At 47.4% G+C, this 213,102-nt stretch overlaps 10 protein-coding genes and 1 long non-coding RNA gene across 25 annotated transcripts; 8 read left to right on the plus strand and 3 right to left on the minus strand.

Moving 5' to 3' along the window:
- The first annotated feature begins 4,675 nt into the window (after nt 1-4,675).
- On the plus strand, nt 4,676-6,633 carry LOC135564300 (uncharacterized). Its single transcript, XR_010460878.1, has 5 exons — nt 4,676-5,427; nt 5,515-5,691; nt 5,782-5,843; nt 5,926-6,381; nt 6,461-6,633. It is a non-coding gene; the product is annotated as an uncharacterized LOC135564300 (long non-coding RNA).
- Nucleotides 6,634-6,650: 17 nt separating this feature from the next.
- LOC135564302 (putative nuclease HARBI1) lies at nt 6,651-8,412 on the plus strand. Of its 2 annotated transcripts, none has more exons than XM_065008833.1 (3): nt 6,651-7,153; nt 7,435-7,546; nt 7,641-8,412. In XM_065008833.1, the coding sequence occupies exons 1-3, from the start codon at nt 7,085-7,087 to the stop codon at nt 8,009-8,011; spliced, it is 552 nt and encodes a 183-aa protein (XP_064864905.1). In that variant the 5' UTR covers nt 6,651-7,084; the 3' UTR covers nt 8,012-8,412. The 2 variants fall into 2 exon arrangements, 1 of the variants encoding a protein (XP_064864905.1); XR_010460881.1 differs by lacking the exon at nt 6,651-7,153 and adding an exon at nt 7,168-7,338.
- A 1,690-nt stretch (nt 8,413-10,102) lies between these two features.
- Nucleotides 10,103-12,518, plus strand: LOC135564301 (putative nuclease HARBI1). Of its 3 annotated transcripts, XM_065008829.1 has the most exons (9): nt 10,122-10,156; nt 10,247-10,308; nt 10,391-10,477; nt 10,565-10,848; nt 10,927-10,962; nt 11,061-11,615; nt 11,685-11,800; nt 11,897-11,998; nt 12,093-12,518. In XM_065008829.1, the coding sequence occupies exons 6-9, from the start codon at nt 11,144-11,146 to the stop codon at nt 12,150-12,152; spliced, it is 750 nt and encodes a 249-aa protein (XP_064864901.1). In that variant the 5' UTR covers nt 10,122-10,156; nt 10,247-10,308; nt 10,391-10,477; nt 10,565-10,848; nt 10,927-10,962; nt 11,061-11,143; the 3' UTR covers nt 12,153-12,518. The 3 variants fall into 3 exon arrangements, 2 of the variants coding, with proteins under 2 accessions (XP_064864901.1, XP_064864904.1); XR_010460879.1 differs by lacking the exon at nt 11,685-11,800 and having other exon boundaries at nt 10,103-10,156; XM_065008832.1 differs by lacking the exons at nt 10,122-10,156; nt 10,247-10,308; nt 10,391-10,477 and having other exon boundaries at nt 10,553-10,848.
- A 5,334-nt stretch (nt 12,519-17,852) lies between these two features.
- LOC115106878 (mediator of DNA damage checkpoint protein 1-like) lies at nt 17,853-46,382 on the plus strand. The gene is given in 17 exon segments (XM_065008835.1): nt 17,853-17,907; nt 25,147-25,257; nt 25,426-25,515; nt 25,518-25,535; nt 25,749-25,993; nt 26,639-26,711; nt 26,824-26,848; nt 30,500-31,160; nt 32,751-32,880; nt 33,293-33,940; nt 34,261-34,339; nt 34,515-36,034; nt 36,252-39,757; nt 40,093-40,254; nt 40,467-40,649; nt 42,332-42,457; nt 43,475-46,382. Coding segments are annotated over 17 exon segments (7,956 nt in total). The 3' UTR covers nt 43,799-46,382.
- Nucleotides 46,383-46,804: 422 nt separating this feature from the next.
- On the plus strand, nt 46,805-122,041 carry LOC115122530 (uncharacterized). 2 transcript variants are annotated; one of them, XM_065008842.1, is made up of 11 exons: nt 46,805-47,002; nt 61,246-61,314; nt 109,735-109,755; nt 109,866-110,144; nt 113,705-113,825; nt 114,091-114,266; nt 114,854-114,993; nt 115,233-115,380; nt 115,747-115,928; nt 116,026-116,115; nt 116,284-122,041. In XM_065008842.1, exons 2-11 carry the CDS (start codon nt 61,260-61,262, stop codon nt 117,175-117,177), a joined length of 2,106 nt encoding a protein of 701 aa, XP_064864914.1. In that variant the 5' UTR covers nt 46,805-47,002; nt 61,246-61,259; the 3' UTR covers nt 117,178-122,041. The 2 variants fall into 2 exon arrangements, with proteins under 2 accessions (XP_064864914.1, XP_064864908.1); XM_065008836.1 differs by lacking the exon at nt 46,805-47,002 and adding an exon at nt 47,064-47,260.
- On the minus strand, nt 121,672-129,084 carry LOC115122529 (zinc-binding protein A33-like). 3 transcript variants are annotated; one of them, XM_029651738.2, is made up of 7 exons: nt 128,849-129,084; nt 128,260-128,336; nt 127,806-127,901; nt 126,590-126,823; nt 124,364-124,386; nt 123,828-123,943; nt 121,672-123,598 (listed from the first exon to the last, which is right to left on the minus strand). In XM_029651738.2, exons 2-7 carry the CDS (start codon nt 128,323-128,325, stop codon nt 123,030-123,032), a joined length of 1,104 nt encoding a protein of 367 aa, XP_029507598.1. In that variant the 5' UTR covers nt 128,326-128,336; nt 128,849-129,084; the 3' UTR covers nt 121,672-123,029. The 3 variants fall into 3 exon arrangements, with proteins under 3 accessions (XP_029507598.1, XP_029507597.1, XP_064864917.1); XM_029651737.2 differs by having other exon boundaries at nt 128,260-128,387; nt 128,849-129,083; XM_065008845.1 differs by having other exon boundaries at nt 128,260-129,083.
- A 1,509-nt stretch (nt 129,085-130,593) lies between these two features.
- On the plus strand, nt 130,594-138,887 carry LOC115122528 (INO80 complex subunit E-like). Of its 2 annotated transcripts, none has more exons than XR_003862470.2 (7): nt 130,594-130,663; nt 130,894-130,998; nt 131,120-131,190; nt 131,386-131,437; nt 131,609-131,678; nt 137,399-137,510; nt 138,295-138,887. XR_003862470.2 is itself a non-coding variant. In XM_029651734.2 (7 exons), coding segments are annotated over exons 2-7 (516 nt in total). In that variant the 5' UTR covers nt 130,594-130,663; nt 130,894-130,996; the 3' UTR covers nt 138,496-138,887. The 2 variants fall into 2 exon arrangements, 1 of the variants encoding a protein (XP_029507594.1); XM_029651734.2 differs by having other exon boundaries at nt 131,120-131,198.
- A 1,517-nt stretch (nt 138,888-140,404) lies between these two features.
- On the plus strand, nt 140,405-143,553 carry LOC115122533 (uncharacterized). The gene is made up of 3 exons (XM_029651745.2): nt 140,405-140,993; nt 141,531-142,292; nt 142,557-143,553. The coding sequence occupies exons 1-3, from the start codon at nt 140,685-140,687 to the stop codon at nt 143,106-143,108; spliced, it is 1,623 nt and encodes a 540-aa protein (XP_029507605.1). The 5' UTR covers nt 140,405-140,684; the 3' UTR covers nt 143,109-143,553.
- Nucleotides 143,554-143,710: 157 nt separating this feature from the next.
- Nucleotides 143,711-160,342, plus strand: LOC115122531 (valine--tRNA ligase-like). Its single transcript, XM_029651740.2, is given in 31 exon segments — nt 143,711-143,846; nt 144,673-145,022; nt 145,256-145,399; nt 145,942-146,140; nt 146,938-147,065; nt 147,261-147,336; nt 147,480-147,580; nt 147,690-147,817; nt 148,171-148,335; nt 148,445-148,526; nt 148,701-148,820; nt 148,915-149,023; nt 149,173-149,261; nt 149,410-149,500; nt 149,638-149,762; nt 151,173-151,276; nt 151,454-151,612; nt 152,107-152,197; nt 152,297-152,402; nt 152,487-152,557; nt 155,461-155,586; nt 155,717-155,821; nt 157,647-157,794; nt 157,896-158,023; nt 158,202-158,357; nt 158,463-158,687; nt 158,829-158,940; nt 159,105-159,191; nt 159,194-159,279; nt 159,459-159,608; nt 159,764-160,342. Coding segments are annotated over 31 exon segments (3,951 nt in total). The 5' UTR covers nt 143,711-143,725; the 3' UTR covers nt 159,833-160,342.
- Nucleotides 160,343-160,482: 140 nt separating this feature from the next.
- LOC115122532 (phosphatidylserine lipase ABHD16A-like) lies at nt 160,483-181,884 on the minus strand. Of its 2 annotated transcripts, none has more exons than XM_029651742.2 (19): nt 181,747-181,884; nt 181,282-181,338; nt 180,950-181,016; nt 180,583-180,669; nt 180,140-180,225; nt 179,875-179,948; nt 179,574-179,684; nt 172,116-172,230; nt 170,436-170,537; nt 170,285-170,348; nt 170,062-170,111; nt 169,581-169,704; nt 169,193-169,297; nt 168,901-168,964; nt 165,815-165,871; nt 165,641-165,703; nt 163,269-163,444; nt 162,530-162,576; nt 160,483-162,162 (listed from the first exon to the last, which is right to left on the minus strand). In XM_029651742.2, the coding sequence occupies exons 1-19, from the start codon at nt 181,846-181,848 to the stop codon at nt 162,079-162,081; spliced, it is 1,635 nt and encodes a 544-aa protein (XP_029507602.1). In that variant the 5' UTR covers nt 181,849-181,884; the 3' UTR covers nt 160,483-162,078. The 2 variants fall into 2 exon arrangements, with proteins under 2 accessions (XP_029507602.1, XP_029507604.1); XM_029651744.2 differs by lacking the exon at nt 181,747-181,884 and adding an exon at nt 181,507-181,651.
- Nucleotides 181,885-188,600: 6,716 nt separating this feature from the next.
- Nucleotides 188,601-212,818, minus strand: LOC115114502 (uncharacterized). 7 transcript variants are annotated; one of them, XM_065008883.1, is made up of 14 exons: nt 212,643-212,818; nt 211,510-211,848; nt 211,028-211,291; nt 210,683-210,718; nt 210,095-210,267; nt 209,705-209,867; nt 208,818-208,879; nt 208,377-208,569; nt 199,729-199,887; nt 199,336-199,409; nt 189,682-189,708; nt 189,131-189,177; nt 188,985-189,047; nt 188,601-188,837 (listed from the first exon to the last, which is right to left on the minus strand). In XM_065008883.1, exons 1-13 carry the CDS (start codon nt 212,719-212,721, stop codon nt 189,023-189,025), a joined length of 1,641 nt encoding a protein of 546 aa, XP_064864955.1. In that variant the 5' UTR covers nt 212,722-212,818; the 3' UTR covers nt 188,601-188,837; nt 188,985-189,022. The 7 variants fall into 7 exon arrangements, with proteins under 7 accessions (XP_064864955.1, XP_064864960.1, XP_064864944.1 ...); XM_065008888.1 differs by lacking the exon at nt 189,682-189,708; XM_065008872.1 differs by lacking the exon at nt 188,985-189,047.
- Between the last annotated feature and the right edge of the window lie 284 nt (nt 212,819-213,102).

Here is a 213,102-nt window from a genome sequence, read left to right on the forward strand (position 1 = left end):
ACAATATGTTGGGTGAATTTTGGCCCATTCCTCCTGACAGAGAAGGTGTAACTGAGTCAGGATTGTAGGCCTCCTTGCTCGCACACGCTTTTTCAGTTCTGCCCACAAATTTTCTATAGGATTGAGGTCAGGGCTTTGTGATGGCCACTCCAATACCTTGACGTCTTGAGATGTTGCTTCAATATATCCACATTATTTTCCTACCTCATGATGCCATCTATTTTGTGAAGTGCACCAGTCCCTCCTGCAGCAAAGCACCCCCACAGCATGATGCTGCCACCCCCGTGCTTCACAGTTGGGATGGTGTTCCTCGGCTTGCAAGCCTCCCCCTTTTTCAACCAAACATAATGATGGTCATCATGGCCAAACAGTTCTATTTTTGTTTCATCAGACCAGAGGACATTTCTCCAAAAAATACAATCTTTGTCCCCATGTGCAGTTGCAAACCGTAGTCTGGCTTTTTATTGGCGGTTTTGGAGCAGTGGCTTCTTCCTTGCTGAGCGGCCTTCCAGGTTATGTCGATATAGGACATGTTATGCTGTGGATATAGATACTGTTGTACCTGTTTCCTCCAGCATCTTCACAAGGTCCTTTGCTGTTGTTCTGTGATTGATTTGCACATTTCGCACCAACCGTCCTTCTTTCCACTCCTCTCCTCTTTTGACCTCACCCTCTCACCTTCCCCCCCTACTCACAAGGCAGGCAATACGCTCGACCTCATCTTTACTAGATGCTGTTCTTCCACTAACCTCATTGCAACTCCCCTCCAAGTCTCCGACCACTACCTTGTATCCTTTTCCCTCTCGCTCTCATCCAACACTTCCCACACTGCCCCTACTCGGATGGTATCGCGCCGTCCCAACATTCGCTCTCTCTCCCCCGCTACTCTCTCCTCTTCCATCCTATCATCTCTTCCCTCTGCTCAAACCTTCTCCAACCTATCTCCTGATTCTGCCTCCTCAACCCTCCTCTCCTCCCTTTCTGCATCCTTTGACTCTCTATGTCCCCTATCCTCCAGGCCGGCTCGGTCCTCCCCTCCCGCTCTGTGGCTCGGGACGACTCATTGCGAGCTCACAGAACAGGGCTCCGGGCAGCCGAGCGGAAATGGAGGAAAACTCGCCTCCCTGCGGACCTGGCATCCTTTCACTCCCTCCTCTCTACATTTTCCTCTTCTGTCTCTGCTGCTAAAGCCACTTTCTACCACTCTAAATTCCAAGCATCTGCCTCTAACCCTAGGAAGCTCTTTGCCACCTTCTCCTCCCTCCTGAATCCTCCTCCCCTCCCCCCCCCTCCTCCCTCTCTGCAGATGACTTCGTCAACCATTTTGAAAAGAAGGTCGACGACATCCGATCCTCGTTTGCTAAGTCAAACGACACCGCTGGTTCTGCTCACACTGCCCTACCCTGTGCTCTGACCTCTTTCTCCCCTCTCTCTCCAGATGAAATCTCGCGTCTTGTGACGGCCGGCCGCCCAACAACCTGCCCGCTTGACCCTATCCCCTCCTCTCTTCTCCAGACCATTTCCGGAGACCTTCTCCCTTACCTCACCTCGCTCATCAACTCATCCCTGACCGCTGGCTACGTCCCTTCCGTCTTCAAGAGAGCGAGAGTTGCACCCCTTCTGAAAAAACCTACACTCGATCCCTCCGATGTCAACAACTACAGACCAGTATCCCTTCTTTCTTTTCTCTCCAAAACTCTTGAACGCGCCGTCCTTGGCCAGCTCTCCCGCTATCTCTCTCAGAATGACCTTCTTGATCCAAATCAGTCAGGTTTCAAGACTAGTCATTCAACTGAGACTGCTCTTCTCTGTATCACGGAGGCGCTCCGCACTGCTAAAGCTAACTCTCTCTCCTCTGCTCTCATCCTTCTAGACCTATCGGCTGCCTTCGATACTGTGAACCATCAGATCCTCCTCTCCACCCTCTCCGAGTTGGGCATCTCCGGCGCGGCCCACGCTTGGATTGCGTCCTACCTGACAGGTCGCTCCTACCAGGTGGCGTGGCGAGAATCCGTCTCCTCACCACGTGCTCTCACCACTGGTGTCCCCAGGGCTCTGTTCTAGGCCCTCTCTTATTCTCGCTATACACCAAGTCACTTGGCTCTGTCATAACCTCACATGGTCTCTCCTATCATTGCTATGCAGACGACACACAATTAATCTTCTCCTTTCCCCCTTCTGATGACCAGGTGGCGAATCGCATCTCTGCATGTCTGGCAGACATATCAGTGTGGATGACGGATCACCACCTCAAGCTGAACCTCGGCAAGACGGAGCTGCTCTTCCTCCCGGGAAGGACTGCCCGTTCCATGATCTCGCCATCACGGTTGACAACTCCATTGTGTCCTCCTCCCAGAGCGCTAAGAACCTTGGCGTGATCCTGGACAACACCCTGTCGTTCTCAAATAACATCAAGGCGGTGGCCCGTTCCTGTAGGTTCATGCTCTACAACATCCGCAGAGTACGACCCTGCCTCACACAGGAAGCGGCGCAGGTCCTAATCCAGGCACTTGTCATCTCCCGTCTGGATTACTGCAACTCGCTGTTGGCTGGGCTCCCTGCCTGTGCCATTAAACCCCTACAACTCATCCAGAACGCCGCAGCCCGTCTGGTGTTCAACCGTCCCAAGTTCTCTCACGTCACCCCGCTCCTCCGCTCTCTCCACTGGCTTCCAGTTGAAGCTCGCATCCGCTACAAGACCATGGTGCTTGCCTATGGAGCTGTGAGGGGAACGGCACCTCAGTACCTCCAGGCTCTGATCAGGCCCTACACCCAAACAAGGGCACTGCGTTCATCCACCTCTGGCCTGCTCGCCTCCCTACCACTGAGGAAGTACAGTTCCCGCTCAGCCCAGTCAAAACTGTTCGCTGCTCTGGCCCCCCAATGGTGGAACAAACTCCCTCACGACGCCAGGACAGCGGAGTCAATCACCACCTTCCGGAGACACCTGAAACCCCACCTCTTTAAGGAATACCTAGGATAGGATAAAGTAATCCTTCTCACCCCCCTTAAAAGATTTAGATGCACTATTGTAAAGTGGCTGTTCCACTGGATGTCATAAGGTGAATGCACCAATTTGTAAGTCGCTCTGGATAAGAGCGTCTGCTAAATGACTTAAATGTAAATGTAAATGTAAAAGTACGTTCATCTCTAGAAGACAGAACGCGTCTCCTTCCTGAGCAGTATGACAGCTGAGTGGTCCCATGGTGTTTATACTTATATTTTTCTGAGGTCTTGGCTGATTTCTTTTGATTTTCCCATGATGTCAAACAAAGAAGCACTGAGTTTGAAGGTAGGCCTTGAAATACATCCACGGGTACACCTCCAATTGACTCAAATTATGTCAAATAGCCAATCAGTAGCTTATAAAGCCATGACATGATTTTCTGGAATTTTCCAAGCTGTTTAAAGGCACAGTCAACTTAGTGTATGTACATTTCTGACCCACTGGAATTGTGATACAGTTAATTATAAGTAAAATAATCTGTCCGTAAACAATTGTTGGAAAAATTACTTGTGTCATGAACAAAGTAGATATCCTAACCGACTTGCCAAAACTATAATTTGTTAACAAGAAATTTGTGGAGTGGTTGAAAAACTAGTTTTAATGACTCCAACCTAAGTGTATGTAAACTTCCGACTTCAACTGTACATATTACCTGAATTACCTCAACTTACCCGTACCCTTGCACATTGACTCGGTACTGGTACCCTTGTATATAGCCTCGTTATTGTTATTTTATTGTGTTACTATTTGTCCTTTAGTCTATTTAGCAAACTTTTTTTGTACTCTGCATTGTTGGTTAAGGGCTAGTAAGTAAGCATTTCACGGTAAGGTCTACACATGTTGTATTCGGCGCATGTGACAAATACAATTCAATTTGATTTGAACAGTGAAGACATGAGACATGCAGCTCAAAAAGCTCCCCTATTAATCTTGTTTAGGGACAATTCAGTTATCCTACCTAGACTAACCGACAGCACCACAATTCAATGAATCATTGCATTATTGTTTTCAAGTAAGTACAAAATTCTACTCTAGGCTGCAGTGAAAATGTAAGGTTTCCATCCAATCTTTTTCTGGGAGTAAAGTACATGTCAGATAAGAAATGTAATGACGTCATGGGAAAGCATGCAGTTTATTAGGCTACAGATGAAATAGGTTGGTGATGAAATTCACAGGGTGGTGAAAGTTCACAATGATGAGCTTAATGCTCCTTTCAATAAATATCCAGGGTCTTATTCTGGTGACATGATGATGCTTGGCTGCTGTTTGACAAATAAAAATAATCTCACACTTTTGTCCATAATAATCTCCCCACAGTGGAGATGTCACAATACCCAGAAATCTAGCTGTCAAACAAGGAAATGGTTCCAATAATTTTAACACCCTTAATATTTCGCATAGGGGATTTAAGAAACACTTAAAATAAGGGCTTGCCCTGGCATGACGTTGTGATCACCATGCACATCTCTCTCGAAACAAGGTGACTGTGCCACAAAAGCATGCTTAAGTGACGAAGTCCAAATCCACGTTTATAAACACCTGGTCACCACAGTTGCGGTCATAAACATTATTGTGAGTTAATTCTATGAGGGGGAAGGGTGTGCCATTTTTTTACAGTACCAGGGGAGGGTCATGTGAAAATATGTTTTATTTTCACTGTCACGCCCTGGGGCCTGTTGCACAAAAGTAGAATTAAGACATCCGGGATAAATGACTCAGCTGAGCTCAATGAAGCCAAAACATGTGCGTCCAGGCTTAATTGGTTGCACAAAGACCAAGCCAGGATGAGCAGACACGGATTCATTAAACCAGGTGAAACCAATCCTGGATAGGTGCGCGCTCACGGCTCACTCAAATAGACCCCGCCACAGATCACAGATTAACTGATTTACCATGGCAACTAGAGCCGCGTACTTTTCCCCGTCGGAAGCACAAATCCTCATGGAGGCATACGAGGAGGTAAAAGATATAATTAAGAAGAAAGGCAACACCGCCACAGTGATAAAGCAAAGAGAAAAAGCGTGGCAAAGTATTGCAGACCGCCTGAATGCGTAAGTAGTGCACAATTACACACTCACCGCTCCGCTGAAACATCACAATTACAATTCAAATATTTAATTCACATCTCCAAAAATGCAGTTGTACTGTAATTATGAAACGTTAAATTTTTAATTGAAATGCACTGCAGATATGAGTGAAATTGTGTAAAGTAACTCCATCACACTGTATAAAGCTATGATACATTTTTTGATATTTTTACTGAAAACAAGACAAAAATACCAAGTAATTTTTTGCAGTGTGACTCCATTAAATGTGTGTGTGTGTGTGTGTGTGTGTGTGTGTGTGTAGATTAAACATGAACGGGCCAAAACGGACATGGCAGCAGGTCAAAATCAAATACAAGAACATTCTGCAGAATGGTATGGTCCCTGACTAATATTTAACAAAGCACAAGCATATATTGTACCCAGAAGGTGCCTGCTCACACATTGTCTGTACTGTTTTAGCAGTGAAAAAGAATACCCACAGTCAAGGCACGGGTGGTGGGTCACCAAAGGCTGACCTTACCCCAGCAGAGGACATGGCCTTGGAGCTAAATAAAGGCAGGCCCGTCTTAGAGGGGATCCCTGGGGGGAAAGAGACGAGCATAGGTTCCTCCCAAGATGCCACCCGCTTCATTCAAGGTATGTCCTTCCATCTCTACATGGGATACAACCACATTCATATTGAATCAATTTGGACTGTCTGACTTTGGTTTACCTATTGCCTTGCAGTGCCTGGCAGCACTGTGTTCCTGTTAGAGCCACCAGCACAAGCACCAGACGATGCTGATCCAGTGAGTACTCCATCAAAGGCATACTGTAGGCCTGGCATGTCTTGTCTACTAGCTTCAATATGAATCCGATTAAATGTGATAGGGTGAAGGCCCCAGTGCAGCAGCAACAGCACATGATGGAGACGATGATGAGGAGGAGACCATCTCTCTGGATTCCAGAAGGCATGAGGTATCATGTTAAGACTGTGAAAGTACTATTTACTCTACAATGGTGAGGAGTCCTCATCAAAATCAAAAAATCTCATTTCTTTTACAGGACCCAGATGCTATACAGTGGGAAAACCAGCCTGGCAACATAGTGCGTATTAATAAAAGGACACCACATCCTGCCAAATTCCAGCTGCGCTAATTGTATTGTGTTCACAGAGCTCACAAGCTATCAGAAAGTTGTATGGCAACCACCTCCGGCGCCAAATAGAACTGGCAGACATAGACATTCAGTACAAGAAGAAAAAGATGGAAAATCTTGCACTGGAGTCCGAAAAAAGAGAGGACAATTAGGAAACTGGACCTTGAAATAAAAAAACTTGAGAGGGAGGTGAGATATGCCTTCAATGTACACTGTATGCTAACTGTAACACAAATGTATTAATCATTATTTTTCTTTCCTCCCCCAGCTCCAAGAAGATGACACAGCTCAAAATAAAAATTAGGTATATTCTCGTAAAGTCAAGTGAGCCATGACATATGAGCTCTTATTGTGAGCACACAGGACGGTGGCATCTTTCTAAGGTTTTTTTTTATTTTCCCAGCAATCAGTACAACCAAGTCATCGTTATAAGGCATCGCCCTCTTTGCCCACCCCCAGCACCAGGTGTGGCCACTAGCCTATATGAAGGCCCAAAATTGTGTGTTCCTTTCTGCTCTGACAATGGCATGCCCATTCGTGCGAGATGTGGTGGATGAAGAAGCACTTGTGCTGAGGAGAGCCTTCAGGCGAGAAAGGGTCTTCAGGGACCGGTTGGACCCACTGGCCTTCCCTGATGACCATCTATATGAAAGATACAGGTTTTCTGCAGATGGCATCAGGTATCTATGCAGACTACTGGGTCCCAGGATTAAGCACCGCACTGCACGGAGCCATGCACTGAGTGTGGAGCAAATGGTTTGTGTGGCCTTGCGCTTTTTTGCTAGTGGAGCCTTCCTGTACTCAGTGGGGGATGCAGAACAGCTGAACAAGGCCACAATTTGCCGCACAATAAGGAGTGTGTGTCTGGCTATCAAAGCATTAGCATTAGCAGATGTCTTCATCTCCTTCCCTGGCCACAGAAGACTCTGTGACATCAAAGAGGAGTTCTATAGGATTGCAGGTAAGAGGATCTACAAATTACAGGACAACTGTTAACACATAGTAGGATACTCATTACTTTGTGTGACAGGTTTCCCCAATGTCATTGGTGCAGTGGACTGCACACACATAAGGATAAAAGCCCCCTCAGGTGCCCATGAGGCCGATTTTGTGAATAGGAAATCCTTTCACAGCATTAATGTTCAGGTGAACATAACTTTTTGATATTGTCCATTGACGAACACTCTGCATTGCCAGTGATGTGCATTGATTGGTGTAATATTCCTCATCTTATGATTTCAGATGGTCTGCAATGCTGACTGTGTGATCAGCAATGTTGTGGCAAAATGGCCTGGCTCAGTCCATGACTCCAGAATCTTTCGGGCCTCTGAAATCTATCAGTGCCTATCACAAGGTAAGCCACACAACCCCTATTTATAACCATCATGGCTGTGTCAAGAATATCACTGTGTTTATGAGGTAGTAATGATGAGATTTTGTGTTTACAGGTGAATTCTCTGGTGTGTTGCTGGGAGACAGGGGGTATGGCTGCCATCCTTTTCTCCTGACACCTTTCACAGACCCCCAGGAAGCACAGCAGGCCTACAACCATGCCCATGCCAGGACCAGGGCCAGAGTTGAAATGACCTTTGGCCTCCTGAAGGCACGCTTTCACTGCCTTCACAAATTAAGGGTCAGCCCTGTTAGGGCATGTGATATTACTGTGGCTTGTGCTGTCCTCCACAATGTGGCCTGCCTGAGGAAGGAGAGGGCCCCCAAAGTGCCACCAGCCATGGACTGGGACAATCCGGCAATCTTCCCTGATGACGACAGTGGTCGGCTGCTGAGGGACCAATATGTGTTGAATTATTTTAGTTAGTATGTGTGCTTTCAATTTTGGTTAAATATGTCCTGCGGTGGCAGAGGAATTTGGGTTTTTTTGGGTTCGTTTTTGACGAATTTGGCCTCTTATGATGTTTGTGCGGTATACTGTGTGTAATACAAGGCTGCAGGGAGGCTACTGCATCCATTCATTTGTCTGTTCAGTTGATGTGTATGGATTTGTCCTGCATTTATTTTAGTGCGCAGACATGCAGGGTGTGTTATATACAGACCTTTGAATGTGTATGTATCATTTTGTATAATATGCTTGGATTCTGTGCTTTCCATCTTGTAGAGTCACTGTGACTTCAGTTTCGAAAGGAGCTGATGGTTTACCTGCTTTGTTTTGTCCTTACTCAATAAAGGAACATAATGTTACACATTGTGTTTTTATATTCATATGGAATGTGTATTTGTTTATATGACAGAGTACTAGGGCCACACTGAAGAAAAAGGATAAAGTCATAAATTTATGAGGCTGGTTCTTTCTGCAGAAAAGCTACATTGTTTTTACAGTTTTGATACTTATGACAATGTGATACTTAATATTCTGGCACATCAGCATGTCTTTGTTTATGAAACCATACTGAAGTACAATTTCACGAAATGCCCCACATCTGTCATTTTAACAACTGTCCTCCTTTAAAACAACTGGTTACAATATTATGACTTGTGTTTTTTTCCCCTCTGTGGCCCTAATATTCTATCATTTTATATATAGCCTTATAGTCTATGGGAAACTGTAAATTATCTAATGATAGCAACATCTAAAAATCATTTTTTTATCCAAAATCATTGAAATTAATGATCACAAACGTTTAAATAATAACAGTGGGTCTAGTTATATGTGATAACAATGTATAGTGAGCAGTGAAATAACTATTGGTTTCCATTTGTGGTGACTGCTGACTGACATTAGGGATGAGATTAAATAGGTCCTGGAATTTAGCCTGGTCTGGAGCAGGCTAGCTCCACAAAATAAATCTCCATGGTAATTTATACCATAACATATCCTCCTGCCCCCTATCCATCTTTAGTGCAACCGGATTACGGATCAATTGAGCCAGGATCACCAAGATATCCTGGCTTAATCCCTTATCCTAGTTTTGTGCAACAGGCCCCTGGGGCCTGTTGCACAAAAGTAGAATTAAGACATCCGGGATAAATGACTCAGCTGAGCTCAATGAAGCCAAAACATGTGCGTCCAGGCTTAATTGGTTGCACAAAGACCAAGCCAGGATGAGCAGACACGGATTCATTAAGCCAGGTGAAACCAATCCTGGATAGGTGCGCGCTCACGGCTCACTCAAATAGACCCCGCCACAGATCACAGATTAACTGATTTACCATGGCAACTAGAGCCGCGTACTTTTCCCCGTCGGAAGCACAAATCCTCATGGAGGCATACGAGGAGGTAAAAGATATAATTAAGAAGAAAGGCAACACCGCCACAGTGATAAAGCAAAGAGAAAAAGCGTGGCAAAGTATTGCAGACCGCCTGAATGCGTAAGTAGTGCACAATTACACACTCACCGCTCCGCTGAAACATCACAATTACAATTCAAATATTTAATTCACATCTCCAAAAATGCAGTTGTACTGTAATTATGAAACGGTTAAATTTTTAATTGAAATGCACTGCAGATATGAGTGAAATTGTGTAAAGTAACTCCATCACACTGTATAAAGCTATGATAAATTTTTTGATATTTTTACTGAAAACAAGACAAAAATACCAAGTAATTTTTTGCAGTGTGACTCCATTAAATGTGTGTGTGTGTGTGTGTGTGTGTGTGTGTGTGTGTGTAGATTAAACATGAACGGGCCAAAACGGACATGGCAGCAGGTCAAAATCAAATACAAGAACATTCTGCAGAATGGTATGGTCCCTGACTAATATTTAACAAAGCACAAGCATATATTGTACCCAGAAGGTGCCTGCTCACACATTGTCTGTACTGTTTTAGCAGTGAAAAAGAATACCCACAGACAAGGCACGGGTGGTGGGTCACCAAAGGCTGACCTTACCCCAGCAGAGGACATGGCCTTGGAGCTAAATAAAGGCAGGCCCGTCTTAGAGGGGATCCCTGGGGGAAAGAGACGAGCATAGGTTCCTCCCAAGATGCCACCCGCTTCATTCAAGGTATGTCCTTCCATCTCTACATGGGATACAACCACATTCATATTGAATCAATTTGGACTGTCTGACTTTGGTTTACCTATTGCCTTGCAGTGCCTGGCAGCACTGTGTTCCTGTTAGAGCCACCAGCACAAGCACCAGACGATGCTGATCCAGTGAGTACTCCATCAAAGGCATACTGTAGGCCTGGCATGTCTTGTCTACTAGCTTCAATATGAATCCGATTAAATGTGATAGGGTGAAGGCCCCAGTGCAGCAGCAACAGCACATGATGGAGACGATGATGAGGAGGAGACCATCTCTCTGGATTCCAGAAGGCATGAGGTATCATGTTAAGACTGTGAAAGTACTATTTACTCTACAATGGTGAGGAGTCCTCATCAAAATCAAAAAATCTAATTTCTTTTACAGGACCCAGATGCTATACAGTGGGAAAACCAGCCTGGCAACATAGTGCGTATTAATAAAAGGACACCACATCCTGCCAAATTCCAGCTGCGCTAATTGTATTGTGTTCACAGAGCTCACAAGCTATCAGAAAGTTGTATGGCAACCACCTCCGGCGCCAAATAGAACTGGCAGACATAGACATTCAGTACAAGAAGAAAAAGATGGAAAATCTTGCACTGGAGTCCGAAATAAAAAAGAGGACAATTAGGAAACTGGACCTTGAAATAAAAAAACTTGAGAGGGAGGTGAGATATGCCTTCAATGTACACTGTATGCTAACTGTAACACAAATGTATTAATCATTATTTTTCTTTCCTCCCCAGCTCCAAGAAGATGACACAGCTCAAAATAAAAATTAGGTATATTCTCGTAAAGTCAAGTGAGCCATGACATATGAGCTCTTATTGTGAGCACACAGGACGGTGGCATCTTTCTAAGGTTTTTTTTATTTTCCCAGCAATCAGTACAACCAAGTCATCGTTATAAGGCATCGCCCTCTTTTGCCCACCCCCCCCCCACCAGGTGTGGCCACTAGCCTATATGAAGGCCCAAAATTGTGTGTTCCTTTCTGCTCTGACAATGGCATGCCCATTCGTGCGAGATGTGGTGGATGAAGAAGCACTTGTGCTGAGGAGAGCCTTCAGGCGAGAAAGGGTCTTCAGGGACCGGTTGGACCCACTGGCCTTCCCTGATGACCATCTATATGAAAGATACAGGTTTTCTGCAGATGGCATCAGGTATCTATGCAGACTACTGGGTCCCAGGATTAAGCACCGCACTGCACGGAGCCATGCACTGAGTGTGGAGCAAATGGTTTGTGTGGCCTTGCGCTTTTTTGCTAGTGGAGCCTTCCTGTACTCAGTGGGGGATGCAGAACAGCTGAACAAGGCCACAATTTGCCGCACAATAAGGAGTGTGTGTCTGGCTATCAAAGCATTAGCAGATGTCTTCATCTCCTTCCCTGGCCACAGAAGACTCTGTGACATCAAAGAGGAGTTCTATAGGATTGCAGGTAAGAGGATCTACAAATTACAGGACAACTGTTAACACATAGTAGGATACTCATTACTTTGTGTGACAGGTTTCCCCAATGTCATTGGTGCAGTGGACTGCACACACATAAGGATACAAGCCCCCTCAGGTGCCCATGAGGCCGATTTTGTGAATAGGAAATCCTTTCACAGCATTAATGTTCAGGTGAACATAACTTTTTGATATTGTCCATTGACGAACACTCTGCATTGCCAGTGATGTGCATTGATTGGTGTAATATTCCTCATCTTATGATTTCAGATGGTCTGCAATGCTGACTGTGTGATCAGCAATGTTGTGGCAAAATGGCCTGGCTCAGTCCATGACTCCAGAATCTTTCGGGCCTCTGAAATCTATCACAAGGTAAGCCACACAACCCCTATTTATAACCATCATGGCTGTGTCAAGAATATCACTGTGTTTATGAGGTAGTAATGATGAGATTTTGTGTTGACAGGTGAATTCTCTGGTGTGTTGCTGGGAGACAGGGGGTATGGCTGCCAGCCTTTTCTCCTGACACCTTTCACAGACCCCCAGGAAGCACAGCAGGCCTACAACCATGCCCATGCCAGGACCAGGGCCAGAGTTGAAATGACCTTTGGCCTCCTGAAGGCACGCTTTCACTGCCTTCACAAATTAAGGGTCAGCCCTGTTAGGGCATGTGATATTACTGTGGCTTGTGCTGTCCTCCACAATGTGGCCTGCCTGAGGAAGGAGAGGGCCCCCAGAGTGCCACCAGCCATGGACTGGGACAATCCGGCAATCTTCCCTGATGACGACAGTGGTCGGCTGCTGAGGGACCAATATGTGTTGAATTATTTTAGTTAGTATGTGTGCTTTCAATTTTGGTTAAATATGTCCTGCGGTGGCAGAGGAATTTGGGTTTTTTGGGTTCGTTTTTGACGAATTTGGCCTCTTATGATGTTTGTGCGGTATACTGTGTGTAATACAAGGCTGCAGGGAGGCTACTGCATCCATTCATTTGTCTGTTCAGTTGATGTGTATGGATTTGTCCTGCATTTATTTTAGTGTGCAGACATGCAGGGTGTGTTATATATACAGACCTTTGAATGTGTATGTATAATTTTGTATAATATGCTTGGATTCTGTGCTTTCCATCTTGTAGAGTCACTGTGACTTCAGTTTCGAAAGGAGCTGATGGTTTACCTGCTTTGTTTTGTCCTTATTCAATAAAGGAACATAATGTTACATATTGTGTTTTTATATTCATATGGAATGTGTCTTTGTTTATATGACAGAGTACTAGGGCCACACTGAAGAAAAAGGATAAAGTCATAAATTTATGAGGCTGGTTCTTTCTGCAGAAAAGCTACATATTGTTTTGATACTTATGACAATGTGATACTTAATATTCTGGCACATCAGCATGTCTTTGTTTATGAAACCATACTGAAGTACAATTTCACGAAATGCCCCACATCTGTCCTCCTTTAAAACAACTGGTTACAATATTATGACTTGTGTTTTTTTCCCCCTCTGTAGCCCTAATATTCTATCATTTTATATATAGCCTTATAGTCTATGGGAAACTGTAAATTATCTAATGATAGCAACATCATCTAAAAATCATTTTTTATCCAAAATCATTGAAATTAATGATCACAAACGTTTAAATAATAACAGTGGGTCTAGTTATATGTGATAACAATGTATAGTGAGCAGTGAAATAACTATTGGTTTCCATTTGTGGTGACTGCTGACTGACATTAGGGATGAGATTAAATAGATCCTGGAATTTAGCCTGGTCTGGAGCAGGCTAGCTCCACAGAATAAATCTCCATGGTAATTTATACCATAACATATCCTCCTGCCCCCTATCCATCTTTAGTGCAACCGGATTACGGATCAATTGAGCCAGGATCACCAAGATATCCTGGCTTAATCCCTTATCCTAGTTTTGTGCAACAGGCCCCAGGTCTAAGTATTTTGTGTTTTTCTTCATGTATTGGGTCAGGCCAGGGTGTGGCATGGAGTTTTTGTATTGTGGTGTGTTTTGTCTGGGGGTTTTGGTGTGTATGTTAGTGGGATTGTAGCTTAGTAGGGTGTTCTAGGAAAGTCTATGGCTGTCTGGAGTGGTTCTCAATCAGAGGCAGGTGTTTATCGTTGTCTCTGATTGGGAACCATATTTAGGCAGCCATATTCTTTGGTTGTATTGTGGGTGATTGTCCTGAGTGTATTGATGTCCTTGTTAGAGGTTAGTAGACACATGTATAGGCTGTTTTCGGTTATCGTTTCGTTTGTTGTTTTTGTAGTGTTAGTGTTTTGTCGTGTTTTACGTTGGTTTAATAAAGATGAATCTCAATCGACACGCTGCAGTTTGGTCCGACTCTCCTTCACCACATGAAAACCGTGACATTCACAGTAAATTTCCAACTGTCAGTTAAAGGTTCAACTTCAGGACTGAAAATATAATCGAAACATTTTATTTAAACAGAGTTGGGGGTAAATGTAATGGTTATAAGTAGTAATTTAGTTGTTTGTTCATAAATATAATTTCAATACACTTCGTAAATGGGGTATGAATAGAAATGAAATCGATCTCCACCCTATTATATGAAAATCACTCCCAGTCTCCAGCCCAGCCCCCGCAGTCTCTCTCTGGACCCAGTCCAGAGGTTTACCATCCTCCTATCAGTAGGATATTATACTGGCAGCAAGTTCATAGATTATAAAAAAAATTAAAACAAGAGGCCCCCTGCAAAGACATGCTAATCTTGGGAATATCCTTTTTTTGCACTCTAGTGAGGTACAACTGTTTTTCACTGCATTACAACCACCTCTGAAAAAATTAATGGATAATTTGACATATTCTACTGTTTATACCAGCATTTCTTTTAAAAGTTTACAGAAATACTGTCATGTCGAAAGCTATTGTGTAGGCTATATTTAAAGAAATACACTTCTAATAAAATATGTGTTATTGGAATTACTCAATAGAGTCTGCAAAACTTAAATGGGTCTCTTGTGCTGGGCAACGGGTTTAATACAGAGTACCGGTGACTCCTTACTGAGCCATGCCCCAGGACTACCTGACATGATGACTCCTTGCTGTCCCCAGTCCACCTGGCCATGCTGCTGCTCCAGTTTCAACTGTTCTGCCTTACTATTATTCGACCATGCTGGTCATTTATGAACATTTGAACATCTTGGCCATGTTCTGTTATAATCTCCACCCGGCACAGCCAGAAGAGGACTGGCCACCCCCACATATGCATTCTCTAATTCTCTCTTTCTTTCTCTCTCTCGGAGGACCTGAGCCCTAGGACCGTGCCCCGGGACTACCTGACATGATGACTCCTTGCTGTCCCCAGTCCACCTGACTGTGCTGCTGCTCCAGTTTCAACTGTTCTGCCTTACTATTATTCGACCATGCTGGTCATTTATGAACATTTGAACATCTTGGCCATGTTCTGTTATAATCTCCACCCGGCACAGCCAGAAGAGGACTGGCCACCCCACATATGCATTCTCTAATTCTCTCTTTCTTTCTCTCTCTCGGAGGACCTGAGCCCTAGGACCGTGCCCCGGGACTACCTGACATGATGACTCCTTGCTGTCCCCAGTCCACCTGACTGTGCTGCTGCTCCAGTTTCAACTGTTCTGCCTTACTATTATTCGACCATGCTGGTCATTTATGAACATTTGAACATCTTGGCCATGTTCTGTTATAATCTCCACCCGGCACAGCCAGAAGAGGACTGGCCACCCCACATATGCATTCTCTAATTCTCTCTTTTTTTCTCTCTCTCGGAGGACCTGAGCCCTAGGACCGTGCCCCGGGACTACCTGACATGATGACTCCTTGCTGTCCCCAGTCCACCTGACTGTGCTGCTGCTCCAGTTTCAACTGTTCTGCCTTATTATTATTCGACCATGCTGGTCATTTATGAACATTTGTACATCTTGGCCATGTTCTGTTATAATCTCCACCCGGCACAGCCAGAAGAGGACTGGCCACCCCACATAGCCTGGTTCTTCTCTAGGTTTCTTCCTAGGTTTTGGCCTTTCTAGGGAGTTTTTCCTAGCCACCGTGCTTCTACACCTGCATTGCTTGCTGTCTGGGGTTTTAGGCTGGGTTTCTGTACAGCACTTTGAGATATCAGCTGATGTACGAAGGGCTATATCAATAAATTTGATTTGATTTGATTTACTCCACCCACTTCTTTCTCTTCAATGCAATGCATGGTATTACCTTAGAGAAGGTCCAAGAACTCCTGAAGCAAGCTGTGTTCTATCTGGTATCATAAGAGAAGAAACACAGTGGGAAAGTATCACATTTTCTTCAAAAAGACAAAAGTCATCTGTGCTCTGACAAATGCACAAAGAATGACTCATCGAGTTCTTAACAAAGGCAACCAAAACTCTTCCATCTCCACTTACTAAAGAGGATTATTAAGCCATGACAACAAGTGGTTCAAGGATAGAATAATTGACAGGTACAATGATCTTTTGAAGTCACATCTGAAGGAACAATTTGTGTTAATGTCCCTTGCATCTTTTGCAAGTCAGAAATTACAGAGTCTGTTTTGTGACAGCAAAGAGATTAAACCAAATGTGCCTGGAATGGTGCACAAGTGGTGGCTTTTGAGCATGTGATAGTGCCTGTGAACTTAAAGTCACATTGGACAGTTATAGCCATAGATTTGCAACATATACTGTAGTTGGCAGCAGTAATTGCATTACATTCCATTACAATGATGGATTCCTTAAGCCAATATGAAAGAGAATGAAAGGATAAACTACTTCCACTTCAGAAATACCTGGAATTACAGTATCTGGCAATGTATGGATTTGCGGTGGAAGTGACACTAAACTATGAATTTCCTCATCGGTGTCCCTATTTTAGAAAACAGTCAGACGGTAATGGTGTTTATGTGTACTTATTCTCTAAAGCAGTCTTATTAGAGGGCAGTGTGGGTACACTTTGTCACAATGGCATGCGATGGTATGTTTTAATTGAGTTATCTGCGTAATGCATTTTAAACTCTACAGAAAATGACTACTGACCTCGATAGATAATAAACACCTCTCTGTATTATGTATTATCATTAAATCTTGTCTCTGTTATTGGTTTAGACAACGTGGTTAATATACCTTTAATGTATACTGCTAACCTTGATAGATAATAAACACCTCTCTGTATTATGTATTATCTTTCAATCTTGTCTCTGTTATTGGTTTAGACAACTTAGTTAATGGACCTTTAATGTGTTCTGCTAACCTTGATTGAAAAAGCAACCCATAGAGGCCTATAACTTGTAAAGAATGTTCTCCATTGTTGTTCTGAAAGCTTGATTATATTGTGTTCTATTAGCCATGTAGCCTTGTTGTTTCTTGTAGTACATTTTAAACTCTACAAAAGACCCTTTGCTGACCTTGATCCATAATCATGACCAAATAACTTGTAAATAATCTTGCCATTGTTATAATTTTTTTAAACTAGGTAATCGTCCTATGCCTTTGCTGTATACTGCTAACCTGAATAGATAAGAATCACACATCGGCCTACAACTTGTAAATACATTTCTCCATTGCTGTTCAGAATGTGTGATTAATTATACTGTCTTAACAGCCTGGTTAATATTCATTACATTTAACTTGTAAATAAATTAGATTTATTTTTGTTCAAAAAAAAGTTGACCTTTGTGTTTCTTTTTTTGTTCATTTTTTTATGAATTGTTTTCAGAACCATGGATAGTACCAGACTATTTAAAGCTGTGTTGCTGGGTATGTACGACACAATCCCATCCAAAACGACACATCTGGTTAGTAGAGACACTACTGAGTATTTTCCACTCCACTTTAGCTGAGACAGGTAGAAAAGTTATCTCTCTACAACCCATTATTCTCAACATACCAATGTCAACATAGTATTCTTTCATTATTGGAATTAAACAACAACAAATAATATTCATATTTTTTTATATTTTTTTATCGAATTACTCATTGCATTTTCTTGTTGTCACTATAGAAGTGTCCAGTGATTAAAATGTAATATCTTTTGAATGAGTTATCCACATTACAATGTTTTGCCTTTTATTTTGAAGTTTCCTCATTACCATATGAAAGTGACATCCTTGTTTGTGCTGCTGGCAGCTTTCTGGTGTCCAGATTATCAAAACCGTTGACCACACTAGTTCGGTTGGGTCTTCATGGTTCGCTGTCTCTTTGTGTCTCGACATTTTTACCTGTCAACATGAGGGAAATCGTGCATATCCAATCCGGCCAGTGCGGTAACCAGATTGGTGCCAGGATAAGAACCTATCCATTCATCATCCTAATTATGAACTGCTGTTGTAGTCTAACTGTTGCAGTTTCATATAAAAAAAAAATTAAATGGTCAGGTTGGATTTCATACATTAGATTATGATATAGCGCGAGATGAGACCACTATGCTTTGAGCTTTTGTTTTATCACAGAAAGTGGTAGTGGCTTCCTTTTTAACCCTTATAATAAAACTTTACATGCTCAGAATTACAACTACAATGGTTTGGATAAATGATCAAAGCAGTTTATTGAATGACTGTCTATAATATAGTAAAGGCTTGTTTCAAATGATTCAACACAACTGAAAACTACTACAAAGAATGGATACTTATCCTGTCACATTCACCCTATTAATCTACCTTTTTATTTTGAGACTATTTAGGCCTATTTTGCAATGTTATTTCATACAATATGCAGAGTGAATTGGGTGTGTGATAGCTACCATTTGTTAAAGTATTGTAACTCTACAATTAAGAACTCGGTGGTAAATGTGTGCGTGTGTACGTCTGTGTAAGCCAATGTGTGGAATTGTCTAGGATTATCGGTTTAACCGGGTTCTCTGGCGTGTCTACGTCTCCAGATCGCATTAAAGCTGCTCTCGCATTATTGTCTGAAATCAACATATTCTTCACTTCACTGTCAAGGTCTGTCAAACTGTGAAATGGTGACTTTCCCTTTTGCCTCGCATATTTGAGAAACTTGCGTTCAAGACAATCACATCTATTCATGTAGCCTGCTATGCGCAAGAGCCAAATGACATGTTTTCCTTCAGATACTGGATCGATATATCGATTCGATTTATTCCAGTGGGCTGTGTAGACGCTGACAGAGTTTTCCATTGGTGTGTGAGAGGGGATGCAGAAGAGCATTGAGAAGAGTCGGGCGTGCATAATTTACAATGATGGAAAGAGAATAAAATACCATTTGAAAGGTCTGTCAGTTCTTTGGGCTTTTCCAAATTGGAGAGACAAAATGTTGACATTGCTTTGTTCTCTTTGAGATAATGTTTTTATTTTGTAGGGCGTGACTGCTTTGTGTTAGTGGTCCATTTCCCATGTACAATAAGTCTTGACATCATCAGATAGAAGTACCCCAACCCCACCCGGTCTCTCATAGGTCTATGGGTGAAACTGTTTGACAGTCTTTCTGGTTGATAGCTCATGTAGGCTTACAATGGAGGACATAATGGTCCAGTCAGACCAATCAAATCCATATTCTCTGTATCAGGGTGTCTAAGGTTGTCATGACGACCCTAGGTCCATGGTCATTATAGAGCCACAGAACCATACCAAGGTCATTCCTTCTTCAGACACACAGTACAGCTCATCATAATCATGATGGCAGAGGCGTTTCCCGCTGCTAGCGTTGATTTGAATAATGTCCATGTAAAAAGCAGGACCGTACAGTAGCACTGCCCGCCTCATCCTAATCAATGTCTGTCCTCCCCTAACCAAATTAGGGGCGGATGGGGTGGGGGAGGGACATACAGACAGAGGAAACAGCTGACGGAACAGACGGTGAAGTCACTGGATTCAACACCGATGTAATCTGATACTACTGGAGGAAGAGACAGACAGAGATGAGAAAAAGAGAGAGAGAGAGAGAGAGAGAGAGAGAGAGAGAGAGAGAGAGAGAAAGAGAGAGAAGTAGAGAGAGAGAGAAGTAGAGAGAGAGAGAGAGAGAGAGAGAGAGAGAGAGAGAGAAGTAGAGAGAGAGAGAAGTAGAGAGAGAGAGAGAGAGAGAGAGAGGGAGAGAGAAAGAGAGAGAGAGAAGTAGAGAGAGAGAGAGAGAAGTAGAGAGAGAGAGAGAGAGAGAGAGAGAGAGAGAGAGAGAGAGAGAGAGAGAGAGAGAGAGAGAAAGAGAGAGAAGTAGAGAGAGAGAGAAGTAGAGAGAGAGAGAGAGAGAGACAGAGAGGGACAGAGAGAGAGAGAGAGAGAGAGAGAGAGAGACAGAGACAGAGACAGAGAGAGAAAAGAGAGAGAGAGAGAAGAGCGAGAGAGAGAAAGAGAGAGAGAAAGAGAGAGAGAGAGAGAAAGATAGAGAGAGAGAGAGAGAGAGAGAGAGAAAGAGAGAGAGAGAAAGAAGAGAGAGAGAAGTAGAGAGAGAGAGAGAGAGAGAGAGAGAGAGAGAGAGAGACAGAGGGACAGAGAGAGAGAGAGAGAGAGAGAAGAGAGAGAGAGAGAGAAAGAGAGAGAGAGAGAAAGAGAGAGAGAAAGAGAGAGAGAGAGAGAAAGATAGAGAGAGAGAGAGAGAGAGAGAAAGAGAGAGAGAGAGAGAGAGAGAAGTAGAGAGAGAGAGAGAGAGAGAGAGAGAGAGAGGGACAAGGAATCTGTTTTGTGGGGAGACTTGGTCAAGAAGGCAGCTCCAGTGTACAGATTGATGATACTATCAGGTCATACATATACATCGTATGTCTCTGAGATCAATACAATTTCATATTAAATTGAAATCCACATTGAATGTACATTACCGTTCAAAAGTTTGGGGTCATGTTCTTGTTTTTGAAAGACTGGCCTTCTTTAGACTAGTTGAGTATCTGGAGCATCAGCATTTGTGGGTTCGATTACATGCTCAAAATGGCCAGAAACAAAGGACTTTCTTCTGAAACTCATCAGTCTAGCCTTGTTCTGAGAAATTAAGGCTATTTCATGCAAGAAATTGCCAAGAAACTGACCAGAATAGAAAGAGGAGTGGGAGGCCCCGGTGCACAACTGAGCAAGAGGACAAGTACATTAGAGTGTCTCATTTGAGAAACAGACGCCTCACAAGTCCTCAACTGGCAGCTTCATTAAATAGAACCCGCAAAACATTACTTCCTTAAACAACAGTTTTCAGCTGTGCTAACATAATTGAAAAATGGTTTTCTAATGATCAATTAGCCTTTTAAAATGATAAACTTGATAAAATGATAAACTTAGCTAACACAACGTGCCATTGGAACACAGGAGTGATGGTTGCTGATAACAGGCTTCTGTACGCCTATGTAGATATTCCATTTAAAAAATCAGTAGTCATTTACAACATTAACAATGTCTACACTGTATTTCTGATCAATTTGATGTTATTTAAATGGACAAAAATTATTTTAAAAATAAGGACGTTTCTAGGTGACCCCAAACTTTTGAAAGGTAATGTAAGCTACTTCAATGGGACAGTGAACCTCGCTGGTGTCCATGTAACTGTTAGTTTAGTAAAGTGTTAGTTAGAATAACATTACTGGTGGCCTGACAGAGAGGATGCTACCCCCTCTAGGGTGTCATGGGTTGGATGGCCACCAGACGGATCTGATTGACAGCCCAGTTGAAGGCATAGGAGAGTGGGTGTGGCACTGTGCACTTTTCTGGCCATTGTCCCCATTCTTTCAAAGCAATTATTCTCAGTCCTCCCTGATAACCATCTATCCTATCTATGGCTGTCCCTCACTCATCCTCTTTCTCTGACTCCCTCTCTCTCTCTCTCTCTCTCTCAGATTAAGGTCACTTGGTCATATTGCCTGAGCATACATGGTTTATCAAAACACTGGTTGCTACTGTATATTGAGTCCATACAGTTGAGTACCCTCAAATCTCTCTTAACTACTGATCTGATTTCCTTACTGTTTATCTAGATTATCCCAAATCCTCCCTTGATGCTGCTGTTTACAGAAAATTAGCAGAGACAACAAATGTCTGAAACAAAAGGTCACACACATACACACACACAAACACGCAAACACGCAAGCATGCACCTCAAGGGGTGAACTAGACACGATTACAGATCTAGAGATGATCAGCTTTCTCAATTAACTCTGACTGCCTGCAAATGGATTTCATTTTCATGCTTGTCTATGAAAAGATATGTGTGTCCTTTGTGTTCTATCCCTCTCCTCACAGGACCTTTTAAAAGCCTCCTCTGTTCCAATAACACTATTATAGCCATCTATCTCAGTCTATGAGTATTTAAAGTGACCCAGGGCTTTTTATGGATTTATAGTAAAGACATGTAATTTAACTGTAAAAATGTATTACCTTTTAATGTGCCATGAACACAACCAGTCATTATGTTTTCATCTGATTGTCAAACAAATCACTTAAAAAAGTACCTTCGCACATTCATTCAAAATAATTCCAGCATCTGAACAGTGCACTCTGCACTTGCCAAATTTTCTTCAATTCGCAAGTGAATGAAACTATTTCACCGGAGAAAGCATCCAAGCGAGCAAAACAGCGCCCCTCTGTCTTACTATATGTAGCCCAGGTATTTGATGCTGTCTGGCCAAAAAGAGTATGATATGCAATAATCTTTATTGCTTCATAGCATCAGATACATTAGCTACGCATACATGTCCTCTGCCTCGTTGACGATGGCAGTATTATCAGCAGCACCTGTCTTTTTACTAAATAGTCTATGGGCCCAGGGTTGGGTTTATATTAAGCTGACATGGAATTGTTTTAAGATAGTCATACCAAGGATCATTTAGCTATTTAATTTAGTATTTTAGGACGCCTGTAGGTATATATTTTTTTAAAGAATATAAACGCAACATGTAAAGTGTTGGTCCCATGTTTCATGTGCTGAAATAAAAGATCCCAGAAATGTTCCATATGAACAAAAAAAATATTTATCTAAAATTTTGTGCACAGATTTATTACATCCCTCTTCATGAGTATTTCTCCTTTACCAAGATAATCCATCCACCTGACAGGTGTGGCATATCAAGAAGCTGATTAAACAGCATGATCATTACACAGGTGAACCTTGTGCTGGCGACAATAAAAAGCCACTCTAAAATGTGTAGTTTTGTTACACAATGCCATGAATGTCTCTAGTTTTGAGGGAGCATGCTATTGGCATGCTGGTTGCAGAAATGTCCACCAGAGCTGTTGTCAGATCATTTTAATTTCTCTACCATAAGCCGCCTCCAACATCCAACCGGCCTCACAACCGCAGACCATGTGTATGGCGTTGTGTGGGTGAGCGGTTTGCAAGTGTCAATGATGGCAGTGGGATTATGGTATGTGCAGGCATAAACTACGGACAACGAACACAATTGCATTTTATCAATGGCAATTTGAATGCACAAAAATCGTGTCACGAGATCCTGAAGCCCATTGCAAGGCCCATTTTTTTTTAAAGGTATCTGTGACCAACAAATGCATATCTGTATTCCCAGTCATGTGAAATCCATAGATTAGGGCCTAATGAATTCATTTTAATTGACTAATTTACTCCTATGAACTGTAACTCAGCAAAATCAATGAAATTGTTGCATGTTGAGTTTATATTTTTACATGAAACATTGAATTTGGCGTTACTGCTATTAGCCCATATACATGCATTGAATAACAGATGTATACATGTAAAAACAGATGTTCCAAACATTTATAAAGATAGTCAAACATTTAATAAAAGGGAAGCATGTTTTGAAGTGTCTGTTCTATATCTGAGCGATATAAGAAAGCTCCGATTTTTTTATATTTTTATCATGGAATGTTTTTTTCATGCCCAGATCATGAGGGCCCTTGCTGATGTGAGGTCTGAGTCAATTTCATATTCTGTCCGCCAGTGTATTGACCACTCTATGGTGTTACATTCCGTGCTTGATTTGAGCCGAATTTGTCCAGAACGCCGTACCCGCACTTCTAATTTTTGGGAAATTGCGTTCCAGCTCCTCTACAAAACAAAGTAGCCTAATCGCTGATCCAGATTCACACACCAAGGCCAAAAACGTTGATCAACGCGGAATATAGGCGGTATCTGCATTGAATAGCAATGGAGAGTGGCCATTCATTTCCTGATTCCGCTTTGTTCAAGTTTATTTGCCGCCAGTCTATTTGCCGCCAGTAGGCTGTTTGAGACAGTGCGGATTGAAAATGCACCAACCTGAATGCACATGATGCGCTGTTCCAAGTTGTTAAATGAGGGTTTGTAAGGTCATGGCAATTAGTTAAATCATTTTTTGTTAATGTAATTCATGAAGGCACACTTTTAAATATTATCAATCACTTAAAAATCGACATATTAGCCATTATCAGAATGACTCTTCTGTGCGTGTATGTGTGTGCTGCTTGTGTGCCTGTGCGAGTGGACCGTTCCTCGAGGAGAGAGCGCGCGACATGCCAGCAGCAGGTATAAAGAAATGACAGACAACAGATTAACTAGATGGCCAATTCAAAGCATCACTTGAAGCAGTTATCTTGCTAGTTAACTATAGCTAACTAAGCATTCACGTCGTTGTCCCCTTTCCACCGGCACTAAATAAATCTGCACTGTTGGAAAACTGGGATTCCCCTCTATTAAATAGTAACCATGTAATTGCAACAACGTCTAAATATATTCTAAGAATTGCCTGATTGAAAAATAACTTTCTGTACATAGATCTCCCCTGAAACATGAATATTTGAGCATTATATATTAACATGTCTAGTTAGATACCTTGCTTTCAAGTAGCCTACCTTATCCATTTGATCCCTGATTCATTGAATGGGGGAATAATTGAATAAAGACAAAAGTATGTGGTTGTAATGTTGAAATATTTCATATCAAGGCTGGCAACCATCCTCCAGGATAACTACTGCAGGCTTTTGTTCAAGCCCTGGTCTAACCACCTTGTAGCCTAAACATCAGCTGCTCAACAGGACCTTGATAGGCAGATTTGGGTGTTTCAGGGTTGGATCAATAGCCAAGCTTTCACACCCAGGAGCTCTCCAGATGGAGGGTTGACCACATGACATGTAACTAACAGTGCAGTTCTACTTTGTTGGGGTTAAGAGCCTTGATCAAGGGCACAACAGCAGGAGATGGTAGGCCTACACGGGATCAGACACAGCAGCCTTCCAGTGTCAATAATGCTTACTTTTTCATGTAGGCTATAATAATAGTCATGAACGTTTGGTTAATGGAGAAGTCTTCAAAAATAAGAATGAATAACAGTGAACAATCAGAGGTCTCTACAGCATTATGTCATTTGTGAATTTAGGTGAACATAATCTAATGGACCGTCTTGGTAAAAGACAGCTCCTGCCCTTCTTTTATTCCAAGTAAAGCACTGGTTACATTTGGTTTAGTGAGCCAATAATTTCCTGTTGTTTTCATCATACTCCACAACAAGAGAGACAGTGATTTCAGACATTTCGGCTCATGCCTCAGTCTTTGTTTGCTATGCATTCCTCTCTCTATAAAACGTGTGGCATATTTACAAAATGCCCAGGAAACTGATGTGCTGTCATTCATTTTGTGTCTGTAGGTCTGGGAGGTGATCAGTGATGAGCACGGGATCGACCCCACAGGCACCTACCATGGAGACGGCGAGCTGCAGTTGGACAGAATCAGTGTCTACTACAACGAGGCAACAGGTACCACAGCCCTAAATCTATTGCCATGATCCTGCAGTATTTGAATATGTAGCATATTTAACCCAGTCTATATGGCCCTGCTGGTGGTGAGTTGTTTTAGTAATGGTTTCCTACAGTATTCACCTGATGTCTTTTCCCTCCTCCCCTCTGTCTCTGTCTCTCATTGAGGTGGTAAATATTTGCCTAGGGCTGTCCTCGTGGACCTTGAGCCTGGCACCATGGACTCTGTGAGGTCCGGACCCTTTGGACAGATCTTCAGGCAGACAACTTTGTGTTTGGTAAGTGGACATATATTCTGTTTGTATGTAATGGTTGGGGATGGATAAAACAGAAAATGTTCCAGCTAGTGAGTGTGAAAAAGATATGTTAGAGCTGGGCACCCAAGAGAACCCCGTAGATTGGGGGGGGCTATTGATTACTATATTTGTTTCATATACAATACAAGTTAAATGTCTTCTCCTTCCTATTCTTCCCTTCTCCCCTTCCTTCAGGCCAAAGTGGTGCTGGTAACAACTGGGCAAAGGGCCACTACACAGAGGGAGCAGAGCTGGTGGACTCTGTCCTGGACGTAGTGAGGAAGGAGTCAGAAAACTGTGACTGCCTGCAGGGCTTCCAGCTCACCCACTCCCTGGGTGGAGGCACGGGGTCGGGCATGGGCACCCTGCTCATCAGCAAGATCAGAGAGGAGTACCCTGACCGCATCATGAACACCTTCAGCGTGGTGCCCTCACCGAAGGTACTGTCATGTCAGCCATACTTGCAATTCAGATCGCTGTGGCCAGTTGTGCACTGATTTAGCAGATAAACGTGTATTGTTCAAATGCTTTTAATATCTTACAGTAAAAAATATATATAGAGCCTCCCAGGTGGCGCAGTGGTTAAGGGCGCTGTACTGCAGCGCCAGCTGTGCCACCGGAGACTCTGGGTTCGCGACCAGGCTCTGTCGTAACCGGCCGTGACCGGGAGGTCCGTGGGGCAACACACAATTGGCATAGCGTCGTCCGGGTTAGGGAGGGGTTGGCCGGTAAGGATATCCTTGTCTCATCGCGCACCAGTGACTCCTGTGGCGGGACGGGCGCAGTGCACGCTAACCAAGGTTGCCAGGTGCACGGTGTTTCCTCCGACACATTGGTGCGGCTGGCTTCCAGGTTGGATGCATGCTGTGTTAAGAAGCAGTGCGGCTTGGTTGGGTTGTGTATCGGAGAAGGGGGTAAAAAAAAATATATATATATATATATATATATATATATATATATATATATAGTGTGTATATTGAGTGTTTCTTCTTTGTACATAATTTGTCTAGTGCTTCAATGCAAATGTACTTAATGAGGCAGAAAATATAAAGTACTCTAATCTCTCTCTCTCTGTTTCTTTCCAGGTATCAGACACAGTGGTGGAGCCCTACAACGCCATCCTCTCCATTCACCAGCTAGTGGAGAACACAGACAGAGCTTTGAAGATGAAGATTGTATTCGTAGGGCCAAATGAAGCTGTGAAACCACATGGGAAAAAACCTCAAAGTAACTTAGAAGCAAGACAAAGTTAAAGGGGTCCCAAAACCAATGTTCTGCATCGACAACGAGGCCCTCTATTTTATTTTTAATTTAAATTTAAATTTATTTTTTATTTCACCTTTATTTAACCAGGTAGGCTAGTTGAGAACAAGTTCTCATTTGCAACTGCGACCTGGCCAAGATAAAGCATAGCAGTGTGAGCAGACAACACAGAGTTACACATGGAGTAAACAATTGACAAGTCAATAACACAAAAGGAAGAAAAAAAGGGGAGTCTATATACATTGTGTGCAAAAGGCATGAGGTAGGCGAATAATTACAATTTTGCAGATTAACACTGGAGTGATAAATGATCAGATGGTCATGTACAGGTAGAGATATTTGTGTGCAAAAGAGCAGAAAAGTAAATAAATAAAAACAGTATGGGGATGAGGTAGGTAAAAATGGGTGGGCTATTTGCCGATAGACTATGTACAGCTGCAGCGATCGGTTAGCTGCTCAGATAGCAAATGTTTGAAGTTGGTGAGGGAGATAAAAGTCTCCAACTTCAGCGATTTTTGCAATTCGTTCCAGTCACAGGCAGCAGAGAACTGGAACGAAAGGCGGCCAAATGAGGTGTTGGCTTTAGGGATGATCAGTGAGATACACCTGCTGGAGCGCGTGCTACGGATGGGTGTTGCCATCGTGACCAGTGAACTGAGATAAGGCGGATCCCTGCCTACAGGCAGAAACTTAAACAAGAGGCTCCCACGCTGAGGTCTGTCCAACGCTGGTCAGACCAAGCTGACTCCACACTCCAAGACTGCTTCCATCACGTGGACTGGGACATGTTTCGTATTGCGTCAGATGAAAATATTGACGAATACGCTGATTCGGTGTGCGAGTTCATTAGAACGTGCGTCGAAGATGTCGTTCCCATAGCAACGATAAAAACATTCCCAAACCAGAAACCGTGGATTGATGGCAGCATTCGCGTGAAACTGAAAGCGCGAACCACTGCTTTTAATCAGGGCAAGGTGTCTGGTAACATGTCCGAATATAAACAATGCAGCTATTCCCTCCGCAAGGCTATTAAACAAGCTAAGCGTCAGTACAGGGACAAAGTGGAATCTCAATTCAATGGCTCAGACACAAGAGGCATGTGGCAGGGTCTACAGTCAATCACGGACTACAAGAAGAAACCCAGCCCAGTCACGGACCAGGATGTCTTGCTCCCAGGCAGACTAAATAACTTTTTGCCCGCTTTGAGGACAATACAGTGCCACTGACACGGCCTGCAACGAAAACATGCGGTCTCTCCTTCACTGCAGCCGAGGTGAGTAAGACATTTAAACGTGTTAACCCTCGCAAGGCTGCAGGCCCAGACGGCATCCCCAGCCGCGCCCTCAGAGCATGCGCAGACCAGCTGGCCGGTGTGTTTACGGACATATTCAATCAATCCCTATACCAGTCTGCTGTTCCCACATGCTTCAAGAGGGCCACCATTGTTCCTGTTCCCAAGAAAGCTAAGGTAACTGAGCTAAACGACTACCGCCCCGTAGCACTCACTTCCGTCATCATGAAGTGCTTTGAGAGACTAGTCAAGGACCATATCACCTCCACCCTACCTGACACCCTAGACCCACTCCAATTTGCTTACCGCCCAAATAGGTCCACAGACGATGCAATCTCAACCACACTGCACACTGCCCTAACCCACCTGGACAAGAGGAATACCTATGTGAGAATGCTGTTCATCGACTACAGCTCGGCATTCAACACCATAGTACCCTCCAAGCTCGTCATCAAGCTCGAGACCCTGGGTCTCGACCCCGCCCTGTGCAACTGGGTACTGGACCAGGTGGTGAGGGTAGGCAACAACATCTCCTCCCCGCTGATCCTCAACACGGGGGCCCCACAAGGGTGCGTTCTGAGCCCTCTCCTGTACTCCCTGTTCACCCACGACTGCGTGGCCACGCACGCCTCCAACTCAATCATCAAGTTTGCGGACGACACAACAGTGGTAGGCTTGATTACCAACAACGACGAGACGGCCTACAGGGAGGAGGTGAGGGCCCTCGGAGTGTGGTGTCAGGAAAATAACCTCACACTCAACGTCAACAAAACTAAGGAGATGATTGTGGACTTCAGGAAACAGCAGAGGGAACACACCCCTATCCACATCGATGGAACAGTAGTGGAGAGGGTAGCAAGTTTTAAGTTCCTCGGCATACACATCACAGACAAACTGAATTGGTCCACTCACACTGACAGCGTCGTGAAGAAGCGCAGCAGCGCCTCTTCAACCTCAGGAGGCTGAAGAAATTCGGCTTGTCACCAAAAGCACTCACGAACTTCTACAGATGCACAATCGAGAGCATCCTGGCGGGCTGTATCACCGCCTGGTACGGCAACTGCTCCGCCCTCAACCGTAAGGCTCTCCAGAGGGTAGTGAGGTCTGCACAACGCATCACCGGGGGCAAACTACCTGCCCTCCAGGACACCTACACCACCCGATGTTACAGGAAGGCCATAAAGATCATCAAGGACATCAACCACCCGAACCACTGCCTGTTCACCCCGCTATCATCCAGAAGGCGAGGTCAGTACAGGTGCATCAAAGCTGGGACTGAGAGACTGAAAAACAGCTTCTATCTCAAGGCTATCAGACTGTTAAACAGCCACCATTGAGTGGCTGCTGCCAACACACTGTCATTGACACTGACCCAACTCCAGCCACTTTAATAATGGGAATTGATGGTAAATGATGTAAATATATCACTAGCCACTTTAAACAATGCTACCTTATATAATGTTACTTACCCTACATTATTCATCTCATATGCATACGTATATACTGTACTCTACATCATCGACTGCATCCTTATGTAATACATGTATCACTAGCCACTTTAACTATGCCACTTTGTTTACTTTGTCTACATACTCATCTCATATGTATATACTGTACTCGATACCATCTACTGTATGCTGCTCTGTACCATCACTCACTCATATATCCTTATGTACATATTCTTTATCCCCTTACACTGTGTATAAGACAGTAGTTTTAGAATTGTTAGTTAGATTACTTGTTGGTTATCACTGCATTGTCGGAACTAGAAGCACAAGCATTTCGCTACACTCGCATTAACATCTGCTAACCATGTGTATGTGACAAATAAAATTTGATTTGATTTTGATTTGATTTACCTAGCATGGACTTGTAGATGACCTGGAGCCAGTGGGTCTGGCGACGAATATGTAGCGAGGGCCAGCCGACTAGAGCGTACAAGTCGCAGTGGTGGGTGGTATAAGGTGCTTTAGTGACAAAACGGATGGCACTGTGATAAACTGCATCCAGTTTGCTGAGTAGAGTGTTGGAAGCAATTTTGTAGATGACATCGCCGAAGTCGAGGATTGGTAGGATAGTCAGTTTTACTAGGGTAAGTTTGGCGGCGTGAGTGAAGGAGGCTTTGTTGCGGAATAGAAAGCCGACTCTTGATTTGATTTTCGATTGGAGATGTTTGATATGAGTCTGGAAGGAGAGTTTACAGTCTAGCCAGACACCTAGGTACTTATAGATGTCCACATATTCAAGGTTGGAACCATCCAGGGTGGTGATGCTGGTCAGGCGTGCAGGTGCAGGCAGCGAACGGTTGAAAAGCATGCATTTGGTTTTACTAGCGTTTAAGAGCAGTTGGAGGCCACGGAAGCAGTGTTGTATGGCATTGACATTCGCCCCCCTATGACATCTGCTTCCGCACGTTCAAACTGACCACGCCCACCTATGGTGACCTCAACCACCTGGTGTCAGCCACCATGAGCGGCGTCACCACCTGCCTGCGCTTCCCTGGCCAGCTCAACGCTGACCTCCGCAAACTGGCCGTCAACATGGTGCCCTTCCCCCGTCTGCACTTCTTCATGCCCGGCTTCGCCCCCTTCACCAGCAGGGGCAGCCAGCAGTACCGTGCCCTCACCGTGCCCGAGCTTACCCAGCATGTGTTCGACGCAAAAAACATGATGGCCACCTGCGACCCTCGTCATGGCCGCTACCTTACTGTGGCTGCAGTGTTCCGGGGCCAAATGTCCATGAAGGAGGTGGACGAGCAGATGCTTAATATCCAGAACAAGAACAGCAGCTACTTCGTGGAATGGATCCCCAACAATGTGAAGACCGCTTTCTGCGATATCCCACCCCGTGGTCTAAAAATGTCTGTCACCTTCATCGGCAACAGCACAGCCATCCAGGAGCTGTTCAAGCGTATCTCTGAGCAGTTCACTGCCATGTTCCGCCACAAGGCCTTCTTGCACTGGTATACTGGAGAGGGCATGGACGAGATGGAGTTCACTGAGGCAGAGAGCAACATGAACGACCTGGTGTCTGAGTACCAGCAGTACCAGGACGCCACCGCTGAGGAAGAGGGAGAGTTCGAGGAGGAGGCTGAAGACGATGACCCTTAAAGACAGCGCTTTGAAGATGAAGATTGTATTCGAAGGGCCAAATGAAGCTGTGAAACCACATGGGAAAAAACCTCAAAGTAACTTAGAAGTAAGACAAAGTTAAAGGGGTCCCAAAACCAATGTTGAACATTTGTTTTATCTCATGGAAAATATTATTGAAAATTAGACACACCCCTTGTGACTGCGAATAAATGAACTAATATTCATCTCTTGTTTGTCCTCATTTGACCTGTATCAATAGACATAATGTTTGACTGACAGATGTTGCAAGTTATCATTCCATCCACATTGTGAAATCTGAGATAGAAAGATATGTTTTTTTTTGTTGAGTACTGTGAGTGCTTTGAGTCACAAAGTTTGATACACTAGGGAGGCTGTTGATGCATACCATCATCATGGGCCAGAGAGAAGGAAAGTTAGTTATATCATTGGAATAACATTAAACTCACAGCATGTGAATGAACACATTCTTCCATTATGAAAACATATTACAGGCCCAAAGCAGCGCTATTCCCCGCTATGACAACCAGAGTAGCATCTGGATAAGATTAAGTGCAGCAATAAGGCTTGAACTGCCTCAAAATCGAACAAAACTATGAATATTCATGAACATAATAGAATAGGCCTATATTAGAAATGATGCAATAGCCAGAAAAGTATATTTAAGAATGGTTTGCTCTTACTCTTCCCATTCAATTGTTATAATATAAAATGAAACACCATAAGGGAACATTAATGAGTTGGGAAGTGTGTACCCAGAGTAATGCATTCAAATAATACACGTTCATAAATGAAACAGAGAACAGACACTAGAGAGGTGAAATGGCTGTGTAAACACTGATGCAAATGATACCGGATCCCAAACTATCCGAATAATAATGGAAAGATTCACTCCTATTCCTATAATAAAAGTAACATCTCATTGGATCGCTCCGAAAGGAGAAAGGGCGCTTCAGTGGAGATACACGCCCCTCTGTCTATCCAGCGCGGTAAAATATAGTCGAATTTGTTTTGCATGGCCGGGTATCCAGGGTGGGCGGAGTTTGAACATTTTAGACCATTCCATTGGTCCTTATGTCAAATCTCCGGTCACCCGGAGCGCCAAGAAATGCCCAAGTCATAACATTCATGTCCAATCAAATCCTTAATTATGATGATCGAGGTTCTTTTTACCCAATCATCACAAATAATAGCATAACTGACAGCCGTTTCGACCAATAATCTTATGGATATTCTACCGGAAATGCACTTTGTTTTTCCCCGTTCGAAATGCATGCACAGTAAGTCTGGTGTTTTAAAGAAAAAGTGAATACCCATTAAAAATGTGTTCTTTATGGTAATTGGTGGCCTTGTTTTACTGAATAAGTCATAGTCAAATTTAGAAACGTTCTGCTAACTTAGCTTGCTAGACTATCTTCTAACGTTAGCCAGCCAGTGCATCCCGATAAAACAATTTAGCTGACAAACTAATGACTGTTTTGCTGCCATGTTTTCTGTCCCTTTGGCTGATTTTAGATTGAAGGGTGAATGGAGGCAACACAGCTGATCGATGACTCAATATTGGAAGAGTCAGAGGAGGAGGATGGAGCGATGCGAAAAGAGAAGCGAGGAGAGCCACTGGCAAAACTCAGGGTGTTAAAAAATGAACACATCTCAGAGACTGGTGAGTAGAGCCCTGTTATGTCCCCAGCCTTTCTATAATCGTTGAACCTTTACAAATACTCCTAGACTTGTACAATATCTGGCATTCTGTTGCATGCATTGCTTTCCCTCTTACTTTGTTTCATCAACACAAGATTTGAGATATTCAGCAGGTAGCCTAGTGGTTAGAGCGTTGGGCCAGTAACCGAAAGGTTGCTGGATCGAAGGTAAAAATCTGTTGTTCTGCCCCTGAACAAGGCAGTTAACCCACTTTCATAGTAAATGAGAATTTGTTCTTAACTGACTTGCCTGGTTAAATAAAAAACTTGTTTGTCAAAGTTTTTCATGAAATAGTGATGTTAGTTTATGACATGTTTATATTTGCTGCTAAAAGCAGTATTTTATTGATACTCCCCCCTCCCCCTCTTTCTCAGAGTTGCCTCTCTACCAGGGAGAGAATGTGTTGGGGCGAAACCCAAACTCCTGCTCCCTTCCCCTCGTGGCACCTTCTGTATCCAAGCAGCACACCGTCATCTCCATCTCAATGTTTCGCGGCAACCGTTGTCGTGGCAACGTTGCCGGCATGGAGACAGAGGCTTTAGTGTGGGACCTGGGGAGCATGAATGGGACAAGGAAGGGCCGGACCAAACTGACCCCTCACGTCCGCTACGCTCTGACCGAGGGAGAGTGTGTGGTAATAGCTGACATCCCCTGCCAGTATGTCTCTGTGGACCAGAGGGGGGGACAGGGGCACATGCAGAACCCAACCAACGCACACTCTGGAAGGGGAAGGAGGACAGGGCCAGACAGGAAGGCCCAGCTCAGAGGAAGCCCTAGCGGCCAAGGTCTGGGACGAGAGACTGGCACACCGAAGACTGAGAGACTGACTGAGGGTAGAGGAGTCAATGGAGAGATGGGGGCACCATTGTCGACTGAGCTGGGTGGAAAAGGTAAAACTCGGGCCATACCCCTGTCGTTGGAACAAACCCCCACACAGCCTGAGAGGACACTGGTGCCTGAATCTGAGTCTGACTCCGACGGAGATCGAGAGGGATGGAGAGACAAACGGGGAAAGTACTTTGGTAAAATTATGTTTTTTGTTTCACTTGCTGTAATCTGATCTAGCTTTGTTGCAGTGTTTTGTAAATATCTATTTCTCCCCTTTCTCTACCTCTCACTTGCGTTCTCTCTACCTCTCCCTCTCTCTACCTCTCCCTCTACCTCTCACTTGCGTTCTCTCTACCTCTCCCTCTCTACCTCTCCCTCTCTACCTCTCTCTCTTTCGTTCTCTCTACCCCTCTCTTTTGTTCTCTCTCTACCCCTCTCTTTCTCTACACCTCTCTCTCTCTTGTTCTCTCTCTACACCTCTCTCTCTTTTGTTCTCTCTCTTGTTCTCTGTTAGTCTCTGATTCTGACTCCCATGTGTCCAGTCCCACCTGTTCTACATTCCTCAGTCCTACAAACAAAGTCATTCCAGAGAGGTAAAGTTCCCATCCATCCAATCATTTACACTTCAGTAACCTGATATCATCACTGAACACTTAAGTATTGAATTATATTTTAAACTATATATATATATATATATATATATATATATTAGAATACAGTGGGTGTTTGTATTCAAAGTGAAGTCACCTTTCCTTGTATGTCTAACAGTGAGGACGACAAACCCATCACTCCCTCTGCTAAAAACAGACCCAAGAAAGTAGTGAGCTTCAGTGAGGAGGAGAGCGACATGGATGGGCCGAGACAGCAGCCCAGGAGAAGAAGAGCACAAGTGATAGTGGACGACAGCGAAGAAGAAGAAGAGAGGGAGGGGAAGGAAGGCACAGAGGCACTAGGAGAGAAGGAACCTGGGAAAAGGACAAGAGGAATAGAGGATGTGTCAGTGGTGAACCAGGTCAGTCAAGCTGAGAGAGATGGACCAATGGTGTCTACAGAGGACACATTTAACATGGACAGTGACACAGACGCAGAGGGAGAGGAGGAGATGGGGCTGTCTGCACCTGTAAAAAGTGTTAAGCCACCAGCTGCAACAGAACCTCCTACTACAGACTCTGACCCAGGCCAGATCCACCTGGACAGTGACACAGACGTAGAGGGAGAGGAGGATATGGGGCTGTCTGCACCTGTAAAAAGTGTTAAGCCACCAGCTGCAACAGAACCTCCTACTACAGACTCTGACCCAGGCCAGATCCACATGGACAGTGATACTGATGTGAAGGAAGGAGATACTATGGACGGTGATGCTAAGTTAATGATAACTGCAGCCGATGTGGAGAGGAAACCAGTAGATTCTGTCCCAGTGGTGCAGCCAACAGAGATCCACCTGGACAGTGATACAGATGTGGATGATTATGTTGTTGTGTCAGACAGTCCTACCAATGTTACCTCCTTCATATCCGATCCGGTCGAGAAACCAGACGATCCTGCCCCTGCAGTGCCGCCCGTAGAATTCCACCCAGACACTGACACAGATGTGGAAGAGGAGGACACAGACACACATTCCAAAACAGTTCCAGAATCAGATTCTAGTGGGGTCAGAACAGGGATTGCTGGTCCCCAGGAGATCCTTTTGGACAGTGATACTGATGAAGAAGACAACCCGTTTACCCCTCCGGCCAGCAGCAGAACAGCGGAGCTCCTTAATCCACCCACCAGTGTAGGACCTGCAGCTGCTGCTCCTCTGGAGATCAGGTCTGACAGCGACACTGACTTAGAGGAAGACGCCACACAGACCATGAACCTTCCTCCTCCTAATGTTGCCACGGTAAGGGAAGACGCGGGGTTAGCATCTCGACAGGCCGTGCTTCCATCACCCACAACAACGACAATCGATCTCAGGTCTCAGGACTCTGATGCTGACACAGATGCTGAGGAGGAGAGGTTGGAACCCAAACCCCCCCGGTGTTGGCCCCCAGCAGGGATGGTCCCGGAGTCGGACCTCAGTGAGCCCAGTGACTTCAGGGTGGACAGTGATACGGAGGAGGATGGACCAGGAGAGGCAGGCCAGGGACAGACTGCATGTCGGCTCAGAGAGGGGGCAGCTGGCCCCGGGCTGCTCCCCCTGGGATGTTCCCCTGGCCCTCATCAGAAGTGCTCCACCCCTTTGGCATCGTCGGTACAGGAGGAGATGGAGACTCAGGCCTTCTTCAGTCCCTCTGACTCCTTCAGACGTAAGTCATTGATTGTATGGTTTGCATAAATCACGCCCTGAATCCTATGTAATGTACGGCCTTTGACCAGGGTCCATAGGGCTCTGGTCAAAAGTGCTGCACTATAACGGGAATAGGGTGCCATTTGGGACACAGGCATAGACTTTGACAAGAGATTATACATTTCCAGTGGAAACTGTGTTCATTTGTAACCTGTCTCTCTATCTTTCCTCCTCAGACCCAGCTCTCCCTCCTGTGCTGAGGCCTACAGCAGCATTGTCCTGCTCTGCATCAGACAGCCAGGAGGACGATGACTTTGTGGTGGCCGAGACCCAGTCATTTGTGTTGGAGGCCCAGAACCAGGGCCATCAGAGCAGCCTTCCAGTGGAACCAACCCTGGATTCTACGCAGCCCTACGGTCTGGAGCCTTGCTTGGGGGAGGACCGGGAGGAGCAGCCCAGCCGAGGCTCCTTCCAGCTGGGTCTATCAGACAGCAGCCACCTCCACCTCCAGGCCAGGGACCAGGCCTCAGAGAGCCCCCAGGCTTTCAGTTCCCCAGATAGGGATTCTGACCTGGAGGCCACCCAGACCTATGCATCTGGAGGGGGGAGCGAGGAGCCTGCCCTGGCCCAGAGGTCTGCGGTGTTCAGGAGGAACAGGCAGGTGGACTTTGTCCTGGTGGCAACACAGGCTTATGCTGCCCAGCCTCGCAGTGACACAGAGGAGGAAGATGAAGAGGAGACCCCTACCACGTCTAATGTTGCTACGACTGAAACCCTGCCCATGTCTGCCTATGAGGAAGAGGAGGAAGGTTTGGTTGGGGCCATACCCTCAACCCCAGTAAGGAGAGGGAGATCTGGAGGAGCGAGGGAGAGAGAGGAAGAGGAGCAGGAGACCCAGACTGGTGACGTGCTGATCAACCAATACCTCTCCACAGCTCAAACTCTGGACATGGTCCAGGAGAGTGATTATGAGGAAGAAGCCAAACCAGACTCACCCAGAGGAAGAGGACAGTCCCAAGAACAGACAGTAGACGAGGAAGAGACACAGACTGTCTGCTCCTACCTCTCCACTGCTGAAACCCAGCCCATGTTTGCTGCTGCTGCTGCTGAGGATGATGACAATGAGGAGGAAGAACTCAAACCTCCATCACCCAGAGGAAGAGGACAGTCCCAAGAACAGACAGTAGACGAGGAAGAGACACAGACTGTTGGATCCTACCTCTCCACTGCTGAAACCCAGCCCATGTTTGCTGCTGCTGCTGCTGAGGATGATGACAATGAGGAGGAAGAACTCAAACCTCCATCACCCAGGAGGGGAAAGTCCCAGAGAGGGAGAGTAGAAGAGGAGGAGACACAACCTAGTGAGTTCCTCACCAGCTCCCACATCTCCACCGCTGAAACTCAGCCTATGGGTACTTGTGACACTGAGGAAGAGGAGGAGGAGGACACCAAAGATAAAGGACGGGCTCAGAGAGGGCGAGGGAAAGAGTCGGAGGCTGGGACAAGCGGTGTCAGCAGTAGAGGTAGAAGAGGAGAGGAAGAAGAGGAGAGCGCTGAGCCTCCAACGACACAGACAAGAGGGAAGGGGAAGGCTGTGAACACCGCAGGAGGCAGAGGGAGGAGAGGGAAGGGGAAGGCTGTGAACACCGCAGGAGGCAGAGGGAGGAGAGGGAAGGTGCTGTCTGAGGAGGGAGAGAGTGAGAAAGAAGAAGAGGCCGAGGTGATTGAGCAAGGGAGAAGAGGAAGAAAGAGTGTGAAACAACAGAAAGAGGGAGAAAAAGAAAGACTTGAGGAGGAAGAGGGAATAGAAAAGGAAAGACAAGAACAGGCTGAGAAGGAACGGTTGCAGAAGGAAAAAGTAGAATCAGAAAGGGTTATGCAGGAACAACAGGACAGAGAGAGGATGGAACAGGAACTTAAAGAACAAGGTGAGAGATTAGAGAGGGAGAGAGTGGAAAGAGATGAAACAGAAAGGATGGAGAGAGAGAAAAGAGAAGAAACGGAAAGGATGGAGAGAGAGAAAAGAGAACAGGAGGAAAGAGAGCAGCTTGAGAGGGAAAGGAAGGAACGAGAAGAGCAAGAAAGACTGGAGCGAGAAAAGGAGAGATTAGAGAGAGAAGAAAAAGAGAGAATAGAGAGGAAAGAAAGAGAAGAGAGGAAAAGACTGGAGAGGGAGAAAAAAGAGAAGCAAGAAAAATTGGAGCGAAAAAGCATGGAAAGGGAAGCGCTTGTGCGATTGGAGCGAGAGAGGGTGGAAAGAGAGGAGAAAGAGAGAATAGAGGGAGAACAAGCAGAAAATGAAAGATTGGAGAAAGAGCGTAAAGAGATATTGGAGAAGGAAAAAATGGAAAGAGAAGAGATGAAAAAACAGGAGCGAGAACGACTGAAGAAGAACAAGGAAGAGAAGGAGCGATTAGACAGGGAAATAAAGGAGAGAAACCTGAAAGAAAAACTGGAGAAGGAAAGAGAAAAGAGGGAAGCCGAGGAGAAAGAAAAGGAGATTAAAGAACAGCAAGCGAAGGAACAAGGAGAAAAACAAACAAAGAAAGACAACGAAAATGAGCCAAAAACATCCACTAGAGGTCGCAGAGCAATCACCAGGAGAACCGTCATGGTTCCACCCACAACTGAACCACAACCTGAACCTGATATTCTGTCCAGCCAACCAGAACCAGTCCCAGCAAGTATAACTAGGTCTCGCTCTAACTCTGTCAGCTCTGCGAGATCCACCTCCAACATAGGTACCCAGGGGAGCAGAGGGAGAGGGGGGAGGAAGACCACCAGCACCACAGAGTCTGCCCCTGGTCCAGACAACCCCACCCGCAACAGCACCAGGAGACGGACGTTGGTCGGGACGGTTGTGGCTCCCCCTACTGCTGTGGGGGTCACAGTGCAGGACATTCTCTCCAGCGAACAGTTTGTTGCCAGGAGAACCCGCTCTCGCTCCAGCTCCACCAACTCCCACAGCTCCCTCAACTCAGAGGTCTCCACCAGTATCGCGGCTAGCGTGAGCTCTCAGAGCAAAGGGAGGGGAGGAGGGAGGAGGAAGACTGGAACAGAGTCTGTCTCTCCCAGTAACAGGCAGAGTGAGCAGCCTCCAGCCCTCAAGCCCACGGCCAGAGGCAGGAGAAGCCAGAAAGTTGAGGATTATGGTCCACACCCTGAGATTAATGAGAAGGCTGATTCTCAGGAGGCTGGTGGTACCACTAGAGGGCAGAAGAAAACAGACAAAACCAATGAGCCAGACCCTGTAGTAGCAGATGAAGAAACCACTCCAGCCCAGGTAACCGAGGACTCCCCCACTCCTAGAGGGAATGGAAGAGGCCGGGGCCGATGCGGCCAGAAAGACAACACACCTGAATCCAGCACTACAACAGCAGGAGGGGAAACTCAGAGTGAAGAGGGAGTGGGGTCTAAAACAGGTGGGAGAGGGAAAGGGAGGAAGAGGGGGCTGGAAGAGGAGGAGGAGAACAGTGGGTTCAAGGTTCCCCGGGGGAAAGCTAAGGTTCAGAGGGGAGGGAGACGCAGGGCAGCAGAGGAAGGAGAGAAAGAGGAGAAACCTGCATCCACTCCACCAAAGAGAGGCAGAACCTCCACTGCAGAGCATGAGAAGAGTATGGAGGGACAGAGTGAGAAGATGGAAGAGGAAGAGGCTGGTACTGTGCAGAGGAAAGTCCGAGGCAGGCAGTCGACGGTTCAGATAAAGAAAGAAGAGGAATCTGTTTTGGACTCTAATTCTGTGGTAATGTTCTCTCTCCCTCAGCCATGGGAGTACACTGACATCTCTCTCTCCCTCAGCCATGGGAGTACACTGACATCTCTCTCTCCCTCAGCCATGGGAGTACACTGACATCTCTCTCTCCCTCAGCCATGGGAGTACACGGGCCATCTTTGCATAACAACCCTAGTAATGAATTAAGTGGTTCAATGTGCATAACTGTCAGTTTGTATACATCCTGTATTACTGAATAATGATACTCTGTCTCTCTCTCTCTTCCTCTCTTCCCCCTCTCTTTGCTTCTCTCCTCCCGCTCACACTCTTCCCCCTCTCTCTCTTCCTACCCCTCTCTGGTTCAGGTGCCCCAGACCCCTACAGGTAAGGGCAGAGGTAAGCGTAGGGCCCCTGTGGAATCATCACCGTTTGCCAAGACCCCTCGCTCCTCCTCTGCCTCTCCCCTGTCCTCTCTTTCCTCGCCTGGGACACTGGGCCGAGCGAGGGCCTCCACGCAGTCCTATAAGGTAAGCTAATGGACGTGTGTGTGTGTGTGTTTAGTGTCTGTGTGTGTGTTTAGTGTCTGTGTGTGTGTTTATTGTCTGTGTGTTAGAGCATTTAATCTCTCTGCACAGTCATATATGTGGGTTTTGAAAGCCCTCCCTTCCTCTTACTCTCTCACCCTCATTCTGTCCCTCCTTCTGTCCTTTGACCCCCTCACCCCTCCCCCTCCTCTCAGGTGTTGTTTACAGGAGTGGTGGATGAGGAGGGGGGAAAGGTGGTGTCTCGTCTGGGGGGCAGCCTGGCGAAGGGCGTGGCCGACATGACCAACCTGGTGACTGACAGGATCCGACGCACAGTCAAGTTCCTGTGTGCTGTGGCCCGTGGCGTGCCCGTCGTCACCACCGATTGGCTGGATAAGGTTAGTCCCTGCCCCCCCACCAGGAAGTGAAGATGGATGTCCTGAAGATTGTAAAAATAGAATGCACATCCCTGTTATGTGTAATGGGGTGGTTGGAATCAGAGCCAATTTTTTTGTTCACTGTACTTTCTATTTCGCTCTCTCTCCGACACACACTACCTCTTTTCCCCTCACACCTCCCCTCTCTCTCTCCGACACACACTGCCTCTTTCCCCCTCCCAACACCTCACACCTCCTCTCTCTCTCCGACACACACTGCCTCTTTCCCCCTCCCAACACCTCACACTTCCTCTCTCTCTCCGACACACACTACCTCTTTTCCCCTCACACCTCCCCTCTCTCTCTCCGACACACACTACCTCTTTTCCCCTCACACCTCCCCTTTCTCCCCTCACTACCTCTTTTCCCCTCACACCTCCCTCTCTCTCCGACACACACTACCTCTTTTCCCCTCACACCTCCCCTCTCTCTCTCCGACACACACTGCCTCTTTCCCCCTCCCAACACCTCACACCTCCTCTCTCTCTCCGACACACACTGCCTCTTTTCCCCTCCCAACACCTCCCCTCTCTCTCTCCGACGCACATTGCCTCTTTCCCCCGAACATCTCCCCTCTCTCTCTCCGACATACACTGCCTCTTTCCCCCGAACACCTCCCCTCTCTCTCCGACGCACACTGCCTCTTTCCCCCTCACACACACCTCTCTCTCTCCGCCACACTGCCTCTTTCCCCCGAACACCTCCCCTCTCTCTCTCCGACATACACTGCCTCTTTCCCCGAACACCTCCCCTCTCTCTCTCCGACATACACTGCCTCTTTCCCCGAACACCTCCCCTCTCTCTCTCCGACATACACCTCTTTCCCCCCAGAACACCTCCCTCTCTCTCTCCGACATACACTGCCTCTTTCCCCGAACACCTCCCCTCTCTCTCTCCGACATACACTGCCTCTTTCCCCGAACACCTCCCCTCTCTCTCTCCGACGCACACTGCCTCTTTCCCCCTCACACACACCTCTCTCTCTCCGACGCACACTGCCTCTTTCCCCCGAACACCTCCCCTCTCTCTCTCCGACGCACACTGCCTCTTTCCCCCTCACACACACCTCTCTCTCGCCGACGCACACTGCCTCTTTCCCCGAACACCTCCCCTCTCTCTCTCTCTCTCTCTCTCTCTCCAACGCACACTGCCTCTTTCCCCCTCACACACTCTCTCTCTCTCCGACGCACACTGCCTCTTTCCCCCGAACACCTCCCCTCTCTCTCTCTCCGACGCACACTGCCTCTTTCCCCGAACACCTCCCCTCTCTCTCTCCGACGCACACTGCCTCTTTCCCCGAACACCTCCCCTCTCTCTCTCCGACGCACACTGCCTCTTTCCCCCGAACACCTCCCCTCTCTCTCTCCGACGCACACTGCCTCTTTCCCCGAACACCTCCCTCTCTCTCTCTCTCTCTCTCCAACGCACACTGCCTCTTTCCCCCGAACACCTCCCCTCTCTCTCTCCGACGCACACTGCCTCTTTCCCCCGAACACCTCCCCCTCTCTCTCTCTCTCTCTCTCCAACGCACACTGCCTCTTTCCCCCTCACACACCTCTCTCTCTCTCTCTCTCTCTCTGACGCACACTGCCTCTTTCCCCCTCACACACCTCACATCTCCTCTCTCTCTCTCTCTCTCTCAGTGTGGTAAGGTGGGTAGTTTCCTACCTACTGACAGGTACCTGGTGAAGGACAGGGAGCAGGAGAACAAGTTCAGCTTCTGTCTGGAGGAATCACTGAGGACCGCCAGCACCCAACCTCTACTACAGGTACACACACACCCTCTCCTCCACCTCTCCTCCATCCATCTGTCCAATTCATCCCTTTATGTTTGTGTGTTAATGTCCCAACTCGTGTGTGTGTGTGTGTGTGTGTGTGTGTGTGTGTGTGTGTGTGTGCTCCCCGCTTTGCTTTTATCTTTGTGTCTCCCATCCATGTTTATTCAACACACACACACACCCCTAGGAGAGTGCAGGCGCTAGGCAAATAATGACTCACAGGCCCCCAGAACTTATTCTGCATACTGTGTGAACAATCCACACTCCCCAATGGCCTCCTTTTATCTACGACTACACACCATACACTGTTGAAAACACAAGACACACTAAAGCCGTGTCCTGAGATGATGGGTTTCTGTATAATCAAATGTTACTTGTCACATGCATCCTAAACAACAGGTGTGGACTACTGAAATGCTTACTTACGGGCCCTTCCCAACAAAGCAGAGAGAAAGAACATAGAGAAATAATAGAAAAGTTAACCATGTAATAATAGATACATAATGAATATGATAACTTGTCTTTATACAAGGACTACCAGTACCTAGTGGATGTGCAGGGGTACGAGGTATTTGAGGTAGATATGTACATACAGTGTATTCGGACCTCTTGACTTTTTCCACATTTTGTTACGTTACAGCCTTGTTCTAAAAGATTTTTAAAAATTATTATAATAATTACATCAACACACGATACGCCATAATGACAAAACAAAACAGGTTTCTAGAAATGTTTTCAAATGTATTAAATATAAAGACTAGACCTCTCAGATGGTCTTTTGGAGAAGGCAGGGCAGGCAAGCTGCATTAACTGTTAATGTTGTGGTTGTGTTTAATGGGCAGCTCTCCCATAAGCTCAGTTCTGACTGAGCAGCAAGCAGGCTATCTATTATATTATTATTTCCTTTTTACTTCCTGTTTAGCAAACTGGCCCTAGTGATGACACTGATTTGTAAATTTAAAAGGGAAAATGAAACTCCAAATAAGAGCATGCCCTCTCCTCTCTCAGGGTTATGAGGTCCATGTGACCAGGTCAGTGTTGCCAGAGCCAGCCCAGATGAAGGACATCATCGTCTGTAGCGGAGCTCGCTTCCTCTCCAAGATGCCCTCCACTCAGAAGGTCCAGGCCCGGACCCTAGTGATATCGTGTGGGGAGGACTGGTCTCTCTGTGCTCCTGCACTCTCTGCTTCTCTCCCCGTCCTCAGTGCTGAGTTCCTGCTAACTGGTATATTACAGCAGAGAGTGGACCTGGTAACCCATGTCCTCTCAGCCCCCAAACCCAGGGCCCAGCCAGGAGCCAAAGGCCAGGCCAGTGGCAGGAAGAGAACGTAAAACAAAAACAAAATTCACCTGGGTGGTATTCATTAGTGCATACTGTAGCAAAACATTATGCAACAGAAAACAAAAACTAGTGTTGGACAAGTTCAGGTAAACCCTCCCTGTTTTAGTCTGTTTTCTTCCGATAGGTGAATTTGACCCTGTCTACAGGGCCAGGGAGAAGAATGCATTACAGTTCCAGAGAAGACCGCAGACAGACGACACCCGTGTGTGTGATGGTGTGTGTGATGGTGTGTGTGATAGCATGCAGCACCCACCTCCACCTGTATAGAGAACATTAGCAGGACCAGGCCTCAGAGGAGTGGTAACTACAGTACTACTACCCTGGAGGGGCTGGAGACCATTAGACACCTGAGAGAGGGGAGAATGAGGATTCGGATGTACAAGAGACAGTGGCAGCATCCCAAATGGGACCCTATTGCCTACTTTTGACAAGAGCCCTGCACTATGTAGGGAATAGAGTGCTATTTGGGACGCCAATGTAAAAGGCTGGTGAGAGGAGACATCCACCTGTATGACCAACTAGACAAGATAGTTGAGAATGTATTCACTCAGATACGAAGACAAACAAACCCAAGATATGGAAATCTATTCCTATGTTCGAGGGTAGAGAATACATGCAGGGAAATGCTCTGAATAGATTTGTTTATAAAAAAAAATGTAAATATGAGGTAACAGAGAGAAGAGACAGAATACATGAGATAATTTACTGCCTATCCCAGTCATATTTATTTTATCTGTCTCTTCCCTCCCTCTCCTGATCCTTCATCTACAGTTGAAGTCGGAAGTTTATATACACCTTAGCCAAATACATTTGAACTCAGTTTTTCACAATTCCTGACATTTAATCCTAGTAAAAATTCCCTGCCTTAGGTCAGTTACGATCACCACTTTATTTTAAGAATGTGAAATGTCAGAATAAAAGTAGAGTGATTTATTTCAGCTTTTAGTTATTTCATCACATTCCCAGTGGGTCAGAAGTTTACATACACTCAATTAATATTTGGTAGCATTGCCTTTAAATTGTTTAACTTGGGTCAAACGTTCCCAGGTAGCCTTCCACAAGCCTCCCCTGGCCCATTCCTCCTGACAGAGCTGGTGTATAACTGAGTCAGATTTGTAGGCCTCCTTGCTCGCACATGCTTTTTCAGTTCTGCCCACAAATTTTCTATGGGATTGAGGTCAGGGCTTTGTGATGGTCACTTCAATACCTTGACTTTGTTGTCCTTAAGCCATTTTGACACAACTTTGGAAGTATGCTTGGGGTCATTGTCCATTTGGAAGACCCATTTGCGACCAAGCTTTAACTTCCTGATGTCTTGCTTCAATATATCCACATAATTTTCTTCCCTCATGATGCCATCTATTTTGTGAAGTGCACCAGTCCCTCCTGCAGAAAGCACCCCTACAACATGATGCTGTCACCCCCGTGCTTCACGGTTGGGATGGTGTTCTTCGGCTTGCAAGCCTCCCCATTATTCCTCCAAACATAACAATGGTCATTATGGCCAAACAGTTCTATTTTTGTTTCATCAGACCAGAGGACATTTCTCCAAAAAGTACGATCTTTGTCCCCATGTGCAGTTGCAAACTGTAACCTGGCTTTTTTTATGGCGGTTTTGGAGCAATGGCTTCTTCCTTGCTGAGCTGCCTTTCAGGTTATGTCGATATAGGACTCGTTTTACTGTGGATATAGATACTTTTGTACCTGTTTCCTCCTGTTATTCTGGGATTGATTTGCACTTTTCGCACCAAAGTACATTAATCTCTAGGAGACAGAACGCGTCTCCTTCCTGAGCGTTATGACGGCTGCGTGGTCCCATGGTGTTTATACTTTCATACCATTGTTTGTACAGATGAACGTGGTACCTTCAGGCATTTGGAAATTTCTCCCAAGGATGAACCAGACTTGTGGAAGTCTACAATTTTTTTTCTGAGGTCTTGGCTGATCTCTCTTGGTTTTCCCATGATGTCATGCAAAGAGGCACTGAGTTTGAAGGTCGGCCTTGAAATACATCCACAGGTACACCTCCAATTGACTCAAATGATGAAGCTTCTAAAGCCATGACATCATTTTCTGGAATTTTCCAAGCTGTTTAAAGGCACAGTCAACTTAGTGTATGTAAACTTCTGACCCACTAGAATTGTGATACAGTCAAATATAAGTTAAATAATCTGTCTGTAAACAATTGTTGGGAAAATTACTTGTCATGAACAAAGTAGATATCCTAACCGACTTGCCAAAACGATAGTTTGTTAACGAGATTTGTGGAGTGGTTGAAAAACAAGTTTTAATGACTCCAACCTAAGTGTATGTAAACTTCCGACTTCAACTGTATACTGATTAATAGCCATCCTCTCGCCTTTGTATAAAGATAACATATATATGTGTGTCTATTGCGCGAGGGTAATGTGGAATATACCAGGTCTTCACTAGCTGTGATTGCTGAAGGGACATTTCTTCAGTCTTAGAGAAAGGACTGAACTGATTGTTTTAATGCTGCTCGTCCATCTACATCTTTGTATGTAGGAGTTAAATGTGTCTTTATTTACCGACCAATAAACCTTTCATACTGAACTTCTGAGTGATTAGTTCAATTGTATTTTTGTGCGGTGGAAATTAATTATGGCATATGTTTCGATGTTTTATAATGTTTTGGCTACCATTTCATTAAGTGTGTTTTTAGGTCAATTAATGGCGGTCAATGGACGAATGTTATCTGTGTTCTGTCCCTTCGTTCTGGCATAGTCTGGGCTTTGAGATGTTTTAATACATCATAGATATACTCGATTGAGGTTGAACTAAATCCTTAGACTCAGCCTTCACTTCTACGTCTCGGCTGAATAGCCTATACACAATAAAGCCATTATGTTTCATTATAAGGGAAATAAACCACTTCAGATAAAAAGACAAACAACAAGCAATCGTTGCCTTGCTTGGGGCAATCGAATCCGGTGTTTACCGAGAATAGTCGAGCGGCTCCGACCGAGAGCAAAAGCCGACATATTCTGAGCATCTTCCAAATGTTCAGCCCCAGTCGTCAAGTGCTGCTCTTGGGGGGCGCGATTGAGAGGGAGGGTGACACCAAGAACGGAGAGAAATACATGCATCAATAGGCTAGGCTACATATTTCTCCTCCTACAAACACATAACGTTGCCTACTCTGTCAATACGGAGGAGGTAGTGTGAATTTAAAGGTGAGTGAGCTAAGGGGATAATTGTCTTTTTTAAATTTTTTTTTTTTTTTTTTACATGTGGTGGATGTGATGAGATTCTTCAAATAAATTCGCCGCCTGGTGCGTGACGGGTTAAATTCTGCAGTTTTTGGTGAGATGCTGGTGAGGGTGTCTGTTGGCTTTCCTGCATATTGAGATGTTAGGTTAATAGCCGATTATTATCCGATAAGGGCTTTACTGGATGAAAACAGGGCGTGCTTGTTCCGGAGAAGATGAAAGGTGAGAAAATTGTGATTAGGTTGTTACGTTTATTGGGGGGAACGATTAAACAGACTATGCGCATCATTGGGATGGTGGTATGATGGGACACGTCTTCAATAATGCATTACCATGCTGATTTCCCAGTCTGCTCTACAGAATGCCACACACGGGTGAAATCATTAAGCTACACAGGTTGGATAGGCTCGTGCCGGTCCCTATTTATGCCCATTTAGATTAGGCCTATAGCCTAATGTAAAACATTGCTTCAGAATTTGAGCCATAGCCTATGACAAGAAAAACTCACTGAAACAATGTAGCCTAACAGGGATATGCAATAGGCTATGTTATTTGAAATATCCGAGAATATTCCCATCATGGAATGCAACATGTCGCCTTAATTCGCAGTACCTCTTAATTCATGTACAGATGATTTGTTTGACTCAGTTTGGCACTGTAAGATTATTGATGCATAATACACATCTAATCAATGCAAATGAGTAGTCTACGGATCCTGTCTACCAATCAGTATATCTTAATATGTAGGACTATTATTTTTTTATCGAATGGTTTAGCCAATACTGAATCATTTATTTTTAAAGCATCCATCCATTATAAATTGAACGATAGTGCTCCTGCCTCCGGTGCTGTGCAGTGTCGCCCCCGCCGCTTATATGTTGATGACATATGGTGGCCTGAGTCTGCGCTGCCTGCATGTTACAATTGCCAACAGTTCAGGTACATGGCAGTACAGTACAGTACAGTGTGCGCTGCTGGTCATCAGTCACCCCTGATCGCTGTTAAGGGATGGCACTGCTATTCAAGCCTTTTTATCCTCTGAGGTTTATCTGTTGGGATTTTATGAACACGTGTTTGTCTTGTACACAAGAGACTAATCAAAAGATGTGGGAATATTCCCATGTCTTGTTACTGTTGGGATTATTTTAATATGTTCTGGTTATGATAGAAACACATTACACACCTATTTGTTTTTGCTGTCTGTCTCTAATTTGGCACATATATATTTTGATTGGAAGACTGTAACCTGGAAGTGATGCTGAATGATGTATTGCTACCTCTTGTAATGGCCTATTTTCAACTGTCACAATTAGTAAATGATGAAGCTACATCTCATCTGTGAGTTGTCTTTCTATGTCCTCACTTGAAAGACAATGATGAGTTGAGGATAAGGACATTTACTGTAGCACTCTTCCCCCTCATGACCTCTGATCTGACACAATCTGACAGGTGAATGCAATATGGTGGAAACCTGTCCACTCCTTTCATATATATAAGAGAGAGTGAGAGACTGAGAGGGAGAAATACAGAGAGAGAAAGACAGAGAGGGATAGAGAGAAATACACATAGAGAGAGGGGGAGAAAGAGAAATACAGTTGAAGTCAGAAGTTTACATACACTAGGTTGGAGTCATTAAAACTCGTTTGTCAACCACTCCACACATTTCTTGTTAACAAACTATAGTTTTGGCAAGTCGGTTGGGACAACTACTTTGTTCATGACACAAGTAATTTTTCCAACAATTGTTTACAAGTTGACTGTGCCTTTAAACAGCTTGGAAATTTCCAGGAAATTATGTCATGGCTTTAGAAGCTTTTGATAGGCTAATTGACATCATTTGAGTCAATTGGAGGTGTACCTGTGGATGAATTTCAAGGTTTCTTCAAACTCAGTGCCTCTTTGTTTGACATCATGGGAAAATCAGCCAAGACCTCAGAAAAAAATTGTGGACTTCCACAAGTCTGGTTCATCCTTGGGAGCAATTTCCAAACACCTGAAGGTACCACATTCATCTGTACAAACAATAGTACGCAAGTATAAACACCATGGGACCACGCAGCTGTCATACCGCTCAGGAAGGAGACGCGTTCTGTCTCCTAGAGATGAACGAACTTCGGTGTGAAAAGTGCAAATCAATCCCAGAACAACAGCAAAGGACCTTGCTGAAGATGCTGGAGGAACAGGTACAAAAGTATCTATATCCACAGTAAAACGTATCCTATATCGACATAACCTGAAAGGCTCCTTAGCAAGGAAGAGGCCACTGCTCCAAAACCACCATAAAAAAGCCAGACTATGGTTTGCAACTGCACATGGGGACAAAGATTGTACTTTCTGGAGAAATGTCCTCTGGTCTGATGAAACAAAAATAGAACTGTTTGGCCATAATGGCCATCGTTATGTTTGGAGGAGAAAGGGGGAGGCTTGCAAGCCGAAGAACACCATCCCAACCGTGAAGCACGGGGGTGACAGCATCATGTTGTGGGGGTGCATTGCTGCAGGACGGACTGGTGCACTTCACAATATAGATGGCATCATGAGGATGGAAAATTATGTGGATATACTGAAGCAACATCTCAAGACATAAATCAGGAAGTTAAAGCTTGGTCACAAATGGGTTTTCCAAATGGACAATGACCCCAAGCATACTTCCAATGTTGTGGCAAAATGGCTTAAGGACAACAAAGTCAAGGTATTGGAGTGGCCATCACAAAGCCCTGACCTCAATCCTATAGAACATTTGTGGATGGAACTGAAAACGCGTGTGCGAGCAAAGAGGCCTACAAACCTGACTCAGTTACACCAGCTCTGTCCGGATGAATGGGCCAAAATTCCCCCAACTTATTGTGGGAAAGTTGTGGAAGGCTACCTGAAACGTTTGACCTAAGTTAAACAATTTAAAGGCAATGCTACCAAATACTAATTGAGTGTATGTAAACTTCTGACCCACTGGGAACATGATGAAAGAAATAAAAGCTGAAATATTCATTATATAAATATGAATTCTCTCTACTACCATTCTGACATTTCACATTCTTAAAATAAAGTGGTGATCGTAACTGACCTAAGACAGGGAATTTTTACTGGGATTAAATGTCAGGAATTGTGAAAAACTGAATTCAAATGTATTTGGCTCAGGTGTATGTAAACTTCCGACTTCAACTGTACAGTGAGATAGAGACATGGACCTAGACAGAGAGAGAGATAGAGAGAATATTTTTTTAGAGTACTCAAAGACGGAAAGGCGGTGGATAAATGAAGAGTCAGTCTATGTCTGTGTGGTATGAGACCTCATCCATCATCCATTTTGATTTACACAACACTTCCAGGCAGGCAGCCCAGGGCTGCATCTCAACAGTCTAAAGTGGAGTCTTCCCCTTGTCTCCTTTCCTTTATCCGTCTCCTTGCCACAAAATTGATGAAAGCAATATGGTTGATGTGTATTGTTGTGAATCTGCTTTCACCTATCAAGTAGTTTTACACTCATCAGAGCAGATGAAGGAAAGGAGACTGAGAGACTATTGAGATGCACCCATTGTCATTTTAACTAACCAGAAACCCATGACCTCCAGTAAACCACCTAAAGTAAACATTCAGCCTGTGTACTGTTCTGTTGGCGCAGTGATACCTTTTGCTTTTCGGACACTTCATGATTTAAGAATGTATTTTCTGATGAGGGAGGAGAGGAGGGAAAGAGGAAGAGAGGAAGTGAATATTGGTCATGTGTGTTTGTGTCTACGTGATTTATGGACAAGTGTGTGTGCATGTGTGTGTGTATTGTATCTAGTGTGTGTGTGTGTTTGGGGTGTGCATTTCCTTGCAGCCTGACTGGATACTTTGCCTTCATTACAGTGACAGAAGTATTAGGGGATAGATGCACCAACCACTGGGGTTATGTAAGCCAAGGAGAATGAAGGAAATGATTTGAAGGTGAAGGAATGAAGGACAGACAGACAGAGACATCTTTGTGGGGTTCATGCATCTGCAGTCATTGAAGGCTTTTCCGCCTCTTTAAAGGAGCTCAACAAAGGCCTGTCTGTACCTCCTCCTCTCTCCCTTCTCAGTGACCAGAGACTCAGAGGCTGCATCTCAAATGGCACCCTATTCCCTATATAGTGCCCTACTTTTGATCAGAGCCGTATGGACCCTGGTCAAAAGTAGTGGAATACATAGGGTGCCATTTGGAACAAATCCCACATCTCAGATGAAGACAGACACAGTCTTTGAGTTCAGAGTGGGATGCTGCTGGAGCTGAGATTTTATAAGATAAGGAGGAGGAGAGGGTGAAAGGAGGCATGAGAGGAGAAAGAGAGAGGGAGGGAGAGAAAGAGAGGGTGGGGAGAAAATAAGAATGAGAGGGAAGGACAGAGGAGGCATAGCAGAAATGGAATGGGAAATAAAGAGAGAGAAGAGAGGGATAGAGAGAGTGGCATGAGGCAGAACAGGAAATAGAATGAGGAATAAAAAGAGAGAAGAGAGGGATAGAGAGAGTGGCATGAGGCAGAACAGGAAATAGAATGAGAAAAGATAGAAGGACAGAAAGCAGGAGAGGAGAGAAAGTCAGACAGAAAAAAAGAGAGAACTGGACAAATTGGAAGATCGATGAGAAGATGATGCAGGGAAGGAAAGAGGATAAGAGATGTGGGAAGAAATAGAGAAAGAGGGAAGCAGGAAAATAAAATAAAGAGGGTGGCTGTAAAAAGAGAGTGAAATACATGACAGATAGAGAGGGACTGATAGAGAGGGACTGAGAGAGGGACTGAGAGAGAGGGACTGAGAGAGAGGGACTGAGAGAGAGGGACTGATAGAGAGGGACTGATAGAGAGGGACTGCGAGAGAGGGACTGATAGAGAGGGACTGAGAGAGAGGGACTGATAGAGAGGGACTGAGAGAGGGACTGATAGAGAGGGATTGATAGAGAGGGACTGAGAGAGAGGGACTGATAGAGAGGGACAGAGAGGGACTGATAGAGAGGGACTGAGAGAGGGACTGATAGAGAGGGACTGATAGAGAGGGACTGATAGAGAGGGACTGAGAGAGGGACTGATAGAGAGGGACTGAGAGAGGGACTGATAGAGAGGGACTGAGCTAGGGACTGATAGAGAGGGACTGATAGAGGGACTGATCAAATCAAATCAAATCAAATTTTATTTGTCACATACACATGGTTAGCAGATGTTAATGTGAGTGTAGTGAAATGCTTGTGCTTCTAGTTCCGACAATGCAGTGATAACCAACAAGTAATCTAACTAACAATTCTAAAACTACTGTCTTATACACAGTGTAAGGGGATAAAGAATATGTACATAAGGATATATGAGTGAGTGATGGTACAGAGCAGCATACAGTAGATGGTATCGAGTACAGTATATACATATGAGATGAGTATGTAGACAAAGTGGCATAGTTAAAGTGGCTAGTGATACATGTATTACATAAGGATGCAGTCGATGATGTAGAGTACAGTATATACGTATGCATATGAGATGAATAATGTAGGGTAAGTAACATTATATAAGGTAGCATTGTTTAAAGTGGCTAGTGATATATTTACATCATTTCCCATCAATTCCCATTATTAAAGTGGCTGGAGTTGGGTCAGTGTCAATGACAGTGTGTTGGCAGCAGCCACTCAATGGTGGCTGTTTAACAGTCTGATAGCCTTGAGATAGAAGCTGTTTTTCAGTCTCTCAGTCCCAGCTTTGATGCACCTGTACTGACCTCGCCTTCTGGATGATAGCGGGGTGAACAGGCAGTGGTTCGGGTGGTTGATGTCCTTGATGATCTTTATGGCCTTCCTGTAACATCGGGTGGTGTAGGTGTCCTGGAGGGCAGGTAGTTTGCCCCGGTGATGCGTTGTGCAGACCTCACTACCCTCTGGAGAGCCTTACGGTTGAGGGCGGAGCAGTTGCCGTACCAGGCGGTGATACAGCCCGCCAGGATGCTCTCGATTGTGCATCTGTAGAAGTTCGTGAGTGCTTTTGGTGACAAGCCGAATTTCTTCAGCCTCCTGAGGTTGAAGAGGCGCTGCTGCGCCTTCTTCACGACGCTGTCAGTGTGAGTGGACCAATTCAGTTTGTCTGTGATGTGTATGCCGAGGAACTTAAAACTTGCTACCCTCTCCACTACTGTTCCATCGATGTGGATAGGGGTGTTCCCTCTGCTGTTTCCTGAAGTCCACAATCATCTCCTTAGTTTTGTTGACGTTGAGTGTGAGGTTATTTTCCTGACACCACACTCCGAGGGCCCTCACCTCTCCCTGTAGGCCGTCTCGTCGTTGTTGGTAATCAAGCCTACCACTGTTGTGTCGTCCGCAAACTTGATGATTGAGTTGGAGGCGTGCGTGGCCACGCAGTCGTGGGTGAACAGGAGTACAGGAGAGGGCTCAGAACGCACCCTTGTGGGGCCCCGTGTTGAGGATCAGCGGGAGGAGATGTTGTTGCCTACCCTCACCACCTGGGGGCGGCCCGTCAGGAAGTCCAGTACCCAGTTGCACAGGGCGGGGTCGAGACCCAGGGTCTCGAGCTTGATGACGAGCTTGGAGGGTACTATGGTGTTGAATGCCGAGCTGTAGTCGATGAACAGCATTCTCACATAGGTATTCCTCTTGTCCAGGTGGGTTAGGGCAGTGTGCAGTGTGGTTGAGATTGCATCGTCTGTGGACCTATTTGGGCGGTAAGCAAATTGGAGTGGGTCTAGGGTGTCAGGTAGGGTGGAGGTGATATGGTCCTTGACTAGTCTCTCAAAGCACTTCATGATGACGGAAGTGAGTGCTACGGGCGGTAGTCGTTTAGCTCAGTTACCTTAGCTTTCTTGGGAACAGGAACAATGGTGGCCCTCTTGAAGCATGTGGGAACAGCAGACTGGTATAGGGATTGATTGAATATGTCCGTAAACACACCGGCCAGCTGGTCTGCGCATGCTCTGAGGGCGCGGCTGGGGATGCCGTCTGGGCCTGCAGCCTTGCGAGGGTTAACACGTTTAAATGTCTTACTCACCTCGGCTGCAGTGAAGGAGAGACCGCATGTTTTCGTTGCAGGCCGTGTCAGTGGCACTGTATTGTCCTCAAAGCGGGCAAAAAAGTTATTTAGTCTGCCTGGGAGCAAGACATCCTGGTCCGTGACTGGGCTGGGTTTCTTCTTGTAGTCCGTGATTGACTGTAGACCCTGCCACATGCCTCTTGTGTCTGAGCCATTGAATTGAGATTCCACTTTGTCCCTGTACTGACGCTTAGCTTGTTTAATAGCCTTGCGGAGGGAATAGCTGCATTGTTTATATTCGGACATGTTACCAGACACCTTGCCCTGATTAAAAGCAGGGGTTCGCGCTTTCAGTTTCACGCGAATGCTGCCATCAATCCACGGTTTCTGGTTTGGGAATGTTTTTATCGTTGCTATGGGAACGACATCTTCAACGCACATTCTAATGAACTCGCACACCGAATCAGCGTATTCGTCAATATTTTCATCTGACGCAATACGAAACATGTCCCAGTCCACGTGATGGAAGCAGTCTTGGAGTGTGGAGTCAGCTTGGTCTGACCAGCGTTGGACAGACCTCAGCGTGGGAGCCTCTTGTTTAAGTTTCTGCCTGTAGGCAGTGATCAACAAAATGGAGTCGTGGTCAGCTTTTCCGAAAGGGGGCGGGCAGGGCCTTATATGCGTCGCGGAAGTTAGAGTAACAATGATCCAAGGTTTTACCACCCCTGGTTGCGCAATCGATATGCTGATAAAATTTAGGGAGTCTTGTTTTCAGATTAGCTTTGTTAAAATCCCCAGCTACAATGAATGCAGCCTCCGGATAAATGGTTTCCAGTTTGCAAAGAGTTAAATAAAGTTCGTTCAGAGCCATCGATGTGTCTGCTTGGGGGATATATACGGCTGTGATTATAATCGAAGAGAATTCTCTTGGAAGATAATGCGGTCTACATTTGATTGTGAGGAATTCTAAATCAGGTGAACAGAAGGATTTGAGTTCCTGTATGTTTCCTTCATCACACCATGTCTCGTTAGTCATGAGGCATACGCCCCCGCCGCTCTTCTTACCAGAAAGATGTTTGTTTCTGTCTGCGCGATGCGTGGAGAAACCCGTTGGCTGCACCGCATCGGATAGCGTCTTCCCAGTAAGCCATGTTTCCGTGAAGCAGAGAACATTGCAGTCTCTGATGTCCCTCTGGAATGCTACCCTTGCTCGGATTTCATCAACCTTGTTGTCAAGAGACTGGACATTGGCAAGAAGAATGCTGGGGAGTGGTGCGCGATGTGCCCTTGTCCAGAGTCTGACCAGAAGACCGCTACGTTTCCCTCTTTTTCGGAGTCGTTTTCTTGGGTCGCTGCATGCGATCCATTCCGTTGTCCTGTTTGTAAGGCAGAACACAGGATCACGCACGCGAAAACATATTCTTGGTCGTACTGATGGTGAGTTGACGCTGATCTTATATTCAGTAGTTCTTCGACTGTATGTAATGAAACCTAAGATGACCTGGGGTACTAATGTAAGAAATAACACGTAAAAAAACAAAAAACTGCATAGTTTCCTAGGAACGCGAAGCGAGGCGGCCATCTCTGTCGGCGCCGGAAGAGGGACTGAGAGAGGGACTGAGGAAGGAAGAGAGAGTGACAGATAGAGCTGGACTGATAGAGAGGGACTGATAGAGAGGGACTGAGGAAGGAAGAGAGAGTGACAGATAGAGCTGGACTGGATAGAGAGGGATAGAGAGGGACTGAGGGAGGAAGAGAGAGAGGGACTGAGGAAGGAAGAGAGAGTGACAGATAGAGCTGGACTGGATAGAGAGGGACCGAGGGAGGACGAGAGAGTGACAGATAGAGAGGGACTGAGGAAGGAAGAGAGAGTGACAGATAGAGCTGGACTGATAGAGAGGGACTGAGGGAGGAAGAGAGAGTGACAGATAGAGAGGGACTGAGGAAGGAAGAGAGAGTGACAGATAGAGCTGGACTGATAGAGAGGCACTGAGGAAGGAAGAGCGAGTGACAGATAGAGAAGTCTAGGTGAATAGGGGACAGAAAGAGAGAGATACAGAAAGAGGAGGGGAAGAAAAGAGGGAGGGAGTGAAGGATAGCAGATGGCCCAGTCCGGCAGTCCATGGTTAAAAAGCCCAAAGGAGAGGAGTGTGTGTGTGTGTGTGTGTGTGTGTGTGTGTGTGTGTGTGTGTGTGTGTGTGTGTGTGTGTGTGTGTGTGTGTGTGTGTCACTGTAAACCCAGTGAGGCACCAGGGTGTTGTTTCCCTTACAAAAAAAAACATGTCAAATTTGTCCTTTTTATTTTTATTTAAAAAAAATATTTTAAAAACACGTCTGACTCACATGTCTGCTTTTCCCACATGACATTTTTCACTTGATTTGTTCACATATGAAAAATGTATGTGAAATGTCACAAGAGTCCGAAAACTATGTGTCTGACTCATGTGAATGTTTTTTATTTTACATGAGACATATTTCACATGATTTGTTTACACCTGTGTTCACACGTGTCCATAAACCACGTGTTTTTTCACGTGTTCCTTTCACATGATTTGTTTACACCTGTGTTCACACGTGTCCATAAACCACGTGTTTGTTCACGTGTTCCTTTCACATGATTTGTTTACACCTGTGTTCACACGTGTCCATAAACCACGTGTTTGTTCACGTGTTCCTTTCACATGATTTGTTTACACCTGTGTTCACACGTGTCCATAAACCACGTGTTTTTTCACGTGTTCCTTTCACATGATTTGTTTACACCTGTGTTCACACGTGTCCATAAACCACGTGTTTTTTTACGTGTTCCTTTCACATGATTTGTTTACACCTGTGATTACACACGTGTCCATAAACCACGTGTTTTTTCACGTGTTCCTTTCACATGATTTGTTTACACCTGTGTTCACACGTGTCCATAAACCACGTGTTTTTCACGTGTTCCTTTCACATGATTTGTTTACACCTGTGTTCACACGTGTCCATAAACCACGTGTTTTTTCAGGTGTTCCTTTCACATGATTTGTTTACACCTGTGTTCACACGTGTCCATAAACCACGTGTTTTTTCACGTGTTCCTTTCACATGATTTGTTTACACCTGTGTTCACACGTGTCCATAAACCACGTGTTTTTTTCACGTGTTCCTTTTTGTTCACATGATTTGTTTACACCTGTGTTCACACGTGTCCATAAACCACGTGTTTTTTCACGTGTTCCTTTCACATGATTTGTTTACACCTGTGTTCACACGTGTCCATAAACCACGTGTTTTTCACGTGTTCCTTTCACATGATTTGTTTACACCTGTGTTCACACGTGTCCATAAACCACGTGTTTTTTCACGTGTTCCTTTCACATGATTTGTTTACACCTGTGTTCACACGTGTCCATAAACCACGTGTTTTTCACGTGTTCCTTTCACATGATTTGTTTACACCTGTGTTCACACGTGTCCATAAACCACCGTGTTTTTCACGTGTTCCTTTCACATGATTTGTTTACACCTGTGTTCACACGTGTCCATAAACCACGTGTTTTTTCACGTGTTCCTTTCACATGATTTGTTTACACCTGTGTTCACACGTGTCCATAAACCACGTGTTTTTCACGTGTTCCTTTCACATGATTTGTTTACACCTGTGTTCACACGTGTCCATAAACCACGTGTTTTTTCACGTGTTCCTTTCACATGATTTGTTTACACCTGTGTTCACACGTGTCCATAAACCACGTGTTTTTCACGTGTTCCTTTCACATGATTTGTTTACACCTGTGTTCACATCGTGTCCATAAACCACGTGTTTTTTCACGTGTTCCTTTCACATGATTTGTTTACACCTGTGTTCACATCCATAAACCACGTTTTTTCACGTGTTCCTTTCACATGATTTGTTTAACCTGTGTTCACGTGTTTTTTTTTCACGTGTTCCTTTCACATGATTTGTTTACACCTGTGTTCACACGTGTCCATAAACCACGTGTTTTTTCACGTGTTCCTTTCACATGATTTGTTTACACCTGTGTTCACACGTGTCCATAAACCACGTGTTTTTTCACGTGTTCCTTTCACATGATTTGTTTACACCTGTGTTCACACGTGTCCATAAACCACGTGTTTTTTCACGTGTTCCTTTCACGTGATTTGTTTACACCTGTGTTCACACGTGTCCATAAACCACGTGTTTTTTCACGTGTTCCTTTCACATGATTTGTTTACACCTGTGTTCACACGTGTCCATAAACCACGTGTTTTTTCACGTGTTCCTTACACATGATTTGTTTACACCTGTGTTCACACGTGTCCATAAACCATGTGTTTTTTCACGTGTTCCTTTCACATGATTTGTTTACACCTGTGTTCACACGTGTCCATAAACCACGTGTTTTTTCACGTGTTCCTTTCACATGATTTGTTTACACCTGTGTTCACACGTGTCCATAAACCACATGTTTTTTCACGTGTTCCTTTCACATGATTTGTTTACACCTGTGTTCACACGTGTCCATAAACCACGTGTTTTTTCACGTGTTCCTTTCACATGTGATTTTATGTAAAATGTTTCTGGCCCCAAATGATTCCAGAAACTATTTTTTCCTCCTTAAATGGAGTAGAAGATCTTGGATTATATGCTTCACAGGTCCTCTATAAACAACAGTGCAGATAATTCCCCTTATGTGCTGTAGTAACACAAAGATATGAACATGTTTCACACGCCTGTGTTCACACATTATGATATAACATCAAATCCAATTTGATTTGTCACATGCACCAAATACAACAGTGAAATGCTGAATACAGTGAAATGTTTAATTACAAGCCCTTAACCAACAATACAGTTTTAAGAAAAACATGTTCTTATTACCATGTAATTCTTCGGTAATAAGAACACAGCAAAGTGTTCCCAACGCCATGTCCCAACGCAGAATCAACCTATACAGACAGAACATGGCTGTACCAAGGTGTCACAACTGATGTGTGGTTGTTGCTGGTGTTTTCTGAGGGACCCTCTCCTCTGGGGCTCCGCTGTGTCCTGTCTTTTGGTTCAGATGTAATCAAATGACTGTGCTTTCAGGCTATGATAGTGGCTCGGCTCTCTGCCCAGTGTAGTGTGTAAGAGTCTGGGAGAGAGAGAGAAACAGAGAGAGGAGAAGATTATATAAGAGTGTCTTGTAGCAGAGAGAGATGGTGGTTGGGGAATTATGACATTATCACATGCTAATTGTCCTCATTAACAAATGAGAGCAGCAGGTTTTCTGCTCCTGCCAACAGATCGGGTCTCTGCAGGTGGCTTAATGCTTCCTGCTTTGTACACACATTCCCTCTCTATTTCACACACACAGACACACACACACACACACACAGCCAATAGTTCAGGCCTGTTTCATCTCTAGTGTTCAGGATCGCAGTGTCCTACAGTGTTTACACTCCTGATTAAGCATCCTGTTGCAGAATAACTTTCCTTCTATGCAGGACATTTAAAATGTGAAATGTATTTGAGGTTTCAAAGGGATTCTTCAAAGTTTGTAATATTCACTTTGAAATTTCAGACTTGATTTGCCCTAATGAAAAATGTATCAACCCCTACAAAAATGTCCATTAATTATAATCCACATAATAATTCACATTTCCTGTTGCTGCAGGATTATTTTCCTGCTGTAGCAAACTGGCTGTAATTAAGGAAAAGGTGGATCTCTGTTTGAAACCCAGCCAAGTAATTGTCCAGCTCCCCCCAGTCCCAATTACCATTAATTATTACCAGGCTGTTTTAATTCAGGCATGTTCACTGACACCTAATCAATATACCAATCCCTGTCTGGATCCATTGGGAGCCTCTCGTTTGTACATGTCAAAATATAACATCAAACATTTTGCATTGGTGGTAAATTGAATTCCCCTGGACATCAGGTGTAGGGATTCAATGCTGCAAAATATCTACTGAGCAGATTTTTCTTTAAGTAATCATGTGTTGACAGTCGTCAGTAGATGAAAAACCTTGGCCATGTTGGAATACTTTGAACTTGATTGATATAACGTGACTGATATAACGTGACTGATATAACGTGACTGATTTAACGTGACTGATATGACGTGACTGATATAACGTGACTGATATAACGTGACTGATGAACACACACACACACACACACACACACACACACACACACACACACACACACACACACACACACACACACACACACACACACACACATACATACACACACACCCCCCCCACACACACACATACATGCACACACACCCCACACACACACACACACACACACACACACACACACACACACACACACACACACACACACACACACACACACACACACACACACACACACACACACACACACACACACACACACACACACACACATACATACACACACACCCCACACACACACACACACACATACATACACACACACCCCACACACACATACATACACACACACACACACACACACACACACACACACACACACACACACACACACACACACACACACACACACACACACACACACACACACACACACACACACACACACACACACACACACACACACACACACACACACACACATACATACACACACACACACACACACACACACACACACATACACACACACACCCCACACACACACACACACACACACATACATACACACACACCCCACACACACATACATACACACACACACATACATACACACACACCCCACACACACATACATACACACACACACACACACACACACACACACACACACACACACACACACACACACACACACACACACACACACACACACACACACACACACCACACACACACACACACACACACACACACACTGCATTCACTCCTCTGGTGATGTCAGACAAGTTAAGTGATCCAAAGGACATCCTCTCGGCTCCACTTCATGCACTGATCACACCATGAGAAGGCTTTCACCACCACAACATTCTATCGTTGTCTATGAATTAGCTAATGGAGCACCTCCCTCACCCTCACCCTCACCCCCACCCATCCAAACACAATCAGATGGAGACACAGAAAGAACAACTGAGGGAGGAGAAGAGGATGTGGAGGGGACAGTTAGAGATGGAGTGGCATTATATTCTAATGTGCCACTTATCAAACACCATTTTTGTTTATACTCAATCTTTCCTTTATCTTATCTTCCCTTCATCTCTCCTTCTTTCCAGAGCCAGGAGATCTGATGAAGATGAAGACAGTCAGTGTGGCGGTGGTGCTGACCTTGCTGCTCTGCTCAGGTATGTCGTTAAGCCCAGAGATGTATGACCAGTTATGATAAGGTCACATGAGATAATACTTTATTGAGGCTAAAAGGGGGAATGTGACGGTAGCAGTCATCCATCTCTGATTCAGTTGAGTTATGTGGAGCTGTCCAGAGTAGTGTTGTCCAGAGTAGTGTGGAGCTGTCCAGAGCAGTGTGGAGCTGTCCAGAGCAGTGTGGACCTGTCCAGAGTAGTGTGGAGCTGTCCAGAGTAGTGTGGAGCTGTCCAGAGCAGTGTGGGGCTGTCCAGAGTAGTGTCCAGAGTAGTGTTGAGCTGTCCAGAGTAGTGTGGAGCTGTCCAGAGTGGTGTGGAGCTGTCCAGAGTAGTGTGGATCTGTCCAGAGTAGTGTGGAGCTGTCCAGAGCAGTGTGGAGCTGTCCAGAGTAGTGTGGGGTTGTCCAGAGTAGTGTGGAGCTTTCCAGAGTAGTGTGGAGCTGTCCAGAGTAGTGTGGAGCTGTCCAGAGTAGTGTGGAGCTGTCCAGAGTAGTGAGTAGTGTGGAGCTGTCCAGAGCAGTGTGGAGCTGTCCAGAGTAGTGTGGAGCTGTCCAGAGCAGTGTGGAGCTGCTGTCCAGAGCAGTGTGGAGCTGTCCAGAGCAGTGTGGAGCTGTCCAGAGTAGTGTCCAGAGTAGTGTGGAGCTGTCCAGAGCAGTGTGGAGCTGTCCAGAGCAGTGAGTAGTGTGGGGCTGTCCAGAGTAGTGTGGAGCTGTCCAGAGCAGTGTGGAGCAGTGTGGAGCTGTCCAGAGCAGTGTGGAGCTGTCCAGAGTAGTGTGGAGCTGTCCAGAGCAGTGTGGAGCTGTCCAGAGTAGTGTGGGGCTGTCCAGAGTAGTGTGGAGCTTTCCAGAGTAGTGTGGAGCTGTCCAGAGTAGTGTGGAGCTGTCCAGAGTAGTGTGGAGCTGTCCAGAGCAATGTGGAACTGTCCAGAGCAATGTGGAGCTGTCCAGAGTAGTGTCCAGAGTAGTGTCCAGAGTAGTGTGGGGCTGTCCAGAGTAGTGTGGCACTGTCCAGAGTAGTGTGGAGCTGTCCAGAGTAGTGTGGAGCTGTCCAGAGTAGTGAGTAGTGTGGAGCTGTCCAGAGTAGTGTGGAGCTGTCCAGAGCAGTGTGGAGCTGTCCAGAGTAGTGTGGAGCTGTCCAGAGTAGTGTGGAGCTGTCCAGAGCAGTGTGGAGCTGTCCAGAGCAGTGTGGAGCTGTCCAGAGTAGTGTCCAGAGTAGTGTGGAGCTGTCCAGAGTAGTGTGGAGCTGTCCAGAGCAGTGTGGAGCTGTCCAGAGCAGTGTGGAGCTGTCCAGAGCAGTGTGGAGCCGTCCAGAGTAGTGTCCAGAGTAGTGTGGAGCTGTCCAGAGTAGTGTGGATCTGTCCAGAGCAGTGTGGAGCTGTCCAGAGCAGTGTGGAGCTGTCCAGAGCAGTGTGGAGCTGTCCAGAGTAGTGTCCAGAGTAGTGTGGAGCTGTCCAGAGCAGTGTGGAGCTGTCCAGAGCAGTGAGTAGTGTGGGGCTGTCCAGAGTAGTGTGGAGCTGTCCAGAGCAGTGTGGAGCTGTCCAGGGCAGTGTGGAGCTGTCCAGAGTAGTGTGGAGCTGTCCAGAGCAGTGTGGAGCTGTCCAGAGTAGTGTGGGGCTGTCCAGAGTAGTGTGGAGCTTTCCAGAGTAGTGTGGAGCTGTCCAGAGTAGTGTGGAGCTGTCCAGAGTAGCTGTCCAGAGTAGTGTGGAGCTGTCCAGAGTAGTGAGTAGTGTGGAGCTGTCCAGAGGTAGTGTGGAGCTGTCCAGAGCAGTGTGGAGCTGTCCAGAACAGTGTGGAGCTGTCCAGAGCAGTGTGGAGCTGTCCAGAGTAGTGTGGAGCTGTCCAGAGCAATGTGGAACCTTCCAGAGCAATGTGGAGCTGTCCAGAGTAGTGTCCAGAGTAGTGTCCAGAGTAGTGTGGGGCTGTCCAGAGTAGTGTGGCGCTGTCCAGAGTAGTGTGGAGCTGTCCAGAGTAGTGTGGAGCTGTCCAGAGTAGTGTGGAGCTGTCCAGAGTAGTGTGGAGCTGTCCAGAGTAGTGTGGAGCTGTCCAGAGCAGTGTGTGGAGCTGTCCAGAGTAGTGTGGAGCTGTCCAGAGTAGTGTGGAGCTGTCCAGAGCAATGTCCAGGCAGCTGCTGTCCAGAGTAGTGTCCAGAGTAGTGTGGAGCTGTCCAGAGCAGTGTGGAGCTGTCCAGAGCAGTGAGTAGTGTGGGGCTGTCCAGAGTAGTGTGGAGCTGTCCAGAGCAGTGTGGAGCTGTCCAGAGCAGTGTGGAGCTGTCCAGAGCAGTGTGGAGCTGTCCAGAGTAGTGTGGGGCTGTCCAGAGTAGTGTGGAGCTTTCCAGAGTAGTGTGGAGCTGTCCAGAGTAGTGTGGAGCTGTCCAGAGTAGCTGTCCAGAGTAGTGTGGAGCTGTCCAGAGTAGTGAGTAGTGTGGAGCTGTCCAGAGTAGTGTGGAGCTGTCCAGAGCAGTGTGGAGCTGTCCAGAACAGTGTGGAGCTGTCCAGAGCAGTGTGGAGCTGTCCAGAGTAGTGTGGAGCTGTCCAGAGCAGTGGAACCTGAGCAATGTGGAGCTGTCCAGTGTCCAGAGTAGTGTGGAGCTGTCCAGAGTAGTGTGGAGCTGTCCAGAGCAGTGTGGAGCTGTCCAGAGCAGTGTGGAGCTGTCCAGAGCAGTGTGGAGCCGTCCAGAGTAGTGTCCAGAGTAGTGTGGAGCTGTCCAGAGTAGTGTGGATCTGTCCAGAGCAGTGTGGAGCTGTCCAGAGCAGTGTGGAGCTGTCCAGAGCAGTGTGGAGCTGTCCAGAGTAGTGTCCAGATGTCCAGAGCAGTGTGGAGCTGTCCAGAGCAGTGAGTAGTGTGGGGCTGTCCAGAGTAGTGTGGAGCTGTCCAGAGCAGTGTGGAGCTGTCCAGGGCAGTGTGGAGCTGTCCAGAGTAGTGTGGAGCTGTCCAGAGCAGTGTGGAGCTGTCCAGAGTAGTGTGGGGCTGTCCAGAGTAGTGTGGAGCTTTCCAGAGTAGTGTGGAGCTGTCCAGAGTAGTGTGGAGCTGTCCAGAGTAGCTGTCCAGAGTAGTGTGGAGCTGTCCAGAGTAGTGAGTAGTGTGGAGCTGTCCAGAGGTAGTGTGGAGCTGTCCAGAGCAGTGTGGAGCTGTCCAGAACAGTGTGGAGCTGTCCAGAGCAGTGTGGAGCTGTCCAGAGTAGTGTGGAGCTGTCCAGAGCAATGTGGAACCTTCCAGAGCAATGTGGAGCTGTCCAGAGTAGTGTCCAGAGTAGTGTCCAGAGTAGTGTGGGGCTGTCCAGAGTAGTGTGGCGCTGTCCAGAGTAGTGTGGAGCTGTCCAGAGTAGTGTGGAGCTGTCCAGAGTAGTGTGGAGCTGTCCAGAGTAGTGTGGCGCTGTCCAGAGTAGTGTGGAGCTGTCCAGAGTAGTGGTGTGGAGCTGTCCAGAGTAGTGTGGAGCTGTCCAGAGTAGTGTGGAGCTGTCCAGAGTAGTGTCCAGAGCAGTGTGGAGCTGTCCAGAGTAGTGTCCAGAGTAGTGTGGAGCTGTCCAGAGCAGTGTGGAGCTGTCCAGAGCAGTGAGTAGTGTGGGGCTGTCCAGAGTAGTGTGGAGCTGTCCAGAGCAGTGTGGAGCTGTCCAGGGCAGTGTGGAGCTGTCCAGAGCAGTGTGGAGCTGTCCAGAGTAGTGTGGGGCTGTCCAGAGTAGTGTGGAGCTTTCCAGAGTAGTGTGGAGCTGTCCAGAGTAGTGTGGAGCTGTCCAGAGTAGCTGTCCAGAGTAGTGTGGAGCTGTCCAGAGTAGTGAGTAGTGTGGAGCTGTCCAGAGTAGTGTGGAGCTGTCCAGAGCAGTGTGGAGCTGTCCAGAACAGTGTGGAGCTGTCCAGAGCAGTGTGGAGCTGTCCAGAGTAGTGTGGAGCTGTCCAGAGCAATGTGGAACCTTCCAGAGCAATGTGGAGCTGTCCAGAGTAGTGTCCAGAGTAGTGTCCAGAGTAGTGTCCAGAGTAGTGTGGGGCTGTCCAGAGTAGTGTGGCGCTGTCCAGAGTAGTGTGGAGCTGTCCAGAGTAGTGTGGAGCTGTCCAGAGTAGTGTGGAGCTGTCCAGAGTAGTGTGGAGCTGTCCAGAGTAGTGGTGTGGAGCTGTCCAGAGTAGTGTGGAGCTGTCCAGAGTAGTGTGGAGCTGTCCAGAGTAGTGTCCAGAGTAGTGTGGAGCTGTCCAGAGTAGTGTAGCGCTGTCCAGAGTAGTGTCCAGAGTAGTGTGGAGCTGTCCAGAGCAGTGTGGGGCTGTCCAGAGTAGTGTGGCGCTGTCCAGAGTAGTGTCCAGAGTAGTGTGGAGCTGTCTAGAGTAGTGTGGCGCTGTCCAGAGCAATGTGGAGCTGTCCAGAGTAGTGTGGAGCTGTCCAGAGTAGTGTGGAGCTGTCCAGAGCAGTGTGGGGCTGTCCAGAGTAGTGTCCAGAGTAGTGTAGCGCTGTCCAGAGTAGTGTCCAGAGTAGTGTGGAGCTGTCCAGAGCAGTGTGGAGCTGTCCAGAGTAGTGTGGCGCTGTCCAGAGTAGTGTCCAGAGTAGTGTGGAGCTGTCCAGAGCAGTGTGGAGCTGTCTAGAGTAGTGTGGCGCTGTCCAGAGCAATGTGGAGCTGTCCAGAGTAGTGTCCAGAGTAGTGTGGAGCTGTCCAGAGTAGTGTGGCGCTGTCCAGAGTAGTGTGGAGCTGTCCAGAGTAGTGTGGAGCTGTCCAGAGTAGTGTGGCGCTGTCCAGAGTAGTGTCCAGAGTAGTGTGGAGCTGTCCAGAGTTGTGTAGCGCTGTCCAGAGTAGTGTCCAGAGTAGTGTGGAGCTGTCCAGAGCAGTGTGGAGCTGTCCAGAGCAGTGTGGAGCTGTCCAGAGTAGTGTCCAGAGTAGTGTGGAGCTGTCCAGAGCAGTGTGGAGCTGTCCAGAGCAGTGTGGAGCTGTCCAGAGTAGTGTGGAGCTGTCCAGAGTAGTGTCCAGAGTAGTGTGGAGCTGTCCAGAGCAGTGTGGAGCTGTCCAGAGTAGTGTGGCGCTGTCCAGAGTAGTGTCCAGAGTAGTGTGGAGCTGTCCAGAGCAGTGTGGAGCTGTCTAGAGTAGTGTGGCGCTGTCCAGAGCAATGTGGAGCTGTCCAGAGTAGTGTCCAGAGTAGTGTGGAGCTGTCCAGAGTAGTGTGGCGCTGTCCAGAGTAGTGTGGAGCTGTCCAGAGTAGTGTGGAGCTGTCCAGAGTAGTGTGGCGCTGTCCAGAGTAGTGTCCAGAGTAGTGTGGAGCTGTCCAGAGTAGTGTAGCGCTGTCCAGAGTAGTGTCCAGAGTAGTGTGGAGCTGTCCAGAGCAGTGTGGAGCTGTCCAGAGCAGTGTGGAGCTGTCCAGAGTAGTGTCCAGAGTAGTGTGGAGCTGTCCAGAGCAGTGTGGAGCTGTCCAGAGCAGTGTGGAGCTGTCCAGAGTAGTGTGGAGCTGTCCAGAGCAGTGTGGAGCTGTCCAGAGTAGTGTGGGGCTGTCCAGAGTAGTGTGGAGCTTTCCAGAGTAGTGTGGAGCTTTCCAGAGTAGTGTGGAGCTGTCCAGAGTAGTGTGGAGCTGTCCAGAGTAGCTGTCCAGAGTAGTGTGGAGCTGTCCAGAGTAGTGAGTAGTGTGGAGCTGTCCAGAGTAGTGTGGAGCTGTCCAGAGCAGTGTGGAGCTGTCAAGAGCAGTGTGGAGCTGTCCAGAGTAGTGTGGAGCTGTCCAGAGTAGTGTCCAGAGTAGTGTCCAGAGTAGTGTCCAGAGTAGTGCGGGGCTGTCCAGAGTAGTGTGGCGCTGTCCAGAGTAGTGTGGAGCTGTCCAGAGCAGTGTGGGGCTGTCCAGAGTAGTGTCCAGAGTAGTGTAGCGCTGTCCAGAGTAGTGTCCAGAGTAGTGTGGAGCTGTCCAGAGCAGTGTGGAGCTGTCCAGAGTAGTGTGGCGCTGTCCAGAGTAGTGTCCAGAGTAGTGTGGAGCTGTCCAGAGCAGTGTGGAGCTGTCCAGAGTAGTGTGGCGCTGTCCAGAGTAGTGTGGAGCTGTCCAGAGTAGTGTGGCGCTGTCCAGAGTAGTGTCCAGAGTAGTGTGGAGCTGTCCAGAGTAGTGTAGCGCTGTCCAGAGTAGTGTCCAGAGTAGTGTGGAGCTGTCCAGAGCAGTGTGGAGCTGTCCAGAGCAGTGTGGAGCTGTCCAGAGTAGTGTCCAGAGTAGTGTGGAGCTGTCCAGAGCAGTGTGGAGCTGTCCAGAGCAGTGTGGAGCTGTCCAGAGTAGTGTGGAGCTGTCCAGAGCAGTGTGGAGCTGTCCAGAGTAGTGTGGGCTGTCCAGAGTAGTGTGGAGCTTTCCAGAGTGGTGGAGCTGTCCAGAGTAGTGTGGAGCTGTCCAGAGTAGTGTGGAGCTGTCCAGAGTAGCTGTCCAGTGTGGGAGCTGTCCAGAGTAGTGAGTAGCTGTCCAGAGTAGTGTGGAGCTGTCCAGAGCAGTGTGGAGCTGTCCAGAGCAGTGTGGAGCTGTCCAGAGTAGTGTGGAGCTGTCCAGAGTAGTGTCCAGAGCTGTCCAGAGTAGTGTCCAGAGTAGCTGTCCAGAGTAGTGTGGAGCTGTCCAGAGTAGTGTGGAGCTGTCCAGAGTAGTGTGGAGCTGTCCAGAGTAGTGTCCAGAGTAGTGTGGCGCTGTGTGTCCAGAGTAGTGTGGAGCTGTCCAGAGCAGTGTGGAGCTGTCCAGAGTAGTGTGGCGCTGTCCAGAGTAGTGTCCAGAGTAGTGTGGAGCTGTCCAGAGCAGTGTGGAGCTGTCTAGAGTAGTGTGGCGCTGTCCAGAGCAATGTGGAGCTGTCCAGAGTAGTGTCCAGAGTAGTGTGGAGCTGTCCAGAGTAGTGTGGCGCTGTCCAGAGTAGTGTGGAGCTGTCCAGAGTAGTGTGGAGCTGTCCAGAGTAGTGTGGCGCTGTCCAGAGTAGTGTCCAGAGTAGTGTGGAGCTGTCCAGAGCAGTGTGGAGCTGTCCAGAGCAGTGTGGAGCTGTCCAGAGCAGTGTGGAGCTGTCCAGAGTAGTGTGGAGCTGTCCAGAGTAGCTGTCCAGAGTAGTGTGGAGCTGTCCAGAGTAGTGTGGAGCCAGAGTAGTGTGGAGCTGTCCAGAGCAGTGTGGAGCTGTCCAGAGCAGTGTGGAGCTGTCCAGAGCAGTGTGGAGCTGTCCAGAGTAGTGTGGAGCTGTCCAGAGCAGTGTGGAGCTGTCCAGAGTAGTGTGGAGCTGTCCAGAGTAGTGTGGTAGCTGTCCAGAGTAGTGTGGGGCTGTCCAGAGTAGTGTGGAGCTGTCCAGAGTAGTGTGGAGCTGTCCAGAGTAGTGTGGAGCTGTCCAGAGTAGTGTGGAGCTTTCCAGAGTAGTGTGGAGCTTTCTAGAGTAGTGTGGAGCTGTCCAGAGTAGTGTGGAGCTGTCCAGAGTAGCTGTCCAGAGTAGTGTGGAGCTGTCCAGAGTAGTGTGGAGCTGTCCAGAGCAGTGTGGAGCTGTCCAGAGTAGTGTCCAGAGCTGTCCAGAGCAGTGTGGAGCTGTCCAGAGTAGTGTGGAGCTGTCCAGAGTAGTGTGGAGCTGTCCAGAGCAGTGTGGAGCTGTCCAGAGTGTGGAGCTGTCCAGAGCAGTGTGGAGCTGTCCAGAGTAGTGTGGGGCTGTCCAGAGTAGTGTCCAGAGTAGTGTGGAGCTGTCCAGAGTAGTGTGGAGCTGTCCAGAGTAGCTGTCCAGAGTAGTGTGGAGCTGTCCAGAGTAGTGTGGGTGGAGCTGTCCAGAGTAGTGTGGAGCTGTCCAGAGCAGTGTGGAGCTGTCCAGAGTAGTGTGGAGCTGTCCAGAGCAGTGTGGAGCTGTCCAGAGTAGTGTGGAGCTGTCCAGAGCAGTGTGGGCTGTCCAGAGCAGTGTGGAGCTGTCCAGAGTAGTGTCCAGAGTAGTGTCCAGAGCTGTCCAGAGTAGCTGTCCAGAGCAGTGTGGAGCTGTCCAGAGTAGTGTGGCGCTGTCCAGAGCAATGTGGAGCTGTCCAGAGTAGTGTCCAGAGTAGTGTGGAGCTGTCCAGAGTAGTGTGGAGCTGTCCAGAGTAGTGTGGAGCTGTCCAGAGTAGTGTGGCGCTGTCCAGAGTAGTGTCCAGAGTAGTGTGGAGCTGTCCAGAGTAGTGTAGCGCTGTCCAGAGTAGTGTCCAGAGTAGTGTGGAGCTGTCCAGAGCAGTGTGGAGCTGTCCAGAGCAGTGTGGAGCTGTCCAGAGTAGTGTCCAGAGTAGTGTGGAGCTGTCCAGAGCAGTGTGGAGCTGTCCAGAGCAGTGAGTAGTGTGGAGCTGTCCAGAGTAGTGTGGAGCTGTCCAGAGCAGTGTGGAGCTGTCCAGAGTAGTGTGGAGCTGTCCAGAGCAGTGTGGAGCTGTCCAGAGCAGTGTGGAGCTGTCCAGAGTAGTGTCCAGAGTAGTGTGGAGCTGTCCAGAGCAGTGTGGAGCTGTCCAGAGTAGTGTGGCGCTGTCCAGGGTGTCCAGAGTAGTGTGGAGCTGTCCAGAGCAGTGTGGAGCTGTCCAGAGTAGTGGGAGCTGTCCAGAGTAGTGTGGAGCTGTCCAGAGTAGTGTGGAGCTGTCCAGAGTAGTGTGGGGCTGTCCAGAGTAGTGTGGAGCTGTCCAGAGTAGTGTGGAGCTGTCCAGAGTAGTGTGGCGCTGTCCAGAGTAGTGTGGAGTGTGGAGCTGTCCAGAGTAGTGAGTAGTGTGGTAGCTGTCCAGAGTAGTGTGGAGCTGTCCAGAGCAGTGTGGAGCTGTCCAGAGCAGTGTGGAGCTGTCCAGAGTAGTGTGGAGCTGTCCAGAGCAGTGGAGCTGTCCAGAGCAGTGTGGAGCTGTCCAGAGTAGTGTGGAGCTGTCCAGAGTAGTGTCCAGAGTAGTGTGGAGCTGTCCAGAGTAGTGTGGAGCTGTCCAGAGTAGTGTGGCGCTGTCCAGAGTAGTGTGGAGCTGTCCAGAGTAGTGTGGAGCTGTCCAGAGTAGTGTGGAGCTGTCCAGAGTAGTGTGGCGCTGTCCAGAGTAGTGTCCAGAGTAGTGTGGAGCTGTCCAGAGTAGTGTGGCGCTGTCCAGAGTAGTGTCCAGTAGTGTGGAGCTGTCCAGAGCAGTGTGGAGCTGTCCAGAGTAGTGTGGAGCTGTCCAGAGTAGTGTCCAGAGTAGTGTGGAGCTGTCCAGAGTAGTGTGGAGCTGTCCAGAGCAGTGTGGAGCTGTCCAGAGTAGCTGTCCAGAGTAGTGTGGAGCTGTCCAGAGTAGTGTGGAGCTGTCCAGAGTAGTGTGGAGCTGTCCAGAGTAGTGTGGAGCTGTCCAGAGTAGTGTCCAGAGTAGTGGAGCTGTCCAGAGTAGTGGAGCTGTCCAGAGTAGTGTGGAGCTGTCCAGAGTAGTGTGGAGCTGTCCAGAGTAGTGTGGAGCTGTCCAGAGTAGCTGTCCAGAGTAGTGTGGAGCTGTCCAGAGTAGTGAGTGTGTGGAGCTGTCCAGAGTAGTGTGGAGCTGTCCAGAGTGGAGCTGTCCAGAGCAGTGTGGAGCTGTCCAGAGCAGTGTGGAGCTGTCCAGAGTAGTGTGGAGCTGTCCAGAGTAGTGTCCAGTAGTGTGGAGCTGTCCAGAGTAGTGTGGAGCTGTCCAGAGTAGTGGAGCTGTCCAGAGTAGTGTGGAGCTGTCCAGAGTAGTGTGGAGCTGTCCAGAGTAGTGTGGAGCTGTCCAGAGTAGTGTCCAGTGTGGAGCTGTCCAGAGTAGTGTGGAGCTGTCCAGAGTAGTGTGGAGCTGTCCAGAGTGTGTGTCCAGAGCTGTCCAGAGCAGTGTGGAGCTGTCCAGAGTGTGGAGAGTGTGTCCAGGAGCTGTCCAGAGTAGTGTGGAGCTGTCCAGAGTAGTGTGGAGCTGTCCAGAGTAGTGTGGCGCTGTCCAGAGTAGTGTCCAGAGTAGTGTGGAGCTGTCCAGAGTAGTGTGGCGCTGTCCAGAGTAGTGTCCAGAGTAGTGTGGAGCTGTCCAGAGTAGTGTGGAGCTGTCCAGAGTAGTGTGGAGCTGTCCAGAGTAGTGTCCAGGAGTAGTGTGGAGCTGTCCAGAGTAGTGTGGAGCTGTCCAGAGTAGTGTGGAGCTGTCCAGAGTAGTGTGGAGCTGTCCAGAGTAGTGTGGAGCTGTCCAGAGTAGTGTGGAGCTGTCCAGAGTGTGGAGCTGTCCAGAGTAGTGTGGAGCTGTCCAGAGTAGTGTCCAGAGTAGTGTGGAGCTGTCCAGAGCTGTCCAGAGTAGTGTGGAGCTGTCCAGAGTAGTGAGTCCAGTGTGGAGCTGTCCAGAGCAGTGTGGAGCTGTCCAGAGCAGTGTGGAGCTGTCCAGAGCAGTGTGGAGCTGTCCAGAGTAGTGTGGAGCTGCGTGTCCAGAGTAGTGTGGAGCTGTCCAGAGTAGTGTGGAGCTGTCAGAGTAGTGTGGAGCTGTCCAGAGTAGTGTGGAGCTGTCCAGAGTAGTGTGGCGCTGTCCAGAGTAGTGTCCAGAGTAGTGTGGAGCTGTCCAGAGCAGTGTGGAGCTGTCCAGAGTAGTGTGGAGCTGTCCAGAGTAGTGTCCAGAGTAGTGTGGAGCTGTCCAGAGTAGCTGTCCAGAGTAGTGTGGAGCTGTCCAGAGTAGTGTGGAGCTGTCCAGAGCAGTGTGGAGCTGTCCAGAGTAGTGTGGAGCTGTCCAGAGTAGTGTCCAGCTGTCCAGAGTAGTGTGGAGCTGTCCAGAGTAGTGTGGAGCTGTCCAGAGTAGTGTGGAGCTGTCCAGAGTAGTGTCCAGAGTAGTGTGGAGCTGTCCAGAGTAGTGTGGAGCTGTCCAGAGTAGTGTGGAGCTGTCCAGAGCAGTGTGGAGCTGTCCAGAGCAGTGTGGAGCTGTCCAGAGCAGTGTGGAGCTGTCCAGAGTAGTGTGGAGCTGTCCAGAGTAGTGTCCAGAGTAGTGTCCAGAGTAGTGCGGGGCTGTCCAGAGTAGTGTGGCGCTGTCCAGAGTAGTGTGGAGCTGTCCAGAGTAGTGTGGAGCTGTCCAGAGTAGTGTGGCGCTGTCCAGAGTAGTGTCCAGAGTAGTGTGGAGCTGTCCAGAGTAGTGTGGAGCTGTCCAGAGTAGTGTCCAGAGTAGTGTGGAGCTGTCCAGAGCAGTGTGGAGCTGTCCAGAGTAGTGTGGCGCTGTCCAGAGTGGAGTGTCCAGAGTAGTGTGGAGCTGTCCAGAGCAGTGTGGAGCTGTCCAGAGTAGTGTGGCGCTGTCCAGAGCAGTGTGGAGCTGTCCAGAGTAGTGTCCAGTGTGTGGAGCTGTCCAGAGTAGTGTGGAGCTGTCCAGAGTAGTGTGGAGCTGTCCAGAGTAGTGTGGCGCTGTCCAGAGTAGTGTCCAGAGTAGTGTGGAGCTGTCCAGAGTAGTGTCCAGAGCTGTCCAGAGTAGTGTCCAGAGTAGTGTGGAGCTGTCCAGAGCAGTGTGGAGCTGTCCAGAGTAGTGTGGAGCTGTCCAGAGTAGTGTGGAGCAGAGTAGTGTGGAGCTGTCCAGAGCAGTGTGGAGCTGTCCAGAGTAGTGTGGAGCTGTCCAGAGTAGTGTGGAGCTGTCCAGAGTAGTGTGGAGCTGTCCAGAGCAGTGTGGAGCTGTCCAGAGTAGTGTGGAGCTGTCCAGAGTAGTGTCCAGAGTAGTGTGGAGCTGTCCAGAGCAGTGTGGAGCTGTCCAGAGTAGTGTGGAGCTGTCCAGAGTAGTGTGGATCTGTCCAGAGTGTGGGAGCTGTCCAGAGTAGTGTGGAGCTGTCCAGAGTAGTGTGGAGCTGTCCAGAGTAGTGTGGAGCTGTCCAGAGTAGTGTGGAGCTGTCCAGAGTAGTGTCCAGAGTAGTGTGGAGCTGTCCAGAGTAGTGTGGAGCTGTCCAGAGTAGTGTGGAGCTGTCCAGAGCAGTGTGGAGCTGTCCAGAGCAGTGTGGAGCTGTCCAGAGCAGTGTGGAGCTGTCCAGAGTAGTGTGGAGCTGTCCAGAGTAGTGTCCAGAGTAGTGTGGGGCTGTCCAGAGTAGTGTGGCGCTGTCCAGAGTAGTGTGGAGCTGTCCAGAGTAGTGTGGAGCTGTCCAGAGTAGTGTGGCGCTGTCCAGAGTAGTGTCCAGAGTAGTGTGGAGCTGTCCAGAGTAGTGTGGAGCTGTCCAGAGTAGCTGTCCAGAGTAGTGTGGAGCTGTCCAGAGTAGTGTGGAGCTGTCAGAGTAGTGTGGAGCTGTCCAGAGTGTCCAGTGTGGAGCTGTCCAGAGCAGTGTGGAGCTGTCCAGAGTAGTGTCCGCTGTCCAGAGCAGTGTGGAGCTGTCCAGAGTAGTGTGGAGCTGTCCAGAGTAGTGTGGAGCTGTCCAGAGTAGTGTGGAGCTGTCCAGAGTAGTGTGGAGCTGTCCAGAGTAGTGTGCGCTGTCCAGAGTAGTGTCCAGAGTAGTGTGGAGCTGTCCAGAGTAGTGTGGCGCTGTCCAGAGTAGTGTCCAGAGTAGTGTGGAGCTGTCCAGAGCAGTGTGGGCTGTCCAGAGCAGTGTGGAGCTGTCCAGAGTAGTGTGTCCAGAGTAGTGTGGAGCTGTCCAGAGTAGTGTGGAGCTGTCCAGAGTAGTGTGTCCAGAGTAGTGTGGAGCTGTCCAGAGTAGTGTGGAGCTGTCCAGAGTAGTGTGGAGCTGTCCAGAGTAGTGTGGAGCTGTCCAGAGCAGTGTGGAGCTGTCTAGAGTAGTGTGGCGCTGTCCAGAGCAATGTGGAGCTGTCCAGAGTAGTGTCCAGAGTAGTGTGGAGCTGTCCAGAGTAGTGTGGAGCTGTCCAGAGAGTGTGGAGCTGTCCAGAGTAGTGTGGGGCTGTCCAGAGTAGTGTCCAGTGTGGGAGCTGTCCAGAGTAGTGTGGAGCTGTCCAGAGTAGTGTCCAGAGTAGTGTGGAGCTGTCCAGAGCAGTGTGGAGCTGTCCAGAGTAGTGTGGAGCTGTCCAGAGTAGTGTGAGTAGTGTGGAGCTGTCCAGAGCAGTGTGGAGCTGTCCAGAGTAGTGTGGGGCTGTCCAGAGCAGTGTGGAGCTGTCCAGAGTAGTGTGGAGCTGTCCAGAGTAGTGTGGAGCTGTCCAGAGTAGTGTGGAGCTGTCCAGAGTAGTGTGGAGCTGTCCAGAGTAGTGTGGCGCTGTCCAGAGTAGTGTGGAGCTGTCCAGAGTAGTGTGGAGCTGTCCAGAGTAGTGTGGAGCTGTCCAGAGTAGTGTGGAGCTGTCCAGAGTGGAGCTGTCCAGAGTAGTGGAGCTGTCCAGAGTGTCCAGTGTGTGTGGAGCTGTCCAGAGTAGTGTGGAGCTGTCCAGAGTAGTGTGGAGCTGTCCAGAGAGTGTCCAGTGTGGAGCTGTCCAGAGCAGTGTGGAGCTGTCCAGAGTAGTGTGGAGCTGTCCAGAGTAGTGTGGAGCTGTCCAGAGTAGTGTGGAGCTGTCCAGAGTAGTGTGGAGCTGTCCAGAGTAGTGTGGAGCTGTCCAGAGTAGTGTGGCGCTGTCCAGAGTAGTGTCCAGAGTAGTGTGGAGCTGTCCAGAGTAGTGTAGCGCTGTCCAGAGTAGTGTCCAGAGTAGTGTGGAGCTGTCCAGAGCAGTGTGGAGCTGTCCAGAGCAGTAGTGTCCAGAGCGTGTCCAGAGTAGTGTGGAGCCAGAGTAGTGTGGAGCTGTCCAGAGCAGTGTGGAGCTGTCCAGAGTAGTGTGGAGCTGTCCAGAGCAGTGTGGAGCTGTCCAGAGTAGTGTGGGGCTGTCCAGAGTAGTGTGGAGCTTTCCAGAGTAGTGTGGAGCTTTCTAGAGTAGTGTGGAGCTGTCCAGAGTAGTGTGGAGCTGTCCAGAGTAGCTGTCCAGAGTAGTGTGGAGCTGTCCAGAGTAGTGTGGAGCTGTCCAGAGCAGTGTGGAGCTGTCCAGAGCAGTGTGGAGCTGTCCAGAGTAGTGTGGAGCTGTCCAGAGTAGTGTCCAGAGTAGTGTCCAGAGTAGTGCGGGGCTGTCCAGAGTAGTGTGGCGCTGTCCAGAGTAGTGTGGAGCTGTCCAGAGTAGTGTGGAGCTGTCCAGAGTAGTGTGGAGCTGTCCAGAGTAGTGTGGCGCTGTCCAGAGTAGTGTCCAGAGTAGTGTGGAGCTGTCCAGAGTAGTGTAGCGCTGTCCAGAGTAGTGTCCAGAGTAGTGTGGAGCTGTCCAGAGCAGTGTGGGGCTGTCCAGAGTAGTGTGGCGCTGTCCAGAGTAGTGTCCAGAGTAGTGTGGAGCTGTCTAGAGTAGTGTGGCGCTGTCCAGAGCAATGTGGAGCTGTCCAGAGTAGTGTGGAGCTGTCCAGTGTAGTGTGGCGCTGTCCAGAGCAGTGTGGGGCTGTCCAGAGTAGTGTCCAGAGTAGTGTAGCGCTGTCCAGAGTAGTGTGGCGCTGTCCAGAGTAGTGTCCAGAGTAGTGTGGAGCTGTCCAGAGCAGTGTGGAGCTGTCTAGAGTAGTGTGGCGCTGTCCAGAGCAATGTGGAGCTGTCCAGAGTAGTGTCCAGAGTAGTGTGGAGCTGTCCAGATTAGTGTGGAGCTGTCCAGAGTAGTGTGGAGCTGTCCAGAGTAGTGTGGCGCTGTCCAGAGTAGTGTCCAGAGTAGTGTGGAGCTGTCCAGAGTAGTGTGGCGCTGTCCAGAGTAGTGTCCAGAGTAGTGTGGAGCTGTCCAGAGCAGTGTGGAGCTGTCTAGAGTAGTGTGGCGCTGTCCAGAGCAATGTGGAGCTGTCCAGAGTAGTGTCCAGAGTAGTGTGGAGCTGTCCAGAGTAGTGTGGAGCTGTCCAGAGCAGTGTGGAGCTGTCCAGAGCAGTGTGGAGCTGTCCAGAGTAGTGTGGAGCTGTCCAGAGTAGTGTCCAGAGTAGTGTGGAGCTGTCCAGAGCAGTGTGGAGCTGTCCAGAGTAGTGTGGAGCTGTCCAGAGCAGTGTGGAGCTGTCCAGAGTAGTGTGGAGCTGTCCAGAGTAGTGTGGAGCTGTCCAGAGTAGTGTGGAGCTGTCCAGAGTAGTGTGGCGCTGTCCAGAGTGTCCAGTGTAGTGTGGAGCAGAGTAGTGTGGAGCTGTCCAGAGTAGTGTGGAGCTGTCCAGAGTAGTGTGTCCAGAGTAGTGGGAGCTGTCCAGAGTAGTGTGGAGCTGTCCAGAGTAGTGTGGAGCTGTCCAGAGTAGTGTGGAGCTGTCCAGAGTAGTGTGGAGCTGTCCAGAGTAGTGTCCAGAGTAGTGTGGAGCTGTCCAGAGTAGTGTGGAGTCCAGAGTAGTGTCCAGAGTAGTGTGGAGCTGTCCAGAGCAGCTGTCCAGAGCAGTGTGGAGCTGTCCAGTAGTGTGGAGCTGTCCAGAGTAGTGTGGAGCTGTCCAGAGCAATGTGGAGCTTTCCAGAGTAGTGTGGAGCTGTCCAGAGTAGTGTGGAGCTGTCCAGAGTAGCTGTCCAGAGTAGTGTGGAGCTGTCCAGAGTAGTGAGTAGTGTGGAGCTGTCCAGAGTAGTGTGGAGCTGTCCAGAGCAGTGTGGAGCTGTCCAGAGCAGTGTGGAGCTGTCCAGAGTAGTGTGGAGCTGTCCAGAGTAGTGTCCAGAGTAGTGTCCAGAGTAGTGTCCAGAGTAGTGCGGGGCTGTCCAGAGTAGTGTGGCGCTGTCCAGAGTAGTGTGGCTGCTAGTGTCCAGAGTAGTGTCCAGAGTAGTGTGGAGCTGTCCAGAGTAGTGTGGAGCTGTCCAGAGCAGTGTGGAGCTGTCCAGAGTAGTGTGGAGCTGTCCAGAGTAGTGTCCAGTGTGGGAGCTGTCCAGAGTAGTGTGGCGCTGTCCAGAGCAGTGTGGAGCTGTCCAGAGTAGTGTGGAGCTGTCCAGAGTAGTGTGGAGCTGTCCAGAGCAGTGTGGGGCTGTCCAGAGTAGTGTGGAGCCAGAGTAGTGTGGCGCTGTCCAGAGTAGTGTGGAGCTGTCCAGAGTAGAGTAGTGTGGAGCTGTCCAGAGCAGTGGAGCTGTCCAGAGTAGTGTGGAGCTGTCCAGAGTAGTGTGGAGCTGTCCAGAGTAGTGTCCAGAGTAGTGTGGAGCTGTCCAGAGTAGTGTGGAGCTGTCCAGAGTAGTGTGGAGCTGTCCAGAGTAGTGTGGAGCTGTCCAGAGTAGTGTGGAGCTGTCCAGAGTAGTGTGGCGCTGTCCAGAGTAGTGTCCAGAGTAGTGTGGAGCTGTCCAGAGTAGTGTGGAGCTGTCCAGAGTAGCAGAGTAGTGTGTGGAGCTGTCCAGAGAGTGTCCAGAGTAGTGTGGAGCTGTCCAGAGCAGTGTGGAGCTGTCCAGAGTAGTGTCCAGAGTAGTGTGGAGCTGTCCAGAGCAGTGTGGAGCTGTCCAGAGTAGTGTGGGCTGTCCAGAGTAGTGTGGAGCTGTCCAGAGTGGAGCTGTCCAGAGTGTGGGAGCTGTCCAGAGTAGTGTCCAGTAGTGTGGAGCTGTCCAGAGCAGTGTGGAGCTGTCCAGAGTAGTGTGGAGCTGTCCAGAGCAGTGTGGAGCTGTCCAGAGTAGTGTGGAGCTGTGTGGCTGTCCAGAGTAGTGTGGAGCTGTCCAGAGTAGTGTGGAGCTGTCCAGAGTAGTGTGGAGCTGTCCAGAGCAGTGTGGAGCTGTCCAGAGTAGTGTGGAGCTGTCCAGAGTAGTGTGGAGCTGTCCAGAGTAGTGTGGAGCTGTCCAGAGTAGTGTGGAGCTGTCCAGAGTAGTGTGGGGCTGTCCAGAGTAGTGTGGAGCTTTCCAGAGTAGTGTGGAGCTGTCCAGAGTAGTGTGGAGCTGTCCAGAGCAGTGTGGAGCTGTCCAGAGTAGTGTGGAGCTGTCCAGAGTAGTGTCCAGAGTAGTGTGGAGCTGTCCAGAGTAGTGAGTAGTGTGGAGCTGTCCAGAGCTGTGTGGAGCTGTCCAGAGTAGTGTCCAGAGTAGTGTGGAGCTGTCCAGAGTAGTGTGGAGCTGTCCAGAGTAGTGTCCAGAGTAGTGTGGAGCTGTCCAGAGTAGTGTGAGCTGTCCAGAGTAGTGTGGAGCTGTCCAGAGCTGTCCAGAGTAGTGTGGAGCTGTCCAGAGTAGTGTGGAGCTGTCCAGAGTAGTGTGGAGCTGTCCAGAGTAGTGTGGAGCTGTCCAGAGTAGTGTGGAGCTGTCCAGAGTAGTGTGGAGCTGTCCAGAGCAGTGTGGAGCTGTCCAGAGTAGTGTGGAGCTGTCCAGAGTAGTGTCCAGAGTAGTGTGGAGCTGTCCAGAGTAGTGTGGAGCTGTCCAGAGTAGTGTGGAGCTGTCCAGAGTAGTGTGGAGCTGTCCAGAGTAGTGTGGAGCTGTCCAGAGTAGTGTCCAGAGTGTGTGGAGCTGTCCAGAGTAGTGTGGAGCTGTCCAGAGTAGTGTCCAGAGTAGTGTGGAGCTGTCCAGAGCAGTGTGGAGCTGTCCAGAGTAGTGTGGAGCTGTGTCAGAGTGTCCAGTGTGGAGCTGTCCAGAGTAGTGTGGAGCTGTCCAGAGTAGTGTCCAGAGTAGTGTGGGAGCTGTCCAGAGTAGTGTCCAGAGTAGTGTGGAGCTGTCCAGAGCAGTGTGGAGCTGTCCAGAGTAGTGTGGCGCTGTCCAGAGCAGTGTGGAGCTGTCCAGAGTAGTGTGGAGCTGTCCAGAGTAGTGTGGAGCTGTCCAGAGCAGTGTGGAGCTGTCCAGAGTAGTGTGGAGCTGCTCCAGCTGTCCAGAGTAGTGTGGAGCTGTCCAGAGTAGTGTCTGTCCAGAGTGTGGAGCTTTCTAGAGTAGTGTGGAGCTGTCCAGAGTAGTGTGGAGCTGTCCAGAGTAGCTGTCCAGAGTAGTGTGGAGCTGTCCAGAGTAGTGTGGAGCTGTCCAGAGTAGTGTGGAGCTGTCCAGAGTAGTGTGGAGCTGTCCAGAGTAGTGTGGCGCTGTCCAGAGTAGTGTCCAGAGTAGTGTGGAGCTGTCCAGAGTAGTGTAGCGCTGTCCAGAGTAGTGTCCAGAGTAGTGTGGAGCTGTCCAGAGCAGTGTGGAGCTGTCCAGAGTAGTGTGGAGCTGTCCAGAGTAGTGTGGAGCTGTCCAGAGTAGTGTGGAGCTGTCTAGAGTAGTGTGGAGCTGTCCAGAGTAGTGTGGAGCTGTCCAGAGTAGTGTGGCGCTGTCCAGAGTAGTGTGGCTGTCCAGAGCAGTGTGGAGCTGTCCAGAGTAGTGTCCAGAGTAGTGTAGCTGTCCAGAGTAGTGTGGCGCTGTCCAGAGTAGCTGTCCAGAGCAGTGTGGAGCTGTCCAGAGTAGTGTGGAGCTGTCCAGAGTAGTGTGGAGCTGTCCAGAGTGTGGAGCTGTCCAGAGTAGTGTCCAGAGTAGTGTGGAGCTGTCCAGATTAGTGTGGAGCTGTCCAGAGTAGTGTGGAGCTGTCCAGAGTAGTGTGGCGCTGTCCAGAGTAGTGTCCAGAGTAGTGTGGAGCTGTCCAGAGTAGTGTGGCGCTGTCCAGAGTAGTGTCCAGAGTAGTGTGGAGCTGTCCAGAGCAGTGTGGAGCTGTCTAGAGTAGTGTGGCGCTGTCCAGAGCAATGTGGAGCTGTCCAGAGTAGTGTCCAGAGTAGTGTGGAGCTGTCCAGAGTAGTGTGGAGCTGTCCAGAGCAGTGTGGAGCTGTCCAGAGTAGTGTGGCGCTGTCCAGAGTAGTGTCCAGAGTAGTGTGGAGCTGTCCAGAGCAGTGTGGAGCTGTCTAGAGTAGTGTGGCGCTGTCCAGAGCAATGTGGAGCTGTCCAGAGTAGTGTCCAGAGTAGTGTGGAGCTGTCCAGATTAGTGTGGAGCTGTCCAGAGTAGTGTGGAGCTGTCCAGAGTAGTGTGGCGCTGTCCAGAGTAGTGTCCAGAGTAGTGTGGAGCTGTCCAGAGTAGTGTGGCGCTGTCCAGAGTAGTGTCCAGAGTAGTGTGGAGCTGTCCAGAGCAGTGTGGAGCTGTCCAGAGTAGTGTCCAGAGTAGTGTGGAGCTGTCCAGAGTAGTGTGGCGCTGTCCAGAGTAGTGTGGAGCTGTCCAGAGTAGTGTGGAGCTGTCCAGAGTAGTGTGGCGCTGTCCAGAGTAGTGTCCAGAGTAGTGTGGAGCTGTCCAGAGTAGTGTAGCGCTGTCCAGAGTAGTGTCCAGAGTAGTGTGGAGCTGTCCAGAGCAGTGTGGAGCTGTCCAGAGTAGTGTGGAGCTGTCCAGAGTAGTGTGGAGCTGTCCAGAGCAGTGTGGAGCTGTCCAGAGTAGTGTGGAGCTGTCCAGAGTAGTGTGGAGCTGTCCAGAGTAGTGTGGAGCTGTCCAGAGTAGTGTCCAGAGAGTGTGGAGCTGTCCAGAGCAGTGTGGAGCTGTCCAGAGTAGTGTGGAGCTGTCCAGAGTAGTGTGGAGCTGTCCAGAGTAGTGTGGAGCTGTCCAGAGTAGTGTCCAGAGTAGTGTCCAGAGTAGTGTCCAGAGTAGTGCGGGGCTGTCCAGAGTAGTGTGGCGCTGTCCAGAGTAGTGTCCAGAGTAGTGTGGAGCTGTCCAGAGTAGTGTAGCGCTGTCCAGAGTAGTGTCCAGAGTAGTGTGGAGCTGTCCAGAGCAGTGTGGGGCTGTCCAGAGTAGTGTGGCGCTGTCCAGAGTAGTGTCCAGAGTAGTGTGGAGCTGTCTAGAGTAGTGTGGCGCTGTCCAGAGCAATGTGGAGCTGTCCAGAGTAGTGTGGAGCTGTCCAGTGTAGTGTGGCGCTGTCCAGAGCAGTGTGGGGCTGTCCAGAGTAGTGTCCAGAGTAGTGTAGCGCTGTCCAGAGTATTGTGGAGCTGTCCAGAGCAGTGTGGAGCTGTCTAGAGTAGTGTGGCGCTGTCCAGAGCAATGTGGAGCTGTCCAGAGTAGTGTCCAGAGTAGTGTGGAGCTGTCCAGAGTAGTGTGGAGCTGTCCAGAGTAGTGTGGAGCTGTCCAGAGTAGTGTGGCGCTGTCCAGAGTAGTGTCCAGAGTAGTGTGGAGCTGTCCAGAGTAGTGTAGCGCTGTCCAGAGTAGTGTCCAGAGTAGTGTGGAGCTGTCCAGAGCAGTGTGGAGCTGTCCAGAGCAGTGTGGAGCTGTCCAGAGTAGTGTCCAGAGTAGTGTGGAGCTGTCCAGAGCAGTGTGGAGCTGTCCAGAGCAGTGAGTAGTGTGGGGCTGTCCAGAGTAGTGTGGAGCTGTCCAGAGCAGTGTGGAGCTGTCCAGAGCAGTGTGGAGCTGTCCAGAGCAGTGTGGAGCTGTCCAGAGCAGTGTGGAGCTGTCCAGAGTAGTGTCCAGAGTAGTGTGGAGCTGTCCAGAGCAGTGTGGAGCTGTCCAGAGCAGTGAGTAGTGTGGGGCTGTCCAGAGTAGTGTGGAGCTGTCCAGAGCAGTGTGGAGCTGTTCAGAGCAGTGTGGAGCTGTCCAGAGTAGTGTGGAGCTGTCCAGAGCAGTGTGGAGCTGTCCAGAGTAGTGTGGGGCTGTCCAGAGTAGTGTGGAGCTGTCCAGAGTAGTGTGGAGCTGTCCAGAGTAGCTGTCCAGAGTAGTGTGGAGCTGTCCAGAGTAGTGAGTAGTGTGGAGCTGTCCAGAGTAGTGTGGAGCTGTCCAGAGCAGTGTGGAGCTGTCCAGAGCAGTGTGGAGCTGTCCAGAGTAGTGTGGAGCTGTCCAGAGCAATGTGGAACTGTCCAGAGCAATGTGGAGCTGTCCAGAGTAGTGTCCAGAGTAGTGTCCAGAGTAGTGTCCAGAGTAGTGTGGGGCTGTCCAGAGTAGTGTGGCGCTGTCCAGAGTAGTGTGGAGCTGTCCAGAGTAGTGTGGAGCTGTCCAGAGTAGTGTGGAGCTGTCCAGAGTAGTGTGGAGCTGTCCAGAGTAGTGTGGCGCTGTCCAGAGTAGTGTCCAGAGTAGTGTGGAGCTGTCCAGAGTAGTGTAGCGCTGTCCAGAGTAGTGTCCAGAGTAGTGTGGAGCTGTCCAGAGCAGTGTGGGGCTGTCCAGAGTAGTGTGGCGCTGTCCAGAGTAGTGTCCAGAGTAGTGTGGAGCTGTCTAGAGTAGTGTGGCGCTGTCCAGAGCAATGTGGAGCTATCCAGAGTAGTGTGGAGCTGTCCAGAGTAGTGTGGAGCTGTCCAGAGCAGTGTGGGGCTGTCCAGAGTAGTGTCCAGAGTAGTGTAGCGCTGTCCAGAGTAGTGTCCAGAGTAGTGTGGAGCTGTCCAGAGCAGTGTGGAGCTGTCCAGAGCAGTGTGGAGCTGTCCAGAGTAGTGTGGAGCTGTCCAGAGTAGTGTCCAGAGTAGTGTCCAGAGTAGTGTCCAGAGTAGTGTGGCGCTGTCCAGAGTAGTGTCCAGAGTAGTGTGGAGCTGTCCAGAGTAGTGTAGCGCTGTCCAGAGTAGTGTCCAGAGTAGTGTGGAGCTGTCCAGAGCAGTGTGGGGCTGTCCAGAGTAGTGTGGCGCTGTCCAGAGTAGTGTCCAGAGTAGTGTGGAGCTGTCCAGAGTAGTGTGGCGCTGTCCAGAGCAGTGGAGCTGTCCAGAGTAGTGTGGAGCTGTCCAGAGTAGTGTGGAGCTGTCCAGAGCAGTGTGGGGCTGTCCAGAGTAGTGTCCAGAGTAGTGTAGCGTAGTGGAGCTGTCCAGAGTAGTGTGGAGCTGTCCAGAGTAGTGTGGAGCTGTCCAGAGCAGTGTGGAGCTGTCCAGAGTAGTGTGGAGCTGTCCAGAGTAGTGTGGAGCTGTCCAGAGTAGTGTGGAGCTGTCCAGAGTAGTGTGGAGCTGTCCAGAGTAGTGTGGCGCTGTCCAGAGCTGTCCAGAGTAGTGTGGAGCTGTCCAGAGTAGTGTGGAGCTGTCCAGAGCTGTCCAGAGTAGTGTGGAGCTGTCCAGAGCAGTGTGGAGCTGTCCAGAGCAGTGTGGGGCTGTCCAGAGTAGTGTGTCCAGAGTAGTGTGGAGCTGTCCAGAGCAGTGTGGAGCTGTCCAGAGCAGTGAGTAGCTGTCCAGAGTAGTGTGGAGCTGTCCAGAGTGTGGAGCTGTCCAGAGTAGTGTGGAGCTGTCCAGAGCAGTGTGGAGCTGTCCAGAGCAGTGTGGAGCTGTCCAGAGTAGTGTCCAGAGTAGTGTGGAGCTGTCCAGAGCAGTGTGGAGCTGTCCAGAGTAGTGTGGAGCTGTCCAGAGTAGTGTGGAGCTGTCCAGAGTAGTGTGGAGCTGTCCAGAGCAGTGTGGAGCTGTCCAGAGTAGTGTGGGGCTGTCCAGAGTAGTGTGGAGCTTTCCAGAGTAGTGTGGAGCTTTCTAGAGTAGTGTGGAGCTGTCCAGAGTAGTGTGGAGCTGTCCAGAGTAGTGGAGCTGTCCAGAGTAGTGTGGAGCTGTCCAGAGTAGTGAGTGGGCTGTCCAGAGTAGTGTGGAGCTGTCCAGAGTAGTGTGGAGCTGTCCAGAGCAGTGTGGAGCTGTCCAGAGTAGTGTGGAGCTGTCCAGAGCAGTGTGGAACTGTCCAGAGCAGTGTGGAGCTGTCCAGAGTAGTGGAGCTGTCCAGAGTGTGTCCAGAGTAGTGGAGCTGTCCAGAGTAGTGTGGAGCTGTCCAGAGCAGTGTGGGGCTGTCCAGAGTAGTGTGGAGCTGTCCAGAGTAGTGTGGAGCTGTCCAGAGTAGTGTGGAGCTGTCCAGAGTAGTGTGGCGCTGTCCAGAGTAGTGTCCAGAGTAGTGTGGAGCTGTCCAGAGTAGTGTAGCGCTGTCCAGAGTAGTGTCCAGAGTAGTGAGCTGTCCAGAGTAGTGTGGAGCTGTCCAGAGTAGTGTGGAGCTGTCCAGAGTAGTGTCCAGAGTAGTGTGGAGCTGTCCAGAGTAGTGTGGCGCTGTCCAGAGCAGTGTGGAGCTGTCCAGAGTAGTGTGGAGCTGTCCAGAGTAGTGTGGAGCTGTCCAGAGTAGTGTGGGCTGTCCAGAGTAGTGTCCAGAGTAGTGTGGAGCTGTCCAGAGTAGTGTCCAGAGTAGTGTGGAGCTGTCCAGAGCAGTGTGGAGCTGTCCAGAGTAGTGTGGCGCTGTCCAGAGTAGTGTCCAGAGTAGTGTGGAGCTGTCCAGAGCAGTGTGGAGCTGTCTAGAGTAGTGTGGCGCTGTCCAGAGCAATGTGGAGCTGTTCAGAGTAGTGTCCAGAGTAGTGTGGGGCTGTCCAGAGTAGTGTGGCGCTGTCCAGAGTAGTGTGGAGCTGTCCAGAGCAGTGTGGGGCTGTCCAGAGCAGTGTGGAGCTGTCCAGAGTAGTGTGGAGCTGTCCAGAGCAGTGTGGAGCTGTCCAGAGCAGTGAGTAGTGTGGGGCTGTCCAGAGTAGTGTGGAGCTGTCCAGAGCAGTGTGGAGCTGTCCAGAGCAATGTGGAGCTGTCCAGAGCAGTGTGGAGCTGTCCAGAGTAGTGTGGAGCTTTCCAGAGTAGTGTGGAGCTGAGCTGTCCAGAGTAGTGTGGAGCTGTCCAGAGTAGTGTGGAGCTGTCCAGAGTAGTGTGGAGCTGTCCAGAGTGAGCTGTCCAGAGTAGTGTGGAGCTGTCCAGAGTAGTGTCCAGAGCAGTGGAGCTGTCCAGAGCAGTGTGGAGCTGTCCAGAGTAGTGTGGAGCTTTCCAGAGTAGTGTGGAGCTGAGCTGTCCAGAGTAGTGTGGAGCTGTCCAGAGTAGTGTGGAGCTGTCCAGAGTAGTGAGTAGTGTGGAGCTGTCCAGAGTAGTGTGGAGCTGTCCAGAGTATTGTGGAGCTGTCCAGAGTAGCTGTCCAGAGTAGTGTGGAGCTGTCCAGAGTAGTGAGTAGTGTGGAGCTGTCCAGAGTAGTGTGGAGCTGTCCAGAGCAGTGTGGAGCTGTCCAGAGCAATGTGGAGCTGTCCAGAGTAGTGTGGAGCTGTCCAGAGCAGTGTGGAGCTGTCCAGAGTAGTGTGGGGCTGTCCAGAGTAGTGTGGAGCTTTCCAGAGTAGTGTGGAGCTGTCCAGAGTAGTGTGGAGCTGTCCAGAGTAGTGTGGAGCTGTCCAGAGTAGTGAGTAGTGTGGAGCTGTCCAGAGCAGTGTGGAGCTGTCCAGAGTAGTGTGGAGCTGTCCAGAGTAGCTGTCCAGAGTAGTGTGGAGCTGTCCAGAGTAGTGAGTAGTGTGGAGCTGTCCAGAGTAGTGTGGAGCTGTCCAGAGCAGTGTGGAGCTGTCCAGAGCAGTGTGGAGCTGTCCAGAGCAGTGTGGAGCTGTCCAGAGTAGTGTGGAGCTGTCCAGAGTAGTGTCCAGAGTAGTGTCCAGAGTAGTGCGGGGCTGTCCAGAGTAGTGTGGCGCTGTCCAGAGTAGTGTGGAGCTGTCCAGAGTAGTGTGGAGCTGTCCAGAGTAGTGTGGCGCTGTCCAGAGTAGTGTCCAGAGTAGTGTGGAGCTGTCCAGAGTAGTGTAGCGCTGTCCAGAGTAGTGTCCAGAGTAGTGTGGAGCTGTCCAGAGCAGTGTGGAGCTGTCTAGAGTAGTGTGGCGCTGTCCAGAGTAGTGTCCAGAGTAGTGTGGAGCTGTCTAGAGTAGTGTGGCGCTGTCCAGAGCAATGTGGAGCTGTCCAGAGTAGTGTGGAGCTGTCCAGTGTAGTGTGGCGCTGTCCAGAGCAGTGTGGGGCTGTCCAGAGTAGTGTCCAGAGTAGTGTAGCGCTGTCCAGAGTAGTGTGGCGCTGTCCAGAGTAGTGTCCAGAGTAGTGTGGAGCTGTCCAGAGCAGTGTGGAGCTGTCTAGAGTAGTGTGGCGCTGTCCAGAGCAATGTGGAGCTGTCCAGAGTAGTGTCCAGAGTAGTGGAGCTGTCCAGAGTTAGTGTGGAGCTGTCCAGAGTAGTGTGGAGCTGTCCAGAGTAGTGTGGCGCTGTCCAGAGTAGTGTCCAGAGTAGTGTGGAGCTGTCCAGAGTAGTGTGGCGCTGTCCAGAGTAGTGTCCAGAGTAGTGTGGAGCTGTCCAGAGCAGTGTGGAGCTGTCTAGAGTAGTGTGGCGCTGTCCAGAGCAATGTGGAGCTGTCCAGAGTAGTGTCCAGAGTAGTGTGGAGCTGTCCAGAGTAGTGTGGCGCTGTCCAGAGTAGTGTGGCGCTGTCCAGAGTAGTGTCCAGAGTAGTGTGGAGCTGTCCAGAGTAGTGTAGCGCTGTCCAGAGTAGTGTCCAGAGTAGTGTGGAGCTGTCCAGAGCAGTGTGGAGCTGTCCAGAGCAGTGTGGAGCTGTCCAGAGCAGTGTGTCCAGAGCAGTGTGGAGCTGTCCAGAGCAGTGTGGAGCTGTCCAGAGCAGTGTGGAGCTGTCCAGAGTAGTGTGGAGCTGTCCAGAGCAGTGTGGAGCTGTCCAGAGTAGTGTGGGGCTGTCCAGAGTAGTGTGGAGCTTTCCAGAGTAGTGTGGAGCTGTCCAGAGTAGCTGTCCAGAGTAGTGTGGAGCTGTCCAGAGTAGTGTGGAGCTGTCCAGAGCAGTGTGGAGCTGTCCAGAGCAGTGTCCTGTCCAGAGCAGTGTGGAGCTGTCCAGAGTAGTGTCCAGAGAGCTGTCCAGAGTAGTGTCCAGAGTAGTGTGGAGCTGTCCAGAGTAGTGTGGAGCTGTCCAGAGTAGTGTGGAGCTGTCCAGAGTAGTGTGGAGCTGTCCAGAGTAGTGTGGAGCTGTCCAGAGTAGTGTGGCGCTGTCCAGAGTAGTGTCCAGAGTAGTGTGGAGCTGTCCAGAGTAGTGTGGAGCTGTCCAGAGTGTGGAGCTGTCCAGAGTAGTGTGGAGCTGTCCAGAGTAGTGTGGAGCTGTCCAGAGTAGTGTGGAGCTGTCCAGAGCAGTGTGGAGCTGTCCAGAGTAGTGTGGAGCTGTCCAGAGCAGTGTGGAGCTGTCCAGAGTAGTGTCCAGAGTAGTGTGGAGCTGTCCAGAGTAGTGTGGAGCTGTCCAGAGTAGTGTGGAGCTGTCCAGAGTAGTGTGGCGCTGTCCAGAGTAGTGTCCAGAGTAGTGTGGAGCTGTCCAGAGTAGTGTGGCGCTGTCCAGAGTAGTGTGGAGCTGTCCAGAGTGTGGAGCTGTCCAGAGCAGTGTGGAGCTGTCCAGAGTAGAGAGTAGTGTGGCGCTGTCCAGAGCAATGTGGAGCTGTCCAGAGTAGTGTCCAGAGTAGTGTGGAGCTGTCCAGAGTAGTGTGGAGCTGTCCAGAGTAGTGTGGCGCTGTCCAGAGTAGTGTCCAGAGTAGTGTGGAGCTGTCCAGAGTAGTGTGGCGCTGTCCAGAGTAGTGTCCAGAGTAGTGTGGAGCTGTCCAGAGCAGTGTGGAGCTGTCCAGAGCAGTGTGGAGCTGTCCAGAGTAGTGTCCAGAGTAGTGTGGAGCTGTCCAGAGCAGTGTGGAGCTGTCCAGAGCAGTGTGGAGCTGTCCAGAGTAGTGTGGAGCTGTCCAGAGTAGTGTGGAGCTGTCCAGAGTAGTGTGGAGCTGTCCAGAGTAGTGTGGAGCTGTCCAGAGTAGTGTGGAGCTGTCCAGAGTAGCTGTCCAGAGTAGTGTGGAGCTGTCCAGAGTAGTGAGTAGTGTGGAGCTGTCCAGAGCAGTGTGGAGCTGTCCAGAGCAGTGTGGAGCTGTCCAGAGTAGTGTGGAGCTGTCCAGAGTAGTGTCCAGAGTAGTGTCCAGAGTAGTGTCCAGAGTAGTGCGGGGCTGTCCAGAGTAGTGTGGCGCTGTCCAGAGTAGTGTGGAGCTGTCCAGAGTAGTGTGGAGCTGTCCAGAGTAGTGTGGAGCTGTCCAGAGTAGTGTGGCGCTGTCCAGAGTAGTGTCCAGAGTAGTGTGGAGCTGTCCAGAGTAGTGTGGAGCTGTCCAGAGCAGTAGTGTCCAGAGTAGTGTGGAGCTGTCCAGAGCAGTGTGGAGCTGTCCAGAGTAGTGTGGAGCTGTCCAGAGTAGTGTGGTAGTGTGGAGCTGTCTAGAGTAGTGTGGCGCTGTCCAGAGCAATGTGGAGCTGTCCAGAGTAGTGTGGAGCTGTCCAGTGTAGTGTGGCGCTGTCCAGAGCAGTGTGGGGCTGTCCAGAGTAGTGTCCAGAGTAGTGTAGCGCTGTCCAGAGTAGTGTGGCGCTGTCCAGAGTAGTGTCCAGAGTAGTGTGGAGCTGTCCAGAGCAGTGTGGAGCTGTCTAGAGTAGTGTGGCGCTGTCCAGAGCAATGTGGAGCTGTCCAGAGTAGTGTCCAGAGTAGTGTGGAGCTGTCCAGATTAGTGTGGAGCTGTCCAGAGTAGTGTGGAGCTGTCCAGAGTAGTGTGGCGCTGTCCAGAGTAGTGTCCAGAGTAGTGTGGAGCTGTCCAGAGTAGTGTGGCGCTGTCCAGAGTAGTGTCCAGAGTAGTGTGGAGCTGTCCAGAGCAGTGTGGAGCTGTCCAGAGTAGTGTGGCGCTGTCCAGAGCAGTGTGGAGCTGTCCAGAGTAGTGTCCAGAGTAGTGTGGAGCTGTCCAGAGTAGTGTGGAGCTGTCCAGAGTAGTGTGTCCAGAGCTGTCCAGAGTAGTGTGGAGCTGTCCAGAGTAGTGTGGAGCTGTCCAGAGTAGTGTCCAGAGTAGTGTGGAGCTGTCCAGAGCAGTGTGGAGCTGTCCAGAGCAGTGTGGAGCTGTCCAGAGTAGTGTCCAGAGTGTGTGGAGCTGTCCAGAGCAGTGTGGAGCTGTCCAGAGCAGTGTGGAGCTGTCCAGAGTAGTGTGGAGCTGTCCAGAGCAGTGTGGAGCTGTCCAGAGTAGTGTGGAGCTGTCCAGAGTAGTGTGGAGCTGTCCAGAGTAGTGTGGAGCTGTCCAGAGTAGTGTGGAGCTGTCCAGAGTAGTGTGGAGCTGTCCAGAGTAGTGTCCAGAGTAGTGTGGAGCTGTCCAGAGTAGTAGTGTGGAGCTGTCCAGAGTGTGGAGCTGTCCAGAGCAGTGTGGAGCTGTCCAGAGCAGTGTGGAGCTGTCCAGAGTAGTGTGGAGCTGTCCAGAGTAGTGTGAGTAGTGTCCAGAGTAGTGTGGAGCTGTCCAGAGTAGTGTGGCGCTGTCCAGAGTGTGGGAGTGTCCAGGTGTGGAGCTGTCCAGAGTAGTGTGGAGCTGTCCAGAGTAGTGTCCAGAGTAGTGTGGAGCTGTCCAGAGTAGTGTGGCGCTGTCCAGAGTAGTGTCCAGAGTAGTGTGGAGCTGTCCAGAGTAGTGTGGAGCTGTCCAGAGTAGCTGTCCAGAGTGTCCAGAGTAGTGTGGAGCTGTCCAGAGCAGTGTGGAGCTGTCCAGAGTAGTGTGGAGCTGTCCAGAGTAGTGTGGAGCTGTCCAGAGTAGTGTCCAGAGTAGTGTGGAGCTGTCCAGAGTAGTGTGGGGCTGTCCAGAGTAGTGTGGAGCTGTCCAGAGTAGTGTGGAGCTGTCCAGAGTAGTGTGGCGCTGTCCAGAGTAGTGTCCAGAGTAGTGTGGAGCTGTCCAGAGCAGTGTGGAGCTGTCCAGAGCAGTGTGGAGCTGTCCAGAGTAGTGTCCAGAGTAGTGTGGAGCTGTCCAGAGCAGTGTGGAGCTGTCCAGAGCAGTGTGGAGCTGTCCAGAGTAGTGTGGAGCTGTCCAGAGCAGTGTGGAGCTGTCCAGAGTAGTGTGGGGCTGTCCAGAGTAGTGTGGAGCTTTCCAGAGTAGTGTGGAGCTTTCTAGAGTAGTGTGGAGCTGTCCAGAGTAGTGTGGAGCTGTCCAGAGTAGCTGTCCAGAGTAGTGTGGAGCTGTCCAGAGTAGTGTGGAGCTGTCCAGAGCAGTGTGGAGCTGTCCAGAGCAGTGTGGAGCTGTCCAGAGTAGTGTGGAGCTGTCCAGAGTAGTGTCCAGGAGCTGTCCAGAGTAGTGTCCAGAGTAGTGTGTCCAGAGTAGTGTGGAGCTGTCCAGAGTAGTGTGGAGCTGTCCAGAGTAGTGGGAGCTGTCCAGAGTAGTGTGGAGCTGTCCAGAGTAGTGTGGCGCTGTCCAGAGTAGTGTCCAGAGTAGTGTGGAGCTGTCCAGAGTAGTGTGGAGCTGTCCAGAGTAGTGTCCAGAGTAGTGTGGAGCTGTCCAGAGCAGTGTGGAGCTGTCCAGAGTAGTGTGGAGCTGTCCAGAGTAGTGTCCAGAGTAGTGTGGAGCTGTCCAGAGTAGTGTGGCGCTGTCCAGAGCAGTGTGGAGCTGTCCAGAGTAGTGTGGAGCTGTCCAGAGTAGTGTGGAGCTGTCCAGAGCAGTGTGGGGCTGTCCAGAGTAGTGTCCAGAGTAGTGTGGAGCTGTCCAGAGTAGTGTGGAGCTGTCCAGAGCTGTCCAGAGTAGTGTGGAGCTGTCCAGAGCAGTGTGGAGCTGTCCAGAGTAGTGTGGAGCTGTCCAGAGCAGTGTGGAGTGTCCAGAGTAGCTGTCCAGAGTAGTGTGGAGCTGTCCAGATGTGGGAGCTGTCCAGAGTAGTGTGGAGCTGTCCAGAGTAGTGTGGAGCTGTCCAGAGTAGTGTCCAGAGTAGTGTGGAGCTGTCCAGAGTAGTGTGGCGCTGTCCAGAGTAGTGTCCAGAGTAGTGTGGAGCTGTCCAGAGCAGTGTGGAGCTGTCCAGAGCAGTGTGGAGCTGTCCAGAGTAGTGTCCAGAGTAGTGTGGAGCTGTCCAGAGCAGTGTGGAGCTGTCCAGAGCAGTGTGTGGAGCTGTCCAGAGTAGTGTGGAGCTGTCCAGAGTAGTGTGGAGCTGTCCAGAGCAGTGTGGAGCTGTCCAGAGTAGTGTGGAGCTGTCCAGAGCAGTGTGTGGAGCTGTCCAGAGTAGTGTGGAGCTGTCCAGAGTGTCCAGTGTGGGAGCTGTCCAGAGCAGTGTGGAGCTGTCCAGAGTGAGTGTGTGGAGCTGTCCAGAGTGTGGAGCTGTCCAGAGTAGTGTGGAGCTGTCCAGAGTAGTGTGGAGCTGTCCAGAGTAGTGTCCAGAGCAGTGTGGAGCTGTCCAGAGTAGTGTGGAGCTGTCCAGAGTAGTGTGGAGCTGTCCAGAGTAGTGTGGAGCTGTCCAGAGTAGCTGTCCAGAGTAGTGTGAGCTGTCCAGAGTAGTGTGGAGCTGTGGAGCTGTCCAGAGTAGTGTGGAGCTGTCCAGAGTGTGGAGCTGTAGTGTGGAGCTGTCCAGAGCAGTGTGGAGCTGTCCAGAGTAGTGTGGAGCTGTCCAGAGCAGTCCAGAGTGGAGCTGTCCAGAGTAGTGTCCAGAGTAGTGTCCAGAGTAGTGTCCAGAGTAGTGTGGGGCTGTCCAGAGTAGTGTGGAGCTGTCCAGAGTAGTGTGGAGCTGTCCAGAGTAGTGTGGAGCTGTCCAGAGTAGTGTGGAGCTGTCCAGAGTAGTGTCCAGAGCTGTCCAGAGTAGTGTGGCGCTGTCCAGAGTAGTGTCCAGAGTAGTGTGGAGCTGTCCAGAGCAGTGTGGGCTGTCCAGAGTAGTGTGGAGCTGTCCAGAGTAGTGTCCAGAGTAGTGTGGAGCTGTCCAGAGTAGTGTGGAGAGCAGTGTGGAGCTGTCCAGAGTAGTGTGGAGCTGTCCAGAGTAGTGTGGAGCTGTCCAGAGCAGTGTGGGGCTGTCCAGAGTAGTGTCCAGAGTAGTGTGGCTGTCCAGAGTAGTGTGGAGCTGTCCAGAGTAGTGTGGAGCTGTCCAGAGTAGTGTGGGGCTGTCCAGAGTAGTGTGGCGCTGTCCAGAGTAGTGTCCAGAGTAGTGTGGAGCTGTCCAGAGCAGTGTGGAGCTGTCTAGAGTAGTGTGGCGCTGTCCAGAGCAATGTGGAGCTGTCCAGAGTAGTGTCCAGAGTAGTGTGGAGCTGTCCAGAGTGTGTGGAGCAGAGTAGTGTGGAGCTGTCCAGAGCAGTGTGGAGCTGTCCAGAGCAGTGTGGAGCTGTCCAGAGTAGTGTCCAGAGTAGTGTGGAGCTGTCCAGAGCAGTGTGGAGCTGTCCAGAGTAGTGTGGGGCTGTCCAGAGTAGTGTGGAGCTTTCCAGAGTAGTGTGGAGCTGTCCAGAGCAGTGTGGAGCTGTCCAGAGTAGTGTGGAGCTGTCCAGAGTAGTGTGGAGCTGTCCAGAGTAGTGTGGGGCTGTCCAGAGTAGTGTGGAGCTGTCCAGAGTAGTGTGGAGCTGTCCAGAGTAGTGTGGAGCTGTCCAGAGTAGTGTGGAGCTGTCCAGAGTAGTGAGTAGTGTGGAGCTGTCCAGAGTAGTGTGGAGCTGTCCAGAGCAGTGTGGAGCTGTCCAGAGTAGTGTGGAGCTGTCCAGAGTAGTGTGGAGCTGTCCAGAGCAGTGTGGAGCTGTCCAGAGCAGTGTGGAGCTGTCCAGAGTAGTGTCCAGGAGTGTGGAGCTGTCCAGAGTAGTGTGGAGCTGTCCAGAGCTAGTGTGGAGCTGTCCAGAGCAGTGTGGAGCTGTCCAGAGTAGTGTGGAGCTGTCCAGAGTAGTGTCCAGAGTAGTGTGGAGCTGTCCAGAGCAGTGTGGAGCTGTCCAGAGCAATGAGTGTGGGCTGTCCAGTGTGGAGCTGTCCAGAGCAGTGTGGAGCTGTCCAGAGCAGTGTGGAGCTGTCCAGAGTAGTGTGAGTGTCCAGAGTAGTGTGGAGCTGTCCAGAGCAGTGTGGAGCTGTCCAGAGTAGTGTGGAGCTGTCCAGAGTAGTGTGGAGCTGTCCAGAGTAGTGTGGAGCTGTCCAGAGTAGTGTGGAGCTGTCCAGAGTAGTGTCCAGAGTAGTGTGGAGCTGTCCAGAGTAGTGTGGAGCTGTCCAGAGTAGTGTGGGAGCTGTCCAGAGTAGTGTGGAGCTGTCCAGAGTAGTGTGGAGCTGTCCAGAGTAGTGTCCAGAGTAGTGTGGAGCTGTCCAGAGCAGTGTGGAGCTGTCCAGAGTAGTGTGGAGCTGTCCAGAGTAGTGTGGAGCTGTCCAGAGCAGTGTGGAGCTGTCCAGAGTAGTGTGGAGCTGTCCAGAGTAGTGTGGAGCTGTCCAGAGCAGTGTGGAGCTGTCCAGAGCAGTGTGGAGCTGTCCAGAGTAGTGTCCAGAGTAGTGTGGAGCTGTCCAGAGCAGTGTGGAGCTGTCCAGAGCAGTGTGGGGCTGTCCAGAGTAGTGTGGAGCTGTCCAGAGTAGTGTGGAGCTGTCCAGAGTAGTGTGGAGCTGTCCAGAGTAGTGTGGAGCTGTCCAGAGCAGTGTGGAGCTGTCCAGAGTAGTGTGGGGCTGTCCAGAGTAGTGTGGAGCTTTCCAGAGTAGTGTGGAGCTGTCCAGAGTAGTGTGGAGCTGTCCAGAGAGTGTGGAGCTGTCCAGAGTAGTAGTGTGGAGCTGTCCAGAGTAGTGTGGAGCTGTCCAGAGCAGTGTGGAGCTGTCCAGAGCAGTGTGGAGCTGTCCAGAGTAGTGTGGAGCTGTCCAGAGCAGTGTCCAGGCAGCTGTCCAGAGTAGTGTGGAGTGTCCAGAGTGTGGAGCTGTCCAGAGTAGTGTGGAGCTGTCCAGAGTAGTGTGGAGCTGTCCAGAGTAGTGTGGAGCTGTCCAGAGTAGTGTGGAGCTGTCCAGAGTAGTGTGGAGCTGTCCAGAGTAGTGTGAGCTGTCCAGAGCAGAGTGTGTGGAGCTGTCCAGAGCAGTGTGGAGCTGTCCAGAGTAGTGGAGCTGGAGCGCTGTCCAGAGTAGTGTCCAGAGTAGTGTGGAGCTGTCCAGAGTAGTGTGGAGCTGTCCAGAGCAGTGTGGAGCTGTCCAGAGTAGTGTGGAGCTGTCCAGAGTAGTGTGGAGCTGTCCAGAGTAGTGTGGGGCTGTCCAGAGTAGTGTCCAGAGAGCTGTCCAGAGTAGTGTCCAGAGTAGTGTGGAGCTGTCCAGAGCAGTGTGTGAGTAGTGGAGCTGTCCAGAGTAGTGTGGAGCTGTCCAGAGTAGTGTCCAGAGTAGTGTGGAGCTGTCCAGAGCAGTGTGGAGCTGTCCAGAGTAGTGTGGAGCTGTCCAGAGCAATGTGGAGCTGTCCAGAGTAGTGTCCAGAGTAGCTGTCCAGAGTAGTGTGGAGCTGTCCAGAGTAGTGTGGAGCTGTCCAGAGCAGTGTGGAGCTGTCCAGAGCAGTGTGGAGCTGTCCAGAGTAGTGTCCCAGAGTAGTGTGGAGCTGTCCAGAGCAGTGTGGAGCTGTCCAGAGCAGGAGTAGTGTGGGGCTGTCCAGAGTAGTGTGGAGCTGTCCAGAGTAGTGTGGAGCTGTCCAGAGCAGTGTGGAGCTGTCCAGAGCAGTGTGGAGCTGTCCAGAGTAGTGTGGAGCTGTCCAGAGTAGTGTGGAGCTGTCCAGAGTAGTGTGGAGCTGTCCAGAGTAGTGTGGAGCTGTCCAGAGTAGTGTGGAGCTGTCCAGAGTAGTGTGGAGCTGTCCAGAGTAGTGTGGGAGCTGTCCAGAGTAGTGTGGAGCTGTCCAGAGTAGTGTGGAGCTGTCCAGAGTAGTGTGAGCTGTCCAGAGTAGTGTGGAGCTGTCCAGAGTAGTGTGGAGCTGTCCAGAGTAGTGTGGAGCTGTCCAGAGTAGTGTGGAGCTGTCCAGAGTAGTGTCAGAGTAGTGTGGAGCTGTCCAGAGTAGTGTGGCGCTGTCCAGAGTAGTGTGGGAGCTGTCCAGAGTAGTGTGGAGCTGTCCAGAGCAGTGTGGAGCTGTCCAGAGTAGTGTCCAGGAGCTGTCCAGGAGTGTCCAGAGTAGTGTAGTGTGGGCTGTCCAGAGCAGTGTGGAGCTGTCCAGAGCTGTCCAGTAGTGTGGGCTGTCCAGAGTAGTGTGGAGCTGTCCAGAGTAGTGTGGAGCTGTCCAGAGCAGTGTGGAGCTGTCCAGAGCAGTGTGGAGCTGTCCAGAGTAGTGTGGAGCTGTCCAGAGTAGTGTCCAGAGTAGTGTGGAGCTGTCCAGAGTAGTGTGGAGCTGTCCAGAGTAGTGTGAGCTGTCCAGAGTAGTGTGGAGCTGTCCAGAGTAGTGAGTAGTGTGGAGCTGTCCAGAGTAGTGTGGAGCTGTCCAGAGCAGTGTGGAGCTGTCCAGAGTAGTGTGGAGCTGTCCAGAGTAGTGTGGAGCTGTCCAGAGCAGTGTGGAGCTGTCCAGAGCAGTGTGGAGCTGTCCAGAGTAGTGTCCAGAGTAGTGTGGAGCTGTCCAGAGTAGTGTGGAGCTGTCCAGAGTAGTGTGGAGCTGTCCAGAGCAGTGTGGAGCTGTCCAGAGCAGTGTGGAGCTGTCCAGAGTAGTGTCCAGAGTAGTGTGGAGCTGTCCAGAGCAGTGTGGAGCTGTCCAGAGCAGTGTGGAGCTGTCCAGAGTAGTGTCCAGAGTAGTGTGGAGCTGTCCAGAGCAGTGTGGAGCTGTCCAGAGCAGTGAGTAGTGTGGGGCTGTCCAGAGTAGTGTGGAGCTGTCCAGAGCAGTGTGGAGCTGTCCAGAGCAGTGTGGAGCTGTCCAGAGTAGTGTGGAGCTGTCCAGAGCAGTGTGGAGCTGTCCAGAGCAGTGTGGAGCTGTCCAGAGTAGTGTGGAGCTGTCCAGAGCAGTGTGGAGCTGTCCAGAGTAGTGTGGGGCTGTCCAGAGTAGTGTGGAGCTGTCCAGAGTAGTGTGGAGCTGTCCAGAGTGTGGAGCTGTCCAGAGTAGTGTGGAGCTGTCCAGAGTAGTGTGGAGCTGTCCAGAGTAGTGTGGAGCTGTCCAGAGCAGTGTGGAGCTGTCCAGAGTAGTGTGGAGCTGTCCAGAGTAGTGTGGAGCTGTCCAGAGCAGTGTGGAGCTGTCCAGAGTAGTGTCCAGAGAGCCAGAGTGTGTCCAGAGTAGTGTGGAGCTGTCCAGAGTAGTGTGGCGCTGTCCAGAGTAGTGTGGAGCTGTCCAGAGTAGTGTGGAGCTGTCCAGAGTAGTGTGGAGCTGTCCAGAGTAGTGTGGAGCTGTCCAGAGTAGTGTGGCGCTGTCCAGAGTAGTGTCAGAGTAGTGTGGAGCTGTCCAGAGCAGTGTGGAGCTGTCCAGAGTAGTGTGGCGCTGTCCAGAGTAGTGTCCAGAGTAGTGTGGAGCTGTCCAGAGTAGTGTGGAGCGCTGTCCAGAGCAGTGTGGAGCTGTCCAGAGTAGTGTGGAGCTGTCCAGAGCAGTGTGGAGCTGTCCAGAGCAGTGTGGAGCTGTCCAGAGTAGTGTCCAGAGTAGTGTGGAGCTGTCCAGAGTAGTGTCCAGTGTGGAGCTGTCCAGAGCAGTGTGGAGCTGTCCAGAGTAGTGTGGAGCTGTCCAGAGTAGTGTCCAGAGTAGTGTGGAGCTGTCCAGAGCAGTGTGGAGCTGTCTAGAGTAGTGTGGGAGCTGTCCAGAGCAGTGTGGAGCTGTCCAGAGTAGTGTCCAGAGTAGTGTGGGGCTGTCCAGAGTAGTGTGGCGCTGTCCAGAGTAGTGTGGAGCTGTCCAGAGCAGTGTGGGGCTGTCCAGAGCAGTGTGGAGCTGTCCAGAGAGCTGTCCAGAGTAGTGTGGAGCTGTCCAGAGCAGTGTGGAGCTGTCCAGAGCAGGGAGTGTGGGGCTGTCCAGAGTAGTGTGGAGCTGTCCAGAGTAGTGTGGAGCTGTCCAGAGTAGTGTGGAGCTGTCCAGAGTAGTGGAGCTGTCCAGAGTAGTGTGGAGCTGTCCAGAGTAGTGTGGAGCTGTCCAGAGTAGTGTGGAGCTGTCCAGAGTAGTGTGGCGCTGTCCAGAGTAGTGTCCAGTAGTGGAGCTGTCCAGAGTAGTGTGGAGCTGTCCAGAGTGTCCAGAGTAGTGGGAGCTGTCCAGAGTAGTGTGGAGCTGTCCAGAGCAGTGTGGAGCTGTCCAGAGTAGTGTCCAGGTAGCTGTCCAGAGTAGTGTGGAGCTGTCCAGAGCAGTGTGGAGCTGTCCAGAGTAGTGTGGAGCTGTCCAGAGCAATGTGGAGCTGTCCAGAGTAGTGTCCAGGAGCTGTCCAGAGTAGTGTGGCGCTGTCCAGAGTAGTGTGGAGCTGTCCAGAGTAGTGTGGAGCTGTCCAGAGTAGTGTGGAGCTGTCCAGAGTAGTGTCCAGCTGTCCAGTGTGGAGCTGTCCAGAGTAGTGTGGAGCTGTCCAGAGTGAGTGTGGGGCTGTCCAGAGTAGTGTGGCGCTGTCCAGAGTAGTGTGGAGCTGTCCAGAGCAGTGTGGAGCTGTCCAGAGCAGTGTGGAGCTGTCCAGAGTAGTGTGGAGCTGTCCAGAGTAGTGTGGAGCTGTCCAGAGCAGTGTGGAGCTGTCCAGAGTAGTGTGGAGCTGTCCAGAGTAGTGTGGAGCTGTCCAGAGTAGTGTGGAGCTGTCCAGAGTAGTGTCCAGAGTAGTGTGGAGCTGTCCAGAGCAGTGTGGAGCTGTCCAGAGTAGTGTGGAGCTGTCCAGAGTAGTGTGGAGCTGTCCAGAGTAGTGTGGAGCTGTCCAGAGCAGTGTGGAGCTGTCCAGAGCAGTGGAGCTGTCCAGAGTAGTGTCCAGAGTAGTGTGGAGCTGTCCAGAGTAGTGTGGAGCTGTCCAGAGTAGTGTGGAGCTGTCCAGAGCAGTGTGGAGCTGTCCAGAGCAGTGTGGAGCTGTCCAGAGTGTGGAGTGTCCAGAGTAGTGTGGGAGCTGTCCAGAGCAGTGTGGAGCTGTCCAGAGCAGTGTGGAGCTGTCCAGAGTAGTGTCCAGAGTAGTGTGGAGCTGTCCAGAGCAGTGTGGAGCTGTCCAGAGTAGTGAGTGTGGAGCTGTCCAGAGCAGTGTGGAGCTGTCCAGAGTGTCCAGTGTGGAGCTGTCCAGAGTAGTGTGGAGCTGTCCAGAGTAGTGTGGAGCTGTCCAGAGTAGTGTGGAGCTGTCCAGAGTAGTGTGGAGCTGTCCAGAGTAGTGTCCAGAGTAGTGTGGAGCTGTCCAGAGCAGTGTGGAGCTGTCCAGAGCAGTGAGTAGTGTCCAGAGTAGTGTCCAGAGTAGTGTGGAGCTGTCCAGAGCAGTGTGGAGCTGTCCAGAGCAGTGTGGAGCTGTCCAGAGTAGTGTGGAGCTGTCCAGAGCTGTCAGAGTGTGGAGCTGTCCAGAGTAGTGTGGAGGCTGTCCAGAGTAGTGTGGAGCTGTCCAGAGTAGTGTGGAGCTGTCCAGAGTAGTGTGGAGCTGTCCAGAGTAGTGTGGAGCTGTCCAGAGTAGTGTGGAGCTGTCCAGAGTAGTGTGGAGCTGTCCAGAGCAGTGTGGAGCTGTCCAGAGCAGTGTGGAGCTGTCCAGAGTAGTGTGGAGCTGTCCAGAGCAATGTGGAACTGTCCAGAGCAATGTGGAGCTGTCCAGAGTAGTGTCCAGAGTAGTGTCCAGAGTAGTGTCCAGAGTAGTGTGGGGCTGTCCAGAGTAGTGTGGCGCTGTCCAGAGTAGTGTGGAGCTGTCCAGAGTAGTGTGGAGCTGTCCAGAGTAGTGTGGCGCTGTCCAGAGTAGTGTGGAGCTGTCCAGAGTAGTGTGGCGCTGTCCAGAGTAGTGTCCAGAGTAGTGTGGAGCTGTCCAGAGCAGTGTGGGGCTGTCCAGAGTAGTGTGGCGCTGTCCAGAGTAGTGTCCAGAGTAGTGTGGAGCTGTCTAGAGTAGTGTGGCGCTGTCCAGAGCAATGTGGAGCTGTCCAGAGTAGTGTGGAGCTGTCCAGAGTAGTGTGGAGCTGTCCAGAGCAGTGTGGGGCTGTCCAGAGTAGTGTCCAGAGTAGTGTAGCGCTGTCCAGAGTCGTGTCCAGAGTAGTGTGGAGCTGTCCAGAGCAGTGTGGAGCTGTCCAGAGTAGTGTGGCGCTGTCCAGAGTAGTGTCCAGAGTAGTGTGGAGCTGTCCAGAGCAGTGTGGAGCTGTCTAGAGTAGTGTGGCGCTGTCCAGAGCAGTGGGAGCTGTCCAGAGTAGTGTCCAGAGTAGTGTGGGCTGTCCAGAGTAGTGTGGCGCTGTCCAGAGTAGTGTGGAGCTGTCCAGAGCAGTGTGGGGCTGTCCAGAGCAGTGTGGAGCTGTCCAGAGTAGTGTCCAGAGTAGTGTGGAGCTGTCCAGAGCAGTGTGGAGCTGTCCAGAGCAGTGAGTAGTGTGGGGCTGTCCAGAGTAGTGTGGGGCTGTCCAGAGTAGTGGAGCTGTCCAGAGCAGTGTGGAGCTGTCCAGAGCAATGTGGAGCTGTCCAGAGTAGTGTGGAGCTGTCCAGAGTAGTGTGGGGCTGTCCAGAGTAGTGTGGAGCTTTCCAGAGTAGTGTGGAGCTGTCCAGAGTAGTGTGGAGCTGTCCAGAGTAGTGTGGAGCTGTCCAGAGTAGTGAGTAGTGTGGAGCTGTCCAGAGTAGTGTGGAGCTGTCCAGAGCAGTGTGGAGCTGTCCAGAGTGTGGAGCTGTCCAGAGCAGTGGGAGCTGTCCAGAGCAGTGTGGAGCTGTCCAGAGCAGTGTGGAGCTGTCCAGAGTAGTGTCCAGTAGTGGAGCTGTCCAGAGTAGTGTGGAGCTGTCCAGAGCAGTGTGGAGCTGTCCAGAGCAGTGTGGAGCTGTCCAGAGTAGTGTCCAGAGTAGTGTGGAGCTGTCCAGAGCAGTGTGGGGCTGTCCAGAGCAGTGAGTAGTGTGGGGCTGTCCAGAGTAGTGTGGAGCTGTCCAGAGCAGTGTGGAGCTGTCCAGAGTAGTGTGGAGCTGTCCAGAGCAGTGTGGAGCTGTCCAGAGTAGTGTGGGGCTGTCCAGAGTAGTGTGGAGCTTTCCAGAGTAGTGTGGAGCTGTCCAGAGTAGCTGTCCAGAGCAGTGTGGAGCTGTCCAGAGTAGTGTGGGATCTGTCCAGAGCAGTGTGGAGCTGTCCAGAGTAGTGTGGAGCTGTCCAGAGCAATAGCTGTCCAGAGTAGTGTCCTGGTAGTGTCCAGAGTAGTGTGGGCTGTCCAGAGTAGTGTGGAGCTGTCCAGGGTAGTGTGGAGCTGTCCAGAGTAGTGTGGAGCTGTCCAGAGTAGTGTGGAGCTGTCCAGAGTAGTGTCCAGAGTAGTGTGGAGCTGTCCAGAGCAGTGTGGAGCTGTCCAGAGTAGTGAGCTGTCCAGAGTGTGGAGCTGTCCAGAGTAGTGTGGAGCTGTCCAGAGTAGTGTGGAGCTGTCCAGAGCAGTGTGGAGCTGTCCAGAGTAGTGTGGAGCTGTCCAGAGCAGTGTGGAGCTGTCCAGAGTAGTGTGGAGCTGTCCAGAGTAGTGTCCAGAGTAGTGTGGAGCTGTCCAGAGCAGTGTGGAGCTGTCCAGAGTGAGTAGTGTGGGGCTGTCCAGAGTAGTGTGGAGCTGTCCAGAGCAGTGTGGAGCTGTCCAGAGCAGTGTGGAGCTGTCCAGAGTAGTGTGGAGCTGTCCAGAGTAGTGTGGAGCTGTCCAGAGTAGTGTGGAGCTGTCCAGAGTAGTGTGGAGCTGTCCAGAGTGGAGTGTGGAGCTGTCCAGAGTAGTGTCCAGAGTAGTGGGAGCTGTCCAGAGTAGTGTGGAGCTGTCCAGAGTAGTGTGGAGCTGTCCAGAGCAGTGTGGAGCTGTCCAGAGTAGTGTCCAGAGTAGCTGTCCAGAGTAGTGTGGAGCTGTCCAGAGCAGTGTGGAGCTGTCCAGAGCAGTGGAGCTGTCCAGAGTGGAGTGTCCAGAGTAGCTGTCCAGAGTAGTGTCCAGGAGCTGTCCAGAGTAGTGTGGAGCTGTCCAGAGTAGTGTGGAGCTGTCCAGAGTAGTGGAGCTGGAGCTGTCCAGAGCAGTGTGGAGCTGTCCAGAGTAGTGTGGCGCTGTCCAGAGTAGTGTGGAGCTGTCCAGAGTAGTGTGGCGCTGTCCAGAGTAGTGTCCAGAGTAGTGTGGAGCTGTCCAGAGCAGTGTGGGGCTGTCCAGAGTAGTGTGGCGCTGTCCAGAGTAGTGTCCAGAGTAGTGTGGAGCTGTCCAGAGTAGTGTGGCGCTGTCCAGAGCAATGTGGAGCTGTCCAGAGTAGTGTGGAGCTGTCCAGAGTAGTGTGGAGCTGTCCAGAGCAGTGTGGGGCTGTCCAGAGTAGTGTCCAGAGTAGTGTGGCGCTGTCCAGAGTGTCCAGTGTCCAGAGTAGTGTGGAGCTGTCCAGAGCAGTGTGGAGCTGTCCAGAGTAGTGTGGCGCTGTCCAGAGTAGTGTCCAGAGTAGTGTGGAGCTGTCCAGAGCAGTGTGGAGCTGTCTAGAGTAGTGTGGCGCTGTCCAGAGCAATGTGGAGCTGTCCAGAGTAGTGTCCAGAGTAGTGTGGGGCTGTCCAGAGTAGTGTGGCGCTGTCCAGAGTAGTGTGGAGCTGTCCAGAGCAGTGTGGGGCTGTCCAGAGCAGTGTGGAGCTGTCCAGAGTAGTGTCCAGAGTAGTGTGGAGCTGTCCAGAGCAGTGTGGAGCTGTCCAGAGCAGTGAGTAGTGTGGGGCTGTCCAGAGTAGTGTGGGGCTGTCCAGAGTAGTGTGGAGCTGTCCAGAGCAGTGTGGAGCTGTCCAGAGCAATGTGGAGCTGTCCAGAGTAGTGTGGAGCTGTCCAGAGTAGTGTGGAGCTGTCCAGAGTAGTGTGGAGCTGTCCAGAGTAGTGTGGAGCTGTCCAGAGTAGTGTGGAGCTGTCCAGAGTAGTGTGGAGCTGTCCAGAGTAGTGTCCAGAGTAGTGTGGAGCTGTCCAGAGCAGTGTGGAGCTGTCCAGAGCAGTGTGGAGCTGTCCAGAGTAGTGTGGAGCTGTCCAGAGCAGTGTGGAGCTGTCCAGAGCAGTGTGGAGCTGTCCAGAGTAGTGTCCAGAGTAGTGTGGAGCTGTCCAGAGTAGTGTGGAGCTGTCCAGAGTAGTGTGGAGCTGTCCAGAGCAGTGTGGAGCTGTCCAGAGTAGTGTCCAGAGTAGTGTGGAGCTGTCCAGAGCAGTGTGGGGCTGTCCAGAGCAGTAGTGTGGGGCTGTCCAGAGTAGTGTGGAGCTGTCCAGAGCAGTGTGGAGCTGTCCAGAGTAGTGTGGAGCTGTCCAGAGCAGTGTGGAGCTGTCCAGAGTAGTGTGGGGCTGTCCAGAGTAGTGTGGAGCTGTTCCAGAGTAGTGTGGAGCTGTCCAGAGTAGCTGTCCAGAGCAGTGTGGAGCTGTCCAGAGTAGTGAGTAGTGTGGCTGTCCAGAGCAGTGTGGAGCTGTCCAGAGTAGTGTGGAGCTGTCCAGAGCAATGTGGAGCTGTCCAGAGCAGTAGTGTCCAGAGTAGTGTCCAGAGTAGTGTGGGGCTGTCCAGAGTAGTGTGGAGCTGTCCAGAGTAGTGTGGAGCTGTCCAGAGTAGTGTGGAGCTGTCCAGAGTAGTGTGGAGCTGTCCAGAGTAGTGAGTGTCCAGAGCAGTGTGGAGCTGTCCAGAGCTGTCCAGAGCAGTGTGGAGCTGTCCAGAGTAGTGTGGAGCTGTCCAGAGTAGTGTGGAGCTGTCCAGAGTAGTGTGGAGCTGTCCAGAGTAGTGCTGTCCAGAGTAGTGTGGAGCTGTCCAGAGTAGTGTGGAGCTGTCCAGAGTAGTGTGTGTCCAGAGTAGTGTGGAGCTGTCCAGAGTAGAGTGTGTGGAGCTGTCCAGAGTGTGGAGCTGTCCAGAGCAGTAGTGTGGGGCTGTCCAGAGCAGTGTGGAGCTGTCCAGAGCAGTGTGGAGCTGTCCAGAGTAGTGTGGAGCTGTCCAGAGTAGTGTGGAGCTGTCCAGTGTGGAGCTGTCCAGAGTAGTGTGGAGCTGTCCAGAGTAGTGTGGAGCTGTCCAGAGTAGCTGTCCAGAGCAGTGTGGAGCTGTCCAGAGTAGTGTGTCCAGAGCAGTGTGGAGCTGTCCAGAGTAGTGTGGAGCTGTCCAGAGCAATGTGGAGCTGTCCAGAGTAGTGTCCAGTAGTGTCCAGAGTAGTGTCCAGTAGTGGGGGCTGTCCAGAGTAGTGTGGCGCTGTCCAGAGTAGTGTGGAGCTGTCCAGAGTAGTGTGGAGCTGTCCAGAGTAGTGTGGAGCTGTCCAGAGTAGTGTAGCGCTGTCCAGAGTAGTGTGGAGCTGTCCAGAGTAATGTGGCGCTGTCCAGAGTAGTGTGGAGCTGTCCAGAGTGTGTGGAGCTGTCCAGAGTAGTGTGGAGCTGTCCAGAGTAGTGTCCAGAGTAGTGTCCAGAGTAGTGTGGAGCTGTCCAGAGTAGTGTCCAGAGTAGTGTCCAGAGTAGTGGGAGCTGTCCAGAGCAGTGTGGAGCTGTCCAGAGTAGTGTGGCGCTGTCCAGAGTAGTGTCCAGAGTAGTGTGGAGCTGTCCAGAGCAGTGTGGAGCTGTCCAGAGCAGTGTGGCGCTGTCCAGAGCAATGTGGAGCTGTCCAGAGTAGTGTCCAGAGTAATGTGGAGCTGTCCAGAGTAGTGTGGCGCTGTCCAGAGCAGTGTGGAGCTGTCCAGAGCAGTGTCCAGAGCTGTCCAGAGTAGTAGTGTGGGCTGTCCAGAGTAGTGTGGCGCTGTCCAGAGTAGTGTGGAGCTGTCCAGAGTAGTGTGGAGCTGTCCAGAGCAATGTGGAGCTGTCCAGAGTAGTGTGGCGCTGTCCAGAGTAGTGTGGAGCTCAGAGCAATGTGGAGCTGTCCAGAGTAGTGTCCAGAGTAGTGTCCAGAGTAGTGTGGAGCTGTCCAGAGTAGTGTCCAGCTGTCCAGAGCAGTGTGGAGCTGTCCAGAGAAGTGTGGAGCTGTCCAGAGCAGTGTGGAGCTGTCCAGAGTGTGGAGCTGTCCAGAGCAGTGTGGAGCTGTCCAGAGTAGTGTCCAGAGTAGTGTGGAGCTGTCCAGAGAGTGTGGAGCTGTCCAGAGCAGTGGAGAGCTGTCCAGAGCAGTGTGGAGCTGTCCAGAGCAGTGTGGAGCTGTCCAGAGCAGTGTGGAGCTGTCCAGAGCAGTGTGGAGCTGTCCAGAGAGCTGTCCAGAGCAGTGTGGAGCTGTCCAGAGTAGTGTGGAGCTGTCCAGAGTAGTGGAGCTGTCCAGAGTAGTGTCCAGAGTAGCTGTCCAGAGCTGTCCAGAGAGTGTGGAGCTGTCCAGAGCAGTGTGGAGCTGTCCAGAGCAGTGTGGGAGCTGTCCAGAGAAGTGTGGAGCTGTCCAGAGCAGTGTGGAGCTGTCCAGAGCAGTGTGGAGCTGTCCAGAGTAGTGTGTGGGAGCTGTCCAGAGCAGTGTGCTGTCCAGAGTGTCCAGAGTAGTGTGGAGCTGTCCAGAGCAGTGTGGAGCTGTCCAGAGTAGTGTGGAGCTGTCCAGAGTAGTGTGGAGCTGTCCAGAGCAGTGTGGAGCTGTCCAGAGCAGTGTGGCGCTGTCCAGAGTAGTGTGGAGCTGTCCAGAGTAGTGTGGAGCTGTCCAGAGTAGTGTGGAGCTGTCCAGAGTAGTGTGGAGCTGTCCAGAGTAGTGTCCAGAGTAGTGTGGAGCTGTCCAGAGTAGTGTCCAGAGTAGTGTCCAGAGCAGTGTGGAGCTGTCCAGAGTAGTGTGGCGCTGTCCAGAGTAGTGTGGAGCTGTCCAGTAGTGTGGAGCTGTCCAGAGCAGTGTGGAGCTGTCCAGAGTAGCTGTCCAGAGCAATGTGGAGCTGTCCAGAGTAGTGTCCAGAGCAATGTGGAGCTGTCCAGAGTAGTGTCCAGAGTAGTGTCCAGAGTAGTGTGGGGCTGTCCAGAGTAGTGTGGCGCTGTCCAGAGTAGTGTGGAGCTGTCCAGAGTAGTGTGGAGCTGTCCAGAGTAGTGTCCAGAGTAGTGTCCAGAGTAGTGTGGCGCTGTCCAGAGTAGTGTGGAGCTCTCCAGAGCAATGTGGAGCTGTCCAGAGTAGTGTCCAGAGTAGTGTCCAGAGTAGTGTAGCGCTGTCCAGAGTAGTGTGGAGCTGTCCAGAGCAATGTGGAGCTGTCCAGAGTAGTGTGGAGCTGTCCAGAGTAGTGTGGAGCTGTCCAGAGTAGTGTGGCGCTGTCCAGAGTAGTGTGGAGCTGTCCAGAGTAGTGTGGCGCTGTCCAGAGTAGTGTCCAGAGTAGTGTGGAGCTGTCCAGAGCAGTGTGGGGCTGTCCAGAGTAGTGTGGCGCTGTCCAGAGTAGTGTCCAGAGTAGTGTGGAGCTGTCTAGAGTAGTGTGGCGCTGTCCAGAGCAATGTGGAGCTGTCCAGAGTAGTGTGGAGCTGTCCAGAGTAGTGTGGAGCTGTCCAGAGCAGTGTGGGGCTGTCCAGAGTAGTGTCCAGAGTAGTGTAGCGCTGTCCAGAGTCGTGTCCAGAGTAGTGTGGAGCTGTCCAGAGCAGTGTGGAGCTGTCCAGAGTAGTGTGGCGCTGTCCAGAGTAGTGTCCAGAGTAGTGTGGAGCTGTCCAGAGCAGTGTGGAGCTGTCTAGAGTAGTGTGGCGCTGTCCAGAGCAATGTGGAGCTGTCCAGAGTAGTGTCCAGAGTAGTGTGGGGCTGTCCAGAGTAGTGTGGCGCTGTCCAGAGTAGTGTGGAGCTGTCCAGAGCAGTGTGGGGCTGTCCAGAGCAGTGTGGAGCTGTCCAGAGTAGTGTCCAGAGTAGTGTGGAGCTGTCCAGAGCAGTGTGGAGCTGTCCAGAGCAGTGAGTAGTGTGGGGCTGTCCAGAGTAGTGTGGGGCTGTCCAGAGTAGTGTGGAGCTGTCCAGAGCAGTGTGGAGCTGTCCAGAGCAATGTGGAGCTGTCCAGAGTAGTGTGGAGCTGTCCAGAGTAGTGTGGGGCTGTCCAGAGTAGTGTGGAGCTTTCCAGAGTAGTGTGGAGCTGTCCAGAGTAGTGTGGAGCTGTCCAGAGTAGTGTGGAGCTGTCCAGAGTAGTGAGTAGTGTGGAGCTGTCCAGAGTAGTGTGGAGCTGTCCAGAGCAGTGTGGAGCTGTCCAGAGTAGTGTGGAGCTGTCCAGAGCAGTGTGGAGCTGTCCAGAGCAGTGTGGAGCTGTCCAGAGTAGTGTCCAGAGTAGTGTGGAGCTGTCCAGAGTAGTGTGGAGCTGTCCAGAGTAGTGTGGAGCTGTCCAGAGCAGTGTGGAGCTGTCCAGAGTAGTGTCCAGAGTAGTGTGGAGCTGTCCAGAGCAGTGTGGGGCTGTCCAGAGCAGTGAGTAGTGTGGGGCTGTCCAGAGTAGTGTGGAGCTGTCCAGAGCAGTGTGGAGCTGTCCAGAGTAGTGTGGAGCTGTCCAGAGCAGTGTGGAGCTGTCCAGAGTAGTGTGGGGCTGTCCAGAGTAGTGTGGAGCTTTCCAGAGTAGTGTGGAGCTGTCCAGAGTAGCTGTCCAGAGCAGTGTGGAGCTGTCCAGAGTAGTGAGTAGTGTGGATCTGTCCAGAGCAGTGTGGAGCTGTCCAGAGTAGTGTGGAGCTGTCCAGAGCAATGTGGAGCTGTCCAGAGTAGTGTCCTGAGTAGTGTCCAGAGTAGTGTGGGGCTGTCCAGAGTAGTGTGGCGCTGTCCAGGGTAGTGTGGAGCTGTCCAGAGTAGTGTGGAGCTGTCCAGAGTAGTGTGGAGCTGTCCAGAGTAGTGTAGCGCTGTCCAGAGTAGTGTGGAGCTGTCCAGAGTAATGTGGCGCTGTCCAGAGTAGTGTGGAGCTGTCCAGAGTAGTGTGGAGCTGTCCAGAGTAGTTGGCGCTGTCCAGAGTAGTGTCCAGAGTAGTGTGGAGCTGTCCAGAGTAGTGTAGCGCTGTCCAGAGTAGTGTCCAGAGTAGTGTGGAGCTGTCCAGAGCAGTGTGGAGCTGTCCAGAGTAGTGTGGCGCTGTCCAGAGTAGTGTCCAGAGTAGTGTGGAGCTGTCCAGAGCAGTGTGGAGCTGTCTAGAGCAGTGTGGCGCTGTCCAGAGCAATGTGGAGCTGTCCAGAGTAGTGTCCAGAGCAATGTGGAGCTGTCCAGAGTAGTGTGGCGCTGTCCAGAGCAATGTGGAGCTGTCCAGAGTAGTGTCCAGAGTAGTGTCCAGAGTAGTGTGGGGCTGTCCAGAGTAGTGTGGCGCTGTCCAGAGTAGTGTGGAGCTGTCCAGAGTAGTGTGGAGCTGTCCAGAGTAGTGTCCAGAGTAGTGTCCAGAGTAGTGTGGCGCTGTCCAGAGTAGTGTGGAGCTCTCCAGAGCAATGTGGAGCTGTCCAGAGTAGTGTCCAGAGTAGTGTCCAGAGTAGTGTAGCGCTGTCCAGAGTAGTGTGGAGCTGTCCAGAGCAATGTGGAGCTGTCCAGAGAAGTGTGGAGCTGTCCAGAGCAATGTGGAGCTGTCCAGAGTAGTGTCCAGAGTAGTGTGGCGCTGTCCAGAGTAGTGTCCAGAGTAGTGTGGAGCTGTCCAGAGCAGTGTGGAGCTGTCTAGAGTAGTGTGGCGCTGTCCAGAGCAATGTGGAGCTGTCCAGAGTAGTGTCCAGAGCAATGTGGAGCTGTCCAGAGTAGTGTGGCGCTGTCCAGAGCAATGTGGAGCTGTCCAGAGTAGTGTCCAGAGTAGTGTCCAGAGTAGTGTGGAGCTGTCCAGAGTAGTGTCCAGAGTAGTGTCCAGAGTAGTGTGGCGCTGTCCAGAGCAGTGTGGAGCTGTCCAGAGCAGTGTGGATCTGTCCAGAGTAGTGTCCAGAGTAGTGTGGAGCTGTCCAGAGAAGTGTGGAGCTGTCCAGAGCAGTGTGGAGCTGTCCAGACCAGTGTGGAGCTGTCCAGAGCAGTGTGGAGCTGTCCAGAGCAGTGTGGAGCTGTCCAGAGTAGTGAGTAGTGTGGAGCTGTCCAGAGCAGTGAGTAGTGTGGAGCTGTCCAGAGTGGTGTGGAGCTGTCCAGAGTGGTGTGGAGCTGTCCAGAGCAGTGTGGAGCTGTCCAGAGCAGTGTGGCGCTGTCCAGAGTAGTGTGGAGCTGTCCAGATCAGTGTGGAGCTGTCCAGAGTAGTGTGGAGCTGTCCAGAGTAGTGTGGAGCTGTCCAGAGCAGTGTGTGTGTCCAGAGCAGTGTGTGTGTCCAGAGTAGTTTGTGTGTGTGTACAGGTTCAGTGTGTGCAGGTTCAGTGTGTACAGGTTCAGTGTAAAAACAGGTTCAGTGTGTACAGGTTCAGTGTGTACAGGTTCAGTGTAAAAACAGGTTCAGTGTGTACAGGTTCAGTGTAAAAACAGGTTCAGTGTGTACAGGTTCAGTGTAAAAACAGGTTCAGTGTGTACAGGTTCAGTGTAAAAACAGGTTCAGTGTGTACAGGTTCAGTGTGTACAGGTTCAGTGTAAAAACAGGTTCAGTGTGTACAGGTTCAGTGTAAAAACAGGTTCAGTGTGTACAGGTTCAGTGTAAAAACAGGTTACGTGTAAAAACAGGTTCCGTGTGTACAGACTCAGTGTGTACAGGTTCAGTGTAAAAACAGGTTCAGTGTGTACAGGTTCACTGTGTGCAGGTTCAGTGTGTACAGGTTCAGTGTGCACAGGTTCAGTGTAAAAACAGGTCCAGTGTAAAACAGGTTCAGCGTGTACGGGTTCAGTGTAAAAACAGGTTCCGTGTGTACAGGTTTAGTATGTACATGTTCAGTGTGTACAGGTTCAGTGTAAAAACAGGTTCAGTGTGTACAGGTTCAGTGTGTACAGGTTCCGTGTGTACAGGTTCAGTGTGTACAGGTTCCGTGTGTACAGGTTCAGTGTGTACAGGTTCAGTGTAAAAACAGGTTCCGTGTGTACAGGTTCAGTGTGTACAGGTTCAGTGTGTACAGGTTCAGTGTAAAAACAGGTTCAATGTGTACAGGTTCAGTGTGTACAGGTTCAGTATGTACATGTTCAGTGTGTACAGGTTCAGTGTGTACAGGTTCAGTATGTACAGGTTCAGTGTGTCAAGATTCAGTGTAAAAACAGGTTCAGTGTGTACAGGTTCAGTGTGTACAGGTTCCGTGTGTACAGGTTCAGTGTAAAAACAGGTTCCGTGTGTACAGGTTCAGTGTGTACAGGTTCCGTGTAAAAACAGGTTCAATGTGTACAGGTTCAGTGTGTCAAGATTCAGTGTAAAAACAGGTTCAGTGTGTACTGGTTCAGTATGTACAGGTTCCGTGTGTACAGGTTCAGTGTGTACAGGTTCCGTGTGTACAGGTTCAGTGTGTACAGGTTCCGTGTGTAAAGGTTCAGTGTGTACAGGTTCAGTGTAAAAACAGGTTCCGTGTGTATAGGTTCAGTGTGTACAGGTTCAGTGTGTACAGGTTCAGTGTAAAAACAGGTTCAATGTGTACAGGTTCAGTGTGTACAGGTTCAGTATGTACATGTTCAGTGTGTACAGGTTCAGTGTACAAACAGGTTCAGTGTGTACAGGTTCCGTGTGTACAGGTTCAGTGTGTACAGGTTCCGTGTGTACAGGTTCAGTGTAAAAACAGGTTCCGTATGTACAGGTTCAGTGTGTACAGGTTCAGTGTAAAAACAGGTTCAGTGTGTACAGGTTCCGTGTGTACAGGTTCCGTGTGTACAGGTTCAGTGTAAAAACAGGTTCCGTATGTACAGGTTCAGTGTGTACAGGTTCAGTGTAAAAACAGGTTCAGTGTGTACAGGTTCCGTGTGTACAGGTTCAGTGTGTACAGGTTCCGTGTGTACAGGTTCAGTGTAAAAACAGGTTCCGTATGTACAGGTTCAGTGTGTACAGGTTCAGTGTAAAAACAGGTTCAATGTGTTCAGGTTCAGTATGTACTTGTTCAATGTGTACAGGTTCAGTGTAAAAACAGGTTCAGTGTGTACAGATTCTGTGTGTACAGGTTCAGTGTGTACAGGTTCAGTGTAAAAACAGGTTCAGTGTGTACAGGTTCAGTGTAAAAACAGGTTCCGTGTGTACAGGTTCAGTGTGTACAGGTTCAGTGTAAAAACAGGTTCAATGTGTTCAGGTTCAGTATGTACATGTTCAGTGTGTACAGGTTCAGTGTAAAAACAGGTTCAGTGTGTACAGATTCTGTGTGTACAGGTTCAGTGTGTACAGGTTCAGTGTAAAAACAGGTTCAGTGTGTACAGGTTCAGTGTAAAAACAGGTTCCGTGTGTACAGGTTCAGTGTAAAAACAGGTTCAATGTGTACAGGTTCAGTGTGTACAGGTTCAGTGTGTGGAATAATCCACCAGGAGGAGTAATAGACACAACCTTCATTTTTGTTTCTTATGGGTCCTTAAGACACAGTATAGTTATCGGTCATATATCTAACATATTTGATGAATTACATTTCTATGCATAAATATGAAATATCACCAACCTCTTTTCTCTTTGTCCGTAGCTCTGTCGGCCCCTTTGAAAGGTAAGCATCCCTGCCATCTGTTATCAATGCATCATAATTTAGGATATAGTACTAAGCTTTGTGATGCATTTCTGTGGAAATGTTAAACATACCCTCCCACCACCTCCCAGGTAAAGAAGACTCCCAGAAGACCATGTTCTTTGGGGAGGACTTCCATCTACAGCTGCCCTCCCTGGCTGCAGAGGTTTTGTTCCAGCCCAGTAGTGCCAAGGCGGGGGTTGAGGTGGTCCTGATGCGGGGTGGGTCCGTGGTCGGTAACCGTGCCAAGCTCAACAGTCAGCTCAGTCACCTGATCCTAGCGAACGTGGGCGAGGGGGACGAGGGGACGTACTCGGTGAAGAACAACGAACAGCCAGAAGAGGTCCGACGCATCACACTCATCGTCAGAGGTATGGGGTCCGAGGAGGGGGGTTGGAAGAAGGAAAGTTATCTCTGGGAGGGGGTTGGAAGAAGGAAAGTTGTCTCTGGGAGGGGGTTTGGAAGAAGGAAAGTTGTCTCTGGGAGGGGGTTGGAAGAAGGAAAGTTGTCTCTGGGAGGGGTTTGGAAGAAGGAAAGTTGTCTCTGGGAGGGGGTTAGAAGAAGGAAAGTTGTCTCTGGGAGGGGGTTGGAAGAAGGAAAGTTGTCTCTGGGAGGGGGTTAGAAGAAGGAAAGTTGTCTCTGGGAGGGGGGTTGGAAGAAGGAAAGTTGTCTCTGGGAGGGGGTTGGAAGAAGGAAAGTTGTCTCTGGGAGTGGGGTTGGAAGAAGGAAAGTTGTCTTTGGGAGGGGGTTGGAAGAAGGAAAGTTGTCTCTGGGAGGGGTTTGGAAGAAGGAAAGTTGTCTCTGGGAGGGGGTTGGAAGAAGGAAAGTTGTCTCTGGGAGGGGGGTTGGAAGAAGGAAAGTTGTCTCTGGGAGGGGGTTAGAAGAAGGAAAGTTGTCTCTGGGAGGGGGTTGGAAGAAGGAAAGTTGTCACTGGGAGGGGGTTGGAAGAAGGAAGGTTGTCTCTGGGAGGGGGGAAAGTTGTCTCTGGGAAGAAGGAAAGTTGTCTCTGGGAGGGGGTTCTGAAGAAGGAAAGTTGTCTTTGGGAGGGGGGTTGGAAGAAGGAAAGTTGTTTCTGGGAGGGGGTTAGAAGAAGGAATGTTGTCTGTGGGAGGGGGTTGGAAGAAGGAAAGTTGTCTCTGGGAGGGGTTAGAAGAAGGAAAGTTGTCTCTGGGAGGGGGTTTCTCTGGGAAGAAGGAAAGTTGTCTCTGGGAGGGGTTTGGAAGAAGGAAAGTTGTCTCTGGGAGGGGGTTGGAAGAAGGAAGGGGGTTGAAGAAGGAAAGTTGTCTCTGGGAGGGGGTTGGAAGAAGGAAAGTTGTCTCTGGGAGGGGGTTGGAAGAGGAAAGTAGGAAGAAGGAAAGTTGTCTCTGGGAGGGGGTTGGAAGAAGGAATGTTGTCTCTGGGAGGGGGTTGGAAGAAGGAAAGTTGTCTCTGGGAGGGGGTTAGAAGAAGGAAAGTTGTCTCTGGGAGGGGGTTGGAAGAAGGAAAGTTGTCACTGGGAGGGGGTTGGAAGAAGGAAGGTTGTCTCTGGGAGGGGTTGTCTGGGGGTTGAAGAAGGAAGGTTGTCTCTGGGAGGGGGTTGGAAGAAGGAAAGTTGTCTGGGAGGGGGTTGGAAGAAGGAAAGTTGTCTGGGAGGGGGTTGGAAGGAAAGTTGTCTCTGGAGGGGGTTGGAAGAAGGAAAGTTGTCTCTGGGAGGGGGTTGGAAGAAGGAAAGTTGTCTCTGGGAGGGGGTTGAAGAAGGAATGTTGTCTGGGGGAGGGGGTCTTGGAAGAAGGAAAGTTGTCTCTGGGAGGGGGTTAGAAGAAGGAAAGTTGTCTCTGGGAGGGGGTTTGGAAGAAGGAAAGTTGTCTCTGGGAGGGGGGAAGGAAAGTTTCTCTGGAAGAAGGAAAGTTGTCTCTGGGAGGGGGTTGGAAGAAGGAAAGTTGTCTCTGGGAGGGGGTTGGAAGAAGGAAAGTTGTCTCTGGGGGGGTTGGAAGGGAAAGGTTCTGGGAGAAGAAAGAAGGAAAGTTGTCTCTGGGAGGGGGTTGGAAGAAGGAAAGTTGTCACTGGGAGGGGGTTGGAAGAAGGAAGGTTGTCTCTGGGAGGGGGTTGGAAGAAGGAAAGTTGTCTCTGGGAGGGGGTTCGAAGAAGGAAAGTTGTCTTTGGGAGGGGGTTGGAAGAAGGAAAGTTGTCTCTGGGAGGGGGTTAGAAGAAGGAATGTTGTCTCTGGGAGGGGGTTGGAAGAAGGAAAGTTGTCTCTGGGAGGGGGTTAGAAGAAGGAAAGTTGTCTCTGGGAGGGGGTTGGAAGAAGGAAAGTTGTCTCTGGGAGGGGGGTTGGAAGTAGGAAAGTTGTCTCTGGGGGTTGGAAGAAGGAAGGTTGTCTCTGGGATGGGGGTTGGAAGAAGGAAAGTTGTCTCTGGGAGGGGGTTGGAAGAAGGAAAGTTGTCTCTGGGAGAGGGTTGGAAGTAGGAAAGTTGTCTCTGGGAGGGGGTTGGAAGAAGGAAGGTTGTCTCTGGGAGGGGTTGGAAGAAGGAATGTTGTCTCTGGGAGGGGGTTGGAAGAAGGAAAGTTGTCTTTGGGAGGGGGTTGGAAGAAGGAAAGTTGTCTCTGGGAGGGGGTTAGAAGAAGGAAAGTTGTCTCTGGGAGGGGGGGTTGGAAGAAGGAAAGTTGTCTCTGGGAGGGGGTTAGAAGAAGGAAAGTTGTCTCTGGGAGGGGGGTTGGAAGAAGGAAAGTTGTCTCTGGGAGGAAGGTTGGAAGAAGGAAAGTTGTCTCTGGGAGGGGGGTTGGAAGTAGGAAAGTTGTCTCTGGGAGGGGGGTTGGAAGAAGGAAAGTTGCTCTCTGGGAGGGGGGTTAGAAGAAGGAAAGTTGTCTCTGGGAGGGGGGTTGGAAGAAGGAAAGTTATAGGGGCTTCCGAGTGGCTCAGTGCTGTAAAGCACTGCATCGCAGTGCAAGAGGAGTCACTGCAGTTCCTGGTTCGAATCCAGGCTGCATCACATCCAGCTGTGATTGGGAGTCCCATAGGGTGGTGCACAATTGGGCCTAGCGTTGTCCGGGTTTGGCCGGGGTAGGCCGTCATTGTAAATAAGAATTTGTTCTTAACTGACTTGCCTAGTTAAAATTGTTTTTAAAGGTATAGGGAATAGTGTGCTGTTTGGGACACAGATACACACAGTCAGAGAGGAATGATGACTCGGTGATGCTGTGAAGACTGAGCTTTGTTCTGCATGGTTTGGCGTTCCAGGCTGTCTATATTGCAGTCGCACGCAACAACCAATGGTTTTATGCCACATGCTAAATCAGTTGATGCATTGTCTGATATCAAATTATGCAGTTAACTGTGTGGAGCTAGCTAGTTGTGTGGCGCCTTGACAGCACCATATGGAGTTAACAGTGTGGAAAGGAGGTGTGTGTGGAGTTAACAGTGTGTGGAGAGGAGGTGTGTGTGTAGTTAACAGCGTGTTTCATACACCAGGCAGTAATTATGCAGCTATTTAACCACCCCATCCGTCCGTTCATCCCTCCCATCCGTCCGTTCATCCCTCCCATCCGTCCGTTCATCCCTCCCATCCGTCCGTTCATCCCTCCCATCCGTCCGTTCATCCCTCCCATCCGTCCGTTCATCCCTCCCATCCGTCCGTTCATCCATCCGTCCGTTCATCCCTCCCATCCGTCCGTTCATCCCTCCCATCCGTCCATCCCTGCTGTTTTTCTTCTGTCTTTATCCTCCTTTTCTCTCTCTTGTTCTTCTCCTCTATGTCATTCTCTTCTGTTTTCCTCACATGGTTCTCTCTCATTCTTTTGTCTTCCCTTTCTGTTTCTCTCTCTCTCTGTTTCCTGATCTCTTGTCTCCCTCTCTTTCCCCTTGTCCTCCCCTTTTATACCCTCATTCCTTTCTCTTGTTCTGTCTCTGTATCGAACCGTCCCTGCCTCTCCCACCCCTTTCTCTGTCTTTTAGACTGTTCCAACGAGCAGAACATTAAGTATGGGGAGAACTACCACATCCAGCTGGCAGGGGTGGAGGCTCCCATCACCCTGGAGTATAGGCCCAGTGCTGTGGAGGCCAACCTGACTTCCAGGTACAGTTGTTTCTCTGTCAAAATGTAAACTTCTCTGCTTTCCTCAAAGGAGGATTTACTGTCTCCCATCAACATTGATTATCACGATGTAGTATCGTGATATTGCGATACTATTGTGGTTGTCATGATAGCATCATCGTTATCGCGATAGCATTATCAATATGATAATTATCGTTACACCATCATTATATCATTCTGTTATTCTGATCAATATCATGACTGTTGTGATAGCAAGTTCTATTATGGTTCTCCATTAACCCTCCAGGCCGCCCCTGGTGCTGATGACCCGAGGAGGGCTCTCCAGAGACGGGTACCAGGGGCGCCTGAGTGTCAACGAGCGCCGGGTCACCCTCAACGCCGTGACAGGCGCCGATGAGGGAAGCTACACCGTCAGAGACACGAACCTGAAGATCATGAGGAAGGTCTGCCTAAATGTCAAAGGTACATTTGTTTTCATCCTCCCTCTACCTTCTGTGGCCAACCTTGACCTTTTCTCTGTTTATTTCCAACCTGCTGCAAGTTCGCTGTAATGCTAGTCATCAATGGGTTTAAAGATGGAATCCGCAGTAGGGGATCAGCGCCACTGTCCGCCCTACCGCTGTTGTTCTTGTATTTGTTTTGTTTGGCGAAGCAGAGGTGAGGAGAGCCGCACAACCTGGTAAAACATTTGCAGTACATATTCTGCTCTTCTATCGCGCGTGCAATAATGTCAGAGGGGAAAACAGTGTTTGTTGTTTGCAGTAACTTCATTGTTGTTGTAGTAGACAGACGTGGCAGTTTCGCCGTTAACAATTCCAGCTTCAAATGGATGTGATTTTCTGTCCCTCTGGCTCTCTCTCTGTCCCTGTCTCTGTCTCTGTCTCTCTGTCCCTCTGGCTCTTCTTCTCTTCCCGTCTCTTTATCCCTCTTCCTTTGGTCTCCTTCTTCCTCTCTCCTCTCATTATGGAATCCATAAATTCATAATTCAATAACCCCCCCCCTTTCTCTCTTCTTCTCTTCATCTCTCTCTTTCTGTCTCTGTCTCCCAGAACACCAGAACTTTGTGAAGCTGCCGTACGCTGGCACCCTGAAGATCAACCTGATTCTGAATGCCTCCATGGTGCGTCTGTTCTACACGCCCGACTACGACTTAAAAACCAGACAGATCCTGGACGGGGGAGAGTTAACGGTACTGGAATGGCTGATTTAAAATCACTCAAATACTACCCTAATGCTACTCCCTATAGCGCACTGTGGGATGGTAATAATACATGATCACTTATATGTGCTTATGAGAAGTCTTATAATGCATTATACCTGTTGGCTTGAAGTGAAGTCTTACCAAATATTTATATCCAATTGATTTACTTTTATTTGCCAATAAGTGATTGAACTTTTGAACCGACCATGGCTCTTGGTTGATGATAGGTGCCAGCAGACCTGGATCTGGTGGGGCGGATCTCTCTGGATCCGTCTGTGGTCATCCTGGACCAGGTCAAGGCCAGCGACGTCGGACAGTTCAAGGTCACGGACATACTGGGGTTTCCTGTGTCCAACGTCTACCTGGAAGTGGAGGGTGAGGAGAGGGGGATGAAGGGAGGAGAGGAGAACAGAGGAGAGGAGTAAGGAGGAGAGAGGGATGGGAGGATGATGGAGAGGGGGCTGGATTGGAGGACTTGGCCAGTTCAGGGTCATCGACCAACTGTAAACCAACTTGGGGGCTTACGTCTATGGGGCGGTGGAGGGTGAGGAGATAGTAATTTATTAACATTATCTCTCCTTTCCACCACCTCTATCTCCTCTCCCTTTATCTCTCTCTCTTCTCTGTGTATTTCTCTTCTCCTCTTCTCCTCTGTCTCTCCCCTTCACCACACTCCCCCTCTATATCTCTATATTCCCTCTTTCTCCCTTCTGCCTACTCTCCCCCCCCTCTCTCCTCCAGCCTACAAGCTGCCGTCCCTCTACGTGGCAATCATAGCACTGGTGGGCTTCCTGGTTCTCCTGCTGTTGGTGTGTCTGCTGTCCTGCCTGGTCAAGCAGAAGAAGAGGGCAGCCAAGGCCCGAGCCATCGAGAAGATTGCCCAAAACGCAGGCAAGGAGGACGAGGGAGATGCCTTCAGACAGGTACCACACAGACAGAGACACTGGTGATGTCTCAAATGGCACCCTGTTCCCTGTATGATGCTCAGCACTTGACATGACATGTATGTGTGGTTTCCAGGTGGTGAAGAACATTACTCAGTTTGAGGAGTCTATAGCCCAGTCCATCGACATCACAGAGAAGTCTCAGAGCACTGAGGTGGACATTAAAGTAAGTATTAGTGAAGCAGTGGTTATTTCTGTCGAGTTGAGGGAATGAATTAGAAGAACGGAAGGGGAATATTGTCAAAATAACTGTTAAAATCTTTTTGCTTATCCTCACCCGCTCTCCTGTCTTCACCCTGACCTCTCTCCTCTGACCTCTGTGTGTTGACTGCAGGGTCTGGAGGTGTCGTCCAAGGAGGTGGCAGGTGGTAACCTGGAGACCAGCGACTCAGGGGTGGAGTTTAACACCACTGGCCTCCCATTGGACACTGACACTGACGTCCCCGACCAGATTCCAGAATCAGAGGCTGAGACTGAGAGTGTTACCTTCGTCCCAGAAACCAAGCCAAGCCCACCCCCGGTTACCAAACCTAGCCCGGTTCCCGAGATCAAAAAAATTCCTGAACCAGCTCCTGAACCAAAGTTGACCATAACCAAACCCGTTGAGACCAAACTCAGCCCAATCCCAAGCCCGGTCTCCAAGCAGGCTCCAAGCCCCATTGCCAAAACACCTGATCCAGCCAAAACTCCTGAATTGAAAACTCCTGATTTCAAAACTCCTGATCCGAAAATACCTGAATTGAAAACACCTGAACCAACCAAAACTCCCGATTTTAAAACTCCTGAACCGAAAACACCTGAATTGAAAACACCTGAACCAGCCAAAACACCTATTGCTGTGTCTCCAAGCCCGGTGTCCTCTAAGCCAACCCCACCCTTGACCCCTGTCTCCAAACTAACTGCACCCCAACCATCAACCCCTGAACCCCCCAAGCTGGTGACACCAACCCCAGAATCCCCCAAGCCTGTGACACCAATCCAGACTCCGACCCCAACCCCAATGCTGAGCCCTGAACCTGCTCCGACCACCAATGGCACACCCGAACCACCAGCACCTGAATCCAAACCTGACACTGCTCCGGCCCCAGTGGGTCTGATTGAAAGCCCTGTCGCCAAGGCAACCCCTCCTAAAACCCCTGAAGTGGAGGTGACCGCCCCAAGTAGTCCAGCCCTTGAGGCCAAAATGGACACCCCAGCTGAGGACAACACCGCCACCACCGCAACCTGAGAACAGTCCTTGCACTCCTCCAAGGGAAACCCCACAGACCCATTATCCTTTCCTTCTCCACCACTGTAGACAGACAATCGAACACCCCCCTTACCAAATAAGGAAGAAATCACTGCTACTATCGAGGCTGGGACTTCGATTTAACACTTCTAATGCTTGAACATGCTGTAGGTTGTTATGATAGCTAACTCACCTGTACCTAACACTAACATTATCTTTGAGATACTTTTTTCAATTCACAGATACTTTTCACAAGATAGGAAATATAAGCAAGCAAGTTCATTTTGTCAGACGTTTTAGCTGTTGTTGTTTCTTTTTGAACTTTCTATGCTGCATACTCTTTTTTAGTGTGTAAACTAGAGCATGACTGCCGGTCTGCCAACAAAAACAGTTGCAGAGTTTACAAGTAAAATGTTAAACCTAGCTTCTTTAGATATATTTGACGTTCAGAGGTGTGCAGAATGGTTCCACACCCTTTTACATAGATATAGGAACAAATAAATGGCAAGTGAACATTACTCAATCTAGTTCAACTACATATATGACCGCCTACTCCATTTGTGGAATGATAAAACCTTTGATGATGCCTGCTCTAATCTCAGCATGTGGAAAAACAGACCAAAACGAAAGCACAAACAGCTCGTAAATTTGCAACTGACATTTTTTATCTCATATGATGAAACCAATGACATGATTTATGATTTATCCCCCCCAAGGACTTATAAAAGTGACTATGACATAACGTTCTCGTCAAACTGGATGAATTTAAATCACCTTTCTATCAAACTGGACTGGATTCCTTCTCCTTGTGACATTCTCTAGTAGTTTTCCTGAAACCTGGGAATCCGGGAATCTGGAAATGTTCCTGCTGGTCCTCTGCCGTCCTATAGAAACATCTAGAATGCTTGAATGATAAAACATCCTGATACAAAGGATCCCCAGCAACACTAACACCTGAATGCTAAACTCTAACATCAATTCCTTCTGCTAAACTAAGTCTAACTTTTGTTTAAAATGGATGTCTCGTGTGATTGCGCTCCCAACTACGTGAGAGACTGTATTGGTTATAAGGTGTTGGCCAACTCTGACTGTCCCAGTGGATCTCTAGAATCAGTTTAATCCAAGAGAAAGAGCTTGTTTTGATCCTTGACCTCACCCCAGGACCTGAAGACCCCAAGGACACACCTCAGCACTTTAAGCAATCCCCAGTGAATCTTGGGGAATGTAGTGCTGATTGTTATTGTGCTGACTACAACTATGAGAGTGGGAGAGGGAGAGGAGGAGGGGTCTGGTGAGTGATGTCATTGGCTTAGTCCTAACATTTAAAAAAGGAATCCTCCCTTCTCTATGTCCTTCTTTACTTCTGTCTTTCCTTCTGTACTCCCTCTTTTCCTTCCTCTCTTGTTTGCAGCAGGTGGTGAAGTACAGTATTATGGCATGGTTTCATCTGGCCGATAGATGTAGTTTTACTGTTGGTCCTGCCCTCTTGACTTCTCATTTATAGATTATGGGTCAGCCTTTATACCCCATGATGACTTATAAAAGTACAGTATGAAAGTATAGTCTTCCCTGAGATAATAGAACAGACCCATGTCAGACTATTCCTTGCCTACACACATCTACATGCATTACAGTCATCTATGAACTACATACTGGAGGCCAACTGTAGATGTGTTCCACGGCTCTGATGCCTAGTATGGTGATCTCACAGTACAGTAGACATGTAGTTCTGGTTATTTGCTCCAGCCTAAAACAGACACTTCACAAATGAACCCACTAGCATCCATCCACAGCACTGGATATGATGTCAAGGCATGGGTTGATGTGTTCTAATAGCCTACCCTATTGCCATTGGTCTCTCTGACTGCCCTAAAAAGGCCCTGCGAGAACTTCACTAACTATTAACTCACTGTGCCACCATCTCCAGGACTGTGCCATGACGCCATCTGTCTTTAGTTGCTTGAAGCTATGTTGCTCTAGCCTAGATTTACAGTGCAATAAGACTTTGCTGGTGGTTAAAACTCCTGTAGCCGCTATGTGTTACAAGAGGAGGTGAGCAGATACATTTTGCTTAACAAAAGACATCTCTACCTCAGTGTTTTAACTGACCGCCTTGACAAACACCATGAATGGTACATTGAGTTCAGTGGACTACATCTAAAAGCATTTAGGATTTTTAACAAGAGAAGCACAAATAGGAGCCGTGTTAAGTTCACCAACACATCAATCAGTTGTTGGAACACATAGAAAATACATCCATCTTCAAAACGATGGCCTTTCTCTTTCTAAACACTTCCACAATTCTAAGACGTTTTTTAATGCTAAAATGAATATGAGAGTAATATGAAAGTTAAAAGCCATATGGTAAGATAGAGATATAGATGTTGATAAGTACAGTATATGAATCATGATGAATACAGTATGAATACATTAGTGTTTGAGGGGCCTAAATGATTTGCTATATTGTCATTCAACTGATGTAAGTGATGAAATGTCAAGGATTATGTAAAATTATACCACTGAAGAGATTTGGCTCCAATCTCAATCACGATCTCAATCTCGATCTCGATCTCGATCTCGACCGCAATGCTCGTTAAGCTCTGTTGTGTGGAGCCGTAACACCCATTTAGGCAATACTAAAAGCAGTGTTTATCTGTTTCTACACACACACACACACACACACACACACACACACACACAACAAACACTCGCTTATGACCCTGCTGACGAGGTTCAGCATTGTAAATATTGCATGTGTAAGGTTTTAAAAGTCTCCTCTCAAAGGTTGAATGTGTTTAGTGTATAGAATGGTCGTTGTATTATACTTGATGATATAAAAAAGCTAATCTAATTTCTCACCTGTGCAAAGCCTACATGCTGATTATTGAATATACTGTATACATACAAACTAATCTTCACTAACTTATAAAATACAACTTGAACAACTGAAAATCGGAAACATAACTGAATAAGTAAATATTTTTCCGTGTCACGGATCTTCGAATAGATCTCTAAAATATTTTGATTGGATTAACTTTTATTAGTACTATTTCAACCCTATGATGATAACACTCACAGTATAACACCCTTACATAACTTATATATATATATATATATTTAAAAAATACAGAATGATCTATGTCACTTTAAAGATAAAGACGTTTAATTGCAGCATGTCCACATGATCTCCTCAAAGACAGTATTATTATTATTCATATTTTTCTGCTTTTATAAAAGCTGTCTGTGTGTGTGTGTGGAGGATTGATCAGTCATAGTGTTATCTTCATCCTAACGTGTGTGTGTGTGTGTGTGTGTGTGTGTGTGTGTGTGTGTGTGTGTGTGTGTGTGATTGTACCTGTGTGTGTGATCGTACCTGTGTGTGTGTGTTGTGCGTGCCCGTGTTGTGTGCATGCGTGCGTGACACATCATTTTGTATCTGTGTCTAGGTATAAGCCTCTAGCCTATGTGTGTGCAATGAAAAGAAAATCACAACTTCAGCTGTATGTCGACTTCACATATCCTTGCTTAGAAATGATTGTCCTCAATGATCTGCTTATCATCTGACATTTGTTTAGAAACCGGTCTGTGTTTGTCCAGAGTCAGTATGTGGTTAACATCACACAAACCTGCACCTCTGAGGTGCTCTACACGGGATGACTTTCATCTTTGATTTAGTGCCTCAAATATGAAATCAAATATTCAATGGCTAGTCAGCCTATATTCTATAAATACACTCCAAGAGGCACCGTTTGGTTTATATGATGTAACGGTGGTCTCAGGCTAAACCGCGGTAAAGTACTATGTGCAGACCTGACTACCTTATAGGTCTACTGTACTGTATATATAGACACAACACAGTCAGGAGATACAGAATATTGTAGTCAGGACAGGAAGTGTTTCATATAAAGCACTCAGACACTCAGTCATGATTGGAAGAGTGATAAATGACCTAGTTGCTTGCCATTTGGTTGTCAGGGTTTATTTGAATGTGCATTAGCATGAGATGGATAACATCATGTTGAAGTGTATTGTGTAACTTGGTGAGACAGTAACTGCTGTTCATCTTGGGAATTCAGTGGCACTATTTGTATGTAAACAGCAGGTTGAATTCAAAAACAGTATTTGAGATCGAGCCCTTCTGAAGTGGAACTGAGATGTGCATGTGGATGAATTTGACATGTTTTATACCACTACTGCATTATAGCGCTTCCCAAAAGAGGGGGTAATGTAACAAACCTACCCTATTTGGGATGGTTGGTTAGTGTCTGGGTCTTGGAACCAGAAGGTTGTGGGTTCAATTCCCTCCCTGGCTGGGACAGACCCCCCCAAATTTACACCAGTGTTCTCATTGGCGTTCCTTGCACTATGTGAGTGATCTCTCTCTGCCCTGATTCTGATTCTGTCTGTTTACTCCTTCTGCTGTGATGGAGTGTGTAGCGCTCTGTAGTCTGTTGATCTCCCTCCTCCCTTTTTTCACAACACGACACACAGGCGTTTTGTAAAGGAAAGGTGTTATTTTCTTTATTTCATGTCTAAAAAAAACATAACGAAGAATAAACAAAAGATTATGAGAAAAAAAATCTAGTGTGCTTTCCTTGTCATTGATTCTGTACTTTTCCAAAGCTTTGAATTTGTCCTAATGTTATTCGGGTAGGCAGGCAGGCCATAACGTGTGTGCACTTAGATTTTACGATCTCATTTCGTGGAGCACTTTTCTCCTAGCTGTCTATCTGGCACACCGTGCATAGTGTAAGATATCATACTAATGGCTGCGCTCACTGAGGAAGCCTTGGTCTCTGTAAATGTGACGGTGTTGTCATGCTACCTTACGTCAGTCATCTTACTCAATGTCACACACATTTAGTTATTTTCCCACAGTGTCACACTCTCCAGTGTCACCCTGTGTGTCCTCTTCCTCCCTCTTCCCACCCCCCTCCCCTACATTTCTCCCATACCCATGCCACAATAGATACATCCCAAATGGCACCTTATTCCCTATTTAGTGCACTACTTTTTACTAGGGCCCATGGGCCCTGGTCAGAAGTAGTGCACTATATAGGGAATAGGGTGACATTTGGACTGCTGACAAAGTGTCACAGCTATGGAAGCATGACCACAGTATTTATAGATGGGCCAAAGGTAACATCATTGTGCAGTTAACCCCTACTGTTAAGTCCTGAGGCCCTGTGGTATCTACCCCCACTAGGATACTGGCATTTGGCCTTTGCTCATTTTTGGGACTTGTTTTCGATACCTTAGTCTGGTTTTTCTACATTCATAACCTATTATGTGACAATATGACAAAAATATCACATTCTGATGTTATGAGCACAGACCAAGGTTTTGTGTTAATTTGTTTACCTATTTATTTGTGTATTTAATGCCAATAAAATGTCAATATTCAAACCACAATGCAAACAACTGAACGCAATGGCATAAATATGAATTGATAGTGCTATCCCATAGAGCTGGTTAGGTACATGTCAGTGGAGGCGTGTGGGAGGATGGGCTCATTGTATTGGGTGGAATGGAATAAATTGAACAGTATCAAACACATCAAACATATGGAAACCTCGTTGACTCCGTTCCATTGATTCCATTCCATTGCAATTAGCCCGTCCTCCTATAGCTCCTTACACCAGCCTCCCCTGGTAAATGTAAATGCATATCATAAACTCAATGGATTTTTTAACTGATACAATTTACATCATGCTTCCAGCCAGCTATGAAATTATACCAGAAACACACACTGTATAAAACAAACCATTTACAAATTCTCTCTATCCTTCCACCGCATCCCCAAACGAAATATACTCCAGTGCAACCTTGGTTCTCCTTGGTTCTCTGTACTCTCATATAGAGGGGCTGAAGAGGTTTAGGGGACCCAGGTTCCTCCCATCGTCTGTGTCACATGGGTTATAGAAGGGGATCAGCGGAACGAACACCGTTTCCATGGAGAATGTGTACAGCGGCGTCATGGTAACAGCGTTATAGAACGCTACTTCCTCCTTCTCACAGTCTAAGAACACTCCGATCCGGACGGGCCTGATGGACACCGGGACCTTGGTGGGTTTGGGGTCTGTACAGGCCAAGATGGCCCCTCCCTTCAGGGATAGGGTCCAGAGACCGTTACTGGTCCCGCTGGAGTCCATCTCCCCCCGGTGGACGTCCTCCCTGGCCACACCCAGCCGCCACGCTGTCTTGCGGCCCACCTCCACCTCCCAGTAATGGCGTCCGGTGATGAAGCCTTCTCGGCCCATGACACTGTAGTAGTAGTGGAAGCAGCGGTGGTTGGGGGGCTGCTCCTCCTCCGAGGCCTTGGGGATAACTTTGTCCTCCTCGAACCACACAGAAGTGCAGCTGGGGGAGAGGGTGAGGAGGGGGTGGGCTGTCTCTGGGTCAAAGGTCACTTCAGTGATATCTGGGGGGTGGAGGGGGGACTCAGGTGAGTTGCATTGTTGTAATCTAGAATTGTCTAATGGTATATGTGTAAGTGGATCCCTTTAAGTAGGAATGTAAAAACAGATATACCAGTACATTGGCACTACGTCACTAGAAGGCGTAATCTCTTAAATTCAGCATTATACACATTTTATAACAAACAATACTATAACAATACTAATGTCACAGAATGATATGATGTTCATTACTTGGGTACAGGCAGCTCTTCATGTGTTTCCATATCCTGTACTGGATGGGCCCCACAAAGTGTGCTGATCGCACCTCCACATCCACTTGCGGAGGCGGTATGAAAGCCACCTGGGACCTGGGGGGGATGAGAGAGGGAGAGGTGCAGGGGAAGAGGAGTGCAAAGATGGATGAGAAAGGGAACGAAAAGAATGTGAATGGAAATGAGTGAGAAAGAGAGGGTAGAGAGAGTGAAGAAAGAAAGTGGAATGCCAAAGAGAGGAGGAGAAGATAGAATGAGTGAAGAGAAGAAAAAGGGGGATGCCAAAGAGAGAGAGAGAGGGGGAGAGGGAGAGAGAGAGAGAGAGAGAGAGAGAGAGAGAGAGAGAGAAGAGAAGGAGAAGATAGAATGAGTGAAGAGAAGAAAAAGGGGATGCCAAAGATGAGATGCCGAAGTTGCAAGGTGAGAGATTATGGCCGATCAGGAGAAGGGAGTGATTTGTGACACGAGAAATAGATGGAGTCATAATCAGTTAAATAATTAAATATAAACACTTGCCTTTTCAAGAGGTCTTGAATCTCCTTCAGAGAGAAAAAAGGAATGGTCATAATAGTAGTGAAAGACTTAAAGCACTCAAAACAACATTGCACATAACAGTGTATTTGTTCCATTGATAAAGGTGCCCGATAAAAATGTATATTCAATTTGTTTTCCATCAGAAAACAAATGAAAATTGTGCCCTCGTGAACTCAATATGCAGTTCATATTCTCTTTCAATCATTGTTTGGTGCCAAACCTCAGCTAGTCCTCCAGGACTGCACTGTGTGTTGCTTTTTGTCCACCAACCTTTTAATGAGAAATTGATTTAGACCTGCAAAAGCAGGCAAGTAGACTCTTTAGCCAATGATTGATCAAATTAGTGCCAGAAGAGAAGGCAATAAGCTGACACGGTGGTCCTTGAGGACTGCAATCAATGTCAGCGTAGGCTAGCTGTTGTGGAAGCTGAAAGCAGCATCCAGTAGATTCTGTGGAGGTACACTGAGGAAGTACAGTTCCCGCTCAGCCCAGTCAAAACTGTTCGCTGCTCTGGCCCCCCAATGGTGGAACAAACTCCCTCACGACGCCAGGACAGCGGAGTCAATCACCACCTTCCGGAGACACCTGAAACCCCACCTCTTTAAGGAATACCTAGGATAGGATAAAGTAATCCTTCTCACCCCCCCCCCCTAAAAGACCTAGATGCACTATTGTAAAGTGGCTGTTCCACTGGATGTCATAAGGTGAAAGCACCAATTTGTAAGTCGCTCTGGATAAGAGCGTCTGCTAAATGACTTAAATGTAAATGTAAATGTACTCCAAGCTTCTCATTCCCCTGACCCTCCCCAAATCACTCCCTCCCTCCTGCCATTCATCACATTCTCTGTAACACTTTGCTCTCCAACCTTTCATCATAAGACCTGGACGGTGGTCGTAATAATGACATGAGTTGTCATAAACAATTATGACAGTTTGTCTCATCTTATAATCATTGATGTTGGCCAACTCTCCTCATGGAGGGCTACTGCAGTGTGCAGGCTTTAGTTCCAGCCCTGCACTAGATTTACATGAACATTTTAGTAATTTAGCAGACGCTGTTATCCAGAGCGATTTATAGTTAGTGCATTCATCTAAAGATAGCTAGGTGGGACAACTACATATCACAGTCATAGTAAGTACATTTGTCCTCATTAAAGTAGTTATCAGCAGTCAGAGCTAGTAAGAGGGAAAGTGAAGTGTTAGTTCCCAAAAAGCTATTTTTTGGGGGTGAGGGGAGGTGCGAGGAGGGGTTGCAAGGGGGTGCTGTGGGAATAAACCTTTGGTTAAACCTAAAAATAACATAAATGCAAACTAATACACAAAACATTAAGAACATATGCTATTTCCATGACATAGACTGACCAGACTAATCCAGGTGAAAGCTATGATTCCTTATTGATGTCACGTGTTAAAACCACTTCAGTCAGTGTAGATGAAGAGGAGAAGACCGGTTAAAGAATTATTTTTAAGCCTTGAGATAATTGAGACATGGACATGGTGTTCTTAATGTTTTGTACACTCAGTGTATATACAGTAGAACTACTTTTGTTCATGTTGTACCAAGTAGATTTTTCACTCTGGAATTACCTATCCAAATTAAATACATTTCCTGTTAATCAAGATAGTAAATTGGTTCCATAACATGAAATAATTCATCCAAACACTTTCTTTACATAATATTTCCACATTAACTGGTTACGATATTGTAACCAATTGGTAACCATCTCATCAATAGACACCTTTCCATGCACTTTAGTATCACAGTTCTTAAGCAGATATCATTTAAGTTCCAGTGCTGGCAGTGAACATATGATCATTAAAAAAACAGAACACATTACCAGGAATGACATTCATTCCCACAGGTGGCCAAAAATAACAAACAGAAAGCCACGCCCCCAATAGGCCATGCCTCCAACAATTCTGATAGGCTGGCACTGCTACATTGCTCCACCACTATGCAACATTGATGCCCATGAGGTGTTGAAAGCAATTTAGAAGCTTTCATTCAATTAAAAAAATCACATTGATCTGTCAAATTCGTTATTTGATTTCAGGAAAATTGAATAGAATAGGTTGAACGAACCAAATATTAATTTAGGATCATACCATTTTAAAAAAGCACTTCAGATAAACAACAGTGCCATCCCTCTTTTTACAGTGTAGAGGTGCAGTGCTAGAACAATAGCCTGAACACCCTAACTCACTCACTTTGAGCAGTCTGGGACTGTCTTCCTCGGCCAGTTTGTTGTTTAGCGTGGCAATGCCTCTCTCTAGATCTCTTCCCTGCATGGCGATCTTCTTCTCTCTCTCCCTAAGCAGCTTCACCCTCTTCTCTTTCTCCTTCTTCAGTCGCTCCATGTCCATGGTCTCCTCTTCGTCCAGGAAGCGATGGAGGTTCTGGAACTCAGCTCGGACCTCCCGTTCCAGATTATCAAAACATCTCTGAGAGATAGATAGAGAGACAGACTTTACTCTTTCGTGTAGTAGGTTTTACTATATTTTGTTACTATATAGTGGGTAGTGGAAGGATACTATCCTGGTTGGGAGAGACAGACTTTACTCTTTTGTGTAGTAGGTTTTACTATGTTTTGTTACTATATAGTGGGTAGTGGAAGGATACTATCCTGGTTGGGAGAGACAGACTTTACTCTTTCGTGTAGTAGGTTTTACTATGTTTTGTTACTACATAGTGGGTAGTGGAAGGATACTAGCCTGGTTGGGAGAGACAGACTTTACTCTTTTGTGTAGTAGGTTTTACTATGTTTTGTTACTATATAGTGGGTAGTGGAAGGATACTATCCTGGTTGGGAGAGACAGACTTTACTCTTTTGTGTAGTAGGTTTTACTATGTTTTGTTACTACATAGTGGGTAGTGGAAGGATACTAGCCTGGTTGGGAGAGACAGACTTTACTCTTTTGTGTAGTAGGTTTTACTATGTTTTGTTACTACATAGTGGGTAGTGGAAGGATACTAGCCTGGTTGGGAGAGACAGACTTTACTCTTTTGTGTAGTAGGTTTTACTATGTTTTGTTACTATATAGTGGGTAGTAGAAGGATACTAGCCTGGTTGGGAGAGACAGACTTTACTCTTTTGTGTAGTAGGTTTTACTATGTTTTGTTACTATATAGTGGGTAGTAGAAGGATACTAGCCTGGTTGGGAGAGACAGATTTTTCAGCTTTAGCCAACATGCATCAGTTACAGTATGTTCATTTTAATGCTAAATATGTAAATACTACAAAATACTTATCATAATGTTGCTGGATAACATTTCTCACCACTATCAGTCAAACTGCTTGTAATATTACTGACACACTAATACATTCACAGATGATCATATTCAGGACTGAATGAAATAATCAAAGGAATAAGCCATGAAAAGTAAATGACAGTGGAAATGATGCATTGGCAGCCAGCACCGTACCTCTACACCAACAGACCATATGTACGTCTCTCTCTCTGCCTCCCAGCACTCGTCTACCTCATGCTTTATTCTTTTAATAGCCTGGATCAGCTTCTCCTGTAACACGCACACAGACAAACATGAGGGGAGAGGAGAGAACGGAAAAACAGGCAGAAGAACAATGTCAAATAGTGACAGAATAGTGACTTAATTTATTTAACTAAAGAGTAAGTTTGCATGCATGTATTTAGATAACCGTTTTCGCTATGAGTTTAGAAGTCATTTATTTATTGAACGTGATATTGTTGTGCCATTGAAAATGTACTTAAAAAATGTCCCATCGATACAGCCTATTAGATTTTATGGGAGAGCCTTTCCCAAACACAACCTCTTTCATAATTAATTAAACATTCTATTGCCTCACTTTCCTTTAGACATAAACCCAAGGGTAAAATTATAAACTTTTGCAGCTTACCTTATGGTCAGGGAGAAGGCTTTTATTGTAGTTGTTGTTGGTGTCTTTTATGTGATTTTTGTACATTCCAATTTCTCCTAACGAGACGGGAAAGCAAACAAGGGACTCTTGGCAATGAAAAGAGGGAACTAAAGAGGTGTAATAAAAGAGAGGGAGAGAGTAAAGATGAAGAGGGAGGGACAGTGACAGTGACAGAGAATTGAAGGACAAGAGAAAATGATAAATTAGAGAGAACGAAAGAGATACACAGAGAGAAAGAGAGATACACAGAGTGAAAGAGAGATACACAGAGAGAAAGAGAGATACACAGAGAGAAAGAAAGATACACAGAGAGCGAGACAGACAGACAGAGAGATACAGAGAGAGAGAGACAGATAGACAGAGAGAGACACAGAGAGTGAGACAGATAGACAGAGAGATACACAGAGAGCGAGACAGATAGACAGAGAGAGACACAGATAGACAGAGAGAGATAGGGAGAGACAGATAGACAGAGAGCAGATATGGAGAGAGAACCCAATAGGAAGAGATACCCTCTCTGAGGTCATCAAAACAATTAGTATGAAGAGAGAATGAGTGTCATACATACATCCAACCAGTCAAATGGAGATTTATCTAGAAACAATTAAACAGATAAGGGTCACCATCAAACACCATCCGACAGTAGCCTTCTCCCTCTCTCTACATGCAGCTTGGCTGAAGACTAACGTCCATTAGCACTGAGGAGAAAGGGAGGGAGGGGAGGAAGGAGGGAGCCACAGCTGCTGGCCAGGATGGGCAGGCAGGCAGCAGCGATTTATGGCATTGCACGGTGGAGAAGATTCTATTTCTGTCTGCTGTTGTCATTCTGGAAACAAAAGAGGGAATCAGTCAGGGGATAGAATCAGGCAGTGGGTCGGGATGTAGGGGGATATCATTTTTCATAGGGAGGGGTTTGCCTGGAAGGGATAGGAGAGAGAGGCTGTGTATTTATTTTGGTAGGCCTATGTTGGTTTCGTACTAACGTATCTAGGGCGTATGGAGAGGGCAGTATGACAACTGTAAACAATAAAATGTTGGTGTTAAAACTGAACATAAATATTGGTAGATGTAGGACTAACTGAGGTCAGTTTCCGTCTGTTCTTCCTTCTCTTCCTGACATAAAGAAAACAGAGTGGGGAGCACTGGTACAAAAGCAAGCAGTTAGCATTTTCTCTAGCAATATTCTCCCCCTCAGAGACAAACACACACGCACGCACGCACGCACGCACGCACGCACGCACGCACGCACGCACGCACACACACACACACACACACACACACACACACACACACACACACACGAGCGCAAGCACGCACGCACACACACACACACACACACACACACACACACACACACACAGACTGGCTGGTTGGCTGTGTGTGTGCAGAGGTAGCATGACTCATCTCTGGAATGTTCCTCATCTATAATTCATTGTCCTGGGTCCTGAAGATGTGACTGCTGTGTGCTCTGCTGAAGTGAGCAAGCTGCACCTTCAGCGCCATAAACCAAACTACTGTAGTCTACTCCAGTACTGTGGGTGGACAGAATACAGAACACTAGCACAATGCATTATTATGAATATTACTCACATGCACACTGAACATGATTCACTTGTTGTAATAGGCAACAGAACAATTCTCTATAGGAAATGCGGCTGCTTTTGTATCCCATATATTTCTGTATTCAAGGTCATCTTGTTTGGGCCATAATCATTAGTTGATAAGGCCTATTGTTCATGGGTATGACTAGCTCTCACTCTCCATAAAATAGCCACGATCCCTCGTTTACGTATATTATTTATGTGACCATTGCAGGGGTTAGATTATTTTCCTTCATTCTGGCTCTATGTCTGGCCCCGGCAACTGTTTTAAATGTCACTTCCAGAGCTTGAAAATGACTCCCAACTAGTGGTGAGGTGAGATTTTAATGGGTGCAACTGTAGGGTTAGTGTGTAAGGTCATTTTTCTTCCCTTTTCCTCATCCTTTTCTCTTCACCTTTGCATCATAAAGTGTAAGGAATTCACACTCCAGTAGGCGACAATACAAGGGTTGAAAAGACAAATACATGAGAAATACGCAATAGGGAGGTTGTACCCAGTCTCACAATCCAGTACATTTCAGTTGGTTGCAATCCGCTAATACAAATTTAAAAAAGAAGAATGGCGCGCACACACACACACACACACACACACACACACACACACACACACACACACACAAAAGACGAAAGTACACTCGAGAATGTAATGTAGGTAGGCCGTGAATGGCCTCACACGCCAGTACAGTAGATGGCGGTATACGCGAACTGACAACCAAATCCTAACGAAGAAGAAGAACAGACGTAAACAAAGAGCATGTCGTACATATTCATTCAAACGAGAGGTATGGAGGATTTTTCATATTAATTCAAGCTATTTAACTCTATAATGACATGGTTTCGTCTCCTTATTATCCTACTTGCAAGCGTTTTCAGTTGCTATTCTTCTGCTTCCGGCTAAATACTTTTAAAAAACAACGATAATGCACTGGAAAGGCTAGCAGTGAGCTAGCCAACAAGCTGCTGTTATATAGCTAACATAACCACGACACTAACAATTTCCCTACCGTTATAGCAGGTCCACTGACGGTTCAACCACAGCGTCAGAAATGCCGATATGGAGGTGGACTACAAGCAGAACTACACAAATCTCAAACGCAAATTGAAATTCATGGTTTATGTGAGTATTAATGTTTCATCCAATTGTCAATGACGTGCTATTATTATTATAACACCTATTGGCCAAGGAACTGTAATTTACAGAGTTGAACTGTTGTATTTCGCTACTTGTCTCCGTTTAGGAGCAGGAGTGTTTTCAGGAAGAGCTCAGAAGATCCCAGAAGAAGCTGCTCAGAGTGTCCAGAGATAAAAGGTGGGTGGGTGAGTGAATCTACAAGTTTGTTTTGTTTGGACAGATGGGGTGTATTTATTTGTCACACATTAGCAAAACCTTTTACTATGATGTGATACTAATAAATACACCCCTGTTGAGTGTGTACACATACTGTACAAGCATGTTCAAAGTTAAATATGGTCTTTCCTGGGCTTCTATTCCCTTCTCTTGCAGTTTCTGTTGGACCGATTGTTACAATACGAGCGGGTGGACGAGGACTCCTCAGGTAGGTCTTAAGCACCAAGTCTCAATGTTAACTTCTCCACAATATCTGTTATTTTCTTCATAGCTCAACCAATACTGATCAGGCAGTTACCTGCCTTGCTGTGGATTATTTTCAGTATGGATCATGTTAGTATGTTGATGTACAGTGTCTGATTGTCATGTTGTGTTTCAGATTCTGATGCCACAGCCTCTTCTGAGAACAGTGAAGGAGAGGGCACCAGGGAGAGAGACGGAGGAAAGAAGTGAGGATGCAGCATGTCAGCAACACAGACAATATTTCAAATTGCACTCTTTCTATTACTGCACTCTCTCCATCTTTGCCATTCTCACTATCTCACTATTTAAGAACAGATATAGCCCTTGGTTCACCCCAGACCTGACTGCCCTTGACCATCACAAAAACATCCTGTGGCGTTCTGCATTAGCATCGAATAGCCCCCGCGACAAGCAACTTTTCAGGGAAGTCAGGAAACAATATACTCAGTCAGTTAGGAAAGCTAAGGCTAGCAGAAATTTGAATCCTGTAGCACAGTGTCCCAAAATGTTTTTGGACACTGTAAAGCCCATGGAGAATAAGAGCACATCCTCCCAGCTGCCCACTGCACTGAGGCTAGGAAACACTGTCACCACTGATAAATCTACGATAATCGATACTTTCCATAAGCATTTTTCTACGGCTGGCCATGCTTTCCACCTGGCTACCATTCCACCTGGCTTCCACCTACCCCGGCCAACAGCTCAGCACCCCCTGCAGCAACTTGCCCAAGCCCCGCCCCACTTCTCCTTCACCCAAATTCAGACAGCTGATGTTCTGAAAGAGCTGCAAAATCTGAATCCCTATAAATCAGCTGGACTAGACAATCTGGACCCTCTCTTTCTAAAATTATTGCAACCCCTATTACTAGCCTGTTCAACCTCTTTTGTATCGTCTGAGATCCCCAAAGATTGTAAATCTGCCGCAGACATCCCCCTCTTCAAAAGGGAAGACACTCTAGACCCGAACTGTATTATACCTATATCCATCCTGCCCTGCCTTTCTAAAATCTTCGAAAGCCAAGTTAACAAACAGAGCACCGACCATTTCGTATCCCACCGTACCTTCTGCACTATGCAATCTGGTTTCCGAGCTGGTCATGGGTGCACCTCAGCCACGCTCAAAGTCCTAAACGATATCATAACCGCCATCAATAAAATACAGTACTGTGCAGCCGCCTTCATCGACCTGGCCAAGGCTTTCGACTCTGTCAATCACCGCATTCTTATCGGCAGACTCAATAGCCTTGGTTTCTCAAATGTCTGCCTCGCCTGGTTCACCAACTACTTCTCAGATGGAGTTCAGTGTGTCAAATCGGAGGGCCTATTGTCCGGATCTCTAGCAGTCTATGGGGGTGCCACAGAGTCTTTTCTCTGTATATATCAATGATGTTGCTCTTGCTGCTGGTGGTTCTCTGATCCACCTCTACGCAGACAACACCATTCTGTATACCCTTCTTTGGACACTGTGTTAACAAATCTCCAAACTAGCTTCAATGCCATAGAAACCTCCTACCATGGCCTCCAACTGCTTTTAAATGCTAGTAAAACTAAATGCATGCTCTTCAATCGCTTGTTTCCCACACCTGCCCGCCTATCTAGCATCACTACTCTGGACAGTTCTGACTTAGAATATGTGGACAACTACAAATATCTAGGTGTCTGGTTAGACTGTAAACTCTCCTTCCAGACTCACATTAAGCATATCCAATCCAAAATTAAATCTAGAATTGGCTTCCTATTTTGCAACAAAGCCTCCTTTAATCATGCTGCCAAACATACCCTCGTAAAATTGACTATCCTACCCATCTTTGACTTTGGCGATGTCATTTACAAAATAGTCTCCAACACTCTCCTCAGCAACTGGATGTAGTCTATCACAGTGCCATCCGTTTTGTCACCAAAGCGCCATATACTACCCACCACTGCGACCTGTATGCTCTTGTTGGCTGGCCCTCACTACATATTCGTCGTCAAACCCACTGGCTCCAGGTCATCTATAAGTCTTTGCTAGGTAAAGCCCCGCCTTATCTTAGCTCACTGGTCACCATAGCAGCACCCACCCCCGTAGCACGTGCTCCAGCAGGTATATTTCATTGTAGAAATTTCACACTCAACGGAACGACTTGATTAGGGTAGTGTCAACAACGCAGCTAGCCTACCTCAGCAGTACTGTATCATTTTAATCATTTTAGTCAATTAGATTCTTGCTACGTAAGCTTAACTTTCTGAACATTCGAGACGTGTAGTCCACTTGTCATTCCAATCTCCTCTGCATTAGCGTAGCCTCTTCTCTAGCCTGTCAACTATGTGTCTGTCTATCCCTGTTCTCTCCTCTCTGCACAGACCATACAAACGCTCCACACCGCATGGCCGCGGCCACCCTAATCTGGTGGTCCCAGCGCACGACCCACGTGGAGTTCCAGGTCTCCGGTAGCCTCTGGAACTGCCGATCTGCGGCCAACAAGGCAGAGTTCATCTCAGCCTATGCCTCCCTCCAGTCCCTCGACTTCTTGGCACTGACGGAAACATGGATCACCACAGACAACACCGCTACTCCTACTGCTCTCTCTTCGTCCGCCCACGTGCTCTCGCACACCCCGAGAGCTTCTGGTCAGCGGGGTGGTGGCACCGGGATCCTCATCTCTCCCAAGTGGTCATTCTCTCTTTCTCCCCTTACCCATCTGTCTATCGCCTCCTTTGAATTCCATGCTGTCACAGTTACCAGCCCTTTCAAGCTTAACATCCTTATCATTTATCGCCCTCCAGGTTCCCTCGGAGAGTTCATCAATGAGCTTGATGCCTTGATAAGCTCCTTTCCTGAGGACGGCTCACCTCTCACAGTTCTGGGCGACTTTAACCTCCCCACGTCTACCTTTGACTCATTCCTCTCTGCCTCCTTCTTTCCACTCCTCTCCTCTTTTGACCTCACCCTCTCACCTTCCCCCCTACTCACAAGGCAGGCAATACGCTCGACCTCATCTTTACTAGATGCTGTTCCTCCACTAACCTCATTGCAACTCCCTCCAAGTCTCCGACCACTACCTTGTATCCTTTTCCCTCTCGCTCTCATCCAACACTTCCCACACTGCCCCTACTCGGATGGTATCGCGCCGTCCCAACCTTCGCTCTCTCTCCCCCGCTACTCTCTCCTCTTCCATCCTATCATCTCTTCCCTCTGCTCAAACCTTCTCCAACCTATCTCCTGATTCTGCCTCCTCAACCCTCCTCTCCTCCCTTTCTGCATCCTTTGACTCTCTATGTCCCCTATCCTCCAGGCCGGCTCGGTCCTCCCCTCCCGCTCCGTGGCTCGACGACTCATTGCGAGCTCACAGAACAGGGCTCCGGGCAGCCGAGCGGAAATGGAGGAAAACTCGCCTCCCTGCGGACCTGGCATCCTTTCACTCCCTCCTCTCTACATTTTCCTCCTCTGTCTCTGCTGCTAAAGCCACTTTCTACCACTCTAAATTCCAAGCATCTGCCTCTAACCCTAGGAAGCTCTTTGCCACCTTCTCCTCCCTCTTGAATCCTCCTCCCCCTCCCCCTCCTCCCTCTCTGCAGATGACTTCGTCAACCATTTTGAAAAGAAGGTCGACGACATCCGATCCTCGTTTGCTAAGTCAAACGACACCGCTGGTTCTGCTCACACTGCCCTACCCTGTGCTCTGACCTCTTTCTCCCCTCTCTCAGATGACATCTCGCGTCTTGTGACGGCCGGCCGCCCAACAACCTGCCCGCTTGACCCTATCCCCTCCTCTCTTCTCCAGACCATCTCCGGTGACCTTCTCCCTTACCTCACCTCGCTCATCAACTCATCCCTGACCGCTGGCTACGTCCCTCCCGTCTTCAAGAGAGCGAGAGTTGCACCCTTCTGAAAAACCTACACTCGATCCCTCCGATGTCAACAACTACAGACCAGTATCCCTTCTTTCTTTTCTCTCCAAAACTCTTGAACGTGCCGTCCTTGGCCAGCTCTCCCGCTATCTCTCTCAGAATGACCTTCTTGATCCAAATCAGTCAGGTTTCAAGACTAGTCATTCAACTGAGACTGCTCTTCTCTGTATCACGGAGGCGCTCCGCACTGCTAAAGCTAACTCTCTCTCCTCTGCTCTCATCCTTCTAGACCTATCGGCTGCCTTCGATACTGTGAACCATCAGATCCTCCTCTCCACCCTCTCCGAGTCGGGCATCTCCGGCGCGGCCCACGCTTGGATTGCGTCCTACCTGACAGGTCGCTCCTACCAGGTGGCGTGGCGAGAATCCGTCTCCTCACCACGTGCTCTCACCACTGGTGTCCCCCAGGGCTCTGTTCTAGGCCCTCTCCTATTCTCGCTATACACCAAGTCACTTGGCTCTGTCATAACCTCACATGGTCTCTCCTATCATTGCTATGCAGACGACACACAATTAATCTTCTCCTTTCCCCTTCTGACGACCAGGTGGCGAATCGCATCTCTGCATGTCTGGCAGACATATCAGTGTGGATGACGGATCATCACCTCAAGCTGAACCTCGGCAAGACGGAGCTGCTCTTCCTCCCGGGGAAGGACTGCCCGTTCCATGATCTCGCCATCACGGTTGACAACTCCATTGTGTCCTCGTCCCAGAGCGCTAAGAACCTTGGCGTGATCCTGGACAACACCCTGTCGTTCTCAAATAACATCAAGGCGGTGGCCCGTTCCTGTAGGTTCATGCTCTACAACATCCGCAGAGTACGACCCTGCCTCACACAGGAAGCGGCGCAGGTCCTAATCCAGGCACTTGTCATCTCCCGTCTGGATTACTGCAACTCGCTGTTGGCTGGGCTCCCTGCCTGTGCCATTAAACCCCTACAACTCATCCAGAACGCGGCAGCCCGTCTGGTGTTCAACCTTCCCAAGTTCTCTCACGTCACCCCGCTCCTCCGCTCTCTCCACTGGCTTCCAGTTGAAGCTCGCATCCGCTACAAGACCATGGTGCTTGCCTACGGAGCTGTGAGGGAACGGCACCTCAGTACCTCCAGGCTCTGATCAGGCCCTACACCCAAACAAGGGCACTGCGTTCATCCACCTCTGGCCTGCTCGCCTCCCTACCACTGAGGAAGTACAGTTCCCGCTCAGCCCAGTCAAAACTGTTCGCTGCTCTGGCCCCCCAATGGTGGAACAAACTCCCTCACGACGCCAGGACAGCGGAGTCAATCACCACCTTCCGGAGACACCTGAAACCCCACCTCTTTAAGGAATACCTAGGATAGGATAAAGTAATCCTTCTCACCCCCCTTAAAAGACCTAGATGCACTATTGTAAAGTGGCTGTTCCACTGGATGTCATAAGGTGAAAGCACCAATTTGTAAGTCGCTCTGGATAAGAGCGTCTGCTAAATGACTTAAATGTAAATGTATATTTCACTGGACATCCCCAAAGCCAACACTTATTTTGGCTGCCTTTCCTTTCAGTTCTCTGCTGCCAATGACTGGAACGAATTGTAAAAATCACTGAAGCTGGAGGCTTAAATCTCCCTCTCTAATTTTAAGCATCAGCTGTTAGAGCAGCTTACCGATCACTGCACCTGTACACAGCCAATCTGTAAATAGCCCACCCAACTACCTCATCCCCATATTGTTAATTATCCTTTTGCTCTTTTGCACACCAGTATTTCTACTTGCACATCTATCTCTCCAGTGTTAATGCTAAATTGTAATTATTTTGCCTCTATGGCCTATTCATTGCTTTACCTCCTTACTCTTCTACATTTGTACACACTGTACATATATTCTTCTATTGTGTTATTGACTGTATGTTTGTTTATCCTATGTGTAACTTTGTGTTGTTTGTGTTTGCTTTATCTTGGCCAGGTCGCAGTTGTAAATGAGAACTTGTTCTCAACTGGCCTGGTTAAATAAAGGTGAAATAAATACATTTATTCAACTGTCTCTCTTGTGAACTCTCAGGAGAAGAAGTAGCCCAGGTGTAGGCCTTCCTTCATCCTCCCATCTCTCTCTCTTCTCTCGTTCTGGAGTGAACCCTCTCAAGTCGTCCGTCAGTACCCCCTACCTCAACACAGTGAGTTATGATCACGTTCACCTCACTGAATCTATACAATCAATAACTAGAGCATCATTGATTGTTGCCATTATCGTTTTCTCATTACCGATGATAATCACTGTTTTGATTTGGGGCATTATTAATATTGTTTTATTATATGTTTACTGTATCTTTTGCTATCTATCATGTTTGATTTTTCGGGGCTGTACCTACAATGTGTGTGTATGTTTGTTTTGGATAGTGTGTGTGTGTGTGTGTGTGAGTGAGTGAGTGAGATGGGAAGTTGCCCTTCCCACCAGAGTATTTGGCTCCACCAGCTGAGAGAATGAAGAAAGAGATAAAGGTGCCCAAACACAAGAAAGAGACATCAGGGAAGGGGAGGAGGAGGAGATCACAGATGAGGGAACAGACATGTGGCACGTAGGCTATTGAGTTAGGGTCTAGAAGAGGGTGTTTCTACAGTATAACTGCACTACATATGACAGGTTAGGTGCAGGCCTACAGTAGGCTATAGGAAGGTCCATAACATTGGGACATCATCAATGAAGTAATGTACTGCCATAATATCCTGGACTCTTTTCATTTTCAATTACTGACCATTCATTTAAAGGGTTATTCTTCCTCAGTAGACAAACCACATCCCAGATGGAATCCTATTCCTACCCCATAGAGCTCTGGTCAAAAGTAGTGCACTATAAAGGAAACAGGGTGTCATTTGGGACTCAGTCCAAGTCATCTTGCTGCGTCTCTCTTTCTCCATTGCATCTCTCATGCCATCTTCCTTTTACCTCCCTCCACTTAGGTGGTGGCCCCTTTAGCAGCCAACTTCCCAGCGGGCCCGACTGCCCCTCCCACATCCAGCGCCTCGTTCAACTGGGTGCCCAGGCAGATGCTGAGTGGAGACGCGGCAGAGGGAGAGAGCGACGGAGACTCAGACAGAGGAGACGACAACAGGGGGGAAGGAGAAGAGGCTGACCTTGTCATCGATATCCCCAACGAGTGAAATGTGTGTGTGTAAAGGATTGTTTGAAAGAGTGTGTAAGACCATAATGTGAGTCTGTGGATTCAACCCCTCCCACTGTCAAATGCTTCGCCAAGCTCCCCCCAGTGGACCTTCAGGTTACTGCAACAATATCTCTCTCTAAGCAATGTGACCTGTCATAATAATGTCACTAATTGGCTCCTTTAATGTCATTTTACTGCCTTCTACTGTTATACAAGTCATGGAAGAACTGGTATTGACGGCATGGACAGCTACAGGACTGCATACATGTAGCACCTACCTTTTTATGGGAAACTGTCAAATAATACATTTTCTGTTGGAGATAATGGAGACGTTATGTTTTCTACCAATGACTTAAAAAAATTAAATTGCATTAAAGTGGTAACATTTCAGATGACTGTGGTAGTTGTTGTTGAAAGCCTAATGGACTGGTAGTATAGTGTATAGTATGTGCTGCACAGACATGCAGTACTGCGCTTTTACTCAAAACAACTGTTTCCGAAATTGGCTGTGCCTGGAGACAAAAGCTTTTTATGCTGTGTTCATAACCAAATGGGAAGGTGGTTTTTACCTCTTACAACTGGAAAAAATCCACATGAACGCCCCTTCAACTCGTAAAATCTAGTAGGAAACTCGTCTGTCATCCCTGAGCTCTTACTTCTCGCACATGCTGACCTCTTGACGTCACCTACTAAGGAAATTACCTCGATAACAGCATTTTCGGCAGTTAAATGTAATTTTTTACAAGCATTATAACTGTACTTTTAGTTTATGGTTGACACCGATTGTTGGCCATTAGCCAGTCAGCGTTTCTCAACGAGTTAAGAATGCATCCAACTGTTATTTACGACTTGACAACTGGTAATTAGTATCTTCCCACTTGGTTATGAACGCAGCATATAGCCCAACCCAAAACTATCACACCCAAAAGCCATGCAGCTGTTAGTATGGAATGCATCCAAACAACCTAAATCTACAGACAAAGGAAATAATGAGTGTCTTTGCTACAGACTAATAACTGTGTCTGTGAATATAATAAGGAACAGTGTGACACTGTCGGAAAAGGAATTATGCACTGATAAAGATTTTTCTTGGTGGAAAATACACGTCAAACTATTAGCCTAATCTCCCTCAGATGTGCATTGATGTGTAGCCTAACCCATAAAAGGAATTCTCCTACCTGACTGTCAGGCCCAAGGGTGCACTGAAGACTCCATGTGATCCCAGTCATAACACGTAGCAGGACAAATCTGGTTTGTGACCCCCTATGTCAGAGTTCACATAGGTGAAGAGCTTAATTATTATGCTCTCGTCTTTCCTCTCGTCATCTCACAGAGGTTGCGATGGATTGAATTGGATGACTCCTATCAATTTGAGAGTGGATACATTTCCCTCAGCTTTACCAAACCAAGTGGCCACTGAAACACAAAATCTAAAATAATTTTGTCTTTATAGTAGAGAAAATGTAATTCAGTCAATAGAATCTATTTTGGAACATTGGTGGTGGGATAGATATACTGTGTGATATTCAACACTAGGCCACTGCTGTAAAATATACCGCTGTGGTTTCACTGTGCACCTTAATAGTGCATGCATAAGCACTCGGCTAAAATAAAGTCAGCACTTTCTAAGAGGTGTGTGTTTTACCAGAGACAATTAGCCATTGAGCTGTCAATCAGACAGCCAAACCTTGTGGAAACATTGTTTGGGAATGCAGACTTACAGGTAATAGGAACCGGTTACTGGGTGTGGGTCTGCTGTGTGTACCTAACAGTAATGAGAGGTAAAGGTGTAACCAAAAATATCTATGAAAGAGAGGAAGGAGGGAGGGAGAGCCATGTAGAGGTGTAGCTAGAGGGAGAATGTGTGTGTGTGAGGGAGGGAGGGAGGGAGAGTGAGCTTGTCAATGAGGGAGGGAGAAGCAGAGTGTAAGCAAGACTGTGCCCAGACACAGACAGCACAGCACACACAGTCCAAGGAGAAAGACATGGGTGGAGACGCTGACAGGGTGGAAGAGAAAAAAGAAGGGAGAGATTGAGAAGGGGATAGAAGAACGGCATACCAGATATTCCCTGGCTGTCAACCCTAGCTACCGGCCATTATCCTCTCCCATCTGCGTAGATACAGCACAAACCTCTGGATTATTTACCAGCTTCTCTCTGTGAGTGTGTGGGTTTGCTGAGTTCACCATGCTGCTGCTGCGGTGGTGTCCTGCTGGTGTCAGTGTCAGTACTGCAGGGTGGGTCTGGCTGGGGCTGACTCTGACTCTGGAGCTGTCTCTACCAGTCACGGCACTATCAGAACCAGACCCAGGCTTCTCCCTCTGCAGACAGAGCTTCTACAGACAGATCCCTCCCCTGGGCTTCTCTGTAGGTGGGGGGCCCCTCCTGACCCCCCTCTGTCACAGGCTGCCAGGGGGACAGTCGTTCGCCACGCTCTACCACCCGACCTGTGACGCAGCTGTTTACTCTGCCTTTCATCTCAGCCAAGGATGGGGGGTAAGGGAGGATTATTTTATTTCTATTATGTGGAAACAGTGGAATCATTGTCATGCATGGACTGCGTAAGCACTACCTTGTACAGTTTAGTGTACATTCTCAACACAATCACACAAGTTATAGCGGACATGATCAAACCAACAGTATACGACTCTTTTCCTCCAGCTGTAGTACAATAATGTTTTAGTGAAAGGAAACTCTCGTCCTGTAGAGGCAGTCAACTTACTGTTGATATCAACATTCAATGCAAACCTGGCCTTGTTAAAACAAGTCAGAGTGAACAGAAAGATGAATGTGAACAACAGTTTGATATTTGACTCAGATGTCTGTCAGGAGACAAGCTCCCTAACACTCACAAGACTAGAATGGTCTGCATGGCATATTATTTCTGCCATGACACCTGAGTAAAAGACGTCCTCCTCTATTTACAAACTGCATTGACACTAAATGTACTGTAATGCACAGTAGGCTTTACCCAAATAAGGGCCAAACATTAATTTATCATGATGTTAATACTAATTGCAACCTATCTCCTAGACAGAGAAGGAGGAAGAGGATGCCATAGGGGAGGAGAAAGAGGACGAAGGGTCCCAGGTGATGACCCCAGCCCTGCTCCAAGGGGATGTGGTGGGGGGTAAACCCCAAGCTCATTCTGACTCTCCCCTCCACCAGTGGGGCTCCCTGGCCAGAGAGCTGATCCAAAGCAGCGTCCTGCCCCAGTGTGGCTCCACAGGGGGCCAGCTCTACGTCCTGACAGGAGCCACAGGGCTCAGGCTGGGGTCCGGGATGGAGGAAAGTGGGGATGGGGGGTGTGAGGCTGGGGTGCAATGGTCTGCAGTGTGCTGTGCTGGTCCAGAGGGACAGAATGGGTTCAGTGTGGGGGTAGTGAAAGAGACAGGGGGAGGGGAGAGGGTGGTGAGTGTTAAGGAGCTGGAACACATGATTGGAGTGACAGATCTATTTTCAGAGGGTTGCGGAGAAGCAAATGGGGAAACGGAGGGAGACATAGTGACACTGCTCAGTGATGTGATGGTCGGAGTCGTAGAAAAGCAAAGAGCGATCGCAAGGCCAGACGCCATTGAGGAAACACTAGATGAGACTACTGACCGAAGCATAGAGGCACTACCTGCCGACACAGAACCTCTCATCACTCCTTCAGTGGACAACGAGACACTGGCCTCTGAGTCGGACACAGAGTCGTCCAGCAACCCTCTGGTGTATATCATCACCTCCTCTGTCTCCCTGCTCATGGCCCCTCTACGCCCTGTAGTCTCCACACTCATTGGGATCCCTGGACAGGTGATTAATGATGGAATGCAATACTGTGATTGAATTGAATTGAATTTATTTTGGGACAGACATATTAAACAACATGTACAAGGTGGACTCAGAGGATATCACTTGAAAGTATTAATTAAAACGCTCGTTTCCAAAGTGATCCTCGATGGTAAAAACAATAACACATGATGGATCCATATCCTTTTATATTTCTGATCACAAAAATATGTTTCTGTTATAACAGACAATATCTTGTAACAGAACATATCTCCTCTCCTCGCCTAGGTGGCCTTTGTCCTACAGGAAGACCTGGGGGTCCTGTCTGCCCTGCCAGGCGACATCCTTTCTGTGTTCTACAACATGGCGTCTGACCTGGTTTCTGGGGTCGGCTCAGTCACAGGCCTGATACTTGGTGTGGGGGAGATGTGCTTCTCTACCCTGTATTGCATTACAGCCCCACTGGTGGGCTCCCTGTTCACCAGCTGCCAGGACGGGGTCACAGGGGTGGGCACCCTGGCCTGGGATGGGGTGGGCATATTCAGGGGGATTGCGGACAGTGCCTGGTGGGTGTCCAGGGTGGTCGGGGACCAGGCGTGGGAGCAGGGTGGGGGGTTTGTGGGGTCGGTGGTGTCTGAGATGGGAGGGCAGGTGAAGGCAGTGGGTGGGGGAATGGGGAAGCTGGCGTGGAGGTGTGGGAATGGGGTGGGAAACGTGGTGAGGTTGGCAGGAGGGCTGGTAGTAGGGAGCACAGAAACGGTTGTGGAGAATGTGATGGAGGTCTTTGGGCAGGACCAGAACTGTGGATGGTTTGGGTCTACAGAGAATGTTCATCAATAACATTGCAGATTTATTGCAAACCTTGAAAATTGTGTATCTTGTTCTTATAAAGTATGTAAATATGCACCAGATAGCAAGAGGGAATTGATGGGTACACCGCAATGCCAATGCCTCTAGCTAAGCTGTCTTAATATAAATGCATAGTTAGGCACACAACACATTTTCATGTTTTTTGCTCCCTAAAGTAGATGACTTCTACTACTTCTTAGTTGTAAAGAAGCAGGATCCCAAAAGACTAAAGCTGAGATGAATGGTGTATATGTCAGAAAGTGAAGCTGGGTAGCCCCATGGGTGTGCTGGCCATTTGATCAATTACAATATGGTATTCTTTTGGGGAAACATGCTTTGACTGTGTGAGTTCATATGGTAATATGTTAGAATTGATGTTACTTTATGAACTATATGCTTGCTTGATTAAAAAAGGATAATTGATTGATCACACCCACTCAGACTAATGCAATTTATTCATTTGTCTATAAATATATTTGGCCTTAAAGCTGGATAGTTTTCATTTGCACATTCATAACACTGCAATAATTGGTCTGAGTGAGAGTATGGACAAATGTCATTGTCAATTCGGAAAAGGCATTTTTACAGGCCGTCTTGATGTGGCAGAAATGAATCTGACCAAAGCGTCCTTCGAACCAAACATGTGCGCAACATTGCGTAAGACGGCCGACTACTTACACTGCTTATCTGGAACTCATGAGTTGACGTCCCTTTCTTATTCATTCAAAGGTATGGACAACTTTTGCAAGTGCCATTTAGTTTAAAATGATGTATTATATCAAACGTTTGTTTACGTAATTAATGGTGTCCATGCAGGCGAATAACTACCACTTTTTCGGTAAAAAGCAAAGGGATGGGGCTGGTGAAGTGTAACAACTCTCAAATTCATAGATGGAGCTATGGATGCAAGGACTGACCATTCATGATCTCAACATGATAGTAAAAAAACGTGTTTGTTTACATTTAGCTAACGTTACTTTGGTTACAAACATTGGAGTAAAACAAGCTTATATGTTGGGTTCTGATGGGCTACGACCATTGAACGAAGCTCATGAGGCATTTAGCTATGTTATATTTTTCAAGAATAAATGGGTACATATAATTTATTTACAATAAACTTCCTTCACCATGGAGTAGAGTTTAGTCCGCTAATGGTTAAGTTAGCTAGCTAGCCTGTTAGCATGTCTTTTCTGTTTGACAGGTTAGTTGCACTAGAAATTATTGAATGAGTCGATGCGTAGCTATCTGCGCACATCTCTGTTTGTGGAACTGTCTGTTTTACTTACCATATTTTTAGCTAACGTTAGCGTTTGTTACCTGCAATAGATGTCACGTTAGTATAACATAACTTAAGTTAGCATAAACAAACATGCCCAAAACAGTAACGGTACTGCCTACTGTTATGTAGCTAGCCTGCTAGTTTTAGCTGAGATTGGATGACTTGTGAAGTGGTTTGCATCCAATAGTCTGTACTATTTCATGAAGCGTTATATATTGCCAGCCATTATATTGTCTGACATACCCATCTCCGTCATCATTCTCCCCCCTTTCCTAGGGATGGCTTCGCTCTACATCTCCCACCACCCTGATGACTTCAGGAGCCTCATGGCCCTGGTCGCTGCAGAGTTCTGCCCCTCTCGGCCCTGCACACTCCTAGAGGACCCTCCTGCCTCCCTGGCCCTGTGCTCTCGCCCCAGCCTGGTGCTGGGCTCTGGGGGAGGTGAGGTGCTCTCTGGGGCCAGTGCTGTTGCATGGTACCTAGCCTCTCAGGGGAAGAGGATAGGGTCGAATGCTAAGCAGGAGAGCCAGGTGTGGCAGTGGCTCAGCTTTGCAGACAATGAACTGACTCCTGTGTCCTGTGCTGTGGTGTTCCCACTGCTGGGGGTGATGGGAGTGGATAAGAAGGTGAGGGAGAGGGTCTCACTACTGGAAGCAACCCATGCAGTCACAAACACAAATAGGAGTATAATGGTGAATATTTGCTTAATTTCAAATGAATTGGACTATGGGAGTGATTGAACAATGAAAAAGCAAGTAGAGGGAACACTAATCTGGAATAAAACACAGCCCAAGACTAATTCCTGTGTTAACATTGTTGATTACCAATTGTTTTTTCTGATTCTGATGATTCCATGCAGCTTCAGCAGAGTTCTCATGCTGAGATGATGCGCGTGCTAAACGTTCTAGATAAGAACCTGGAGCCTAGAACATTCCTGGTGGGAAACAGCCTCACTCTGGCCGACATCGCTGTGGCAACTGCAGCACTCCTGCCCTTCAAATACGTGAGCCAAGTCTTTAACATTTATCTTATATGTATATCCTCTTCCTCATTCTTTAAAGTTAGGAAGAAGTGAAAGTACTTGTCTTCTGTTAACAGACTGTCTGGTAAGTGACTGCTGGGTGTGTTTATTACGTCTTGCAACAGAACCTGTTTACCGTTTAAGAACTAAATGGAAGCAAATGGAGCACGCAGAACAAAACGGGGGGCCTACCTGCGTTTGTCCTATAGAAACACTCGTTTTCGTTGTATAAAACGTTTTCCATTTGGAGGAAACCGTTTCTCTTGCAAAACGTTTTGCAACAGACAAAACATTTAGCAACAGAATCGGCGTAATGAATACACTCCAGTTGAACTGTAAAGCTGACGTCACACAAAGCAATCCATATGCAATTTCTGTTGCAGATTGCAAGTGACATCACCTCAAGCAACGTTGGTGATACGCAAAGCAACTCGACTGAAATTGCATGCAATATCCAATGTAAGATCTTCCTGTTTCACATTGTTTGAACTCCAATAACATTCCTTTTATTATGTCATAACTAGGCCTTGGAGCCATCCAACAGGAGAGCCCTGACGAACGTGACCAGATGGTTTCTGACCTGTGTCAACCAGCCTCAGTTTGTTAAGGTCCTGGGACAGATCTCTCTGTGTGAGAAGATGGTGCCCGTCACACCCAAACCCAGCGTTGCTCCTGTTCCTGCTGCTAACGCTAATCCAACTGCTGATGCCAACGCTACCAATGGTAAGAGGCTTAGGCCATGTCTTTGACTGTGAGAAACTCGTCTGGTAGTATGTGTTAAAGACGCACTATGCAGAAATTGCTCCCCCATTTTCTGGTTGCTAAGATTCTAATAGTGCGCCTAACTTCAGTTTATATAACATAACAAGCAAGTATAGTGTAGAGAATCATTGTACCATCTAAACCGCTTTGAAATATATATTTTCCATTAAAAAAAATATTGTATTTACAGCTGTTTGAATCCGGTGTACAAAAAACTAAAGTAAAATACACAGAAACTAAACTTGAGAACAGGAAGCATAGAAATAGTGAAAGTAGAACAGATCTACCACTTCTTAAAAATGCTTTCAATGAGAATGGCAGATCTATAACACAAATTTCTCTGTGAATTTGGTTGGGTCGCCCAAAAAGTTATGTTGCAGCTTTAAGAATTTGCAAACCATATGGAATCAATAAAATGACAAACGGCTTCAGTTCGATTGTATATTGTATGCAATAAAACAATTATAATAATTGTGAGTTGACTCGTATACCTGCAAAGTTGCTTGAGATGATGACATTTGCAACCTGCAAATGTAAGAGAAATTCTGGCCTAGTTTCTTTGTGTGAGAGCAGATTTAGATTGAAGAATAACTTTATTATCCGGAAGACCAACGGTGTCTTCTTGTCAAGCTGAATAGCAAACCTGTTTGTTTTCACTACATTTGGCATCTTATCAGTTAGTTACATTAGAGGAATATTTTCTGGATACGTGTGTGTGTGTGTGTGTGTTATTCTCAGAAGTGTGTTCTCTCACTCAGGCAAACCAAAGACAGAAGCTCAGCTGAAGAAGGAGGCTAAAAACAGAGAGAAGCTGGAGAAGTTCCAACAGAAGAAGAAGATGGAGGAGAAGAAAAAGCAAGAAAAGAAACTGGCACCCCCGACAGAGGTATGAAGATGGACAGGTGGCTGGTTTCATTTCTCATTTTCCCTGTTGCAAAGACCATTGCTGTGTGGATCAACTTGAACCCAACAAGATGATGATCCTTAAAGTATACTCCCTTTACAGTTTTTACTCCTTTTACAGTTTTCAGTAAGTGTCTTGCCAATAGGTCTCATCAGTCTCATTCTGGTCTCTCTCCAGAAAAAGGCCAAACCAGAGAAGAAGGACCTGGGAGTGATCTCATACGACGTCCCCACCCCTCCTGGAGAGAAAAAAGGTGCTTATTAACCATAGAATTGGGAATTTGAATAATTGAATAGGATCTCTATTATTATCCATGTATAATCCACCACTCTCTATTATACTCAAGTCTGTGTGTGTGTGTGGTGCATATTAAACTCCTATCTCTCCCTGTGTCAGACGTCCTGAGCCCCCTGCCAGACTCGTACAGTCCTCAGTACGTGGAGGCAGCCTGGTACTCCTGGTGGGAGAAGCAGGGATACTTCAAACCTGAGTACGGGGTGAGACTGTCACTCTCTTTATGTATTTCATACTTTATGAAATGTGACATTTAACCAGCCCATGGCTGAGGTCATAATCAAGCTATTATGATGTTCTTATATTCTTCAGCGGAAGAGTATCAGTGAGCCTAACCCCCGTGGAGTGTTCATGATGTGTATCCCTCCGCCCAATGTGACGGGATCTCTTCACTTAGGCCATGCCCTAACCAACGCCATCCAGGACTGTCTGACCAGATGGTAATGGGATTCTCTATCTGATTACACCAACCTGCTCTCTCTTTTCGAGCAGTTTTTATTTTCACATCCTTTCACCAGTCTCACTCTATATTCTTTCTACCAACCTCTCACACTCTCTCTTTCTCTCTAGCCGTCTCTCTCTCTCTCGCTGTCTTGCTTTCATGACTCTACGTGTCCCACTTTTCTCTTCACCTCTCTCAACATTCATGTCTTGTCCCATTCTCAACATTCATGTCTTGTCCCATTCTCAACATTCATGTTTTGTCCCATTCTCAACATTCTGTAGTGCTGTAATCTAGTTCTGTCCTTATCGCAGTATGATGGTTCATTTCCTGTTTCCTCCTTCTCCCCAGGCACCGTATGCGTGGCGAGACGACCCTGTGGAACCCAGGCTGTGACCATGCGGGCATCGCCACCCAGGTGGTGGTGGAGAAAAAACTGATGAGGGAGAGGGGCATGAGCCGTCATGACCTGGGGAGAGACCAGTTCATCCAAGAGGTCTGGAAGTGGAAGAACGAGTGAGTGGAGGGAGAGGAAGGAGAGAGGGTTTCAAAAGAAATAACAACAATAGAAGAGAAAGTAAGAGCTAGAGTTCCTCTCTTTCTTCCTCCCTGCGCTGTGTTGTAGGAAGGGAGACCATATCTACCACCAGCTGAAGAAGCTGGGTTCCTCTCTGGACTGGGACAGAGCCTGCTTCACCATGGACCCTGTGAGTTTACTATCATTTACATTACTTTACACTTTACATTACCTGTCACCTTTTACTGTGTCATCCTGGACAACTTATGAGAGCTTTATTAGTCTAATACATAAAGTACTATGTCTAGACTGAGCCTTTACTTGTAATGTTCCCAACACTAAACTATTGTGACTCCCTCTCTAGAAACTGTCCAATGCAGTCCAGGAGGCGTTCATTCGTCTGCATGAGGACGGCGTGATCTACAGGAGCAAGAGGCTGGTCAACTGGTCATGCACCCTCAACTCTGCCATCTCGGATATAGAGGTATGATTCTGTTGTGAAATGTTTTAAACTGTTTTTGAAACGTCCATTCTGTTGCATACCATAATGAACACTCCCATGATGCTGTATTGTCCAGGTGGATAAGAAGGAGCTGACTGGCAGGACTCTGCTGCCCGTGCCTGGCTACAAGGACAAAGTGGAGTTTGGAGTATTGATCTCCTTCTCCTACAAGATAGAGGGATCAGGTAAGACAGAAAGGGGAGAGTCATTTTGGGCTGGGGAGGTACATGGATATGGCTTTATCTTGAGTGTTTCTGTCAATTATGTTAATTGCTCTCTTCCATTTTTTTCTCCCTCCATTTTTGTCTTCTCTTATTAAATGTCTCACTGTCAGATGAGGAGGTGATTGTGGCGACCACTCGTATAGAGACCATGCTGGGAGATTCTGCTGTGGCCGTCCACCCTGCCGACCCCAGATACCAGGTCTCTACAACCCACACACACACCCTGCCGTCTCCACAACCTGCCAATACATGTGTTCTTTGGAAAAAACATTTATAATTTTGTTTTGATGAATGTTTTTGCATTCTAATTGAGAACTAACAGGTTTTGGTTTATCTGTGTCTCTCAGCACCTTAAAGGGAAGATGGTGCTTCATCCCTTCTGTGACAGGATGATGCCCATTGTGTTTGATGAGTTTGTGGACATCAACTTTGGAACTGGTACTAACTATGCTGTGTGGCCATGTGTCTGTCCTGGGCTAGTCTGGTGACCCAAGGAATAGTGGGATACTGTTAGTTTGTATGGTTGAGATGTATGGTTGAGATGTACGGAACCTTTCTCTCTCTCTCTCGACTAGGTGCTGTGAAGATCACCCCAGCCCATGACCATAATGATTATGAGGTTGGAAACAGACACAACCTGGCCTTCATCAACATCCTGGATGAGAACGGCCTGCTCATCAACGTGCCGGCTCCATTCTTGGTACAGTACACTCCCACTACTTCTTCACCTGGTACAGTACACTCCCACTACTTCTTCACCTGGTACAGTACACTCTCACTACTTCTTCACCTGGTACAGTACACTCCCACTACTTGTTCACCTGGTACAGTACACTCCCACTACTTCTTCACCTGGTACAGTACACTCCCACTACTTCTTCACCTGGTACAGTACACTCCCACTTCATCTTCACCTGGTACAGTACACTCCCACTACTTATTCACCTGGTACAGTACACTCCCACTTCATCTTCACCTGGTACAGTACACTCTCACTACTTCTTCACTTGGTACAGTACACTCCCACTACCTCTTCACCTGGTACAGTACACTCCCACTACTTCTTCACCTGGTACAGTACACTCCCACTACTTCTTCACTTGGTACAGTACACTCCCACTACGTCTTCGCCTGGTACAGTACACTCCCACTACGTCTTCGCCTGGTACAGTACACTCCCACTACGTCTTCGCCTGGTACAGTACACTCCCACTACGTCTTCGCCTGGTACAGTACACTCCCACTACTTGTTCGCCTGGTACAGTACACTCCCACTACTTGTTCACCTGGTACAGTACACTCCCACTACTTGTTCACCTGGTACAGTACACTCCCACTACTTCTTCACCTGGTACAGTACACTCCCACTACTTCTTCACCTGGTACAGTACACTCCCACTTCATCTTCACCTGGTACAGTACACTCCCACTACTTATTCACCTGGTACAGTACACTCCCACTTCATCTTCACCTGGTACAGTACACTCTCACTACTTCTTCACTTGGTACAGTACACTCCCACTACTTCACCTGGTACAGTACACTCCCACTACTTCTTCACCTGGTACAGTACACTCCCACTACTTCTTCACCTGGTACAGTACACTCCCACTACTTCTTCACTTGGTACAGTACACTCCCACTACTTCTTCACTTGGTACAGTACACTCCCACTACTTCTTCACTTGGTACAGTACACTCCCACTACGTCTTCGCCTGGTACAGTACACTCCCACTACGCCTTCGCTTGGTACAGTACACTCCCACTACGTCTTCGCTTGGTACAGTACACTCCCACTACGTCTTCGCTTGGTACAGTACACTCCCACTACGTCTTCGCCTGGTACAGTACACTCCCACTACGTCTTCGCCTGGTACAGTACACTCCCACTACTTCTTCGCCTGGTACAGTACACTCCCACTACTTCTTCGCCTGGTACAGTACACTCCCACTACTTCTTCGCTGGATCTTGTCTTCATGCTGTCTTAGTAGTTGTGGTGTGTTGTCACTCTTCTTCTTCCTTTTCCTCCTTGTTGATCTGTGAGGTAACTTCCTCTCTGTTTTTCTCTGCCTACCTCCTCTCTCTCTCTTATCTCTCGCTCTCTCAGGGTATGAAACGTTTCGAAGCAAGGAAGGCTGTGCTACAGGCTCTGAAGGACAGAGGCCAGTTCAAGGAGTCCAAAGACAACCCCATGGTGGTGCCTGTCTGCAGGTGTGTTACGATCAGTCCACATTACGAGCACATCAACACAGTCTAGTCAACGTGCATTCCTTTTTTCAGCTTCACGTGCATCAGTGGACAAAATGTGGTCACGTCTGTGTGGGAGGTGTTAGTGAGAAAGTTATGGTTTTGAATAGTATTGAATGTGAGTGTGTTTCTCCTCCCCAGTCGTTCTAAGGACATAGTGGAGCCCCTGCTGAAGCCTCAGTGGTATGTGGACTGTGCTGACATGGGCAAGCAGGCAGCTGACTCGGTCCGGGAGGGAAGACTCAAAATCATCCCAGACCACCACCATAAGACCTGGTTCAACTGGTTGGACAACATCAGGTAGGTTTACTCTGCACCCCTCCCTCCCTCCCAGTCCCTTCCTCTCTCTCCATCACCTCTATCCCCTCCATTCCCTCACTCGATCACTTCCATCTCCTTTCTGGTTCTGTTTTCCTCTTCCTTCTATACCTCTCTTTTGTCATCATTTACATTTCATTACATTTAAGTCATTTAGCAGACGCTCTTATCCAGAGCGATCAGTCTTTCTCTTTCCTCGCTGTCCTTCCCGTTCTACTCTTTAATGTGCTCCATCTCTCTACGCATTAGGTGACACGCCACACTCTATCCATTATAGAAATCAGGTGTATTACAGATCCTGGTTAGATCCCTAGTTAAAAACAGGGAGCACCTCTACTCCAGCACCAAACCCCTTTTCTTCTTTAGTGTCACCAGTTGTGCTCAGGTTTCCTCACCCCTCTTCACTCTCTCCTTCCTCACCCTCTTATTTCTTACATATTCACTTGAACTCATCCATCTCTCATTCTCCCTCCCAGGGACTGGTGTATCTCTCGTCAGCTGTGGTGGGGTCACAGGATCCCAGCCTACTTTGTCACTGTGAACGACCCTTCAGTCACACCAGGAGAGGTGAGATCTGTTTCTCTCTCATTTTCTCTGTGTCATTTTAAGTCACACCTGTCCTAACAATCCATGTCCCATCTCTCTGGCTTCCTGCTCGTCCTCCAGGACATGGATGGTCATTACTGGGTGAGTGGGAGGACAGAGGAGGACGCCAGAGATAAAGCTGCCAAGCGCTTCAACGTCTCCACTGACAAGGTCACCCTCAGACAGGGTAAGATCTTCTCTCAAATGATGATCATTTACAGTGGAATGGAGTATTCTGCCCAGTGATTTTTGTTCACTTCCTGTGTTACAGATGAGGATGTCCTGGATACATGGTTCTCCTCTGGTATTTTCCCCTTCTCCATCTTCGGCTGGCCCAATGAGGTGATGCTGTGTGTGTGGGTGCGTGTGTGTCTGAGGCTGTGTGTGTATTAAAGTTAACATAGGTTTTCCATAGTTCCTGTTTTGACGATATTGAATGTGTGGGTAAGATGTGTCTAGAGCTGAGTGTGTAATACAGGTTTTCCTCTCTGTCCAGACCCAGGACCTGAGTGTGTAATACAGGTTTTCCTCTCTCTGTCCAGACCCAGGACCTGAGTGTGTAATACAGGGTTTCCTCTCTCTGTCCAGACCCAGGACCTGAGTGTGTAATACATGTTTTCCTCTCTCTGTCCAGACCCAGGACCTGAGTGTGTAATACAGGTTTTCCTCTCTCTGTCCAGACCCAGGACCTGAGTGTGTAATACAGGTTTTCCTCTCTCTGTCCAGACCCAGGACCTGAGTGTGTAATACAGGTTTTCCTCTCTCTGTCCAGACCCAGGACCCTGAGTGTGTAATACAGGGTTTCCTCTCTCTGTCCAGACCCAGGACCTGAGTGTGTAATACAGGTTTTCCTCTCTCTGTCCAGACCCAGGACCTGAGTGTGTAATACAGGTTTTCCTCTCTGTCCAGACCCAGGACCTGAGTGTGTAATACAGGTTTTCCTCTCTGTCCAGACCCAGGACCTGAGTGTGTAATACAGGTTTTCCTCTCTCTGTCCAGACCCAGGACCTGAGTGTGTAATACAGGTTTTCCTCTCTCTGTCCAGACCCAGGACCCTGAGTGTGTAATACAGGTTTTCCTCTCTCTGTCCAGACCCAGGACCTGAGTGTGTAATACAGGTTTTCCTCTCTCTGTCCAGACCCAGGACCTGAGTGTGTAATACAGGTTTTCCTCTCTGTCCAGACCCAGGACCTGAGTGTGTAATACAGGTTTTCCTCTCTGTCCAGACCCAGGACCTGAGTGTGTAATACAGGTTTTCCTCTCTGTCCAGACCCAGGACCCTGAGTGTGTAATACAGGTTTTCCTCTCTCTGTCCAGACCCAGGACCCTGAGTGTGTAATACAGGTTTTCCTCTCTCTGTCCAGACCCAGGACCTGAGTGTGTAATACAGGTTTTCCTCTCTCTGTCCAGACCCAGGACCTGAGTGTGTAATACAGGTTTTCCTCTCTGTCCAGACCCAGGACCTGAGTGTGTAATACAGGTTTTCCTCTCTCTGTCCAGACCCAGGACCTGAGTGTGTAATACAGGTTTTCCTCTCTCTGTCCAGACCCAGGACCTGAGTGTGTAATACAGGTTTTCCTCTCCAGACCCAGGACCTCTGTCCAGACCCAGGACCTGAGTGTGTAATACAGGTTTTCCTCTCTGTCCAGACCCAGGACCTGAGTGTGTAATACAGGTTTTCCTCTCTCTGTCCAGACCCAGGACCTGAGTGTGTAATACAGGTTTTCCTCTCTCTGTCCAGACCCAGGACCTGAGTGTGTAATACAGGTTTTCCTCTCTGTCCAGACCCAGGACCTGAGTGTGTAATACAGGTTTTCCTCTCTGTCCAGACCCAGGACCTGAGTGTGTAATTTTCCTCTCTCTGTCCACAGGTTTTCCTCTCTCTCTGTCCAGACCCAGGACCTGAGTGTGTAATACAGGTTTTCCTCTCTCTGTCCAGACCCAGGACCTGAGTGTGTAATACAGGTTTTCCTCTCTCTGTCCAGACCCAGGACCTGAGTGTGTAATACAGGTTTTCCTCTCTCTGTCCAGACCCAGGACCCTGAGTGTGTAATACAGGTTTTCCTCTCTCTGTCCAGACCCAGGACCTGAGTGTGTAATACAGGTTTTCCTCTCTCTGTCCAGACCCAGGACCTGAGTGTGTAATACAGGTTTTCCTCTCTGTCCAGACCCAGGACCTGGTGTGTAATACAGGTTTTCCTTGAGTGTGTAATACAGGTTTTCCTCTCTCTGTCCAGACCCAGGACCTGAGTGTGTAATACAGGTTTTCCTCTCTGTCCAGACCCAGGACCTGAGTGTGTAATACAGGTTTTCCTCTCTGTCCAGACCCAGGACCTGAGTGTGTAATACAGGTTTTCCTCTCTCTGTCCAGACCCAGGACCTGAGTGTGTAATACAGGTTTTCCTCTCTCTGTCCAGACCCAGGACCTGAGTGTGTAATACAGGTTTTCCTCTCTCTGTCCAGACCCAGGACCTGAGTGTGTAATACAGGTTTTCCTCTCTCTGTCCAGACCCAGGACCTGAGTGTGTAATACAGGTTTTCCTCTCTCTGTCCAGACCCAGGACCTGAGTGTGTAATACAGGTTTTCCTCTCTCTGTCCAGACCCAGGACCTGAGTGTGTAATACAGGTTTTCCTCTCTCTGTCCAGACCCAGGACCTGAGTGTGTAATACAGGTTTTCCTCTCTCTGTCCAGACCCAGGACCTGAGTGTGTAATTTTCCTCTCTCTGTCCAGACCCAGGACCTGAGTGTTTCAGGGTTTTCCTCTCTGTCCAGACCCAGGACCTGAGTGTGTAATACAGGTTTTCCTCTCTCTGTCCAGACCCAGGACCTGAGTGTGTAATACAGGTTTTCCTCTCTCTGTCCAGACCCAGGACCTGAGTGTGTAATACAGGTTTTCCTCTCTGTCCAGACCCAGGACCTGAGTGTGTAATACAGGTTTTCCTCTCTGTCCAGACCCAGGACCTGAGTGTGTAATACAGGTTTTCCTCTCTGTCCAGACCCAGGACCCTCTTTTCCTCTCTGTCCAGACCCAGGACCTGAGTGTGTAATACAGGTTTTCCTCTGTCCAGACCCAGGACCTGGTTTTACAGGTTTTCCTCTCTGTCCAGACCCAGGACCTGAGTGTGTAATACAGGTTTTCCTCTCTCTGTCCAGACCCAGGACCTGAGTGTGTAATACAGGTTTTCCTCTCTCTGTCCAGACCCAGGACCTGAGTGTGTAATACAGGGTTTCCTCTCTGTCCAGACCCAGGACCTGAGTGTGTTCTATCCAGGCACCCTGCTGGAGACGGGTCATGACATCCTGTTCTTCTGGGTGGCCCGCATGGTGATGATGGGCCTCAAACTCACCGGCAAGCTGCCCTTCAAAGAGGTGGGGCTCATTTGGAAGTAATCACCTGCTGCCTCTGACCGGTGTAGCATGTCATTGATTACAGTGGGGACAGCCTGTATAGTAATGGTAATGGCTGTGTAGTAATGGTAATGGCTGTGTTTGATACTAGGTGTACCTCCATGCGGTGGTCAGGGACGCCCACGGGAGGAAGATGAGCAAATCTCTGGGGAACGTCATCGACCCCCTGGACGTCATCACAGGCATCTCTCTGGAGGTAACACACCGTTCTCCCATGGGGGGGTGTTGTACTGTCTGCTTATTAAGCAGCTATTCCAGGCTCTATTGAGGCCCTTTATCTGTCTCTCCTAGTGTTGCTCCCTCAAACTGAGCTGAGTAGGGTTCGGAGGTATCCACGTTTTCTCACCGTCATAGCGTTTCTGTACCATACTGGGGTATACAGTATTACCGGAAATGCACACAAGGGGCACAAAACAAGTTAAGCAACAGGGCTCTTGATCCAGGAGGGGATTGAATGTAACCAATAAGCTGTAAGCAAGACGCTTGATCTTGCCACAGCTAGAAAGTTAGTGAACCAAATGTATAGCTGGAGCCATGAGCTAGATGTCATTTATTTGACACATCTTAGGTTTCTTCTAGTTATACTTCTAGTTAAAAGCAGTAACGAAGCACGCACCCCCCAGCTGAAATACCCCGGTATACAGTATAAACGGTGTATCGCTCAAGCCTAGAGCTGAGTCAGCCCTCTAGAGCAGTGGCCACCAACCTTTTCTGAGTCAAGGTCACTTTCGTAGTCAAAAAGCAAGCCGATATCTACCGCTATGATTTAGGAAAATAAACATTTAACCCAATAAAAACTATTCTGTAGGAATGAGGTTTGTGCAGTAGGTCTAATACATTATCACAGCATATTGGCTACATGCCTGGCCTGCCAATATAGTAATTCTCAGACCATATTATATTAAGAAAACTCTAGCTTTGCTAACATTTAACATTTAAGTCATTTAGCAGACGCTCTTATCCAGAGCGACTTACAAATTAAAATAGATCAGTCTGAGCAGTACTTGCGAGGCACAACTGAGCATAAATGTAGATGTGCTTTTTCCCCTACTGGACTATGGTACCTGCATCTATCTAATGGTCTTGGTGCTTTCAAGACAACTGAAGAAGAGGTCAAATCATGATGTCAGTGATCTAGAAGAAAAAAAATCCCAATCAGATCTCGTTTTCTTCCGAGTTCCCTGTGGTTTTGAACACTACATTAGTCTCAGGGGAGGGAGAGAGCTACAGCAGAGGATCCATCTCTCTATTCCTCCATATTAAAATGGACATGATGAGCTGCTAATGATAATACAAAAGCAGGGCTATCGAGACACTTGGCTACTAATTCATTACAGCACGAGTGGAAGTAGGGAGAAGTGCGTTTTTTGTTGTAATAGTGTCGAATAAAAATAGCGTTGACAGTACTGAATATACACTTTGACATGAACTCACTCATAAAAACAGCAGCTCTTTGATGTATTCTGTGACAGTCTCTCTGTGGTCATAGTTTTATGAACTCTCCTGTAGGTTTGGATCAAACTTTTCTGTAACCGGGGTCGTGGAAGCTGTAGGCATGGTGATTTGAGCTATCTGAATGGCCAGCGCAATAAGCACACTAGATTTAGCCACAGTTCTCCGGGTCTACTGGGTAGGCGGAGTGTGTCTTTTCAGACAAATGAAAATGGGAACACTTTGCCTACCCGGTGCGCAGTGCATCTGAATCAAGTGCACCTACCGCCAACAGCGCAACACAATTTATTTTAAAGGAGCGGAAGCCTTTTTCTTTGGTGATCGACTAGGAATGCCTTGAAGATTGTCCGGTTGGTGACCACTGCTATACAGGGCTCTGGGGACAGGCAGCACATATGCTTACTATATCAGGTGGATTGAGGAACCAACCGTGTCTCTTGCTGTGTTGAATCAAAGTGTCATGCATTTATGTTGTCACAAAGCTGTTGAACTGCAAGTGTGGTTAAGGACCTAGAATGAAGCACCAGGACACAGAGAGATGTCTCTGCTGACTCTTTGTGTGTGTGCAGGGTCTGTACACCCAGCTGCAGGACAGTAATCTGGACCCAGTAGAGGTAGAGAAGGCCAAGCAGGGACAGCAGTCTGACTACCCCACTGGTATCCCAGAGTGTGGCACAGATGCCCTCCGCTTCACCCTGTGTGCCTACACCAGCCAAGGTACACCACTCACTACTGCCATCTAGTGGTGTGGCTGTGTCCATGTTTTTATGGCTGGCATGCCATGTACCCACCACCACTACCCTTTCTAACTCTCTCAGGCAGGGACATTAACATGGATGTGAATCGTATCCTTGGTTACCGTAATTTCTGTAACAAGCTGTGGAATGCTGTGAAGTTTGCCATGAGAACGCTGGGAGGCAACTTTGTTCCTTCAGAGAAAGCCCAGGTGAGAGACGTATCTATTCAGTGTGTGCTTACTGCAGTGTCATGCCCATGTAAATGAAGGAAAATAAAGTTGCTTAGAGAAAATGCTCTTAATTTGATAGTGAGTGAATGTGTCTTTGTATGATAACATTGTATTTAGTTTTAGATCTCTGTAAAATGTCCAATTCTCCTCATGTCAGCTGTGTGGGGAGGAGAGCGTGTCAGACCGGTGGATTCTGTCCCGTCTGTGTTCTGCTGTGGGTCTGTGTAATGCAGGGTTCCAGGCCTACGACTTCTCAGCTATCACCACAGCCATCTACAACTTCTGGCTCTACGAGCTCTGTGACATCTATCTGGTGAGTCTGTTGGTGTGTGTGTGTGTGGGATTAATATATTGCCACTCCTTAACTTCCTGCTCCCAACCTCCATCCACACCTTCTCTACCTCCCTCACCCCTCTAGGAGAGTGTGAAGCCAGTGTTCTCCAGGGCGGAGGAAGACAGTGGGTCTCAGAGCCAGGCTGTCGTCTGCAGACAGACCCTGTTCACCTGCCTGGAGACCGGCCTGCGTCTCCTAGCTCCCATAATGCCCTTCGTGGGCGAGGAGCTCTACCAGAGGTTGCCACGGCGACGATCCCAGGATGACCGCTCTAGTATCCATGTCATGCCCTATCCTGAGACTGAGGTGGTGAGGAGAGAGATTCGAGGGACGGAATTTTATATTGATACACTGAGTACACTGTATGTCAGTAAAATATGCCCTGTGGTTTGTGTTGACTGTAATTTGTGGTTTGAGGTTGTCTGACCGTCATCTCTGTGTGGTCTCTAGTTCTGCTGGCATAGTGAGGACGTGGACCGTCAGATGGAGTTTGTGATGACCGTGGTCCGTACCATCCGTTCACTCAGGGCCGACTACAAACTGACCAAGACACGCGCCGATTGTGAGTTCATATGACCACAAGCTGACCATAAGCACTGTACTATATTTACCACTTAGTTATAGCAAGGGTATGATTTAGTCAGAATTGGCATGATTATCTACTTTGGTGACTAGAAAGAACACTTCTCATAACCATATTATAGCCCTAACCCCCTCCCTCCCCAGGCTACCTCCAGTGTATAGACAGTGAGACGATGTCTCTGGTGGAGCAGTACAGTCTGCAGATCCAGACCCTGTCTCTATCCCAGACCATCCAGCCGTCCCAGCCACCGGGGCCGTCCCAGAGGGCTGTGCTGTGGCTATTGCCTCCGACAGGTGCACCGTCCACCTCATGCTCAAGGTAAGAGGTAAATTTTACAGGATTCAACCGCACATTATTCGGTGTTGTGATTAGTATACACTGTTAGCCAGAGTCATCTGATGACTGTGTGCCAAACAGACATCTGTTTCTTCCCTAGTGAAATTGTTTAACTTTTTCCTGTTTCTACAACTACGTTTCCTTTTCAATCTCTCTCCCAGGGTCTGATAGACTTGGAGAAGGAGGTGGCCAAGCTGACTATGAAGAAGGGAGAGCTGGAGAAAACGATGGATAAACTGAGAAAAAAGATGGATAAGAGTGACTACAAGGAGAAGGTGCCTGTTAAAGTACAGGATCTGGACGCTGAGAAGGTAAGAAGGGGGAGAGAATGTTATTACTCAGGTTTTGGAAAGTGGGGCATTCCCACAGTAAAGACGTTTTGCTTGGCTCTGCTTGTAAAGTGAGATTATCAGCAGCTTCTGAAGTGTGTGGTGACCTGTGATTCTGCTCTCTAACCCTCTTCCAGCTGCGTCAGAGCCAGACGGAGCTGGAGAAAGCAACGGAAGCCATAGACAACTACAAAAGAATGGTGTAACCTCTGTCCCCTTTTACATTTCTTAAAGTAGTGAGCTCCAAAAGTATTGTGACTTATTGTTTTGGCTCTGTACTCCAGCACATTGGATTTGAAATGATACAATGACAACAGGTTAAAGTGCAGAAATTTAGATTTAATTTGAAGGTATTTTCATCCATATCGGGTGAACGCCGCCATGTTTACGAATGAGAAATTTAGACATGACTTGTGCCTAACTTTTATCATTATACGCAATCATGGTAGAATCCATATTAATGTTCTATTCTTATTTACAATAAGTGACTCCAATGACAGTTAATTTCTATTGGACACAAAATATTCTGAAACATAACCCCCCCCAAAAGTGCTGTCATTTCTAAACGGTTCACCCAATATGAATGAAAATACTGAAGTTAAAGCTGACGGTCTGTAATTTAATCCAAAACAACTTTCACTGTATTCCCCCTCCTGTTATCATGTCACAAAGGATTCTCTGGAGGGAAGTGAATAAACACCTTATATTAGACAGGCCGGGAACTTTGTCCTTGCTGCCATTCTTGTGAAATTTAGGTTTAGGCGTTTTTTCCTGAGAATGTGACCTGACCTGGAAAACCTCAGGGCCTGGAACTTTGAGTTATGGTCAGGGGGAAAAAAAACATGTGAGATCGCAGTTTCATAAATAAAATGTCAACATTTTATTTAACATTAAGAGCATTATCAGGAAACAGCTTTGTTCATAATGAGTGAACAAACAAAATGTAGGGCTTTAAAGTGAGGATGGCCTGGCTATATTTGTAAAAAGTAGATCTGTGTGTCTAGGCTTAATCTGAGGCTATCAAAGCCAATTTACTTGGAATAACTTTCAGTTTTTTTTTAAAAATGCAGCCAGAGGGAGAGAAGACCTCATTCCTTTAAGATGCAGCTTTCCTTCCTTGTAGTAGTGTAGTCAAAGGCAATAGGATAGAGCCTTAAAAAATCTAATCAATGGTTACTTCATGGAAGGAGGCATTTTAAATGTCTAGTTCTCATAGTACCAGATGCTTCTTGAGGACGACAGTGTATATTTAAGCAATAAGGCCCGAGGGGGTGTGGTATACGGTTTGGGGCTGTTCTTTTGTACAATGCAACGCAGAGTTCCGGGATACAGCCCTTTAGCTGTGGTATATTGGCCATATCACAACCCCCAACGTAATTAGAGCAGTAAAAATAAACGTGGTATTATGGTCTGATATACCACAGCTATCATCCGAAATCCCCCAGTTTATCAATATGAACAAAGCCATTACAACACGGAACCCAAACCAGCTGCATGCGTGCGCCAACATGCATACACTTATTTTGTCCCCCCACACCAAACGCGATCACGACACAGGTTAAAATATCAAAACAAAACAACCAATTACATTAATTTGGGGACAGGTCGAAAAGCATTAATGGCAATTCATAAACATTTGACCTGAAATGGTCCTTGACAATTAATCCACACAAAACGGTCAACAGAATCGTTGAGTCATCTCTCCTCCTTCTCGGCTTAAATATATATTTATGCACGATGGCAGACAGTTTGGGTCCTGTGTAACTTCTATTTAACCTCTCGGCGACGCAATAATTGAACTATATAGATTTATTGTGTGACGCGAGCGGTGAAGTCAGGGTATTATACTCAGACGATAAGGAATTCCCTTAGACCACGCCCACATTGAAAACAAATTCTTTACCATTGTAAAATAGCCAACTTTGTTTATTTTTGTTTTGTACAGAAATAAAACATGCTAAAGCTGCTGTGTTCAATTGTACATGTAGCCAGGTTAAAAATCACAACCTACTGTTGGCAATGCTCCCATGTCGAGGAAGAGCCCTGTGGCTTCAGGCTATTTGGCGTGGGGAAAGCACTATCACAGTTCGTTTGGAACTCCACTCACTACTTGTAGCTGTATAGCATTGGTCTTGACTAGCTTGATGTTCCGGTCGGACGCTAGCATCATAAAGGGGCATGAGGCAATATTACGTTTTTCTAAGTAGCGAGAACGCTAGGGATCAGTAATGTTCAGACATGTACATTTTGTAATTGATTAAAACAAGTAGACAAATGCCAAGGTTTTGCTATGAGCCAGGTGGGCAGGGTCGCAACATTCCAATACCGACTTGGTCTAGCTGCCTTGTACACCTCCCATAGATACATTCAATCCATGCGCTGTAAACCTCTGATTGGTTGGTCCCCGCCAGGCTCTTTGCTTCTCGTTTCTATCCATCCTTCAACCCTCTTTCTACAGTCTCCAAGGGGCAGTGAATTCAGAGTAGGGGAGAGGAGTGCAGTGAGTTGAGTCGAAGTTCCGCATGTACTTCCGTGCCTGAGAAAGGGAGGGAACAAGTTATGGAGATGGGAGGGAAAACAATGAACGAGAGAACATTCCCAATGGAAATCTGTAGATTTGCTTTTGTCTGACTTTAATGGAAGCCTACTCACCTCCTTACAATTTCCATATAAAGGGAATCAGATGTACTTAACAGGCATTAGCCCACCACAGAACAAATGTAGCAACATTTGCTGTAGTAAATTACTTGAACCACAGAGCCAATAGAAATACATTGCACAGGTGATCTAGTTATGGAAACCTCAAGTGTTCTTCAGCATTGGGGGGGTGAAGGAGACAAGATGAAAGGCACTGATGGAGGGGAGAGGAGGAACAACAGAAGATGAAAGAAGCAGTTTCTCACCAGGAAAAGAGCCAGTTGCCGTCTTCCCTCCAGTGTCATGTCCTCACCTGACAAAACAGGCAGGAAAACCACAACACACACAAATGTTTATATAGGTCTATCTTGTCGATGTGTGTTTTGTCCTATATTTTTAATCCCATCCCCCATGGGACTTTTGGTAGGCCGCCATTGTAAATAATAATTTGTTCTTAACAAACTTGCCTTGTTAAATAAATAAAAAAATATGGATTCACAATCTCAGCAGAGAGCAGTGGTGTGAAAATACTACTTAAGTATTTTTTTGGAGTAGCTGTACTTTACTATACGTATTTTTACTCCATACATTTTCCCCCGACACCCAAAAGTACTAGTTACAATTTGAATGCTTAGCAGTACAGGAAAAATGTCCAATTCATTCACACACATCAAGAGAACGTCCCTGGTCATCCCTACTGCCGCTGGTCTGGTGGACTCACTAAACATAAATGCTTCCTTAGACATTTACAGTGTTGGAGCTGCCCCTAGCTGTCAAAAAAGGAAATTGTGCTGTCTGGTTAGCTAAATATAAGGAATTTGAAGTATAAAGCTTTTACTTTCTCTCAAGTATGACAATTGAGTACTTTTTCCACCTCTGGCAGAGAGTGGTGTCTAAGAGGCAGTAAACAAAGACCAACATAAATTCCATCAGGTAATTCATCTAGGGAGATTGTAATCTAACTCAAACAGTTGTAATGGTGTTGTCATTGAGGAGCAGTCTTACCAACGCTCCAGGGGAAGAAAACATCTCTCTCCGTCTTATACGACTGCAGAACAGACACACACCAGTCATCATCCACCTCATAGCTACTGTACACCGCTGCCTCTTCTACGTGGTTGGAGGCTGCCAGCCATGCTCTGATGGCCCTGACTCCATCGTCTGTCATCACCTGGGGGTACCTGGAGATATGACATCAGAAAGGGTTTAAAACAAACACAGTGCTCACTCTGTTCCTAGTGTATGTATACAGTTGAAGTCAGAAGTTTACATACACTTAGGTTGGAGTCATTAAAACTCATTTTATTTATTTATTTTTTACCCCTTTTTCTCCCCAATTTTCGTGGTATCCAATTATTGTAATTATTGTATCTTGTCTCATCGCTACAACTCCCGTACGGGCTCGGGAGAGACGAAGGTTGAATGTCATGCGTCCTCCGATACACAACCCAACCAGCCGTACTGCTTCTTAACACAGCGCGCATCCAACCCGGAAGCCAGCCGCACCAATGTGTCGGAGGCTACACCATGCACCCGGCAACCTTGGTTAGCGCGCACTGCGCCCGGCCCGCTACAGGAGTCGCTGGTGCGCGATGAGACAAGGACATCCCTACCGACCAAGCCCTCCCTAACCCGGACGACGCTAGGCAAATTGTGCGTCGCCCCACGGTCGCGGCCGGTTACGACAGAGCCTGGGCGCGAACCCAGGGACTCTGATGGCACAGCTGGCGCTGCAGTACAGCGCCCTTAACCACTGCGCCACCCGGGAGGCCTAAAACTCATTTTTCAACCACTCCACAAACTATAGTTTTGTGAAGTTGGTTAGGACATCTACTTTGTGCATGACAAGTAATTTTTCCAACAATTGTTTGCAGACAGATTATTTCACTTATAATTCACTGTATCACAATTTCAGTGGGTCAGAAGTTTATATACACTAAGTTGACTGTGCCTTTAAACAGCTTGGAAAATTCCATAAAATGATGTCATGGCTTTAGAAGCTCCTGATAGGCTAACTGACATAATTTGAGTCAATTGGAGGTGTACCCATGGATGTATTTCAAGGCCTACCTTCAAACTCAGTGCGTTTTTGCTTAACATCATGGGAAAATCAAAAGAAATCAACCAAGACCTCAGAACAAAAAAAATTTCCAAACGCCTGAAGGTATCACGTTCATCTGTACAAACATTAGTACGCACGTATAAACACCATGGGACCACATAGCCGTCGAACCACTCAGAAATGAGACTCGTTCTGTCTCCAAGAGATGAACGTACTTTGGTGCGAAAAGTGCTATCAATTCCAGAACAACAGCAAAGGACCTTGTGAAGATGCTGGAGGAAACCGGTATAAAAGTATCTATCCACAGTAAAACAAGTCCTATATCGACATAACCTGAAAGGCCGCTAAGCAAGGAAGAAGCTACTCCTCCGAAACCTCAATAAAAAAGCCAGACTACGGTTTGCAACTGCACATAGGGATAAAGATCATACTTTTTGGAGAAATGTCCTCTGGTCTGATGAAACAAAAATAGAGCTGTTTGGCCATAATGACAATCGTTATGTTTGGAGGGAAAAGGGGGAGGCTTGCAAGCCGAAGAACACCATCCCAACCGTGAAGCACGGGGGTGGCAGCATCATGTTGTGGGGGTGCTTTGCTACAGAGGGACTGGTGCACTTCACAAAATAGATGGCATCATGAGGCTGGAAAATTATGTAGATATATTGAAGCAACATCTCAAGACATCAGTCAGGAATGTCTTCCAAACGGACAATGACCCCAAGCATTCTTCCAAAGTATGTGGCAAAATGGCTTAAGGACAACAATGTCAAGGTATTGGAGTGGCCATCACAACACCTTGACCTCAATCCCATAGAAACATTTTGGGCAGAACTGAAAAAGCGTGTGCGAGCAAGGAGGCCTAGAAACCTGACTCAGTTACACCAGCTCTGTCAAGAGGAATGGACCAAAATTCACACTACTTATTGTGGGAAGCTTGTGGAAGGCTACCCGGAACGTTTGACCCAAGTTTAACAATTTAAAGGTAACGCTACCAAATACTAATTGAGTGTATGTAAACTTCTGACCCACTGGGAATGTGATGAAAGGTGAAATAATTCACTACTATTATTCTGACATGTCACTTTCTTAAAATAAAGTGGTGATCCTAACTGACAGGGAATTTTTACTAGGATTAAATGTCAGGAATTGTGAAAAACTGAGTTTAAATGTATTTGGCTGAGGTGTATGTAAACTTCCGACTTCAACTGTATATAGTACAAGGCAACACAGATGTCTGTGTGAGGTTGTGGATAATCAAGTCTGTAGTGTACAGACATACACAGCCTATGTCAGGTCTTTGAGACAGAGAACCAACCTGAACTGCAGAAGTTTGAGCAGGAGGTTGTTTCCTCTGTTGGACATGATGTCTTCTGGACCCCTGAAACAACAGTCAGTCAGTGAAACCAGCCACTATAGCTATGCGCTGGTAAATCGAGGTAATCTGAACGGGCTCCAAGTCTTCTTTTTTCATGCCTTCATAGTGACTCACGTGGTGGTAATGATCTCATCTTTGGTTCTTCTGATCAGAAGCACTGGTCCCTGGTACCTAAGGAAGAACTCTTGAGTGTTATAGGGTCATAAAATACTCAGAACCTCCCATCTTCCCTTAGGGTAAACAGCACCCCTTTTGATTTGAACAAAACCTCCCATACACATTTGCCCATTGTAGAAGTGCTCAGAAATGGTCCTTTTGGACCTGAATGCCAAAATATTCAGGAGATAAAAAAGGTACTCAAAGTTGACCTATTTTGCATATCCCACCATACCATCAGATAGCCATGTCTTCATCACTGGAAAATATAGTTGTAATCAATTAAAAGCTTTATCCAACTATTTTATTATTTTTTATTGTCATTTTAACCTTAAACACAATTATCTAAAAACTTGTAAACTCTTTTGTTCTTCATATTTGCATATGTTGTAGCTTATACCCTACTTTACATCTGATGTTCCAGGCTGCATCACATCCGGCCGTGATTGGGAGTCCCATAGGGCATCGCACAATTGGCCCAGCATCGTCCAGGTCTGCCCAGGGTAGGCCATCATTGTAAATAAGAATTTGTTCTTAACTGACTTGCCTAGTTAAATAAAAGGTTAAATGAATTAATACAACAAAAAAACAAAAAAATAGTGCCCGGTTGGGACAATATGCTTGAATACAGTAGTGGTCACGATACCAGAATTTTGACAATACAGATACCAGGACTAGTATCACGATACTCAACACCAACCAAATGAATGTTAGCCGGTCACAGAATGGCACTTGATCCAGACAAACTCAGCTACTGACTGCTCTGTTCAATCGGTGGGCATCTTTTAAATTCAATATCATTAGATTTGAACGTTTTTACAACAGCATTTTACAGAGACTGTATAATTGATGAATTAATCCATACATAGCAATCAATTTTACTTGGTTTTTACGCATCTATTTACATAACAGTAATTTATTTGAATGGTTAATCTCTATTGATAAACTGGGTAAATCAAGTTGTAGCCTATACAGTCTCCAAAACATTAAGAACACCTTCCTAATATTGAGTTATCCCCCCCCGTTTCCCCTCAGAACAGACTCAATTCATCAGGGCATGGACTCTAGAAGGTATCGAAATTGTTCCACAGGGATGCTGACCCGTGTTGATTCCAATGCTTCCCACAGTTGTTTCAAGTTGGCTGGATGTCCTTTGTGTGGTGGACCATTCTTGACACACACAGGAAACTGTTGAGCGTGGAAAAACCCAGCAGTGTTGCAGTTCTTGACACACTCAAACCGGTGCACCTGGCACTTACTACCATAACCCGTTCAAAGGAAGTTCAATCTTGTGTCTTTCCCATTCACCCTCTGAATGGCACACATACACAATCCATGTCTCAAGGCTTAAAAATCCTTCTTTAACCTGTCTCCTACCCTTCATCTACATTGATTGAAAGTGGATTTAACAAGTGACATCAATAAGGAATCATAGCTTTCACCTGGTCACTCATGGAAAGAGCAGGTGTTCCTAATGTTGTGTACACAATACAGGTGTATGCATATTTAATAGGAGTGAGTGCATGCATTGAGTTGAGCTTGTTTTGGCTGATTACATGGGGCTACAGATGACACAGTTTCCCTCCCATTTGGGACTTATTTTATTGTACTGATCAACAACATTTGCATAGAAGTAGCTTATTTGATAAAACTGCGCGCTGTGTCACAAGAGAGAGGGGAGGGGGGCGGCCCGTCGAAGCCGTATTAGCACACCATTCAGTTCGCTGAGGCAATAGATCATCCTTGGGAGAGACGTGCCTTTGCATTAGCTGCGCTGATCTGCGAGTCAGATTTGACAGAAGTACCGAATGTAACAAATTCTAGTACCAAACCATTTTTTCATGTTCTAGTATTGAAAAAGTACCGAAGTTTCATTATAAACTGGGTGGGTCAGAGCCTGATGCTGATCGGCTGACTACCATGGGTAAGACAAACATTTATTTTTACTGCTCGAATTACGTTGGTAACCTGTTTAAAATAGCAATATGGCACCTCGGGGGGGTATATGTCTAATATACCACAGCTAAGGGCTGTGTCAGGCACTCAGCGTTACGTCGTGCATAAGAACAGCCCTTAGCCGTGGTATATTACCACACCCCCTCGTACCTTATAAGCATAACATGCAACACAAGAATGCAGGGTTGGTGTCATGTTTTGGCTGTTAAATGCACACACAAAAAAAGTGAATACAATGGAAATGTCAACTTTCAAATGGTACCACAAAGACGGTTGTTGGTCCACACAGAATGTCGACTTGAATGGGAATATCTGTTTTAAATGACTGTCAATCCTCCATAGAAAACCTATAGAAATATAGATAATAGAATATGTATGACCATTAATGTTAACATTCAACAGTGGGCCATCTGTGGTAGTAATTAGAAGTTAAAATGTCAATGGTGTACCAGCTAAATTGCAGAGGTCTGAAGGGATAGGTCCATCCTATTAATTATATTACTATGATTAAAATGACACCCACCCTGTATTCAAGAGCATGTTGTGTTTCAACTGATGGCGGACACAACACAAAAATATCTATGTATAATAGGGTCTACGCTAATTGATCATTGAGATTAAAGGTAGCATAAACGTGACATGGATTTGCATTAGAATACACATCAAAAGTCCCAATGCAAACTTACACCTCACTTTTCTATTTTTGAGGAGGTGGGAGATGAAATGAAACATCTAGAATTTATACAATAGTTTGACAACCCTGTTTTTAAGCTTTTAATTGATATCGAACCCAACTGTGTATCTTTTCCAGTGATGAAGACATGGCTATCTGATGGTATGGTGGGGTATGCAAAATAGATCAACTTTGAGCACCTTTATTCTCCTGAATATTTTGGCATTCAGGTCAAAAAGTCCCTTTCTGACCACTTCTTCCATGGGTAATATACGGAAAGTTTTGTTCAAATCAAATGGGATGCTGTCAAAAAGTGATTCAATTCAAATAGATTTACCCCATATTTTCCATGGATATGTTCGTGTCAGTCACACACACGCAAAGTGTTTGTGTGAGTAAAGAGTGTTGCACTTACTTGCAGAGCTGATCTGCGCTGTTGAGGTTCATGTACTGCCTGACTGTATGTGTCACCAGAGGCCCTGAAACACACCATTTTCATTGTCAGATCCTGAACCAAACACAGCCCTTACAAATAGACACACCTCAGGCCTTTAGGAGATGCTCTTATCCAGAGTGACTATTCACTTCTTAAAGAATATATCTCATAATAGGAAAAAAGTGTCATCCAAAGACATAATACATTTCTGTTTATATGACATCATTGGTCTTTTCCACGCCATGACCTATGACCCCTGCGCGAGACTCACTCCAGCTGTCGGGCATGACCTTGAGGGCCAGAGGCAGAAGGTCATCAAAGGATGCATCCAACACCAGCGCTTGGATCTCTGGATAGGACATCACCGCCCAACTGGCTGAGAGAGGGAAATATATAGACAGAGAAAAGGAAGTATGAGAGGGGAGGAAGAGAGAGAAGGGAGAAGAATGGGGAGAGAGAAGCGTGAGATGGAGAGAAAATGATGAGGGGGGAGGAAGAGAGAGAAGGGAGAAGAATGGGGAGAGAGAAGCGTGAGATGGAGAGAAAATGATGAGGGGGGAGAAATAAAGTGGTGCTTACAGTATGTTGGTGAAATTGGTCAACTCCTTCCCACAACAAACTAGGGCCAGACAAACTGCATATACCAATAGGGTCCATACCTGTGAATCCCCCTATGGACCAGGCATACACCACTATTTCACTGAGCTGGAAGCCCAGCTTGTGCACTGCAAACTGGATCACTACATCCATGGCATTGGCCTCGTTCTGGGGGAACGGTACGCCCTGAGAGAAATAAGGGAGTGGATAGGGGAACGAAGAGTTGTTGTTTTACATTTACTTTCACGTCAATGCACATTTTGAGACGGAAACAAATCTGCTGCTAACAGACATTTTAGTAATTTATCAGGCGCTCTTATCAACTCACAGTCGTGATTGGATACATTTTCCTACATTTACTTGCTGGTCCCCTGTGGGAATCGAGCCCACAACCCTGTGTCTTCCAACATTCTCCAAGAATGACCCGTGTAGACAAACCAGACTTTCCACATAAGACAAACTTGCCTAATAATGCCATTGAAACATGCTGGTAAGTTCATACAAAAGCGTGATGGTGGAAGAGCGAGGGACACTAAGGCTTACCGTGCTTCCTGCAAAGCCAGGGTGGTTCCAGCCAAGCACTGAGTATCCACCTGCAACACAGACAGACACATAGTTTTATACTGCTCTAGTTTGAATTTAACAGGTTATGGGAATATGTTAACAACCAGGAAGGAAGGATGGTAAAGTAAGATGAGAGGAAGGAACTAAAAAATAAAGTATTTCTAATGTGTAAAAAAAAGTCTCAGACACAGAGGTTCCTTACCTTCCAATGGAGTGTTCATACAGCCCACCTCATAGAAGCCTGCGTTCCCCTCACAGCAGATCACCTACAGCAGGACATACAGCAAACACTACAGACCTCACATGGAACCATGGGTAATGTAGTTCTGATGGTTCATAGAGCATGTCCTTACCAGAGTCTGTCCGTGCTGTCCTTCGTCTCTCCTGCGGTCCACAAACATGGTATCAATCTCATTCCCATCACACGCCACCAGCTTGTTCCTCTGGCCCTCACACTGCACACAGAGAGGGAGGGAGGTACAGAAATGGCTCGGAAGAGAGAAACTTAAGTTAAGCAGGTCTATAAGCGAAAGGTTGCATACATTGCATTCGGAAAGTATTCAGACCCCTTGACTTTTTCCACATTTTGTTACAGCCTTGGATTAAATCGTTTTCCCCCCTACAGACAATACTCCATAATGACAAAGCAAAAACAGGTTTTTAGAAATGTTTGCAAATTTATAAAAAATAACTGAAATATTACATTGACATAAATATTCAGACCCCTTACTAAGTGCTTTGTTGAAGCACCTTTGACAGAGATTACAGCCTTCAGTCTTCTTGGGTATGACGCTACAATCTTGGCATACCTGTATTTGGAGAGTTTCTCCCATTCTTCTCTGCAGATCCTCTCAAGATCTGTCAGGTTGGATGGAGAGTGTCGCTGCACAGCTATTATTAAGTCTCTCCAGAGATGTTTGATCAGGTTCAAGTCCAGGCTCCGGCTGGCCCGCTCACTGACATTGAGACTTGTCCCGAAGCCACTACTGCGTTGTCTTGGCTGTGTGCTTAGGGTCATTGTCCTGTTGCAAGGTGAACCGTCATCCCAGTCGGAGGTTCTGAGTGCTCCAGCACTCTGGAGCAGGTTTTCATCAAGGATCTCTCTGTACTTTGCTCCCTTCATCTTTCCCTCCATCCTAATTAGTTTCCCAGTCCCTGCCGCTGAAAAACATCCCCACAGCATGATAATGCCACCACCATGCTTCACCGTTGGGATGGTACCCGATTTCCTCCATACACGATGCTTGGCATTCAGGCCAAAGTGTTCAATCTGGTTTGATCAGACCAGAGAATCTTGCTTGTCATGGTCTGAGAGTCCTTTAGGTACATTTTGGCAAACTCCAAGCGGGCTGTCATGTGTTTTTTTTGCTGAGGAGTGGCTTCCGTCTGGCCACTCTACCAGAAAGGCCTGATTGGTATAGTGCTGCAGAGATGGTTGTCCTTCTGGAAGGTTCTCCCATCTCCACAGAGGAACTCTAGAGATCTGTCAGTGATCATTGGTTTCTTAGTCACCTCCCTGACCAAGGCCCTTCTCTTGGGGGTTCCAAACTTCTTCCATTTAAGAATGATGGAGGCCAGTGTGTTATTGGGGACCTTCAATGCTGCAGAAATGTTTTGTTTTTTGGTACCCTTCCCCAGATCTGTTTCTCTACACAATCCTGTCTCAGAGCTCTACAGACAATTCTTAGTTTTTGCTCTGATGTGCACTGTCAACTGTGGGACCTTATATAGACAGGTTTGTGCATTTCCAAATCATGTCCAATCAATTGAATTTACCACAGATGGACTCCAATCAAGTTGTAGAAACATCAAGGATGATTAATGGAAAGAGGATGCATCGGAGCTCAATTTTGAGTCTCGTAACAAAAGGTCTGAATACTAAAAATCTGTTTTCGCTTTGTCATTATGTGTAGATTTATAACAAAATGTGGAAAAAGAGGTCTGTATATTTCCAAATACACTGTATATGAATACATTAACTATTGTAAATTAATGTAACCTGACCCTACTGTGGGGTGTGTGTGGTGACTCACCTCTTCTATAAGTCTAGCCTGGCCCTGTTGTAGCATGGGTCTCATAGCCCTTTGCAGTAGGAATACAGACCCAGGGTACAGCATCCTCCTCCCAAATGAGTGGGCAATCAGAAAACTAGAGGAGGAGAAAGAGGGAGGGGAGAGAAGAGGTAGAGTCAGTGGGCTAGCAGGCAGTAATGTAATATCAATCAAATATACCAAGCCTGCCTGCTATAACAGTGTGACTGCAGAGAGACAGTGATAGAAACAGTAGTTGTAGTTAGTTACATTATGCCCTGTGTAGTACAATATCTGACTATGTTGCATGGTAGTGTGGTATATTGTAGTCTATGGAGTGTTTATACCGATGTGGCATGGTAGAATATAGTGTATTTAGTTTAGTACCTGATTATGTGGTATGGTAGAATATAGTGTATTTAGTTTAGTACCTGATTATGTGGTATGGTAGAATATAGTGTATTTAGTTTAGTACCTGATTATGTGGTATGGTAGAATATAGTGTATTTAGTTTAGTACCTGATTATGTGGTATGGTAGAATATAGTGTATTTAGTTTAGTACCTGATTATGTGGTATGGTAGAATATAGTGTATTTAGTTTAGTACCTGATTATGTGGTATGGTAGAATATAGTGTATTTAGTTTAGTACCGATTATGTGGTATGGTAGAATATAGTGTATTTAGTTTAGTACCTGATTATGTGGTATGGTAGAATATAGTGTATTTAGTTTAGTACCTGATTATGTGGTATGGTAGAATATAGTGTATTTAGTTTAGTACCTGATTATGTGGTATGGTAGAATATAGTGTATTTGGTTTAGTACCTGATTATGTGGTATGGTAGAATATAGTGTATTTGGTTTAGTACCTGACTATGTGGTATGGTAGAATATAGTGTATTTGGTTTAGTACCTGACGATGTGGTATGGTAGAATATAGTGTATTTGGTTTAGTACCTGACGATGTGGTATGGTAGAATATAGTGTATTTAGTTTAGTACCTGACGATGTGGTATGGTAGAATATAGTGTATTTGGTTTAGTACCTGACGATGTGGTATGGTAGAATATAGTGTATTTGGTTTAGTACCCGATGTGGTAGAATAGTGTATTTAGTTTAGTACCTGACGATGTGGTATGGTAGAATATAGTGTATTTAGTTTAGTACCTGATTATGTGGTATGGTAGAATAGTGTATTTAGTTTAGTACCTGATTATGTGGTATGGTAGAATAGTGTATTTAGTTTAGTACCTGATTATGTGGTATGGTAGAATAGTGCATTTAGTTTAGTACCTGATGATGTCGTAGAATATAGTGCATTTAGTATCTGATGATGTCGTAGAATATAGTGCATTTAGTTTAGTACCTGATGATGTCGTAGAATATAGTGCATTTAGTTTAGTACCTGATGATGTCGTAGAATATAGTGCATTTAGTTTAGTACCTGATGATGTCGTAGAATATAGTGCATTTAGTTTAGTACCTGATGATGTCGTAGAATATAGTGCATTTAGTTTAGTACCTGATGATGTCGTAGAATATAGTGCATTTAGTTTAGTACCTGATGATGTCGTAGAATAGTGCATTTAGTTTAGTACCTGATGATGTCATAGAATATAGTACATTTAGTTTAGTACCTGATTATGTGGTATGGTAGAATATAGAGCATTTAGTTTAGTACCTGATGATGTCGTAGAATATAGTGCATTTAGTTTAGTACCTGATGATGTCATAGAATATAGTGCATTTAGTTTAGTACCTGATTATGTGGTATGGTAGAATATAGTGCATTTAGTTTAGTACCTGATGATGTCGTAGAATATAGTGCATTTAGTTTAGTACCTGATGATGTCGTAGAATATAGTGCATTTAGTTTAGTACCTGATGATGTCATAGAATATAGTACATTTAGTTTAGTACCTGATGATGTTGTAGAATATCATGCATTTCCACTGAACAAAAATATAAAAAGTATGGCGTTGTGTGGGTCAGGGGTTTGCTGATGTCAACAATGTGAACAGAGTGCCCCATGGTGTTGCTGGGGTTATGGCAGGGTTTCCCCAAAATCAGTCCTCGTGACCCCAAGGGGTGCATGTTTTGGTTTTTGCCCTAACACTACACGGCTAATTCAGATAATCATCAAGCTTTGATCATTTCAATCAGCTGTGTAGTGTTAGGGCAAAAAACAAAACGTGCACCCCTTGGGGTCACGATGACTGGGTTTGGGAAACGCTGGGTTACGGTACGGGCAGGCATAAGTTAAGGCCCAATGTCGTGCCATTCATCTACCACCATCACCTCATGTTTCAGCATGATAATTCATGGCCCCATGTCGAAAGGATCTGTACACAATTCCTGGAAGAAGAAAATGTCCCAGTTCTTCCATGGCCTGCATACACAGACATGTCACTCGTTGAGCATGTTTGGGATGCTCTGGATTGACGTGTACAAATCAAAGTTTATTTGTCACGTGCGCCGAATAAAACAGGTGTAGTAGACCATGCTTACTTACCGGCTCTAACCAATAGTACGAAAACAAAGGTGTGTGTGTAGGTAAGTAAATAAATAAAACAGTAAAAATTTGAAAATAGGAGTAGCATAGCTATATACAGACACCGGTTAGTCAGGCTTATTGAGGTCGTATGTATATGTAGGTATAGTTAAAGTGACTATGCATATATGATGAACAGAGAGTAGCAGTAGCGTAAAAAGAGAGGTTGGCTGGAGGTGGGACACAATGCAGATAGCATATCACAATGCAGATAGCCAATATGCGGGAGCACTGGTTGGTCGGGCCAATTGAGGTAGTATGTACATGGATGTATTGTTAAAGTGACTATGCATATATGATAAACAGAGAGTAGTAGCAGCGTAAAAGAGGGGTTTGGGGGGCAGGGCACACAATGCAAATAGTCCAGGTAACCATTGGTTACCTGTTCAGAAGTCTTATGGCTTGGGGGTAAAAACTGTTGAGAAGCCTTTTTGTCCTAGACTTGGCACTCCGGTACCGCTTGCCTTGCGGTAGTAGAGAGAACAGTCTATGACTGGGGTGGCTGGGGTCTTTGACAATTTTTAGGGCCTTCCTCTGATACTGGTGTAGAGGTCCTGGATGGCAGGCAGTTTTCCCCAGTGATGTATTGGGCCGTACGCACTACCCTCTGAAGTGCCTTGCGGTCAGAGGCCGAGCAATTGCCATACCAGGCAGTGATACAACCGGTCAGGATGCTCTCAATGTTGCAGCTGTAGAACCTTTTGAGGATCTCAGGACCCATTCCAAATCTTTTTAGTTTCCTGAGAGGGAGAAGGCTTTGTCGTGCCCTCTTCATGACTGTCTTGGTGTGTTTGGACCATTCTACTTCGTTGTTGATGTGGACACCAAGGAATTTGAAGCTCTCAACCTGCTCCACTACAGCCCTGTCGATGAGAATGGGGACGACAGTTCCCGCCAATATAAAGCAACTTTGCACAGCCATTGAAGAGGAGTGGGACAACATCCCGGAGACCACAATCAACAGCCCGATGAACCGTAAAGCGAAGGAGATGTCGCACTACATGAGGCAAATGGTGGTCACACCAGATACTGACGAGTTTTCTGATGCACGCCCCTATTTTTTTTTAAGGTATCTGTAACCAACATATACATATCTGTAAACAACAGATACATATCTGTAAACAACAGATACATATCTGTAAACAACATATACATATCTGTAAACAACATATACATATCTGTAAACAACAGATACATATCTGTAAACAACAGATACATATCTGTAACCAACAGATACATATCTGTAAACAACAGATACATATCTGTAAACAACAGATACATATCTGTAAACAACAGATACATATCTGTAACCAACAGATACATATCTGTAAACAACAGATACATATCTGTAAACAACAGATACATATCTGTAAACAACAGATACATATCTGTATTCCCAGTCATGTGAAATCCATAAGGCCTAATGAATTTATTTCAATTGACTGACTTCCTTATATAAAGTGTAAATTCTTTGAAACTGTTGAATGTTGCATTTATATTTTTGTTCAGTGTAGTTTAGTACCTGACAACATGGCATGGTAGAATACAGTGTGTTGTGGGTATTTTAGTCTGTTTATACCTGGCAATGTAGCATGGCAGACAGGGGTCGACGTTAACGCTTGTCCGCTTGCCCAGGGCAAGTAAAAGAAAATGACGGACAATAAGAATATCGATTTTAAGTTGTCCGAATGGACAAGTGAAATGAATTCCAATATAAATGAGTGTACTCCATTCAGAACTGGATGTCTGTCCTCCAGACGCAGTGTTACACACTGTTCTAATCTATGCAGAGTGCATCAGAGTATAATTATTGAAGGCCTGCATTGACAGGCAAGAGTAGTCTTTCAATCAGGCAGTCGAGAGATGCGTTTTTGAGATCAAAGCGAGCCGCATGTGCACATTTGTTGATATTCATTGCTTGTTAGTGAGTCATTTGCCCACTTATAGCTCATTTTTGGTCAGCAATGAAAATCCTGGAAAACTAATGATGTGTGTGCCAGTGGGGCGCGTGTACCAGGGCGCGTGTACCAGTGGGCGCGTGTACCAGTGGGGCGCGTGTACCAGTGAGGCGCGTGTACCAGTGGGCGCGTGTACCAGTGGGGCGCGTGTACCAGTGGGGCGCGTGTACCAGTGGGCGCGTGTACCAGTGAGGCGCGTGTACCAGTGGGCCGCGTGTACCAGTGAGGCGCGTGTACCAGTGGGGCGCGTGTACCAGTGAGGCGCGTGTACCAGTGAGGCGCGTGTACCAGTGAGGCGCGTGTACCAGTGGGGCGCGTGTACCAGTGAGGCGCGTGTACCAGTGGGCGCGTGTACCAGTGGGGCGCGTGTACCAGTGGGCGCAAGTACCAGTGGGCGCGTGTACCAGTGGGCGCGTGTACCAGTGGGGCGCGTGTACCAGTGGGCCGCGTGTACCAGTGGGCCGTTGCCAGAGGAGAGAGAGACTTGCGCAGCAGGTAAAATAATGATATACAACAGACTAACTAGATAACCAGCCAAACTACACTGTTTTGAATAGACTATCTTGCTAGTTAACTACTTAGCATGTATTAATGTCATTGACATGTCCAATGTCCTAAAATAACTTTCCACTGGCACTTGTGTATAACCGCAAATGGGGAACACACAGTTGATACAGGTGCAGTTGATGAAACCAAATGTGGCATACTCCGGTTGTATTACAGTCTCTCAAGCCCTCAAAATTGGCTAGGATTCTCTATTCAATACTGGCCTTGTAATTCTAACAAAGTAAATAAATACACTGCTCAAAAACATAAAGGGAACACTTAAACAGCACAATGTAACTCCAAGTCAATCACACTTCTGTGAAATCAAACTGTCCACTTAGGAAGCAACACTGATTGACAATACATTTCACATGCTGTTGTGCAAATGGAATAGACAACAGGTGGAAATGATAGGCATTTAGCAAGACACCCCCAATAAAGGAGTGGTTCTGCAGGTGGGGACCACAGACCACTTCTCAGTTCCTATGCTTCCTGGCTAATGTTTTGGTCACTTTTGAATGCTGGCGGTGCTTTCACTCTAGTGGTAGCATGAGACGGAGTCTACAACCCACACAAGTGGCTCAGGTAGTGCAGCTCATCCAGGATGGCACATCAATGCGAGATGTGGCAAGAAGGTTTGCTGTGTCTGTCAGCGTAGTGTCCAGAGCATGGAGGCGCTACCAGGAGACAGGCCAGTACATCAGGAGACGTGGAGGAGGCCGTAGGAGGGCAACAACCCAGCAGCAGGACCGCTACCTCCGCCTTTGTGCAAGGAGGAGCAGGAGCCCTGCCAGAGCCCTGCAAAATGACCTCCAGCGGGCCACAAATGTGCATGTGTCTGCTCAAACGGTCAGAAACAGACTCCATGAGGGCCCGACGTCCACAGGTGGGGGCAACACCGTGCAGGTCGTTTGGCATTTGCTAGAGAACATCAAGATTGGCAAAATCGCCACTGGCGCCCTGTGCTCGTCACAGATGAAAGCAGGTTCACTGAGCACATGTGACAGACGTGACAGTCTGGAGACGCCGTGGAGAACGTTCTGCTGCCTGCAACATCCTCCAGCATGACCGGTTTGGCGGTGGGTCAGTCATGGTGTGGGGTGGCATTTCTTTGGGGGGCCGCACAGCCCTCCATGTGCTCGCCAGAGGTAGCCTGACTGCCATTAGGTACCGAGATGAGATCCTCAGACCCCTTGTGAGACCATATGCTGGTGTGGTTGGCCCTGGGTTCCTCCTAATGCAAGACAATGCTAGACCTCATGTGGCTGGAATGTGTCAACAGTTCCTGCAAGAGGAAGGCATTGATGCTATGGACTGGCCCGCCCGTTCCCCAGACCTGAATCCAATTGAGCACATCTGGGACATCATGTCTCGCTCCATCCACCAACGCCACGTTGCACCACAGACTGTCCAGGAGTTGGCGGATGCTTTAGTCCAGGTCTGGGAGGAGATCCCTCAGGAGACCATCCGCCACTTCATCAGGAGCATGCCCAGGCGTTGTAGGGAGGTCATACAGGCACGTGGAGGCCACACACACTACTGAGCCTCATTTTGACTTGTTTTAAGGACATTACATCAAAGTTGGATCAGCCTGTAGTGTTCCACTTTAATTTTGAGTGTGACTCCAAATCCAGACCTCCATGGGTTGATAAATTTGATTTCCATTGATAATTTTTGTGTGATTTTGTTGTCAGCACATTCAACAATGTAAAGAAAAAAAATTTAATAAGAATATTTCATTCATTCAGATCTAGGATGTGTTATTTTAGTGTTCCCTTTATTTTTTTGAGCAGTGCATATATTCTTAGAATATCCTAATTGACAAGTAACTCCAATGTTGTCAACATCTTCACTGAACACTGCATATTTTAACCTTACAAATAGATAAACATCTTAGTTAGCTACCTCGCCAACCTTAGCCGTTTGATCCCTGGTTCATTTAACGAGGGAATCATTGTATAAAGAAAGTATTTAGTTGTAATTGTAATGTTGCAGGGTGGACAAACCATCCTCCAGGAGATTCCAGGAGAGCTACTGGGTGTGCAGGCTTTTGCTCCAGCCATGCTCGAACACACCACATTGCAAAAAATGATCAGCTGCTCAACAGGACCGTGATATTTGTGCAGGGTTGGATCCAAAGTCTGCACACCCGGTAGCTATCCAGATGGAGGGTTGACGGACCACGTGTTTTAAACAGAAACCTATCAGTGCAGTATTTTACTTTGCGGGGGGTTAAGTGCCTTGCTCAAGGCCACAACAGCAGGAGATAATGTATAGTAATGAACGATGTTTTACATCATACAACAATATAAATATAATATAAATGGTCCTGCAAGTTGCTAAAAATGGTTCTGTCAAGCCCTGGTAGAGTACAGTGTATTGTGGATATTGTAGTCTGTCTATACCTGACGATGTGGCATGGTAGAGTGCGTAAAGAGTTGAGCACGCTGTCTGCTGCCCCTCTCAGTTTGGGCTCTGGCTTCAGTAGAGACACTCCGGTCTTGGACAGCAGCTTCCTGTTAGAAGGGACATTTAACAATTGGAAATAGAGCCTTACTCTCAAATCATAACCCAGACACAGTCATCCTGTTTACATTTACTGTACCACCTTGTGTATTTCATACCAAAAAAAATACAATCACAGTGTAATAATTAACACACATGTAAAAGGTTCACATCAATATGCAAATTACACACACAACTCACGGATTGCTAACTTCTTCCCAGCTGAAGTCTGCCGGCCAGTGAGAGAAGTCAAAATCATAGCAGGCCAGCTTTTTCTACAGACAGAACATTCAAAATTAGTGATCAGGAAGAATAGGTTTCTTTAATTCAAGATTGACAACCACTAGCAAAACAGGCCTGAGAATACTATCAAATGACATATAGGGTACTGGTTAGACATCACACACCATATGGGGAGTAAGGTGTCATTTGAGACGCAGCCCAGCTGTTGCCATAGCAGTGTTACCTTGTTGCTAGGCGTGTGGTTCTTCCTGGTTTCCTCCAGAATGGAGATGAACTGTTGATACTCCGAGTTCCTCCACCGTCCCCAACCTGAGAGAGAGAGGGAAAGGGAGAGAGAAGCAGAGAGTGCCAGGGAGAGAGAAGCAGAGAGTGCCAGAGAGAGTCTCAGGGGTGTACTTAGTGTACCTGATAGACCCACACCTTGTGAGGGAGTCAGTGTGTGAAATCATAACCCCACAGGAATGCAATCGTAGTTAGCGGTAGACTAGCCACACACAATCCAATGTCTGTGTAGCAGATGAAGAACACCAGACACTACATTCTCTACAATTAGGTTTTGAGATGTTAACATATTTTATGGGGAGAAAAAAATCCATTGAACACAGAGGATTTCTCAAACCAGGAAGAGCAACACAAGTTCAGTAAAAAGAGGGGTAAAGTTCTCACCTCTCAGACAGGCGACTCCCAGCAGACAAACCATTACTGTTCCCACATACTGACTGACTGGGACCAGCTTACTGCTGCAGATGTACCCTGAAACACACAGCAACAGTTTGGCCTACGAACACCACACACACAAACAATTAGGCTAGTAATACCCATTTGCTCCCCCTTTCTTGCACTCATTCGCAATCAAGCATGCACACATGTCCTACGTCAAACCATATCACCACTAGCCAGTACCAATACTTACATACTACACTACAGCTGGGTGGTATTGATAGTTAAACCCAATAAGAGCTTTACTACTGCATGAGTCATTTTTATTACCTTTCATATCACATGAGTGAACACACACACACACACACATTACCTTTTCTGTAAAGGTAGCAGAGGAGGAGAGGGGAGCTGTAGTATGACAGAGACCACAAAGCTGACGCCTGGAGGGAGAACACACAAGAGAACAGTTACATCTCAACACAAAGTATGAGAATGTATAGGCTACCTGTATAGCTATGCGAGTGTGCTACTTGTCTTTACTTGTGGCTTCAATTTATGCAAAAACAAAGATCAAAGGTTGTGTATTAAAGTGCAGGCCACTGCATGTAATAGTAAAATATAGTTTATTCTCTAGCTAATCAAAACAGAGTCATAATCAACAATTAGATACTACAACTTGTGGTAACTTGCTAGTTATATACTGACCCATCCGAGGATGCTGTCAGTGTGTTTCTCCAGGCTCTTGGGTTGATAAGTCCATCCCTGGAGTTGTAAGATAAGGGGAAAATAGTTAGCTGCTAAATGCGTGGTGACTTGCCAAGCCAGCTATGGATAAGTGCAATGATCTCCCTGCCTAGCTAGTAAAGCTAACGTTAGCTACCTAGCATAGCTCAACAGTGACTTAGGTTACGTGCTTGCTAGCATGCTCACCTGCAACAACGCAAAGATAGCCATTATACTTGATTCTCTTGGTATCTAGCTGAACATTCCCACATGTGTTAACTATGCATACATATTCATATTGTCACCTCTGTCATTCAGTGACTGACAGCAGTTTCAATAACACTTCCTGACCGGAGCGCGAACTAGTGCTAGCGTCGACCAAAGTTACATTCCTATCTCTTCCTTGGTCGGTCACAAACACAAGCACGGTATCTGCCGTGAGCCTACCCTCCTCCCTGCTCTTCCTTCGGTTCGGGACTCCCCCTGTGAACGGTGCACTCTCTGGAGATGAGGCCCCAAAAAGCAGCGGATCCACATCCAGCCGGCCATTCTTCCTCTGGTAGCTACGGCAGCCGACACAGGACGTAAATTCCAGACATACAAAGTGCAAGCGTTTTCTTCTTCGGTATAATAGCGCCCGCAACAATTATATGTGCATTCCGCCACCTACTGTACAGGTAGATAATACATATCCAAAAAAGGGAATAATGCGGGGTAAAAATAAATCTATACAAACTATCAATAACACATTTTTAATGAAACTAAATCAGCATGGTTTTCTATTCCAGTCAGGTACTTAACACAGGCTCAGAAGGATCCTGTGAGGGTGGCATACTTTCTGTCGACAGTAGTCCTTGCAGTGCTTCTGCCATGAAGTCTTCTCAGCTGTACAGATGTAATGATGTCCAGCTTATTGGACACTTGTGCAGTACAATTAATAATTGTGGCTATAAATGCTACAAAATCCACCTTCTTTACAATAAGTGTATCCAGATCACTTTGATGTTTAACATTTGCAACAGGTTGCGGTGCATCCACGGCCATATCTTCTTCAGAACTGTGGGCTGTTCCCCTTCATTTCTCTTCAACGCCTCCATATAAGATATTTTCTGTACAGCCCTGATCCTTGACACCTCAACTGTTTTCACCCTAACAGGGCACTCTGGGAATATGATCCTGTGAGGATTCTGTGTTATGCACTATAGCCCGTTACCATATACAGTGGGGCAAAAAAGTATTTAGTCAGCCACCAATTGTGCATGTTCTCCCACTTAAAAAGATGAGAGAGGCCTGTAATTTTCATCATAGGTACACTTCAACTATGACAGACAAAATGAGAAAAAAAATCCAGAAAATCACATTGTAGGATTTTTTATGAATTTATTTACAAATTATGGTGGAAAATAAGTATTTGGTCAATAACAAAAGTTTCTCAATACTTTGTTATATACCCTTTGTTGGCAATGACAGAGATCAAACGTTTTCTGTAAGTCTTCACAAGGTTTTCACACACTGTTGCTGGTATTTTGGCCCATTCCTCCATGCAGATCTCCTCTAGAGCAGTGATGTTTTGGGGCTGTTACTGGGCAACACAGGCTTTCAAATCCCTCCAAAGATTTTCTATGAGGTTGAGATCTGGAGACCGGCTAGGCCACTCCAGGACCTTGAAATGCTTCTTACGAAGCCACTCCTTCGTTGCCCGGGCGGTGTGTTTGGGATCATTGTCATGCTGAAAGACCCAGCCACGTTTCATCTTCAATGCCCTTGCTGATGGAAGGAGGTTTTCACTCAAAATCTCACGATACATGGCCCCATTTATTCTTTCCTTTACACGGATCAGTCGTCCTGGCCCCTTTGCAGAAAAACAGCCCCAAAGCATGATGTTTCCACCCCCATGCTTCACAGTAGGTATGGTGTTCTTTGGATGCATTATTTGTCCTCCAAACACGACAAGTTGAGTTTTTACCAAAAAGTTATATTTTTGTTTCATCTGACCATATTACATTCTCCCAATCTTCTTCTGGATCATTCAAATGCTCTCTAGCAAACTTCAGATGGGCCTGGACATGTACTGGCTTAAGCAGGGGGACACGTCTGGCACTGCAGGATTTGAGTCCCTGGCGGTGTAGTGTGTTACTGATGGTAGGCTTTGTTACTTTGGTCCCAGCTCTCTGCAGATCATTCACTAGGTCCCCCCGTGTGGTTCTGGGATTTTTGCTCACCGTTCTTGTGATCATTTTGACCCCACGGGGTGAGATCTTGCGTGGAGCCCCAGATCGAGGGAGATTATCAGTGGTCTTGTATGTCTTCCATTTCCTAATAATTGCTCCCACAGTTGATTTCTTCAAACCAAGCTGCTTACCTATTGCAGATTCAGTCTTCCCAGCCTGGTGCAGGTCTACAATTTTGTTTCTGGTGTCCTTTGACAGCTCTTTGGTCTTGGCCATAGTGGAGTTTGGAGTGTGACTGTTTGAGGATGTGGACAGGTGTCTTTTATACTGATAACAAGTTCAAACAGGTGCCATTAATACAGGTAACGAGTGGAGGAAAGAAGAAGTTACAGGTCTGTGAGAGCCAGAAATCTTGCTTGTTTGTTGGTGACCAAATACTTATTTTCCACCATAATTTGCAAATAAATTCATAAAAAATCCTACAATGTGATTTTCTGGATTTTTTCTCTCATTTTGTCTGTCATAGTTGAAGTGTACCTATGATGAAAATTACAGGCCTCTCTCATCTTTTTAAGTGGGAGAACTTGCACAATTGGTGGCTGACTAAATACTTTTTTGCCCCACTGTATGTGATTGAATATTATCTGCTGTTGACTTGTGTGGATGTATGTGTTATGCAACATAGCTGACTTGAGACATTGTTAACAGTTTCAGGGCCATTTGCCTTTCTCGTGATGTAAAAATACAGAATAACATGAAGACAGGAACTGTGAACGTAGTGTTGCGAGAACAAACGGTCTTTTGTTAGATAACAGGAGCCATGTGTGAGATAACTGTATTGAGTGTGTGAGCGCATAGATATTCTACACAACTACAACGACTGAACGCTGAAACGCCTAGGAGGCTGGGATCAGCTCGTGCGCCAACAATCAACGATAGGCTGAGTGAGTTTAAACCACGCCCAGTCTATACTCTGACAGGCCGGCTCCGAGGCAGGAACTACTTCTGTCAGAGTATATTACAATAATTTTGTCAGGAACAAGTCAGTTCTCTGTTTGCCCTGCGAGGTGTGACAGAGAGCCCGTATACACGAAAATTGCATTTACCACTTATTGCTTAGTTAATAAAAAAGTACATAGTATACAATTGATGACTCAGCGTCATACTTATCCTGATACCAGATTCGATTGACGCAACCCTTAACAATCCCCACCACAGTTGCAACATTTTACATTCACAGACTCTTCAATGGCATATTCCTTCCGCCTGAAAACACTTGACACGTGGCCAAACTACAACTTTCTACATTTCTTGCATTGCATCAGGTTTTGCACGAACGCTCTTATGGGGTATCTTATATATTCAAGCTTTACATAGGGAGGTAGAAACTCATCAAACATCAATAATACAGATACACTTGGCTCCTTTTCCCCTTTTCCCCCATTCTCCATACGGTCAAGCAACGTGCATTAACTACTCCTGGATTTTTTTGCCTAAGATATTGATTATCAATGTCCAACGGGACGCCAGAGAGAGCACCTTTCACCGATGCCCTGCTCCAACATTCAAAGCTGTCCACTTCATGCATAGATCATTTCACAAGCCACAATACACGCTCTTTAGATACACACAATATCAAATCGAATGTATTTATAAAGTCCTTTTTATATCAGCAGATGTCACAACGTGCTTAAATAACACCATACCACTCCTGGTTACTTTGAATGCATCCACTTTTCCCAACGCCTTCTTCACAATCCTCGTGACTTCTAAAGGGTTTACCAAATGAACATCTTTATCCAAAAAACGAACTCCAACAAGCAACGACTCTTCAGAGTCCTTTTCCACAACAATTTTAGCCGTTTTGGTTCCATTCTTGTTCATTGTTGTCCACTCATCTTCCTCACTAATGGTACTCGACACGCTTTCATCTTCAAACAACACTTCCACTTCCGCCATCTCAGCCCTTTCTCGGAAGAACTTGTCACTTTCCGTGCATGAGTTTTAGGAGGAATCATTTTTCATTTTTACTGCTGTAATAAATGCTGCAATAACACAATTGTGACAATAACATTGGGTTTGATTACAGACAATTAAGATTCATTTGACCCGTTTATTTGTTGATGTTTATTGAAACAGACAGACCAAAAGTCCAAGGTGAAGGTTTCCCACAGCCCAGATCTTTCCCCATGGCCAGTGATCAATATCACTATAAACTTCATACCCCTTGACTTATTCCACATTTTGTCGTTACAGCCTGAATTCAAGATGAATAAACGATACGTTTTTTTCTCACCCATCCACACAAAATAACCCATAATGAAATAAGTGAAAACATGTTTTTAGAAATTGTAGCCAATTTATTGAAAATGAAATACAGAAATGTACGTAAGTATTCATACCCCTGAGTCAATACACATTAGAATCACCTTATGCAGCAATTACTGCTGGGCAGAGATTATACAATATTTGCACATTATTCTTTGTAAAATTCTTCAAGCGCTGTCAAGTTGGTTGTTGAACATTGCTAAACAGCCATTTTCAAGTCTTACCATAGATTTTCAAGCCGAGTTATGTCAAAAACTGTAACTAGGCCAATCAGAAACATTTCATGTCATTTTGGTAAGCAACACCAGTATATTTTTGGTCTTATGTTTTAGGTTATTGTCCTACTGAAAGGTGAATGTCTCCCAGTGTCTGTTGGAAGGCATACTGAACCAGGTTTTCCTCTAGGATTTTGCCTGTGCTTAGCTCTATTCCATTTGACATATACAGTACCAGTCATACAGTACCAGTCATACAGTACCAGTCATACAGTACCAGTCATACAGTACCAGTCATTCAGTACCAGTCAAAAGTTTGGACACACCTAATCATTCAAGGGTTTTAATTTATTTGTACTATTTTTGACATTGTAGAACAGTAGTGAAGACATCAAAACTATGAGATAACACATATGGAATCATGTAGTAACCAAAAAAGTGTTAAACAAATCCAAACATATTTTAGATTTTAGATTCTTCAAAGTAGCCACCCTTTGCCTTGATGACAGCTTTGCACACTCTTGGCATTCTCTCAACCTGCTTCATGAGATAGTCACCTGGAATAAATGTAAATTATTAACAGGTGTGCCTTGTTAAAAGTTCTTTTGTGGAATTTCTTTCCTTCTTAATGCATTTGAGCCAATCAGTTGTGTTGTGACAAGGTAGGGTTGGTATTCAGAAGATAGCCCTATTTGGTAAAAGACCAAGTCCACATTATGGCAAGAACAGCTCAACTAAGCAAAGAGAAATGACAGTCCATCATTACTTTAAGACATGAAGGTCAGTCAATGCGGGAAATTTAAAGAACTTTGAAAGTTTCTTCAAGTGCAGTCACAAAAACCATCAAGCGCTATATTGAAACTGTCTCTCATGAGGACCATCACAGGAAAGGAAGACCCAGATGTACCTCTGCTGCAGAGGATACGTTCATTAGAGTTACCAGCCTCATAAATTGCAGCCCAAATAAATTCATCAGAGTTCAAGTAACAGACACGTCTCAACATCAACTGTTCAGAGGAGACTGCGTCAATCAGGCCTTCATGGTCGAATTGTTGCAAAGAAACCATTACTAAAGGACACCAATAAGAAGAGGAGACTTGCTTGGGCCAAGAAACACAAGCAATGGACATTCGACCGATGGAAATCTGTCCTTTGGTCTGATGAGTCCAAATTTGAGATTTTTGGTCCCAGCCGCTGTGTCTTTGTGAGACGGATGATCTCCACATGTGTGGTTCCCACCGTGAAGCATAGAGGAGGAGGTGTGATGGTGTGAGTGTGCTTTGTTGGTGACACTGTCAGTGATTTATATAGAATTCAAGGCACACTTAACCAGCATGGCTACCACAGCATTCTGCAGTGATACGCCATCCCATCTGGTTTGCACTTAGTGGGACTATCATTTGTTTCAACAGGACAATGACCCAAAACACACCTCCAGGCTGTGTAAGGGCTATTTGAACGAGAAGGAGAGTGATTGAGTGCTGCATCAGATTACCTGGCCTCCACAATCACCAATTGAGATGGTTTGTGATGAGTTGGACCGCAGAGTGAAGGAAAATGCCAAGAGTGGGCAAAGCTGTCATCAAGGCAAAGGGCTACTTTGAAGAATCTAAAATATAAAACATATTTTAATTTGTTTAACACCAGTTTGGTGAATACATGATTCCATGTGTGTTATTTCTTAGTTTTGATGTCTTTACTATTATTCTACAATGTAGAAAATGGTTTAAAAAAAGAAAAACCCTTGAATGATTAGGTGTGTTCAAACTTTTGACTGGTACTGTATGTATATATATTATACATTTTTGTACTTTTTGTTAGCGCGATGGGACAAGGACATCCTGGCCCGGCCAAACCCTCCCCTTACCCGGACGATGCTGGGACAATTGTGTGCCACCTTATGGTCTTCCGGTCTCGCCCGGCCCCTCGATACAGCCTGGGACCCAACCCGGATCTGTAGTGATGCCTCTGGCACTGTGATGTAGTGCCTTAGACTGCTGCGCCACTCGGGAGGCTATTACATTTATTTTTACTTGCCGATGACAAGCATACGCATAACATGATGCAGCCACCACCATGAAGAGTGGTAGTCAGTGATGTGTTGTGTTTGCCCCAAACATAATGCTTCGTATTCAGGACATAAAGTTAATTTCTATTGCCACATTCCTCTCCGGCAACTGAGTTAGGAAGGACGCCTGTATCTTTGACATGATTGGGTGTATTGATACACCATCCAAAGTGTAATTAAGAATTTCACCATCCTCAAACAGATATTCAATGTCTGCTTTTATTTATTTTTTACCCATCTACCAATAGGTGCCTTTCTTTGCGAGGCATTGGAAAACATCCATGGTCTTTGTGGTTGAATCTGTGTTTGAAATTCACTGCTCGACTGAGGGACCTTACAGATAATTGTGTATGTGGGGTACAAAGACGATGTAGTCATTCAAAACTCATGTTAAACACTATTATTGCACACAGAGTGAGTCCATGCAACTTATTGTGTGACTTGTTAAGCACATTTTTACTCCTGAACTTATTCAGGCTTGCCATAACAAAGGGGTTGAATACTTATTGACTCAAGACATTTCAGCTTTTCATTTTTATTAATTTCATTTTGACATTATTGAGTATTGTGTGTTGGCTAGTGACATAAAATCTCAATGTAATCCATTTAAATTCAGGCTGTAACACAACAAAATGTGGAAAAAGTCAAGGCACTGTAAATGTCCATATACTGAACAGAGGAGAGATAATATTGCTTCAAGCTTTTGCTGATAAATCCTGCGATGTGGAGGTCTCCAGAAGGCTGCATGATTTGTATCTGAAAAAAGAACACGCTCTTAAAGCACACAGACACACACAGGTACACACACACAAACGTATGCACCCATCCATGACGTTCTGCACGTCACACCCAAAACCATACACACACACTTCACTGTCAGTGCATTATGTGACATTATGTTACCGACGTGCAGCACCAGGTTGACAGTATCATAGTGATGTTCAGAGTTGATGGGGGTGAGAGGGCCTGTGAAGAGCAGATGGGAAATTGTGACAGAAATGCACACACACACACACACCACGCATGACCCAGGGCTATTTAATTCTTACCGATCCAATTCCTCATAGACATCATCCTCCCCTCTGGGCTTCAGGTCCTGAGAAGAAGAGGAGAAGAAGAGGAGAGAGAGAGAGAGAAGTGGTGGGAGGGAGGGCAAGAGAAGGGAGAAGGGCATAGTACAGCAAGAGATAGGAGGGGAGGAGAAGAAGAGAAAGACAGAGGCATTGTAGAATGAGAGAGGAGAGAGAGGGGGAGAAGGGGGTGAAGAGGAGGAAGGGAGAGAGAGAGACAAGGGGGAGGGAGAGGAGATTACATTTAAAGGCATCCTCCTGGGTGGGATGCGATTGATTTGTTAATATCACTAATGTAAGGCTGACAGTTAAGAACCGACAGGTTTTTCTGAACCACAGGACTGATGGGTGGAGACATATCTGCTGACATAAGAGGGAGAAACACACACACCCATACACCCACATGCGCACACACACACACACACTGAGGACAGACTAGCAAGGGAGGCCACTACAACCTCACCTCCGCACACAGACTCAGGGGAACGCTTCTGTGTCTGTGATGCTGAGAACAGAACACAATAACTCACCATGTACACTGAACTCTGAGGAGAAGTCTATAGGGAGAGAGGAGAGAAAACAGTGTTCAATAACCACACTGAACCCTGGGGAGAAGTCTATAGGGAGAGAGGAGAGAAAACAGTGTTCAATAACCACACTGAACCCTGGGGAGAAGTCTATAGGGAGAGAGGAGAGAAAACAGTGTTCAATAACCACACTGAACCCTGGGGAGAAGTCTATAGGGAGAGAGGAGAGAAAACAGTGTTCAATAACCACACTGAACCCTGGGGAGAAGTCTATAGGGAGAGAGGAGAGAAAACAGTATTTAATAACCACACTGAACCCTGGGGAGAAGTCTATAGGGAGAGAGGAGAGAAAACAGTGTTCAATAACCACACTGAACCCTGGGGAGAAGTCTATAGGAGAGAGGAGAGAAAACAGTGTTCAATAACCACACTGAACCCTGGGGAGAAGTCTATAGGGAGAGAGGAGAAAAACAGTGTTCAATAACCACACAGAACCCTGGGGAGAAGTCTATAGGGAGAGGGAGAAAAACAGTGTTCAATAACCACACTGAACCCTGGGGAGAAGTCTATAGGGAGAGAGGAGAGAAAACAGTGTTCAATAACCACACTGAACCCTGGGGAGAAGTCTATAGGGAGAGAGGAGAGAAAACAGTATTTAATAACCACACTGAACCCTGGGGAGAAGTCTATAGGGAGAGAGGAGAAAAACAGTGTTCAATAACCACACTGAACCCTGGGGAGAAGTCTATAGGGAGAGAGGAGAAAAACAGTATTTAATAACCACACTGAACCCTGGGGAGAAGTCTATAGGGAGAGAGGAGAGAAAACAGTATTTAATAACCACACTGAACCCTGGGGAGAAGTCTATAGGGAGAGAGGAGAGAAAACAGTATTTAATAACCACACTGAACCCTGGGGAGAAGTCTATAGGGAGAGAGGAGAGAAAACAGTGTTCAATAACCACACTGAACCCTGGGGAGAAGTCTATAGGGAGAGAGGAGAGAAAACAGTATTTAATAACCACACTGAACCCTGAGGAGAAGTCTATAGGGAGAGAGGAGAGAAAACAGTATTTAATAACCACACTGAACCCTGAGGAGAAGTCTATAGGGAGAGAGGAGAGAAAACAGTATTTAATAACCACACTGAACCCTGGGGAGAAGTCTATAGGGAGAGAGGAGAAAAACAGTGTTCAATAACCACACTGAACCCTGGGGAGAAGTCTATAGGGAGAGAGGAGAAAAACAGTATTTAATAACCACACTGAACCCTGGGGAGAAGTCTATAGGGAGAGAGGAGAGAAAACAGTATTTAATAACCACACTGAACCCTGGGGAGAAGTCTATAGGGAGAGAGGAGAGAAAACAGTGTTCAATAACCACACAGAACCCTGGGGAGAAGTCTATAGGGAGAGAGGAGAGAAAACAGTATTTAATAACCACACTGAACCCTGGGGAGAAGTCTATAGGGAGAGAGGAGAGAAAACAGTATTCAATAACCACACTGAACCCTGGGGAGAAGTCTATAGGGAGAGAGGAGAGAAAACAGTGTTCAATAACCACACTGAACCCTGGGGAGAAGTCTATAGGGAGAGAGGAGAGAAAACAGTATTTAATAACCACACTGAACCCTGGGGAGAAGTCTATAGGGAGAGAGGAGAGAAAACAGTATTTAATAACCACACTGAACCCTGGGGAGAAGTCTATAGGGAGAGAGGAGAGAAAACAGTGTTCAATAACCACACTGAACCCTGGGGAGAAGTCTATAGGAGAGAGGAGAGAAAACAGTGTTCAATAACCACACTGAACCCTGGGGAGAAGTCTATAGGGAGAGAGGAGAAAACAGTGTTCAATAACCACACTGAACCCTGGGGAGAAGTCTATAGGGAGAGGAGAGAAAACAGTATTTAATAACCACACTGAACCCTGGGGAGAAGTCTATAGGGAGAGAGGAGAGAAAACAGTGTTCAATAACCACACTGAACCCTGGGGAGAAGTCTATAGGGAGAGAGGAGAGAAAACAGTATTTAATAACCACACTGAACCCTGGGGAGAAGTCTATAGGGAGAGAGGAGAGAAAAACAGTATTTAATAACCACACTGAACCCTGAGGAGAAGTCTATAGGGAGAGAGGAGAGAAAACAGTATTTAATAACCACACTGAACCCTGGGGAGAAGTCTATAGGGAGAGAGGAGAGAAAACAGTGTTCAATAACCACACTGAACCCTGGGGAGAAGTCTATAGGGAGAGAGAGAGAAAACAGTATTTAATAACCACACTGAACCCTGGGGAGAAGTCTATAGGGAGAGAGGAGAAAACAGTATTTAATAACCACACTGAACCCTGGGGAGAAGTCTATAGGGAGAGAGGAGAGAAAACAGTATTCAATAACCACACTGAACCCTGGGGAGAAGTCTATAGGGAGAGAGAGAAAACAGTGTTCAATAACCACACTGAACCCTGGGGAGAAGTCTATAGGGAGAGAGGAGAGAAAACAGTATTTAATAACCACACTGAACCCTGGGGAGAAGTCTATAGGGAGAGAGGAGAGAAAACAGTATTTAATAACCACACTGAACCCTGGGGAGAAGTCTATAGGGAGAGAGGAGAGAAAACAGTGTTCAATAACCACACTGAACCCTGGGGAGAAGTCTATAGGGAGAGAGGAGAGAAAACAGTATTTAATAACCACACTGAACCCTGGGGAGAAGTCTATAGGGAGAGAGGAGAGAAAACAGTGTTCAATAACCACACTGAACCCTGGGGAGAAGTCTATAGGGAGAGGAGAGAAAACAGTGTTCAATAACCACACTGAACCCTGGGGAGAAGTCTATAGGGAGAGAGGAGAGAAAACAGTGTTCAATAACCACACTGAACCCTGGGGAGAAGTCTATAGGGAGAGAGGAGAGAAAACAGTGTTCAATAACCACACTGAACCCTGGGGAGAAGTCTATAGGGAGAGAGGAGAGAAAACAGTGTTCAATAACCACACTGAACCCTGGGGAGAAGTCTATAGGGAGAGAGGAGAGAAAACAGTATTTAATAACCACACTGAACCCTGGGGTCTATAGGGAGAAGTCTATAACCCTGGGGAGAAGTCTATAGGGAGAGAAAAACAGTGTTCAATAACCACACTGAACCCTGGGGAGAAGTCTATAGGGAGAGAGGAGAAAACAGTATTTAATAACCACACTGAACCCTGGGGAGAAGTCTATAGGGAGAGAGGAGAAAACAGTATTTAATAACCACACTGAACCCTGGGGAGAAGTCTATAGGGAGAGAGGAGAGAAAACAGTATTTAATAACCACACTGAACCCTGGGGAGAAGTCTATAGGGAGAGAGGAGAGAAAACAGTGTTCAATAACCACACTAACCCTGGGGACACTGAACCCTGGGGGGAGAAGTCTATAGGGAGAGAGGAGAGAAAACAGTATTTAATAACCACACTGAACCCTGGGGAGAAGTCTATAGGGAGAGAGAGAGAAAACAGTATTTAATAACCACACTGAACCCTGGGGAGAAGTCTATAGGGAGAGAGGAGAAAAACAGTATTTAATAACCACACTGAACCCTGGGGAGAAGTCTATAGGGAGAGGAGAAAAACAGTGTTCAATAACCACACTGAACCCTGGGGAGAAGTCTATAGGGAGAGAGAGAAAACAGTATTTAATAACCACACTGAACCCTGAGGAGAAGTCTATAGGGAGAGAGGAGAGAAAACAGTATTTAATAACCACACTGAACCCTGGGGAGAAGTCTATAGGGAGAGAGGAGAGAAAACAGTGTTCAATAACCACACTGAACCCTGGGGAGAAGTCTATAGGGAGAGAGGAGAAAACAGTATTTAATAACCACACTGAACCCTGGGGAGAAGTCTATAGGGAGAGAGGAGAGAAAACAGTATTTAATAACCACACTGAACCCTGGGGAGAAGTCTATAGGGAGAGAGGAGAGAAAACAGTGTTCAATAACCACACAGAACCCTGGGGAGAAGTCTATAGGGAGAGGAGAGAAAACAGTATTTAATAACCACACTGAACCCTGGGGAGAAGTCTATAGGGAGAGAGGAGAAAAACAGTGTTTAATAACCACACTGAACCCTGGGGAGAAGTCTATAGGGAGAGAGAGGAGAAAACAGTGTTCAATAACCACACTGAACCCTGGGGAGAAGTCTATAGGGAGAGAGGAGAGAAAACAGTGTTCAATAACCACACTGAACCCTGGGGAGAAGTCTATAGGGAGAGAGGAGAAAAACAGTGTTCAATAACCACACTGAACCCTGGGGAGAAGTCTATAGGGAGAGAGGAGAGAAAACAGTATTTAATAACCACACTGAACCCTGGGGAGAAGTCTATAGGGAGAGAGGAAAAACAGTATTTAATAACCACACTGAACCCTGGGGAGAAGTCTATAGGGAGAGAGGAGAGAAAACAGTGTTCAATAACCACACTGAACCCTGGGGAGAAGTCTATAGGGAGAGAGGAGAGAAAACAGTGTTCAATAACCACACTGAACCCTGGGGAGAAGTCTATAGGGAGAGAGGAGAGAAAACAGTGTTTAATAACCACACTGAACCCTGGGGAGAGAGTCTAATAACCACACTGGGAGAAGTCTAGGAGAGAAAACAGTATTTAATAACCACACTGAACCCTGGGGAGAAGTCTATAGGGAGAGAGGAGAGAAAACAGTATTTAATAACCACACTGAACCCTGGGGAGAAGTCTATAGGGAGAGAGGAGAGAAAACAGTGTTCAATAACCACACTGAACCCTGGGGAGAAGTCTATAGGGAGAGAGGGAGAAAACAGTGTTCAATAACCACACTGAACCCTGGGGAGAAGTCTATAGGGAGAGAGGAGAGAAACAGTATTTAATAACCACACTGAACCCTGGGGAGAAGTCTATAGGGAGAGAGGAGAGAAAACAGTGTTCAATAACCACACTGAACCCTGGGGAGAAGTCTATAGGGAGAGAGGAGAGAAAACAGTGTTCAATAACCACACTGAACCCTGGGGAGAAGTCTATAGGGAGAGAGGAGAAAACAGTATTTAATAACCACACTGAACCCTGGGGAGAAGTCTATAGGGAGAGAGGAGAGAAAACAGTATTTAATAACCACACTGAACCCTGGGGAGAAGTCTATAGGGAGAGGGAGAGAAAACAGTATTTAATAACCACACTGAACCCTGGGGAGAAGTCTATAGGGAGAGGAGAAAACAGTGTTCAATAACCACACTGAACCCTGGGGAGAAGTCTATAGGGAGAGAGGAGAAAAACAGTATTTAATAACCACACTGAACCCTGGGGAGAAGTCTATAGGGAGAGAGGAGAGAAAACAGTATTTAATAACCACACTGAACCCTGGGGAGAAGTCTATAGGGAGAGAGGGAGAGAAAACAGTGTTCAATAACCACACACTGAACCCTGGGAGAAGTCTATAGGGAGAGAGGAGAGAAAACAGTGTTCAATAACCACACTGAACCCTGGGGAGAAGTCTATAGGGAGAGAGAGAGAAAACAGTGTTCAATAACCACACTGAACCCTGGGGAGAAGTCTATAGGGAGAGAGGAGAAAACAGTGTTCAATAACCACACTGAACCCTGGGGAGAAGTCTATAGGGAGAGAGGAGAGAAAACAGTGTTCAATAACCACACTGAACCCTGGGGAGAAGTCTATAGGGAGAGAGGAGAGAAAACAGTGTTCAATAACCACACTGAACCCTGGGGAGAAGTCTATAGGGAGAGAGGAGAGAAAACAGTATTTAATAACCACACTGAACCCTGGGGAGAAGTCTATAGGGAGAGAGGAGAGAAAACAGTGTTCAATAACCACACTGAACCCTGGGGAGAAGTCTATAGGGAGAGAGGAGAGAAACAGTGTTCAATAACCACACTGAACCCTGGGGAGAAGTCTATAGGGAGAGAGGAGAGAAAACAGTGTTCAATAACCACACTGAACCCTGGGGAGAAGTCTATAGGGAGAGAGGAGAGAAAACAGTATTTAATAACCACACTGAACCCTGGGGAGAAGTCTATAGGGAGAGAGGAGAGAAAACAGTGTTCAATAACCACACTGAACCCTGGGGAGAAGTCTATAGGGAGAGAGGAGAGAAAACAGTATTTAATAACCACACTGAACCCTGGGGAGAAGTCTATAGGGAGAGAGGAGAGAAAACAGTGTTCAATAACCACACTGAACCCTGGGGAGAAGTCTATAGGGAGAGAGGAGAAAACAGTATTTAATAACCACACTGAACCCTGGGGAGAAGTCTATAGGGAGAGAGGAGAGAAAACAGTATTTAATAACCACACTGAACCCTGGGGAGGAGTCTATAGGGAGAGAGGAGAGAAAACAGTATTTAATAACCACACTGAACCCTGGGGAGAAGTCTATAGGGAGAGAGGAGAAAAACAGTATTTAATAACCACACTGAACCCTGGGGAGAAGTCTATAGGGAGAGAGGAGAGAAAACAGTGTTCAATAACCACACTGAACCCTGGGGAGAAGTCTATAGGGAGAGAGGAGAGAAAACAGTGTTCAATAACCACACTGAACCCTGGGGAGAAGTCTATAGGGAGAGAGGAGAGAAAACAGTATTTAATAACCACACTGAACCCTGGGGAGAAGTCTATAGGGAGAGAGAGAGAAAACAGTATTTAATAACCACACTGAACCCTGGGGAGAAGTCTATAGGGAGAGAGGAGAGAAAAACAGTATTTAATAACCACACTGAACCCTGGGGAGAAGTCTATAGGGAGAGAGGAGAAAACAGTGTTCAATAACCACACTGAACCCTGGGGAGAAGTCTATAGGGAGAGAGGAGAGAAAACAGTATTTAATAACCACACTGAACCCTGGGGAGAAGTCTATAGGGAGAGAGGAGAGAAAACAGTATTTAATAACCACACTGAACCCTGGGGAGAAGTCTATAGGGAGAGAGGAGAGAAAACAGTGTTTAATAACCACACTGAACCCTGGGGAGAAGTCTATAGGGAGAGAGGAGAAAACAGTGTTCAATAACCACACTGAACCCTGGGGAGAAGTCTATAGGGAGAGAGGAGAGAAAACAGTATTTAATAACCACACTGAACCCTGGGGAGAAGTCTATAGGGAGAGAGGAGAAAAACAGTGTTCAATAACCACACTGAACCCTGGGGAGAAGTCTATAGGGAGAGAGGAGAAAAACAGTGTTCAATAACCACACTGAACCCTGGGGAGAAGTCTATAGGGAGAGGAGAGAAAACAGTGTTCAATAACCACACTGAACCCTGGGGAGAAGTCTATAGGGAGAGAGGAGAGAAACAGTGTTCAATAACCACACTGAACCCTGGGAGAAGTCTATAGGGAGAGAGGAGAAAACAGTGTTCAATAACCACACTGAACCCTGGGGAGAAGTCTATAGGGAGAGAGGAGAGAAAACAGTGTTCAATAACCACACTGAACCCTGGGGAGAAGTCTATAGGGAGAGAGGAGAGAAAACAGTGTTCAATAACCACACTGAACCCTGGGGAGAAGTCTATAGGGAGAGAGGAGAGAAAACAGTATTTAATAACCACACTGAACCCTGGGGAGAAGTCTATAGGGAGAGAGGAGAGAAAACAGTATTTAATAACCACACTGAACCCTGGGGAGAAGTCTATAGGGAGAGAGGAGAGAAAACAGTGTTCAATAACCACACTGAACCCTGGGGAGAAGTCTATAGGGAGAGAGGAGAGAAAACAGTATTTAATAACCACACTGAACCCTGGGGAGAAGTCTATAGGGAGAGAGGAGAGAAAACAGTGTTCAATAACCACACTGAACCCTGGGGAGAAGTCTATAGGGAGAGAGGAGAGAAAACAGTATTTAATAACCACACTGAACCCTGGGGAGAAGTCTATAGGGAGAGAGGAGAGAAAACAGTATTTAATAACCACACTGAACCCTGGGGAGGAGTCTATAGGGAGAGAGGAGAGAAAACAGTATTTAATAACCACACTGAACCCTGGGGAGAAGTCTATAGGGAGAGAGGAGAGAAAACAGTATTTAATAACCACACTGAACCCTGGGGAGAAGTCTATAGGGAGAGAGGAGAGAAAACAGTGTTCAATAACCACACTGAACCCTGGGGAGAAGTCTATAGGGAGAGAGGAGAGAAAACAGTGTTCAATAACCACACTGAACCCTGGGGAGAAGTCTATAGGGAGAGAGGAGAAAAACAGTATTTAATAACCACACTGAACCCTGGGGAGAAGTCTATAGGGAGAGAGGAGAGAAAACAGTATTTAATAACCACACTGAACCCTGGGGAGAAGTCTATAGGGAGAGAGGAGAGAAAACAGTATTTAATAACCACACTGAACCCTGGGGAGAAGTCTATAGGGAGAGAGGAGAGAAAACAGTGTTCAATAACCACACTGAACCCTGGGGAGAAGTCTATAGGGAGAGAGGAGAGAAAACAGTATTTAATAACCACACTGAACCCTGGGGAGAAGTCTATAGGGAGAGAGGAGAGAAAACAGTATTTAATAACCACACTGAACCCTGGGGAGAAGTCTATAGGGAGAGAGGAGAGAAAACAGTATTTAATAACCACACTGAACCCTGGGGAGAAGTCTATAGGGAGAGAGGAGAGAAAACAGTGTTCAATAACCACACTGAACCCTGGGGAGAAGTCTATAGGGAGAGAGGAGAGAAAACAGTATTTAATAACCACACTGAACCCTGGGGAGAAGTCTATAGGGAGAGAGGAGAGAAAACAGTGTTCAATAACCACACTGAACCCTGGGGAGAAGTCTATAGGGAGAGAGGAGAGAAAACAGTGTTCAATAACCACACTGAACCCTGGGGAGAAGTCTATAGGGAGAGAGGAGAGAAAACAGTGTTCAATAACCACACTGAACCCTGGGGAGAAGTCTATAGGGAGAGAGGAGAGAAAACAGTGTTCAATAACCACACTGAACCCTGGGGAGAAGTCTATAGGGAGAGAGGAGAAAACAGTGTTCAATAACCACACTGAACCCTGGGGAGAAGTCTATAGGGAGAGAGGAGAGAAAACAGTGTTCAATAACCACACTGAACCCTGGGGAGAAGTCTATAGGGAGAGAGGAGAGAAAACAGTGTTCAATAACCACACTGAACCCTGGGGAGAAGTCTATAGGGAGAGAGGAGAGAAAACAGTATTTAATAACCACACTGAACCCTGGGGAGAAGTCTATAGGGAGAGAGGAGAGAAAACAGTATTTAATAACCACACTGAACCCTGGGGAGAAGTCTATAGGGAGAGAGGAGAGAAAACAGTATTTAATAACCACACTGAACCCTGGGGAGAAGTCTATAGGGAGAGAGGAGAGAAAACAGTGTTCAATAACCACACAGAGAGAGAGAGAGAGAGAGAGAGAGAGAGAGAGAGAGAGAGAGAGAGAGAGAGAGAGAGAGAGAGGGGAATAGGGGGGGTAGAGAAATGTAGAGAAAGGGTGAGACAGGGAGTTAGATGAGGGGTAAAGAAGAAGAAGCGGGGAAACAAAGGAAAACAAAGAGAGAAGAAGAAAGAGACAGAAACAGAGGGTCAGAGACAGGAAATGAAATGGTGGGGAGACAGAAGGAGGAGAGAGAGAGGGAGAAGAGAACAGAGATTCATCAGAGTATTGAGATACAGAGAAGGCATGAATCCATCACCTGTCTGACATCCTCAGGATTCTCATAGATATTTTCCACTTCCCCGGAGTAGTGGGAGAGAGACTGTTCAATACCTGTGGAGAAACACACACACACACACGCACGCACGCACGCACGCACTCACACACACACACACACACACACACACACACACACACACACACACACACACACACACACACACACACACACACACACACACACACACACACACACACACACACACACACACACACACACACACACACACAGTGAGAGGCAAACTGCCAGATTCATTGCATCGACCTCATAATATGTCATGCCCCAGATCACTCACTGGACTTGACAGGTCCAGAGATGGAGAGAACACGAAGGAGGTAGGGATGTCAGAAAAGAAAACGCCGGAAGACTCACCACGGCGAGAAATGTCTTTCTGTCTCCATAGCAACACACCAGCAACCGCGGCAACCAGGGGCACCAGGAGTAATAAAGCAGAGAGGAGGGAGGGAAGGAGCGAGGCACTGTTGCTCTCTGGGTGAGGAAGAGAGATAGAAGTAGTGCTCTCTGTGTTGTCTGAGAGAAGAGGACAGAAAGAAGTGAGAAAGAGAAAAAGATAATAAGTTAATGAGTGTTGTATGAATTAAATACTTGTACATCAATGATTAGTAAACAGTGTGGTCTCATTCCCAGCAGGGGGCAGGCCTGATCCCTGGTTTAGCTCCAGAGAGGTCCTGTCTAAATAGCGAAAGACAAAATGGGAGGGTGAGTCAATGTGGGTATGTTGAAATGTCTAACTCCTTATCATGGCAAGACACTCAGTATTATTCACACTCCATACAGTACTCTGGATGAAACAGAACGATGAAAGAGAAGGTTGGGAGGGGAGACACGGAATTATTACATAACCATGTGATTAGCTCATGATATTCAAATGAGCCATTTATAGACTGACAAAGCGCCACACGCGACATGAATACAGTTATCTGGTGTGTTTGCATGGTGAGGTGAGGTGACATCATTCATGCAAACACAGCCACAGGGAGACATGGGAGCTGTGTGGGAGGTGTCAGTTACCACAGTGACAACTACTTGCTCACAAGCATCCAGAATATAAGAGAGACTTTGATGTCACCAGTGTATATCTTCATTTATATATATATCTCTTAATTTGTATACCAGCGATATGACCATTACTAACATGCTACTGTTAATTATATATTCCAAAAACATCCAGAAGTTTGTTTTTCGTAGAAGTTTCCTCTACAGGCCTTCACCTTGCCCTCCTTTCTTGACTTATACATGGTACTTCAAATGAATCAATCATGAAGTGCTGTGTGAGGTGTAATTGATTGGTGGGGGTGGTGGTGGTGGTGTGTGTGTGTGTGTGTGTGTGTTGGAAAAGTGTGGTGGCAGGGAGTTGACCCCTGGGCCAGGTTGACCTGCTCTGTTCTCAGTGCCAGCTTCTTTAACACTGCATGAATTATGGTAATTTGGTGAAGCAAGGTGAGGGGTAAATACCATCACTCCTCAATGGCCTGGGTGCACCTTCCCTCCCTTCCTTCCTCTCTGCTCTCCTCTAATTGCCTTTCCCTACACACTTCCCCACATGACAAAATATTATACTCCACACTGTAGTATCCCTCGACCATGTACTTCTTACTATAGAATATTGTAGTATACTGTACTCCACACTGTAGTATTCTTTGATCATGTGTAGTACTTACTATAGAAATGTGTAGTATACTATAACATACTATACTACACACAGTAGTATCCCTCGATCGTGTATTTCTTACATTATAATGATGTAGTATACTGTAGAATACTATACTACACGCTGTAGTGTCCAGTCAATCATGTAGTGCTTACTATAACATTCTGAAGTAAACTGTAGTATACTGTCAAATAATATACTACACACTGTAGTATCACTCGATCCTGTGTAGTACTTACTATACAATACTTTGTAGAATACTACTGTCAAGACGCTAGCCCTTTCAGTGAATTGACAAGCAGAGATGTGAACAACCCCCACTCTCCTGTTAGGAGGGGAGGAGCAGTTTTTATGACTATGTCGTAAATTCCTTGCAGAGACTATTGTCTCCCTGACCATGCAGTATGGGAGAGAGAGGGTCACAGTAAAACAAAGGAACTCTCCCGCCAAATTCTACTACATCCCAGAATTTGAGAATTGAACAATATTCCTATTTTGGAGAATGTGTAAACGGTCGGTGGAGAAGCCAGCTACGACCCGGTCCATTTCGTTTCATGTTTGTGACCTCATGAAAGACAATACAGCCACATTACCCTAACTCGGTTTATACAGGTTCCTCAGTTACGAGGCTTGCATCTAATTCTTGTATAAAATGAATGAGTAAAAGATTCAACTATTTGCGAAATGATGTAATGTGATGTTAACCTTTAAAATGAGAGAATTGGCCACCCATGTAAAGTTTAACTAAGTCAGTAGCGACACCCAAATTAATAAAGATTGGTTGGAAATGATGGACCAACCCTTTTCCACTCTTGAATAAAAGCCTCGGTGGAACTCAATTCCAAATAACGGCAGGACTTGTCCCCCACGTTGAAAAGTACTAATTCTAATTTCAACTCTACAGACCAGGAAAAGTGAGAGCTTGCTCCACACGTGAAATGGTATGAACTCTGAACTATTGATCACCTAAGGAAGAAGTGCATACTAAACTAGCATATATCAGATTGCAGCTGAACATATGCGCAAATCTAGTACGAGAACACTGACTGACGAGGACGAATCTCCAGAGTGAGATGAACCTCTCAGACCATGTGAACCTCTCACACAACATCCCGGAAGAATCTACAAAGGACAATGGCAACATCGACTGGGCAAACCAGAGCCTCACATCACCAGCTCAACTATCGAAGCCAGCTTCACGTAAATACAATGCATTACTTTTCCGAATGAGCGATCGTTAGTGGCATATGTATTTATGTGAGAATAGCTTCCCAGGTCCGATAGAGACCCATGTTCCTTAGTCTTCCTTCCAAAACCCCCTTCTCTTGTCTCTGAATCTATCATGTTATAACCAAACAGTTTTTTGTTAAGTCCACTAGGGACGATATTCACTGTACAATGTTATTATGTATTGTATATTCTGTAATTGTTTAATTATTTAGTAAATAAATAATTGAGCCAATAGGTGTATGGATGATTCATAGTAAAGGCTGGGTTCGTGCAGATAGCCAAGAATTTTATGACGTTTGGAATGAGAACTGATGATAATAATAATAATTACAGAGAATTGATTTGATAAAATAATGGTCTTCACATTTAATGACAAGCCAGAGACACGACACTACAGCTTTATCCACATGAACACTATTGTTTTTTTTACTATAGTAATACTACAGTATTCAATTTGCATATACCCAACCTATTCCCATCCCCCATATCCCAATTTGTGGCGGCAGGTAGCCTAGTGGTTAGAGCGTTGGACTAGTAACTGAAAGGTTGCTAGATCGAATCCCGGAGCTGACAATGTAAAAATCTGTCGTTTTGCCCCTGAACAAGGCAGTTAACCCACTGTTCCTAGGCCATCATTGTAAATACGAATTTGTTCTTAACTGGCTTGCGTAGTTAAATAAAGGATTAATTAAAATTAAAATTGTGCCACCCATGAGTGAGAAACCTACATGCCAAATATAGACTATATGTTGTGTTCCCTACAGGTTATAGAAAAGAGCAGAAGCTTTGAACAATCCATTCATATTACAGTCCTACAGGTTATGGAACATTTCCTTTTATAGTATTTGTCCAGTAGGTTTCCTCAAGGGGAAAGCACCCACTTCTACATCAAATATATAAAAAAAACACTTAGTAAATACTATGGTAATGTCTGCAAAAACACTACAGTGAATATTATAGTATATAAATATAGTAATAGTAATAATTTATTCCATAGTATACTATATTATTTTCTTATGTGGGTCTATCATCCATCCCTCCCTCTTTCCCTATTTTCTCCCCTCTGTTCCTTTATTATTTCCTCCCATCTCGCTCTCTGTCTTTCCCTGCCTCCCATCTCGCTCTCTCTCTTTCCCTGCCTCCCATCTCGCTCTCTGTCTTTCCCTGCCTCCCATCTCGCTCTCTCTCTTTCCCTGCCTCCCATCTCACTCTCTCTCTTTCCCTGCCTCCCATCTCGCTCTCTCTCTTTCCCTGCCTCCCATCTCGCTCTCTGTCTTTCCCTGCCTCCCATCTCGCTCTCTGTCTGTCCCTGCCTCCCATCTCGCTCTCTGTCTGTCCCTGCCTCCCATCTCGCTCTCTCTCTTTCCCTGCCTCCCATCTCACTCTCTCTCTTTCCCTGCCTCCCATCTCGCTCCATCTCTTTCCCTGCCTCCCATCTCGCTCTCTCTCTTTCCCTGCCTCCCATCTCGCTCTCTCTCTTTCCCTGCCTCCCATCTCGCTCTCTCTCTTTCCCTGCCTCCCATCTCACTCTCTCTCTTTCCCTGCCTCCCATCTCGCTCTCTGTCTTTCCCTGCCTCCCATCTCGCTCTCTGTCTTTCCCTGCCTCCCATCTCGCTCTCTGTCTTTCCCTGCCTCCCATCTCGCTCTCTGTCTTTCCCTGCCTCCCATCTCGCTCTCTGTCTTTCCCTGCCTCCCATCTCGCTCTCTGTCTTTCCCTGCCTCCCATCTCGCTCTCTGTCTTTCCCTGCCTCCCATCTCGCTCTCTCTCTTTCCCTGCCTCCCATCTCGCTCTCTCTCTTTCCCTGCCTCCCATCTCGCTCTCTCTCTTTCCCTGCCTCCCATCTCGCTCTCTGTCTTTCCCTGCCTCCCATCTCGCTCTCTGTCTTTCCCTGCCTCCCATCTCGCTCTCTCTCTTTCCCTGCCTCCCATCTCGCTCTCTGTCTTTCCCTGCCTCCCATCTCGCTCTCTGTCTTTCCCTGCCTCCCATCTCGCTCTCTGTCTTTCCCTGCCTCCCATCTCGCTCTCTCTCTTTCCCTGCCTCCCATCTCGCTCTCTCTCTTTCCCTGCCTCCCATCTCGCTCTCTCTCTTTCCCTGCCTCCCATCTCGCTCTCTGTCTTTCCCTGCCTCCCATCTCGCTCTCTCTCTTTCCCTGCCTCCCATCTCACTCTCTCTCTTTTCCCTGCCTCCCATCTCGCTCTCTCTCTTTCCCTGCCTCCCATCTCGCTCTCTGTCTTTCCCTGCCTCCCATCTCGCTCTCTCTCTTTCCCTGCCTCCCATCTCGCTCTCTCTCTTTCCCTGCCTCCCATCTCACTCTCTCTCTTTCCCTGCCTCCCGTCTCGCTCTCTCTCTTTCCCTGCCTCCCATCTCACTCTCTCTCTTTCCCTGCCTCCCATCTCGCTCTCTGTCTTTCCCTGCCTCCCATCTCGCTCTCTGTCTTTCCCTGCCTCCCATCTCACTCTCTCTCTTTCCCTGCCTCCCATCTCACTCTCTCTCTTTCCCTGCCTCCCATCTTGCACTCTCTCTTTCCCTGCCTCCCATCTCGCTCTCTCTCTTTCCCTGCCTCCCATCTCGCTCTCTGTCTTTCCCTGCCTCCCATCTCGCTCTCTCTCTTTCCCTGCCTCCCATCTCACTCTCTGTCTTCCCTGCCTCCCATCTCACTCTCTGTCTTCCCTGCCTCCCATCTCACTCTCTGTCTTTCCCTGCCTCCCATCTCGCTCTCTCTCTTTCCCTGCCTCCCATCTCACTCTCTGTCTTCCCTGCCTCCCATCTCGCTCTCTGTCTTTCCCTGCCTCCCATCTCACTCTCTCTCTTTCCCTGCCTCCCATCTCACTCTCTCTCTTTCCCTGCCTCCCATCTTGCTCTCTCTCTTTCCCTGCCTCCCATCTCGCTCTCTCTCTTTCCCTGCCTCCCATCTCGCTCTCTCTCTTTCCCTGCCTCCCATCTCGCTCTCTGTCTTTCCCTGCCTCCCATCTCGCTCTCTGTCTTTCCCTGCCTCCCATCTCGCTCTCTCTCTTTCCCTGCCTCCCATCTCGCTCCATCTCTTTCCCTGCCTCCCATCTCGCTCTCTGTCTTTCCCTGCCTCCCATCTCGCTCTCTGTCTTTCCCTGCCTGCCATCTCGCTCTCTGTCTTTCCCTGCCTCCCATCTCGCTCTCTCTCTTTCCCTGCCTCCCATCTCGCTCCATCTCTTTCCCTGCCTCCCATCTCGCTCTCTCTCTTTCCCTGCCTCCCATCTCACTCTCTCTCTTTCCCTGCCTCCCATCTCACTCTCTCTCTTTCCCTGCCTCCCATCTCGCTCTCTGTCTTTCCCTGCCTCCCATCTCGCTCTCTCTCTTTCCCTGCCTCCCATCTCGCTCTCTGTCTTTCCCTGCCTCCCATCTCGCTCTCTGTCTTTCCCTGCCTCCCATCTCGCTCTCTGTCTTTCCCTGCCTCCCATCTCACTCTCTCTCTTTTCCCTGCCTTCCATCTCACTCTCTGTCTTTCCCTGCCTCCCATCTCACTCTCTCTCTTTCCCTGCCTCCCATCTCGCTCTCTCTCTTTCCCTGCCTCCCATCTCACTCTCTCTCTTTCCCTGCCTCCCATCTCGCTCTCTCTCTTTCCCTGCCTCCCATCTCGCTCTCTGTCTTTCCCTGCCTCCCATCTCGCTCTCTGTCTTTCCCTGCCTCCCATCTCACTCTCTCTCTTTCCCTGCCTCCCATCTCGCTCTCTGTCTTTCCCTGCCTCCCATCTCGCTCTCTGTCTTTCCCTGCCTCCCATCTCGCTCTCTGTCTTTCCCTGCCTCCCATCTCACTCTCTCTCTTTCCCTGCCTCCCATCTCGCTCTCTGTCTTTCCCTGCCTCCCATCTCGCTCTCTGTCTTTCCCTGCCTCCCATCTCACTCTCTCTCTTTCCCTGCCTCCCATCTCGCTCTCTGTCTTTCCCTGCCTCCCATCTCACTCTCTCTCTTTCCCTGCCTCCCATCTCGCTCTCTCTCTTTCCCTGCCTCCCATCTCACTCTCTCTCTTTCCCTGCCTCCCATCTCACTCTCTCTCTTTCCCTGCCTCCCATCTCCTCTCTTCTCTCCCACATCCCAATAAGAGAGTAAATGGGACAACAAGACCACAATACAACGTTCAATCAGCCCTCACAAACAGCTCATTCTAAATGCAACACTTCCCTTTGCATATCCATTACTCTTGTTAAAGCATTGCTTTGTTGTGTGTCATCATCATGGCTCCTCGGTATCAGTGATGTATGGGGGTATTGGTAGTGAGCTCATCCCCATGTGGCTGTGTGTGCTTCCTCAGATACAATGAATGTGAATAGATTCCAGAGAGCTGTCCTGGTGTCCTCCCTCACCATTTACACTTATCAACTGAAGAAGTGTGGGGTGTGAAGAGAGGGAGAGAGAGAAAGAGAGAGAGAGAGAGAGTGACACAGACAGACACAGAGAGACAGGGAAACCAATACTATTTGAACCCATGCGGGTCTGGTGGTGATGACAGTGACAACCCATTACCTCCGTTGGGACAGAAGCCATAAACAGTCTGTCACTCAGCCAGGCAGGCACACGGGCAGGCAAGCAGGCAGGCGAGCAGGCAGGCAGGCAGGCAGGCAGGCAGGCGGGGCTACAAGGTCAGTGCTCTGTGAAGCGTTTTATAGTGGTTGTAGAGCAACTTCAGGTCAACTTGTCTGGCTGTGATAAGCAACAGAACAATGGGTTAAGGATGTAGAATAGGATAGAATGCAATAGAATAGAATAGGTGAAACAGACAATTAGACTCCCATTCAAAGCAATGCTCTGTGGTGTGTTGCTGGATCAGACATGGGACCATATTGGGTGTCATGTGGACGTTTTCTTCAGTCAATACTTGGCAAATCCTCACGTAGAATTCAGTGCCTTTCTCTGTCTTCTATATGTGTACAATTCTTGTTATTCTCACATTTAAAGTTTATGTGGAGTTTAGAATTGGAATTTAGAATTGGAATTTAGAGTTCATCCTGCCTATTCCATTTCTGGGCTGATTGGTTAGCTCACAACAGGGCTCTGGAGATAACGAGATGAGAATGGAGTGGGCACACATCCAGCACTGAAGGACTGGAGCGACGGGAGAGAGGGATAAACACAGGCAGGTGTGTTTACATAGCTAACGGATTAGCAGCTGAGCTAGCCTGCTGTTCACTTCTCTCTGTTGGGAAGGGATGTCTGGTGTGCTTAGGATTTAGAGCTGTGATTCCCAACCAGGGGTACTAGGACCCCTGGAGGTACTCGGCCTATCCACAGAGGGTACTTGAAAAGACTCATGAGACCATAGGCTGACTGGTAAAATGCACATGAGGGGGTACTTCAGGGCTACTCCGGGCAGAGCAAAATTCTGTTGGTGAAACAGTAACCCAAAAAGGTTGGGAACCACTGATCTAGAGCAGTGTTTCCCACCTCCGGTCCTCTAGTACGCCCAACAGTACACATTTTTATTGTAGCCCCAGACAAGCACACCTGATTCAACCTGGCAACTAATCATAAGGCCCTTAAAGAGTTGAATCAGGTGTGCTTGTCCGCGTGTGCTGTTGGGGACCACTGATAGAGGAGGTTCATGTTCAGTAAACATGGACTTGGATGAGAGCCTATTTGGTCATAATGATTATAGTGGTATTGGCTATAATGGTGTTAAAGAGCAAAGTATATTTGAAGCTCTCAAATGGAAACATGCAAACAGATGAGTTACATAACTTCCTGGTTTTACAACTTCTCTGTTTGTATGGTTCCATCTGAGTGGTTTAAATATACTTTCCCCTTCTGTTAATCACTGATGAGAATCACTGATGGGAACTGACCAGGGGCGGACTGGGACCAGAAATCGGCCCTGGCATTTCTAGCACATCGGCCCAGACCGCCCCTGGAACTGACTGCGAGGGAGAAAGGATAAGATGATAGCAAGAAGGAAAGGAAGCATTGTAAAGGGACCTATTTGGACAAACATATAGGCTTATTGTTGGTCCTGCTAGGTACAGTTAGTTGACACTGACCTGAGAAAAGTTGAGCATTTTTAGCATTACTGATTATGGTTAGCATTAGGAGAGGGTAATCTGATCTTAGATCTATATCTAAAGACCCAAGTTGGACCGTTTGGTTCTCTCCACCTTTCGGGGGCAGTTTGACGGTGTAAACAGCCTTGACCGCTTGTCCGTTCTGCAGCTGCATGGTGCAGGTGTAGTTCCCAGCCGTGTTCTGGGTGGGGGACAGGGGGACCTTGGTGCTGAGGCGACCCGGGCCAGAGGAGCTCCACTTCAGCGTGCGACTCTGGTTCTGGTGGCTCCACACCACCCGCTTCACCTGGTGGATGGAGGAGATGGATTGTGCTTATACAGTGTGTTCTTCATACACCAGGGCCGTGTTCAGGGGACTATGCAATAGTCCAGGTTGTCCTTCCCTGTTTCAGTCACTTTTCCGTTTTGTGCCTAATGAACTCAGCCCAGGTGCTCAAGGAGCCATTTTGTGCCTGAAAGCTCACCACACATCAGCTAACTATCAAAGTGAAGAGATGAGGCATGAATGTTGCCAGTCAGGGGATGGTTACCTACCTGGGAGCGCTCTGTATAATGACACGTCAGGACCAGGGCTGATGGAGAATGTCTGGCTTTCACTGGGATGGAGGGATAGTGAGAAAGGGGGAAGGAGAGGAGAGGAGAGTGGAAGGCAAGGGAGTAGGAAAGAAAAAGATAATGTGAGGTAGGAATAAGGAGAGTGAAGGAAGTACCAATAAGAGGTAGTCAGGGGACAAAAAGAGAAGGGGGCAAGGAGAGGTGGAAGGTGAGTTAGGGGGGGTGGGGAGGATAAAAAGAAAACAATGAGAGAATCAGAGATTGTTCAAAATAATATATATTCATTACACAGAATTGCTTCTAATGTGTCGCCTGATGGTGACTAATGCCCCATGTCTCATCAAACCCCAATGAGGATCAATCTGGGTGTAATCAAGCCCTACAGACACACACGTCTCTGTCAGTGATTACAGTGTTTAATGTGTGCCTCCCACAGCCCTGGTGGGAGTGCGGCAGGTATAATCGTACATAATTACACCCATAATGAGGCAAGATAAAAAATATATGGGTCCGCGGGGCTTTATGTGTGTGTGTGTGTGTGTGTGTGTGTGTGTGTGTGTGTGTGTGTGTGTGTGTGTGTGTGTGTGTGTGTGTGTGTGTGTGTGTGTGTGTGTGACAGACGTGTGGAGCAGGGTGACAGTGACAGATCGCTTGGTCATGTCTGGGCAGCTGTGATGGCTGCCAGAGGGACAGTGATTATTAAAGACTTCCGAGACCACAAAAATGGACAGACAGGTGTGTGAGTATGTGTGTGTGTTTCTGTGTGTGTGGGAGTTGGACAGTATTTTTAGTCTTTGTTTATATTCATACCGATATCTCTATTTCAGGCATAAATTAATCACACTCCTCCCTCTTCCCCTCTGTACCTTGGAGGATGCTAAGCAGGGTCCTCTGGCTGAACGCGTTGTCATTGAGGAAGACCTCACACATGTAGAGGCCTCCGTCATTCAGCCCCGGGCTCAGCAGGAAGGAGAAGAAACCCTCTTTTGGGGTAGACAATGGCCCGTCCAGGCTCAGCTGGGCATGAGTCTAGATCAATCAAATTCATTCAATCACATTCATTTATAAAGGCTCTTTTTACATCAGCAGTTGTCATAAAGTGCTTTTACAGTAACCCGGCCTGGACCCTGTGGAGCAGGCAGAAACAGAAGCACTGTAGCTAGGAAAACCCCCTTGAAGGAAGAAACCTGTAGAGGAACTCAGTTGAAACGCACGTAAGCATGAACATATACACACACATCCTCTTCTGGGTGTACCTTGCTCTGCTCTGTGCGGTCCCTCCAGCGGTCGTACCCGTAGACCAGGGTTGTGCTGTTAATGTTTCTGCTGTCTGGAGGCTTCCAATAGAGCAGGACATAGTCGCCCCGCATCGGAGGGCAGGCGAGGGTGAGAGGGGTCTGGGTGAGACTGGCCATAGAGATCTGAGCACCTAGGGAGGGGGAGAGGAGAGGGAGGGGGAGGGAGAGAGAGAAAGAGAGAACGGGGGGAATGGGGGAGAGAAAGAGAATGAGAGGTGCGTAAGTGAGAGAGAACGTGAGAGATAAGAAGAGAGAGTGGTGGGGGGACGGTGAGAGAAATATGTGGGGAAGATTGTGGGGTTGAGAGTATTAGAGAGGAGGATGAGTGACAGAGATGGCAGTTTGAAGAGGAACAGAACAGACAGAGGAAAAGAAAAAGAGATAGAGAGAGAGGTGCACAGCAGCAACAGGGATTATGTCGTTATGTTTCTGAGAGAGAGCTGGTCCCTCAGTAAGGTCAATTTGTATTGTGCTGCTTGATCCAGAGGCTGCTGACTCTGTGTTTTAGCTAGACTAGAGTCTACTGTACACTGTGACGTCACTCACTATGGCTTATATTGGTGAACGAGGCCACATTCATACCTAGAAAGAGAGAGAGAGAGGGTGAGCGGGAGAGGGTGGGAGGGAGCGAGAGAGGGAGAGAGGGAGGAAGAACGACAGAGAGGGAACAAGGGAGTGAGAGAGAGAAAGGGACAGAAATAAAGCATTTGGGTTTAGTGTGGGAGCAGTTGTTATAGTGGGAGCACATAGAAATACTAGTCAATTACATAACAATGCCAATACAATGCCGATCTAAATACAATGCTTTACTTGGAGTATTGAGATTCATCCCAGATTCAAATTATGTCACTACACCCTTTCCTGCCTCTCTCCACCCCCGTCATATCTCACCATCCACGCGGAGGTCCACAGTGAAGAGGAACATAGGGGAGCTGCTGTTACCCCTTGGGTACACCTGGCAGATGTATACCCCCTGGTCAGTGAGGCGTATCTGGGGCAGCTTGGCAACACCCCCCCCTGACCTCCTTGCCAATCGTAGCGGCGTCCCGCCAGGGGACAGCCAGGTTACCTCGGAAACGGCGGAGGCGGGGGACACTTCTGCCATCAGACGCAGTGTGCTGTGCTGAGGGAGAGTGGCTGAAGGAAAGATAGAGACTGGGACCGATGTAGGAGGTAGGAAATAGGAGAAACGAAAGAAGAGATAAAAAACATGTGGGATATTGATACTACAGTCTGACCTGATTGTGTCAAATAAAGTGTGCATGGGAAATTATTTACACAAAATATTTGTATCAATACCATCACAACTGTATATTACATGTATATGGACATACTATAACGGTAGGTTTGTGTATAGGACCAGAGTTCTATACCTGCGAGGATGGCTAATAGTATGATCTTCTCTCTCAGTTTCTTCTCTTGCTGTTTAATCAGACAGGAGTAGCGACCCTTGTCCTCCATTTTGGGGACAAACAGTAGAGAGAAGTCCCCAGTTTCCTGAAAGTTTGAGTCAACCAATCGCATGGAAGCCTTTGAGGCTGCGCCCGAGAACTGCTGCCTCTCATTGGCTGAGAGGACCAGTTTCCAGTGGTCCACCCCGGGAGACTTAATCTTCCAATTAATGCTCACAGAGCCCGTGAGAGGCCAATCAACACAGGGTAAGGTGACTTCCCTGCCAACCATTGTCACGACGACATCACTCCAGTCAGGGTCTGATGATGACAAAAACCACACACAAAAACAAGTGAGTGAAATAGTGATAGGTCTAACCTTCCAGTGGGCTTACAGGGGAACTTCTGCCATGGCTGCTCACAGCTATCCGGCTCTATGTGCTCTGTAAAAACGTAAGGTGCTAGTAGAAGGGGTTGCAGTTGGATCAGGCTCTGGCCTCACTACTGATATAATCGACCTGAGGAGATAAGAGGTGACTAGTTCTGGAGCCACAATCAACACTCAGACTTAACCCAGAGATGCTCAGCTCTGCTTCTAGAGGACTCTCAAATGGCACCCTACTTCTTAGAGCCCTGCTACAAAGTAGTGCACTATATAGGTAATAGAGTGCCAGATCGAACGCAACCCAGGTTTTTATCCTTCCTTTATAATCAGTAACTGATTTAGATCAGGAAGAGCCAGTGTGTTGTGGACTCTTTAAGCCTAATCAATGGCATTAATGGACCAATTAAACGCCAAGGAGAGTTGAGAGCCAGCCAGACTGGATGGATTAGAGATGTGTATCCCTGCTTTGACCTCCAAATGACAGGAATATTTCTAAACCTCTACTGAAATACTACCTTATTTATAAAATACTACCTTGATTATTTTCTATGTTATGTCTTCCATATGCTTTCTGATAAAAGATCCACTGATCCCCGACTGAAGAATCCCACATTCGTTTTCAGCTTCAAAACGAGTGGGTAACCCAGTCACAACAGTTGTATGGGAGAATAATTGCAAGTGAAGGTTATTTGTGCGATGTCAGCTATCAATGGTTAAAATTTCGTCATACCTTTAGTGGTCGTGTCAGATTGAGTGATGAGCATCGCTGAAGAAGAAATAAGAACAAAGAGGAGCCATCTAAACTCCATGGTCCAAGTGGAGGCAGCTGAGCAGGTGTTAAGTCAACTCACACACAGACCAACACACACTCTCCACTAGCACCCACCACCACCACAAACAACAACACCCTTCTCATCTCCAGTTTACTAGCAACATTTCTGTATTCTATAACTGTCATTAACAGGGAATGTGGTTGCGTTTCAAATGGCATTCTATACCCTATTTAGTGCACTACTTTTGACCGGGGCAAATAGTACCGGTCAAAAGTAGTGCAATATATAGGGGATATGGTGTAATTTGGGGCAGAACTTGTGTCTTTACTTTGAACAGGATACGACCTGTCCAAAACCTTGACAGTGTTCAGGAAGAGAGTGTCACTGTGTCCACTGTTGGTGACTGATAAAACTTAT

Source organism: Oncorhynchus nerka, linkage group LG3, assembly GCF_034236695.1.
Source record: "Oncorhynchus nerka isolate Pitt River linkage group LG3, Oner_Uvic_2.0, whole genome shotgun sequence".
NCBI classification, from domain to species: domain Eukaryota; kingdom Metazoa; phylum Chordata; class Actinopteri; order Salmoniformes; family Salmonidae; genus Oncorhynchus; species Oncorhynchus nerka.

Excerpts from the sequence above, each read along its gene's own strand:
- LOC115122532 (XM_029651742.2), bottom strand. The coding sequence starts at position 181,848 with ATGGCCGGCTGGATGTGGATCCGCTGCTTTTTGGGGCCTCATCTCCAG. Across the intron at positions 181,339-181,746 it reads AAGGAAGAGCAGGGAGGAGG|GGATGGACTTATCAACCCAA; the intron begins GTAGGCTCACGG and ends TTACAACTCCAG. Across the intron at positions 179,685-179,874 it reads TGGGAAGAAGTTAGCAATCC|GAAGCTGCTGTCCAAGACCG; the intron begins GTGAGTTGTGTG and ends CCCTTCTAACAG.
- LOC115122528 (XM_029651734.2), top strand. Across the intron at positions 131,199-131,385 it reads CAGAGATAAAAGGTGGGTGG|TTTCTGTTGGACCGATTGTT; the intron begins GTGAGTGAATCT and ends CTTCTCTTGCAG. Across the intron at positions 131,679-137,398 it reads GAGAGAGACGGAGGAAAGAA|GAGAAGAAGTAGCCCAGGTG; the intron begins GTGAGGATGCAG and ends GTGAACTCTCAG.
- LOC115122529 (XM_029651738.2), bottom strand. The coding sequence starts at position 128,325 with ATGTACAAAAATCACATAAAAGACACCAACAACAACTACAATAAAAGC. Across the intron at positions 126,824-127,805 it reads TATGGTCTGTTGGTGTAGAG|AGATGTTTTGATAATCTGGA; the intron begins GTACGGTGCTGG and ends TCTATCTCTCAG. Across the intron at positions 123,599-123,827 it reads GAAGAGCTGCCTGTACCCAA|ATATCACTGAAGTGACCTTT; the intron begins GTAATGAACATC and ends TCCACCCCCCAG.
- LOC115114502 (XM_065008872.1), bottom strand. The coding sequence starts at position 212,721 with ATGGAGTTTAGATGGCTCCTCTTTGTTCTTATTTCTTCTTCAGCGATG. Across the intron at positions 210,268-210,682 it reads GTTCACCAATATAAGCCATA|GTGCTCAGATCTCTATGGCC; the intron begins GTGAGTGACGTC and ends CCCCCTCCCTAG. Across the intron at positions 208,880-209,704 it reads CCTGCTTAGCATCCTCCAAG|TGAAAGCCAGACATTCTCCA; the intron begins GTACAGAGGGGA and ends CCTCCATCCCAG.
- LOC115122530 (XM_065008836.1), top strand. Across the intron at positions 61,315-109,734 it reads GACCTTGCTGCTCTGCTCAG|CTCTGTCGGCCCCTTTGAAA; the intron begins GTATGTCGTTAA and ends CTTTGTCCGTAG. Across the intron at positions 114,994-115,232 it reads TGGACGGGGGAGAGTTAACG|GTGCCAGCAGACCTGGATCT; the intron begins GTACTGGAATGG and ends GGTTGATGATAG.
- LOC135564302 (XM_065008833.1), top strand. The coding sequence starts at position 7,085 with ATGTCTTCATCTCCTTCCCTGGCCACAGAAGACTCTGTGACATCAAAG. Across the intron at positions 7,154-7,434 it reads GGAGTTCTATAGGATTGCAG|ATGGTCTGCAATGCTGACTG; the intron begins GTAAGAGGATCT and ends TTATGATTTCAG. Across the intron at positions 7,547-7,640 it reads CTATCAGTGCCTATCACAAG|GTGAATTCTCTGGTGTGTTG; the intron begins GTAAGCCACACA and ends TTGTGTTTACAG.
- LOC135564301 (XM_065008829.1), top strand. The coding sequence starts at position 11,144 with ATGAAGGCCCAAAATTGTGTGTTCCTTTCTGCTCTGACAATGGCATGC. Across the intron at positions 11,616-11,684 it reads GGAGTTCTATAGGATTGCAG|GTTTCCCCAATGTCATTGGT; the intron begins GTAAGAGGATCT and ends TTTGTGTGACAG. Across the intron at positions 11,801-11,896 it reads TTCACAGCATTAATGTTCAG|ATGGTCTGCAATGCTGACTG; the intron begins GTGAACATAACT and ends TTATGATTTCAG.
- LOC115122533 (XM_029651745.2), top strand. The coding sequence starts at position 140,685 with ATGCTGCTGCTGCGGTGGTGTCCTGCTGGTGTCAGTGTCAGTACTGCA. Across the intron at positions 140,994-141,530 it reads ATCTCAGCCAAGGATGGGGG|ACAGAGAAGGAGGAAGAGGA; the intron begins GTAAGGGAGGAT and ends CCTATCTCCTAG. Across the intron at positions 142,293-142,556 it reads TCATTGGGATCCCTGGACAG|GTGGCCTTTGTCCTACAGGA; the intron begins GTGATTAATGAT and ends CTCCTCGCCTAG.